Source organism: Trachurus trachurus (assembly GCF_905171665.1).
Source record: "Trachurus trachurus genome assembly, chromosome: 23".
Taxonomy (NCBI): domain Eukaryota; kingdom Metazoa; phylum Chordata; class Actinopteri; order Carangiformes; family Carangidae; genus Trachurus; species Trachurus trachurus.
Window position 1 is genome coordinate 15,101,386 of NC_139912.1, and position 285,071 is coordinate 15,386,456.

The 285,071-nt window shown below is 41.8% G+C and overlaps 10 protein-coding genes across 23 annotated transcripts; 4 read left to right on the forward strand and 6 right to left on the reverse strand.

Annotated features, from left to right (window-relative positions):
• Positions 1-87,148: 87,148 nt before the first annotated feature.
• Positions 87,149-144,735, forward strand: cald1a (caldesmon 1a). Of its 6 annotated transcripts, none has more exons than XR_014596396.1 (16): positions 113,651-113,797; positions 114,801-114,886; positions 122,945-123,082; positions 125,441-125,879; positions 125,974-126,006; positions 127,699-127,820; positions 129,042-129,309; positions 131,739-131,876; positions 135,359-135,402; positions 135,645-135,720; positions 136,687-136,827; positions 137,001-137,096; positions 138,588-138,656; positions 138,984-139,035; positions 140,359-140,395; positions 143,038-144,735. XR_014596396.1 is itself a non-coding variant. In XM_083999761.1 (15 exons), exons 2-15 carry the CDS (start codon positions 114,810-114,812, stop codon positions 143,049-143,051), a joined length of 1,692 nt encoding a protein of 563 aa, XP_083855887.1. In that variant the 5' UTR covers positions 87,149-87,386; positions 114,801-114,809; the 3' UTR covers positions 143,052-144,735. The 6 variants fall into 6 exon arrangements, 4 of the variants coding, with proteins under 4 accessions (XP_083855887.1, XP_083855886.1, XP_083855888.1 ...); XR_014596397.1 differs by having other exon boundaries at positions 138,588-138,639; XM_083999761.1 differs by lacking the exons at positions 113,651-113,797; positions 138,984-139,035 and adding an exon at positions 87,149-87,386.
• An 8,198-nt stretch (positions 144,736-152,933) lies between these two features.
• On the forward strand, positions 152,934-162,659 carry tnnt2e (troponin T2e, cardiac). Of its 2 annotated transcripts, none has more exons than XM_083999750.1 (10): positions 152,934-152,945; positions 154,151-154,172; positions 154,272-154,335; positions 154,781-154,897; positions 154,991-155,068; positions 157,418-157,531; positions 157,648-157,760; positions 157,961-158,051; positions 160,137-160,174; positions 162,170-162,659. In XM_083999750.1, the coding sequence occupies exons 3-10, from the start codon at positions 154,291-154,293 to the stop codon at positions 162,207-162,209; spliced, it is 636 nt and encodes a 211-aa protein (XP_083855876.1). In that variant the 5' UTR covers positions 152,934-152,945; positions 154,151-154,172; positions 154,272-154,290; the 3' UTR covers positions 162,210-162,659. The 2 variants fall into 2 exon arrangements, with proteins under 2 accessions (XP_083855876.1, XP_083855875.1); XM_083999749.1 differs by lacking the exon at positions 152,934-152,945 and adding an exon at positions 153,481-153,497.
• A 262-nt stretch (positions 162,660-162,921) lies between these two features.
• On the reverse strand, positions 162,922-173,260 carry LOC311006790 (dynamin-1-like protein). Of its 2 annotated transcripts, XM_083999748.1 has the most exons (19): positions 173,079-173,260; positions 172,417-172,562; positions 171,728-171,770; positions 171,571-171,642; positions 170,452-170,538; positions 169,902-170,064; positions 169,674-169,794; positions 169,255-169,386; positions 168,377-168,583; positions 168,043-168,163; positions 167,678-167,833; positions 167,486-167,575; positions 167,297-167,389; positions 166,600-166,653; positions 166,199-166,279; positions 165,370-165,501; positions 165,151-165,260; positions 163,540-163,699; positions 162,922-163,437 (listed from the first exon to the last, which is right to left on the reverse strand). In XM_083999748.1, the coding sequence occupies exons 1-19, from the start codon at positions 173,178-173,180 to the stop codon at positions 163,381-163,383; spliced, it is 2,127 nt and encodes a 708-aa protein (XP_083855874.1). In that variant the 5' UTR covers positions 173,181-173,260; the 3' UTR covers positions 162,922-163,380. The 2 variants fall into 2 exon arrangements, with proteins under 2 accessions (XP_083855874.1, XP_083855873.1); XM_083999747.1 differs by lacking the exon at positions 166,199-166,279.
• Positions 173,261-173,432: 172 nt separating this feature from the next.
• On the forward strand, positions 173,433-174,875 carry stmp1 (short transmembrane mitochondrial protein 1). Its single transcript, XM_083999461.1, has 3 exons — positions 173,433-173,582; positions 173,870-173,923; positions 174,247-174,875. Exons 1-3 carry the CDS (start codon positions 173,568-173,570, stop codon positions 174,316-174,318), a joined length of 141 nt encoding a protein of 46 aa, XP_083855587.1. The 5' UTR covers positions 173,433-173,567; the 3' UTR covers positions 174,319-174,875.
• A 980-nt stretch (positions 174,876-175,855) lies between these two features.
• On the reverse strand, positions 175,856-184,417 carry dhx57 (DEAH (Asp-Glu-Ala-Asp/His) box polypeptide 57). Its single transcript, XM_083999197.1, has 22 exons — positions 184,194-184,417; positions 183,889-184,092; positions 182,811-183,709; positions 182,520-182,704; positions 182,281-182,402; positions 181,763-181,958; positions 181,459-181,583; positions 181,181-181,314; positions 181,022-181,076; positions 180,689-180,903; positions 180,457-180,573; positions 180,261-180,357; positions 179,845-180,018; positions 179,455-179,655; positions 178,958-179,234; positions 178,641-178,736; positions 178,449-178,532; positions 178,032-178,169; positions 177,727-177,801; positions 177,487-177,621; positions 177,199-177,399; positions 175,856-176,857 (listed from the first exon to the last, which is right to left on the reverse strand). The coding sequence occupies exons 1-22, from the start codon at positions 184,289-184,291 to the stop codon at positions 176,714-176,716; spliced, it is 3,972 nt and encodes a 1,323-aa protein (XP_083855323.1). The 5' UTR covers positions 184,292-184,417; the 3' UTR covers positions 175,856-176,713.
• A 1,648-nt stretch (positions 184,418-186,065) lies between these two features.
• morn2 (MORN repeat containing 2) lies at positions 186,066-187,663 on the forward strand. The gene is made up of 6 exons (XM_084000059.1): positions 186,066-186,249; positions 186,360-186,392; positions 186,496-186,546; positions 186,631-186,737; positions 186,843-186,979; positions 187,237-187,663. Exons 1-6 carry the CDS (start codon positions 186,243-186,245, stop codon positions 187,355-187,357), a joined length of 456 nt encoding a protein of 151 aa, XP_083856185.1. The 5' UTR covers positions 186,066-186,242; the 3' UTR covers positions 187,358-187,663.
• A 549-nt stretch (positions 187,664-188,212) lies between these two features.
• Positions 188,213-215,740, reverse strand: strip2 (striatin interacting protein 2). 6 transcript variants are annotated; one of them, XM_083999632.1, is made up of 22 exons: positions 215,522-215,740; positions 210,007-210,076; positions 208,880-208,954; positions 205,480-205,614; positions 204,978-205,098; positions 203,821-203,889; positions 202,904-203,010; positions 202,664-202,791; positions 202,069-202,257; positions 201,253-201,303; positions 198,082-198,314; positions 197,073-197,138; positions 196,920-196,983; positions 196,178-196,249; positions 195,969-196,043; positions 195,473-195,570; positions 195,145-195,271; positions 193,771-193,871; positions 193,195-193,261; positions 193,000-193,104; positions 191,888-192,092; positions 188,213-190,857 (listed from the first exon to the last, which is right to left on the reverse strand). In XM_083999632.1, the coding sequence occupies exons 1-22, from the start codon at positions 215,540-215,542 to the stop codon at positions 190,607-190,609; spliced, it is 2,430 nt and encodes an 809-aa protein (XP_083855758.1). In that variant the 5' UTR covers positions 215,543-215,740; the 3' UTR covers positions 188,213-190,606. The 6 variants fall into 6 exon arrangements, with proteins under 6 accessions (XP_083855758.1, XP_083855757.1, XP_083855754.1 ...); XM_083999631.1 differs by having other exon boundaries at positions 208,871-208,954; XM_083999628.1 differs by having other exon boundaries at positions 215,432-215,740.
• Positions 215,741-219,802: 4,062 nt separating this feature from the next.
• ahcyl2b (adenosylhomocysteinase like 2b) lies at positions 219,803-264,935 on the reverse strand. Its single transcript, XM_084000004.1, has 17 exons — positions 264,578-264,935; positions 239,321-239,429; positions 234,417-234,560; positions 233,732-233,832; positions 233,164-233,266; positions 232,903-232,997; positions 232,521-232,627; positions 231,614-231,730; positions 231,366-231,429; positions 230,577-230,665; positions 230,409-230,479; positions 227,605-227,699; positions 226,865-226,963; positions 225,612-225,680; positions 225,400-225,478; positions 223,938-224,058; positions 219,803-222,899 (listed from the first exon to the last, which is right to left on the reverse strand). The coding sequence occupies exons 1-17, from the start codon at positions 264,911-264,913 to the stop codon at positions 222,893-222,895; spliced, it is 1,806 nt and encodes a 601-aa protein (XP_083856130.1). The 5' UTR covers positions 264,914-264,935; the 3' UTR covers positions 219,803-222,892.
• Positions 264,936-265,775: 840 nt separating this feature from the next.
• On the reverse strand, positions 265,776-273,231 carry tmem209 (transmembrane protein 209). Of its 2 annotated transcripts, none has more exons than XM_083999142.1 (15): positions 273,195-273,231; positions 272,659-272,820; positions 271,832-271,890; positions 271,443-271,574; positions 271,103-271,332; positions 270,661-270,865; positions 270,272-270,447; positions 270,102-270,173; positions 269,892-269,988; positions 269,344-269,469; positions 268,688-268,785; positions 267,745-267,859; positions 267,539-267,636; positions 266,866-266,939; positions 265,776-266,703 (listed from the first exon to the last, which is right to left on the reverse strand). In XM_083999142.1, the coding sequence occupies exons 2-15, from the start codon at positions 272,796-272,798 to the stop codon at positions 266,649-266,651; spliced, it is 1,677 nt and encodes a 558-aa protein (XP_083855268.1). In that variant the 5' UTR covers positions 272,799-272,820; positions 273,195-273,231; the 3' UTR covers positions 265,776-266,648. The 2 variants fall into 2 exon arrangements, with proteins under 2 accessions (XP_083855268.1, XP_083855269.1); XM_083999143.1 differs by lacking the exon at positions 273,195-273,231 and adding an exon at positions 272,977-273,035.
• Positions 273,232-273,999: 768 nt separating this feature from the next.
• On the reverse strand, positions 274,000-282,092 carry prdm4 (PR domain containing 4). Its single transcript, XM_083999167.1, has 12 exons — positions 282,059-282,092; positions 281,692-281,755; positions 281,444-281,559; positions 280,434-280,622; positions 279,562-280,323; positions 278,116-278,265; positions 277,499-277,617; positions 277,321-277,406; positions 277,091-277,218; positions 276,464-277,000; positions 275,552-275,720; positions 274,000-275,384 (listed from the first exon to the last, which is right to left on the reverse strand). The coding sequence occupies exons 3-12, from the start codon at positions 281,556-281,558 to the stop codon at positions 275,018-275,020; spliced, it is 2,622 nt and encodes an 873-aa protein (XP_083855293.1). The 5' UTR covers position 281,559; positions 281,692-281,755; positions 282,059-282,092; the 3' UTR covers positions 274,000-275,017.
• Positions 282,093-285,071: the final 2,979 nt, after the last annotated feature.

Below are 285,071 nucleotides of genomic sequence, written 5' to 3' on the forward strand. Positions count from 1 at the left end.
GTCCAGATCTGTAACAGCAGCAGACTTGACCATTGTTGACACTGTCCTTTCTATAGATCCACATAGCTCTGGGGCAGTGCGTGGTGCAGTGGTTAAAGCGGCTGCGCCATGTCGAGGCTACAGTCCTCAACGCAGGCGTCCCCGGTTTGAATCTTCTGCTTCCCCCTTTCCTGTCTATCTCACTGTGCTATCAAATAAAGGCGAAAAAGCCAAAAAATATATTTTAGATCCACATAGCTCTTTATGGCAAGCTGTTGGATCTTAGGAGTGCCCCCACAGATAAGCTCAAAACAGCATTGGAGGAGGACTTGGGTTTTCCTTTATCAGAGGATACTCGGGTTTCCATACTCAAATTGTTTAATTCAGCCTCCCTCTGTGCACGTCACTGTTCAATTCAGTTCAAAGTGGTACACACTAGGGCTCATATTTCAAAAGCAAAATTCTCCTCCATATACCCAAATATTAGTCCATACTGTGTCAAATGCAAACAGGTGGAAGCTTCTCTCATTCATATGAACTTGAGCCTGAACAAATATTGGAGGGAAGTTTTTCATACACTTTCTTGGGTGTTAAACATCAAATTAGAATCAAACCCATTGACTGTTCTGTTGGGGGTCATGGGAGGGGAGAAAAAGTTAACTATAGCAAAGCAACTCACTTTATCCTTCGCCTCCCTTCTGGCTCGACGAGCAGTTCTGCTCAGGTGGAAGGATACTTTCCCTCCCACTCATGCGCAATGACTGGAAGACATAATGTCCTGCTTAAAACTGGAGAAAATTAGATACTCACTTCAGCAATCAAATAGGAAGCTCCAGAAGGTGTGGGGTCCCTTTCTAGAAGCATCCCAGACCCTGTAAAGGCCTGGCCCTTGAGTACAGCTCAGCTATGCTGCACACATCTTACTCACGCCTAGCTTTTGGTAACAGTGACCTTATACTATGACTAGTAATCTGGCAGTGACAGGGGAGGGATTATTTTGTACACTGTTTAATTTTTTTCTTCTCTTTTCTTTTTAAATTCCTGTACATCTCACTTGTGCATGCTGTGATTGATATATATCCATACACACATCATATCTCTGTAATGGCTAGCAGCACTGCACATTTGTTATATTGAGAAAACTTCAATAAAAAAGTTGAGTTTAGTTTTTTTTTTTTAAAGGCTTGTGTGTGCGCGCCTGTGCTCTCTTCTGAAGTTGAGTGGCACAGTAAAAAACATCTACAGCCTTCAAAGCCTGTGTGATCACAGGGTACAGTGTACAAGTGCACAATTGTGAGTCATTACAACTCTTTGGTGCATTTAATGTCAGCCAGGCTCTTTTGGTAAGACTCTCTTTGGTTCTGCTGTGGGCCCTTTTTTTAATTTACTTTCCCAAACGGCACAAGAAACTTAGATCTGTGAGTCAGTTCAGTCTCCATATCTTGTCATTTGACTGAGGCTAAAGAGAGATACACACAAGTAAAGGTGTGAGTGTGACGGGGAAATCTACTGTAATCAATAGGTGTGTAATTGGAAGCTATCAGTTAAATGTTTTAGTATCCTCGTTGGTAATAGCAGCTCTGTTTTCTGTACAAGATAAGGCCATTTGATTCAGACTACACAGAGCTGAAAGTGTGTTCAATTGGGGCCTGTGTAATGTGAGGGAGCTCCGGATGCATCTTTGATAGCGTTCAAATGACAGTGCACTGCTCAGTCATCGGAAAGTGTTAGGCTCACTTTTACTGATGGGGGATCTTTTAAACCCTACAATCTCACAGAGCATGGACAGAGATGAGGCAAGATTTGCACATCAGGTCATGTAATGGCCTTTTGTATTCCCTTCCACTCCATATACCTCCATATTCCTGCATTTCATTTTTTTCCTTTTAGTTGAATCTAAATGAGCAACTGTAACATTTCTGCATCATTGTCCTTGGTTATATCTGTGGGGTTAAGTGCTAAGCACTCTCAGGTTGCACCCAAGAGTGTCAAGAGAGAACAACACTATTTTTTTTTTGAATGGCGGGGACTCAAGTTTTAGTGGCAAAGACCCATCAGCTTTAACTATTCTGTGGCATTTTAAAATTTTGCTCTTTCGCAATTAGGCTAATGGGTAGTGTCCTCAGATCAGGCGGCTGGAGGAACATGTTCCATTAAGCTCTCAAATGCATTTGTATCAGCTTGTTGTGGCGTAACAGCTCTCACATTTAAATCTGTCCCTTGTGTTAATGGTAAATGATCGGCACTGTGTCTGTGGATGTTGATGGATTCAGTTCCAATTCATTCTGATAAGAAATACTCAACAAATTCCCTTTTGAGAAACAGGTAGATTGGATCTAAAAATGGATATGTTGATATTAGGAGGAAATTGACTGTTTGGCTTCTTGCTGAGAGTTTGATAAAAGGATCGATACCACTCTCATGTGTGCGTGGAGGTGGTGCTAGTAGACTCTTACTGTAGCTTAGGTTAGCATGTGCTGTAGATCCTTCTGTGTAAACAGCGGCAGGCACCGTGATTTCCTGCACTTCCTGCCACAGTTTGAAACCTCAGACTCCAGTAGAAAACCACTCCACCAGTGATTGTGAATAAACAGTAACAGCATGCGATTTCCTCTCAAACCAAAATATATCAAACTGTAGCGGCATTATTTTGTAGGTGTATTTCTAAATAATAAAAAGCAGTGCAGGCGGCATGGTGGTTCTTTTGGGTTTGACTCCTGAGCCTGAGGCCTTTCCGTGTGGAGTTTGTATGTTCTCCTTGTGCCTGCATGGGCTCTCTCCAGGTTCTCCGGCTTCTTCTGAGATGTTAGCTTGTTTGGTGACTCCAAATTGCCCATGGGTGTGAATGTCAGTGTGTGAGGTTGTTTGTATATGTCCTCACTGTTACCTGTCTGAACCCTCCCCTGCTCAATGACAGCTGGGATTGGCTCCTGCAACCCCGTGACCCTGCATGGCTAAGCAGTGTAGACATTGCATGGAAGGTTGAATAGAAAAGCAATGCAGCTAACTCCATGTGGACAAACACGATTGGTATTGGTATTCACATTTAACTCTTGGCCAAACTGTTCAACAGTTTCTAGAGGATGTAAAAAAAAAACAATTTCAACTAAAATCAGCCACTACTTTAAATTGTAGGGCGTTTATTTTTACAGTCTAGACTGAATGGTACAGCTTAGCGAATTCACAGGGTGACAGATGTCAGTGAGATCATCAGAAACCTGGTCATCCCCTGCCGGTGCCAGCCACACTGCAGGGCCGGCTGCCGGTCTCGGTCCCCACGGGTCGGCTGATGCTCCTGAGCAGGCTCTTAAGAGGGTTCTCTGATGCTGCCATCAACCTCTCTGCGCTGACAACACACTCTGTGGTTGTGACGGCTGCGAGCCCAGCCCGTCCCCGAGCATCTGTTCCGTCCTCTCACTTGCTGGCTGGTTTCTGCATGTCACACCAGAGCCATCTACATGCATCTGTGTTTCTGTCTTCGTACCTGTCTACATATGTAACTGTTCCTGTCCTTGGCGCTTTCCGTTGGTGTCTCTCTCACTCACTCTCTCACGGTCTGAATCATACCACACCACCCATCCACCCCATCTCTCTCCACAACTGTTATGTCATCAGCAGGTTTCCATGTCTGAAATGGTCACTCACACTTCGGTGTCGCCCAGGTTGTTGTTTCCAACACTGTCATCACATGCTTCTTTTTGTCATCAGCTACAGTACAGCATGTCACTGATGCCATGTTCCCTGTGAATCTGTGTCTGTCAATGCCTTACATGTTCTTTTTTGTCAATACTACAGTATGTGAATGTTGTAAGAGGCTCACCCTCTTCATCCCCAAATCCTTCAAATCCTGATGATGCAATCAGGGGATGAGCAGTGGCAAGAAACAGTCAGTTTCATCTCAAAGATCTGTAATTATCTTTTTTTCACCAGATACAACAGAGAGGCTGCAAAAAAAAAAATCAGAAAAACAGTTTGTCTCGCTCGGCCTGTACCTGCGCCAGATTGTGTTGCCTTGAACAGAGCGTACTTGTGTTATACAGAAAGTATTGATAGATGTAATGGGGTATACAAACAAGAATAATAAAAGAAGATTGAAAATCAGTAAATTAGTCATTCAAGAAAACAGCAAAAAATCTCTCCAATTGTACGTTTGTAGCAGACAGTGAACAAGCCTTTGCAAATTATAATAGTCTCTTGTGTGAAATGGAGGGGTCATGATCACCTTAAAAAGGCCAAGCCTCGCAATTACTGCCGTCTTGTTCATTATTCTTCTTGTGACATGCCTACTTAAAAGATATTAATTATTTGATAAGCAATTTGCTAATTCCCACTAAATTCTGTAACCACAGAAGCGTCTAAAGACCAATCACAGCTTTGTGTAATTACGTTATCACCCAAAGGGAAATTTAAATCGGCTAAGGTCAAACTGGTGCTGCAGCGCGATGTGCAACATTTAGTATAAATCAAGATGCACAGAAACCACTGACACTCGCACTGACACATCATGCCGACACTCATTATATCTGTGTTTTGTGAAACTGGCTCAGCTGACCTGCTGTATCTTCACAGACGCTAAAGTGTAAAACCAGAGTCAAGCGCTCTGACTCGGCGTGTCAACCCATCTCGTCAAAAAACCTGAATGTCAAGAAGGTGGGGGAGCGCGGCGGCCGAGGTTCACCCCGGATGTCACGCACCGCTTCCACAGAAAAGGCACAATATCTGAAATAATTTGCCGGGCACTGAGCATCCAACAAGAGGAGGTAGGGGAGGGTTGAGGGGCAGGGGGGGGAGAGGGGAGGAGAGGGGAGGGGGGCAGAGCTATACAGCCTCCAAATAATGAGGAAGGAATGAATTCAGTTGGGATTTCTAATTCTGCCAGACTGTGATTAATCCCATCAGTAAACAAAGCAGAGGTCATCGTGTTTTGGAGAACTCCAATTAGAGAGTAATCAGTGCTAATCAGACAAGCTGCTCACCGGCATCTTGGTGATTTCGGCAGTAAAGGGCTCTCTAGTGAATAGTCTGCCCTCCACAGTGAGAACGACCGACCCACACTCTGTGATCCTGTGTTAAGGGAGTGGGAGGCTGAAGAAAGAAAGGAGGCTAATTAGCGGTGCCATTCATTAGCGACTGTGTGTGATGTGTGCCTGGGTGGGCCGGCGAAAATGTGAGTGTCGCTCTGATGTGGCGAGTGCGCTTCAACTTCAAGTCGCTGTGTATGCATGAGGTGTCAGTGTGTGTGTGTGTGTGTGTGTAAGCACTAACCACAGGTACAGTTTTGTCCGGTCCCTGTGCGACTGGTCTGTGAGAGTCACGACTTAGGGGTAGTCACTTACTTACCGATCACTGGAGGGTTCGCTGCTCCAGTTGTAAATGAACAGTGACTCACTGTTTTCTTCTTCTTTTTCTTCTGCAGCCTTGAATTATAAAATCTGCCTTTTGCTTTTGACGCCAGCTTTCAAAGTTAAAGGCACGACAAAATCAGATCGATTGCCAATTGACAGGACACTCTGCATTTGTAGTGAGACGGAAAAAATATATCAACTTTTTATTCCCTTTAGGAAAATAAACACACAGTGGGCTATAATGCAAAAACTACTGTCCAATGCATGTCTTACACATCTGATGATAAACCACAAATTAATGTGAGACATTTCTTGTAGGAATAGTTTGACAAAGTCAGAGATACTCCCTGAGAATTGGAAGACAGTATCAATGCCGCACACAGTCCTTGTAAAGCCACACATTGTCATTTCAGCTCTTCAGTTTCTGTATGCAAATCAGATATACATTTGTTAACTTCTCTGTTTGCTAGTTGTCTCCTATATTGTTTCCAGTCTTTGTGCTATGCTAAGCTAAAACTGAACGTGTTATTGAATTTTTTTTTTTTTAAATCTCATCAAACTCTCGACAACCAATCCAATGAGCATGTTCTCCAAAATATGGAAGTATTTCGTTTTAATAAACAAAATTTGCTTTTGGCAGTTAATCCACATGAACAGCACACTCTCCTTCCTCCCTCCCTCCCTCCCCCTCTCTCTCCTTCTCCTCTGTAGCAGCCTGATTGGTCCGCGGGGAGTCCTAATCAAATAACTTGCAGGCCATTGCAGCTGCCATTTCAGCCATTTCGGTGGAATACACACAGATGCTCGGTGTGCTCCCTCCTGGCCTATCAGATCAAACAGTGATGTAAGGCTTTACTCATCACTATTACCTGTCTCAGCACTGGAGACGTTTATAGGCCAAGAAGTGCTCCGCAATAATGAGTTTGTGTTTATTGCTAACGTGTTGCCCGTAGAAATGGCAGATCCTAAGTGATTTGCGAGTTTAATTCCTCCACCTGGCCCCCTGATGGCCTATTGTCCCCTCCCCTACGCCCCTGTGTACATAAATGACATGTTAATGACTCATATGCTGATAATGGCTTTTGTGGGCGCTGATTTGTTGGGTCCATTCATACCTCAAGGTTATCTGTGAATCTTACCTGTGGCTCCGAGCTGCTCTGACAAAAATCAAGAAATACTTTGAAGTCGTTTTGGTTTTTTTCTCCTGTCAGACAAAAAGCAGGATTTAGTGATTTTGGGAGAGTTTCTGTTCAGTGTTCATTAAATCATATATTGCTCTTTGGAGCTCTTTGTCTGAATCCTGGGAGAAGTGTAGCTACTTTGGCAATTTCATGTACCTTACGTTTCATTAACAGTCCACCGCAAATTGAATTCATTTTCATAGTTGTTATTCAATTGGAAGTTCTGAGAGAGGAATCAAAGGGCAAAGCCACAAACAATTTGCTGACACTGTACTCTATACCTTTCTTGTTCTGTCATGTTTGCAAAATCTCTCAGCCTAAAATGAAGTGCGGTTTTTGGGGCAGTAGACTTGGCTCATTTAAAAGAAAAAAGCACCAGTGAAGCCCTTTAGCCTAAAAGATTTATTAAAAAAAGAATGGGGCCTCCTCTTGGCTAGCACAGCCTCCAATTAGCATCTAGTTAAGCTATTTGGAAGAATGTTACTGTGGAATTTGAAGGCAGTCCGCTGGGAAAGCTTTCTCGCTGAGGGAAGAAAGGAATCCTTATATCCTTCTTAATTAAAACATGATTTACGCTTAGTCCCAGCTATGAAGTTGCCTTTGATGGTTCTTTTGTCAATTAAAAGTAAGTCCTACAGAAGATTACATAGCACTCATTACAAGCAGGTTATTCTCAAGGACACGCAAGTTCTGGCTTTAAAGTAAGGGGCTGCTGGGTGGGTTACTGCAAGGACACAAAAGGGGGACTCACAAAAATGAATAAGAAGTATTTCATACTTCTGCGTTACATAACTCTTCTATCGAGGGCTGGTCTCTGAAGACTCGGACCACCTCGTTTTCTCTCCTAGCCTCCTTCGCCTCCCTGTCTCCTCCACACAAACAAAAGTAGACATCTCATTGCTGTCGTCAGATGCGTGCCTCGCTGTTCTCCCTTCATGTAACGGACACGGCCGTTATCAGCTGAATCCTGGGCTGCACATCTGCCAAAGCCCTCACGCTCCATTTACGCCCCGCCATCGAAACACCAATACAGCACTTATGCACTTCAAAAAAATCCTAGCCTGCCTGAAAGAGAAGGGCAGCATGAATATTTAACTAGGAAACAGCTTTTAGATACTCACAGAGAAAAAAAACAAGGGGGGCAGGGGGGCACGGCCAGTCTAAATGTCTTTACCTGATGAGTCTCAGGCAAAAAAACAAGCACCCAGCTACCCTCCAGTTGCCCCAAAGCTGTATTCAGGACATTCATTCGCTCTGACGGAACACATAGTATGTCAGGGCATTTAGAGGAGCACTGCAGGTGCTTTTCCCTTTGATATTCAGCAAGAGAAACACATTAAGTAGTGTCAAGATACCAAGCTTTACCTGGTTTAGAAAACTTCATCCACTTCCTGCAGTAAATCTTCCATACACTCCCCATACACCTAATGGAGCGACGGAAACCACTTCTGTTTTTCCCCTCTCCACACTTTTTTCTGGTCTGAATTAATTGCCGTTGCAAAGTTGCCGTGAGGTCAGACAAGAGAAACTCTATGAGCTGTTCAATATTCGACTGCGGATTCAATATGGCTAATTCCCCTTTTGGCCCAGAGAAAACAGTGCGCCATGATTTAGGCTGACAGGCCAACAGCGGAGTATATATTTGAATGAGACAGTAAGATATAAGACCCCCTGCTCTTGACATTTAGTCACCTTGCACCCTTACAGTCTATCTAATACAGCTTCATTGCTTCCTGAGATTTCCCGTCACAACTGCTCCTCCCCTCCTCCACCTGAGGGTTGGAGGTGTAGATTGAAATGGAAATTGACAGGATCAAATGGGATCAATTATTAAATCCGTTGTTTGACAGGGGGTGGAGTGGAGGTGGGTGGGCAGAGGGAGAAGGGGGGAAGGAGAGAGAGGCTTTTCCACTGAGGGGTAATATCTTTCATGGCTGGAGAAAATGGGAGATTTGTGCACTCGGGTGGGTAAAAAACACCAGCTCGGCTGTGGCACGATTGACAGTTTATTTAAGAGGCCATTACTTTTACATACGCTGCTTTGAGAAAGGCGTACATATGCGTTGCAGTTTCAGGCCCTGAGGCGCTGGCTTTCCTTGCACTCACAAAAAAAGACAGCAGGCAAACACTTCCCTAATAAAAATGTTTATTGGCAGATCATTTCAAGAATGGGAGCTTGACGTTGTCGGTTATATCTTATTGTTGCTCTGCTATTGGAACCAGAAGAAATACTGAGAATCTGACAGCTTGACCTTTTTGAATTTCATGTTGATCTAACGGAGGCAGTTCTTGTAAAATCGATATGAAACTGTACATTAATCATTCACTGTGTGTTGTTTTGTATTTCATGTAAATAACGTGGAAGGACAAAGCTAAAAGAACTGAAAATCTCACCAAGTACCCTTGTTGTTTACCTTGAGTCTGTGCGCTCTGACGAATAAGCAGAAGATGCTCTTTGGCATTTTGGCATTTATTTCTCTCTTGCACTTATAACCTCATATTTTAATCCCTAGTATTAGAAGGGAAAAAAGAGATATAGCATGTGTTATTAGGTTATACAAACACACATTTGTAGAGACTGGCAACCTTTACAAGCTTTTATTCTTTCTTTTTTTTTCTTTTTCACAGTGCAGATCATGTTTCAGTGGAACATTATTAACACAGAAACATTATCATATGAATATCACACATTTTTTCTTTCTCATTATTGCTGAACTCCTGGTCATTTTTTCACCAAGGGTTACAGTTATGCTTAGAGGTTCATACACATGCTAAGTACTTACAGCTATGCAAGGTCCAGTGGTTTATGAAAAATTGCGGCATAAAATGTTAAGACCCGTGTTGGTATATATGTTTCTGACTGAAAAATTTCATAAAAAACCCCCAAACCAAAATAGTGTGAATCCATTCCTCAGTACTTTTCAACCTCCCTCCCCTGTGGCACACAGCCTGGAGCATAATTTGTATGTACTGAGATCTTAAATCTTTAAAAATGGGTCACAAGTATGTATATTACAGATTTTTAAAAGTAATTTCCTAAAACAGCACGGCAATGTAGTTTTTAGCAAATGTTACTCAAACAGGAGCATGGAGTGCATTTGTTGGGGACTATTTCCAGCAGCAAATGAATACATGACTTGACGGCATATTTGAGATCAATTTAAGAAGAATTGGCTGTCAACAATAATGGAGGCTCTGCCTTGAGTGTAAAATGTAGAGTATTAGTGGGAACAATTCCACACGTGACACAGGAATTTAACTGGAATGAAAGAGCAACAATTTACAATGGGAGCTGAGATCTAGCCGAAAAAACTGCACACAAGCAAAAAAGAAAAGTTTGGACCAGGCATCGATCAGACGTCATATTTCACCTGGGACATGAAGTACTTGAGCCTCTCTGGGCAGCAGGGCGGGAGAGTGAGAGCTCAGACTGTCCATCAGCTAGAAGGCCCAAGTTGAAGCCTCAATGACAACAAGATTCTACACCGCTCAAGCATCGTTCACTTCCAGCAGCTCTATGAAGGGTTGTCCGGTAGCTGAACAGGCCTTTGACGTCCCTGGTAGTCAGAGACCTCTTTCAGGCGCTGAGTAATCTCACAGAGCACCCGATCCCTCGTTCATTCGTGAAACAGTTTGGGAGAATGTGAAGGGTTTCCCTCTCTTTTGATCTGTGGCGTACAGCTGGGCGAGAGGCGGACAGAGGACGAGGCACTGAGTCAGCAGAGCCAGACGGCCGCTGCGAGGAGCTGATTTAAACCGCCGCCGAACCAGGGCTCAACTTTCATTAGCCGTTGCCATTATTCCCCGGCCGCTGTCTGACAGATGGCATTGTGGGATATCGGATTTTATGGCAGGTCATCTTTCATATCCAATTTCTTTTCCCATTTGATGAGAAGTTCTCGCTCCAGTCAAATTCATTTTGCAGTTTGAATATTGATCGAACTCTGCACTCTGTCTTTCGCCTACACCCCCTCTCTCCCTATCACTCTCTCTCTCTCTCTCTCTCTCTCCTCCTCTGCCTCTTTTTCTTTACCGACATCTACTGCGAGTCTCTTAAGACTTAATGGTCTCTTGCTCCTGGCGCCCGGTCTCCATCGCTGGTGCTTGTCTCTCTGATGTACAGCGAACCACCATGAAAAAAACATGAATAAATATGAGGTGAATTTAGAAGTCAGTTAATAAACCAGCATCTATCAATTCTCAATTTTCAAGTTCCCATTAATACAATCATTCCCTATAATTACTGTAGGGCCTAATTAACAGAGCACATTTAAATAAGATTGAATCAGTAATGCAGTACAAACAAGTGTAATGGCATATAGAAGCACCGTGGGGCTATAATGCTGCTCTGCCTAATCTATTATATCAGCAAATCCTTTGAGGGCTGTTGAAATTAGCTTTGGCCTCACCCTGAAATAAATTGATGGCTTTTGAAAGGTACCGTCCGTCTCGCCACCACTCCGCAAGGACATTAGGGGTCAAGATCTGACTCTGATATAGCAGCAGCAAGCTTTTATTCCCTGTCGTTTCTTCTTCTCTTTCTCTTTTTTTTTTCATTGGGCAGACAGGATATAGATGGGGGATCAGTGGAGATATTTTGCCCGGGCAGACGTTGACCTGAGAGAACCCTATTCCACCTGTTTGCACTGACAGAACCGCTGCTGGAAAATGGCCGACTGTAATGACCCATTAAAAATTCAGTAGCTGGCGTAATAGGATGATCGTGCCCTGCCAGTAGTGTCTTGGATATGAGGAACATTGCATAGAGAGAGGGGGGCACAGCGGCACGACATTACATTCTAACTGATAAAAGGCTTGAAGGGGACTCCAGATATCAGTAGGTCTGGTAGATGAATAAGTCTTTATCATGTAAATATGACTTGCTTCAATGGGGCTGGGAAATATGGGGCCTTTGGTCAGAATGAGCTTTGTGTCATATTAGTGTAAGTAATGGCTCATTTCTGAATAACACGATTTACTAAAACAACCCATAAAATGACTTTTTCGCTTAGGCACAGAATGAAACAATCCAACCTAAAACTCACAAAGCATGAAGGAACAGATTTGTCTTGGCGAAATATTGCAATTTGAGAGGTGATCAAGCATGAGATAATGGAAATCTCAATCTGGATCGGTTCATTTCCAAAACCCTTCCCGCTCTCTGGGGCTACAAGGCAAGCTGTCAGCATGGTGACGCACAAGTGTTCAGAATGCAAAAAAACTTCAACGCTTGTTTGTTTTTCTGCTCCATCAACTCGGTTCTCACAGAGGTATGTCAAATACAAAGAGCACAGCAGAGGATTAGCATCACTGCCTCGTTTCTTTCCCCAAAACGCACTTGCATGCAATCGCTTTAAATCTACATCAAGGATGATAAGCCAGCTCCATTTGGTGATAGTGTATCAGTCGGTTTGGACATCGTTTTCCATCACGTTCCCATGGGAAGCTTTGGATCTCCATGAACCAGCAGGGTTATCCACTCATGGACTCTGGGCAGAACTGGCAGGAGTCGGCTATAAAGAGCGCCGAGCCAACCTAACAGTGCATGAAACACAGAAGCCTCCGTGGTCCACTGGTCGTCCCCAGGGTTAAAGCGAATGGTGAACATCACAAATAGAAGTGTGTGTGTGTGTGTGTGTGTGTGTGTGTGTGTGTGTCTGTGCCTGAGAGCAGAACAGTAACGTCTCCTGCACAGCATCTGTCCAGTTGCCAGGGAGACCTTCATCCCCTTCCTGAGCTGTGGAGCGAGACATCACAAAGTATGGAACAATGTAGAACCGAGCTACGATTGGCTGGCAAACGACCCCCGGCATTGTATCAGAGGCGTGACACCGGAGCTGGCTGCCAAATCCTGTCGTCACGGGAACAAGGCCTCAGAGTTTCTCAGGAGACTCTTTGGCGGAGGTGGATAGACAAAATGTGTTTTTCACTGTGTTCCTGTCTGCAAGCAACTTTGGATGCTTACCATTGGATTTGTGTAATAGTTTCAATCCATTGCAGTTTCATTGCTCCAGTCAACATTTCTAGTGAGGAGTCGGTGAAGATGGGTTGTTCTTACCTTTGTTCTCATCAGGTCACTTTGATTCAGCATCTTCAACAGAGCAATCATTATGAAAACATAACATCTGTAGTCGTAATCTTGGCTTTGCGACACTGTAAAAGGCACAACAGTACTTTCAGCTAAATGCCACTAGTTAAAATTTAGACCACGATGATGGACCATTTAGACCATGATCATGGTGCTACCAGAAAAGTTAAGGTCTCAGCAAAGATGTTACAATTTATTATGAAGGGGCTGTAAATGTCTGTACGTAATGTCCAATATATTATTTTTTTTATTATATTATTTATATATATTATATATATGTATATGTCTAAATCCATCAAGTAGATATTGAGATACAGTATCTCACAGATTCATAATAACAATAATAATAGATTAATGTTCAGCCTGCTAATAATCCTACTGAACTGAAAGAAGTCAGAGCATTACAGTAGAATGTAAGATTGCTCTTCTGGGTATCATGAAGTCAAAATTCTTACTAATGTATCCTGTTTTTATGTGGATACATACTCTGTCTTCCAAAAAGCAATGCAATTACAGCAGCAGTCATTTGAACATTTTTAATAGTTGGGTCATTCCATCACTGGATTATGGAAAAAAGTTAAGATCTAGTTTGGTGTTTGAATAAAGATTTAGTACACTATAGTGTCATTGTTACCAGTTGGCCAGGTCATCCTACAACTAAAAGTTATATCGCTGAAACCCATGTATTCTTTTAAAGATGTCTTTAACTCTTGTATCGAACCTTTTAGTCAACAACCTTTATCTTTCTGGTCATGAGTGTCACTTGAATGGAAGCTGGTGCATATTCAATGTAGTTAAAACCATAGCAACATGAGTCAAATGAGCAAAACCAGTTAGAAATAAATGAGCAGTCGAGTGAAATGGATGGGAAGTTCAAAAATATGGGTGAGGATCAGTATTGCTTTAGTTATGGCAGCTTGCCTGAGCTTGCCATCTGCTTCTTTGAAGCCTGTAGAAGCCTTCTCAATGCCAGTTTCTCCAGCCTTAGGCGAGATGCTGTCTCAAGGTAGACAGCTCGCTGAGGGCCTGAACCCACCCCTCTGATGGGATGGAAGAGCTTCCTGCATCAAAAAGAGATTCTGCATATCGCCACTTTAAAACGTATTCTGCTATTTGACTGTTGTGGTGTAATTACTGCATCCAAATTATTCTTTTGATTTTGACAGTCATACCCAAAGGTGCACTTGCTGGCTTCTTCTTTGAGGGGGATGCTGCAGAATCCAAGCAGCAATCAGGATTCTGCTGTGAGAACTAATCTTCCCCTAATAAACACATACATGAGCAATAACCAGGGTTATGTCACCCACAGTGAAAACATAACACACAAGGAGGCCCCGATGAGTAGCGTGAGGTTATAATGTCAGCGCGGCACACCTGCATGAATATGACTGTACATCACTCGTCAGCTGTTCATCATACAGCTGTGAATAAGCCGCTGATTGTGAAGCATTAATGAAACGGTGCCATTCAGCTAATTTAAGCATGTCTTCAGTGCACTGCCTTAACCCTGCTTTGGTGTGTTCAGTAGTCATGGAAGTGGAGATAATGGCCCTTTGATGGACGGATCAGCCAGGTGTTCCTCTCTGTCAAATCAAATGTTAAAAGTTTAGGGATGATCAAACGCTTCTAAAGAGGGAATCAGGAATTACGTTGATGGCTGCTCTTATTTTGATCTCAAGTGCTCTTTGATTACATTTGTATGATATTTGACGTCGGTGTCAATTCAAAACTAAGAATTTAGTCTCAGTAAAAGTATCAGAGTGTTGCCTGTGAAAGTGCTGCTTAATAGTTCTCGTGAGTCAAACTTTACAAACCACCTGACTCACACCATCTTTTCAACTTTCTGGTCACTGAGCTTGTCTTTGACATATCAGAGCTCCAACTTGACCATCTACCTGTCACACAAACATGCACAAACAACAAAAGCAAAAAAATAAATAAAAAGAAAGAAAGAACATGAGGTGCAGAGAAACAGGACTTTATTCCTCTGCAGTTTGGAACAAATATAACACTATCTAAGGAATATGTTGTTTCAAAAGGTTGGAGATGAGATTGAACTCTAGACTCTTAAATATTTTCTGAAGTGTATACAGTACAGCCTTCAGTTATAGTTAATGTGTTCCCACATTTTCCACAAGCCTCAGCTCTTAAATGTAAAGATACCCAAGTTGCTGAGTCCAGGTTCAGTCACTGATAAAGACTTCCTTTTGGGCTGTGAGTCATTAAGCGAGCTGCAGATAGCCCAGCCGTTAAATGCGTGGGAAGATCATCTGGCATTTGCATAGAGGAATATTAATAGGGGCCATGGCTAACTTTACACGATTTTCTTTTTTTTTTTTTTCATTTGGAAATTGGCTCGTCCGCTGAGGTGCTTTTGAAAATGGCTGCCAAAGCTCAAATAATTAGGCGGTGGTAAATATTTCATGATAGAGTGATTTTAACGGTCCTAAAATCTTTGTCAGCTTCATAACTAATGCCAAAATAATGAAGAGACTGCTTTGTGGGCAATAAATAATTACATCTAACGGTGGAAGAGGGGCAGTGGATACTTTAGTGTAATAGTCAAAAGGGTGTGTTTGAGCGTTAAGTCAAAGAGAGAAAGGAAGTATTTTGGTATCAAGGTCAATATTGTAGCATGCTGTAAAGGGAGTTTAGCAGGCATGCTAATTGATGTCTCGCTCCAGCCCTGGCTCTCATATGAAGCATAAACAACAGATGTGTGAAATGAATTGAACATTTGATGCATGTAAGCGTGGGCATAAAACCACTTGTGCTGCTGCTATTGACTCAGCCACATCTCTGATGGAAGTGCCACCCAAGTTCCTTTGGACCTGTGCACCACCTGACAGTTTGAGAGGAAGCCCCGGCCCAATAACCAAAGCTGATTTAGGGCATGGTTCACTTCTTGTGATTTTTTCCCCCTCATTTTATGTTTGGTGCTGAATTGAGCTTCACCCCCGTGCCTACTTCTGATTACGATCACCTTAGCTAACGAGCGGAGAAAGCTGTTAAGCAAGTTCACTCTTCTTTTTCCTCTCCCTTTGCTGTTCCTTCTCTTCCCTTCCCACAATTCATTTCTCTGCAGACAGGGCATCCTGTTAAGTTTGATCTAAATGAGCTTTTACTTCTAAAAAAAATCCAACTATAGTGGTGGCTATGTTAATGTAGACGTCTAAAGATATCACACAGCTTATCGCCTGTTTAGGTATTCACAGCATAATGTAAATGAAGGAGCCCGCCTGTGTGCTGCGCCCGTCCAATTACTGTCTGGGATGCTAACGGCTGCCACATGATGGACAGCTGAGCAGTCTGGCAGCAGGGGATCTGAAGCTTGGAATGGGATCTACAGTGGAGAGAGTGAGGGGAAAATTGATTTCAGTGCTGAGGCAGAACAAGTTATAGGTGTAGTGGAAGCATGTTAAATTATCTTCAAACAGGAATAGTCACTGGTGATGAACAAATCAGTGACACACACTAACACACACATGCCCCTGGGTGCACTCACCATGTGTGGGATGGCTAACAGAGGAAGTTTGATATTTTAGGCCCGGGAAGTAACATAAGACGAGTATTCCCTCCTTGCTCCTGTTCTTCTTTGGGGGGGGGGGGAAGACGCCACAATGGGGCTCTCATTTCCAGGACATTTTCAAAGAGGGCACAGTTGGTGGCTGTTGGCACTGCCACGCAGCGTCACCCCCTTCCAACCACGGTGGAAATATTCATTCCGAGCCTGTTGTGAATTTCCCACCAAAAACCCAATCTCAACATCAAGCAGTGTTCTTGGACGAAGATCAGAGGAATTCAAGCAGTGGCTGAGAATAATTTTGGTTGCTAAAAATACAAATTAGATGGAGGAAGGGCCCTAGAATGATCACAAAATAACAAGGACACACAGTGCCATTGATGCAAACCCCCCAAAAGCAGGCCCAGACAGGATCAGTGAATTTCAGAGCAGCAGTGGCAGCAGTATCTGACCTGCAGTTCCAATCCAATACGAGCCAGCTACTGGCAAGAGAAATTACAGCAGCAGGCATTTAGAGCTGCAGAGCAGGACATGCTGATGCAGGTGAGCAAATGTCCTATTTACACTTGTCTAGTACCTGGATTAAATCCAGATTAGATTTAAAACACTTTCCCACAGACCCACAGGCAGTGGGTATGTATGGATCGCCATCATTCACATCCCGACTCTTTTGTCAAACAGTTAGGAGGTGAGCGGCAGAGATCTCTGCACAGCTAGTTTCTGCAGGAATGAGGTGATTTAATCTTTTAAATTTATGTCATAGAGAAAAAATATATGAAAAAAGTTGGAAAATTGTCAAAAACTAAATGTAGCTACTACTTTAACAAGTTAGCAGCATGTACAGTATAGCTCTGTAATGAGTGAACAGCTGCTGCTTCTGGAGAATCTTTAGCCTGCTAAACATGGGTGAGTGTGTGTGAAATACAGCCATGTAAAGAAACTGTTCAGAAGAGAATATGTTTGAAAAAAGAATAGGAATTTCTCTTGTATTTTTTCCTCACTTGGCAACACTGGTATCTAGCCATGTGGATAGTCTCGGTTTTTTATCTGCTCAGCTTTTGAGATATCCACCTCTGCTGCCTCCAGTTTGTGGAGGCAGCATTGAAAAATGACATTTGAAAGCCTCAGTAGCGCATCTTTTCAGAATAAAAGGTCCCTGTTAATCCACAGACCTCCAGTTTTCCACTGGAGCTTCTTCCTCGCTGACGAAATAGCCCTTACATAAAAACTATTGATGTTGAGGTTTGTGGATTATCCTGAGTAACCAGGACATTGTTTCTGGTAATTGTTGTTTTCTTTCCCCTTTTTTTCAATTATATTGAGGGATTGCTCATTTGCTTTTTCTTGCCATTTTTCTTCACTTTCTTATACTGAAAACATTTTTAAGCCTTACTACTTGTAAAAGGACCTCATTTGCTGTAAACTGCAGCAAACAGCATCTTCATGTTGCAAATAATACAATGGGGACATCATATCCATGTGAAAATGAGTTTAGAATAATCCAGTCCTGTAAAAAAAATAATAATAATTGAGATTTGGTGCTAAATGTATAATGAAACCCAAATCTTGTACGTATATCACTAATCTGCTATAGAGATAATACGATTTATCAAAAAGGAGAGCATGTTTTTATGTAACTAACTTAATATGCCTGTAATGATTTTTGTTTTGTATGTGCGTGTATGAATGCATATATTTTCACAAAAGAGAGTGAAGACATTAAGATGCAGGAGATGTTGCCCCTTCGGGGATAAACTGCTTATTAATCTTGCACTTTCACTTGTGCATCATTTACCCAAGCAATTCTGCCAAATGCAGCCACAACTGGTGTTGTAAATACATAAACAGCTCGCAAAAAATAGTCTCCCTTTGTCCTGGTGTGTCAGTGTAATCACACACTCCCTCCTGCAACTGTTTTCAATAATTCAAGCTGTTTATATCACCCTCAGACAGAATGTAGAATATGTGTGTGGATAGTTGATTATAGGTAGTTGGGGGACAAACTAAAGGTAAAACCTGAATTAATCAATGGAGAGACATGATGCACTGCATGCTGTAATTAAAACAACATGCCATCATCAGATCTCAGTTTAATTGAACACCTTGTGGACTAACCTGTTAACAAGATCAGAGCACAAAATGAAAGAATATCTATTGGAAGAATGGTGGTCACCCCTCTGGCTTAGTTCAGAGGCTCGGGGAAACAATATAAAGAGCAATGTAGCTGCTCTGGTGGCTGGTGACACTTTATGTTAGTTTGTATGCATCACACATTTCTATTTGTTTGGGACAAATGTACCACTTTTGTCCCGCTTTAACGTCGTCTTTTATTGAAAATCTCTCCATATATATTTATTTCTAAATCAAATTTAAGTAGCTGTGAATCGTAGCTGCGGCTGCCGTGTGTGATATGAATATAAAATGATACTAAACTACATGCTCTGCAAACCTGGGAAGCCTCCAACTCTGTGTGTCCATCTTGCTCCGTTACTTACCCTTCCCCAGGAGACATGTTTATCACCATCATCTTTCCGCGAGCAGACAAAGCGTATGTGTGTGTGTGTTTGTGTGTGTGTTTGAAGGCGCTCTGTGTTCCCCTGCAGGGATTCCTAAGGCCGAGATGTGCACAGATTCATCCAAACCGCATGGCTGCACCTTTTCAGTGCCTTGTTTATTTCACTACGGTGAATTCCAGTTTTATTCTAAACAGTGGTGTGCTTTTCCAACAACCCACCTGCCACCCGCCCACCCCCAGTTTTCTAAAAATGTATAATTCATGCTAACCAGAAAATAGTGTGTTTCATCCCCCCCTGCCACCTTTGAACAAGCATTTAAGATTATGGGCAGTTTGGTTCAGCATTTGCTCAGGATTTATTCAGCACAGGTAAATTATAAATAAGCATTTTCAATGCTGTAATTAAAAAATATCTTTCTAAAAGCATTCTTTAATGGTCCCATAGCACATTTGCAAAGCCCATAGCGTGTCCATTCATGTGTGTCTGGTACAAAGTAGTCTGCTAAAGATAGCTGTTACAACAGAAACATATGGCAGGAAAAAAATTAGTTCACTAGTTCATTTTGTGTGAGGGTGTGTGTATATGTGTGTGTGTTTTACGTCTAGGTGTATTGGATGCAAACAATCTCCCGACATGGCTCCAGGCTACATGTGAAATTAAAAGCCACGTGTGACAGTCTGATGCCGCATCTCAACATGAGTTTGAAGGGTTGCGCAACGGAGTCATTCATTTGGGATGCCAGATCCATTATATGCAATGAATCATTATCATTGTGCATTTCCGTCACATTCACTCTTCAGGCTGAAATATGCATAATGTTTTCCATTATTTTTTTCACTTACTCCCTCCCTCGTGTGAAGGTGCTTGAAGCAAAGAGTGAAGTGAAGAAACCAGAGTGAAACATAGACACTTATGTGTGTAGGATTCATTTCCAAAAGGAGATCATATACAGAGAGTGCATAATTTGGAGATATAAATAAAGCCAAGGCTGCGAAAGTTTTGTTTACACCATAACGAAATATATTTTTTTAATCTTGAGGATTCTCTATTATACCGTGGTCTTGAATGTTATCTCAAAGCATGTGGCGCTCTGCAGAAAATATGAGGCAATTTCTCCAGAGTTCACCGGAGCTGGTATGCCACTTAAACATTTTATTGTGCATTACATGAAAGGTCAGGGTCATTGAATGGACGTTTGCTGTGCACTGGGCAGAAATGTGCAAGAGCCTTTACAGCAACAGAGAAAACAGCAAGATATACCATCTCATTCCAGCCTCTCACTGCACACACACACACGCAGCTTGCTCGGATGAACACACACTGGAGTTGTGTCCCTGTGGGTGGACACAACCACTTCCTTATCCACGCTACCTTGCATAATGCTGCGTAGGGTACAGGCAGTGGCAAAGTCACAGCAATAACTGGGCTGCTTCAGAGCAAACCACCAGCTCTCTCTCTCTCCCCCCAAAGTCTGTCTTCATTGTGCGTGTTGACTTGTTTAGCCCTAAGACCTGAGAGCCAGCACCAGCAGGCGAGGACCCCCGCAGCTACTGATATAGATCTGCATCCAGGGTCTGGAGGAAGTTTCCGCTCAGCTGAACAGACCAGAGTGAGCGACAGATTTCTCTCTAGGTCAGAGCTCAAGATGTTTGGCTCAAGCTGTCTTTCTGTAGCCGACAGGAAATTGACCTACAAGGCTCGAGACGGTGTCAATTCCTTCAGCCTCTGGCATGTGTGCAAACCTGTGCAACGCGTATAAATAGAAAAGAACGTGCATATTAACATAAGTGAAACTTTCGGAAACAAACAAGACAGCATTGTTTTTAGCACAAGTCATACAGTTGGTTTATTGTAAATAGCTTCTCCAAAACAAATATTTGGAAATATATTCTACATAATCTTAAAAAGAATTGAAGTTGTGAAGAAGGTGAATGGGTGCAGATGTTGACTGGGCATGAGGCAGAAGCTGTTTCTGTGCCTCATGCAAGAATATTTTATTCTTGAACCTCTTTTACAATTTTTGGGGGGTTTTCTTAGTTGAATTCACTACATTTTCTTTTCTGCATTAACTTTAACCATGAGCTGATATTGGTATTGATATATGCAGCAGACTCCAATTTCAGATTCATATACTACAATTCAGTTAGTCCAACAACTGGTTCTCCCTTGAGAACCAGCAGGAGTTTTGAGTATCGAGTATTTTGAAGATGATTAGATGTTGCAGTGGTCCAGGCTACATTAAAGTGTAATGATGAGATCAAGCACAAGTAAAGTAATACACATCCTCATTCTTCAGAAATATAAAGCTGTAGGCTAAATGAGGACTACTGTATGTATTATTAATTCAAGTTTTTACAATGATTGCACTAACAGGCCAAAAGTTGTGTAGCTTTCTGTCTTGCTAAAGTATGCAGGCAGAAATTCACATGCTAACAAGCTACAAGCTCAGAGTCTGCTGTGGTACATGAACAAATCCCGAGTCGAGGTTCGTATGCGTTTGTAGTAATAAACTGTCTCAGCAGTGAAAGCTCACACAGTGATGGTAAGCTATGGTAATCATTATCATAACGTATTCATGCATTTTCCGACACTGTTCATCTGTTGTAATGCACCCATTTATATGACTGGCAGTGAGTCTCACACCAGAAACGCAGAGTTGGCTGAAGGTTGCAGAAGCTTTTGTCATGTCAGACTTTTCATTTGTTTCCTGGAAGAAGGTGTGTATCAGCAGAAACTCAGTACGTATACTAGAGGTACCAGCAGAAAAAGATTTGTTTGTTCACTGTTGGCCAGAGGAAGCCTGACTTGTATGACTCGTACAACAGATCCGGAGCACCAGGTTATACATAAAGCAGAATTACACAAACCTCCGTAGAGAGGTGGAGAAAACTATTGAATATATACCATCTTTTGTATTTTCTCTCAAAAGTTTGGTAGGAAAAGGAAAACTTTTCCAGAAAAAGTGCAAAAGAAAGTTTTTAACACCAAGGTCAACGTGCATTTGGCCATTGTTGAGAGCGGGTGAAGCCTTTTCACAAGTGAACAGATGCGTCAAGAGGAAGAACGAGAAAATAAGTATTTTTTTGTTCTCTCATTTTGAAATATTCTTTCCATCTTCCCTTAGAGGCTCAATTAATTCTTCTCCCACTACATGTCTAGATTACATGAGCTTCTTTTGTCAGACATGGAGCTCCTCACAAACTTCAGAGATGATTTTTATAATCTTAAACATTTATAAACGAAAATCTACAGGCAATAAAGCGACGACAACCGAGGCACGATTTAGAGATGTATCCAAAGAGTTTAGCTCAAGCTGTAAAACCTGAGACGGGGATTGTACGGATCAACATTATGAAGGTGGTGCTAATATTTTCTATATTTCATGCGCTGTATTCTTTGAAAAGCAGAGTCTCTATATTTGAAGGAACTCTTTCAGGCGACAGGCATCGTAAGAAAGATTTACAATAATGGCCTTCCATCAAGATTGCAGTGAATTCTTGTTGTCATATCCACAACTCTCCATAAAACACCTGCTCATAACAGCATTCTTAACCCCTGCATGCGTATACAGGCAACAATGCACTCCTGTAAACATTTAGCACAACAATCCCGCTCTGTCACCGATGATAGATGCACAGGTAAAAACTGCAATATTGGCATCCAAACAATAGGCCATGCAGCCACTACTGTATGGTTAAGTATTTCTCCAGAGAAATCTAAAATTATGTTCTCTGAAGGACATTGCCGACCAAGCGTTTAAAAAAAAAAAGGGAAAAAAACCTGTTTTGCTCCCAAGCTGTTTACACAGTGCTGCAGAGGCTGTAAATTCTAAAGAGCTGAAGCATATTGGGCATCATCTCCGGCACCCATCATTTCAGAAATTGCCTCTCTTTACCCCTCTCTCTGGAGAAGCACACGGTTCATTGTCATGCCTGTGGATCCCTTTGCACTGACACTTTGGTGGCGGCACACAGGGGCCACATAAACAACCAGCCTGTGCGATATCTCAAGGGTAGGCGCCTGGATGGGATGTCTGTCTGCTCAAAGATATAAAGGGTAATATTATTTTCCTTACCCAGACCTTTTTTTTTTTCCCCGGCTCATCATGGCTGGGGATGTTGAGCTTTAGGTGACAACAGGAACGCTGGGTGCTTCTCAAACTGCCATTTTGGAAACATTGGATATATATATGTGAGAGACGGTTTTGGTCTCTGCTAGCGTATCTGCAGTCAGGCAGAAACACACTGACTTATTTTTATGTGGCATGCAGAACGCTGGAGTAGGAAATTACAAATTACAAAAAAAAGCCAAAGCAATCTGGCTCATCATGCGGCGCTTTTTTCATTTGAGCAGATCAACTAAAAAGTGGTTTGATTACAAAATCAAAATCTTAATTTAGTTTTCAGGGTAACACATTAAAAAAGATGTGAAAAAGTTAGTTCATCTGACGCAGTGGTTCCTCTTTGCCGCTTGTGACTTTAAAAACAAAAGATGTAAAGATGCTATGTCACAGTTGTCTGCAGGTTTTTCCCAGTTTAAGTTTATCTTATTAGCATGTTACACATCAACACACACAAACAGTTTACTGTAACACACGTGTGCACTCCTGCCTGTGGGTTCCATTCAACTTTCTCTCAGTACAGTGAGGTCATCTCCATTTCTAATGAAACTCTACATTAAGGATCGTGGGAAATTCAGGGCCTTTTAATGAACCAAACTGATTTACAATATAAACACTCAACATACAAAGAGTCACCTCAGATTGTGCTGCTCAAATTGTCCAGCCTGCATAGTTCATTTGAACTATTTCAACTAGAAACCATAGAGTAAAGTGTTGTACCAAGATTGATGCCTCCGGCTGTCTGTTCCTTTCACTTTGTCAGTATATCTTTTGAATGTTAATTTTTCACAAGGTCACGTAGGAGATGTGTGCCTTCTTCACGGTGGCTAATTACCCCAGCCCCATCTTTTATTGAATCTGACACTTTGAAGGGCTTTTCTCTTGGCCCATCCCTCATTTTTTAATAGTATTGATTTTTCACCGATCATATCAGGCCTTGCATTTTCAAAAAGATGCTGCCAGCCTTTTTATTCTCTCGCGCTCCCATCCACCTCGTGAGCCTTTGCGCTTTATTCCTGTCTGAAGTGTTTCGGAGCTGGCAGAATTGTAACTGTAAACACACATCTTCTGCTCAGCAATTATCAAACGGGGCAGAGCGGGAGAGGAATTGATCTGCTGGCTCGCGGTACAGTAAACAAAGCCTCGCTGTCCCATGAGTGCTGAGCAATTATGAAGTGCAAGAAGTAGCAGGTTTTGCATGAGCTATAAAAAGACTAAGAACTGAAAAAAAAAAGTGTTGGAACCAAAAAGGTGTTTGCAAAAAGAAACACTTACAATCAGCTTTAATAATGCAGTGCACTTGCATCTAATTAGCTCTTTCCACTTTGTTTTTGATCGTTTTCAATAGAAATGCTTGATAATTACATATGTCAACTGTCTTTATTTATCAGGAGTGACATCCTCCGCAGGTGCAGCGCAAAAAAGCTTTTCAGAGAAAAACATAAACATTTCCCATGTTGCTTTCTTTCTATTCAGCTGCTCACTTCATTCCATTGTTTTTCCACAAGCCTGTTTGTCAGCCTTCTCTCTCTCTCTCTCTCTCTCTCTCTCTCTCTCTCTCTCTCTCTCTCTCTCTCTCTCTCTCTCTCTCTCTCTCTCTCTCTCTCTCTCTCTCTCTCTCTCTGTGTCTCTCTGTCCACCTCCTATGTCACTCTATTGTCTTTTGCCCCCCCGAAGAATCCATTCATGCAACATTAGATTTAAACTCTGATATGCAATGTCCCTGGGCGGCAGGCAGAGATGGATATATGAATAGCATTTAGGAAAATAAATTGATCTTTGATGCTTGTCCTTCAGGGGGAGATTATGTGACATTGGTTACTGTCAACAGTCTGTTCTATTTCTATTTTAGCTCAGCGCCATGGGTGAAAATACACTCACAAGGTCCATTGGAATCGAAACGAAATGGGCTATTACCCTTCAATGTGATATTTCTGAGGCAATGGAAATGAAAAGAGGTCTCTCATTTGTGCTGCAGTGATCTGGTTATAGCTCTGATGCACATAGTCAGAGGGAACCCGTGAGGTTCGCATTTATCAATTGTTAACTATGTGTGGAATATTGCGTGCTTTACCAAATGGAGGGACGTGAAAAACAAGAATAAAACATACTGTATTCATAAAGATAATGGGATGTCATATCTGCTGGTACAATCTTTACAATTAGGTGCTGATGTATTTTCTCTGTCTTGTAAAACCTCGACACATTGCTGTGTAATAAAATCAGATTTTTACATAAGCTGTATATTATTTCCCCCCCCCCCTCCTCTCTGTTCTCCAATCGCACATGAGTAATAGAGACCATCTGCCTAAAAGATCACAGTCGGCAAAAAAGGCATCGCGAGGGCTACGAAGATTTCAATTATCAATATACCATTTAATACATCGCCGCCAGGCCAAACAGCCTGGCATCTCGACAGGGCAAGATGGAGAATGTTATTTCTCAAGCACATCAGCAGATAGCTGCAATTTGGCATTGTGGTGCAGCGGGGTTCAAACCAGCCTCCATCCATCAAACTGTGCTTGCAACACTGAGAAGCAGAGAAACCTTTACTTACACATGGGCAATCATGTTAGAGTGCACACAGAGTGACTACAAAAGCTCAGTGCTCCTCCAAGACTTGTGTTTTATTCTTGTGATCAAGAGATAGGGAACACTATAGTGGATGTGTCACCCGCTGCATGACTGCTTTGGATTCCTGTTTGTGGATGTGGCCATCACTGCTGAGTGATATGATTCATCTTCTGTTAGAGTCGGGATTGAAAAGAAAACACCAAACCACATGTAAATGCACACGCAGTGAAAACAAACAAGTGACCCAGAGGTTGCCCCTTTGCAAACAAACTGAATACAATGCCACGGTGCACATGGTGTTTGAAAGTTCTGTGGGGGTGTAAGAAAAGAGCAGCAACAGGAAAAACTACTGTAGTGTACTGTATGACTGTAGCCTATGCAGAGCGGCTCAAAGCTGAACTGAGTGGGCCCGGTTACAGTCTGTGACTTTGGGAAGTGCAAGAGGAAAGTTGAATAGAGTGGTGAAAATTTAGGGCCAGAATCTTTCAAAGGGACTGTTGCTCTGAACCACATTGAAACGACACAGAATACACTGGTGAAGTAGCGTAATGCAACTACAAAGCACATATATTTACCCCAAGCTCATCTTGCATGTCCAGATTTCTTCTTTTTTTTCCCTCTTGCTCTCTCTCCTCTTTTGAAGTTTCCCTATGAATACAAGAGCCAGTGTTATGGCCTTTGGGGATGGCAATGACGATGGTTGGCCCAGCCACTTAGACCCAGATTGAAACATCTCAACAATGACTGGAGAGGTTGGCATAGGTTTTTTTTTTTTTTTTTTTTTTAAATCACTCAGAGGATGAATCCCTCTCACTGTGGCAAACCTCTCACTGTTCATTTAGCACAAGCAGGAGGGTGAGGTTATTTATATACATCCCAGCCTGGCCTCATTTTATGAGCAGCAGGTCAGAGGCCTGTGACATCATAATGAGCAGGACCCATGTTGTCCTCTCTAAAGTTGCAGTTGCTTCCTCTTGGGCGGCGCCTGAGCTTTACAAAGTGCTCAACCAAACGGCACTGAGCAACATTAAGCCATCTGCCTTCTGAACAAGGACTCTGACCTCTGTCTTAAACTTGGCTTGTAGAAACATATCTAATTTAATAAATGTTACTTCTATAGTACCCTTAGCAATTGAAGAAATTACATTTTCCAGCTCAGCTCTAAGATTCTTTTATTGAGTTGTTGTTTTATTGTCAGTGTGAATGCTTGCCTGCAGATGTCTGTATCTTGTTTGCCCAAAACCAAGTGCCATCAGGATTAGTGAAGTTGTATTATTTTGTGTTTTGGGGGGGAATTGTCCCCTTAAAGGGCATTTCCAGTCGTAATCAATGTTTACCTCAGATATCAGGTCACCTATGAGCGAATTTTAAAATTTAAATGATGGTCAAAAGGGCATTACTTGCGACCACAGAACAATTTTAAAATTAGTCCAGAGCCCATTAATGAACATTGAAAAAAGGATAGATTCTTGAACAAAAACGAATATAAACGTCCACACGCTGCAGTTGGGAGTATGGATGGTATGAAATGAACTGATATCTGAGGTAAACATTGATTACGACTGGAAATGCCAAATATCTAATATCTAAATATATAATATATAATATAATACATTATATGGTATGTAGGCTATATATCCTTGCACCTGTTTTTTTTTTTTCTATTTACCTGTACATGCTGTCACAATGATTCATGGTACAGTCTGGCACCTGTCTGGTCCAGTGTGACATGCAGAGCCTATAGGGACCAGAAGCCTGTAAAGTGTGATGGATGTTTTCAGCTGACAGTTTTCAGCCGCTCAACTTTGGCTAACCTGGATGAACCTTTACTGACTTTTCATGCCCCGTTGCCCCATGCCCTCCGTGATGGTGTGTTTCAAATCTCTGCAATTAACTGCTTCAGTAGCAGCAGGAATTATGAGTGAGACTATAAAAAATGTAGACGGGAGTTATAATAAAACACACTTTATTGCCAGCTACAGCAACAAAATGCAAAGTGCAAAATATCAGATATACAGTACAGAGCACTTTAGCCCACAAACTGTTGAGACATAACATATAAACACAACATTCAGTTAGCATGTAGAGTCTGTTTGCAGCAGTGAAGCAGACATGGTGACAAGTGAAGCATAAAGCAGCTACACTCAATAATGTATAATTCCTGAGGCTGAAATGTGTCATACTGTGAAATATTTGTGCGAAGAAATGGCGGCTGTGTGTGGAACTGCTGCATCAGGAGGACTCTGAAAACCCTCCTCTCATAAGATCTTCATTAGCCAGAGCTTTACTCATAGGATAATAATATGAAGGCGCTATCTGTAGCCATTGTGGAAACGCTGTGCCAAAAGAGAGGTTTTTGTGTGCATGTCTGAGTGTGTCTGTGCGTTGACAGACAGATGGACAGGTACCTGTGTGTGTGTGCCTGCACCTGCCCATCAACTGCCTGTTATGAGTGTATGTGTCTGTCTTCTTTGTGTGCCTGTTTGCTGTGGCCTGTCACCGCGTTCTCATCACGGTTTCATATCTCGAGACTTAAAGCCTCTCACCATTTGGCTGGGAGAGAAAATCAAATAACGTGCTTTGCACTTGGATTTTTGAATTTGGCTCAGTTGTTTACCAAGACTACACAGTGTAAACCAGCCACATTTCCAATCCACTCCTGATAGTCTACAGCGCTTTTAAAAGAGAATATGATAATGACTGCTGCACTGCAAATTCCCCCTTTTTTCTTCTTTTAAGTATAACGGCACATCATTACATGTCCTTGAGAGAGAGAGAGATCTCATTGAGATTGTCAACAGAACCACCACGGCTAAGCAAACACTATGAATGAAGAGGAATTATCATATTAATTTCCACTATATTTCTCAACAGTTTATGCAGATATTTAAAACCAGACCGTGGTTCTATGCTAGCAGCGCTGTGAGCTTGTATTTTGGCACAGCTTGGCTTCAAGCTAGTTGCTGATGTCAGCATGCAAGCACATTCACAATGACAATGCATAACACTGTTCAAGGACTGTAATGAAGTACTGATCATTAGAAGACTGAAGAGCAGGAAGAAAGTGTTGCCCACTCTGGATATGTACACAGTACTGATATTAGTCTACTTGCCAGCCCATAGGGCCCCATTGTGAACCCGGAAATGTTGAGTACCCCAAAGTTTTATGTTAGTAATAGATAGTATGGGTCCCCAGTATTCAGAAACTGCCGGATGCTAATTTATATATATTGGGCAATTAGCACAATTGACATAATTAGCATAAATTAGCATATTTTGCCTATATGGGCAATATTTCATCAAAATTGACTTGGCTGATCTGGGCAATATTGGAGTGGTTTTAGGGGTTATTGATGATGCTGAATCCATTTCTGACATTTTCAAATTTCAAAATGGCTGTCTAAACCGGTAGTGACCAGATTTAAACCGCCAGTGGGCCGATTTTGATGGATTTCAATCTGGTCCCTTCCGGTTTAGACAGCCATTTTGAATTTTAAAATGTCAGAAATGGATTCAGCATCATCAATAACCCCTAAAACCACTCCAATATTGCCCAGATCAGCCAAGTCAATTTTGTTGAAATATTGCCCATATAGGCAAAATATGCTGATTTATGCTAATTATGCCAATTGTGCTAATTGCCCAATATATATAAATTAGCATCCGGCAGTTTCTGAATACTGGGGACCCATACTACATATTTCTAACATAAAACTTTGGGGTACTCAACATTTCCGGGTACTCATTGTTGGCAAGTAGACTATATGTGTTTTTCTTTTCTTCAGACAGAAGACGTTTCAGTCCTGAGGCCTTCAGCAAGATCAACAAAAGTAAGTACAGTGGTAACACAGATACAGTAGTGTTGTCAGCATCACATTTGCATTTCATAGTTAATGGTAATTAGTCAATCATGTCACGCCGTAGTATATGAGAGACAATCAAGGGGCCTTAAGTGAATGAAAACTCTTGAGGAACTGTGACAGAAATCACAGCCACAAGTGCAGGCATATCTAACAAGGCATAAAGACTTTAATTTAAATCCCCAACTATGTGATTGATTCTTCATGTAAAATCCCAGGAGTGAAGAATCAGTCAGTTGAAAACCTGCTGCACCATGTGCTTTTAAATGAACTTACTCATGAAAATGGAATGAGATGTGATTACCATTTTATAACCTCTTTTGGCATTGATCTCGCTCTGTGTACAGAGTACAGGGAAAGCTCACATGCATTTGTAATGAAGCGTTCTGATGTGACTACTGGAACAATGAGGGATGGCGGTGTGCTCACTAAACACTTTCAGATAAAAAAAAAAAAAAAGAAAATGGGCAAAAAGCTTCATCAAGGTTTTCATCACGAACTGAGGGAAACACTCCACTGGTAAAGTCACTAAAATATATATTATATAAAATATAAATGGTGTGTGTTCTGTACTGTTTAGTTCTTTCTCTTTTCGCACATGGTGCAAAAGAGAATGACATTTGTACAGCATAATAGTTTAGACTCAGATTTACTGCAGATGAGAACAGTGTGAGTCGTTGTTGGTACATTAGCATGCTGATGTTAGCATTTAGGCCAGAGCTGAATATTTTAGTACAGACTCACAGAGGAGCTAGCATAGCTGTAGGCTCTGTCTTGTTTGGAGGTCAGGTTTGATGGCTGCCTCTGATTTTGGAGAAAAAGTATGTAGGTGCTTTCTGATGTTGTAGAGACAGACAGCACAGACACAGTGTTTAATCACACACACTGTAGCTGTGGAAGCTGTTTTACCATTTAACATAAAAACAGGGGATTGTAATACCCCTTTCCCACTGGCCAAAAAACCCGTTTAAACCCGCTAATAATCGGCTTTTGGTGGCAGTGGGAAAGGCGCACCGAGCCGCGTTGACCCGCGTCGACGCGGGTCAAACGACTCGGCAAGCGACGCGGGTTAAAATCGCCTTTAATCGGCTCGGCTCCGAACGGCTTGCAGTGGGAACGCCAGACCCGCGTCAACCCGCTAATTTACGTGATGACACTGAACGTTACGTGACGCTACGTCATCGCGCCGGTCGCGTCTCATATCACGTACCAAAACAAAGCTCTCCTCCGCTCTGCTCTCATCCGAGACTGGGATCAAAACATCAGAGAACACTGACCAAAAACGATAGAAAAAAAGAAAAGAAAAGAAGCGACAGTCTGTTTAACTGACGTGTTGTGCCGCGTCATCCGGCCGCAGCAGACTCTCTGTCCTCCGCGGTCCTGGTCTTCCAGGTCAGCCAGCCAGAGAGTCTGCCTCGGCGGACTGACACTCCGCGGCGGGCGGCTGTGGCATGACTGTGTGTGTCTCTTGCACCGCGGATGAGAGCGGGGCGACTGGTTTCTGCTCTGTCTGATCCCTCAGCGGGGGGTCAGACTCGGCTCATTTTGGTCAATGGGAAAGGGGCCAAATGCCGATTGTTAGCGGGTCGACCCGCGTTTAAAAAACCCGCGTCGACCCGCTAATTTTAGTGGGAAAACGGCTTAAGAGGGATGGAGCAGCACAGCACAGTTTTCTGATAAAGCTTTCTACGGCCGTGTTGGGGTAACACTCAGCCACACTGGCCCATCCCCCACCCCCTTTTAAAATTACAAGTGTTAACAGCTCAATTGAGCATGCACATGCACTTTGAGCCTCTGATGAAGATGCATAACCGATCGGACTAGTCCACATTAAATACAAGTCAGTTAGACCATGCCCAGTTGAGTTTGAGATGAAACACCTAAAGAGTTCAGAAAAGCCTGGAAGTATGAAATACAGCAATCTGAGTCCAACTCCAAATTAATTGAAAAATAGGCAAAAAAAAAAAAAAGCATGTTGCTGCAAATATTAGAAATAACACCCGGGAGTTTTTTTTTTTAAATCACAGGGTTCGGTACTCTTCAACATCCCACAATTTGCTGCGGCAGAGAATCACAAATTATGAAAGTTACGAAGCAAGAGAGGCTGGTGGTTAAATGTTTTCTCTAATATTTCCTGTTAGGAAAGATGTTCTGCAGCGCGAGACAAGAATAAGTCTCGTGCTATAAATGTGAGATTCGCCACCTCTGCCCCAGCCTCCTCCAACAAGCCCCTGAGCATCCTCTGCTCAATCTCCACTCAGACAGCCCAACCTGCACATCTGCATCTTTGAAATCTAATGTGTGGGTGGACAATAGTAAAACAAGTGTAATATTGTTCTTCTCTTTTTTTTAGTTGCACAACAGCAGACACTGGTGACCAGTATAAGAGCTAATCAATGCCAATGAATCATGCACTGGAAGCTGTTACAATGTTTTTTTTGCCAACATCTGCTATGAAGACTCAAGGTTAAATTTGTCTCCAGGGTAACCATAATTGTTGTGAGCATATGTTGTTTATGAGCTGTGCTGGAGCTTTAAAAGAAGACCAGCTTCTCCTGGAAAATAAAGATCCACAGTGGTCCATATTAAAAATGCTTAACCCTTAAACTAATGACCTATTTGTATCCAATATGCACATTGCTGCTTGAAGTTCAGATAAACCACATGCTTTTGGTTAAATCCAGATTTCACTTGTGTTAACATTAGTTTGAATGTTTCAATCCCTTAATGGGTGACATGTGATTTATTTCCTCTGCATTGTGAGGTGGGCAGCAGCTGTTTTAAGTGCAGAGATTTCATTTAGTCGGCTCTGAGGCAGGAATCAAATCCTATCAGTGGGCTCTTAGGCAGCCTCTGACTTCTGACTAGTGACAGATAACTAAAAACAGGCTGTCCTCAGGGACACCTACCATCATTCTAATGTATGCCAATTTGACTTTTCGTTCCTCTGCCAAGGACAGAATACCACCTGCTGAGGGATCTGATTTTATGTGCATGTTTATGGACATCTCGGCTCCAGAACCCTGCTTGAGCGATGGCTCTCCGCCCTGCAAGGAGAAACCTGCCCTACCCACTGCCACACTTCTCTGCTCATTCATCAAAATGACACCAAGAGGGGAAGAATATCTCCATATCACCGCATCCTCTCTGCTTACATGGAGGGGACAACATGTCTGCGGCCCACTGACAGGTGAGAAGAATTAAAGACAGCATGGGTTCAGGGGAAAGATCAGTCGGTGAAAGAAATGAAAGATGACATTTGATAAGTACTTTGAAGGAAAACATAAAATGCTCAACATATCCTCTAAATTAAAAGGCAAAAAGTATCTGTAGAAGTTCCTCTGTAGAACATAAAAGCATTTTCTGCTCTGGCAGGACAACATCAATACTGAAATGTCAATCTTTTTTGCAATATGACAGCAATAAGGATTTTGTTGGGTAACACTCATAGAGGATTGGTGGCAGTGACAGGAGGACATCATAAGATTAAACAACAGAGCACACCCGTGACCTTTTTGACCTCATCTCATCTCTTCACTTAACGTTCCTGGTTTAGCCTGACACATCAACTCTCCAGTCAACCACATCCACAAGCTCTATGATAATATTACAGAGGTGTACCGACCGTAGAGCATTTACACAATTTCAATGGTTTCCTTTTCCCCCAATACTCGCCTGATCGTTTGAAATTCAATTATGCAAATCACAACTAAGGTCGAGGACATACCAGCACTCTGCTTCTCTTCTTTTTTTTTTCTCTGCTTCATTGGTGTGCCTCTGAGAATAATTATTAGTCTTAAAAGCATAATTTAGACCCTTTAAGGAAGAGGGAGCAATTTGTGCACTTTGGAGTATGTTGGATACTGATACTCTTGAAACTGTTGACTGGTCAGAGGTTGCAGACGCTCTGTGGCGTGGTGTGGTGTTTTTTAGATACGATCTACAGGCTTTATGTTTTTCTGTATAATTTGGCTGTGTGGTCTAAGTGAATGTATATACTTCAACACACTTCAAATGACACAAAATCAGTGCATTTTCCAGGTTATGCAGATATTTCTAGTGGATAATACCACACAATAAATCGATACATGAAAAAATGACAATCATTCTTCTACAATGATGAATCTAAAACAAAACAGTGGAAGATTAACTTACTCCAATTCTAAGTAAGCTCATATGAAATGTGCAATACAGAAAAAAGTGTGATCCAACTCTAATACCAACAAAACTGTGCTTAGTTGCTTTGCTGTATGATCTGTTCTTGGATTACTCTTTTTTTAGTTTATTTTTTTCCAACCCTTATTTAACCAGGGAGAGGCCCATTGAGATTGAAATCTCATTTACAAGGGAGACCTTGCCAAGAGGTCAGCGCTTGCGTTATATTATGTTAGTACAAATCAAAAGCTAGTTTACAAACAACAAAAACTAAACTAAATTAAACGATAGACTGGGAATTGCAAACAATCTGGTATTTCATAGTGCACTAGATGAGGTCACAGCCGCAATTAAGAACATCGGCACTGTTCAATGGACTCTCGTTGGCTGTTATTTAATAATCTGACTTTCTAACTAAACTCTACACTATATTTAACAGTTGAACTATAGTTAAAGTGCTGAGAAGAGCATTTAGTGTCTCAAAGTCAAAGTCCAAAAGTAAACTGCCAGTATGAAACATTGCCAGTTTTTGCCTCTTGACTATCCACCTTGTGTAGCCCTGCCAAGTTGACCTGTCTCCAGCTCAAACACGATTATGTTACGTGTTCTGCTAATCACTATTTAACAGGTCTGACCCTGAATCCGTGTGTTGGACCAGCTCATCTCATAAAGTGAAAGCTGAGTAATCAGGAGTGACATCCAGGTTTCCATGGAACATAATGTGAATACTATGATTTCTACACGTATGTATTCTGTATGTTCTGTGTTTTCATTATATTGTCCCTCCACTGAGGCTCGGCATCATAATTGTAAACTCCGTAACACCACTGCTGTCTCCACTGTGATAGCGCCAACTGGCACTTCTTGTTCTGAAATCCCAGTCATATACTTAACATATTGAACTCATTGCACCACAAAAACTCCAGTCTCAACATTATTCCTGATCTCATGTACAGTGCACTGCAGCAAAATCCTCCAGGCTTCTTACAAAGCAAGAGTTGTTTCTGTAATGCTGCAAGCCAGCCAACTAATAATGCCATCTGGCCATGTCAACACGTGTGGTTGAATCAGTCAAAATCCAGACACAAACAGTGAAGCGAATATGCTGCTTCAAGAGGTCAGCCACATTCTTAGCTCCACTACTTCTCAGTTTTATGTTGTGTTTTTTTTTTCTGGGACAGAAGCCCAATCCAGCTTTCACATTCAAATTCTCTCGAGTGTAAAAAGTCAGGGAAGGCTGCTGCAAACATCTGTTACTGGAAATTTATCGCTAGACTTTTTCTATTTACTATGCATCCACTTTTACAGTATGTCATTATAAAGAAGATCAGGAACATCAGGCTTTTTTATTGAAACAAAGCATGTACATATTATTTTATTTACACACATTCAGTTCAGAAAAAAAGTCAAAGAACTCACTGCAGGGACATTTGTACAAACTTTATTTTCCCTAAGGGGAATAGACATAGTACTATCAGACTATGGTCCATTGTTATGGCTGACTTTGTTTCCTAAACACAGTGGTCACTTAACTTAATTTACATTAATGTCAATTATTTACTCTACAGAAGCGTGCATTTGCTCTTGCTCCAGTTGGTCGCTGTGACTGATTTTGTTTTGGGATATTCACATAGCGGGTAGGAAAACTGAATTGCCTAATGTAGTGTAGAGAACAAAATGTTTCGTAAATGTATTATTTGGCTTGATGAGACCGCCTCGGGCAGTTATGTACCTTCACCATTTGGCCAGTCTGCAGCTATCTTTCAGCACACTAACTCCATTATCACTGCAGCAATTTTCAGCAAATAATAAGTCGTTATGCTACAGTGGAAAAAAAGATCACTGGTAATTTTGTCCATTAGTTGCCGTCAAATTTCTTTAAGTGAGTCTACTTCTGTAACAACATACATTTCATTGAGAATGCTGTGGAAATTGGACATGTTCATTGGAGGAAAAGTATCTGTAAACTCATATCTTCTTCAACAGGCTGTCGTTTAATAAAAACCAATTATACAGTAAGGCGTTGAGGCGTTCAAAAGTGTTGGAAAAAAGAAAAAGAGATATAGTAAAAGAGGCACAATTGAAGAGCATGAACAGTGGGGCTGAGATATGATAGCCATTACAGAGATGGCAGCTTTGGCCAGCCTGAGGACATGGAGGTCATTCACAGTGGGATTTGGCCACACACACTCTCTCACCTGCCAAGCAGCAAAGGCAACTTCAATAGCTGGACAACACATGGCTACAAAAGGCGTGAGGAGGGCTGTCCTTGGCTGCTTTTGCATTCAACAATGTCATCTTCACAACAGACAGATGCACGAAACTCTGTCTGAAGTTATCAAATGCTATTCACACTGGGCTGTCCTTAAAAAAACATGTTGCCCTTTCCAAATCAGGCTTACAAGGTAGGATCAGGCAGATTGATTTCTTAGAGTCACAGTTATTATACCAGCTGACCGCCAGTCTAACATATTTGACTAGATGTATCCTTGATGGTTTACTAATTGGTATCTAATGCTGTGCATTCATTATTTAGATTTTAATGAGAATGAATAGCAATGAATGGCAAAAGTAATTAGTTGTATCAGTTGTTACATTACAAATCGGGAACAAACCCACACGGTACATACAGTGTTTTATCCAAGCAGTTCCATCTGAACGAAAAACAGCTGATTGTTGAATGCAGCCTTCTCAGTGACAACATGTACATAACACAACTCCAGACCTAAAGGAGGATATTGCCAATTTAGTGACTTTGCCACTAGGTTTGATTACTCTGGTGACTTTGTTTTGTAAAAGTCACGTGTAACATTGGAATCTGTTCACTTGAACACTATAAAAAAAACATATTTTATCTATAGAATATTATGCTTTTTCCTGATATACATATTAGCTTGTCCTTTCGTGATATTTAGCAGCATCTTGAGCACATTTAACTGGAAACAGTTGACAGTGCTGATTTCTCCTGTTCTTGTAGAGGACACGTTTCCACCCTCAGCATCAAGCTAAACAACATTACATTGCTCTGTCAAATGTCTGATAAGACACTGAAGTCACAGAGAATTACTGGGAGCAGCGGCTGTTGCACTATTCATTACTGATTAGAAAGAAATCACATTATTGTCACATGTTAATGTGTCAGCATAAGTTGAACTTTAAATAGCATTGAGAAATAATTTGTACTAATTTTACAAAATGCATATTAAGTACCTGTGATACTCAGGGAAATGCAGTGATATTCATGAAGAAAGTTTTTGCTAACGGCATCATTCCCCCCACACTTCACTGTCATTTGAATTCTGCCAATGCTGCGTTGGATGAGACTGTGGCTTCCCTTATTGACTGGCAGTCATTTTAAATGAAGCAATTTTGAATCGTCCATGGCCCAGTGGAGTGCTAAACATGTAGTTTGCAATTAAGCAATGATAACAAATGCAGCATTAAAACTCTGGGGCATATTCTGTCGGTTCCTAATAAATAAAATGTTTAAATTGACTTTGGGGGATGCTTAGTAACTTTGCCTTCAATGAAAGCATAAGCAGGCAATTTCAACAAGAGAAATGCCACTGCCTGTGAGTGACAGAGCCATGTGTTAATACGATTCTAATACATCGCAGAGGTGGAAAAAAAATAACTAGATGGAATAATTTCATTTCAGGGAATGCTGAAAGACATAAATCTACATCCTAAATGTCAAACAAGATATTGAAGGAAGATGGGGTGTCAAAGGCAGCATGACTTCTTCAGCTACATCAAGGCACCTTGAGTGCAGTGGCCGTTAATGTATTCCAAACACCAAGACAGTTTCTTAGAGACCAGCTGTCCCTGGCTGCAACCCAACCGCCAATCATCGTGCAGAGACAGACTCATTCCAAAGTTGAGCCCAAGGCAGGGTTGAAGCAAAGTACAAACATGAAGGAGAACCCATATGGGAAAGGAATGAGGGGAAGGGAAAAAATGAAATAAAATGTGCAGTCTGGGAAGTGAAAGATAGCCCCTGGTGGAGTTAAAGCTGTGTGTAAAATACCCCTGGCTTTCAGACACGTCTTTGATTTGATTTATACAATGACCTTAAAAACACAGTTGGAACAAATGAAAATATGAAGGATGCCCCAAGAATGACAAAAAAAACCCACTTATGATGTCATGAAATCACCACTTTTTCTCACCACTGCAGCATAATAAGATTTCAGTATCCAACTGTTTTGTTACACACAGGACAGTATGTACATCAGATCTGTCTGCTCTGACGTGTCTTAATATATGACTGTCAAATATAAGCCCTGCCCCACTTAGTTACAGTTGCTAAGAAGACTGTTTAAGCCTTGCCATTCTTGCAAAGTACATTATAAAAGTTTATTACGGTTTTCTACCCAGATTTATTTTTAAAAAAGAAAAGAAAGAAAGAAATAGTGCCCCCCTAGAGGTATCAGATAAACATTAATAAAAGCAACCTTCTCATCTCTGTTCTGTAACTGTTGATAACTGTGGCTGCCAGGTTTTACCACCTCAAGCTAGATAGCTGCTTCACGTAACATTAATTCCACACAATGTTTAAAAACATATTTAATGTTTCCAGCTGACTCCTCAATAACAAAAATAATCTTGTAAAAGAGTCTTAAACATGTAAGTAATGGCTATCTACATGTTACCAGGCTCAGTGACTGCAGACAGTATCTTTAAAGTAAATAAAGTAAGGGTATGGGCTAATCAGTGTGTTTATCTGACATAACACTTGGGTAATATCTTGAGTCAAGGGTTTGGTTGTGGTTGCTGGAGTGTTAAGTCAGTTAAGTTACTGTAAAGTCCGAGCTGCCAACATCAGCCAAACTCTAAGGTATGGTGATGATAGTGGAACTCAGAATCAGGTCCCATACACACACGTGTTAGTCATAATTGTTGGCTATTAATGTTCGATCCCCTAAGAGCTGATAAAGACCCAATTCTTTACACTTTTTAAATTCTTTAAATAGTATCTCTTTTACTACAAGCCCACACACTTCAGTTTGTAGGGGAGTTAAAGCTTAAGTGATCTGCAGTGCCTGGTTACAGTTGCCCAGCTTTGACTGGTCAGCCACTGTTCAAATGAAAGTTTTTTATCAAAGGTGAATCTACTGTAACGCACATAAAGTCTCTTGTGGGAGGTAGTTAGCAGCAGGTGAAGGTCTTTCATGTTTTTCTTACACACTGGCTTTTTTTTTCTTCTTAGAGGCAATATTCACAGACAGTAGAGGTGTCACTATGTTTTGTACAAAGTGCTCCGTCTCCCATGGGCTCGGCTCCTGCGTTTGTCATCCAAGACTTTGCTTTGAATGATACCAAGTCCTCACAGTCCTTTTCTCAGTGCGGCAGCAGTGGAATACAGAAGGAGGGGCAGGCACGAGGTGGGTAAATTGTCCTTGAAACAAGTAACGATGGCCTCAAGTGGAATGTGACACATCCCTCCAGGGTCTGACAATATTAATCTATCTGCCAATCACCATAGGCACCCAGTCCACTCTGGCACCCTTAGAGTGTGTATTAATTAAGATGCTGTCACACTAAACAAAGTATTTGGTGCATAACAAGACACTATCTCTAAAGTCATTATCCTGGACACTACGTGGGCAGCAGAATGCTTTTATGTTATTACCCAAGCGACGTTCTTTACAACATTTTTCTGACATTTTTATGCAGTGTGGTTTTATTAAATAATGCTCTGTGGATTTATCTCTCAACACTAGTAATTCCATGGCTGTGTATGTAATGGGCAATGCACTGAAATGAAAGAAAGCATTTTTTTTGTACAGCTAATTCATTGCTTCCACATAATCTCAGTCTACAATATAACAAATTTGTTGTGCTTTAGCAAAGAGAGCGTGTTGGAAACTGGTCAAATCAAACAATCTGTCAAATCAGGCCTCTTATCTAAAGTGCGATAGAAGAGAGGGACATTGTGTGCAGCAGCTGACCGTGTTTCCACAGCTCAGCTATATAAAGAATGTGGTAATGTGAGTCAATGACAGGGACTTGGCAAAAAATGAGGCTACCTTCCTCAAGGGTCCCTGTCTGTTTCAGACGATAATTGAAAATAATGTAAAAATAGTCGTGTGCCGCGGACATGGGTTAACTCTCTGAGGACAAGGTCAAACCCTCTCTTTTTACTTTAATTTCCACATGATTAATTACACACCCAAAGTTGGTTGGGAAGCATGTTTTACAAGTTTTGTACGATGTACTACACTGATTTCCTAAGCTAATTTGATTAAACCACACTGGGAGAGTGGTTGTGAGGGTGAAGGAAATGAGATGTACATATGTAATACAAGATAAATGCAAACACAGATCCACTTTGTTCGTATACTGCAGTGCTGTTTCTTTTCTCTTCTCTCTTACCTCCCTCTCAACAAATTGACATGATAGCTCTAAATCTGATCATCTTGATGCTGATCATCCTCCAGAGAATGATAATAGACAGACATACTCAGACTGTGAAATCAAAATGTTCATACCAATCAGCTGTCAGATTTCAAGTTCATCACATGCAGGGTTTTGTTGCTATGGACACTGCTGGCATAAAAGGCACCAGTTACATAAATCTAATCTCGAGACAGGCACTCACTTTGAACTCATATAATTGCTCTGACTCTTGACTCTCTGATATTTTTTCCACCCAGCAAAATGATTTCATCTTTATCAACAATCAATCAGGAAATAAACGATATTCTTAGATTATAATGAGTGTTTCAGCCCTTAATCGTCTTAGAAATCCGCGATATGGCCGGAGTAATCCCACTTTGAATTTCTGACTGATCAGAGAAACATGATTCTAATCTAGAGGTCCAATAGGATTACTAAAATAATGAGCATGATTACACAACAACACAAGGCTACACTCACTCTGTTAATTTAATCACTGCATGTAAAACCTGATACATTTACCCTCAGTTAAGACTTTGATTCAAGAGCACAACACCTCCAACTGAACTATATATGTTTGTTGTCCAAGGCAACTTAATTAACATCAGGAGAGATAACAACACTCGGATAAGCAACATTAATGCACAGCACTTAAATGGTAACATAATGCACGTGTTAGATCCAATACACGTGGATTCTCTCATTAGAAATGGATGAATTTCCATGTTTGAATAGAAAAGAGCTTTAAGAGGCGTTGTGTAGCTCAGTGGGTAGAGCTGCTGCCCCATATACAGAGGCTATCGTCCTCGCCGCAGCGGCCCCGGTTTGATTTCACCAGTGGCCCTTTGCTGCATGTCAATCCCCCTCTCTCTGTCGCCCCCTTTCCAGTCTCTCTAAAGTCCTATCCATTAAAGGCCTGAAAACCCCTCAAACAAAACTTAAAAAAAAAAAAAAAAGAAGAAAAGAAGTTTGATCACAGCATCCACAAATATGAAAATAGCAAATGACTGAATCCTTAAACATTATGTTTCCAAAGTAATAGAATAAAAATCGTATTTATTCAAATGTAAAAAAAAAAAAAGGACAGAATCTGAGATTAAGTTGAGCTGTTATTCACCACTTTTCCAGGACTCTGAAGCATTTACCCGGCAACACTTCAAATGCCTTCACAACACACTGAGCGGGTGCATGATTAATGTCATTTACTGCTAACCACCTTACTTACTAATGTACACACTGTAATGCACTCTAGCACTCAACTCTCTCGGGCTTTAAAAGGCTTTCAAGTTGTTGTATTTGATTTCAGTAGGATTTTTAATGTGCCTACTTTCCAGTGGCAACTCACAAATGCCTTATCCCTCGCTCCCTCGCATTAACGCTCGCTCTAAAGCTGTTGTGAGCCTGATTGAGCTGTCCGTCTTGCTCTACGGTGTCTTCAACATCTTACAGGCTGAGTTCATGCTGGGAAGGGAAAATCAGTTTGAGTGTAGGTAACAGCGTGAGAGATGCAGATATATGTCAGGCTGCACTGCTGTCATGGAAAGAGACAGGAGCTAGGGAGGGATATATACATTGTGTGTGTTTGTGTGTGTGTGGACAGAGGTAAAGCGAAAACAGGGTGTAGGGGAAGTAATAATGAAAGTTTTAAGTGGTTCAGTCCCTTACTGCAAGCAAGATCAGTCAAACTTTGAAGTTGGAAAAAGAAAAGTTCCAAAATCAACAGCCCCTGTAATCTACAAACACAACAGAGACAGAGAGTTGCTAGCGGGAGCCAGCGCTGAAGGGAGATCCAAAGCAACTTCAGATTTGTCAGTTCACGCACAGAAACAGACACAGACACACACTCCCACTCCCACTCCCCCAGCTCTCATAAGAAACACACTCATACAGGCAGAGGCGAACACACGAACGCACACACCCCTAAAGACACGTTCACTTTCAGACACAAATGTGCGCCTTCACAATCATGCACACACGCAAACAACAGAGGACAGACTAGTGGGGTTTGTTGTCAAGATATGGTAAAGACAAAGAGCCAGCCTCCTCTCGGGATGACTGGATCTGATCAAAGCAAAGCTTTGTTCCAAGTCAGTATCACTTTTCAACTTCTTAAGCTAATGAACAGTTTATACTGCCTAATGAAGTCATCAGTGGCTAATGAAGTTGACAGTGTTTTTGTGTTGTTCACAGCACATTCTAAGAATAACATTGTTACAGCGTTGCCGTACAAAGTGAAACAGCAGCGAGGAGTGAAACAGAGGAAAATGATTTCACAGTCTATCTCCTGTCCCGCAACAAGAACAAGCACGTCAAGGATAATCAATGTCCCCGTATTTTTGGATCATTTAATTCCTCTCTTAGCCTATCACTTATGAGAAGTGTCAGAAGCAGAAGTGCATCTCTCTCCAGCGTGATCAGAACTGTAGCTTTGTCTCGGAGCTGCCAACCTGCCGCAGTCCAGTTGGCCATATTGTTGATGTGCAATAAAATACAACTGTAATTGTCCATTAATCTAAGCTTGATAAGCATTCATTACAGTGCATGCAGGGAGGCCATTGAAACGCTGCACACGTTGTGTTACATAATTTTACACAGTGGCTGCATGGCTTGGTTTTACAAGAAGGCAGCATTTATAATGTGGCTATAATGCTTGTTCACAGGGAGGGTAAATGATCGGCCCGTCTGTACATAAAATTAGCTCCAAGATGCGGCGAAAATGTTTGATTAAGTAGTTACATATATCAGAAGTGATTTGAAATCCAATTTAACATTTAACTGTTCCATTTTGTGGCACTGATTACTCATGCTGTACAAGCGTAGCCTGAAAATGAATATCCCATAATGCCTCAGTGTAACATCACGCAAAACGAAGTCAGGTCAGGGTATATATTGATAGATCCCCAAGGTTACTGTGAGGGTAGCATGAATCCCTGCACCAAATTTAGTAACATTTGGTGCTGGAGGAAAAGTTGGGGTGTCACCAAGGTCATCAGGTGTCATCACGATCCTTTAAAGAGTTGATATGTGTCAGCCTCGACCGCAGTGTGGCCCATGTGGCTCGTGTGGCCTCTGTAGATGATTCCACGTTAGATTCCATCTGGCGACAGCTGAGCTTAAAACTTATTCATGAAAACCAATAAAGCCCCGAGTTGGATCTTAGATAATGGGATAATGGTGTCTGAATCCAAATATGCGCATCTGTTGTTTTGTTCGCCACCTGGAAATGTTGTTGAGCGGCAATCAGATCAGATCTATGGTGAAACTGCACCTCCTCCGCCACATGAACCACATGCGCTCACTGGGCAAAGACGATGAGAATACAGTAGGTCGTGCAGTCCTACTTTAAATGCATCAAAGTTCCTGCACGGCCGTTTGTAAAAAAAAAAAAGCATGATTACACTGTAAGAGAGATCCTGCACCACCTGACAGCCTCCTCCTTGTAATAAAAGTCTGCTTGCTCAAACAAAAGGCGGTGCGTGCCTTCCACTACATTGGCATAGCAAAGGAAGGGAAGTCACAAATCACTTATGGCTGAGAGACAGTTTTACTGCGGCAGTAACTCTCCCTCTCCACAGAAACACACACACCAACACTGCGGCCCGACCACGGCGGCATGGTTGCTAGGAAACACCTTGGGGCCAGCTCCCTTAGTATCTGACCTGATTAGTTAATTGCAAAAAGTGAGCAAGTGGCAAAATTGCCCCGACTGTCACCGACTCACTGAGGTCTCAGCTCTCCAGTAGTTAGCAGGTGATGGCCGTAGAAGCTCCCGCCCCCTTAGTTAGCACGTTGTTAGACATTAAGTTTAAGACGCAGGATGGGAAAGAATGGTCTGCTGCTCACCGGACTCTAACGTAATGCACCAAGTTGACAGCAGCCATGTTGAAGTGGAAAAGCAGTCGTGCTTCCCACAGGGTGAGAATTTAGTTGTGGTGGTGGGTGGCTCAGTGTGTCACCAGACTGATGCAGTTTATAGGCTGAGAGCATAACCCAGGTTGTTTCCTGCTGCTACAATTTCCCGATGTCCCCGAAACGCCTCATATAAAGGTGATCAGTAGATGCCAGCTCGGCAGCTCTGCACAGAAAACTCAGCCTCAGCTCAGACGTGAGTGTGTGCGTGTGGCCTTCTAATAAAGGATGGGAGGAAGTTGAACGCTATATGTTTTGTGTTAGTGTGCAGTTTTATTTGGTGCTCACACTGTGTCAGAGCAGGCTTTATGCTAAGTGTTTGCTGACTCCAGCTTAATACCGTACACACATGCAGTGTGTATGGTAAACAAACTTCTCTCTTGAAAAGTGCATTTTCAAGAGAGACAATTGCTTGCGCCCACAATGGGATAATAGGCCCCCAAATGCCCCTCATGTGTTGTTCATTTTGCAATGACCCATTGAGACTTTATACATGCTGTTACCCCAAAACCTCAAGAGGGGCTGCTGATGAGATCATCTCTAGTTAATATCTGGTCTTTATCCATGGTCTCCATGTGAGGCACTCCTGGGAGTTTTTCCTCAGTCGATGTGAGGGTCTAAGGGCAGAGGATGTTGTTATGATGCCATGTAAAGCCCTCTGAGACAAACTGTTTGTAAAAATGGGCTATACAGATAAAATTGCCTTCCCTTGCCATTTAGGGACAAGGCATTTATTATGCCTTTGTTTTATAAGCAATTAATTTACTTTTACAAGACATTAAAGCTCAGAACCTTTTTTATTACTACCTGTTTGTTAGACATCTATTTCCAAGACAGATGCTGAAGGATGCACAATATAAACAGATTCAGAGATTGATTGTTTATTGGACATGTTTTGCCTTGACACTTACGTACATGGGAAGTTGTTTCCATGGCGATTGATATATCAGTTGATATATGACAAACCTCGTGGCCTTTGCATTTTCACTTACTGAAGAGCTTGTAAATTACATGTAAATATCACTTTCAGCACCAGTGTGATTTTTGTCACCAGACCCATCCTTCATCAGTCCTCCATTGAAATATAGGCGGGAGAAGACTTTGACTTGTGCCAGAAAATGACCTTTGCCTCAGAAAGGAGTCATTGGTAACCCAATTAAAAGGAAATGTCACGGCGGCAATTGTGTCTCATAGTTTGAATCGTCTGCACGGGGTGGCCCACACTGAATGACAGGGCAACGGGTGACTTCTTTCCTTTTGTCTCCACCCTATTGGATCTGTCTCTGTCTGTCTGTCTGTCGCAATGTACATAATGTAGGTACATAATAAATTCAAGGCAGAATCAAAGGCATAAAACAAGTTGTTTAAAGTTCATATTTAATTTAACGATCTATCTGTCTCGGTTCCTCCTTTGTCCTTGTAATCTGTGGAACCCAAGACAAAGTCTGAGTGATGTCTGGAAGATGTTCAAATACGAGACATTTGTCATAGACCCAAGGTCCAGCGGAGGAGGCAGAATAGATGTGATTTGATTTCTAAAGTAGAGTCCTGACATTTGATTCACGGGAAATGGTTATTTCAGATCTGAAACAGCGTTGGTGTCTTGCAATTGAAAGGTCTAGATTGGCTAATAATACCAATATTTGAAATAAATGGGCTGGGATCACGATCATGATCGAGATCATGAAATAGTGTTTCACCCATTGTGAAATAATGTCTCATGGAGTTATTAGAACAAGTTAAGCATTGAAAATGAAAAATGAAATTACCTCACCCTGCTGGCAGATCGTCTCTCACACACGTAAGACGTGGTGTACTGCGGCTTGTATATTAAGATATAGTATCCCTATGATAGCAGATTGTGTAATCTTGGGCCTGTTATCTAGATTGGCTGTTTTCCCTGCTAAATGTAAATGTTAAAACAGACTTAGGCGCAGATGGCTGCTCTGCCTCTGTCCTACAGCACAGCAGATGGGAGGTCTCAGCTTCACGGCCTCGCATTCATTTTGCTCTCCATTCCAGTTGTAAATCTAATTTAGAGAATGTCTTTCCATCCTCCTGTCTTCCTATCTTCCTCACTTCCTCTCGTTTGTTAAACATTGCTTCTCTTATCATGAGCTGAGGCAGCATATCTCGCAGACACATGAATTATGTGAAAAACACAGAGCGCTCGCATATTGCACATTTAGTTGATATTTTATTGTTTCGGTATTACACCGTGTTGATACCAGCCTTAAAATGAATTGTGATCCTGAAGGTTTGTGTTTGGGCTGATCTGCTGTCAGTGACCGGCCGGTCACAGGAATGAACCTGAAGTAACTTGCAAAACTCGACAGGCCATACAAAAAGCAACTGAACCGGCTCGGGTTTTTGCAAATTTATTTTGAAGTCCAGAAAACGCACAGCTGCTACTTGTCTCAACATGTCTGCTGCCTCTTGTGAATGCTGCACAGTAGAAAGGGCCTTTTGCTTGTTGCAAGTCTGAGGGCTTGACCTCAGAAATGTTAGTGCATTTCACTTTTGATAGGATTATCTCCTCCATTATGGAGAAAGAGGGGAGTCTCGCAATGTGGTGATGGCTCTCTTTCATGTATTGTTCTAATCTATAATTGCTTCTATTCATGAATTTTGTGGGGAAAGGTTAGGCTGGTAAATCTTACAGTTACTTGGCTCTATACTAAATTATCAGCTGAACCGTGAAGGGAGAAAAAAAATCACTGGATTTACTGTAGAACTGTAGACATTTGAACAAATCTGTTTGTGGGCATTGTATGTGGCTATTCAGCTCTTTTATTCTTCTTTTGTTTTCAGTCACAAAATATAATTGCACTTTTAGGACAACATAACATCTCATACCAACACTCTACACCAGGGTCTGCTTTATGGAAACACTCAGTGGCAGGAAACACACTTGGTTAGTCGATGAGTACTAAATGATTTGTCGCAGCGGACAAAGATTATTCAGTAGATTTTCTTTGAAGCACATGTTTATTATAATAAATTCAATAATTCACATGGATTCACTGTTTTGGTTGGGAGGAGATTATAAAGTACCTTGCTTTTTACAGCTAAATTTAATGACATGTTCTCATAAGCAGGGCTGGCAGATGTTCGTTAAAATGGATTCGAGTGCAGGATATCTGAAGCCCCTCTCTGATTTAATTAACCAATACCTCTGATAAATATTTAAAACCATGGCAATGACATTGCCACAGAAAGAGGCACCCAAGGGTAGGTTAAGCTGAGTTTTTTGGGGGGTAATATTTTTAAAATTTCAAACTATTCAGTAAAATATTTGATACTTGAAGAGTCTGAGACTTTGGTTTTGATGTGTGTGAAGACTGATTCAGCTTGAGTGTCTTGATGTTGAAGAGCTTGAAGTGACATCTAATTTGTAGGAATAGATTCAAGGAGGAACACACATTATCACATATACTGTAGCACACCATACTAATGCCCATACTGTATATATGGCTTGACAGCTTGATGTGCAGATGTTACATATCGGTAGGGAAAGTATTAGCTTAAAAATCCTGCTTATTATCAGTTTGCATCAGAGAGACTCCAGCACCGTTCATGCATGTCTGAGCCACAGAGCTGCTCTTCCTGGCGAGATCCGTCGAGCATGCCACAAAGCCGATCATCACGACATCCTGTGGATTTGCTAACATCTATATTGCAAGCTAATTTACTGATTAGTCTAGTTTGAAGTGAGGAATGAGTTTCGTTGTGTCATGCCTCACTGGCTGCCAACTGTCACCTCCTCACTGTGCAAGCCTTGGAGAGAAACTGGGACCATGCATTTCATTTAGATACTGTATCTGAATGGAGGCTGGATAACCACTTTTGTCCCTAGAGGCTTTTGGCACCAAATCATTTATTCTATCAATAGATCTGTCTCCTCCTCAACAAGCCAGATGGAAAGGTGAAAGGTTTTAGCTACAGTTCTTCCAAACTCGAAGACAAAATAGGCTGGTTGCCATCACCTTTAAAAAAGCACTTACATGAGCATTTTCTGTGTTTATCATTACCTTCCAAAACCATTACAGAATAACCATTTTCTGATTTGTCAGCTCTATGACAATAAGTCCTCCAACCAAAGAGGTTGTTTTTTTAACAACCACATAGGTTGCTTTTTTTTCTCTTCTCATATGGCCCATATCATGTATTCCCTGAACTACTGCACCTTCAGCATTTCATATTGCAGACCTTGGTTGTCATGTTTGAAATAATAAACCCAGCAACTCTACCAGCATATTGATCGTCACCATATTTACTAAAATAACTGTTGTGGCTTCATTTGGTTTAGGCACAAAACTATTTAATTAGGTTTAGGCACTAAAAGTTGGTTTAGGTTGGAAAAAGATCATTATTTTGTTTTTTTCATGCAAGAATCAAACATATTACTCTCCTCCATGAAAGTCGTGTGTTTGGTTGAGTCATCCAGCCGACCAAGCCATCTCCCAACTTGGACTTTCCTACTCCATCATCCTCTGCTCCTGTCATAATTACTACTGCCATTCAGTGTTGCCTGAAAAAAACGTAACTGTGGACTATAATAAGCTTATGAACAAAGGGTCTATGGTGTTTTTTTTTACAGGACAGTCTCTTACATGGTGGGAGCTGTGAGACTCAAAGTGTACGTGACCATTGCAACTTGTAAAACAAAACAAGGAGCTTAAAGAGACTAAAATAGTCTTGAAGCAGTAGACGCTCTTAATTCATCAGAGAAATTGAACACTATTTATTTTGCCTTTGACGCTAAATGAATAATTCTGCTCTGCTGCTCATTAGCTCTGGCAATTCCCTCTGTACAGATGAGACAAGAAAGCTGATCAAAATCCAAATTAAAAATTAAAACTCCATAAGCAGTAAACAAATAAAGGGCCCACTTTATCTCCATTTGAGTGCCCAGTGGATGGCGGCATGTTGTAAATGTAAAATAATACAAAATTAAAGCCGCAAGCGGCGATGGCGGCCCTCGCTGCCCATGCCACCGCGGGGCCTGAGGCACGCCGGGGCCGTGGCGCGGAGCAGAAATGGAGAAAAAACCTGGAAGGAGGCCAAAAACGCAATGTTTCGTTCGTCCACCAGGGGGCAGTCACCGCATGTGGTCTGGTGCGTTCAGGGGCCGCCCCTCATCACTCGTGTGAAGTTTGGAGTGAATCGGACAAAGCATGAGGGAGTTATGAGCAGTTAAAGGTTCGTCCACCAGGGGGCAGTAATGGGATGCGTGCAGGTGTGTTCAGGGTCAGTCCCTCATCACACATGTGAAGTTTGGAGTGAATCGGACAAAGCATGAGGGAGTTATGAGCAGTTAAAGGTTCGTCCACTAGGGGGCAGTAATGGGATGCGTGCAGGTGTGTTCAGGGTCAGTCCCTCATCACACATGTGAAGTTTCGTGGAAATCGGACAAAGCATGAGGGAGTTATGAGCAGTTAAAGGTTCGTCCACTAGGGGGCAGTAATGAGATGCGTGCAGGTGTGTTCAGGGTCAGCCCCTCATCACACATGTGAAGTTTCGTGGAAATCGGAGAATGTTGATGCAAAAAATGGCACTTCCGGTTTCCACTAGGGGGCCACATGAGCGACACCCCTATCAGATGGAAGAGGTCTCCACCCTGGACCTGTCTATCAATTTTCATGATGATACGAGTTCATTAAAGCCATCAAAAAGCCAAACGTATTTTCATGGCGAGGAATTGATGGTAGCCACGCCCCCACAGGGACGCCATTACTCGTAGCTTCACAGTGTTCATAATGTAGCTTCACCAACTGGTTCTGCATGTTTTACAAGTGGAATGGAGTTGATGGGGTGAACTATGTATTTTTAATGAATTTTAGTTCACTTCCTGTTACCACCGGGGGGCGCTATGAGCGACGTAGGCAAATAATATGTCGGATCGTTCAGGGTCTCGCCATAGATTTTTGCACCAAGTTTGAAGCGTCTACGATCAAGTATGTGGGCGTGAGAGCCAATCGTATTACATGGCGAGCACGCCAAAGTTAATTGAGCGCTGGAAGCCACGCCCTTTGACCTACGGACTCACGGAGCACAAGATAAGCTCAGCTAGGTCTGGAGATGTGGTGTACCTAATTTCAACTTGATCGGGCGAACGCTTTGGGAGGAGTTAATTTTAGGCGGGAAAAATCAAAACCAAAATGGCCGACTTCCTGTTGGGTTGAGGTCATGAGGTCAAGAGGCTTTTTTGCATATCTGGGTATAATACATATGTGTACCGAATTTTGTTGGTCTACGCCAAAGTAAGTGAAATTGTCTATGGGACTTTTAAAAATTTGTAGGGGGCGCTATTTCGCCATGTGGCGTCGGACATGTGCGACCACCACATATATCGAATTTCGGATCAGGCCGGACGTCCGGGCAAAAGTTCACGCATTTTCGAAGTCGGGAAAGGGGCCAAATTGGGGCATTTAGGTGACGGAATAATAAGAATAATAAACAGCGCGATTTCAATAGGCCTTCGCCGGGCGAGTGCTACTCGCCGCTCGGGCCTAAAAATAAAAAGAAGAAGCAAAGGTCAAACATAATTTCTCTACATTGCACGCTAAGAAACATCACGATCAACAGCAGAGAAAGGGCAGAAACTGAATTTTATTTTTCCTGCCACTGTTGAGATTTAGTGTTGGTTCACCTCCCTACATTAAAGCAATGATAAGCTTCCTGACAACTCCGGCATTAGTCAGAGCTTTTGGCAAGGAAACACTCTGCAAAATGTAGTGCTAGCTGTAAGAGGGAAGCTATCTTCAGAATGGTTATGAACAGTGTAAATCCATCAACCAGACCCATGCCATTCTCACATCTAATCCCTTATCATGCTGATAAATGAGCGGGGCCTGCATTAGTTTTGGGACACACAAGGCATTTATCAGTGTAAGTGCGGCCTATTCTGATTAGTTCCTTTGAAGGAGGCAGAATTTGACATTATCAGAGAGCGGTATGGCCATTTTTACCATTTAGTAATCTGCTGGATGTCATTCATGCTCATATCCCTCACTGTTTAAACTGCTACAGTATTCTGTCTTATGCCGCAATATGATTTCAAGTAGAACAGACAGAAAATATAACTCAAATCTAGGACTTCATTAGTTAAATGTGATTTCAGAGTTGCTTATGAAACCTAACTGATGGGTTTTACAGTATGATTGGGTCTGGCCCAAAGCTGTATTGCAAACTTTTTAACCTCCTATACGAACTAGTGCCAGCTTCAGATCCGCAGCCAGAGCTCCTCTGGATTTTCCAAAATCTGGGTTTAAGACCTCAGGCTTTCGCCATATGGGATCCAAAAGCTTTGAAGTGACCTGCATTACTGGAACTCAGGCCAGCGGGCTCATAATTATTTTATCACTTCTTTATGACAACTTTTGTACAGTATCTGCTTTAATGTTGAATTTTACGATGTCGTATATTTTTAATAATATTTGCTTTTAATGTGATTGTTAAAACTGCACAAGAGGACACTTTTTTTATGATGAAATAATTCACACGGGGTCTTATGACGAGTTTTTCTGCTGTAACAGAAAGGCAAACAAGAGTCTTTGCTCATTGTGAAAAGAAATTGATTATTAGGGCCCGAGCGGCGACTGCTGTCGCCCAGCGAAAGCCCTATTGTTTCTGCTTTGTTTATTATTATTATTATTATTATTATTATTATTATTATATTCTCCCTAAAATCGCATTTTTGGGGGCTTCAACATGCCCCAAAACGCGTATATTTTGGCATGCACATCAGGACTCGCGAAAAATTTGATATTTTAAAGTCGTTGGAAATGGGCGTGGCCAAATGCCTCTATAGCGCCCCCTACAAAATTTCAAAACATCAGCCCCTCCTTTGCGTTTCACCTACATGCATGAAATTTGGTGGGCTTATAGAACATGGCAAGACACACAAAAAAGCCTCTTAATGTCATGGTGAAATCACAACAGGAAGTCGGCCATTTTGATTTGAACTTTTGACCTGTTTGATCTAACTTCTCCTACAGATTTTGTCCGATTGACTTCAAATTGGCTAGAGACCATCGAATTGCCACTCTGATCAAAAGTTGTGCTCCGCAGGTCTCTAGGTCAAAGGGCGTGGCTTCTGGGGCCTTGAGGATTTTGGCGACTTTTCGTTTGCTCGCCATTTCACCTTCGAACAGCTCTCACACCCACATACTTTATCCGATCAACTTCAAACTTGCTGGACATGATGTTGGCTCCGCCCTGAACGCCCCGATATATTAATTTCCTACGTCACTCATAGCGCCCCCCGGTGGTAACAGGAAGTGGCCAGGTTTTACCTTAACGTGTACTGATGCCACATAGTTGACCCCATCAACTTCATTCCACTTCTAAAACATGCAGACTAAGGTGGTGAAGCTACATCATGAACGCTGTGAAGCTACGAGTAATGGCGACCGTGTGGCGACGCGGTGACCATTCCTCGCCATTAAAATACGTTTGGCTTTATGATGCCTTTAATGAACTCGTATCAACATGAAAATTGGTACACAGGTCCAGGGTCAGGACCTCAACGTCTCCATATGCTCATAGGCGATCTCACTCATGTTGCCCCCTAGTGGAAACAGGAAGTGGCATATTTTACATCAACATTGTCCGATTTCCACGAAACTTCACATGTGTGATGAGGGACTGACCCTGAACACACCTGCACGCATCCCATTACTGCCCCCTAGTGGATGAACCTTTAACTGCTCATAACTCCCTCATGCTTTGTCCGATTTCCACGAAACTTCACATGTGTGATGAGGGGCTGACCCTGAACACACCTGCACGCATCCCATTACTGCCCCCTAGTGGACAAACCTTTAACTGCTCATAACTCCCTCATGCTTTGTCCGATTTCCACGAAACTTCACATGTGTGATGAGGGGCTGACCCTGAACACACCTGCACGCATCCCATTACTGCCCCCTAGTGGACGAACCTTTAACTGCTCATAACTCCCTCATGCTTTGTCCGATTTCCACGAAACTTCACATGTGTGATGAGGGGCTGACCCTGAACACACCTGCACGCATCCCATTACTGCCCCCTAGTGGACAAACCTTTAACTGCTCATAACTCCCTCATGCTTTGTCCGATTTCCACGAAACTTCACATGTGTGATGAGGGGCTGACCCTGAACACACCTGCACGCATCCCATTACTGCCCCCTAGTGGACGAACCTTTAACTGCTCATAACTCCCTCGTGCTTTGTCCGATTTCCACGAAACTTCACATGTGTGATGAGGGGCTGACCCTGAACGCACCTGCACGCATCCCATTACTGCCCCCTAGTGGACGAACCTTTAACTGCTCATAACTCCCTCATGCTTTGTCCGATTCACTCCAAACTTCACACGAGTGATGAGGGGCGGCCCCTGAACGCACCACACCACATGCGGTGACCGCCCCCTGGTGGACGAACGAAACATTGCGTTTTTGGCCTCCTACCAGGTTTTTTCTCCATTTCTGCTCCGCGCCACGGCCCCGGCGTGCCTCAGGCCCCGCGGTGGCATGGGCGAGCGAGGGCCCGCCATCGCCGCTTGCGGCTTTAATTTAATTATGAATTTATTTTACGGTTGTAATGGGAACCTATGTATGAACTGCACTGAGATCTGAATATTAAATGAAAGAGCAAAAATGACACAGATGTGCAAGAAATTAGACAAAATCCTCCGTAGTTGAGCAGTGGCGAGAGGCAAGTACAGCTTCTGACTCTTTTTTTTCTTCGTTCTTCTCTTCTTGTGTAAAAGAACAAGCACATTCAGATCCTCCTCATCCATTTAGGCAGTATAGTTTTTCACTTTCCTGTTTCTCATGCAATTTCCTTTGAGTCTATGTTGGTGTGTTAGCTGAAAGGATGTGCACATTCTCCTTCCTCATCTGATCAACATGAGCTGTGTTGTTAGTGAGATGCTGGTTTGCTTGTGCGTGGTGTTTCTGCTAACATAGTTTTTTCTCTGTAGGTGGACCTGCCTGTCCATTTTAAAGGATATTTCATGCTGTGTGAGTCATACATAGTCGGTACATTACCTAGAGTAGTGCATGCTTTCAGCAGCTGAACTACTGTATTCCTACGTATAAGCACACCTACGGAGCACACTCTATTATGCTGCTTTCTGATTCACAAATACCTTGGTTTTCAGCTTACCGGTAATGTAGTTGAGAAAATTATGTGTCACAGGAAAGTGTTGTTTTCACAGATAAAGATTAAACCGCTGAAATATTCTGCATGAAGCACACATTTAAACAGATATTGCATGGTTTTGATGTGTTTTTTCTGGTGGGTGTATGCAAAGCAATACATACTCACAAGTCTACTTCCCCTTTAAAATGTCATTGGAGCTGGATTTTTTCTGTGATTCCTTAAGAGGGGAAAGTTCATCTTTTCATTTAAGTATAATTGAGGGCCATTCCCCTCCGGGTCAAAGTGACACTAATTCCAGAGGTGCTTCCTGATTGGCCACAGGCTGCATAGTCAGAAAACTGTTTGGTGTGTTTATTTCTCATTTGGAAAATGGTGGGTTTTTTGTTTTGGTTTTTATTTATTCATATTTATCTGAAAAATCAACATCCAGATGCTGGTCCACAACATTGTTATAATGAGAAAACGTTTTATAATGAAACATGTAGCTTGTTATTTATAGTTGATCTTGTTTTTTCATCACAGCTTTTCTCATTACTGAATGTGTGTACAACTCCTTATCGTTATTATCTTAATCAGTAATTCAATCTTTAATATTTTAATGTTTTGTTCAATCCATCTCTGTGCTGCTGTATAGTCACAGGACAGATTTAGACATGCCACACATATAATAGCACAGGTGTGAATAGTATTTGCTCTGTAGCTGCTTCAGCTTCAGGTTTGTATTTGTTGTACTTCCTCAGTGTCATCACTTAGTGGAACACTTTGCCCTCAGCTAATCCATTGTTAATGTTATAACACGTTTGCTTTTTCTACTGTGACTATTCAAAATGTCCTGTGAACTGTGAACACAACACTAGTATTACATTTAGATCTTGAATGTATGAGCAGGACATAGCTTATTCACATATTCAGCACTTACAGGGCAGCATTACCATTCTTGTCCTGGATCCTGTTCAATGCTCTACACCAAGTCCTGAGGTTTATCTCAGAAAACAGACATCTGCTGTGGTGCAAACAACTCTGATGAATATTGCCTGAGTGAAAGAACCCAGTAAACTTACAACACAAAAGAATGTGTTGTATTATAAACCTCACGTATAGCTAGTGAGAACTGCAGAGTCAAGTAATAACTGCGGGGACTTTGTCACCTTTACAGGTAGTTATTGGATCCGGTGTTAATATAAATGCCCATTTAAAATAGTTACTTTGTTTTCTAAGTTTTCCTACTATACTGCTACACAGCTAGTTTTAGCATTGAGAGCTTGTTACAGTTTGGCATCAACCTTCATTCCTTTATCCACCAACAGCTCCAGTGGTGGAAATCAAGACCAGTTAACTTTGACCTTTCTTTCTATCATATATGTGTTCTTCTGTTGAAACAAGCACGCTAACTGACTTGTTCTGGTCTCTTTCCGTAGCCTCCAATCTGCCCTGGAGACATAGCGCTGCTCTGAGAACATGTAAGAACCTCTTGTCTTGTAAATACAACAATGGTCAGAGCGCTTTACAAGCCACAATCACCACCACCCACTCTGAGCATAGACAGCCTATGAATAGCCACTTTATTACAATAAACACAAAATAGTCCGCAGGAATAGCCAGTCAAGTGGCTGCTGCTGTTGTATTGACATTCTAATGTAATATTTTTTAAAAACAAGCTGCTCGTATCTGATGCTTTGTTTAATTTAGCCTTGTTAAAAAAAAAAAAAAAAGATCATTAGCACTTGTGTATCATGAAATCACTTCCCAGCCCTTCAGGTGATGTCACCGTTTCACGGAGAGAATTAGTCTAATTAAGTATTTTAGAGACACAGATTCATTATCTCCAGGTAAAGTCGCATTTAGAAAAAGAAAATCTGTGCCTCAGTAAGACCCTGTCACACGCGTGACACTACTCCAGACTCTACAGTAATAATTACTTTTCAGAGAGAGATACACATGTCTGAGGGTACGAGTAAAAAGAGTGTGGGTGTGTGTGTTTTGGTGGTGGCAGTACAAATGATGAATGTGAGTCATACACTGTATGAGTTATGAGTTTGCACAATGCTAATTACATTGAGTACAGAAAAAGGTCAAACACTGTGTTCAAAGAGAAAAGGAGCCGCGTGTCAAGCACTAACTTTCATTTTTGCCTCTGCAGCACAGCTTGATGAAGATATATGGAAGATGTAGTTAATACATTTTTAGCATAGCCGGCGTTGCTGTGAATTCAATCAGGAGACATCCCAAAGATAACACAGAAATCTAGGCAGATGTAGGGGATCAAGTACAGGAGATGAGGCATTTAGAAGGGGATGTTTTATTTCTAAATTCAAAGTGGCAGCAGCCCGCACTCCACTGCCTAGCACACCTATCATAGGAAATTGTGTAATAGGTATCCATTTGTCAAATTAGATCAGAAGCTGATATTGAAGTAAAACTGTTCGTATCTCCTATGGGATTCCATCAGGCAGTGAGGATATTTTCAATAGCCATTAATGTGTTTTGCAGTCTCTAATACCACTCAGATTTGATAGCACACTGGAACATCCACTGTGCTGGAAATAGCAGAGTTTCTCTTCCCCTGCCTTCCTCTTTCTTTCTTCTTTCTGCCATCCATCACTCGCTCTTCCGTCTTTTTGATACAGCTCTTTACACACAGTCCACATACTAATCCCTGCCCATCAGGAATCAACTCGGTTTCTCTTCCCCTCAGACATTTACCATTGATAAAAGAAAGGTTACAGTTTTTGTCACTTGAAAGTTCCCTTCTATTCAGAGCTGTGAATAATTGAAGCAGTTGAAGTCAGATACAGTGTCATTGCGCCAAGCATCACAACATCATGAACTCTTCTTACCAGCTACAGAACATACTACATTAAGAAAACCAGCAGTCATATGGCGAATGCATGCTATCCAAAGCAACATAAACAGGACTGAGTGTATTTATTCTGACTTATAGCTGCTACAGTACATTATCACCCCACTTACTCATGTTGTATCAAGCCTCAAAATACTCAGTATTTATACTGCACTGCCACTGATCTGAAGGACAAAACTACAGGATGCCCGAACAAATGAAGAAAACCTTTTTCTAGGGCAGAGACACACCAAGTGCATGTGGAGCTGTTTATTCAAACACCAGTGCATTTACTCTCTCAGGTTGATTTGTTTGGACAAGTGTGAATAATGCTATTCGGATTTGGGTGACACCAAATAACTGCAGGAGGGTTGACTGGGTTGTGTTGGTCTTGAACCCACTGGAGGTAAACAAGTCCATCAAAGTTTACTAAACTTACTGAGTCTAGCACCAAGTATATTTTACCACCAACACCAAAGTCACTGCTCTTACAGTCTTGTAGAGTACCCAAAACCACACACTGTTGTTTGTAGGCCCTGGAGAACGTGTGTGGCTGAACCATCAATATGACATTTTCCCTTGCCATTTCGTATCGGCTGGACTTGTTGTCCTGCTGGAAAGCAGAAAAATAACAGAGGCAGAACACTTGTCCCCAGTGGATATGTACATCTTGACAGAGACTTTTAATAACCTGTGGCAAGCAACCTGTGTTGAATTGTTTCATTTAGCGCAAATGGCTTTAATTAGCTTTCGTTTAATTGGTAGTGGGAGCCGATGCCCTTGGCAAGGCTCTCCCATCTCAGAGTTGAACAACTTTCTGTAAGTTAGTGAAGCAGACCGAGACACAGCTCTGATGAAGATTGTTCAAATTACCTTCACATACACGTAAAACAGAGAGCTCTAACAATAAAAACTACTCAAAAAGGCAGTTACTGAATGTAAATAACTTTAATTTGGGGAAGATCTCAAGTATTATAACATCAAATATGTGGACACTATGCAGCACTAGCTGTTTAGATTTGGCTGATACTCGCTGACAGTCCAGGCCACACACATTTGGGTAGTTAATCATTTTTTGTTATTCAGGCCCTGTGCCTCAATTATGTAGGAATAAAATAATGGAAATTTTATTAAACTGCCAAGTCTCAGCTTTAAGTTGAGTAGGCTTAACTGAATATGGAAAGAACTGTGAGGGAGATAAAAACCCTTTAAACACACAGTGTCCATAGCTCAGTGGTGCAGGTATAGCAGATGGGACAGAAACATGAGTTCACTACAGCTGCCTTCACCTATTACTTGTTGTTGTTGGGTCTCAGTCTTCAGCCTGGTCCTCAACCAGTGGAGTGAAGCCCAGTCAGGTGACTGACTCCACCAGCCAAGAAGCTCTCTCCACCCTGAAAGGCTCTTTGGTTGTTTTGGCTGTCTGTTTACGATCGTTGTCCTATTGAATGATGAAACGTCGTCCGCGGAGGTTTGATGCATTTGGCTGAATCTGAGTAGAAAATGCTCCTGTTTACCTCCGCATTCATCCTCCTGCTTCCGTCAGCAGTGAAATCATCAATAAATGTCACTGTGCCAGTTTCATTGGCAGCCCTATGCCTACACCAAAACAGAACCTCCACTCTGACTGACAGATGAGGTGGTGGCTTTGTCTCAGGAGCTGTTCCCTTTTCACCCCCATACTTTTGTGTCTGTGTTTGGTTTCATCAGTCTAAAGAACTTTGTTCCAAGCATCCACCAGTTTCTCATGTGTGTTTATATGAACTGCAGCCTGGTCCTTCTGTCTGTTTCTGCATTTTGTAGTGAATCCTCTGAGGTTATGGTCATCAAGTCTTCTCTTGATCACTGACAAGGAAACATGTCCCTCTGCATCCCTGGAGTGCAATCTCAGCTCGCTGTGCCGGGGTGCAGGCTTTTTTACTTTGGAAGATAGTAATTCTCTGGCAGCAACAACACTTGTGTTTCTTTTGTGGTCTGGGCAGTTTTTATGCAAAACAGAAAATGTTTTTGATGTGTTTTTGTGTGTGTGTATTGCATATGCATGTCTTAACACAGACCTTTATAACCCGTGGCAAGCAACCTGTGTTGAATTGTTTCATTTTGCTTAAATGGCTTTAATTAGCTTTCATTTAATTGGTAGTGGGAGCCAATGCCCTGGGCAAGGCTCTCACATCCCAGAGTTGAGCAACTTTCCATCAGTTAACAAATTCGACTGAGGCATAGCTCTGATGAAGGCCGTTTTCAAGTCTGCGCATCAGGAACTGGAGACAAGCCTCCGTTGGTAAAAAAAAGAGACGAGTTCACATGCTGTTACATTTTCAAATGTGAGAGAAAAGCTAATGTGCATGTCCAACACCGGAGAGAAAGCAGCGGGACTAGAGCGGAAATTTTCACTCTCGACACTGTTATGAAGACCAGTCATTTGTGAGTCTTTTATCAGCGTCTGTCACATCTGACACATGGTACAGTTTATCTGCATGCAGTCACATATCACAGAGAGAGCGCAAGAGTATGACAGGGGAGGATTTCCAAAGTCAAATGATGCAGGACCTACATGTCTAGGAGGAGCACGAAGGCACACAGCCATGCATGTGGAACACTAAAGCTTGTACACACATGTTTATGTGAACATACAAGCACTAATCCTGTTTAATCTCAGCACACACCCTCTACCAGCATTATGGGAGATGAGATAAAATTGTTCTAATCAATTCTAATTGTCTGTTTCTAATGGATATTGTTATTCAGGCCTGCTGTTTGCTTGAGTGCAGCTTGGATTGCTTAAACACATATGTAATTTCTTGATTGCCATGGCCACATGAAAGCACTACAGTATTATTCCACTCTAAACACAACAAACCCAACTGGCATATATACAAAATACCAGGACCGATGTGTCATGATAGATGCAAAAGATAAATAGACAAGGACATGACATGGTGACAAGGTCAAGAACTCACAGAACAAAAGGACAGATCTGACAAGACACTAGACCAATCAATGATAGACAGATGGACAGATACATGCAGAGATATACACACATAGACATGGGTCAGTGATAGATGGATGGAAAGAACTTTACTAGTCCCCTATGGGAAATTCAGATATCCAGCAGCTCATTGATAAATAAACTAATAACATCACTAATGACAAATGATAAACAATAATTAATAAACTGGTCTACTTCATGAGTCTCCTCTTTTTGCTAAGGTGGTACAGTATAGGGGATAAAGGATCTCTGTTCTGCAGCCCAGTGAGATGACAGATGGAGAATATAGAGAAAATATACAATATATAATATATATAACACACATCAAATACAAAGTACGAGCAAAATGTGTAAACCTAGAATGCTGCAGTTGTCACGCGTCACCCACTGAGCCACCATGAATGTTTACCCACAAGCGTCATTCAAATGACAGAGGGGGCGAATCCCGCTCAGTTTGACCTCTCCCTGGTGCCACCGGTCCTCTGTGCACCCATTACCGAGCAGACTTAGTAAATTGAACTAATCATCTTTGATTAAGTACAGACTCCGGGCTTGTGATACAGCAAAGACAAAGGTCATTCTTCATAATGCGATATGACATCGCAGCTTGAATTGTCGAGGCAGTGTGCCGTGGCAGCGCTTGTGCATGCACATAGCGTGGGGGTTAGACGGGGCGCGGGGACAGTAATTGCACATCATTCATTTAGACGGATCTGAATACGGCCTGACTGTATAATGTAAATGCTTGGTGGAAAATTCACACTGTATTATCTGTGTAAATGTGCTCAGGTTTTTTTTCTGAAGGCCAGTTGACAACAGCAGTGTAGTTTGGGTTTAAGTGAGCCATCATCTGGATGAATGGGCTTACTCTACAAAGATCACATAACAACATCACGTAACAAGTGATAAGCACTCGAGGATGGAGAAAGATGTTAGAAACTGTGGGTAACTTATGTGGATTTAAATATCTTGGCAGACAGTAACGATGCATGCATACAGTAAAACTTCAACTTTACTTTAGCAGCGGTTCTGTTGTGACTTCTCCATGGTATCTATATTCTATGTATTTGTTTTAAACACAAAGAAAGAGGACAACTCCACCTCATTAAAACAATTCCTATTTCTTAAGTGCGCTGAGGCGTTTTCATCACCAGTCATCGCCGAAGCACAACGAAGCCCAGAATTCACCGTCCCCTAAATGCTTTTGACTCGCCATAGTGAGGCGCAGACACATAGCTGACAGTGAAACTATCTGCACTCCTATACTGAAGGCCAGCGTCTTAGTGCGATCGGCGATGTTTGCAATAAGGTGTCAGGGCTTTGCAGTTTCAACGTCACACATAGTTCCACATGAATATGCAAAGCGTCGGGACTGCCAAGCTGCCAAAAGCTGGTGTAGAGCAGAAAACGATCCAGCACAGCCCTTTGCTATTGTGGAGATCTAAGCTTCTACCACTGAAAGTATACGTGATTTATTTTTTATACTGTGGAGTGTCCTCAGCTGCGTACAAATGGAGTGATCAAAGAAATTCTTCTATTTACTGCATTCTTGTTGTGATTTTGCTCTGCCCATTTCTTTTCTTCAAATTCATGATAAACCCATTCGGTAATAGAGCTCCATAGGGGCTTGACTGTTCCTGAGAAATGTAATTTTGAAATATCATATTTTGTTTTCAGGGAAAATGGTTTAAGACATTGATTTTTTTAAAACTATGTTTATAAAGCTCAAGGCATTTTGTATACAAAATTCTTTTTTTTTTGTTGCGGTGCAGATACAGGAGGAGTTTTTTCTCGAAACAACGATGAAACAATTTACTTAAGTCAATATCAGATTACAAAAACAATTACCACATTTGTTTTCCACAATATTGTTAAATGACTTATAATCCATTTACGTCTTTGGGCATTCATTTCACAAACAAGAAGTAGCTCATTCAAGCTTCAATTTGTGCGCTTCTAGACCCAAATGTTTGCAAAGCTACTTACCAGCACTTCTCTGCAGGGAATGCAAAGCTTGCCTTGTTTATAAGAGAGGGAGAAATATAATTTGAATAAGCTTTTAATCTGTGGAGAGATGATCCAAAGGACTCAGCTGCTGCTGCTTCCCATTTCAGGACACAATCTTCTTACAATGATGGGCCCCTATTATCATTCTGTGGCACATACACCAGTGAACAAGAGGAAAATCATCTAACAAGGAGAATGAAGACGGCTGGAGAGATGGGGAACCTCTACCGCTCACTTTTCTAGAGGCTTAAAGGAGACAGGAAGTTATTCTCCATACAAAATGCATTGCTAACAAAGTAAATCATCTTAATCTCACTGAAGTCAACGTATCTCAGATAAACTCAAAACTTCACCAAATCTATTTACTCTCCTGAGAAAAAAAATTGTGTACTTGTAATTTTGAAAATATCCCTAAAATCAGTCATTCTGCTTAAGTTTTTTTAATCATGGTGTCACATTGAGCCTGTTATTCAGCTGAAAAAGCGATGGAGAATAGCTCATTATATCACAATATTATGCTGTGGGTGTAATTAGTTTAGCAGTGACTGCAGTGAGAGCTGCTAGACTGTGAAGAGGCTCGCGTGGCATAAACAAACACGTATGCAATAAATGACAGATGAATGACTGACAAAGCTGCGACACCCACTTTGTTCACCCCGTTTAATTCAGAGGGAACTATCAGACATGATTTGAAAATACAGGGTGTGTGAAAGGGTATGTTTATGTCTTATGATCAGTGATCAGTATCATCCTATGAAACTGTCATGAGTTTGTGGAAGGAAACAGCAGTGAATGTAAATGCTCAACTCTAAAAGTGACCACCATTTTAAAAAGAATTTGATTTATACAGGCCAATAAATAATTTATTATATCTGCATCCATTTCAAATTTAAAGGAGTGTTATCTGTTATATTCTTGCTTATAAGAAAACAAAAGCCCACAAGGGGCCTTCCTGTAAGCCTGGGTGAACTTAGACATAACCAGCGTTTAGAAAATTGCTGGTGGATCCCAGATCCTCAGCTCCTGCAACTGGTATTTGTTGCATGTTTCTCCCCATCTCTCCTCCTGCCGTGTCTCCAATCTTACTCACATAAAGTCATAAAACCTGCCCAAAAAAATATTTGCAAATAGTAATTTGCTGAATGTTGAACATTTTTTTACACACTAGGAAAAAAAACGATATTTACTTGTAAGTTTTGCTGTGGCTACAGTACATATCTCATGTTAGCAGTTACAGCTGTTTACTAGAAGAAAATGTTGAGAGTTCACCATCAACCCAGTCCTTTCCTCACCAAAAGCAGTCTCCGATGGTGGAAAACACATTTTTCATACTGAAATTGGCATGTTAACCAGCTAGCCCCAGCCTGGTTGCCTGGTTTCCAGAACCGTGTCTCTGAAGTCATGGCACTGCTCAGAGAGCCTATTACTGTATGACCTTTTGTATTGTAACTTATGATGGCTGACTGGTAGGTTAACAGCTGTCTAAACTAATGTTAGCTATGTAGCAATTATAAAACTTGCACATAGCTCTTATAACAACAACAACAACAAAAACATTATCGCATTGTGTTTGTGTCAAAATGCATGTTATTTTAAAGTGTTGATGATAATGATGTAGCTATCTACTTTGCTCATTTTGACACAAGCACTTTCAGCGATTGCTTGAGCTGAATGTTTTTAAGAAGAACATTACTTTTGCGCGAGTACGATTTTCAGCTACTGTCACTTCGAGTGGGTGTAATATGGATGTTAAGAGGACATAATATTTCCAATATGAACATGTGGAGTTTCTGGCACAGTTGAAACAAGCTGCTATAAAGTACAGTTTATTTGCTTTTCAAAATAGGATGTTTGAGTTGCCCATTTTTTTCATTAGTCCCCATTGTTGTGACAGTCTGGAGATAAACTGGCTGAAATAGCTGAGTCGTGTAGATATGGTTTTTGAGGACAGACTGCACTTGACTAATTACTGCTTTAAAAGACAACAAAACAACTCTTAGAGCTTGACAAATTTAGACAATAGACCATTAAGTGCACTTGAAATCACTGAGTTATCATCAAGGCTTTTTATTCATTCGGCTGTAATTATTTTTTATTGCAAATGTTTGTGGGGGGAAAAATGCTATTCATACGCAGCCAGTGTGCAGCTGAGATTTCAGAGGGCAGAATTAAACTTGCAAATTTCTATCATCTGTGATTAATGCCAATACATATTCACCACCAAAAACAAAATTAATGTTGAACCCACTCAGGGAGAGAAGATGGAAATCAGGGCAGTTCTAAAGATACTGATTGCAGAGAGAGAAAGGAGGTTGAAACTGAAGCGGAGCACCCATCGACTGGTGTAATTCCTCAATTGTGTTACGAGCTGGATGCTGACAACAATTACATGGACAGAGAAACACGGGGAGTTAGAGATAATACTTCACTGGTATTCCTGATCAGTGGTGTTCTGCTTCAATGTAACTTTCGCATTAAATTCCTGTTGTGATGATAAGAAATGCAGCAAATGAGAATGTGTCCCAAATTCATCTCTCCTTGGGGATTAGAAAGCAGTTGCTGCTACAATCTGGAGGGAAAAAAGGTTCCTGATGGCGGCAAAAGAAAAAAATCTACAGAGAAAAATCATTTTCTGCAAATATGATATTCACCACAAAGGAGCTTCTTTCTTTTTTTTAACCAAAAATTATCTTATTCTGAATCTGCAGAGGCTGAAATCAGAGAAAAAGCAGGGAATGTGAGCAGGTATGTCAGAGGAGTTAAGTCACTGCATTAGGTCAGGATTATTGACCACAGTGATTTACTGCTTCCCGTTTGGTTTCTGGCCAAAAAAGAAAAAGAAAAAAAAATCTGAAAGCCTCTTCATTTGCGGAATTTCACACAGAGATAACTAATGCTGAGAGGCATCCGGCTTCTCTCGCTGTGCTGCTGCTTCACAGCGGCCATTCAGCTAAGCAGCTGAGTGGAAGTGTAATTACTGTTCAGGCAATATTCCGAATCTCAGAAAAATACCAAAACAGATAAGACCAGCCATGAATAATATCCACTACTGCCAGTCCTATACATTAGATGTACAGTGTAAGTAGAGCACAAACTATCAACTCACTGGAACTGTAACGTGGCACCAGAAAAGGCAATGTGATATTCTGATGTTTACTCCAGCGATATAATATCCTCTAATAAATGCAGTGGCTTGTAGTAATGAAACCGCTCCTTGAATAGCTTCCCTTAACAAAAGACGTTTTTTTTTCTCCATTACTATCCAATTTCCTGTATGTGTGCAGACCATTTTCTACCGTTGCTTTGGCTGCAGTGACAAATGCTAATAAAGTCCCCTCAGCAAAGAACACCTCAGTTTGTGTATCAACATCGTCTGTTTTGTATGTTGATAATTGCTTTTACAGTATGTCCCACATCTCCGCGATGAATCACTGCTTTCACCGGCGCATCTCGGATTCATGTTTACCTCAGAGATTGCATCAAAACACAGGAGCCCCTCCTCAAAGTTATAACGCCGCTCCTCTCCGTGAAGAGGCTTGGAGGTATCAGATAGTGAGCTGCATCCAATCACATTTCATTCTGCGCCTTCCTCCTCCAACACACCTCACCTTGCATCCGTGGAGGTTTCGCGTATCTAAGTTTGACTTACAAACTCGGAAGATGGAGCGTTGAGAAAATCATGTGGGAAGAAAATGTTAAAGCAGATATCAGTGGAATGTTTTTGTTAATATAAGTCCTAAATAGTCCTATTTTCCGTCAGCAATCACTTACATGAAGTATTTCAGCCTAAACACGAGTCTCTCCGTCACTCTGCTCTGCTGTAACCCGAGGAGAAAATTTTCCTTGTGGGATACAAGTGTTATCCAATGAGGAGAGAGAACGGCATGAAGGGCTGTGTGTGCAGCCAAGGGATGCGCGTGAATGTGGTGACGTAGCACGAGGACCAATTGATGCCTGACAAGGGCGGGGGCTGCTAACTCATGGTGCGTTCAAAGAAACTCGTACTTTGTGTTTTTCCTTCCTGTGAAGTCATACCAGTTCGATCTGGTACGAGTTCACGGGTCGGAAGTTACGAGTGGCCGTTATAGGGAACTTTCACAGACAACAGGATGGTAAAAACACGAGCTACGGGTTACCTGGAACGCTACCAAGTCGTAGTTGTGACTTGAAGCTGTAACTTACGGTTTCAAAAGCCTGCCTTGAACGCAGCATTAGCCGAAACGGCCGTGAAGCTGATATCTGCTTTAAGTCATGATGCTTGTGCAAGTTGCATGTGCGCATATGTGAGCTTTTGCTTTGATGCGTGATGTTCGGATAACGATGTTCCAATGGTAACCGTTGATAAGATACAGCTCTCGACAGGTCAGACAGTGCAGGTTGTACATAATAAACATGGGGGGAAAAAAACATCTTCCATGATCAGCTTCCCAGGCTTTATTTTGGGGTGTATCAGGACCCTATATAATAAAGGCAAGTTTAATAGGCTGCCCTGTCGAGGCAGTGCTGAGGGATGAAAAGGGTTCCTGACACCAGCTAAGCCCCTGAGAACTCCTGACAGCAAAGGATTGTGGGCCGAGGAGCAGGAGTCTGTGCATAGTCTCGATGATTATCCATTTCCCAGCAAGCTTCGTAGCATGAGGAGCATGGAGCTGCTACCTCTCAATTAACATCATCACTACACACACACTCGGGAGGTTTACAAGTACACAACACTCTGTGCACTCTCTCTCTCGTTCTCTTTCTGCCTCTCTCACTCTTCTGTGTGCAAGGGATAACAATGGCCAGAGGTTGTCAAACTCCCCCGCTCCACCATAAAGCCATCACGCTGTGCCTGTGGCCGCCACGTCGCCTCAGCCAATTATAAATCAATTAATCAGCTCAAAGTCTGTGTTCCTGCTAATGGACTATGTGTGCTTGGATTGATAAGGCCAATCATTGTTGGTGTTGATGCTCTTATACCTCCATCACCATTATGTTTTAACAAAAGCTGTATTTTTAATCTGGAGGATCTGGAGCAGACAGAAAGCAATTTGCTCAGGGTTATAAGTTAATTAGCTTGCACCTCATGGTAATTTCAAATATGTATTTTGTTTCCATTTGCAGAGGATTATGAGGCACCAGCCCAACTTACACGGACATAGACTGGTTGCGTATTTGATTTCTTGCCGTGAGTCAGATGTGGAAGATCGATACACCTCTTAAGTATGTGTAGTACATACTGTATATGGTACATACAAATATTTAACGGCAGGGATTAAAAAGACTGATTCTCTCCCTGATTCAAATTAGACTTCATTTGAATTGTCAGACATTAATTCCAAAAATTCCTTTTTAATATACAGTATGCCTTTCACAGTCTGAGTCACAGTCACGGATTTGTGAAGCTGTAAAACCCTGTTACAGCACTGAGGTATGTTAGCAATCCACATTACTTACCTACTTACTATTATTATTAAGCTGCATGTCCTAACTGTTGGTAGCATTACATTAAGATTAGTGTTAATGTAACTGTGTGGGGCCCATTCGTGATTTAACCATCTTTTATAATGCTCCAGATTAGTGGTTCAATTTTCAGCGTTGACTTTCTGAGAAATTCATTCGTATCTGAGCAGAGTTTGTTTTGAAACTGAAATACCTCTGAGTCAATACTGAAACAGTATACTGAATCGGGAAGCTCTGAAATTGGAATTTAATCAGTGTCAGAAATCAGAGAGTGGTGAGATTAAACTAGCGTCTTATTGAAATATGGGTTTTATTAGTTTGGGCGACACAGTGACTTCTCTCAGTGCCAGCTGGTGAACTGCTGTAGCTGGCGAGGTGACAGTTAGCACCAACCAGTCATGACCGGTGGTGGACGCTTGCTATTGCCATGTCAATTTGTTAGTTTGTTTGTAAAGACAACGGTGAGGCGCAGCCGCGCAATATGCAAACAAATCCGCTAATGAAACAAACTACGCTTAGCACCAGTGGGAGCAGTTGCCAGGCAACCAACAGAGATTGGTTAAATTGATGTTTCTATAAGGGATTAAGTGCAAAATTACTGATATTTTGAGGTAGGCTATTGGAAGGCATGTTTGGTAAACTGAGCACAGCTAGCTGTTCCCCCATGTTTTAATTCCTTATGCTAAGCTAAGCTAACTGGGTGCAGACACTGTTGACATCTTTTGTGACAGGCAGTTGTTGTATCTAGAGAGTAATTTCCTAAAATGCTACCGCTAGTGCTATTCTTTCACAAATACTCCATGTTTGCTTTTAGCTTCCACAATGTGTATGATTCAGAGTCTTTGTCTATATTACCATTTCATCCCTATTCACAATCCTCTGTGCCCTCTGAAGCTAGACCATCATCCTCTGTCTATCAGAGCTTTCTTCCTCTAATCATGCAATATGAAATCATCGTCCTAGATCCGATACATCCCCCTCTCTCCGACAACAATCTTGGCTCCATCTCTATCCATCAACTCTTCCATTTCTTCCTGCAGCCTTATGTTCAGTTCCATATCTCCCTGTTTTACCCCTCCCTTTCCTCTTCCCCCATTTTCACTTGGTTCCCCCGTGGCCTTTCCACATCCTTTCCATCCGCTATCTCTGCTTCATTTGCCTCAGGGTAGTCTGGATGTATACTTTATATATTTGTGTGTAGTTTCCCTGCAAAGATTCAGCTACAGCAGAGGGATAGGGCTCTCCAGAGGTCAGACCTGTGATGGACACACTGGCCGATACTGACAGTGACCCACAGCGCTTGGAGGCAGCCTCCGGTGGCCTCTGGCCTGCATCTTCTCCCGTCAGTTCCCATGACAGTACACAGGATCTTATCACAAGAGAAGAGAAGAGAAGAGAAGAGAAGAGAAGAGAAGAGAAGAGAAGAGAAGAGAAGAGAAGAGGAGACACTGCCAGTCACTCACATACAGACACATAATGGACAAGACAGCATACGCACATCGTCCCAAACGAACACCTGGCCGGTCTTAGTGACAGCACCACACACTGAACCAACGCAGCCGACAAATCTGAGTGACAGCGATGTCGCTTTCCACAACAATGTAATTAAAAGCTACAATAACTGCCTACAAGAAGTGAGTGAGGCTATTATGCTGTCAGAGGTTTGACGGATTTAAGACGGCAGCATTGTAAAGGCTCCTACTTGACGATGTAAAATCAAAATTTTCACCTCGACATGAGTTACTACAACTTCCCCGGGCCTCCTTTTCTCCTCCTCTTAATGCAGACTGGAAAGTGGATTCATTGAGCTGGGCACTTAGGTAACCCCCCCTTTTCATTATCATCTTTAACAACTGTCTCTGGCATGTTTACAAGGCCGCTCATTTGGAATCATGGCATCAGTTTTCTTCTTCCCACTGCAGCGCCAGTGGAGCTACTGAGAGCAGAGGACCTCTACCCCCTAGTGGTCGGGATGAGTAACACAGCAGAGAGGTTACTGTAACAGTGTTGCCTCGATGGCAGGAAAAAGCTCTGTCGCGCACCACTGACTACTTTGATTCATATTCATATGAATGACATGGTTTCCGGAATTCCTTTCTCAGATTTATCAAACACATGCTGAGTAATGGTAATCCTGAAGAGCAAAACATCCCAAAAAGCACCTTAATTGCAGAGAGTATGTGAAATTGGGTTTGAGGGCTTAAGTCACTGGTGTGTAGTGAATCCATGCATGTGTTGGCAAGATTACTTATTGTGCAGCCTGATCATACATATGCAAATGCTTTCTCATGATCCCAGAGCATTGAAAGAATTACAGCGAGCATCCGTCACATTGAAAGATTCTATACTGGCCCATATAATCACTCAGCTGAATTGAGGGCAAGTGGGAAAGAAAGGAAGTGTTTTTCTTTCTCTCCACATCAGCATTCAAAGACCAGAGAGGGATAGAGGGAGAGAGAGAGAGCTCCAATGTACTGCTGCGCAGATGCTTTTGAATCATTTTCAAAGACCTTTTCTTACCAAACACGCCCCCCTATGCACAGTGATCGGGTACAGCTTTTTGGTAAATATTTGATAGTGTGGCCCTGTGTCTTTGAGACATGGAGAACGTCCATGAGGAGTTGTTTTTAGGTCAGCTCCAAGAACGCTTTTCTCCTTCGTCTCCTTCTCCTTCTTCTACTTCTTCTTCTCCCTCCTCCTTGCTCTCTCCTGGTGTAAACTGCAGAAGGACAGGATGTGATAGGTGGAAGAGATTTGTTTGAAATTTGCCCCAGTTCAGATAAAAAAAAAAGACATCAAGCGTGTGTGTGTAAGTGTGTCAAGAGATAACGCTGGATACCCCCTGCCTCTCGCTTTCCTCCCGCAGGTTACACAAGCAAGTCAGGGCTTTCATCCATGTTAAACAATGTGCCACCTTCTGTGAGGGAGCAGGGAACTGGAGATAACCCTGAGACGACGTGAGAAATAATAATTGTTGACTTGGATGTGGGAGCAAACATGTTTGAAAATGATAAAGTTACGGTGTAGAGCCACGGACAGAAGCTCTGTTAATCATGTATGACAGGTTTTCTAATTAACGCCAAGATGCAGGTAAACGTAGGCGTACAGCTCATTAATATGCGACTATACCGTAATGAGGTTTAATTGATTTCAGATTGATTGTACCTTGAGCTGCGTTTTACTTTGAAGGAACAGCCACATGGGGCACATTCTTAGTGATTCATGCGAGGTGACCATTAAAATTCATACATGCAGCGTTTTCTCAAAACAGTCGTCTCAACTTGATGACTTAACACTTCTTGACAAGATTTTTATACAGCGATTTCATCAGACTTGCTCTGCGTGTTAATGGTACACACCTGGCGTCGCTAAGTAGCTGCACCACCCACAGACTTCAAAGTAATGGTGAGAGAGACTGTGTGTGTGTGTGGGCGCGGATTGTGGGTATATAGAGGAACCTGTTGGCACCATCAGTGCGGGGTCACCGGGGACCCAGTTAATGGGAAATCGTTATGTAAATCCAATCTAATTAAAAATTAGAACCACGCTAGTCAAGTCCAAGGTACGGATAGGGAGAACGGACCTTAAATCATATTATTACTGTGCCTCATTTGCATAACCTAATTCACCATCATGCAGTATATTTCTCTTCACACTCATATCTGGTTTCATCTCTGAATAAATCTAAACAAATAACCGAGCCGTGTTATCAGGTCAGTTAATAGATTCCGACCTGTGTCACCTGGGAGTTAGTTAGTTAGTTAGTCAGAGTTTGTCTTTTCCCAGATAAACTCACACTTGTGCTCTTTTCAGGCAGGAGGAAAGATGTGAGCGACTTCAGCGGCTGCCATCACGTCTTGACAACATGTCAGATATCCTCTCGAATTTACCTCGCAGGATTATCCTAATAGCTGATGCGCGTGAGAGCCAAGCCGTAGGCCGTTAGTTTTAACACCACGATTGCAGAGTCTGTCACATTATTAGGAGGCTTAGCTCCTTACCACTGATACATGGCAACAGTGAACTTGTGTGGGTGTAATGTACAGTATCTGTACTGCATGTATGTGTGAAGATGAGAGAGAGAGAGCGGAGGGAGGGAGCTTTTTAATTTAATCCATTTCAATGTCATGCATTCATGCGTCTCCAGCCCACATGGGATTACCAGACACATGCACACATTATCTTACAGTTTGTACTGTAAGTATGAATGTATTTCTAATTATAATAGTTTCTCATTTCTAATTAAACATTTGCTTGGCATTTTTATTGGACTTGACTTTGACTTGGAGATGGTGGCTTACATATGACGAGGATTGAATTCAAATTAGAGGTGAGGGCAACAAATAAGAGTTTTATTTACGGACAATAAACAAACAAGGGTGCGGAGATTGTGTCAAGTTGGTCAGCGTGATAAATTCAAAGAGCAACATGACATGTAACGTAGAGAAGGAGAGAGAAGAGGAAGACATGAAAGAGCTGATTGTGCAAAACAAAATGCGAAGAAGTCGATGTTGCTCTCAGGCGGCTCAGCCTTTTTTGTTTTGTCTCTAAAGGCTTAGCCAATTTAGGCAAAGTTTCATTTGCATTTTTCATTTGCACAACAGAAACTAATGAGAAACTAATTCAAACGAGTGCCTGTTGTGACAATGTTGTTAAAAGTTGATAAAAATCCAGTCAATGTATTGGGAATAGTCTTAGCTTCCAAACTTGGGAATGACAGACAGGTAATGAAGGCTTGTACTGTAATGTATTACAGTATTACTCTTAAAATATCATCCTTTAGATTATGACACTATAATATCTATAGAGGAAGAAGGGTTCAGATTTTTTTCTGGTCTAAAAAGTAAATAGCATAAACTAAACTTAAAGTTTTCAGAATCATATACTGAATTGATCTGTTGGTGTGTACAGTAACTGAACCTTGCTCCTTCTATAATTAATGTTACTATATATATTGTATTGGCTGACTATGCCTCTGTCATGAAAACTGCAGTGTTTATTAGACACAGTCTGCTTGTGGCCCTTATAGGTGTATGTTCATATTTCTAGTGTTGAATTGAAGACAGTCATATTTGTATGTGGTCGCTCTCCTCTCACAGATCTGATGTCAGCAGGAAGTGGTTAAATGGCCCTCTGTAAAGTGTTACCATTTCAGTTTTCCTTTGAACTCCCAAACACCGGCGGAGTATAAGTGATCTGAAGTGATGGTTACAGGCTATTTGTGCAGCTGTGAGGTGTGTGTGCCTTTGGTGTCATGTGTCTACCGGCTTGCACTTACCGTACCACCCAGATGAGCTGGATTTGTTCAAAATCGAGGCAGCGTGTCCCATTAATGATGATAGAATGAGAATTCTATTGAAATAGTAGTGAATGTTATGTGCGTGTTTCAGTGCTTTCAGGCATGGGGATATACAGTGTGTGTGGGAGTGTGTGAGAGAGAGAGAGGTGAGATTTGGCATGTGTTTGGGAGCTGTCTACTGGGGCCTGTTCAGCTCGTGCAGAGCAGCACTCTGGGACAGTATCAGGTTACCTTGCATCACTGCACACAGACGGCTGCGGAACAGTTATTTTTGATGGTGGTACAAAGTACGTACAGTATGGACTCCTACCTCAGCAAATCTTTTGTGTGCATGTACACACACAGCATATATGTATGAATGTCTGTGTGTATATATGTGCAGTCAGGCATTTGCATCCTCTCCAGCTCTGCAGTTGTGGGTTGTGTTTGCAGGGGAACAGCATGTCCCCTTCACCACCGCTCAGGCAGCAAGGTCGACCACACTCAGACAGAAAGACAGACGGACAGAAAGCTCTGGATGCACCTCTTCCTCCCCTAAAGGCGGCACACACTTTCAGCGTCTGTCCGTAGCCCGCAGTGAACTAATATCCACCTGTGATTAACCTCGCATTACCGAGCCCAATGTGTTATTGTCTGGAATTCAGAGCCTTGAGGCTGCACTGACTCATAGTGTAGTCTCATAAAACGCACCATTAAACAATTATGAGGCTATACGACCGCACCACCTGACCGTAAGCACATCCGCAGCCAGTGTTGTCTTTGGAGGTGGGCAAAAGGGGGCTAGGTTTCATAGGGGATGTGGCGGGGGCTGATTATGGTGCCAAAATTATTGACCCTTAATCCTTTTGGTTCCCCAGGCCTGTTTTTATGTGGTGACAGCAAGACACTGAAGGAGCTGAATATAGGTATAAGAACAGTTTGCATAGTTAGGAGTGGTAGTACAGGTACATTATCCTTGTTATTGTGTAATGTGTTGTTGCTTTTTACTTTGGTAATGATCCAGAGCCAATGTACAGAACTTGCTGTGTGGATCCACAGTGCACAGAGAGTTAAAGAGTGTTGTACTCTGACTGGTTGACCTCTGTGATTCTTGCTTATGGCTAAAAAGCACTGATTGTGCTGTGATGAATATCTAATAATAACTATAGAGTAACAAATCAGCACCATTTAAAATGTAAATTTAAAGCAAAACTTTCCTGATACAATGTCAAGTTTCAGCTTCTGTTACCAACATGAGCAGTGTGTCCAGTATCTATTTGCAGAGAACCAGGTGATCTGTTTGCACCAACTTTTCACATCATCAGCATTTAAAAAAATATATATAATTACTGGAATTAAAACTTCAATAAGTGTCTATGCATAATGATATGTTATGACTTGCAAATAACTGAGTTACCAGCAATGTGCAATTTGTTGTTTAGTTTTTTTTTCCCCAGACACAGCTCATAATCTGCCCATGAATCAGTCAGTCAAATATGCAATCTTAATTTTGGGTTTCACTCAAAAACCAAACTGCCTCTAAAGATTTAGAGGCAGTGAAGTGTTATTGAATGTCTTACAATTATTCTTTGAGAGTTTTGTTTTAATGTTTCAAGGGGTTTTGTAATAATCAAAGCTAAATATAATTTACCGGTAGTTGTTCAGAGGTAATTGTCTGGCGATGTATGAGTGATGATGAATACAAATAGGTCAAGTCTTTGTACCTAACTGATTGCATTTGTTTGTGTGTGTGTGTGTATTTTATGTGTGCATGCGTCTGGTGACAGCAGCAGCATCTCATCCCACAGGTCACAGCTCATCTCCTCCTTCATATTTTAAGCATGAAATTCTGCCAATAAAGCTGCATTTTATTGGTGTCAGATCGTTTGCCTGTAAAATGGTGCATTGACTTCATCCCCCTCCTGTCCTTCTGATTCTTATTCATTTGCAACCTGAGATACCTGTGTGAGTGTGTGTGTGTGTGTGTGTAGCTGTGTGTGTGTGAGAAAGAGAAAAATGAGCTCCTGTCAAGAGGCTCTGTGTAATGTATTGTAACCTTCTAACAAGATGGCCACATCCTGGTCGGTGACATTGTGACATACAGTTACACAACTTATGTGTTGAGTGTGTGTGTGTGTGTGTGTGATTGTGTTTTAGCTCAGGGGAGCTAATAAGGCCACCAGAACCAACACAACAGTGTGTCACAATGAAGGTCACAAGTTCAATCCCCGTGTGTAATGCCACTCTGGTGACATTAAGGTAGACGGCCTCTTTACCTCTGCTAACTTGTGCCAGTCTTTGGTGCAGAAGACACCGTGACTGAAACACTATTATGCTCCTTAAGCCTCAATTACAGCATGAAATCTTATCTCCTACAAGTTAATGTTCTCCTTCAACATCTGAAGGGCAATTGGCCACACAAGTAGGAAAAATCATTGAGGAAATCAAACAGTGGAAAAAAAAAAAATCAAAGGATCTTTTTTTTAAAACTTCTTTCTGTTCCTCTCTTTCTTCCTTTTTGTGTGTGTCATGTACGTGATTTCATCCAAAGACCCCTTTAACCTGCAGGATGAACTCTGGGTCCCCTCTCAGATATCCTCATCTCTGCGTGTGATGAGGGAGACGGGGTCAGCTGTTTTTATCCCCCGTATAGCCGAGACCGTGAGGACCTTTTGTTGATCCGGTCCCAGGAGAGGTGGCTGTAATAGCATTTTCTGTAGAAATCATAGGACAAGATACAGCTGGGGGGGGGGCGGGGTCAACGTGTAGGAGAGGAGGCCGCTGTGGCCATGGGACTGTAACGCAATTACATCCTGATAATCAGTGCTGCCTCAGCCATCAGCCCCTTCGCTCAATGTGCTGTATGTTGAATTAGAGCAACTCGTAACGGTTTATGGGTGAACGTGTATTGATATTCCCTGCTTCTCTGAGCGTGTGTGAGGATCAATGTGATGTGACGTGGGTACTACAAAACAAGAAGGAAAGGTCACGGCGTTACATGTTAACATATTGGATTATATTATCAACACTAATATCTATTAAAGCCTTTTGTTACTTACATTACAGCCCGGAACTTTTATCATTTGTCACAAGGCAAATATCTTACAACTATAATGTAATAACACTTAATCAGACCCCATGATCTTATAATACGTGCCATATGGTGCCTGGTGTGACGTGCCACATCTGTGAATGTTGACCAGCCAATTGCTTATCGCGCCGCGTTGGCTCATGATCAGGGGATCTAAACAAGGACAACCAGCCCAAGGGTTCATTGCCTGCCTGTCACACTGTCGAGCATTTCAATCAGTCATCTCCTTAATAATGTCCTTGTTATTGATTGCAGTTGGGAAATTATTCGCTCGCTTCTGATGTGTTTGTTTGTTGTCCTCCGCCTTGACACAGACCATGTAAGAACAATTACTGGTCTTGATTCGTTCTACTATTCCATCTAATTATTGTTATTTTTTTGTGCTGCTGATGGTGCTTCTTTTGTCACCCTTGTCGTCCGGTTCATTTAATCCTAAAGCACCTTGAATTAAGTAGACTTGTTATAATGATTTTCTGTACTTATCTGTGATTTTTTCATTATTTGTTAATTGGTATTCTTATGGCCCGCTGCTAATAATAACCTTGACTTGTTTCTCGTTTTAAAAAAAAAAAAAAAAAGATGAAATGTTTTCTCTCCTCAGTCCAAACACAGTTTTCCTTAACCGAAGATAAATATTAACAATGTTTCTGTTCATTGTTAGACCACAATTCTTTTTAAAGTAAATTGAGCATAGTGATTGACAGCAGTTTCATATCAGTAATTTAATCTCAGCCAGCATTCTCCAGCTTGGATTGTGGTTGTGCTCTAGAAGAATTTAAAGCAGAAGTAAGCAGAATGTTTGTGTTAATATAAGTCTTAAATAGTTATATCTTCCGACAGCAATCACTTATATAGAGTGTTTGGTCTGAAACAAGGGTCTGTCAGTCACTCTGCTCTGCTGTAAGCCGAGGAGAAAACTTTCCTTGTATCCTACAACCTTTATCCAATGAGGAGAGAGAACGGCATAAAGGGGCGGTCCTCTCTGTGTGTGCAGGGATGCGCGTGAATGTGGTGACGTAGGGACGAGGGCGGGGGCTGCTAACTCCATCGGCTGACAATAAGTTAGCCAAAACGACCGGATCGCTTACTTCTGCTTTAACAACTAGTTGATGAATTAAAACATAAATATTTAGAATTAGAATTTTTGAACCACATTGATAAAAACAGTGTGAAACATGCACACACATTTATACAACAGGTAACGAAGAATGTGACCCTCAAGTTTTTAATAGTGTTTTATTTTATTGTTTTAGTCCCATCAAATCATTTGCATAAAGCTAATTTGAAATTATTTTCTCTTACTTGCTTTAATTTTATTTGTAAAGCGCTCTGTTAAGAAAAGTGTTAAGTGCTTTATCAGTAAATGTTATTATTCTATTGAATAAGATGGTGAATATACAGCCATAAATAAACTAGTGGAGAGTACTGATGAAACAATGTTTTGTTTGTGTTTGACCCGCTTGAACTGTTGTTTTCTAAGAGAGAAGTCAGCAACACTTGTGGAGTTGCTTTCTCTGAGTGTGTATGTGTGTGAAAGATAGAGTATGTGCGTGTGTTTGTGTGTATGCATGCTCATCCCCCTGCCAGCAGGTCTGGCAATAGGTGCTGACACATTGCAGACTGTTTAAAGGTTCAGGGGTATAAAAAGGTCCCTCCAGCAACTTAAGTCCAGGGGGATTCTTCGTCTGCAATTATCTACAATGTTGTGACATTTCCATGCTGTGTGAAAAATGGGAGAAAAAAAAATCACTGCTCCGATTCAGATGCCTGTTTTGGAGTACATTATCACTTCATATCCAAACAACGTATCTGCGCTGGGTTACATCCCTGCAGGCTATCACTGAAGGGTAATCCACTCTGCAGCCTCCGGTGTCATGAGTCTAATGGAGGCTTGTGCATGGGAATCAAAGTGCCAAGAAGTGTGTGCTGAATAAATAGTGTTCCCTGTCTCCACCATGCACCATGAACACATACATGGCTAATCAACGTGGCAAGCTGCTAAGAGGGGCTGAGACCTCGCCTGCTTGTGGAGCACAGAGTCAAGACTGCACAGTGGTAAACTACATGCTTTTGTATGTTCAGGGTCTGCAGGTACACAACAGTGGCATCTTTGATAGAAAGGCTACAAGTGTGTGTTGCATATGATAAATGTACAAATGACTCAAATGGTTCACATATGATTGCATGAAATTAGAGGCAACGTTAGTGAACTGAGGTATGAGGATTTATCAGTGATCTCTGCTGACTGGTCGAGCGTAAAATCGTATTATATCTACATTTAGCTTCTATGTGTTCAGTGGTTTTATGGTAACAATGGATTAAATTACTGCTGTTGCCTATAGCAACGATCCCAGGGAGAGTTACGACCCGACTGCACAGTTCTACTCAGTGCTACGTTGCATTTCCACACCTTTCAGCTCATTGTTTTAGTTTTATGACTTGTAACTTTCACTGAGCAGCTGCTATGCATGCTGGGTAAATGGTATAAACTCGGGGTATTGGACTCCGATTGTCATGGCAATGTATCTTATGTCTTTGTCGGCCTGTCGTGCTTTCCGTATTGTTCTCTGCGGAATGCTGCATTTGCTTTTGTGATTTGTAATCGCTGTCATTCAACTGTCAAATATTATTTCACGCTGCCGAGCGCCACCGGCAGACGCTGAATACCCGGCTGCTTTACCGCTCCACAGAGCTTCCTGGATGTGTGCACTGGACTTACATAGGGATAAACTTTGTCTATAATATCAAACAGACATTTCTTTTTGCTGGAGCAGTGGCGCCATGTTTTTCACATAAACAGCATCATTCAGTCAGCTGTATGCTTTACTTTCTAAAAATCCACTTTAAAAGATATTATGCCACACATCTAGTTGACGGCTGAATGAATTTTCAAAGCTGTGGCTTTTACATGCCATTTGATGATGAATCTTTCCATCCCTTCTTTTTATTTCAATTTCTTTTTCTTCATAGTGGTTTAAAGAAGACTGCATCTCTTCTCCTCACTGAAGCCCTGTAAGGGTTTGCAGTGAAAGATTGACACAGTGAATGATGAGCGCAACGATATTGAGGTGAAGGTGGCCAAGAATGAGAGAGAGGTACTTGTCTTTGTCATGGAAATGAACACAAGTTTAACTCCGTGTCAGAATTTTTATGGAAGCTAACCGCACTTCTACTTTACCTGAGATAACCTCCAGCCCTTTGAAGATCAAATGCTGCACTCTCATCTTAATCCTCCTTCCAAGATTATATCTATTTACGTCTGTAACCACACCAAAGTGAAATTATGATCTTGTATGCACTGTCTGAACTCACAGGAATCGCAGAAAAGTCGTGCGTCATGTCAGATTGGATTCTGCAGACTTTGTGATCTGTCCTAATCCACAAAGGATGCAGAATGAAAGATGTTCAGTATTCATGCTGTATTTGCCTGCAACATATCCACACCAGATTGAAAGTTGTAGAGCAAAACAGCCAAAATAGAAAAAAAAATGCCCTCCCTACCCTCGCCTTTTTCTTTCTTTTTACAGTCCAGTTCGTTATTTTAGATGTAGGAACAGTAGGTTCATGAGACGCTGAACCTGCAGCGAGAGTAGCGTTCTAGAGACTGAATTGAAACTCCACAAAGAAAAAGGACAGTATAAGGCTGGAGGCAGTGTCTTAGTCTACTCTTTTCTGATATTTCTTATATTTGAGTGGAGGGTTCATTGCTTGGCATTTTAAAGCTGCAGATAAGTGCATTATCGTAAAGTGTTGCTCTCTGAAACAGGAAATTCTAAGTAGCTGTTATCCTCCATCACAGTCGGTAATGAGTTTCATTTTGACGCCAGGTCACTGGATAATTTGAAGCATGCACACTCACCATCTGTCATTTTGTATAAATGTCATGTATCTTCACATCTCATATATGCATTTCAGTCCTGAGCCACTGCAAAGCCTGGTGATGAATCCAGTACAGTCTGTTCTTAACATAATATTATCTGTCTCTGATCTTTACATCCAAAGCAACAGAAAAAAATCTTTAAAGCAAACACTCTCACAGGTACTTCAGAGAGACTGCACTTAAAGCACAGCGTCATTTGAAGACAGGGGCAAGTAGCCTCTTATTGAGATGGTAAACATCACTTGTTAGAACAGGCCAAGACTGCAGCAGCACTTGTTGTGTAAAGTACAATTTTATTGTTAGATGTACAGCTAATGCTTAGTCATTGTAACTAAAAGCAGGGCTATTATGAACCCCAGCAATCCAGTGTTTACAGACATTTAATGATCCCTGTCCTTGGAAATTGCATTTCAAAATATGGTGCTTATGAGATCTCAAGACTTTTCATTGCAACTGAAAGATAATGTGGAATAAGATGAGTGAGTCATATTGTATGTGGGTCAAGGTTGGCCCACATTTATACAATCGGCACTTCTCCCTCTCCTATTATCACATTTTGCAGTTGTTAAAGGGTAATATTGAACTCTATGACTCTAAAATGTAATATGAGGCAAAGACATTGGAAGGTTTAAGAAGCTGGTAAGGACACGTGTTAAAGGACAAATGTGCTCATCATTTAAAATAAGCAGTTCATCCAACTTCTGCTCTGTGTTTGGTAACGGATCAAAAACTGCATGGAACAGTGTGTTGTTTTTTGTTGGCTATAGCTGTGATCTTTCTGGAAGCCAAATACATATTACTGCTAGATATGTGTAGTACATTCAGTTGAATGTGTTCTCCTGTAGATGTATTCATTCATGTGTCCTTGTAGTGTAGGTTATGTATGTCTTCTTATGTCCCTCTTCCTCCTCCCTATTGGTTGTTGCTGTTGCTCTCATAGATGGCAGATGGTGCATCCACATAAATTGAGCTCTTAGCAGAATGTAAACAGGAAGTATAGCATTACCATGGTGTCTGTTATTTGGAGTCTATAGATTATATGTATTTATTTATTTAGACTATGTTTGTTTATATTTCTACAACTTTAGCACTATTAAAATTCACTATTTGCAGTTCCCATGTGCAGTATAACTCTCGCTGGATCACTCTGACGCTGAAGAGAACTTAGAAATGTGGTGATTCTCAGGAAAGTTCTAAGTTATAAGGATCATATTTTCTCTATAATATTTCTAAGTGGATTTATGGCCGTTGATTCATGGTGGATATAGGAGATATAATATCCTTGGGAAGCATAAGTCATACTGAGTCTTTGAAACCCTCCTGCTGTAGCCAGTTTAATACAGCCATGGCTGAACTGACAATGATCAAAACATATACTTTTTGTCATATTTTGCACCCGGCATGAACTGGTTCTTTTTGCATCTTAGTCGTCTCTCTTACTTTCTTTGGCATTTTTCCCTATGAGATTAGACTTTGGAGAAACTGCCATGTGCTAATTTGTCTTTTATGGAAATGCCCTCAAAACCCAAGAGTGTTTTACTGCAGTTGGCTGTAAAAGAAAAAAAAAAAAAACTTGGCTTGGAAATTCTATCGGTGGCATGTCTGTGTGTTTTGGGTGACCCTTGGTCTTCTATCAAATATGTGGCCTTGCCCCATCAGGCTGTGAGACTGCATGGGGACTCACAACTAGCACAACTGAGAGGGAAATTCAGTTTAAAGGAAGAAGTCTGTAAAGCACGTTCTTAATAATTAAATACAGAAGATGAGTTGAAAGTGGTCGGATACTTATCTTCAGTGAGAATAACACACAACTGCACTGGGACGACTTCTACTTGCTACTGTTGTAGCCCTTTCCTCTTTGTTTTTGTTGTCATGCCTGCTTAAAGATAACAGCATTTATTGGAATTTATTGGATATGTGCCCTGAGTTTGTTTTATTACACCACTGAAACTATTCTGTCTGCTTTCCAAGAAAAAAGTGACCATAATTCGTGACCCAACGACCAGTGTTTTACATAGTGATTTATCTACTTTGCATTCTGAACTGCTGGTGGCAGTATAGGTCAGGATGCTGACACCATAACAAATAAGGGATCTGACTCATGCTCACAATGTTCACTTTATCATAATCTCCACCAGGGGCTGTCCAAGCATCACCCTCCATTCATCCATTCATCTTGTACTGATGCATGAAATGTGAAGTGGGTTAAAAGGAAGGACAATGCAATGGCAAGCAGATTAACCCACATTGTGTTTGGGTCACAGACACTATCCAGTGTACATGTATGGTAATATATTTACATGAATGAAAATGAAATTAAGCCAATTTTATATTATAGTTTTAGCAATATCAACTTACACTAACTGAGCAGGTAGAGTTTCAGTGGACTGTTGAAAAATAAAGTGCATGTTATGATTGCACATAGCAGAACTACATTTCCACATGTGTACTTTATGTACCGTATCTGCACAATATACATAAGAAAAACAATACAGTTTCCTGATGTTGCATACTCTTCCTCATGTCATTTAGCGGGAGTTTTTTTTATTTTTTTTTATGCTGAACAGATGGCCTTGTTGTGATTGGACGCAGATGGGGTTTCCGTGGTAATATCAAACATCCCACACAATGTTACAGTATATTTGCCCCAGCTTTGACTCCCAAGCAGAAATTATTTCAAAGCTTTATTGTCTGCTGCTGTCTCATGTGTGTCAATGCAGCTTAGACTGAAACGAGCAAGAAACAATCCAGGAAGAACTCTCGTTTTGCCATAAATTGCTAATACTGCTTTAGAGTCTAATGGATCAACATGAGAGTCTTTGAATTACCTCTTGTGTAACACCCAAAGTCTTTTCTGTGAGATCCAGATATTTATCTCTTTATGTTTGTTGATGCGGCGGTGCTGAGATTTCAGAGGAGCCTAGCAGAGGTGTCTTGGGAATGATTCAGTTAAACATCTGTGATGGGAGGTGCCCACTTAATAACCTCAGTGACATGCTCTCTCTCTTACTCACTTCTCTTTCTTTACTGCAAATCAAAGCCATGATTCTACATACACACCTTTTCACATGGGATACGTATATTACATCCAGTTGTTTTGTTTTTTTTAGCAAATGCGAAAATTTATATTTTTACAGGTTATAGCGGTTTTAATAAAAAGCAAACACATTCTAATATAATGAAATGCAACCACTCAAGTGAGGCTTTGCAAGAAAATCAGCAGGAGAATAGGCACTGACAACGTGGCAATGATCCATTAGCAGTGGGTTTTTTGGTCATGAATGAGCTTGGTAATGGTTACAGCCTGGTGGGAGCAGTTACCACATGGGCTGCAAGAGACAACCCTCCACTCTTTAGTCATTTGGTTAATGTGTTTTTATTTTATTTTTTTTATCAGAGCTTCCTTGGTAAACCTGTTCTATTTAGAAAAGCTCCTTCACCTGACTGTGGGTTTAGGTTATGGGTTCTTCTGAATGCAGGAAGCCAGGTGCTTTAAATGTCTTCGCAACTCATGTGTCTCTTTTTTTTAGAAGAAAGAAATAGATGCAAATCATTTCTAGAATAATGACAGAAATGGAAAAACATTCTCTTCATGCATGTAGTTGTATGCTCTACATCAGCTCTTGGGAATTCAGTTCAGAGCTACTTTGATGTCATGAAACGGGACATGAAAGAGTTCTTACCTTTAAACCACATTCTTCACATAACTGCACATTTTTTTCTTTTCTTTTTTTGACAAACTCTCATATTTTCCTGACTGAATTCAACATTTCGTAAAAAGTCAACAAACAAGGGATTCTGTGTTTGCTTTAGTTAGACTTATAGCCAGTGTGACGAAGTCCCCCAGGGACCCATCCCAGGGACCTTAAACATGTGAAAGAGTAAGAACTTGAGCCAGGTGGGTCAGAGCAGGGCTTTTAATCCCTCTCTGAGCCTCCTGCACGCTACATGTAATTGATCATTATAAATAATTTTATGTAATGGCATTAGCCGTGCATGAAGGTCAGAGGGCTTAGTGCAGGGAGAGGATTCATCTTCATCATACACATTAACAGAAGAGGCTCAGATTACTCAGTTACTTTTCTTATGATCTACATATATACTGTAAATCCACCTTGATCTAATGCTGTTATATATTAAACTAATGTACATTACATACTAATACGGGGTTGCTTTGGTTTTTAGGGCCGGTATGCCTGATGTTGGTCTCAAATATCTGAAAAATTACTGGATGAATTACAATGAAATTCAGTGCAGACATTCTTGGTAATCAGAAGATGAGGTTTAGTGACTTAAGAGATGCCCCCGACTTCTTTTCTAAAGCACCAATAGCGAGATCATATTTAGTTTCCATTAATGTTTTATGATCAAATCCATTCCCATCAGTTAGCATGGAAACATTAGCATTTAGCTGAAATCACCACTGTGCCTCACTGTGCACAGTGCTTGCATTTATCCGTGTATTTGAATATTTTCAAAATGCTTTTTGCATTCTCGTCATGATGTCATCTTTCTCAATTCACTCTCATCCATGTGGCGATTCATTGTTGATCAGAGTACTTAGAACAGGTTTTTGCTGTGGAGGGGTGGGATCAGAAAATGTGACATTATTATGATAATCTTTTTGTTTGCCTAAGGAATGTGGCAGGTCAGTTGTCAATATGAAGTCAAACAGGAACTATACACCAGGGAAGGCGTCCAGATGTTTTCTGCTGCAGGTGTCTATCCATCCGTTGTTGACATTTTTGTGTAAAACGGCACACAATAGAGAGACCCAGAGAGGAACAGGAGACAGATCAGTGTGATAAAAGTCCTGGATTATACCCAGGATGCTGCAGGTGTTTGGTATGCACGTCGACCAGCTGAGCTACCGAGACGTTCTAGATACCAATCATCCATCATACATACACAGTGTGAGTGAGGCTGCAGTATGTGTTGCTGCATTTCAAGCTGATGTCTGACATTGATCATTTTTAGGTTGTACTTAGACAAGGAGATACGATTCTGTTTAAAACAGTCCAAGATTTTGAATTGTTGTCATGTTGTATTGCACCAACTTTCATCATTAATGCTAACACTTTTATACAAGTGACTACAACACTGAAGGCAGGTCCTATCTTCACCTCAAATGTCAGTTTCGCACAACATGGCATCATAGACTTTCATCTCATTTAAAACAACATGATGAAACGGGAAAGTGTCAACGGTTTGTTAAAAGCAATGTGGTGTTAAAACCTTGATAACTGGCTCTGAGCTGTTTCATCTGATGTAATGTGTTGAAGGTATATATGTCAGGTAGTTTTGGCAATAAGAATCTCTCTGGCCTGGAGCTGATCTGTACATCTCTGACAGCAGCTGTGAACAGCTCTCAGAGAGCAAAACAGCCAAGAGGTGTAATGTCTCCTCCTTGGTTTGCTGCCAGATAAATGTGGACTCAAGTCCATATGCTCACTGCTTTGCTGGCACTAATATGGCCAAGACTTATGTCCATTCAGATGTAGTTGGGTTCTTGCTAAATCACACGTCCGCCCATGAATGTCCCTGAGGAGATTGAACATAAACTAAGGAGTTGCTGAGGTAAACACCTGAGTTCATGATGTGTGTATATATAGCAAGTGACTATCAAGGCATTATACTAACTCTAAACATGCCCCGGCTATGGCATCGCTTTTGGCAATCACATTTTGCTATGAAGTGATTTTTGGATCAGAGTAATGGAGGTTTGAGGGGCCAAGATGTTGTGTGCAAACTGGATCTGGAGGAAGGGTCTGAATTTAAACTGTAAAATGAAGGATGACAAGTTTATCTTGGAATACATATTTTTTAAGGGGAAAAAAATAAACAGTTTTCCTTTAATTTGTTGAGCTGGATGTCCCTCAAACGTCCTCTTCCATCTCTCTCCCGCCTTATGCACACTGACTCTCATTTTGTCACTCTCTCACACACACATACACACACACACAGCAACCACATGCACTCAGTCCCCACATTTACACACAATCAACAGACTGCATATATTTCACTTTATCTTAAAGAAAACACATGCAAAAAGAACACCAGCGCATATGGAGCTCATTTCTGCACCAGTGGCCTAATGCTCTTAAGTTCACTCTTTGTTCTGAGCATCATTGTTTTAAAGGGGGAAAAACAAAGCAGGGCAGTGTCCACATGCTGCTGTTTCATAGTAGAAAGTAGAACACTGTGGCTATTGTCTGTGTCACCTCCTTACTCACTGCATCTTTGGCAAAACTGCTGACAGAGAAAAGGTCAATAGCAGGGGAGCGTTGGGAGGGAACTAAGAAATGACACCACATTTTTATCAATACCTAATCAAAACCTTAAAGTACCTGACATACAATATAATGTAGAAAATGCTGCTTGATGCATGACCATCAAGTCAGGAATTGATGGTCAAAGTAATGTAATGTCAGTCATGCAGCTTTTTAATGAGGACACACTGAAGTCAGTTTCTGGAAATTTGGCAACCATGGTGCATTCAAAAACATACTACTGTGAATATTCCAGTACTTTAAGGTCTTTTAGGCGATGATATACCGGTAATATAGTTCATTAAATTATTTATTTATATCCTTAAATCAGCTAATAATAAGGCTTGTTATTACTACATACTTGGCCATGGTAGCATTATCAGGTGTTATCAGTCTTGAAGAAACTGAATTTTCAGGTCAGGATCAAACTCCTTTATTCACCAAGAGCTGAAGAGTCTTCAGTGGTGGAAAGCAACACCAGTTTTGAATCTTGCCTCTAACACTTTTTTTTTCTTCTACTAAACTTTGCGTGCTAACCAGCTTGTGGCGGCTCGTCTCACCACTTTCAGATAACGGTTCATTGTAGTTTCCAAACTGCCCTGAGGATATATCTGCTCAGAGGGCGTATTATAGTTTCTTGTCCTGTAAACTCTACATTGGCTGCAGCTCTTGGCAAGCAACAATCACCACCACCCACTCCCGGCAAAAAAAAAAACATGTTCAGAAAACTAATAATACATTAAAAAATATATCCCCTTTAATTCGGTACTGTATTTCTTGTCCACACTGTAAAGTGTATTTGGTTGTGTTCATTGTTAACTACAAAACTAAACTAAAACTAAATGATTTAGTTTGAGAATGCTAACCGCTGCCAGCATGACTTTGCACAAAATACAAGCGAAATTTAAACAAGCTACGTTATACTCAAATATGAAATATTGAAAGTAATACATGTTTAATATTGGTTTTCATTGGTCAAACTGAGCACTGAACTAAAATTTGCTGCTGGCTAGATACCACATCTGTTTGGATTAGAAAATGGTCAAGGAATTTAGCAAACAGATTTAAAGTCTGTCATTGTCTGACATTTTTCAGAATAGCTGTTGTTAAGAGACCTCCTGATATAGGCCTACAGAAATGAGTGAGCTCTGTGACTCAACACTGCGGCCACATGTTAGCCTGTGTAGAGTTAGCAGAGTACAGCCTACAATTGTTTTACATGGAAAAAGTGTAATATTACAGTATAATATTGATAATAGTGTCAGTGGTTACTTGAGGTCAATTGCACCACTTTTATGAAGTTGCCACCACATCAATGTAAATATGAGACCTTTCAGGGCCTAGTGCTCTGCCTGTGAGCAATCAGCCCTCCCTTTTGTCCAAGATTAACATTTCATATGATCACTCCTGACAGATGATTTTCTTTCAGAGGCCCCCCGAAGGATAACCAGAAAAGGGCACTTTTCAGCCTATGAAGTCACTGTGGCTGTTGGGGAGTGTTGCGCTGGTTCTTCGCGGAGTTGACACTTTTCATTTTTCATTTCGGACTCAGACAGGCTTAGTAAAATGCTTTGTGAGTGAAGTCTGAGCTGAGAGCTTAGCGTTCTCGAGAGCGGACAACTCAGCCAAGAGTAGATGTGCGATTATATCTTAAAAGGGAGGGGCTTGAGCGGGTATTCAGTTTGGTTTTATCATTGAGAGTAGTAGTGGACTGGACCGACTGCAGACTGGCTCTCTCTCCTCTCACTCAACTCAAGAGCTCTAGCTACTTTGTCCCGTTAAGATCCACAGGTAAGAGCAAAAAAACCCGCCCGCACACTTTGCATAACTTACTTACTCTAACGCGCGCGCACGGTCGGAAAAGTTCACGACCCGAGTGATGCTCTCGGCGAAAGTAAAATACGATGTGTTATTTGACGATGGGAGATTATCACATTCCGGGTCTCCACTGTGCGCATGGGCTGCTGCTGCTGCTGCCGCTGCTGCTGCTGCTGATACTTTTCACAACATCTTGCCGCTCCCTTTTCCGTGCGTTTTCCACGCTAGCAGTCAACTCGCAGGCGAAGTGAAAACTCGCCGTAAGAAACTTTTTTTTTTTTTTTTTTTTTTTTTTACGGCTCGAGCGTGGACGCTGTCACGTAAATGTTGTGTTAACCGCGGGACAACACAAAGAGAAAAGCCGAGCCTCGGTCCGCTCCTGTTATGCGCGCTCACTCCTTCAGATTCTTATCGAACAAAGTATTCAGGACGGAGGGGAGGGGAGGGGTGGGTGTCTCCAGACCCGGGCCTGCCAAGTTTCTCAGCGGCTCAGCAGCCGACATGGCACTGACTACTGCCTGAGACAACTTTTCAAAGCTGGAACACAACATTTCCAAAACACACACATATCGTTTTTGTGTATTTCTAGCACCCCTTTGTCAATAGCATCCCCCCAGAGTCTAAAGAGAAGCTGTGTTCTTGACCCATAGCAGCAGAAAACCTGTTGAAATCTTGACATGTGGAAAGTGTACAGACTTGGCCAAAGGCAAAGATGGGCCTCATATGGCTACCATCATGCCGCATGCACCTCAAAGATCAAATCTGACCGTAAGATTGTGCTGAGTTACAGATTGCAGTTGTCCTCTGGGGGATGAACTTTAAACACAAACAGCATCTCCTGCAGACAAAGTTTAGCCAAAGGTAGGCCTGCTCATTCACCAGATCAATCCGCCCCTCATCATTTCAAGGTATCACGTTCTTTATAATTCCACTACCCCTTAGGCGAAAGAGACTCTTCAAATCTCATTGTGGTTGAGTTGGACAGCAAGCCTTTTGATCTCGGCTTTATTACATTGTAGTATCTGTGAAAAGGAAGCATGGAGAATGGACGAGGGTGGAGGGAGGGGGCTGGAGACGCTAAATCTGTAGGTTCTCTTCTTTTTTTTCTCCTCTTTTTTTTTTGAATGCTTTCAGGCTAGAGACAGCATAGTAATTGTCCATGAAACTGTATCTGATAAGTTGTGCAGTGTTTGGAAAACACGTGGAGAATGCCCTCCACTCCTTATAAGGCGCAGGCCCAACCTGGTGACAGATGATTGGAATAGCCTCTGGAATGCAGTGCATGACAATCCCCCGGTACAGTGCTTAACCAGAGGTTTTTGTCTGATGTACCACCACAGCCCTGTGGGATGAGCCCAACATCATCATGTTCCAGATGTGGTCGGTCATTTGAACTGCTGCTTCCTGCAGATTACTATTTTAACCATCAGAACCTATATCACAGTAAAGTTGTGGCTTGTTTCAAAGGTTATGTAACCAATGGTTCTACTGTGGCAAGCTGACATACATTTTGTAGCTATAACTGATCACATGATGTTTTATAAATAGATGAGATGACGTCATTAATCGGTCAGTACACATTTGTTTTTATTGGCTCCATAATTTGCTTTAGAGGTGATTAAGTGATGTAAGTGCTGAAAAAATAGATATTTGAGAATAAGATAACTGAATATACCATTTCTTCTCTTGAAGAAAGAAAGTAGCACTCACCAATGTGGCAGCCTGGTGGTCGGTGCAGGGTTTGGTTGTCAATGGGTGTGTGCATGTTGCTTAATGCTAGCTAATTCTTCTCGTTTTTTCTCCTTATTCTCTCTTTCCCCCACTTGTCTCAGCAGGGTGGCAGCATAATCCATTGTTTCAAATTAAAAGCCCTCTGCAGAGTCATTTATTTGTGACTTCATGATCGGGCTTCCCCTTCTGAATGTAGGGATACACTGCTATGTTTTAATCAGCTGTCAATAGTGTCAGTTAACTATTTCAACTAGATATCCATTCATTTTAAGTTGTCAAGCATTGGTCTACTTCAACATTTAACCTCAATCTTGCTAACTGTTTACACTTCTCTGCTGGCTTCTTTACCAGTGTTCATTAACTATCAATCGACACATTTTATGTTCATGTGTTACTGCTGGCAATATAAGCCGCTTTCCCAAAGTGGTCTCTGGCTTTTTGGACCCCAATTCAAAAAATTTTCGGGAATCAAAGTTGTTGCTTTTTCACCCAGTGTTTGCATGCATGTTCACATCAATGCATACATTCATTCACACACAGCTATTTCTGGGCTGAAACACACAGATAACAACAGGCTTTACAGTCAAATGCATGTAGTGCTTTGTAGTGTACTTAGTAGGGGATTTTATAATTGGCATGATATGATATGGGTGCAGAGGAATCTGGAGGTAATTGCACAGAGTGATAACAGGGTTTTGGCAGTGTGGGGCGAGAGCCAGGGCCAAGGTTAGGGCTGGGCGGGCAGGATGTAGGGAACACTGCCATGCATTTCCGGAGTCTGGCTCTGGACTGCACAGTGCGGTGAAGGCTTCTAGTTACTGTACGCTGGCTCCCTCTCCTACCCCCTCCCTTCTCTCATACACTTGATTAATGTTAAATGTTGTATCAGGTGATTATTGTGCCTTGTTCTCATCATAATCAACATCTGCGAAAGCGTAGAGCATTCACAGATCTGCCCGTGTGCACATATGTGTTTACATGCATGCAGTATATGTGGGTGCTTTGTTATAGTTTGATCCTAGATACTCATAATTCAGCACAGTATCAAGTTCCAAAGCAGGAATCCAGAGTTTCCCTGCAAGGCAATAGTTTCTTACCACCACTGAGCTGAGGCAGCCAACCAAGTGGCAAACTGAATTTGAATAGAGTGGAAAACTGGCAAAGATAATTTTCTAACACAAATGATCAGACTGTTCAGTTCTTTTTTAAATAGATGTTTACCTATACTGTGTTTGGTGTCACGGTTTTTCAAATGTGGTTCGGTTTCCACTGGTCACATGCTGACACGTCGGTCCAAACATACATTGTTTCTGCACAGCAGGTGCCACAACTATTTTCTGGTTTCTTCTCATAACGGACCAGTGAAGCTATGTCAAGCATGTTTCCTGTGATCTGGACTTTTTGCCCCTTGGCTTAATTTTATGCAGACTTTTTTTTTTGTTCGAAGAGTCTGGTTTGAGATGGATATGAGTGCAGAACCACAGGCAAAAATGACTGCTCTCTGTTTCATCAATGGTGTCCTTGTCATCGATGTCCACCACTTGCTTGGAACAGAGTTAGTCTAGGCTTTAGGTTTGTGTCTTCTGGACAACAGCAGGAGTAGGACAGGGTTCAGCTCATTTGAAGTGATTGTGATTGACATGCAGCTAGCGCTCATGGGACTCTGGTCCTGGACTCCAGCCCTGCAGTGTACTGGTTCTGTTTCCCCCTCTCCTTTGAATCCGATAGCATGTAATTTGAATGCGCTGCATCCAGAACCGCACACTAAGTTGTATAATATGGTGAGCTTGGACGGGCGAGCAGATCTCGGGGTTGGAAAGGAATCCTTAACTCCTTCACGGAGTAACGACGGTCAGCAAGTGGGAGAGACAAAAAACTGGTAGTGCTGCTTAATTGCTTGTGAAGTCACACGAGGGCATGAAACCTTAGATGATGTTTATTTAGGTCCTGGAAAATATGCAGTACGAGTTTTGCAGATGTTTGTGATGTAAATTCAAAATTCCTGTTATTTGCCATTTTAAAAAGAGCAACCTCTCTCCAGCCATGAAATTTCCCTCTGTGTAATTTAGCTTTATATTCTGTTTGTTGTTCCCCATCATGCAGCCAAGATGACATGAAGCAGTTGTGTAGGGGAATATCCAGCGCTCTTGGACGATCTGCACCGTTAGACTAAGCTTGTCTCTGGGGTGATGGAGAATGCTACTCTTGTTTCTTTTATTTGTCTTTTAGCTGACCCATAAACTGGCCTATAATAGATTCACCACCGTATTAGTCTTATTTAATCAAACCACATTTACGTTGCTGTTTTCAAGCCGCAGATTAAATACATTTTGCATCCAAGGAGAATTTCACAGTGATACTATTTCCTATCTTTACGACTTTTCTTTCCAAACTATTTCCCAAACCTCCACTCTCCCGACTGAGGCGGTCATGTGGGCATGAAAGACCTGTGTTTGAATTCCTCTGGGCTTTAGTCACACTCTGATAAAGAGGGTTTGTTAGATCAGCCTCTCACTCGTGTCATTTTCTGACTTTAAAGTGCTATCACTCAAGGCCAGATTGCCTAATAGGCAGCATGGCATGTCAGTGTTAGTAATTGGCATATTGGTCTGCCATCTGCTAGTTGCCAGATGCCAAGCTCCATCAGAAGTTTCCTGGCTATAAAAAACAATTGTATTCCTTTCCCTCTAACTAAATCTTTAAAAAAAAAAAAAAAAAGTGGGTGATGATTTAATTCATGAAGCAGCCTTGGTTTATATCTTAAAAGGTAAAACCTCCTCTCTTACTCATGTGGTCTACATTTCTTGTGGTTTTTGTGGATGATTGATTGTGCGAGAGTGAGGTCAGTGCTCCTAAGCAGCGCTTCTGATGTCATCCTACAAAGACGCATGTTCTCCCCTTCATTCCCCAAAGCGGGTTATTCGGAGAGTGTACAACACTGTTGAGAGGGACATTTAGCCTTTGGGCTTCTTCTCATCTGATAAAACAAGCACAGGAAATGTCTCTGTTAGCTGATTGGCCTTGTGTTTTCCTTTCGGCGTCCTCCCACTGGGACCTCAGACGTGCACAGTGTGTCCCTGTGGCGGAGAAACCACCTCACTTGTCTCTCTGCACAGCTACATTAACTTTCCCTTGGACTCTCTCTTTCGTTTGACACCAATCTACTCTACTTCAGCCCATTTCTCCCCAAAAAAGATGTGAATACTATAATGTTCATTCTCACTTCTCCCTGCTTCCTCTCTTCGCCAGCTTTCCATTCTTCCCCTCCTGTCCTCTCTTCACCTTCCTCCTCCTCTTCCTCCTCCTCCTCTCTTCTCTCAGCCTATCGTCTTCCTCCCATTGCGTCCCGAAACTAAACAAACACTGCTAATCAAGAGCCTGTCAAATCACCTTTTAAAAGTCCCATATTTTAGGGTAATGGGTAATTAAGGGAACATGGAGGTAATAAGGTGATGTAAATCCCAGCGGCGTGTGTGAAAAATACCACTGAGTGTAAACACATGACCAGTGAGGTCATGTGTTTACACAGTTAGCAAGGTTAACCGCTCTATGAATCGCATGGGGGAAAACAGACAGGGCTGTGTGTGGGTCAGTTATAGGCCTGCTGGATTTATGCTCGTGGCTATGCCGGCTGGGTGTGTGCTGGAGTGTGCACGGCAAACGCGAAGGACAGCTTGGAGAGTCCACGTTGGACGTCGGCCATCATGGGAGTGAGAACTGGCGAGAGCAAGATCAGCCTTGTATGTGGTAATGATGAAAGTGAGGACTTACCTCATACACATAAAACAATCACTGTGTCCTTAGATGGGTATTCACATGAGTCAGACTTCTGTTTCATTCTTTGGAAGAGCATCAAAGAGACAATTTTTTTTTTTATTCCAACCAAGTTCTAATTCTTTGAGCGTTTATTTGGTGTAAAATCTAAGGAGAGCACGGCATTGTCTGACAGTCTCACAACTTAATGCAGGGCTGAGACAAGCAATTATTATTTTATCATAGAATCTGTGATTATTTTTTGATTAATTAGTTAATTGTTCAGTGAAACATTGTATATTATTGTGTTTTTTGCTTTGAAATAGCCTTAAACCAAAGAAATGAAATATTTCTTGACTCCCTAAGGGTTGTCATTAAAAAGTTGTAAACATTTCCCAGACACGCACATTGACACATGCTAACACGTTAATGCAAACGCAAACAGTTGCACAGCCATGCAACACAGCAGCATTAGCATTCAGTTGGATAGTGTTTCATGACTATTCATGAAGTTACAACATGTAACATTCAAATGTTTAAAACAACTAGGCTAACAGTACTAGACTTATATTATCCCAAATGTTTCTAGCTATTCTTAAACCTGGAGAAAGACAGGAAATGTAATGCAAGTCAGCTCCTAGCCACCGAAGACATCCTGTCTTGTGCCCTCTTTTTTTTTTTTTTTTTTTTAAGTAAAACTGCTTTCTTTGTTTACCACTTTTAATCCCCTGGCCCATTTGTTTTGGAGAGGAGAACGCCCCTGTGGATAATTGGTCTGCCGGTAGAAATCTGTTGAACGTCTTGTTCATAAGTTATTAAAGTAACAAAGTCAAGCAGTCTCAATTTACAGCGACTCCCTGTGCACCGCAGAGCGCCTGAGAATCAATGACTTTTAAAGTGAAACTGCTTTATTCGTTTACCGGTTTTAATCCCCTGGTCCGTTGTTATAGAGACGGAGGACACATCTACAGACAGTTCAGCTGCCAACCTCCTGAACTGAACGTCTGGTTCATGAGGTGTTAGAGAAAACATCAAATCAAAGTTAAGTAGAATCTCAGCGCCCAAACCTTTTCTGACGTCTCATGTCCACTGTACATTGTAGGTGTAACACAATGACTTCTTTTAACCGTTATAATCTTAAAGTCTGTTGACCTGTAACTCTGAAGGAACCCAAACCAGGAGAAGCCTGCTATTTCATGCAGTCTTTTGTCATTGATTTAGTTGAGATACCCCCCATTCCTCATGGTAGAAGTTACATACTGTGTGTTTAAGCCTAATGTTCATTGAGTGGTTTATTTTGTTTCCTAGCTAGTCTCTAACTTTATCTGCTTTATCTACCTTTTGGAGTTTGTCAGATAGTGTAAAATGGGCTTAGCAGAATGAGTAGCCTGATGTATCTGGAAACGACACTAATCAGTGAGTGTGTCTCAATACACAAGGTCATAAAACCAAGACAAGGAGTTGAAAGACACTAAAATAGCACCAGAACTCTCAGTGTGTCTGAGCACAACCGCAGAGTTGAGTTGTTATTCTCTTGGCGTGTTATTATAGTATGAGGACCATTTTCACATTACACATCTATTTGTTTCATTGTTAATATTGATTAATGTTGATTATATAGCAGCTTTAACAGATTAAAGTGCAGGTGGCTAATTTTTCTATTTGGTCGGCTGATCATTTAATGAAGTGACTGTCTAGTTTAAGGATGAAAAATTCAAATTTATTCATGATGTATCAAACTATTTCACAGACTCTGGAGACATGTGTGTTATAGTAAGGCACACAGTTGTAAATGATCTGAATCGGTTTTTGCCACCTGAATAAGCCAGCAAGGCAGCACCACAGTCTGAGGTCTGTGTCGGGGCTGCAGTCAGGAGCAGTGGTAATTGTTTAGGAGTGCATTTATAGAGTGTACTCTTTGTGCCTCCTAATCAGAAGCATACTCAGGCATTTACATATGAGCCTCCAAGGACTGCTCAGGAATGTATTACAAGCGAGGCGAGAGGACAGAAGAGTAAGAAAGCCGGAGTTAGCGCGCCACTCCTCTGTTGCCATTTCTTTCCACTTCACATGTCACAGGACTGTAGGGAGATAAGTGTGTGTTCGTGAGTGCGGTGGGTAACAAATGTGGAGTATGTTTAGGCACACTTTCAGCATTCTCCTCTTCCTGTGTCTTTGAGGCATGGACACCAACTATTTCTACAAAAAAAAAAAAAAAAAAGACAGAAATTCAACACTCTCATCTATCTACCTACAGGAGACCTTTACAGATTAGATCTGCTTTTTGTGGATTCATTCAGTATGCATTAGGTAATTTGTCAATTTTTCTCTCTGTACTCAAACTCGGGTCTGGCAAGGGGACAAGGAGAACAAAAATATGCTCTCAGAAAACCATTTTAATCAGACAGTGCTCCGCAGGGACAGAGGCTGGCATAGGAGAGCTCTTTACCTCATCAGAGATCTGCCAGTGGTGATTGGGAGAAACACTCAGTCAGGTTTTTATTGAATAACCCCAGCTCTGTACTGGAGGGGCTTTACTGTAATAGAGCAGCTCTACAGCCGCCGAGGTGACAGCCAAATGGTACTTATTAAACTAAGGGCTGATTCATACTGTATGCCCTACTGCAGTTTAACCTTGTTGGAGGCTTATGGTTTGGCTTTAATGCTCAAGTCCGGTCACATATTTTATGACTGAGATACATATGCATATCCTCTGATCAGACAGCAAAGTTCACAAATGTCCTGCGTACTGTAAGAAGACACATGAATACAATTATTTCATATAGACAGTAATTCATTTCTTTCCACTTTAGATTTAAGGTGTAATATCCACTTGAACTGTGTGTGTGCTCACTTATTTAGTGCAAAGCTTTCTTTGAGATGCACTTCAGCACCTCTGCAGTATCAGAGCTGCTGAGATGCCATGCTATCCAGGAATAATAGCTGTGGGTCCCGTTGTCTCAGCTTATTTACCCCGTACACAGCTCTCGGCACAAATTGAGCATGATGTCTAATGGAGTGCAAGCGTGGATTAATTACCCCCACATTTAGACTAATGGCTCCTTCTCTTCTGATTAATGATGACACATGTCACACGGAGGAGAGCACAGCTAAAACATGCATAGCTTTATGCTAAAATCATTTGCATCTTGAATGTCTTCGTAGCGGCCAAGTTTGCTCACATGAAGATTAGAGGCCTTTAATGGCAAGACAGAATTACAAAAAGTTCACGTCAGCACCCCTACATTTTCATATACAATGTATAAATACAATCTATGTATTTCTAAGTATTTTGCTCTGGAATCAGTCAGTGTGATGGTTTGTATTAGAGCAGTATCTATTAGAAAGAAAACAGACAATTGACTGTTACATTAATTCCTGATGGAAAAAATGTCAAATATTTTGTGGTTGCAGAATCGTATTCGTTAGGATGTTGGATTGTTGGTCAGATGTCACTTTGGTCAAATGATAAATAAAAGAAATCTGCAGATCAAACAACTATGACAACAATTCTTACTTGCCCCAAGTGCTAAAGGAAAAACCTACTACTATAACCAAACTAATTTACCAACATCCGTATTTGATGTTTAGATGTTTTCAAAGAGAAATCTGGTAATGATATTTTGGTCAGGTTTGTTTTCCTTTATGTTTTTGATTATGATCTCTTAAATACAAAGACCTGTCATTGCGTGGTAACCCTGTTCCTAAATAGCCTCAAACATACAGTATTTACTCCAATGTCTTCTTTACCAACAGCAGGCACATAACCTGATACCAATATATCTGTATGAAGTATATCCACATCAGCCAATGTGAATATTGCCCTGAGTGATGTACTGGTTCTACTGGCTGAAAATCAATATATCAGTAAATCACGTTTCTTGGCCTGACTTGGTTTTATTTATGGGGGAGCAAATGGTTTTGGGATGATTGTTGATGATTCATTGGATCAGATGTTGAATAAGGTACAAATACAGCAGAGTGCAGAGGAGGGATGGGATGGGGTGCCCATTCTGGCTGGCCTCATTAAACCTGCCTTAATGAGAGACAAAACACCCAGACGCTCCCCCATGAACAATAGCTTCTTGTTATCAAGGTCTGCGTCCAGTCTGGCTCGCAGATTTTTTTCATGAGCCTCAGAGTGGCTGAGTCAAACCCCGAGCCCCGCAGTGCCACTCACTCCTGTGACAGCCACCTGGGAGACCACCTTGGAAAATGGGCCCCTATTAGTTCAGGTTAGAGTTAATGACCAGTAATGGTACACTGGCCAAGCCAAACTGTGCAAAAGGGCTCCGGGCAGGCCGAAATGAAATACCAGTCACTCAAGCTCTGAACATAAACACGAGGTGGGTGGTGGGTGGGGGTGGAAAGGTATGTCTGTAGGTGCCTGTCTGTGTGCATGAGGGGGTTCAGACATGCATCTATGTGTTTGAGAGCAGGGTTGACCCAGGTGGAGGAGACAATTTCGAGGGAGAGGAGATGGGTGAACCCCCCATGGACAGATTAGTGTCAGGGGGGGGGGGAGGTCGGGGGGAGGTCAGCTGTGGTTTTGGATTTATTCCCATTTCGCTCTGCTGCTTTGTGAACCAAATCTCATTTCCAGTTTTGCCATCAGCTAAAAAAAGCTAGCAGCAACCTCGACGGAGCAACCAGAGAAGCCTCCTAAGAGCACCGCTCAATTATTTACAATTTCATGGCTGTCTGAGATATGTGTTATTCTAATAAATTTAGGAATTAGGAGGCTTAAATACCGCACATGTATTAACCTCTAAAGCTGAATTTTATCCTCAATTTAGCAGTAAATGCCACATCATGCTAATGGCATTCAATGATGATTGCGTCTTCCATGGTCTAAATAGTGTGTGGTCTGGAATTAGCACACGCATTAAAAGTAAGTAACTCCAGCATTTAAAATTGTATGATATGAGTCAATCAGCCACTGAATAAAAATTACTTTCAGCTCCCAGGGAGAATGAGCTTTGGAGCTTCCAGGCCTGCAGAAGGCAGACAGAGAAACATAGTGTAATCTACAGTGAAAGAGACAAAGACAGGGGAAGAGAGAGAGCTTTGTTATGTCTCATGAAGCTCTAGGGTTTCCTGGAATTTCTGGCAATGGATCCCAAAGTCACATAACCACAGAAAGAGAGAAGGAATAGAGACAGAAATGGGGTAACTATCCTGAAGGGCTGACAATGGCTGCTCTGCCCCTGTAAACTGCAGGTATGAAGATCTCGACTGTTTGCGCTGGTGGTCACTTTTCCCTCCAGACTGACAGACACAATGAGCAAAGGACAAACACACACGGAGGGGGGGACAGAGTATAAAGTGGCATACATTACCTACTCTACTACAGATTAAAGACCGAGGTTTGGGCCTTTCACCTCAAGGGGAACGAGGGGGGGGGGTCTCCAGTAGGTAGATAGGGCGTCTGAGCTGGCTGGCTGCCACACTAATAATAACAGCCAGCACAGCCATGCACGAAAATGAGATCTGGTAAAGCTAGTGAACTTTAGCCCCGTAGAGCCCTGAAAGGATTTGAGGTATGAGGAGAGTGGAATGTATTTTTTGGAAGGAGAGGTGAGCTCTCTGTCACTTAGAGAATGTGCATCCGTTAATTCAAAAGCATTTCTAATGCCTCAATATCTTAAAATGTGATACTACAAAACCACTAGAAGATTGAAAAACGTCACATTTTCCACAGGGGTCTAATATTTGTTGGGATTTCATCTTTGCCCGAATGAAAGAGCTCCATATTTCTAATTCCTGGCATCACATCTGTCAACCAGTGTAGGTGGACTGGGATTAGGACTTGTGCACGCTACTGAATTTTGTGCTGACTTCTGCAGTCCTTTGTCAAGAGCTATGCTCTGGCTTTTTCTATTACACTCCCTCTCCTTCTTGTAACTATTCCCCTCAATGTGCTCTTTGCACCCTCAATTTCTCAATCAGCTTAAACTTGAGAGAAGTATTACTTTAAAATTCATGGGGTTCAATATTGAATTCAATCGCTCAGAAAGAACTGAAAGAAATAGGAGAATTTTTTGCTTTTGAGACAATGCAGTACCAATTCCTGCTGATTGTGGAGGGCAATGGATTAATGCAGATGTGTAGAGGTGTAAAGCACGATTTGTAATGGTTAGTTTAGTTTATTTAGTTTATAACAGGACAGCGTGCAGTGACATTAATTATTCAAAGAAATAAAAAGATGGCAGCACCAGATTTAGCGAGATGGAAATTAGCATCTGTAGTCCTTGACATAAAGACAGACATCATACATGATTGAACTGATTTAGTTTTGGTTAACATATATATTAGCAGCTAGAGAATAGTTGGCATTTTTCAGCCAGAGAACAGTTAACATATAGTAGCTATAGAACAGTTGGCATATAGGACAGTTGGCATATCGCGGCTATGGAACAATTAGCATGTAAAAGTTAGCATATAGCGGTCAGAGGGAGAGCACCGCTAGAAAGTCTAATATTTTCCTCTAGGAAGGAACTGATTGAGACTCAAACAGAGCTCAAAGAAAAGTGGTTGCCAGAGTTGTCTGCCATGTGGCCAGAAACATCACTAGATGGATGTTAATGTAGATTGATATCAGCTGGGATACGTAACCGTCCCCTTAGGAAGTTAGCCATATCAGCTCTATAAGGTGATAATATGTCAGTGTACTGTTGCAGTGATACTGCTGTTTCACTGAGTTTCACTGAGTTCCTGTAAGGCACTCCGACCGTGACAGACACTGTGACTTAAATATTGCCTTTTACCATTTATTCCTTCTTGGTCACTATCACTGCCACTGGAGCCCATTTATCAAACGTCTTCCGAGTGTACTGCTGAGAGAAACCTTTTAGTTTGTACACCTGGCAGAGCAGTCCCAGTACATCCTCCATTAAACAGCTTGGCCCTGCATCAATTCACTGAGAGCATGTCAGGGCCGCATGAATACCCAGAGATAGGAGGAGAGTGAGAGAGAGAGTCATAGGATTAAAACAAAACATCCCTGACTGTGTCTGTGAAAGGCTCTCTATTATCATTCCTTTTTCTCAATTGCGCGTATGCAGCATGGATCTTGTCTTTGCGTTCCCAGAAGAAACTCCTCCACCCCCCTCACCCCCTCCTCACCCCTCCTCACCCCAAGTAAGGCTAACCTGAAAGCACTGTCAGGGGATCACTCAACTTCTCCACATCCACTGTGAGTAATACCCCCTCTCTCGGTCAGGTCATCTTGCTCGCTCGCCCACAACCTTACCCCACCCACAACACCACCCGCTCCTTAATCTCCTCCTATCTCTCTCCAGGAATGCAGCCCCTTATTTTGAGAAATACCTTGTCATGTAATACCCTTGAAAAGCCTTGCAGCACACTTCAAAAAATTGGCATTCTGCAGCATGATTTACTGACTTGTGTGTTAAAACAAGGCAGGAAAGATAAAGATTTATGGCATTTTGGGGAGATTTAAATAAATATGTCCTCTGTGAAAGTGATTTTCTTTGTTTTTTCCAGATATGGCCGTGGTGCCTGCGCAAAAAAAAAGAGTCAAACTTATGTCAGGGTTTGCACACAGCTGTCATGTTTTCATCTGGTGCTCAGTGTGTGTGGGGGCATTGCATCATGCTTCTTAGCCTCACTCTACCCTCATGTATGTCTCCATGTAAGGTATGATGGGAAGACGTCCTCTCTTAGTGTGGTTTGAGTCAGCCACATAAATCACTCCTCCGTTTATATTCCTTTTTTTTCTCCTCCTGATTTTCTCTCCTTCTTTTACCCTGGTGTAATTCTTCTCCAGCCACACAGAGCCGCACGTCCAGCATGACCGAAATGTGACTTTTATAGGCAGCGTGTCACAAATGTTCAGCAGGTCCATTTTCTTTGCAGTGTCTTGCCTTAGAGAAACACATCAGGAACCTCTCAAGCTTTATGGGACATACATTTTTATGTTCCACTTAATATTTCCAGCATGTCCATGTTATTGCCCATGTACCAGAGGCTGCTGTGGATCATGCTAATCATGTCTAGTTTTACATTTTAGTGATTGAGCTTGGGTGCATATCCTGAGTGACTTACACTTATTAAAATGGTTCAAGATCTTGCCCAAAGGCCTTTAAGCCAGACACGCTGGCTTTTTTTTCATTTCTTTTTTTGCAATGATTGAAACTGTGATCTTTTACTCTCTGGTTAAAGGAACTGAACTTTTCCTCACAGATTGAAAGAAAGTGAGGTTTTAAGGAGTGGAGAGGTCATTTCTGTCCCGTTATGTCCTGTTTTTGTCCTTTCCCGTTCGATCTCTGCTCCATTGCCATCAGCTGGATGAACTGTGGTGTCGGCAGTAGCAGTGCTTAGACTAAAACCCACCATACAGTATATCAGCACTCTGGTTCCACTAGTCCCCCTGGTCAGCTCACTAGTAGCAGATTAATGTCGTGTTGAGGAGACACAGGCTCCTGCCCAGGCCTCATTTAGCCTGACAGAAGGCAGGTGTCGAAACGCGCTGTCCTAAAGGAACAAGAGGGAGGCTGCTTTTCTCCTGGAAATGAACACGAGAGAAGGACAAGGAGGGGATTCGTCACATGTCCTCGTGTTCTGTCTAGAAATTGTATTTTTGTGTGTGTGAAAATGAGAGAAAAACTCCCAATGGTGCTTGAGGTTTCCAAGATGTTTCCATGACCTGCTGGAAGATGTTTTTTTATTAGTGGATTGAGATTGCTATCATCTCTTTTGTCTTTGGTTTCATTCAGCAGCTGTCTGTCATTACTTATTTACAGTCCTATTTAATAGATGTCACAGCGCACCCTGAGGTACTGAGAGACTAGGTGATGTTGTCCTTGTGTACTCATCATAGCTGTGCTGCTTTGTTTTGACAGCAAAATGATGTGGAAAATTCAAATTTATTTATTCATTTTGCCCTGTCTTGTTTGGTTATTACTACTACCAGTTTATTATCGTCTAGGTGTGACCCTTTTTAACATGTGTTCGTACATGGCATTTGCTCCTGAGACAAAATAAATGAAGCCTTGACTGTAGTGTTTGTGCAGGATTATACAGCACACCGTTAGTATCGCGTGTCAAGTGCAGGGGTGCATAATTATTGGGATATTTTTGACGTGCTGGATATTTGCAACAGAATATTTGATGTATTTTTTTCAAGGAGGTGCCTCACTAAGAGAAAAGTAAAACCACCTGGATCGTGAGGAAACAGGAGAAGAAAGAGTTGGAATGGGTTATTTATGACTTTGTTCTCAGCTTGTCATTGCTGGCCAGCAACAACAAAGATGTCTATTTTTAAGAAAGTAACACTTTACTAGAGATGCATATTTCAGCGTTTTATTATAATTTTTTATTTAATTAAATCACTTGTATCATGCAAGGGGAACTCTGAGGAAACAACCTTATAAGAGGTTATTTCGGCTATAACCCTGAGGGCTGAACACACAGCAACTCAAGCAAACACATACAAAGACACAAACACACTGTAAATTCAGGAAAAACATCAACTTGACAGCACATGCGCTGCAAAAAGATCCAACCACAGAGACATAACCTAACCTCAGCAGCCTGGGTTCGACTCCAGCCTCTAGCCCTTTGTGCCGTATCATCCTTTCTCTCTCGCCTTCACTCTTCTCTTTCTCTCCTCTGCTCCTGCTGTTGGAATCCAGACAGAAAGTGACTTGAAAAGGCGGTGACGCCCTTTTTGATTCGGAGCTATTAACTTCATAAGTCATCGATGGCATTGAAATCAGACTGGGTCATCACTTTTTAGTGTCCTGTGGAAACATTGCTGTTGGATGAGTTTGTAGCACATGTGTTGTCAAACTGATGAGGGTGTTGTCTGCTGAATTGCAGAGTGTATAGCCTACCCTACACTACTACCACCTGGTACGATAGTTAGCTTAGTTTAGCAAAATAAAAAAAGAGTGTAAGCAAGGAGACATAGCACTTAGCTGTGTGAAACTACAAGTTGTTATTTTCAATTTAATTTTGTATGAGTTAAAAAAACAAATGAAGTCAGTCATTTCTGTTTTATGTTAGGGTTGTTTCCCCCTGCTCCAAGTCATTAAGCTAAGCTAAGCTAAGCTAACACTGCCTTTGCAGTAGCTTCATATTTAGCATACAGATACTGTAGCTGAATGGTATCAATCCTCTTTTTTCAGGTTACAGAGAGATAATTAGTTCAGTTTATTACAGTTTCACATGAAGAACTGTTCATTATGTTGCCATGCTCTAACTAAACATGAAACACAGTGTTGTAGTCTCTTCTCCATCACCCAGCATGGCCTAAATGGTTACATCTGTTTTACTTTGTTTCGTCAGTGTATCAAGATTGTATCAGCTGAGAAGAAGTTCAGCAGCAACCACAGCTTTGTTTTCTGTTTTTTACATTTAAGCTTTTGTATGAGTTAAACAAAGCAGAAATTCAGTGTTAATTAGTGAGAATGAGATGTGCCGGTATGCAGTTGCTTTTACCCTCATCTAACTGTTGGTACAGAAGTGGATATGCATGTTTGAAATGACAAACTGTTCCTCAAAAGTGGAATACAAAAGTTCAGTGACTTGTTAAGCTGGACAGTTTTGTAAAAATAGGCACAAATCCTTTATTTATTTCTTTGTTCTGTGCTGACAGAAGAGGTCGTTCTTTTTTCCTCCCCATCATCTTGCATTTTTCGTCCATTGCTGGCAGCTCATACACACTCCAAAAAATAGCCCGGATAATTTGATAAGTTTCTTGTGAAATGACATGGCTGCACAGACATTTTTTTTGCAGCGCGGCGGTGGCAGGAGAATGTCAGAGCCCCTCCATATAGCGAGGGGGGCCAGATAAACAAACCGTTTCTAACTTAAGCAGAAGACTGTGGCGTTAGAGACGGCTGCTTTTTCACCAAGAGGAATGTTCCCTTCCAGGGGGCTGCGATACAATGTGCGCCGCCGAGACTCCGGTATAGAGCTCATATGTAAAAGTGAAGAAGGCTTTTGTGTTTGTTTAAAAATGAAATGTCAGTGCAGTGAAAAGATGTGTGCCTCTCTTTCATGACTCCTGAGTTATGCAAGTGTGTGCATTTGTGTGTGTGTGTGTGTGTGTCCAGCAGTGTTCACTGAGATGTCACGACAGGTCCACCATCACCATCAGTCATGCTGTTTTGAGAGGGAGCCAACTCTGTGGCCACTGTGTAGTGAGTGTGAGAGCTCTATCTCGCTGTGCACACAGCATGCAAGAAAACCTTCCCTTTTTTTTTTTTTTTTTTTTTTTTTTTTTTTTTTTTCCTTTTTCCCAGTTTGGTTACGGGAAAAGGCAGCATTTTTTCTTTCCATATTTGGTCATATGGAGCACCGCCAGCGAGCAGTAGCCTTTTGATGCCGTACAAACATCCCTATTTTGTGTGGGATTCGTGCTTTTTGGAATGCTTTTTCTCCAATTCTGCCTGATTGTGGGTGTAGCATCTGAAAGTGCACTTTTAAAAGGGACACAAGGCTTTTAAAAGTCAAAGACTGGAGAGGAATTACATTGGCTCTTGCTGCTGCTCCACAAAGAAGTTGCCTTTTTACAGTATTATTTATGATTTGGGCAGTAAGAATCCAACTCCTAATGCAAATGTCCCTCTTAAAACCAACATTTAAAAGTAAGACAGTGTTTTATAGCTTTCTTTTTCTTCAGCCAGCTGCTACATCAACTCCTCTTGGGTACTTATTTAATTCAGTAAATTGGATCAGCGGCTGACAAATAAGAATTTATCATCTCATTTCAGTAGTTAACTTAAAAATCCTTCAAGTAAGATTTTGAGAGCTCCTGAAGCCAGATTAACTCAGATCTCTCTCAAAAATGGGAGTAAGTATGATGTGTTTGCACTTTAAATAGAGCATCTGTGTGCTAAAAAACCTGCCTGTCAGAAACCAGTGAGTTTCAGATGATGGATATGGTATGTTAGGGTCGTGTTTTTATTGCAATTTAAGAGTGACTTAACTTCAGGTGTGAGGTTTAAGGACACATAAACACACCCTCAGCCTGAAGGGGAACGCCGGCTGGTGAGGCGCAGGTGTTTTCAGCTGTCTCCTTACAGAAGGGAAAGGTCATAATACTTTAAGATGTAATGCAGCCTCACATACAATGAACAGTGCACAATTCCCATCCGTGTGTGCGATCAGGGGAGGAAAATTATTAAAAGAACAGTGAGTCATAGTCTAAATATACAACAGATGACAGTGTGCCCAAAATTTAGCAAGGTTATCTGGCTGACAGTGGAAAATTAAAAAAAAAAGGCTCAAGAATGCTACATACTATACAGAGTAATTTGTTTTTATCAGAGCAACGCAAGAGTTTAGAAAGTATCAAGCTACAGTTTCTTTTCCAAAAAGGATCCGTCAGTTTGAAAGATAATTTAAACAAGTGCTATTTTTTTATTATGACATTCTTGTGAGGGTTAAAGCTGAGTTATGCAGTACTTAAAGGGATATTTTCATTTTTGGTGGTCTTAGGTTTTGTAGTTTTGGCCACCATTGCTATAGGTTATGGAAATATCTTACCCCCCAAGTGTAGAGATCTGGGAGCATGGCTGCAATGCCCAACAAAGTCCAATGATTGAGAAAATACAAACAGTCAGACAAAAACGTGTTATAAACAGGGTTGGGAGGGTTACTTTAAAAATGTAATCCAGTACAGTTACCTGTTGAAACATATAACTTACTCTAAGTATCACAAAATGTAAGTAATGTACTGGATTACTTAAGCTGTTACTTTTGGATCACTTCAATACCAAACATGCAAATCAAGAATGTCATGCAGCCAGCACATAGATTAGATTACACCAGACAGGAAGTCAAAGGCACTGAGCATCTGATAAATTTCAAAATATAACAAAAAGGATAAACTCCAGATTGTTAAATCATCACTTTGTCAACATTAGTCGGCACAAGCCACGAGTCACCGGTCAGTCAGTGGGTCCTGAAGCCAACAGGACCTCACGGAGGAAGAAAAATAATAACGGAGGTGGAAAAGCGCAACATTTTCTGAAGAAACATCCGTCCCACAAGAACACAAACAGAAAGTGAAAAAAATCAATGTTGATGAGCACATCAACCTCAGAAAGGCAAAGTGATCTGTTGTTTACATTTTATTCTCACTTTATACACAGCTGTTATCACGTTAGCTGGTTCTGCTCCGCGTTTTTGTGATCTGGGGTCTCCAGCTGCTCTGGGCTCCGGAGACAGAGCAGTGGGCGATGGTTTGATCCGACAGTCGGAGCTAAACCACAGCGGAGACGGGGCAGTGTGTGGAGACTGGGCTACACACTGATGGAGGCTGCACAGGAGGTCGTTTCACGTGTTGGTTTGTTGTGGTTTTGTGTTGTAAAGTGCGCACTGTGCATATTTCTGCACTACAACATGGTTGATTTTTTAAATGTAATCCTGCCAAGTAATCCCCGTTTTTATCAAATATACCGGTAATCTGATTACATTTTTTTTCTGTACTGTAACAGTTACCTTTTCTTTGTATCCTACTACGTAACGCCTTTACACGGAATCCATTACTCCCCAAGGTCATAAACAAGTCAAGAGATAAGACGGATCTCGACCTGTAAAATTGAGGATTAAGATTATATTACTGTATAATGGGAAAACTGTGTGCAGTCTTTTGGCTTTGAGAACCTATTTTCTCAATTTGCCTTATATCATGAGTGATGAGTCCCATCTGAACATGTGGTTGTTTTGATTACGTCCTGGCTTTTCTTACTAGTTTGACCTGGGTGGAGTTGAGTTGGAAAAAACTAATGTCACGTACATGCTTGCATCAATCAAAGCAACACTGACAGGTCATGGACTGTGAATAAAGATGGACAAAGCCTCCGTAACGCCACCCATTGGTCTCTGAGGAGCGGTTGCGAAGCTCAGCGCTGGCCGTTCGTACGGTACATCACCATCTTGCCAGTGCCTGATGCTGCTTAACTCCTGGCTAACACAAAAATAGGCAAAATGGGTGCATGTGGAGCTGAGACTTCAGCTTGTCTCTGGCAAGCATACACTCACCAAACGGTGAGCCCAACACTAAAGGACATGGGAGTCTGTGGGGATTGACTCACTTCTGGAGCCAGCTTGTGAGTTTGAGCACATGAGCTAACCCTCATGACAAAGCATGATCATACACTTCATTTTTCAAAGCATTCAGCGTAGTCCAGTTTTGAAATTGACTAGTATTTATCAGTAACAACTTAATGTTCGGTTGTGCATTTGATTTTTGGCTCAGTTACTGATAAATTCAATGGTTGGTCTTTCCCAGCTGCACCCTGTGTGAAATAATGCATGTGAGGTGTGTTTGTGTGTGTGTGAACAGATAACCCCAGTCAGTCTGTCTCCGTGTGTGTATGATTCACAGGGCAAAGAGAGGTATTATGGAATGTGAACCATTGTCTGGGAATGCAGGAGTCTCCTTTTTCTTCACCAAATGGAAACTCAACATCTCTAACCCTTCAGGTCTTTTCCCTTCACCAATGTGAAATTTTCCCTCACTTGTCGTTTTGTATCCGATAGCCAGAGAGTCAGCGCAGAGGGCGATTTGAGGGAGGATTGCGTATGAACGGCACATCTTAAGTCACTAATGACAATGCGTCTGAGGCATTCAAGGTCCCAGGCCCAGTTTTTTTTTTTCCCCCTAGCCCTCAAAAACGTCAGCACATTATCCCACCGCATTTCAATTGCCACAGCGGCATTAGCTTCTCAGGTTTGCCTGTGAATACTGTCTGCTCATGCTCGGTGAAATTTTTCCTCATCCGAGCTGAAGTCACACTTTCAAAAAATTTGTTTTGGGGGAGATAGAGTGTGAGTGGAAAGCAGATGTTATTGAGATTGAGTTGAGCTCCGATGCAGTTGGCCACCTCATATGTTGCCTAGAATATACAGTCGCAGCTGAAGACCTCTGCTTTGACAACAGAGGCCATTGTGGTTGATATTCACACTGTGGCATGCGGATGCAGACACAGACGAATGCAGGGAGAGGCTTGGCTGCTTGGATGCAGCTAAATCCTGTAAAAATTTAAACCCAGGACTGAGCTTTATTCGTGGCCAACCAATCCTGTATCTCTTCCTATTGTAGCTGAACACAGTGTGCAGCTGTTGGCCACGCTGCTGCATTGTGGTCCAAGAGGAAAGAAAATCTGTGAGAAAAAGGGCAGAAGAGAAAGAGAATATAACTTGGTTAAAAAAAAAGAAGAAGTCATGAACGCATGACCCCAATTCTTATATCTGTGAGTTTAAAAACATCATTAAGAACATATTGCCCAAAACATTGAACATGTTGTTATTAATAAGGAGTGTTTAAACTTGGTTCATGTAAAGATGGAGACAGAGTGGGACATTTTAAAGTTAACAATACATTTGCTCCCACACACAGTACATTTAAAACAGTGAACAGGAAGTCTAATCAACGATTTACAACTATAAGGTTGTAGAATTGACTGTGCTATTGTATTTGAAGGACAAGCCAACATGCCAAGCCACAGCATGACATTAGAAAAGGGCAGGAATTGCCTGGTTTACTGCAGTGGTCAGATTGACAGGCCCTTGTAGAAGGTGTAGCCTTTTGTGCCTATAGTACACTGTGGATTTTATATGTAGAGAGCTGTTTACAAATTGAATGTTTGAATTTGAAATAAAAACGTGGCAGCCCTATTGTACACCAGTATCACTGAACAGTATCGGCTCACCAAGTGTATCGCTCAGACTCTGAAAGGCGGACGGAGAAAAAGAATTTAGATGACATACTGAAGCTGAGAGAGGGACAAGCAGAGACGGAAAGAAAGAGAGAAACTCTTGGCTTTGCCGGTGCCAAAAAACCTCCAGTGAATTTATGAATGCTCATCCACAGCCGGCTCTGCATCCTGGGCCTGTAAACGTGTTAATGCTGCCGAGGCCTGGACGTGTGAGAGGAGACGCATAGCACAGAAAGCCACAACCACAAGGCCAGCTTTCCAAACACAGCACTGCAGGTGGTGATGGATATCACACATGCACACACATTTTAACGTACCATAAACACACACACACACATGCAGCACTAGCAGCAGTGGCGGCGTCATGTATTTGCAGTGCTCTAAAAACCTGCACTCTTCCTTCTAACACAGAAAAAGCTTGCGGACAGTCTTTTGGAAGTACCTCCTCTGTACACATCTGCAGACACTTACCACATACACATTTACATAAATACACATTTACAAATGTAGATCTTGTTTGTTAAATACTGTTTATAATGATGCACACACCCTCACACGCAGGCTGAACATATTTTAACCGCCCTGTCAGTCTGCTCTCAGGAGACTCCTTACCCCTGCAGAAAACGTTAGGTTTACCCAACTCAAACTGTCCCCAGAGCCTCAGCCAAAACAGCTGTTAGTGCGCGCTACCTACAGGCATGCGGTATCTCTCTCTCTTTATTTCTCTCCTCTTCTCCCCCATTTTACTGCACACGGTTTATCTGTGCGATAAAATAATCATATAATGATCATTCTTACTGTGCCAGAATACTTTACATCAGCCATATATCTTGGCTTAGTCTCAACCTACAGACCTCTGTCTCTCTGCTTCTTCCCACTAGTCTCCTCTACCTCTCGTTCGGTGTGTGTACTGCACTCCCATAAATGGACAACTTGCTGTAGGTTGTCTGACAGCAACATGCAAATGGAGGAGTATTTCAGGGTTAGCAGTTAAATTCCCACTGTGTCAGTAAACTCCCACGCAATTACTGTCTCTCCCAATATAGATGCTTCAGTGATGGGGTTGGGTGCAATTAATAGCTCTCCGTCTCTGGCCTCTAGTCCAATAGACTTAACATTGAAATGACATAGCATACATAAAATGTTATTTATAGAAATATTAAATTCTCCAGGGTTAAAAAAAAGAAACATTGCAACAAATAAAAGCGTAACCATGTTTGCAGTTTTACGAGCGTCTCCTTTTCTGGTGCTTTTTGGGCTGCAAGTGTTTTTCGGTTGAATTTCAATGGTTAGCTGCTGATGCAAATTGGCAGTAACGCTAACTGACCAGTTAAAATTCATTTCATGAAGTGCATGCATGAGCACAAGAGTGTAACAGAGCATGTTCCTGTCAACTGCTTTTTTTACTGTGTGTACCGACACAGACTCAGACCGCTAACTTTGAAACATGGATGTAGTAGCTTTCTAAATTCGTTCAGCAGTTTTTTTTAAAGGCCTCAAGGATACAGACATTTATTTTGTGAGAAATGCCAAACATAACAACAACTTTGTTTCTGAGAAAACTCTGCGGTGCCTTTAAGTTACGTTGACCATTAGCGGAGACAGACGAAGAGGCTTTGTGGCAGTCATTTCTGTCACTAAGGATGGGTGAGTCACATGCGGTAAGCTAGTCTTGACAGAATTCGAAGAGAGGCAATCCTGCTGTCACAATAAAAGCCTCAAATTTGTCAGATTGTGCAGACAATTGTATTTTCAGACTAGAGTTTAAGTCTGGCTGACTACATATTGATTGGCGAAGACAGCTGATGCCAAAACAATGAAATCCTGCAGCTTGTGAAAACTTTCTTTCACAATTTTCTCTTATATATAGCCAATTCTGTATCTTGTCTATTTGACATTGATTTGTATTATATAATTGGGTATCATTTTACAGCAGTCAGAACACATTTCACTATCACATCTTTTGTGTCATCTGGCCTCCGAAGATGACACTGTGAAAGTAGCTCAAGAGTTCTCCAACATACCATCCACTGGAGCAGAGATGGGCAAAATATTTTCTTACATTGAAGCAAAAGTTAGAAAGAAAGAGGCTTTGTGCCAGCGCTGCTTTCACATTCCAGATTATTGGGATACCTCCCTTCACCTGGACACCTGCACAGCTGTGTTTAGTGTGTTCCTATGGAAACCAAGAAGAGAGCAACAGGATCAGTAGCATGACAGTGCTTTTTTCCCCTCATTCTGATGGTCATACTCTTTCACTTTTGGATTTAAAAACAAACAAAAACAGGCCAGAAATCAAATTTCCAATACTTCTGTTAATAACAAAGGACCTGTAAAAATTAATGACATTAGCCCAAGCTGTAGGCTATTACCTTAGTGCCTATTAGCAAATGAAGAGTTCATTTGCAAAAGCAGATAACTCCGTTTTAAAAAAATTCTAGAATCTTCTTCTTTTTTTTTTTTTTTTTTTACATAAGGTGATATCAGTCAAACCAAAGTTGAATGACTTTGAGATGTAACAAAACAGACATATCTCAAAAAAATAAAGTTTTATTGGAAAAAACACTATGCAAAGAATAATTACAAAGCCTCAGCTCATTTTTTTTCAAAATGGCACTTATCTGCTTTTGCAAATTAACTCTTCAAATGTTGTTAACATTCTTAACTAATCTTGGGACCACAATGTAAAACTTCATACCTGTTAAATGTTAGCGTTGTGCATTGAACATAAAATAAAATGTTAACATTAACTTGAAGCAGTTCTTCCTCACAGGGCTGCACTAGCATGTCCCCTGTTATGTTGAAACATGTTTGATTTAGCTGTTTCAAGTTGTATTACCATGAAGAACATTTTGGTTTTCTTTTGTTTTTTAATGTCATTGACTTTCTTCAACTAAAAGCTGTGACTTGTGACTGTTTCAGCCTTGTAACCATCAGCTGTAAGTAACTAGTCGCCATTATTGCTTTGTTTGCCAACCTCACAGCTGGCGAACACAGAACTTGTGCCAAGCCAGTTTTTACATGTTTACCCTCACATTAATTCCCTTAACTCAACAACCAAAACAGTCACTGCACGCACAAGATCCAGAGAAGGAGTTGTGTTTAACTGGCATGTGAATGAGTAATTTGGAGGCTCTTTCAAGTCCTCTCTGCTAAAATCAGAGGTTAAATAGGAGCATTCCTCGCATAGCTCCATAGCCATAATGTGGAGATTAATGTGTTTGTCTAAAAGTTGAGAGTGGATAGTTGCTCAGAGTATCACAGAAACAAATCTAACCAAAAAGCTGCAGTCTTCTCTTCTCACAAAATGCTAAGCCAGCGTTAGGAACATTTCACCAAAGCCAAAAATAGATCCAGTGCTAGCTCGCACTTATACTTCAGCCCTACTCCCTAGACTTCTGCTTGATCTACTCCGTCCCTCATTTGGCTGATAAGGGCCCATTGTTTTGCTGCTTTTAACTGGAGCCTTCGTGGGAAGATAGAGGCATTATAAGGTGGTGTAATCCCAGTGGCTGTCAGGATAATATCAACTTGGCTTTAAGGCTTTTTAAGAGGCTGGCACTTAGACAGTGGGTTCTGTGCCAGGGTCTGGCAGTCTCGACAGGTAGTAATTTGACTGGTAAATGTGTCATTATAGCCATTGTAGACGGATGGGACAGACGGGAGAATGAGAAAGAGGGGGAGGAGACAAAAGAAGAGACAGTGTAAGAAGGGAGGCGGACGGGTAGAGATGAATGGTGAAATAAAATGGACAGATGCAGGGAGGGAAGGAAGAAGACGTTTTATAGTGGACAGGCTAAGACAGGCTCAACTTGTAAAAAGTCTGAAAATGTCACAAACTTGTGGCTCCAGGTTGCTCAGCTTTATGGAATGCTGTTCTGTCTGTGTTAGCTTTTGCAAAGTGTGGGTGGTCCCGTCAATGATATACACAACAATTACATTGCAATCGTACTGAGGGCCTTTTCTACCACCATTTGTGCATGGTGTAGACACAACTGTGCTGCATTCACTCCTCCACTTAATGAACAGCTCTTTTTATAGTAAATAAATCACTTTAAAAACATAATTATCTCAGGTTTATTACTCAAGTAAAATCTTGTATATATGATACACTTTGTGATCATTTTGTTGACAAACCTGCTTTTATTTTAATTTAGCGAGTGAACATTTTCCAAGAGAAAATGACACGTCTTTAAAATGATCTATAACTCATTTTTGTGCAGAATTGAACGCTAAATGAAAATGCAGTCCTCTCGGCTGCATGAATCACACATTATTTGCAACAATAACTCCAAATTTATTTGCTGCCGTGCTTGCATTACTAACAACTTTGTCTCCCTCGGCGTCCCCAGTTCTCGGAAGTATGTGATTAGATTGGTGGTGTTTGGGGGCCTTGTCGGTTTAGTTATTGCTCTCATTTTGTCTTAATTACAGTTGTATGAATGCCCCTCCAAATTTCAGAAATGACACTAAGCATACATCTAAAATATCTCTTCCTCTTTTACAGTGTAATAGCAGGGGGGAGGCAAGGCTATGTTTACTGTACAGACGGGGGGGGCTGGGTGGGAAGATGCAGTGGGGAGGGTGAGGGTTAAAAAGATCCCTTGGTTTCCTTTAGTACCTCTCCTGTGTGTGTTTGTGGACATCTGTATGTGCTCAGTAGTGTGTTTATTAGCGGGAATGCATGCGCACAAATGCTGTAATGTTGCACTTACATGCATGTGTGCAATGCATGCTTGCATACAGATGTGACTGCATATGGAGGCCCTGCTTGACCCCCCCTCCTGCAGACAGAGGGAAAGCAGGGGAGGGGGGAAGGCAGAAAGCACGCAGACGACGACACACAGGAAGCTGGGCCCAAAAAGTCGAGTCATGTCCTAGCACAGAGTTTAGCCAAGCACTGACATGTCAGTAAACAACACAGGAAAAAGTCAGTGGTAGAGATAGGGAGAGAAAGGAGAGAGGAGGGAGAGAGAGGGAGGGAAGGAGTTACGGGGTAAGAATGAGGGAGAGAAGGAAGGAGGTCACTGAGGGATGGAGGGAGGGACGACTAGCAGGGAGGGGAAGGAACAGGCATTTGCCTTTTCTGTCAGCTGAGGCTGGACTGTGGGAGACTATTACTAGAAGTTGCATTGTAACCCTGCTTGGAGAAGTCATTGTGAGAAGCTGGTATGGTGTGAAGGAAAAGCCATTGTTTGACTCAAGGTATGACAGTCACAGTTACTTCTTTGTCTCTCCAGATTCGTCCCACAGCACTTTTTCAAACATCTTGTTTTCTGCTTCACTAGTTTCACTTTCTGACTCGTATTCCATCTCAATAAACTATATAGTATTGATTCATGGCATTATTTTGTGCTGTACTTTTATTCTGCGAGCTGTCACACATCTTTTGTATTTCTCCCACTGCTGCTCAGCTTGTGTCTGTTTGCTCAGCGTCGCTGTACAGTGGATGTTGCCGGTGGTTTAGCGGGGATCGTAGATGTATGATGGGAGGCTCGGCAGCTCCTGGGTGGTCTCTTGTCCTCACAGCACAGCCAGTCACGTACCCTAGTGGGATATTTTTAGTGAAAAGTAGCTTGTAACTGATTGAGTTAACATCCTGTCTTGGCTTCTCCTCTCTCTCTCTCTCTCTCTCTCTCTTCCTACGTCTGCTCTTCTTTCTTTCATCTGGTTTCCAACATAGTTTGTGGGCAAACATCCCAGCCAGGCTGTTGTCACCAAACTGTACTTAGCTCTGTCCACTACCATGTGTGCTAGAATTGATTGTGCGTGAAGTTGTTAACATTTAAGCCAAAGAAAGAAAAAAAAAAGAGAAGGCCATCTTGTTTTTTGTTGACGAATTGTCACTATCTGGTCTGTTCATGCCTGACTTCACAATAAAAGTCAGCCTGTGTTTCATCAACCTTTAATGTGAAAGATAAGATAAGCTGTAGCTTAACAAGGATGTGGTGTGAAGACACCAAACTGTAAATATAGACAAGTAAAATTGATGAGATGGATGAGACTGATGACATTATGGATTGTGTACATGCCTTGTTTCCTGTGAGTCACCTGTGCAGTTTCAATCCAGTTAAGGAAATGTGGTGTATCGAAAACCAGACATCAGAAAACTAAGGATTTATTTGATTAGCCCTGCCCTCTTGTGACCTTCCGCCTTCCTGAAACTGAGTAAATTAACACATCTGTGTACGATGATGTCATCCCACAGGGCACAATCATGGAGGAAATGGACTTTGAGCGTCGCCGGGAGCTGCGGAGGCAGAAACGGGAGGAGATGCGCCTGGAGGCTGAACGGTAAAAACCCATTTGGTCGATTTTCATTCATTTGCAGATTAACACTCTATGATTTTTCCATTAATGCTCTAAAGATTCGGTCCTCCACAAAGGCTTAATTTGTATTTGGAGCGATAGAGGCCCTACTGTCCAGAGGGGGCGATGTTGTTGTCATTTAGTGATCTCACTGCTGAGGTTGTGTGAAGCTCAGGGAGCAGCCTGTGTTGTATAAGGCAGCTCTGGTTGTCAATGTACAGCGCACCTCCTCTGATGTTCATGCCAAGTTGGAACAAGAAGGAGCCAGATTTAATAGTTAAGACCCTCCCCTAGGTCTTTAAACTCATCGCTCAGCAAATATTGGCTTCCCCAACACACGCTGGAAGAAAGAAAAAAGCTTGATAAGAAATCTGATAAGCAATGAGATGACCTTTAAGTGGGAATGTTCAATCACGCCCTCCCTCCCTCTTTCCAATTTTCTCTCCCAGATACTGTGGCCTTGTGAACCCCCTTTGATTCAGTGGAAGAAATTGATTAAACTTAAGTTCATTTCAGTAAATTGATTGAGTGGTAACATGCCAAGTGTAGTAATCAAAAATAGTAAAAAGGCGGTTTTATTGTGAGAGCCTGATACATAGCTTGCCAAGGAGGCATTTTATAGGTCCCTTTTCACCAAAGTCTCCTCGTCTGTGCTGCAGCCAGTGCAATTAAAGATGAGGTTGATGTGGATGCAGATACTGGCCAAGGTCACTTACCTTTTTGATGTGTCTGTGAGAGGTGCTTTATTAGAGCCAGTTACTCTATCACTGATGAAAAACAAGCTGACATACTGTAAGTCTGATCACTACTGAATACATAGATATTTCTCTCTGATAATTCTTTTTTATGACACAAAGAATACGTGAGTAGCATTTACCTTGAGGAAATACCTTTTGCTCAAAGGTAAAATCGCATTTCTTGTATAAAGGAAAATGTCTACAATAATGCCCATGCACAAGGTAATAAAATTCAGATTTAAGCCGTTCATCCCCACATTGAAAATTAAAAAGTGGATCTCAGCATGGGTGTGCAGTGTTGATTATGTTTATTACAAGTTTACTTCAAGAATGTGAAATAATTTCATGCAGCAAAGAATGAAGAATGCAAACAGAGTCCGACCACTATGTCTCTATTTACTAATCACTGGTTTCATATATTGTCGCAACTCCTCAACAGTTGGTTATTTGCACATCCAGCAGTTACAGTTACACCCATTATCATTTATTTGGAGTCATGTTTCATGGGACCTGACAAATCTGAGTCAGTATTCTCCTTTTTGCTCTGCTTTGGTCCCCACCAACTCTAAAATTTAAGATAAAATGTTCTCCAGCTCCTGCCCCCAGAAAACCTTTAAAAAAATATCACAAATAAAATATAACATACAAATAGTGATGCTACTTAAATAGCTACTAAATCTACAGTCTGTGCAACCTGACACGGCTTCCCACAACTATTTGCTGGCAAGACACTTTACATTTTCGTTTTCTTTAACAGTTATAGCAATATTCTCCTTCTTGGCATCTTTTAGCTTTTACTTCTTTTAGACGTGTATGCCTCATTTCCCAGGATGCATTCTAAATAGCTGATTGAAGTGAAGGTTAATGCTGTTGTTACATTTCATGGCATACAAACCCCATAAACCCCCTGTGGCTAGAATTATTTATGCAGTCTTTGAGTGTTTATGTTACATGGAGAAGATGGAATTTCGCAAAAAAAAAAGAAAAAGAAAAGTAGACTAAGAAGAACCAACAGAGAAGAGATGAAGACTGACTGACTGACTGAGTTAGAAACCAAAGCGTGAAAAAGAGTAAGAGATGTAAGCCTCTTGCACATTTACATTTTCGGCTCAGTGGGAGTTTGTTCATGACTGTTTATTTGGTCCATGCAGCAATAATGTCGGCTGGCAGGCGACACGCCGCTCCTGTTATTGATAAAAGATTACATCTCTACATTGTTTCCATTTCTGCCAATATATCGAAACAATCAATATTTACATGCCCCTCTTGGTCAGACTAGTCAAAACCACATGTTGTCTCATTGGCCTGCTTCCATTCAACCATCACTGAGCACACTGTGAGAAGATGGAGAGCGCAGGGAGAGAAGGAGAGGGGCCATATAATAACGGCTGTAGGAATGCCAAATTCCTGGCTATTATAAGTGTTTACTGGCCAGGTCTCCATGAGCTGTTTCCTACATGCTGGGACACTGGGATTGTCTGTATGAGAGTGTGTGTGTGAGGTTTGTTTTTTTTTTAAATGTGGTGTGTTGTTTTTGTCTTGTAGCCCGTGCAGTTGCGCTAATGCCTGTCTGTGCTATGTGTGTGCATAGGGGTGAGGATGAGTGCATGCATGCAGTTAAGCATGCGGGCGTTCACTTTAGTGAGTGTGTGTCTGGATCAGCATCAGGTGATGAAGGCTTGACAAGCTCCATTCACTTTTCAACTGCATGTGTGTGTGTAAGTGTGTGTTTGGAGGGAGAACAGCCAAATCATCGCTGCTCTGTCTTACATCAGTCTCAGTTATAGTTGTGAGAAAATTATTATTGACACAGAGGTGCACAGTGGGCCTCAAGACCCTTCTAGTTCTATTCGCTAAAGAAAGCAACACACGCACAATTTTCTGCACTGCTAAGGTTTCTCACAGTCGTGTTCCTCAATTCCCTAATCCACGCCGTTCAACGCTATCAATGCTATAGACACACACGTCTCCACTGCTTCTTTTTTTTTATCTTTTCTTCTTCAGAAGAGAGCACATGGATGTGGAATTTTCCCAGTCAATTCAGTGACCAAAGGCTATTTGCTACAGCTAAAAATAGTCTTTTCTAACAGTGATAGTATGCTCTGCTGAATGCAGCCGCAGCACTTAGCTAGTTCATTGTCCCATGCTATACTGTATTCTGTAAGACAGGACACACAGTGAGCGAGTCATTACAGAATATTAAATGAGATCTGTGATACCACAGTACAACACATAACCCACAGAAAAACCACGTGTTGTTTCTATATATTTTGGTTTTTGCACAGACAAACAAAGCAGACAGGCTAGCTTTCCCGCTCTGTTTACAGTCTTTGTGCTGAGCTAAGCTAACTGACTGACTGAGAGTCGCTTCATGTTTATCACGCACAAATGTGAGTGGCATCAACCCTCTCATCTTCTCCTCTGCAGGCAAGCAAATAAGGATATTTTCCAAATTTTAAATTATTCTTTTAATGTTAAATGTAACTAAATAAGGCTTTGGTTAGCATTTCCTCTTTTGATGTTATTTTGTGTGTGTGTTTATTTTTGATTTCTGCCTGTTTTCTTCTGTCATATATCATCTCTCATTCTTTATGCATCCCATCTTTCTTCTTCTTCTCCTCCTCCTCCTCCCCTGGGGATCACTCTCTTTCTTCTCTATTCCTACTTTCCTCTTCCTCCTCCTGTCCTCTTCATCTTTTCCCACTTTCATTTTCAAACTTTCATTTTCGAACCCTGCTCCTCCTCTTTCTCCTTTTACTTTCCTCCTTTTCTTTTTTCGCCTTTGCTACCTCTAACCTTTTCCCTGCTTTGTCCTTTTTGATCTAATTCTTCTGCTTACACACCTCTACCACTCATCTCCCCATCCCTGTCCCTATTTGTCCTCACTGTCTTGTCTCCTTTCTCCCCCACATCTCTGCTCTCTTTCTCTCTCTCTCTCTCTCTCTCTCTCTCTCTCTCTCTCTCTCTCTCTCCAACACCATACTCTGCTTCCTCCTCTTTCTCTTCATCATTCCCTACATCTGTGCTGGCCCCTCCACCCGAGAGACCAGGAAGGGCCGAGGAAATAACACCCATCCTCCGTGAATGAGCCATGCTAAACAATCCCCACCCTGGATGAATGGACCCTTCCAAACATGACCCAGTCCTGCGTCGTAAACCTCTCGGTTCTGACAGGAAAAGAGACGTAGTTAGAGAGATAGAGAAAAAGGGAGGTTGATCCAGGTGTATGCCAACTTCGCATTTAGCACTTCCGCTTGGACGTGATTTCAGCTTTTGTTGGAAGCATGATTTTACCCTTTTCTCAAAACGTGTCAAATTTGATATTCATGTTTAATTTGCATGCTATACTGCCTCATTCATCTGTGAGTGAGAATGCATACGGTCTAGGGGAATTCTACCATGGCCAACATTGTGTATTCTTGGAGCCAGCCCAGCAGAGAGCAGGGAGGGGAGGAGAGGCAGACGGGCTACGATGTGGTTCTTTGGGCCGGCGATAGGAAGGGAAATAGTCCAGCGTGGGAATGGGTCAGCATTTCTGACAGCGCAGGCTCCCACCCTCTTTCCCTCTCCCTCCATCCCGTCCTTCCCTAGTCTCTCCTCTCCTTTTCTCTCTCTTTCCATCGTCCTCTTTTTTTTTACTTTTTCTCCCTCCGTTCCCTCTCTTCCCTCGCTTGCTGAGGAGGGGTGAAGAAGTCTTTTCTCATGGGCTTTTCCCAAATTGTTTTCACTGACATTTCTGAGATATTTTGCTGTAAAGAAAATATTTGGACATATTTCTCCCTAATAGGCTCACTGATGGCCATGTTTTGTGTGCCTGTGCTATCCACGCAGACAGTTGCTTTGTGAATGGAGAATCCTGCTTATATCAGCTTTTCTCTTTTACAGTACACACCATGTGAAACATTCGGGTTAAATGCAAAATGTATGCGCATATGTTACTTAACTTTTGATTTCCTTTTAGATACATCAGCCACTATATGTAAAACCAAGTGAGTAAGTTTATATTAGCTGTCAGTCAGCAGTGTGTACGTGGTTTACTGTATTTGACCACCCACGAAAAGAGCATCTGCTGACTATATACGGACAGATGCACATACCTGCAGTTTGTTACTGTGGCTACACATCATTCTGTACAGGAAAACATGTAGTCTGTGATAAAATCTGCAGATTACTCCTTTTTCCATTATCGTGCACGCCCTTTCCTTTCCCGTCTTTCATTTCCCACTTCTCCTCTTTATTCTCACTCTCCATTTCATTTGCTCTTTCTGTTCCTCTCCTTTTTTTTCCCTCCCCCCTTCCAGCTCTCCCCATATTTCTGTGTCAGTATGCTGATAGAGTTTGGGGCCTAGGTAAGGAGAGGGATATTAAATCAGGGCTTTGGTTGTGTATGCGTCTTTAGCCAAGGTTGTGATTGACAGGAATGCTAATTCAGCTTTTAGGAGTTTGTGCTTCTCTCCTACTGAGGAATCTTTAACCCTGAGATTGTCGTCGTCACCGTCACCAAGGACTCTTTTGTTCCATTTTTAGCTGTTGTCGTTTTCTCTTTCTCATGACATTTGGTGCTGTTTCTGGGACGGCGCAGTCCTTAGGGAGTTAAGGCAGTTGTTTCGCAACTTTATTTTTTTTTGACTTGAAGAAACAACATATCAATCTGACATTTTAATAAGGGTTAATGTTCTTTCTACTACGGGGGATCTCAATTGAAATTGATGGAATATGAATAAAACTGAAAACAAAGATTTATGGAGAAACAATTTATTTAAAGTGAAACTCTCTAACTTTCTGAAAGAAGAAATAACAGACTGTTCCTCTTACTAATAAAAGTTAAATAAGCAATAAACCACATTTGCCCAATTCAGTGCACACAGGGGGGTTTTGGCTACAGATTTAATTGACTTAACTGGTTTATGTTAGCTAATATTAGCAAACTGCCGATACTGTGATACTTGCATGCAAAGTTTTAGCATCATATGTCACTATGGTAACAGTGACTGATATGATGTAAAAGTCACCCCTAGCTTAAAAGTGGAAGAGTCTAACTTCCGTCTGGATTTGACCAAGGTTTCAGTGGTCAAAGATGCAGAGTTATCAGAATAAGCACATGCTCATGCACATGTGTAAAGCATTGCCTGACGTCACTGATGTCATCGTCCCGTAGGTCCGGCCTGGGCGTTAACAGATTCATCTGTTCTGTTATGACAACATTACTAATCTGAAAGAGAGAAACAGGAGATGGAGGGGCACAGTGTAGGGGAAGTAAAGGAAGAGGAAAACTGTTGTTCACGAGCTGTAAAACTTCACATAAACCTCCGAGCCTCTTTGGCTTGGTTAACCACACATGTTGCAATTAACATGCAATAGCACGCTTCGCTAGACGACCTCAAAGGCTGCGCTGTGACGTTAGGTAGCTAGGCATGTGGGTAGCAGTGCGAGTGTAAAGGTCAGTAGGGCCAACACAGATCAAGCATAGAGCTGAGTTCATAGACGTCAGGTGGCCAGACAAACAGCAGTTTGGAAACTGATTTAATGCTAAGGAAGGGTAAAACTGTCTCAGGTAGCCCTGCAATCCCCAGTTTATGATGCTTTTCTGTGTAATCTAGTATCAAATATACTCAACTTTTTGGGTGTTGCCTCTTTCCTTTAACCTGTCTACTTCCACTCCAGATAGATTTCCTGCTATTTTACAGCATGACTTTGCACTGGCCCCAGAGAAAGGCCCGAACAGGCTGTGTTTAATCGAATTTAAGCACATAAATATACAGTAGCTCGCTGGCCAACTAGATTGAGAACAATGGAGTTGTGTTTGACGATTGCATGCAGCCGCACCCTTTACATAATCCACTGCATTTATTACAGACATGCATAATCCACTGCATGTCTGCTTTGGATTTTGGCAAGAGGGTGAGTTGAGAAAGAAGAAGTAAAAAACAGATGTTTACCAATGTTCTTTTTTGGCATGACTTGGCATGACCTTGCTATCTACTGTGTGCTTGACCAGTCATGCATAGTCATAATAAAGTAAACTGAAAATTCAAGGGACATCACCAGCAGCTGTGTACAACACTACTGATATATTAATGGGTTGGGTTCATCTAATTATTTGCAAACATTCTTCGGTTGTGAGAAGCTGTATTCAAAAAGTATCTTGCACAGCTTATATAGCATAACATTCAAACACAGTTGGCTCTATGGAATCCTTTTTTGGAAAAGACCGGTATGTTTTTTTCTGTTTTCTATTAAAAAAAAAATGTATTCCACACCTATATTTGTCTATAAAGTGTATGGCTACAGCTAGAAGTCTGTAGTTTAGCTTAGCTTAAAAAGTAAACAACAGCAAACAACTACTGTGCTTGTTTTGAAATGTAAATACTTGAGTCATACTCGACATAATGTGTTACATAGTTTCAGAGGCATTGGTAGGAAGATACTCCCCTGCATCCAGCCTTTGTGATGAGCTAAACTAAGCTGCTCCTTTGTAGCATCATGTTTGGGCCACAGATATCAGAGTAGTGTTCATTTCCGCATGTAACTTTTACCGAAAAAGCAAAATAAGCATATTTTGCAAAATGTTGAACAGTTCCTTTAAACTTGGAAGCTTGTGTGGAGATGAATGTCTCACAAAACTGAGCTCATGTCTCCAGTTTTATGAAAACAAGAAGCAGTGTCTTTAAAACAGAGCTTGTTTCACATACATGAGCAGAAAATATAGCTAAGTAGTTTTGACACAAGGTATTTTTTAACTTGTGATTTCTAGATTTAATGTAATATTGAATTCCTCATAGAAACTTTTAAGGCTAGTGGTGGTTTTGCGGCACACAAACACACTTAAACACACACACACACACACACACACACACACACACACACACACACCCCTACCCAGTTTGATGTATTTCAACACAAAGCAGACCAGTATAAACTGTGGGCCAGAAACTCAGTTTCTCTCCTCCTCTCTAATCCTCAGCCAAGCCATGTCTGAGTTTTATCAGCTCATGAAAACTGCTGCCATGATAAGATGTATTAGTTGTTGCACAGCTTACAGGTCAGCTTGATAGGAGAGAGGGAGATAGAAAAAAACGAAACTTTGGACAAATCCAGCCGGTTTGGTCACTGCGATGATTACAGTCCAATTTAAAGGATTGTTCACTTTGAAGTTTTTAACTGTGGAGTTAAACGGAGGAAGGGAAGAAGCAGATGAAAGAGTGAAAGAACGAGTTTGAGGGGGAAAAAAAGAAAATGTCTCTCTTTGTCTCCTGACTCTCTCTCTCTCTCTCTCTCTATTTCTTTCTTCTTTTGTCTCCCTCAGGTTGGCGAGGAATGACGATGATGAAGAGGAGGCAGCCCGCGAGAGGAGGCGCAGGGCACGCCAGGAGAGGCTGAAGAGCAGGGAGGGCGAGGAGCCCAGCGGACAGCCAGACAGCCTGGTCATGACCAACAGCCACAGGTGACACAAATAGCAACACAAGCTCTGTGGGTGATATATATGTAGTCAGCAGCCGACTGCTTGGCTCCCAATTCTTTTTATTACTGTCATATCATCCTGCCTGGTTAAAGGACCTGTACCTCAGTGATAAATAATGCATGTGGGTCCCTCTCTGTGTGAGAAAATGAGGAAGAATCCCGAGGGAACAAATGTTAGATGTGGGGATTATTTGAAGACTTCTGGGATGTGGGAAGTGTCAGCTGGATGTCAAGCTTTTTGTTCTTACACAGTAAATACACAGTTCACAGAGGGAATGGTGGCAGAAACTTACTTCTTGAAATGATTGGGGTAATGTTTGAAACAAAAGTCAAGAAATAGAAGCTGCACTCTCGTTTTTGGCCTTTTTCTTTTGTCCTGTACCTAATGGTGTCCTGCCCATATTGGTTTGTAAGACACTATTCAACAGCGATAATCAGGATGGCCACAAAGCAACAAATACTGTATTACAAATTTCAGAAAAACACTCCAATTTTATATACAAACTGAATATAACATTCTCTGTCTTTAATTGTCATGCTTTTTCCAGAAGTCTTATGAAAAACAAAACTCTCCTTCTCAAAGAGACAACTCAACGTATCACCATCGAACAACCAAAAATACATCGGTGTTCTTACACTGAATTTCAAATTGTTGCACATCCTTAACAACACCAAGGTCACGTAGAATACAAAGACACTGCTCCTCAGGGCTACCTTTATATCTGCCTACTTCAATTGGCAGTGATAAGGTACCAGTTCTTAACTCGGGCACACAGGGAGCTCTCTTAAAATTTAGTCTCACACAAGGCTCTGTGTAATAATCTTCTTTAATTTTGCACATAATTCTTCAGTTTAACTTATTATAGCCTGCTCTTTCCCTGTGAGGATGTAGGTCTTATTTTTTGTTTTTATTTTACACCACAAATTGTTCATTAAAATAAAATGTAAATCAAAAACAGAGCATATAGCAGCAACATCTTGACAAACTCAACAACCACAAGAGCTGAATCCCACTCCCTGTCCTTCCGCAGCTGTCCATATCACAACCAACTTATGATCTCATGGCTATCCATCATCCAAACTGTCATAGGTACAAAGGAGCTAAATATCCATCTCTATGCATTTTGAGACTATGAGATCAATTGCCTTGGCTGCAGTGGAAGTGGTGGTGGGCTGCTCTGACATCTACCAACACAGACGATGCTTTGTGGCCATGAATATTTCCCCTCTATGAGCTCAGAGATACATCCTGGGTCCGGTCGAACAACAAGGGGATTGTGCGGGAGGATGCTGAGGCAGGATCTAGTGCTGACCAGCCATTGTTGATTGTGTAGATTCAAGGATAATGTTTGCCAGACTTTTAGGTCAGAATTTGAATCGTGAGTAGCACAGTCTGCTGACGGCTTTTTGTTTATGTGCATCATCATTTTTGGTTAGCTACTGTATTAGTGAGTGTATGGATACAGACTAAGGAGAATCAAGGAGAACTTTGCTGATTCATCATTTATTTTCAGTCTTGACCATGAGTTTATATTTCAAAATTTTAAAGGTGCAGCCCTGTCAATTAAGCCATATATCAGCAGCCACGTTTCTACAGTATGTTACAATGCATACACTATACTGTAAGATTGCTTGACCTTTTTAACCTTCTTTCCCATGCTTTCTGCGGGGGTCATAGCCACTGTGGGTCAGTTGTCAGTTAGTCAGTTAGTTTATCTGACTGACAACTTTACATACTTAAAGAGACCCCGAGAAGTTTGCTTTTGGTTATAAAAGAGTCTCATACTAATAATAAATATATCGTTGTTTTGATATTATTATTTAGTGGTCGGCTCGCCCAGCATTTCCTAGTTTCGGTTTCCCGGATGCTGCCCGGCAGGTCATGGGAATAACGCCGTTTATGGACGGAACTACGACGGCATTTGATTGTCTTCGAACCTCCGACTTTCATTCTTGATTAATGAAATCATTCTTGAAAAATGCGTTCGCTTTCGTCCGTCTTGAGCCGGTCCAAGAATTTCACCGTGTGCGCGGAGGCTCTTGGGAAATGTAGTGTGAAAAGTAGGCTACTTCGCTTTCCGAAACTCCTCGTAGTCCCTTTAAATTCAAACCGCTTATAATGAATCTGAAGTCTTCACTACGTGTCTGTAAACAAATATGAAGCAGTTAGAGGTTACAGCCTTTGCTCAAGGGCAGCTAAAGGGTAACAGGACATAATATTATGCACTCTCTCACCACTTACGTCTGCTGCTCTGACCTCAATGCTTCCTCCTCATTAACACAGTGAAATGTTTGTCTCCTTTCTCCCTCTCCCTCTCTCTCTCTCTCTCTCTCCCTCTAGTGTGACAGAGACAGTGTCTGTGAGCAGCTCTTATGGAGGCGGCGGGGACGACGACGACCAAGCCCTGCAGGAGCGCATGGCCAAGCGCGAGGAGAGACGGCAGAGACGCATGAAAGAGGCGCTGGAGAGACAGAGGCAGGACCCCACCGGGACAGAGGACAACGGCAGTGTCACCACGGAGAAAAACAACGAGGAAGAGGAGGAGAGGCCCTCCTCCTGCCGTAGGGGTCGTTACCGTGACAATGAGGAAGAGGAGGAGAAGACATACACATACGGCTCAAGGAGAGAGGAGAAGGAGCAAGAGGAGCCCAGAGAGGAAGAGGAGGCTGCTCCTCAGGGTGGAGAGGAAGCAGAGGAGGCTGTAGATGATGATGAGGAGGAGGAGGAGGAGAAGGTGGAGGTGGAGGAAAAGCCGAGAAGGTCTTACTTGAGAGAAGAGGTGAGTCATCTGCTTATTGCTGCCCATGTGTTGTAGCAATTTGTTCTGCTTTTATGGCTGACAGACCCTGCCAATGTGATGCTTGTTTTTGTAGGAATCAGCCGAAGAGCCTCAAAGTCAGAACGAGGTATGGTCATTGATCTGTTGACTTTGAGATGCACACTGTTGAGCTGATCCCTGCTCTCTGTTTCAAAGAACCGCTGTAATCCTTTCCTGTAGGAACTCGCTGAAGAAGAAACACAGTCAGTAGTCAGTGAGAGTTCAAATCAGGCCAAGTCAGCAAATACAGAGGAGGAGGAGGAGGTGGAGGAGGATGCAGTAGAATCAGGGGAGGCTGAAGAGCTACCTGATGATGAAAATGTAGATAAATCATCAGAGAACAAGCCTATGTCACTCATAAATGACAGTGAAGAGGACAAAGAAGTATGTGAGATACTACACTCAGAGGATAATGAGGTATCATACATGTGGTAAGAGTTTCAGTAGAGGTGTAATGCACTGCACAGGAAAACTCTCTGGGTAATTTCACTGTCCTGATGAGATATGTAAGGACTAATGGACAAAAAAATTGCTCTTAATAAGACTCATCATGTTGAGTTTGTGATGTATGCCGGAGCCAGACACTGAAATTACCCAGACACCTTGTGTCGTCACGGCGTGGTGGTTTGCACCATTTGCAAACTGGAGGTAACCGAGCCAACGCTTTATGAGGTGTGGTTGTAGCAGTGTGGTCGGATTGTTAATAAGGTTAATGCTATGCACAGAGTGGTCACACTGTGTGTTTTTTTGGTTTTTTTTCTGCACGTCTTCCACCTCAGCCATGAGAGCAGCAACACTTCACATCAAACCGACTCCACTCCAAAAACTGACTGTAGTTATATTTGATATAATCTGTATCTATACTGCAAAGAGCAGCACTAATGAGATCACTGAGCCATTATATTTTGTGGGTACTTGCAGTCAACTGTTTTAGGCCACACTAAAAAAATATATATAAATTATTTAAAAAGTAAGAAGCCAATTGTTCTATTACTTTGGAAATGTAAAATTAATAGTCATCAGTCTACTTTTTCCTTTCTGCTGTAGTTGATTGTTTTTCAAGTCTATACGAGCATCTGAACTGTTTTAACTACTCAAGTGAGCACTTTTCAGTTTGAATTCTTGAGTAGTGAGTCTTTAAAGTAAAGACCCTTATGGACTAAAGGTTTTATTTTGTATTTTGTAGTCAGTGTGGGTGTATCGGAGCTCCTCTGACCACAGCTCTTCAGTTTCAGGATGCTTTTTATAGTGTAAACAACAGCACTCAAAGGCAGCTCATGCTCCTCAGCACTTTCTCTGTCAGAATAAAGACATTTATTATTCCTCAGTTATAATAGTAGTTTTTTTTTCTCCGTTTCTGTGCTTTTATTAAAAACCTGTGTGTCGGAAACATCCACCAAAACAGATAGACAGCAGCATCAGCAAGACATTCTGTATGTTCTGTGCTGCAGGTTAAAAGAGGTACTGGTATGTTTTTTTAATCATGTGACTGGCAGTTATAGATACACATGATAGTCATAATTTATAAAACTTAATCTATGTCTTTAAAAGTAGAAAATATCCAGCTGGAGACACTCCCAGGTTGATCGCATGTTATAAAATCATGTGTCAGCAGTAATTCTGGAGTGGACACCGTTTGATGTGATGTTCTGTGTTATTTCCTTTCGGGTGTGCTCTCTTTCTCGTGTGACGTCCTGCTGTGCCGCTCGGTGGATCCCGTCCGTTCAAGCCGACCCACCGATCACGTGTGCTCACTGTCCCGGTGGTTGTTTGTGTGCAGGTGGATGAGAGAGGCGGGGCCAGGGAGGAGAGGGAGGAGAGGGAGGAGCAGAGGAAGCAGAACGGAGGGCTGCACGAAGAGGCGGCTCCCAAACAACACAGGAAACCCGAGAGGACCCTCAGGTGCACAGACACACACCGACACACACAAAGTCACGGCCTGGTTCTCACTCTGCGGCCAAAAATCTCATGAAATATTCAAGCAACTCTTGTTTTCCCCAAAACCAAATTCCTACGATTTGTGTGATAATTTGCTGCCAAGAAAGAAAATCTAAATAATTTCATTTGTTTCTTTCTCTCACACAGAGTCACCAGCACGAATATCAATGTTTTATGCCAGAACAAATATTCAATATTTAGTCTCCTGCGTTTTTCAATATTTTACCACTCGAATTTTCAGACTTCAAACATATGCACAAGGATTGCAACCAGTGGTATTTTCATTATTAATTCATCTGCCAGTTATTTTTTATTTTTGTTTCATTATTATTATTTGGCTTGAAAAATGTTGCAAACTATTACTCCATAACCAAATGTCTGCTGATTATTTTGTTGGCAATCCACTCGTATCATTTCAGCTCTAATACCTACCACATTTTTGTCGAAAAGGTCTTGTCCTTTTTATCTTAAAAGTAATTTAACAGTGAAAGGTAGCACACTGAATCCCAATTTTCCATTCTTCATAAGCTGATATATCAGTGCCTCTCTACACTCCACCAGCTGTGGAAAAACACTGCAGTAACTTTATATTCTTGACTTAAAGGTCAGCTGGAAAGATCAAGTTACCTAACAGAGATCACTGTTACTTTTCCAAAATAAGATGCAACAAAAAGACTTATAAGGAAAAAAAACCTTACACTATGATCACATAAAATCAAAACAAATGTTAGTATTTACTATGTAATACTATGGCAGAAGACTGGGTCTTATTTTTAACTGATATTACAGACTGACTTTTATTGTTTGTTGTTTCAGTATTGGCTAAGGCATCTGCAAAATATCTGAATAGTGTGAATAGGATATTCTAGCAAAAAAGCTGTTTTTATGAATCATTCAGGCATAGCAGAGTGGTGTGTGTTTTTAACCTGCACCACCTACAGTAATGTAAATCTCCAGCGTGAAGCACTGAATGAAACTTCAGCTGAGCTGTAACCTTATCTCTGCAGTGGTGATTGTTGGTATTTGTACGGGTGTACGCCGCAAATGCACTTGTCTGTCTGTGTTTGCTCATCCAAATCCTTCAAGCGTATCTTTAAATATTCAGTTTGTATCAAATTTCAGGTGTTAACCTGCATGTCAACCTGCATTTGTGCACTGACCTGTTGTGTTGTGCATCTGTCCCAGTCGCGGCAGTGTACGCTCCCCCGAGGTGTCCGCGGCCGACGACCAGGACGACGCTGCCCGCCTCGAGGCAGAGCGCAAGCTTGAGGAGCTGAAGCGCCGCCGTGACGACGCGGAGAGTGAGGAGTTTGAGAGGATGAGGCACAAGCAGCAGGAGGCCGAAGTCGAGCTGGAGGAGCTGAAGAGGAAGAGGGAGGAGAGGAGGAAGGTGCTGGAGGAGGAGGAGAGGCAGAAGAAGCAGGAGGAGGCGGAGAGGAAAGCCAAAGAGGAGGTAGGGAGAGGAGAGGAGAGGCATGTGTGGATGAGGTCATTTTATGGACTGAGTTTGATTAGTGCTGCTCTGAAATTAATATGTTTCTCACATTTTGTTTAGGATTATATAATTCTGCAACTATTGTGCATATTTTTTATTTTTGGTGGAAAAAGCATCCAGGCCTCTGGGTGTGTGTTTTCTATGGCAGCAGTTGACTGGCATTTCACTGGCACACTTCAGAAGTTGGCATATTACAGGAGTTGACATCATGTCAACTTCTGTAATACACAAGTGCAAGTGACTGAAACATGACATGCCACATGGCGCTGGTAATCTGCCGTCAGCGCTTTAAGACTACTGTCCCCTTACCACAGTTCAACACTCCTTCATCCTGTTAAGTTTGTCTTTCACTCACTAACAAGATAGGCTAACTAGCTTCCACCCAGACACTTGCTATTATTAGCACCGATTCCCAGCAGACAGCACTTTTTATTGATGTTATTTCAGCATCTGCTGAGTCATTGGCAGTTTGTGCACATTCACTGCTGTGTTCATGCTACATTAGAAAGAAGAAGGTCTTGCTAATGTTAGCCGGCTCTTTTTTTTTTTTTTTTTTAAGATGATAAGATCCACCTGCACTGATCGCCCACTGGGGAAATTCAATTAGACACAGCAGCACAAGGGAATGTAGAAACATCAAAGAAAGCATAATTCCCATGCATACCTATGCATCAGAGATGAGTTATTCAATTAAAATTAAGTAGTAGACAGATGTATTTAATATACATGTTCAGCAGTGGTGTGTGATTCTGGCAGTCAACACATCCCAGAGGTCACTGGGTGCTGTGACGAGTCTGATAGCATGAATCAGCCTCCTGAGTGCACTGAGGCATGTGGGTGAAGAGTCTGGCTGAATGTGCCACACAGCCGCCTCAGCTTGGCACAGAAAAGATAAGAAGGGTCGTCCATGATAGCCGTCAGCTTCCCTCTTATCCAGCTGTCCTGCACCGACACAGAGCTGGCCTTCTTCACCATTTCTGCCCTGTTCGTTGGCACCACAAGTCCTAATGCCACTTCCCCAGCTACATAATAACACTACAGGCTGTTAGAGCATCCCTGTCAGCCTAATGCACACACAGTGAGGCCCTGTGCATCTGTGACAAGTCCAGAAGTTATACCCTTATTATGATCTTTACCTCTATTATATATTAAAATTATCTCAAATTTCACAGGCCATATCCTCTCATTGTTTTTCACGCCACTGTCATGTTGATTTAGCCGTTATACCTGGGTGAGTCGAAGCCCATGCATCACACTCAAACTAGCACCGCAGTGACGTTATCTCTCCATACTTCACCGCTATCATGACTCAGCCTATTTGCGTCGCTACTCATAGCTCACATATGTCAGTCCCATTTCCTCCCCTTTGCAACAACCTCATCCTTATGTATCTCAAACATGATAACCCCCCTGCAGCTCTCCAGCAGCGCTCGACGTCATTCTTTTTTCCTTTTTCAGCTGCTCGCTCTGAGGCCCGGCGATTCTCACTATTACCCTGACTAGTCGTCTTTGTTGATCTTGGCTCTGAATGTGGCGGCCCGTCTCTCGCTATCTGCCCCTGTTCTTCTCCTCTTGTGTGATGTTAATGAGGCCTTTTGGTTTGTAATTAAAAGATGGCCCAGAGATACAGAGAGACTAATTAACCAAGACAAGGCTGCTGGAGAGCCATGATACACTGCCAAGCACCAGCCCTCCTCTTAATACTGTACAAATGGTTCATACATTATTTTTTATTTTTTTTAACTACTCTTGATAATCGCCATGTCTCAGGCTTTCCAAAATGGCTTTTTTCCTGAGGCAAGCGATGACTGTAAATAAGAATTTGTTCAGAGTAATTGAATTTGTTCCTGACCTGCTCCATTGGCCAGCGTAAGTAAATAAATTAGAAAGTGGCACATATCTATTGTCTGGGTTAGCCTGCATGTTGGTCCCTTGTTGGCAACCGATTCTGTTTCATATAACAACTTATGATAATATAAATACTGTAAGGGCCCTCCTTCTCTCTGTTCTTATTCTGTGTCATAAGAAAGTTATTTAACTCATGCACAGTTCCTGAAAAAAACACAACATTCTTTGCTCCAAACACCCGGTCTGTTAGTTCATTCCCATACAAAATCCTCTGGTGCACAGGAAGTGTGCTTTAGGTTTCCAGAGGCAACAGTGGTTTGTTTAGAGTAAATAGATGAGAAGTAGACCGTAAGCATGAGCAGCAATATCCGGCATGGGTGATCCCACAAAGAACAGAGCGCCACCTACATACTGTAATGCTCCTGGTAAATTGTTAGAAATGTCCCCATCATCACCAAATATCCTGTAAAATGTTGTTAGGAAATAACAAGGACGTTTAGCAGATGCAATCCCTAACTGAAAATGTCACTCTTCCTCAGGAGGAGAAGAGGAAGATGAAGGAGGAGATTGAAAGGAGGAGGGCAGAGGCAGCAGAGAAGAGACAGAAGGTGGAGGACACCATGGACGGAGATGAGAAACCCTTCAAGTGTGTCAGCCCCCGAGGCTCCTCCCTGAAGGTCGGTCTTTTTATTTCTGACCTTTCACCTCCGTCAACACTGGATCAATCCTGCTTTATTTTTTGTCGCTCAACTCTTTGCCAATAACTAACTAACCCTCCTTGGTCGGTGTGTCTACGTCTGTGTAGCGTCCCAAGCTGGCATGGCACATAATGTAGTCCATAATGATAATGGCGACAGATTTCCCACTGGAAATTGTGGATTTCACACAGTCGATTATGCCAACTGAAGAGACAACTGTCGCTGGCAGATTTTATTCACTGTAGCTATCCTTTCTAATTAAGCTAATGTCAGCTCCAGTGTTGGTGTAAACCTCTCAGATAAAAGCAGACTTTTGACTTTCCCCAGCTAACTGTTCATCAAACAAATAATGTCTAAAAACATGTACCCACAGTATACCTATTTTGAATTTTACATACGTGATACTTAAAGCTAAAAGCTAAACGATACGTGAAGCTAAAAACCTGAGGCTAAGATCTTTGCCAGCTAATCCATGTAAATGCAAACTGAGACTGTTCAAGTTTGGCTGCTTAGTTTACATACTTGTTTGTACTTTAAAACAGGTCTAACACACGAACGCTACAGACTGATAGAAGTAACCATTTGCAGCTAACATTAAAGCAGACAAACACCTTTTTGTCAGTTTTCTATACTTCTGCTCATGGGTTTTTGGTTTTGGAGGTCAAACACATGATCCAAACTCTTACGACACACAGTACCGTACACATTGCTTCAACATGTGGAGAAATCCAAAGCTTATTGTTACTAAGCTGTGATTAGACCGTCCCGGTTCAGGGAAGGGGTTTACCTTACTGTCAGTTTCACAGCCAGTTCTAAACACAGAAAATCCAGTTCAATACTTAAAACAACTCCAGATCTCCATGTTGTACTGGGCTGCCTGTGCTGTATTTGCATCCTGTCCAGCACAGTTGTCAATATAATAGTTCTCCTAATCTCACAAATCCCTCTCATCTGGCATCGCAGCAAAGCTCAAGCTAAACATTCAAAATATTTGGAGAGATTTAGTGCCAGATGACCCACGTCCGCCCCTCTCACCTCTTTTAGCTCCTTGCACAGAGTGTTATCTGATTGAGATGAAGGAGTTTTCATAATTGGAAAGAACCTCGATGAACTGAGAAACGTGGAAAAATCAGCTGCTGGCAAATTTGAGCGTTGACTTCGAAATTTCCCTGACTTGTTAACCTGTTTGTCATAAGAAATACATAAGAAAAGCAACAGGAATCAAACCAGTTCATGCCCCCTCATTCAAAGATAAGTGCCTGTCATGGCGAAGGAACATCTAATCAACTGCGATGTGGATAAATGTTTTCAGCATTGCCAACAACGCCAACTCCCACACGTTGAAAATGGAGGGGGATTTTCAGCCAGTGGAGAAAATCTAATTAGCGACAGTTAGCAGTAATATATCCATCTGGCCCAGCACGGTGAGCGTCCAGGCTTAGACCCGCTGCTCTAATGGCTTGTGAGCTCTGACCGCACGAAAAACACTTTGTTTGTTTGTGGTCAGTTTGTGGTCACTGCTTTTTTAAGTAACTGTATTTCTCCACCACGCTGCACTCGCCTCACAGACACAGCTTTACTTTGTCATCATGTTCACTGTAGGTATACCTGTCATTCTGTGTGTGTGTGTGTGTGTGTGTGTGTGTGTGTGTGTGTGTGTGTGTGTGTGTGTGTGTGTGTGTGTGTGTGTGTGTGTGTGTGTGTGTGTGTGTGATCACATCTGTCAGCCACACAACACACTATTCTGTATGACTTTTTGATTTGCAGTGTAAAACATTTTAGTTGTGTTTGTGTGACACTGTATTACCATATAATACAGTTGAACTGTGTTACATACATATTCTGTATGGAAAATATGTTGGTTAACGAACTTGACACAGCTAACATGTGAGCAACTTTAGCATCCATGCTTCTGGCCATTTTTTTTTTTTTTAGCTTTGTTTTGACGCCAACAGTTCCTCCAGACAAAGAATATCTGCCTCTTTAGTTCTCCACTTTGTGCACCAACGAGCCTACTTTGTCTCTGTACTGTTTGGTGCTGAGCTAATATTGGGTGAGAGCAATGAGACTGAACCAAAACATTTAAGTTGCGTCCTGTGAAACCAAAACAGGGAAGGAATCATTTGACCCACTCTCAATCTGAAAATTTTGGTTAGTGTCGGTTTTCGAAGTATTTTGATTATCAGAGCATATAATATGGAGTGTCCTAATATGCACATAAACATATCTTATATGTTGCGAGGGCCAAATAAAACTACACAGCAGCAGTTAGATCTGCTTTTTCATTTTGTCACATAAATTTCTCGCTCCATTTATGTGCTGAGTGCATTTCATGCTCCGTCAGTTCTTTTCTATTTCAAATTTCAAAACTGCATGATACTGAAGACATTTGTTGTTTTCTTCATTACCTTTCGCCCTCTATGTGTTTTTTCGCCATGACAACTGCCATACGTATTATTATGGCATTTATTACACTAAAACACAGAGGATTGTGCCCGGCTATCAGCAACCGCCTCCCAGTGGAACACACAGTCTTCATGTTATCAGCCGTAAAACAGCATAAACCCGCTCAATACTGTAGATAAAGTGCAATGTTCTCTAGGAGAAAAGGACAGAGGGACAGAATGAAGGACAGGCTGCGGGGATGCAGGAAGGCGATTATGGTTAACAGGATTACTGTAACTGCGTTCGGATGGATACAGCTCTTTAAAACGCGTCTGAGAATGGGGAATTTCCTGTCAGGGAGTATTTTAGGAACTCCCACATTCGGTAGCAGCCAAGCGCAAGGTCCTTTTTCACAGAGAGAGGGGGCAGAGAGCTTTTTCTGCAGTTTCTTCTTTTGTCCGTTTAAAGGTTTTTTTTTGTGAGCGTCTAAGGAACACATGTGTTGCCCCTTCTTGTAACCTCTTTGTCGTATATCATAAACAATCCACTGACATTCCCACAGTCCAGCGGCAGAGATAGGGAAAAAAAGCTTGCTGTGTTTTTTCTGTGTGTGCGCTTGTATGCATGTGTGTGTGTGTTTCATATCACACACAGGGAACAATCACACACTCTGTGTGATCCTGGTCAGGAGAATCCAACTCACTCAGCGTACGAAGAAATGAGCCAAAATGAAATATCCACCACTAATCGAATAAAGTCTGTTGCAGTTAAATGATAATTGACAAGAAAGTTAAGTTATTAAGTTATTATGACTTATGAATCATCACCTGTAATTATTATAATTTGGAACACAATCACGTGTTTACATATTGACTTCTGAACTGAAGTCACAAGTGAAACACAGTGAAACTTCTCACACAAACAATAAACGACAGAAGCATGGAGGGGTTGGGTTTAACATCTGTTTTGAGGCTACCAATGACTGAAGGAAAAATGTTGTGTTGCAGTGATATATTCATGAGTGGAACATCAGTGCGATATTTATAACCTAGAGGCTTTCTAACTTTTCTCCACAGATTGGAGAGAGGGCAGAGTTCCTGAACAAGTCGGCACAGAAAAGGTAAAACCACAGCTGAAGTATCATCAACCAGATTGTATCGTTCTCCCTAAGTAACAAAGGTTTTGTCGAGCATATAACTAAGCCTTCCAGCTGTAGGGGGAGGAAAATGTAACTCAGAGCTGAAGGTTGAATTCCCACTTGACTTTCTACTGTCAAGCAAATAAAGACCAAATGGTGTATAATATTTAAAGTCGTCACATTTGTTCTGTGCTCTATGCTAACTGTTTGCTTTCGCCCAGCAGCGCAGTGAAGATGTCTCATTCTCCTGTGGTGTCTAAGATAGACAACAGGCTGGAGCAGTACACCTCAGCTGCTCAGGTCAGCAATGATTCAACTGTAAAAATGTACAACTTGTTCCATGTGAAACATTTGGCCATGATTGTGTGTCAAGCATCTTCCAGGAACACATTGAAAAAAAAACTGAAAAATCCATCAGTTATAGCTTTATATGCTCTTCTGTTTAGTTTGGAAAACAGATTTATGCACAAATAGAAGATAGAAAATAGTTTTTCCTAATGATAAAGGACTATTTTTCCTCATAAAACAGAATTTCTCCCGCCCGACTGGCTAATTTAGATGTTAGTGAGTAAATATTATATATTCAACATAATTTCTGTTTTCATCTCAATAAACAACTTTGCAGCAATAGCCAGATAAGATGCAGTGAAGTCTTAAAAGGCCTTGATTTCAAAATTAAAAAGTCTGAAATTAAATATTTCTAGTCTGCTGCGGGTTCCAGTGTGAGTTATAAAATATTCTGCGAAATCCCCAGCTCTAATGCTCCAGACCTCTGACCTTATACACTTTAAAATATAGCATTTTTAATTGCTTAATTAATTCATCCTCCCATTCATCCATTCTTGCTAATCCGGGCTGTTCTTTTTTATCATTAATTAATGATAGTATTGGGAATTATTGTTATATGCAGCAGTGAAGCCCTAATGAATTTATGCACATGGTAATTAATCCTGGCATATGAATTCTATTGGTTTTCCATAACTTTCATATGAATGATCAATCCTGCAGAAACCCTATCAGGGCACCATGAATGTAATGTCATGCTGCAAGTAGCGAAAAGGACAATTTGAAATCAGATTTGTGTAAGACAGATACAAATGAACTACAAAAATGTCCACATCTGATACCACTATCACCAAGCTGAAACATCAGACTGTGGGATCCACTCTGCAGTCGGAGCGTATCCTGCCCGTGTCCTGTTTGAGTTGTTCATAACAGACGTCCCCTGCTATTCTCCAGTTTAAACCCACCACTTTGTCTCAGCAGAGGGAGAACAAGGAGTCTCGATCCCCTCGCTCCGGAGCTGTGGATCTGCCCATGGTCACCGACAGCATACGAAACATCAAGAGCATGTGGGAGAAAGGCAACGTGTTCGGCTCCCCTGGAGGCGGCGCGAGCAACTTCAAGGTAAAAGACGAGGTGATGGAGGATGTGAGGATGCTGATTGTGTGCGCCTGTGTGACTGGAGCAGAGAGAGAGAGAGAGAGAGAGAGGAAAGAGCCCAATTCACTGGCACTTCCTGCTTGGCCCCGTTGCCGATGACGACCAGGCTTAGCTGACCTTTGACCCTGTCCAAACAGGAAGCAGCTGTGATGAAGACGGGCGTGGCAGGCCGCATCAACGACTGGCTGAATAAAACCCCGGAGAGCGGCAAAACACCAGGAGGAAGGCCAGCGGTAGGTCGCTGTAGGTCGTTGTAGGTCGTCGTCGTAGAAACCCCTGTGGCAAGTACAGTACATAATACTGTACTGTACAGCTTAGGACCCTATAGAGTCAAAATGCAGCTGTGGTTGTTGACTTGCATTATGCCTTTTCATATATCTATATAATTCTTGATGTTCGAAAAGCCTTCCGGCCTGGTTTATTTTTTGTTTTTCATCCCACATAAAACACTCACATGACAACCCACAAGAAAGGAAAAAAGTACGCAGACAAAGAATATAAATGAAGGGAGGGAAAAAAAGCAAATGATAAAATTACCACAGTGTTACCTACTGTATACATCTTTCATTTACTTTGAGTCATTCATTCATTTGTAAGAACAGTTAACATGGTAGAAAGTAGTTGAAAAAAGGGAATGAGAGTTAGTAGACTAACCAGCAGCTAGCTCTATAAAGGATCGCCAAGTCTTGTGGAAACTCTCTTCAGAACCCCAAAGAGTAAATCTGAGCTTTTCCCATGCAAGGTGTTGCATAGCATCTCTCCTCCACATTGTGTAACACATTGTATAATTCTTGGATCTACAAATCTGCAATATTCTTATTAGTCTGAGTCACCATAAACAGTTTAGTGCTTGTGTTTGGTCGCTGTCAGTCAGATTTGGCCCACAGAGTCCTGAAAAAGCAGCTTATCATAGTTTTGGAGGGTGAATAAAGTAACCTGTCCCCTTGCAGCTGGAGTACAGACAGAGCTTGACACATGCATTTACTGTGTTTACAACTTTTCTAATGCTCTCGTCTGAGCATATTTGTATTAAGGCCTGAGTGGTCAGTCATGCATAAGGAGCAGTGATCCTGTAACATCTGAGCTGTATCCATTCAAGCAGAGACCGGTCGCTTTCATAATAAACTGCAGTACTCTCTGCAGTGTTATTACGGTAATGGCGCAATTACTGCTGGTCACGTTCATTACAGTTCATGTTTTATAATGATTTTCAAATGATGCAGTGGAAGCAAGTCAGGTTGTCCTTGTGCACGTTTGTGATATGATATCTGTCTGGTGCCCCCTGGTGGCCCCCGGTCACAATAACCTGTGGAGAGCTGAGCCTGCCACAGTCGATGGGATATTTTTAGATTTGGCATCAGTCTTTTTTATCTTAAGCTTATCATAAGCTTTTCTAGCATTTCCTCCTGTGTATGGCTCCATGTCAGTGATTCCTACCACCCTCACTCATACAGCACCTATATCTTACCCAAATATTTATGTTAGAGCTCCATGCTGCACATTCTGGCTGATCGCACATCAGAGGGTATAAGAGGAAACTAAATATTTACAAAGAAAGAGTGTCCAACAAGTCATAGCTGCCATCAACCATTCCTGTCGTTCTTTAGCTCTTTTTACACGTAGGCCCTTCCCTCTGTATCTCAGGTGCTATGACGACCAGCTTCAAACTGATCTACAAATGCTGAGCTTGTGTGTTCATCTCTTGTTGTCCGTCTCCTTCACAGGACCTGAAGCCTGTTGACGTCACCAACAAGAGGAGTCTATGGGAAAACAAAGGTGCCTCTCCAACTAAGGTAGCTTCTATATGAGTTCAGGCATTTCAGATTGCAGAAGAAAGGGATTTACACGGGGGATCAGAGGACCAGTCTCACCCACCGGGGAAAATCCAACAGAGCAATACACATCTGGAATTTCTCCAGATGAATTTTTAACTATGCCAAATTGGTTTGTGGTCTTGGAAGGATTTTCTGAGGTTTCTCATGGTGTTCCAGTTGTTGTCAATCACAATATTGTTGAAGAAATGGTAAAGTATTAAAATAATGATATTAGAGACTATTAGAATAATAATCTCATGGCAGCGATGGGTGTAACTATCACTTATGTTTGTTTTTGTTTTAAAGAACTCTCATAGCTAGTTGACCTCACCCTTAAATCTGGAATAAGCCTGGAGAGGTAAAAGGAGTTGTTCCATGTTTCTTCATAGCGCTTATCACACAATGAGCTCACACTCTGCTGTCACACTCCTGTGCTCCCTGCCGTTGGCAGGGCTCTCCTCCGTTCTGCTCTGGTTGGACACTGCTGCTTATTTTAATCACGCAGATACATACATATTTGAGGGTTTCACTACAAAATGAGATACTGAGAAATGTCTTATCTGTCATGTTAAAGCTGTTAACTAAAGTCACAGCATTTTATAGGATGTAATTATCTGAATCGTGTACAGTAAATGTTGAGCTCTGCAGGATGCACATGAAGCATTTTGGAATGAAATCCCTTCGTTGTAAAAACATGTTTGCCAAATGTTGTAAGTGTTGTAAAAATTAAAAGAACAAAACGGACATCAACAAAGCCGGAGAAAAGCCAATTTTAAAGAAGGATTACGCTGTTGACTCCATTAACACCCACAACTTGTTTAAGCTGACTCAACAAAACCCAGAAGATTACAGTTCAGTGTAAATTCTGTGTCGTAAAAAAAAAAAAGGCCTTTAGCGGCGTGACTGTTGTCCAACTACGGGCTGAACGCTTCTCACAAATGGCCGTATCACTTCACCGCTCCTTCTTCTGACAGCCACAAATCACTGCTCTCCGTCCAGCTTCACTTGACTTTTTATTGCCCTAATGGAGAAAATGTTTACAGCATTTTCTACAACTGAGACGCCTTGGTAGATTCGCCACGGCAAGTCGGACAGATTTGAATCACTGTTATCGCCTCACAATTTCAAACAAGTCCGACTGAACCTGACAGGACTACATTTCTGTCTTAATTTCTATACATAGATGAAAGTGTGTTTGCAGAACCGCTTAAGAGAAGTGACACTCCACATTTTAAAACAGAGCATGACAAGGATGTCCTCTCTACCCACTTACTTTCCTATAAACTTTCCTTCCTTCCTACTCTGCTAGTCGCGTCTTCCTGCAGCCGGCAGCTGCAGACAGAGCAGGCCTGGGGGGGCTGTGGTCCGCTGCAGTGAGTAGGGGGGGTTGGAGGGCAGCAGGCGGTGGTCTGCACTGACGTAAAAGCAGCCCTGGACAGGAAAGGTAGCGGTTAGCAACCTTGTCATTAGCTAACCGTGCTATGCTGTGATGTCAGGGCAGGCAGGCGAGCAGGGTGATGATCGGTGCGGTTCAACAATCTGCACAGATGGAAATGTTACATCAGAAGTGAGCACTTGCTGCTGCTGCTGCTGCTGCTGCTGCTAGAAGCTCTATTGATGCATTGTGCTAGTTTTCTTAATCTCTGCTGCTTTACTACCTTCCTGTCCTCGTGTCTTACAGGTGGCAGGCAGAGGGGAGACCAAATCAGTCGCCAACGGTGAGTTTTTTTTTTTTTTTTTTTTTTTTTTTTTTACAATAAAAGTGTCAGCTTGTGTACGAGCAGACAAAACACACAAAAGGGTGGGCATGCACAGCACACGCGGTCGTCAGGTGAACTTGTGACTTTTGTCGACTTTGCAGAAGCTCTGAAACGCTGTCTTGTTCTCCGCTCTGCCACAGTGCCTTTCTTCATTTTTTCTAATTGGTTTCAGAGACCAAATGACAGGGGATTTTCTCAACCCATAGAGAGGCAGTTAATCCTTTAGCTGAGGGAAGAACATGGAAATGACCGAAATGACTGAAAAGGTTTTAACCCAGCAGTGGCAATATGCTGTTGTAAGCACGCAGGCGTATATTTAGAATACACATGATGACACATACACATTATACTGACAGGACATACAGTCATTTTAATATAAATGGAGGAGAGAAAATCTTCAAAACGACTTATTGTCAATCAGCTGTTCCTCCTGCAGGCTAAGAGCTACATTGGGAGGGCAAAACATGCACAGGGGCTCATGTTCAAGACCCCACTTACCTCCACTCAGCAGGCTTGATCCACCACTACTGCTGTGTAAAGCACATGATCCCTCACTGGTTTCCCACTAGCAAACTGAATGGATGTGTTTGTGGGGACAAAAGTCTAAGCACAGAATTAGATTTACACCTGTAGCCTTCTCCACAGACTCACACAGGAGGTGTTAAAGGTTAGTGAACGAGGCGCCGTGTTGAGTGAGCTGAAAACAAAGCTAAAGGGTGGTTTCAACTGTGCACGTTTCTCCAGGTGCAGCCCAGAAGGTGCGACCTTTCATTAGTTGTGTCTGGTGTCACTTGCCTTTTGATTTATACAATGCCATGTGTCCCTAAACCAATAACCGACCCAGTCGTATCCTGCCCTGCGGTCTTTTTCAGGGCCGTTTGGCCTTCTGCTCCGCACCGTTTTAGGATGCCACTTAAACATTGCTTGCTATTTTAAAATCAGATCTGAGTGCAGCCTCCTCCTCCTTTTGTTCCCCCCACAAGAGGGGTTTCGGCCTTGAGGGATTCCGTACACGTCTGTCTAATGTGTTGCTTGTTCAGCACACAGGAACATACACACATAGGGGCACACCAGTCTCACCCCTGTAAACCCACTCAGCAGCCATCTCGACACCACTCAAACCTCTCAGCTTTTCCACTCATGTGCACGTCCACTTGTGCGGCTCAGACCGCAGCCCTGCCTCCTGGAGTGTTCCTGCCAGGCCGCTTTGTCACATTAATGGCTGGTATGTCGGAGATTAGCACACCATCATAGTCTGACTCAGAGGATGACAGAGGCTTTGTATAGATTTCGTGTTTCTCGCAAGCAGTTGGCTGCAGGACCTCACTGACATACAACACCACACCTGGACCATGTACAAGTGAGCAGCCCCACATGCTTGGCTCTGATAGAGGGCTTCCAAAATAATGTTCACCATTTTGGAAAAAAAATGCAGGTGGAGACTTAACTCTCACTAAATTGACTGGGTCTGGAAAAAGTTACAATACTAGTAAAAAAAAAAAAGTAAGTATCTTTATGTCTCTATTCTGCACTGTTAGGTATTGTGTTCTTTGTGCTCACAAATGTATAATTTAGAGAACACAAATTTTTAATTTTCTCAAAATTTGCTTCACTATATACATCAAAGATGCAAAAATGTCTATGACCAACTCTTTTCTGTATTTTATTAAACCAGATGCACCTGTCAAGAACCGTACTGTAACCGGCCTGTTTTGACATGTAGCTTATTGACCATGAAATGTGGAACAACACTTAAGAGTCTACAGCCATTGGGCACCGTATAGCTCAGTGGGTTGAACAGGCGCCCCATATGCAGAGGCTGCAGTCCCCAGTTCAAATCCCAAATCTGGTGGCCCTTTGCTGCATGTCATTCCCCCTAAATATATTTATGTACAGATATATACTGTATATACCCTACAGTATATATACACACACACGTGTACACACACACACACACACACACACATTTATATATACACAAAGAGTCTACAGCAATGCTAGCAACTCTGTGAGGCTGTGCTTCAACATGCTGTTACGTTTACCACATTAGTTTAGCATGTTAGCTTTTAGCATGACAATGGACTGACTGAGATCTCATTACCTTTGCAGGTTTTGGGTCATAATATATATAATATAGTCAAATGATAGTTCAGGCATATCTGCAAAAACTGTCAAGATTTTAAATCTAATCAAATAAGGATTTCTGAGCAGTTACGGAGATTTCTAGTTTTGGATACATATTTGGACATACTTTCAAATTAGAAATGTCAATCAAGCAAATGCCCCTCAAAAACAGTCTTGTGAAGGCAATTTCAACATAATGACTGTCAGCCTCAAAAGTTATTAAAGTAAAATGATTGACTTGCCTCTTTTCCAATCCGTTGCATACAGCCAGAGTTTCCTTGGAGCCAGCATCAAGTAGCCTTTAAAGTGTAAGTTGACTGCAGTTGACTGCAGTTAACTCCATGTCGCCAGCTCGTCACTGTGGCGTCTGGTGCTCGGTTCGACCCTAAGTGTCAGAGGGTCAGAGTCATTAATCCTCACCTGCCTGCAGACTGGTAGTAACACCACTGATGGACTTGTTTTGTGTCTTTCACCAGGGATGGGGCACTAATGTCTTGAAGGAGCCACTAAAGCTGGGGACCACGACAATCCAAGACTCTTCCTTTGACTTTGTCTTAAGAACCAAATAATGACCACACTCCCAAGAGGGACCCCAAGAAAACGGAGGGACAGGAGAGACACTGTCCGAGCACTGTACCGAAACAAGATCATATTTTTGTACGGTTGCCACGTATAGTGCCTTTGCACAATGATTTTTTTGCTTTCTAAAAGAAACAAAATGCTGTGAAATTTGGACATTTGTAATTACTGTTACTAATTACTTATTACAATCCTGCCAGGAAGAAAAAAACTAATTAAATTTAGATTTATCTGTTGTACTCCATGCCGACAGTTTTGATAGAGACAGAGTAGATGAGTTAAAAGTTTCCACATTCCAAAGAGATGGGTGAATTCAGTTCTCTCCCTCATTACAGATCATTTTCCATCTCTTTATTTTATTTATATTTAAAGCAAAAACTTCACACATTGCTATTTTATTCAACGTTCACCAGTTCAGGATAGAAATATAAGCACTTATAGAATTTAGCTGATTTCACTTTTATTATGTCTTACCAATAGTGCAGCATTGGTCTGAGTAATATATGTTAGCACATGTGATGTTTTGGATATGACCTATCATACTGTATCATATATAACATCTTTATACTCCTAACAAAAGGTATTTTTGCTTTTTTGTATCCAGAAACTATTCACCCACGAGCAGTTAAATTTGGAGGTGACAGGAGTGTTGAATATTCAGAAGGCCAATATGACTCTTATTATCCTTTATGTCATTTTATTTATGTTTTAATGTGTTTCGTCCTTTTCTATTCCTAGCTGTTTTTGTAGCTTTTGTATCTGTTTGATCACTTTAAAATCTTCAGACATTCCTCTTAAAAAGCAGGTGCACCAGATGCCTTCACTGCTCAAAAACTGTAGGTTTTATAATGTAGGAAATCGGCAAACCAGCCTTTTTTTAATCTGCCTTTAACTTCTTTTTTGCCTCTATGCACACTCTTATGCTCAGCGATCATTTTCTAATTGAGGGCATACAAAGTACAATGAGGGTGCCTAAGTATATAGCAAGATACTAGTACAGTACAAGGATATTTACCACTATGTAACTCTTTTGGCCTTATGATTGCAATGACAGCATTTATGACAGCTGAGGTACAGTACATAAAAGCCTCACAGCAACTCAGTATGATATTAAGACTTGTGATTTTCATCTTTATTTTCCACTAACATGGGCTTCAGTAGCGCGCTCCCTTTCAGTAGTTTTCGCGCAGCATGAGCTTTGACAAGCATACGAACGGTTTGCCAGGGCATTAAATTGATCCATGTTACTGCTCGAAAGTCTGACAATCACATTCCATGGCTCCTGAAAAGAGCAGGGGGGCTTGACCAAAATATTTTTAAGCGTGATTTAATGTGACATTTATGTTTTTTAATACAATGATTTCATAATGCCGTATTGTTTTTTTTCTACAACCTTGTTTTTTTAAATTCCTTTATTTCCATGTTTAACCAGACACTTGTTGTTTGTGTAGCGATTATGACTATGCAAAACACACTATCTGTAGTCTCTCTTAACACTCCCAATGTCATACAAGTGGGCAGTTTCCAACTGGATGGATGTTTTAAACATTGTACGCTTGACTCAACAACAGCAATAAAGACATTGAGGTATTCCACATTGTTAAGTTTCCTTACATAACTCCACTCTACCGTAGACCTCGCTGTGTATCCACTGTAGCAGGAAGTGTTGAAATAATTCATTCAATTCAATAAGTCATTTAATCAGTTGATACGGGGCCCTTTAACAGACAAAAACATATTGATATTTTTAGCAAAATAATAAAATATAATGTAAAAACATACATGAAATACACACAAAGTTTATTTTCTTCATTACATGTCCAATTCCTAGTGGTGGTCCTCACCAGCAAGTATAGATAATATTAATCAGTCAAAACAGTCTGCAGATAGGTGTAGCATCACTCTTGTAACTGTAGCTAAAGTATTTTTATCCAGTAAGGAAATGCTGAGGTAGAAGTAAGGCCACTATTTTTAATTTGTTTAATACATTTAAACAATTGACATGTCTACAAAATGCCAGAGATTACAGTAAAATCCAAGACTTATTTCCATTATTGTTCTTGATGAATTGAAGTTTAATGGTGTCTTTCAAGTAGCTAGCGTTACCCTTTAAACTTTAAACTTCTTTTTACAATATCTTTTGTTCAATTTATTTTCAGCTTTTATTAACAATGAACATTATCATTATTAGTGCCTTAGTTGGTTATTTGACGTTCCTGATCATTTTTATAGCTGAACAAATTAAAAAAAAGAAAACATCACTAACTATCCATTTAGTTTTCTTCATATTGTACTGATTGTTGGTCTGACAAAAGAATTTTGTATTTTTAATGCAATTTTAAATTGTGATGATGATTAATCAAACAGCAGTTGTGGTAGTAACTATGGCCTATTTGTAATTCAAGGGTAGGTGGTGTAGGGACAAAGGACCCGGTCATTGTCAAACCCTCTGCTGCCTTCAAGTGCTGTCAGAAAATATAGTCATGATGCACAGTGTCATCTTAAACATATAATTTTATCATGATCACACGGCTAAAATGTGATGTTTACAGTGTCAGTGCGTATTTGATAGTAGACGGCTGATGGGATTGGTCTTGCATGAGTTTAGGATGTCAAAACTCTACGACTCCAACTTTCCAATTTGCCTCAGCAGCACCAAGTAGCCCTGTGTTTATGTTTCTAGAAACAAAAAGAAACAACAACCACAAACCTAACAAGATCAATTTTATTTTCTGTCAAAAAGCCATTTGAAGTGGAACAAGTTGTATTTCCAATATCTGGCCCCGAATGAAGCAGATCACGAGGAGCACTTGAAGGCAGCATTCCTCCCCAGGTGTAACTCATCTTTCTGCCTCCAACAATAGAACTGACAACCCTAACCAGTCATACAAAAGATATGTGGTCACGTGACAGACAAGGTTTTATTAAGTATGCTATTTGGTGGGGTGGATGATTGAACTTGTCTCTGTCTGGATGTGAAAGAATAAGACCAACTTGCTGCTAATCCCATTTCTTCCTCAGGGACACACACAGGAGGTAAGAGCACAACCTTGACCTCTTGGTGCATGGTAGTAAAACATCATAGCATCTTTTTATTCATTGTTAAAATATGGGCTGATGTACGGTTTGTAGTTTTTACTGAAAATATGTGTCCGATTTTGAAAAACCATGGTCAATTTGACAAAACTTCAGGTGAGCTGTGCTGAATTGAATCCATAAAACCCCCTCAGCGTGATCTAACATCTAGCTGTTAACTTATACAAAACTATGAATGCTGAATTAAATTGGCTCAGACGTTGCCTAAGTAGACTCTTAAAGATTTTATGATGGCTTTTCTTTGATGTATTCTGATCTGAGCGGCGCATATGCCGGTGAAGAAGGTGCTAAGCTCGCCCCTGAGACTGCCGTGTTGGTAGCATGCTTTGGGCTTTGACTTAATGCTGCCTAATGCCGAAACCAGCGCCCGCAACATTCCTGCCACTGTCAGATTGTGTGTTATTCCACAATTTCAGCCAGACGGGGACTGACCGCATGCATTAAAGCAAATACACATTTAATACCCCAGCCATGACGGCCCTCATACACACACTGTGAATTCTTTTTGGGTTTCCAGTCAGTGCTTTTCCTCAGCCAGATGGTATTTGTCTATTTCTCCTTTTCTGCCTTTCCCTGTCTCACAGTCACTTTCTCTTCACTTTCTCGTCTGCACATTTCTCTTCCCTTGTCTTTTGACGTGAGCTGCTCAGTCTGATGACACCAGTAACAACCACACTGAGACTCCGAGCACCACAATGTTTGAATTTGAGAAGAGATGTAACAGAATTTAAACAGAAGCATGACTTTGGACAGTAACCATATACAGGGAAGGTGTAAATATGGCTTGCGGAGATTGAATGTGCAGCTGGCCCACTGAAATGGCCTGAAAAAAAAAGAACAGGACTGCAGCCAGGCAGGAGGAGGGAGGGAGAGAGGGGGAACTGGAGATGTGGAGCTAATTTTCTCTATCCCAACATCACCCGTCCAACACATATATGAAATATGTTCCTATTATTACCACACAGAAAACGAGAATGAACCGGTCTCTATGAGGAGGGATATGTTTAAAAAGCAAGACAAAGTCCTGAGAGGCATTGTTATAAAAATGTTCACCAACCAGCAGCTGACCAAACCGCAATGACAAAAATAGCCTGTCTGAATGTGGGTCCCAGCTCGCTGATTTACAGTGACTACGTCGAGGTGAGCCAAGCCCATTGTCTGGAGGAGTAGCTCCACACCTGTTCAAAAGCACACTCTATTATTCTTAAAAATAGACCCTTGCTCTCCCCCACTGTTCAGCTCTACTGACACCCGTTTTTATGATCTGGTGATTTATCAGCATGTGGAAAATACGTGGTTCAAGAGACTGTTGTGCATCGTCATATTCTGATGTATACCAAACCTAGTGATACCACAGCCTTATTGAATTTACCCCTGTGACCTTGACCCCAAAAACCCTGCTGTTGTCTTTGTAGTTATGGAGGCTTGAGTGACAATAGCTACACCTCTCTATATAAAGAATTGGACTCATTCCATGCACATGAGCTTTGGAAAGCTAAGATTGGTTTAGCTTATTTATCTTAGCATAAAAACTGACAACCAGTTGGAAACAGCAAGGCTGTACTCTGGGGGAAAAAATCAAAGTAATTATAAAGATGATAAATTAACATAAAAATCTTCTTTGTCCAAAAAGAAACAACAACAAATGTGATTTTTGCAAAGGTCAAATGCTGAGCTAGCCTATTTCCTATAGCCTGGACTCTAGAAACAAAATACTCACCAGTTATCATGTAAGTGTACTTTCCAAGATAACTTCAATTTTAATCCTACATATCGTGTCCTATATTTCCCAAAATGCAACAAAAAAAAAAAGTCCTGGTAAACACTCGCTAATGTCAAACCCCAAGCCAAGACCTTGTAGGCCTAACACTGTTTAGACTTAATGAAGCTGCAGAGGAACAGAGGACAACTGTTCACGGGTAGATTAGTACTATGTAAAACTACAGGAATGCCCCTTTAATGACTCAAATAACAGACTTTTTTAAGACTCTACAGAAACAAAATGTCAGTGTTATGATGGACATTTCTTGCAACGTGCCTCTTCAAAGTCTTTTGAGCACCTGGAAAATTGTTTACGTATCAAAGCTAATATGATATGCATGGCTTCAGAAACGTCAGGGCGTCCCTGAAGAACTCCTGTAGACCCGGTAGTTTCTGTGCTGTTCAGACTCCAGTCGACTGCCTGAAGCCTTGATCAGTGCCAAGAGGAAATGGCTGAGGATTAGGCCTGGAGCTGTTTAAAGCCCTGGGCCTCTGCCTGCAGTGCCCATGGTGGAATCATTTCAAATTCTACAATTGGTCCAATCTCCCAGCATGAAGCCAAGGTTTTTGTTTTTTTGTGTTCTTTTTTTTTTGTTATTATCTTTGTAGGTTTTAGTTTAGTTGTTTGCACAAATGATAAAAGCATTGAAAGGAGAAGAAAAGAAGAGTGATACAACCCATCCGTCCAAGGGAGAGAAATCTCAAGAGCTGGTAGAAAACATTACAGCTGATAAGATAAAGAGGAAAATATCAAGAAGACAAACAGCAACACAAATCACAGCAAGAAAAACATTATCATACAAAAATAAATGTGAGCAGTCCTAATTATATCGAGCCCAAGAGAACTGAGTATCTGTGTGCACGAGTGTTTTTGTTTAACAGCTGCAATAAATTCTATTACTAACTCCAAACCAAGGAATTCGTTAAAAAATGAATCTCGCTATCTGTGTGGTGAATTGAAGAGGAGATTTTTGATGTTTGCATTTAATGTCTGCTTTCTGCTTCAGGTACTTCTAATCTACAATGTCTGAAGAGGTAGAGGTAGTAGAAGTAGAGGAGATGCAGTGAGTCCTTTCTCTTCATCTTCCAAGCATATAGCATTTTTAAACACAGCTGATTTTGATTTATTCACCCAAATGTTCTAAACTCCTCTTCTTTTCTTTTCAGGGAGGAAGGTAAGTAAAGGCTTTGAGAGCAATCACTGTGTTTTTGAAAGCAAAATGTCACGTCCAAGCTTCCACTGCGAGACGTAGCTGACCTGATTATGTCCACTCAGAGGTAGAAATCGAGGAAGAGGAAGGTAAAGGCTTCTGCACGGCTTCACATGTGTGTGTACAGTCTTGTTTCCTGTGTGTCTGCTGTTGTTAGTGTCTGCTGTCAGTGATGAAAACCATAGCGAGCTAGCTGAATGTATTTTCTGTTTGAACGTTAACACTTCATTCGTCAACACTGATCTGTCAGCTCATGTTTAACAGTCACATTATATCTAAATGATCATCATCATCCCATTTTTTTTTTAGCACTCACACATCTGTGTGTTTCAATATCACGACAAAAGGTTGCATGGAGAACCCTCCATGATTCCTGTCTGATATGACTCATAAGTCAAATTTGACTTAAAAGTCTCTTCGTTGCTGTGTTTTTGCAGTGTTTGCCATTATTTGGTCAAACAGTATGTTCAGATTTTTCAAAAACTACAAAACACATTATATTGTATAAGCATCTGTGATGGAAAGCCACTAAGCACTTAGGACTTATATAGTTGTGTTGTGAAATAAACACCTTTTATCTTAAGAAATGTGTTTATTTGCTTCACTGCTTTGCTCTATTGAGCAGTTCAACACACTGCAACATGGAAAAACATGTGCCAAGACACAAATCTGCTGCAAATTCAGAAAACATCTTCGTGAATTTGACACATACACTGCAAAACATCACGCAAACAAATGTGCTACAAGTTTGACCTACAACACAGTCAAAGTGTTTCCAGGTGACTGTGACTTTTGAAGTTGAAAGTAATAAATAACGTGTGTCTCTTAACTTTTAATTTTTAAAATGTTTTATTGCCTTATTTCCAACAGTGAGGGAGAAAACGACACAGGAGAATATTGGTGCAAAGTCCCTTGAACTTAAACCTATCACACCAAAGTTATGGTAACCCTGTAGCCCCACACTTGTGTCCACTGGAAACACTTTGGTTATGTTGGTAGAACTGAATTTGTAATGTGTTTGTCTGCATCTATTTTCAAATGGATGAAGATGTTTTCTGAATTTGCAGCTCATTTGTGTCTTTAAATTTATCTTTTTAAAGCAGAAGTAAGCGATCCGGTCGTTTTGGCTAACTTCCTGTCAGCAGATGGAGTTAGCAGTCCCCGCCCTCGTCCCTACGTCACCACATTCACGCGCATCCCTTGGCTGCACACACAGAGAGGACCGCCCCTTTATGCCGTTCTCTCTCCTCATTGGATAAAGGTTGTAGGATACAAGGAAAGTTTTCTCCTCGGCTTACAGCAGAGCAGAGTGACTGACAGACCCGTGTTTCAGACCAAACACTCTATATAAGTGATTGCTGTCGGAAGATATAACTATTTAAGACTTATATTAACGCAAACATTCCACTTACTTCTGCTTTAACTTAAATTGCATTGTGTTGATCGTAGTTATCCTAGCAGCTTACCATGAAAAAAGAAATAAATATTAGGTGACCTCTGTCAGAAGGTTACAAAATCTACCCTAATTAATGAATGCAATTGTAAACTTTAATCAACACAAAACCCCAAGTTTAGACAACACTTTGTAGTCATGCTAGCTATTTCCTCTGTTTCCAGTCTGTATGCTAAAAAGCAGGTACACATCTTTCTTCCTACATAAGTTTTTGAGGTCACATTAGCTTATGACTGCTTTCAAAAGAAAACTACTGTAAGATGACTAGTGAATTGTTTATTACTTATACTATAAAACGAGTTTCCTCTTAAAACATTTAGTGGGTTAATTAAGTACTAAGTTGTAGAGGAGATGCACAGAGGTCAGCAGAGGTAAAATTGTCAAAGATTTCTGAAAGAGGGATTAGAGTTAGAGATAAAGTGCAAACACATTCTTATAGCAGGATGTTATTTTCCTCTTCTTCTCCTACCCCATTAATCAACAAACACCCCCAGATGTAGCCTACCTACTGAGCTGTACAAGTTACTACAAACTCAAAAGTTGGGAACTAGCAGATACTGGTAGTTTTGATACATTTATTTGAGTTTATTTGAGTTTTGAATGCAGAACTGTGTCAGTTTCATTGATTCATTGATATTGGTAGTTCTGGGTTCTTCTGCCACCACTGATTATAACTGGATACAATCATAATTTCACACAAAACAAAGGCATTTCTTCCTGTTGTTCTGTTTACGTACTGAGATGTGCTTTGATGCGTATTGTGTTACAAGCAGCTCACAGGCTCAGTTTGTGATCAGCTTGTTCCCTGTTTTAGCTTTGTTCAGAATGAATGCAGACACCAGAGCTGGTTTTTCAGCGCGTCCCAAGAGACAATATCACAGTGCTGAGAGTTTGACCAAATCCCAGCCACAAGCTGTTTGCCAGCATCTCACTGATCCACTAATCCATATTTTGTTCACTCAGTCATAGAGATACTGAAAAAGGAAGGTTTGTATGAATTGTTTTTGTCTGTAATAATCCCCTTTTATATTTTTCTTTCACACTTGTGAGATATTATGATAGCGTAGTGTGTGTTGGCACATGTCTTCTTTTGTCATGCTTTTTGTTCATGTTTGTCATGTTCTTAGAAGAAGTAGAAGAAGCTGCGCCTGAAGTAGAAGGTAATTCTCTTCTCATTTCATTTTTTTTAAATACTGTATATTTTGGGGGGCTTTTTTGCCTTTAATGGACAGGATAGTAGAGAGAGAGACAGGAAATGGGAGGCAGAGAGGGGGGGGGGACATGGGATTCGAACCGCCTGCAGTGAGGACTGTAGCCTCAACACATGGGGCGGGTGCTCTACCAACTAAGCTGAACATCGCCCCCTCATTTAATTTTTCTGTGTGACAGTGAAACTGCAGCTGCTATGTTATACAATAATACATGGCATTGCTTGGGCATTACATACAAATTATATAAAAACTCTTTTCAAATAGAGTCTCTATCTGCACATCACAGCAAATATTAAATTGTCTTCAGCACTTCACTATTCATTTACCTGTATCAATATTAGCCTTTTCATGTTTCGTATTCACTAATCACTGCAATGTTTGGCTGCCGCTGAGGAGCCGCCTGCTGAGTTAGTATTTGATGAAATCATTCCAAAATGAGATATCAACTTTGTTTAAAGTGTGACATCTACTCAGACAAAATTACTGTTTGCCTGCGAGAAAAAGTCACTGCTGATTATTGTTGAAACTTTGCCTGTTTTATCTATTTACAGACACAAAATTGACATTTCAGAGGGTTTAAACATCAGTAATCTTTTATTAATTTGAATATTTTCTAAACCCTTTCATCATCACTGCATATAAAGTGTATATTTTCTTCAAAATGACTGTTGAGAGAGGTTTTTGGTGCACAATGGAATTGCTTATAATCAAATTTTTATTTTCCTGACCACCTCAGAGCCTCCCACAACTGAAGGTAATGGCTTTTTCTACAGTTATATTCTATTGTTAAACAATGATCAATAGCCTTCGTGTAAATGTGTGAACAGTGTTAACTAATATGTTGTTCTTATATGTGGAAAAACAGAAACGTCTTTCTCTGAGGTTTTTTTTTTTTTTTTTTTTTTTACTTCAGCATGTTTTGGCAGAACTGATACCCTTGGTAACATGAACATATTGTAGATGAAACAGACCGTGAATATTTACTGATGAGCTGTTGTCTGTTTCTTCCACTGATCGTGATCGCTGATCAACTGTCTGCTCACATCGCCTTCACAAAGAGCCTGCAGAGGAAGGTAACATATGGTGTCTCTGCTCAAACTTTTATGCATGGTGTGACTAAATAACACTTTATCACTCTGGTTTGTGCATAGCACCTTGTTTTACAGTTAATTAGTTGGGGCAAGACGACCTTAGCGCTGAGATATTTGTGGGAAATAATAATAGTAAGTTTCAGTCTTTTCAGTTCCCTGTTACAAATGGATTCATATCTGATGCTAAGGCTAATACCTTGCTGCTTTATTTTTTTCCTGCTGCATTAATATTTATTCTGATGATACACTTATGAAAGAACTGCTCCTACTGTCAGAAGCTTCCATTGCTTGAAACCCCTTGGAATACTTACACCATAACCCAGTGTGACAAGGCATACAGAAACAGTTTAGACTTTCCATTTCTCTCTCTGACAGCCAAGGAAGTTTGTCATATGGAAATACAGAAAGCAGATATCTGCTCTGAGTGAAATAGTTTTTACGAATAATAAAGTAAACCATTTGCATTTTGCCTGCTGATGCACGAATGGTCTTTTTTAATGTCTTCTGTCGTAGAGACTCCAGCTGCAGATGGAGGTACTGTGACCTGCTGAGGAGGCCTTATGGTTAAAGCCTGTGATCATTACTGTAGTTTAACAGGAATGTCTGGTGCCTTCGACTGTCTGTTTGACGACTCCTGCAAAACCGCAAAGTGCTGTACAACACATGCTCACAAACACTGCCAGAATAAAGGCTACGTGGTATTTTCAAAGCTTTTAGGGACACAATGAAGAAATCTCTTTCTCAGACTGCAGTCCACTGAATGTCAACATGCTTTTGCACATTCTCTTACACATGCTGTTCATTATGTGACCACTATACTGGACCTTGTGATTAAAATGGCTGCAGACAGTGCATAATAGTCATTTTGTAACATAAAAGACTAAAATGATTGTACACAATCCAGCAAGTAATAATTCACAGACACAGTACATTTGTACATTGGAGTGTGTTTGCTTTCTATTGTTCCTTCAGTGTTTCTGTTATTAATACTCTTTGGCACTGTCGTTTTAGTTATTAAGAGCCAAACTGTTTGACATATTAAGTGGAAAGTTTATACCACAAATATAGTCTTTTGTTAATATAAATATGTTAGTCTTCAAGAGTAAATTGATAAATAGATGAATTTGTTGGGAAGATTTATATGGTTGCATCTTAACTGTGACTATCCCTTCTTCTTACTGTAATAGATGACTCCAAACCCAAACCAAAGTAAGTCTTTTGTCATTCAAATTTGAATCAATTCTCATCATCATTTTGCTGACTAGTTCAGGTTTCCCTCCTTCTAACTCTGTAAATGTTAAATTTCAGGTTGTTTGCTCCTCCACCTATGGCTGTGCCAAAGATACCAGAGGGAGAAAAAGTCGACTTTGACGTGAGTGATTGATGCCATTTTAAAAGAACAGCTCGACATTCTGGGATTTTCTTTCAGGGAGTTAGATGAGAAAATCTATATTTTTTTCTCACATGTAAATACGATGCCAGTGTCAGCAGATCATTAAGCTTACTGAAGTGGAAACAGGACATTTTTACACTTCAGTCATTGTGCAGATTTAATGAGATTTAAAAGTGCTTCATTTAATTTTTCATAGGGTAAGCCTTGCTGTTTCCCCATGTGTCCAGGATTAAACATGAGCCAACTATGCTACTCTAACTGCTTGAGCTTAATTTTTAGTGCAGAGGAATTGATTTGCTCCTTGGACACGTAGTAAGGTGTTAATTCTGTCTTCAGGCTTTAGATAGCCTAAACTCAAGTTTTGATAAGAATTGATATTATGAATATAATATAGCATTACGTGTGTGTGTGTATTTGACTGCAGGACATCCAAAAAAAGCGTCAGGAGAAGGATCTGACTGAGCTGCACTCTCTGATAGAGGCCCACTTCGTCCAGAGGAAGAAAGACGAGGAGGAGCTCATCGCTCTCGTTACCAGGATCGTAGGTCTTCCAGGAAAGCCTGTTAGATCCCCTGAGTGATGCAGCACCCAGCAATTACATTGTGTGTGTTTGTGTGTGGACATGGATGTGCAGGAGAAGCGTCGTGCTGAGAGGGCTGACCAGCAGAGGGTCCGTGCCGAGCAGGAGAAGGAGAGGCAGGCTCGCCTCGCTGTGAGTAATCACAGTCATCTCATCCTTTTCAGGACATGACCCTGTATACAACAAATAAATGGCTGGCACCATGTTGTTTCACCTAGTTTCCCAAATGCAATTAGGGAGTTGGACACGTGTGCCTCCCAGTGGGCAATCTTCCCTGGCTGCAGAAGTGACACATACAAGCTACTAATCAACAGGGAGGAATACTCTATCCATTATGTCTTGCCAGGCCTTCCACTTTAACGTGATGTGCAGTCTTTAAAATATTAATGTGCCAAGTTTACTAATGTCACAATACAGAATTGAAAAAATAGACATATTGCAGCTTTAACCCTTATGTGGTGTTCGGGTCAAATTGACCCGTTTCAAATTTTTACTAAAAGAAAAAATATACAAGGATACGACTTTTCGGCCTGAAAATCCATGGCCTTGGCTTATTTTATGTGAAGAACGTGTGAAAGAAAAAAAAAATATTGACATGATATGCTACAATACCCCTACGCATTTATGTCCTTCATAGGATGTTCGGGTCAATTTGACCCGGATGAAATACATTGACTGACAGACAGGCAGACACACACACACACACACACACACACACACACACACACACACACACACACACACACACACACACACACACACACACACACACACACACACACACACACACACACACACACACGGATGCACACATACACAAACACACACACATATACAAACACACACACACACACTTACATGGACACAGACACACAAACACATGCAAGCACACACAGAGACACACACACACTTACATGGACACACACAAACGCACACACAGAGACACACACACACACACTTACATGGACACAGACACACACACGCACGCACACACAGAGACACACACACACACACTTACATGGACACAGACACACACACGCAAGCACACACAGAGACACACACACACACACTTACATGGACACAGACACACACAGAAACAGACAAACTTACATGGACATAGACACACACAGACACACAAACACGCACACACAGAGACACACACATGGACACAGACACACACACACGCGCACACACAAACACACACACACATATACAAACGCACACATAAACACACACTCACACACACTTACATGGACACAGACACACAAACACATGCAAGCACACACAGAGACACACACACACTTACATGGACACATGCACAGAGACACACACACACACAAACGCACACATAAACACACACTCACACACACTTACATGGACACATGCACAGAGACACACACACACACAAACGCACACACAGAGACACACACACACACATTTACATGGACACAAACACGCAAACATGCACACACAGAGACACACACATGGACACAGACACACACAAACTTACATGGACATAGACACACACAGAATCACAAACACACGCACACACTTATATGGACACAGACACACACACACTTACAGACACAGACACACAAACACGCACACACAGAGACACACATGGACACACGCACAGACACAGAGACACACACAAACTTACATGGACATAGACACACACAGACACACAAACACACACACACACACACACTTATATGGACACAGACACACACACACTTACAGACACAGACACACAAACACGCACACACAGAGACACACACATGGACACACACACACGCACAGAGACACACACAAACCTACATGGACACAGACACACACAAACACCCCAAGGCTTTACTATAGTGGTTTTTTTTCATACATTATAACTTTATCACAAAAAACGAATGACACTTACATTGTTAAATGTGATCTAGCAGAGATTAATTGCAAACATGATTCATGTATGTTATCTATATTGTTTGGAACTGAGATAAAGAAAATATATGTTGGAGTTTTTTTATGTAAATATTTAGTTCTATATTTCTTTTAAAACCAACAATAATGTTCCGGGTCAATTTGACCCGAACAGTTCCAAAGGGTCCAAAATGTGAACATAACACAAGGGTTAATAACAACCTAGATTTAGATCTTCTTATTTAGGTCTTATTTATGTTTTTTTCTGTTACAACTAGCTAGCAATCACAATGCAGCATTTAGCTAAAGAAGCCAGAAACAGAACTTCAAATGAATCTTAAGTAAAGTTGTTCCTCGTGAACTAAACCAATATTACCTTTGCCAATCACCTTAAAAAGGAATAGGCTAACATGCCAGTGTTTTGTTTCTGCTGCCCTCACATGGTTAAAAAAGTAGCCTAGAAGAAGTTGGACTTTTTCCTGCAGCTATGGTAAAGGTTGTTTAAGTCTTTTGGAGGTGGACAGGTGTTTCTTTTCCCCCATGACTACATTTATACAATCTGTACTGCAGGAAGAGAAGGAGAGGAAGGAGCTGGAGGAAGCACGTAAGAAAATGGATGACGATGCCAAGAAGAAGAAAGCTCTGACAAACATGACTCAGCAATATGCCGGCGTGCAACAGAGGGTCAGTCATCCCACATAAGCATATATGCATTTTCCAAAATGTGATGCCTAGTTTGTAATGTAAATGCGGTGCCTTGCCTTCTTGTCTGCTTTCATCCTTTTAATTCTCCCATCCAGCACGATGGCAAGAAGGGGGCGAAGAAACAGACAGAGAGAGAGAAGAAGAGGAAGATCCTGGCAGAGAGGAGGAAGGTTCTCACCATCGACCATCTCAGTGAGGACAAACTGAAGTGAGGCCACAGTTTTTACTTTGCAGTTATTTTTCACATTAGTGCAGGCAGGCCGATGGCCACATTTCCAGTCTGGTGCAGGTGATTTGTTTGTAAATCAGCTGTCCTCAACTTCCCATTCCCAGTGTCGACGTGTTTTTACAGTTTTGATTTGAGTCTCGTCTCTCTTTCTGAAACTTCTCCTGGTTTTTGCTCCAAAGGGAGAAGGCTGGTGAGCTGTGGCAGTGGCTGATGTCGCTGGAGGCCGAGAAGTTTGACCTCAGCGAGAAACTGAAGAAACAGAAATATGATGTAAGTGGTTTGCCGCAGGGCATTCATGTGGCGATTGCAGCGTAAAAGAGAAATTAATTTCTCTCCAAACTTACCGTGCTTTTAAAACCAATGGTGTCAGTGTAAAAGTTAACTCAGTCTGGTTTGGAGAGTTAGGAAATATTTATAAGGGAATTAATAGTTTGACATTTACGGAAATAAACTTGTGTCTGTATGTTAAATGTGAAGTTACAGCTCTTAGCATTAGTTTAACTTATCTTATCTTAGTTAATCTTACCTAAGGCTGGAAATGAAAAAAAACTGGCTTTGTCCAGTTAAGTATATCATGCTAACTACTTAGTCTTGGAAGTACTGGGCTAATTGTACTACCTTTGAACAGAGCCACACTGTTTCCCATCCTTATGCTGCTAAGCTAACTTGCTGCATATTTACTGTACAAATATGAGAGTAAGGAATAGATTGTCTCACTTTTTACTTGCAAAATAGGCCATTTTAGAATGTTTGTAAGAAAGAAAAAAAAAACTTTGGTATTTGGTTAGTTTCAGTTTAACCTGATTTATGTTCTTGCATCAATTTAGTTAATTGGATAAAATGATGAGGGCAAACTGATGGTGCACAGCCTGAAGCCCCAGAATAGGAAAGCTGAAACTACTACGCTTCTGATGCAGCTGTCCTCAGGGCACCTATCTAAAATAAATGTGACCTGACTTCCAGATCAATGTGCTCCAGACCCGAATCGTTGAGCAGCAGAAGTTGTGAGTAACTCTTAATGAGGAGAGTGAGCCTCTTGGTTGTTGTGTAGTTTGGCTGCCCGTGTGCTGAAGGGTCACAAACCGAGACCGGGGCTGCAGGAAGCAGCTTAGCAACACAAACAGAAGGTGAAGCTGGTGGTTTGTCTTGATGAGGAAGCTTGCACACGCTGGCATGTGGTCGTACTTAATCCAAGAGGAGAAGTCCCAGAAGTCAGATATCCTATTGCTATGGCAAGTCATTGTTTACCATTAAAGTATGCACCATTTAAATACTGTTGAGTGCAAGGCTCTGGCACAGTTTGCACAGATGGAAAACAGGAGCTACTGGGCAGCCTGACTGTCCAGTGATAAATTAATTCAGTCAGTACAAACATTAAACCACTCAAGTGGGTATTTCCAGGCTTCATTCAGCTTTCATGCAATGATGGCAATTCATAAGAGCATTAGTCTAAGTCTGCTGTTCGCCTTGTAGTCATAGTGAATTAACTCGAATTCAGCCTGAATTAGCAACTTTTTTGGTCACATGTCATTCATATCTGAATCCAGATTCAAACTAACCATAAAGCTGCATTTAAGGGAGCTACTTTAAATGTGTAAGTCTTAATATTGGATTTTATTTAGATGCAACTGCAAGCAGTGTTAACCTTGCAGGCATTTTCTCAAATATATTTGATGACATTTAATCATTACTTCCACCAAAAAGGAGATTTTGTTCTGATCTCTTCAATTTCATACAGGTAAATAAATGTTTTCAGTTTATTCGCTGGTATTTGTGAAGGCTGCTTTTAAGGTGGTGGTAGGTAGGTTTAATTACCCGTGCCTGTTTCACATCTTTATGGTTGGATAAGCTAAATAGCTGCTGATATTTAAGACTAATAATCATCTTCTCTAAAATGTCACACAAATCTTTATGTCTAGAGGTGGAGATGTTTTTGTTTTTTAGATCGGTGTCTCTAGCCCATTATTCCAGCTGTCATACTTTCTTTCCAACTTTTGACAGCTATAATTTAATCTCAGTCACATTTCGCTGTCAGTGTCTCATCCCTCAGTTGTGGCTGTAAGGGACATTTTGTCTGCTCATGATACAAGCACAACCAGAACGACCTAACGCATTGCAATTCTGAGCTTCTCTGGCCAAGCCTTTGGGATTTAGTTGACTGATAGCTCGGTCAGGAAGACTAGAGGTGAGTCGCCATCTGCAGATGAAATTCTCTGCATGTCAGGTCTTATGTCTTCCCTTGCTGAGCCCCTCTTTAGTACCACAAGATCCGCTCTTTGGCTCAGCCGGTGTCCGCCTGTCTCTGCTGTTGTCTGTGTCTTACAGTAGTTCGTCCTCCATGTTTGTCCCCCACAGATCAATCAGCTCCAGGCTCGTATTCAGGATCACCAGAGGTAAGTAGCAGCCACCTTTGACCTACACCTGAGATTTGCAGGAAATCTCAGGTGTAATTCAAATGCTCAGTTCTCAGTCTTTCCTCTTAAAAACCACTGATGTAATATTCAGCTGGTTCTCATTTAAAGAGCCTCGGGAAATCTTTAATTGGGTCATTTTTCTGACAAAATCTATTCTTTAAAGCATAATTAGCTCCTTTTATATAGCTTTTTGCTATTCAAGTGCTTTACAGGTAAATAAAATTGTATTAATTGCTCTCTACACCCAAGGCCTTTTAAAGTCACATCAACCTACTTAATATGAAGTGGGAACATGTGATACACTTTCTTCTGAGTGAGGTGTGAGCGTATTGTAGATTAACATATAGTGTAGTAAATTATGTCTAACTTTGCCATGGGAGAAATATCACCCCAGTAGTAGAAATTCTGTTATTGTTTTTTAAGGTTCTTGTGTAATGCAGCCTTTTGGGCATGCATGCAAAATTTGATTACTTTTTTTCCCAACTGGATTATTATATCCTTAATATTTCTTATTCTCTTTTAACTGATGTAGCAACTCTTTTCAGTTCATCTATTACCCAGCATCCCCACTTATGTCTTTATCTAAGCAGGCTGAAAACACTGTGGGCCTTATCCGCTGTTACATTTCAGCTTTGAAGTCAGTAAAATAGGGAAACTCTGTAGTAGTTTGGAAGAACATCTCCAAAACCAGACAGTCTGGATTCCCACATCAGCCATTTGTCCTGCGAGATGACAAAGCCCCAGACGCTCAATACTTTATGTATCAGTATCGGTTACAAATTTTGAAATGTAAATCGATCTGCACGGCCTTTCTTGGAAGACACAGTCTCTGAAAAGTTTAGTCCATAAAAGTTTAAGGCAGAAAGAAAGCAAGACATCTGTGTTGAATTTGCTGGTAAGTGTTTACACTCTGCTTTTCAAGTCAATTATCTGGTACATTAAACTGTGGCTGTATCAGATCTTATTGGAAAAGGTCTAAAAACAGACCACAAAGACAGCGTTTCAAAGGTAAGGCTGCTGTCGAGGACAAAAGCTTCATTTGTCGGCTGTGTTCTGTGTGAGGTCGCGTGCTTTGCCTTCTTCTAATTGCCTGATGCTTTGGTGTTTGCCCTCTCATTCATCCCTGTGCTCCAGTTCACTCTCTTCTATTCCAATGTAATCTTCTTAATGAACACTAGAGAGCTTATGGGCCACTACATGTACTCATGAACTGTTACACTTGGAAAATATGTAAAGTATGTATCAGGTGAAGCAACAAATAAAAAAAATCAGATAAGTGGCAAATATACAATTTATTTATTCTTTGATCCATTAGTTCCCAATTTGAATCAAAGCTTCTCCATTTTGGACCAGTTAATTTCAGCAAGGTTCTCATTTAGCAGGTACTTGACATTTAACATTTTAAGGATTTTGCTTTTGTTCCATGAACAAAAAAAAAAAGATTTTGCAGGAAAACATCCCTGTTCTGCAAAATGGAACAGACTAACATTTGTGAAGAAATTTGAAAAAATAATTAAGTTAGGAAATATTAAATTTCATTATTAAATTAAAAGAAAAACATTTTTTCTTTCAAAACTTGGCTCATAGTGAAATACTACTTCATCCCGCATCAAGTATTTTCTTTTCATGTCTCAATCACTCAGTTTCTCAAGTGTTTTCATAACAAGAAAAGTTGAACACAAATTTGGCACTTTCTATGCTGTTCATGAGTTTTCAAATATAGTTAGCTTATTTCTAAGTTTTATGGTCATTAATATAATTGATACGTGTATTATGCTTTTACAGATGATTCATTAAAATTAATTTTGAACACCTAGCCTTCGCATTGTATCTCTAGTGGTATCCAAAAATGTAATACCTAGCTTTTGCGACACTGATTGTTTCAGGCAGACCTGAGCAAACACTCTTAATTAATGTGCGTTTTTGTATTCACACTAAACTGTTACATGTTTTTTTTCCTCTATGCTTCCACAGTGCCAAAGGAAGAGGCAAGGGCAAGGGCAGGCTGAGATAGAGGAGGCCCTCGGCAGGAGTCCTCAGAGGAGGCGCCTGGAAACAAGCAGCGCTGTCGAATCTGATGACATTAACGTTCACTCTAACAAAGTCGCAGCGGAGCGAGAGCTGGGCGTACACATAAACAATAAAGAAACTTGTGCTTTTGAGTCACGTCGTGCCTGTTTGTGTGCTTTACGTTCAAATTATCTCACCTCAGAACCATCTCCTCCTTTACTTTCCCACCAGTCCCCACGTATGAATCTAAATCAAGTCAGGTGGCAATAAAATACCTCTATTTATTCTTTCTTTCGGGAACCATACACAGAGAACCACAGTGCACTATAAATTTTCACATGTAGGCAGCGATATGTAAACATAATTAAATTACCTACCACAGCAGGTTGCAATAGTGCTCAGAACATTATCCACACACTTAAATAACAGATTAATAAATAAAGATTTTGGCAATACAGTGTCAAGACGATGGCCTCTCTATACATTACAGTGTGGTGACAACAGTGCAAAAAAAATAAAGTGATGGAGTATGTACACAGGTAAGAGATCGAACATTTGCTGCAAGTCAACGTATGTATAGTAGTGGAGTGAACCGATCCCTGCTGTATTATTACACTATGACTTCCGAGGTTCCACGGGTTCTGACACATGACGGCTACAGCTAAATGAAAACGTTGCAAATGAGGGGCCATATGATAGTTTTGATTTTTTTCCCCCCTATAACCCTTTCTGAATATATTGTGGAGCTGCCAGAGTGCCATCAAAACTTTCATTTCTACGTTAACACAAAAGTCCATCTCCATACTGGTTAACCACAGTCTGTCAAAAAATGAAAAGCGCTTTGCCTTCGGCTGCACTCTCAGCTCCTCCAGGAGAAGTGGGTGGCAATTATAGCTTCTAAAATCTTACCTTGTATCTTAGCTAACAGAGGCAGTGCATTTCCATATAATAATCAAGACAACACCAAGCATTTTAAATAAACAACTTCAGTTAAGTGACATTTCTTCCAGGTAGCTTGTGAGCCAAATTGATACCTACTGTACGTCTGCGCAGGGATCAGAACAGTGCATTTTCATGGTTTGCAAATCCAAACTTCAAGTTCAGACATGAGTGCGTGGAGCATCGGTCCTTGGCGATGAGATAACAGATCGGATTCAGCTCCCTTTGTTTATTGTTCACCACAGGTGTGTTTCCCGGATCTCGGCGATCACCTGGCTGGCTTTCTGCAAGGCCTGTGTGCAAGTAAAACAACAAAAAAAACATGTTAAAATGGTGGATAAAGGAGCTTCAATCCATCAGGGAAAAACTAAGCGCTACGAGGTGGAGTGTGTTACTTGTAGCATGTCCGCGGCTTCCTTGCGCCGCTGGGCCATATCCTCCGACTCAGTCAGCAGATCATTGAGGAGGCCAGATTTATACAGCTGGCCAACAAGCTCGCTCTGGAGGCTGTCCTTCACATGGTTGACCAGGAAGTGCATCACTGCTTTCGGCACGCTGCGGCAGAGAGGGAGAGGGAGAGAGGAATCAAACTGAACAGATGGTTCAGAACAAGGCGGCAAGATGGCCCGGTGATTGTGTTGTCCCCCCAGATGGAGGGGCTCAAGTTTGACCCAGCAGATGGCCGTGCCTGCCGACGTATCGAGTTCAGTTAAATACAAGCTAAATACGAGCTACGCAACCCTATTCAGCTCTAAGGGACCCTACACCTCAACAATATGGCAAACGTTACTTTTTTTCCATGTTTGGAGGCAAAAGGCGATCCACACTGGTGGTATTTTATAGTTATGATGACTTCATAGATGGTGGGTCAGTCGCAGGTCTGTGCTGTAGCTCACACAGCAACTTAAGAAACCACATGCAAAGACACAAACATTCAGAAATAAACTTCATCAATTTGACATTGCATGCACTCACTACAACATTCTTAACACAACAGGAGAGTTTCCAGGGAAACAAAAAAAAGTGACGGACTGTGGAATATAGTATTTAATACTCAATACGTCTTGACTTGAGTTGAAGTCGTGTTTGAAAACGTGCGGTTGTCGGTTTATTGTAGCGTCAGTATCACAAGATTCAGATATTATTCCAAATATGTATTGTTAAAGCAGAAGTAAGCGATATATTTGTGTTAATATAAGTCTTAAATAGTTATATCTTCCGACAGCAATCACTTACATAGAGTGTTTGGACCGAAACACGGGTCTCTCAGTCACTCTGCTCTGCTCTGAGCCGAGGAGAAAACTTTTTTCGTATCCTACAGTTTTTATCCAATGAGGAGAGAGAACGGCATGCAGGGCTGTGTGTGCAGCCAAGGGACGCCGTGAATGTGGTGACGTTGGGACGAGGACTGTTATGGTGCGTTCAAGGAAACTCGTAACTCGTGTTTTTCCGACCTGTGAAGTTGTACCAGTTCGATCTGGTACGACTTCACGGGTCGGAAGTTACGAGTGGCCGTTATAGTGATTTTCACAGGTAAAACAGGTCGGAAAAACACGAGTGGGTTGCCTGGAACGCTACAAAGTCGTAAGTTGTGACTTGAAGCTGTAATTTACGGTTTCAAAAGCCTGCCTCGAACGCAGCATTAGCCAAAACGACCGGATCGCTTACTTCTGCTTTAATTTAGCATTAGTCTTAAGCTGGGTCCTTCATATGCTATTTTAAGTTGGAGTGGGTTGAGCCCTCATGGCCACCGTAGGTCTACAAGTGTGAAAATATAGGGGGGTGGGTCAGTTGAAAGTAAAATTAGATATGTACTAACTTATAACGTATTATGAAAAGACCAAACCCAACAGTTTAGTTGATCTCAGTACTACTTCTTAATTTCCTTTAGTGATAAGCTTATGAATAATATCAGGCTTCTAGTTGGTTCATCATTATTAACAAAAATAGAGAAGGTCACCAGACCTGTCCTTTATGAAGGGGTCGGTGGTAGTAAGTTGACCTACCTGTCCTGGATATTCTTGCGGACAATGAGGAAGTAAGACTTGATGAGGCGTTCAATGACCTCACAGTCACGCTGCTCACGTGATGACAGCTTCCTGGCGACTGGCACAGGCTGGAGGGAGAGAGAGACAGAGAGAGAGAGAGAGTCTAAATCAGTTGGTCACTGATAAACACTGTAATCTTCACACTGGGGTTGTGCCCACGGGCCGATGTTTAGATACCACGTCGAGTAGGTTGACAGCTCCTTTGAGGGGGCTTCCAGGTCCAGAGCCTGGAGCGTCCTCTCCTTTCTTCAGCATCCCCCTCCAGTTGCCTGTGCCGTCCTGCTCGCCCTGAGGTCCTGCTGCCGGGGCCTGAGCAGGAAAAGGAAAAGAAAAAAGACGAGAGAGATGAAGCTATCATCACGCCAGCGCAGCCTCGAACGTTTTAAAACAGCACCCTTTGCTTGTCATCGGGGGTTCACGGGGAGAGGGTGGTTCAGGTATGTAGCGTCATAACCTTGCCCGGGTCATATGCAATACTGCAAACACAAGTCCAACAGGCGAGTACACAGAGGGAGATCCAAGAAAGTTGAAGCTGAACATTTAAAACTGGGCACAACGAAGCCTGTTGTCATTCTCCTGCAGTATGCACGTCCAGCACAAAAAAGGCTGAGATAAATGATGTACAAAGGAAGAATTCCAACTGTCACACAACTCCTCTTTAGTAAGAACAAAAGACAGAGCAACCAAAGTATCAAAACACTGGAAAAGGAAAGAGAGAGGGGGGGGGGGGGGGGAGGGGAGAAGGCATATTCTGTGAGACAGGTGGACCAGCTTGGGAGGAAGACACTGCAGAAGACGTAACTGTTAGTGCAAGCCCACACAGGCTGGAGGGGGAAGGGGCAAACCAAGAGCACAGCCTCAGCAGACAAAGATCAGGGTACATGCCAGCAGCTCATGCCCATCCATCCATACATCAATCCATCCATCCATCCATCCATCCATCCATCCATCCACCCATCCACACAGCCAGTCAGGCACAGAGCCAGCGAGCTGCGTACGTGCCCACCTTGGCACCGTCCATGTCTGCTCCAGACGCAGGGGGCTCGCCAGAAACCACAGTTGGGCCAGGCGGGCCTTTGCCAACAGACTAGCAGGAATATGAGAGCAGGAATGGAGAGAAGAGAAAAAAAAAAAACACTGAGAGGAAATGTGGAAAGACAGAGGAAAGGAGGCTGGCTGTCAAAAGTCATTGGAGGGGAGGAGAGGAGACGCTCTGAGAAACAGAGAGGAGATGTGGGATAAAATTCCTGGATGGAAACTATCCGAAGCATTCGGTTCACAGATCCTCATCCTGTAGTGCTATGAGTGATTAACACTGCACAAATCCCCTTTATACTCGGGACACTGCAAATATTAGAACACGTAGGCTTCTGTTATTGTATTTTCAAATAAGGCTGTTTTTTTTACCTTATCCCTGGGCACTGCAGCGGGCAGCTCTCTCATCCTGTTTCTCCTTTGCTCCTGCAACACACAAAAACAGATGTTGGTACAGTTGCTGGTTTTGGCAAAAAATTACTCCAACTTCAACACATCCTCGGAAAGTAAGGGAGATAATTTACTGGAAAATGCATAATGAAAGAAGTTATTCTACTTCTTAAACATATGTGAGAAGTTTAACCAATGTGACCAAGGTTTCTGTACCTCTGAAATCTAATCTCTACTGAATAGTTAATATTTAAATTCAAATGTTAAATATGTAATGTAAACGTCCAGTCTTCAATCTGCTCTAAAACTTAGTCAGTCAGGTCGGGCTAGTGTAATTCAGACAGTTAAATACAACCAAAAAATTCAGAAAATTACTGAATTTAGCACCTTCAATAAAATGTTTGACACATTTGAAGTACAAAAATGACTTAAAATCAAGTGTTTGAAAATGTAAAACCTCACATTATCTGTAAAGATGGAAAATTAACTGGAATTAATTCAAATATATGGTTTTCTGACTAAAAATTTTTTTTTTGCTTTATTCAGTTCCATTAATTCTAGTTGAATGGCCTTTCATGCTTTTTTATACATGCAAAGATGTTCACAAGCAAGATGAGGCTTTTACCTCTATTCTGCTGATAAATATCTGTATTTTAGGGGCTGTATTGCAAGTACTGACCTCTATATTGTTATTCATGACCCCGCAGGCATCTGCAAAGTCTGGATGTTTGGTGTTGATGTAGGCCAGCTCTATTGCAACCAAGTTATGGACCTGTGACAAGAAAAGAGGTCAAGTCAACTTCAGTTAATTAGCTCAGCCTCTGAAACACAGTAAACCCTCAGAGATTAAGAGTACATGCAGAGGTACCATCTCATTAGTGATGGGCAGTCTCTTCCTCAGGAGCGAGGTCACCACCTCCACAATGGCTTCGTGTAGCTTAGGGAACCTCTGCAGCTCCTGCGGCGCAAAACAATATGAGTGTGAATGTCAGCCTGTGACTGAAAGGTGAAAACATGAGCTCCCTCCTCTGATGGAGAGGATGTGAGCAGAGCTCGTTACCTGCGTGCTGTAGTTGCTGCAGTGCTGGATGATCCTCTGCATCTCCTCGTGGACCAGCTCCACGCAGCGCAAACTGGGCTCCTCCAGGCGTTTCACCTGCTTCTTCACCAACAGCTCGAAGGAGACCTCGGGCACAAACAGGGACGGACGTGGGCCCTGATGTGGGGAGAGGAGGGGGGTGGCTGCAGGTTAGCATTTACCCACAGGAACTTGTGTTAGGAAAACAAACAGAAAAACTGAAATAGGCTGTATGTTACAGGAAAAGGTCAGGTTTTCTTGTTTCACAAATAGCTCACAAAGATGAGAGGAGAAACTGCAGTGACACTAATGATGTCATGTTTATGAGATAATGCAGCGGCACTCACTGTTGCGTTCCTTATGGCTGTTAAGATGTCTATGGTGCTGAGTCCTCCCAGAGGATCCACAGACTCCAATGTTCTGCCAAAAGTCTCGTGGAATATGTAACAAATCCTGGCTCCACCGCACCTGAAAAATAGCAGCGGGGGGATATTAGCTGTGATGTGAACCCCGTGGCCTCGTCTCCTGTCAGCTCTTCCTTCACAGAGGCTGTGCGTGCTTCAACTTACAAGTTGTGTCATATTAAATGATGAAACCAATGCAGTTGTTTTGCTCATTGTCCCTCCTCTGGATCAACAGCATCACCATGTGGCCGAGCGGAGGAGAGGCACCGGTACTCACAGTTCTGCCGTCTCGATGTATTTGGCCGTGCCCTCGATGGTGTTGCAGTACTCGGTGGCGAACTTGGTGATGAGCTGGAGCAAGGTGGCACTTTGGTCCTCCACGGGTTCTCCGTAGCTGCTGAGCAGGGACTGGTACTGGGCTGCCAGGACGTTGATCCGTGTCTTGAGCTCAGGGAGACAGTCTCGGATGTGATGCATCAGTAACCTGACATTCCGACAGTAAAGGCCAGAAGGTTGAGTCTTTATGCAGATATGTAAATTACGGTCAAATTAAATGCCTATTGTCTAAATGACAGACATTAGCAATTCCTCTGGTGGCTGATTAATGCCAGTCATGCTCCTCACGTTCACCTGACATACCTTCATGTCTCCTAGTGTTAAATCCATGCAGAGTTATTACAGAGTATTCAGGCTCTTCACTTTTTTATTCTTATTTTGTTATGTTGAAGTCTAATGCTCATCTAAAGTACCATGTCCTTATTCATCTACACAGATTTTTTTGTTGTTGCAGATTTATTAAAAAGGAAAAACTGAACTATTACACTGATAAAAGTTTTTAGGCTGTTTACTGGTACATTTGAAATTTCAGTATCTCTTTCATACCTTCTTTTTTTGTGATGTTTTAGTAATATTTTTTTCAAATTCTGACCTGAAAAAATCATCAAAGTAAAACTTTTCTTGAAACTTTGTGATCACAGTCTGTTCTTTTCTAAAATCTCTTAAACTGAGAAAATCTACTCTCGCAAAATCTGAAATAACTTTACAGCATCACAAAAATGCCTGTTTTTATGTAACTGTTCATTCTCAAAATGATTTTCAGTCATACAGTAAAATCGTCATAACATCTTGTGACAAAACATTTGTGACCACATTCACCTGTTCAGGGTCCTGGCCAGGTATTTGGTTCCGTTTCTGTTGGCGAGGGATGGATATTTCTTCTGCAGGAAAGCGTGTTCGTCTCGAATGGCATCAGTCACAGATTTCTTATTGTTGATGTCCAGCTGGCTCCTGAAGGGTCAAATTCCACAATTCAACAATGTAAAAGTGGACCATCTCATCTTACATTATTATTTAATGTAAACTATTCTGATATATGGACATACTAAAGGAAGATGAAACATTACTGACAGCATTAAAAACAACCTGTAATGTGTTTGTACTGATAAATCAATATAACCAACAAACGATCTGCATTAAAAATGTATTATAGCACACTCTGACCCTCTTATCTCACTCATCTCTGGTAATAGATAGCCTGCTGTCATAGTACATTCAGTGCAGTAAGCTGTTCAGACCTGTTGACTACTCCAATCAGGCCCAGTTTGACGGGTATGACTCTGCCCATTAGCACGTCCATAGCATCAGTACCAGCGTCCATCAGGTCCAGCTTGGTCACCACAGCCAGAGTCCTCCTGCCTGGGGGGCCACAGAGACGGCTGCTAACACTCATCTCTGAAAGTCTAATTAAACAGTGGGGAAGTGAGACAGTAAATGTTATAAAACTTCCTTTCAGTTTCTCTTACCGTCAGGATCGACCTCCCGGGACACCTTGAGGGCCTCCGAGGTGGCCATGTCTGTGTTAGCGGCGGTGACAGCCAGGATGATACAGTTGGGATTGGAGATGTGCTTCAGGATTAGGTCTCTTATCTGAACCTCGATATCCTTGGGCTGATCCCCTACGGGCACCTGAAGGGAACAATACCAATTAAAGGAAAAGACACAGTATGTCTCAATTTGATTCATTAGGAACTACAGCAGGGGGATTTCTCAAATTAACAACATGTTCAACCGGAGGGAAGGAACTAATGAGGCTGAAATCAAAGCCTGCACACACACTTGGACTTTGACAGCACACGGTGAGGAAGCATCAAGACTGAGCTGATAATTCCCCGCCGTCTGCAAATATCAAATACACTAAAGCATCAACTGAGACAGGGACAGTTACACCACCGGTGACCAGGCAGGCATATCTGTTGAACCCTGAGTTTTTAGGGGGAAACATTTTTAATGAGTAGTTGCTGCAGTGGTGATCAAAGCCTTGTCTGAGGGAGGAGAAAGCGCAGCGTGTGTTACCTTAGTAATTCCTGGCAGATCCACCAGTGTGAGGTTGACAACGTGAGGAGAAAATATCTTCAGATGAATGGGTTCGTCGCTGATCCCCTGCAGAGGCACAAGGAGAGAACACAAGTGCACTGTGCAGCTTAATACTGTTTTACAGAACATGTTCAAAGAGTTGACAAACTGAGTTTCGCCTCGTGGCTCTAAATGTGGGTGAGAACGAAATTATAGCTAACATTTCAATTCTCTTGGCGTCAGTTGTGACACTGCAGAATGTCTGCTCGCTCTTGTTTGTACTTTTATCCTCATATGTGGAGAGAATGTGCCAGTTTAAAAAAAATATGCATATCTCCCCCAAACTCTGCATCTAGTCTGCAATAGAATCAATGCACCTGTTCAATCTGCATAAACGTCAACATATAGAGCTAGATACACTGCCCGTCCAAAAAAAAGTCCACCACCTAGATTTAACTAGGCTTATAGGTACTGTAAGAGTGTCCCATTGGATAATTACTGCATGGATGATTATGTTTGAGATGGCAACAAGTTATTTAACCCTAACTGACGCCTCATTTCTTAAACAACCATGTCAGAAGACACAGCTTATGGTTTTTGAAAAGATATTAATCTGTCAAAGGGTCAAATTATTGGCATTCATCAAACAAATAAAACATCTAAGGAGGTTGGCGGTCATGTCGTTTCCATGACAATCACTCACTCTCCGTTGGAGGTTAGAGGTTTTGTAGTTTGGTCCATGTTAGAGTGTGTTTTTGGACGGGCAGTGTATTTTGGTCTGCTCTCTGTCCACAGGCACAAGCAAAGCAACTAGGTCAGCAGCTAACAGCTAATTGTTACAAACAAGCTGAAAAATAAAGCTGTCTTTATATCAACTAACTGTTATCTCATTTTTTTTTCTTTTAACATCACATCTCAATGCTCTGTACGGGTTTTACTTTTTTGGATCATATCAGGCAGTGAGTAAACTGAATTTGCTACAGGTTTTAATGTACATCAGAGATTTGTTTCCCCGTCAGTGGCACTGCCATGAAAACCCAATCATGTGAAATGTAAACCAGGTCCATCTCAAAGGTCTAAATTACAGAATGGCCTTTTCATCCTGCATCCACATCTCACCTTATTATTCCCTGATATTCTCTCCGTTTCATTTTCGATTTCTTGTCTGATTTCATCAAAATCTGTGTAGATCTGTGGAAGAAAAATGAAAACATTAGAAAAGACAAGTAAGGACATAGCCTGTTCATTCCATGCTTCACACCACACAAACCCATACCGTATTTTTTGTGTGAAGAAACTTCCCCCACTCTTCACCTTCTCTACCTGTGAAACACAGGAAAACAAAGAGCCGTTTAAACTCTCTCACAGTGGAAGAACGCAGGTGTGAAACTACTACATGGAGGAAGCTACGCAAGCACCACTATGATTGGACCTGCACTGTACCGACAGACACCTGGAACGGCGGGTGTGGCTTTGTGAAGGAGGGAGCAGAACTAGGAGGCTAATTCAGGTTATTGAAATGTGAAGATAACTGCATAATGCACCTTTGTGAAGCACAGTACTTTTTCACACCCGGGCGTCTGCAAATGATTAAAAAAAACAAAAAAAAAACAATTTAAAAAATGGTGCTTGCAAACTCAGGACAAGGAAATCACATGTAAAGTGTGTCCAAGCAAATTTCCGTCGGTAGAATTTCATGATATATTTAACATAGATATCACTAAACTTATGTGTTGTGTCATGGGTAAGAATAATGGTTATGCAAACTGTCACAACATTAATATTTATTGTACTGACGGAAATTTGCTTGGACAGACTTTACTGGGGCACCAACAAGGACAGACCTGTTCCCTCCATATATGTGTGTGTACTAACCTCAATACTGTGCATGTGAATATGAAGACTGCTGCATTATATGCAAGCAGCATCCACTCATACTGCTTGGTGAAGACCTCGCTCTGGTACCTACCGCTGTCGTCATTCTTCCTGGCATCTCCTGGATCCACATGGACCAGCTGGAGGATGAGAGGTCGCCTGGTTACTACGCCAGTCCCACGAGGCAGCAGGTCCCTACCGACCAGGCTCTCCAGCACGGAGCTCTTACCGCTGCTCTGGAGACACAAAAATACAGACAGAGACATTAAAGGCCTGCATCCACCTCCAGCGTAGTCATAATATGACACCATGCAGGGCCAGGGATAGAAACAACACAGCTAATTGCACCTGTCTTTTCCACAAGCACTGACCTGGTTAAACCAACAGAGGTTGGTGTGTGCGTGCGTGTGGATGGGGCCTCTTAAAATAGCAGTGATTGAAGCTGATCAAAATAGACCACACTCCCACTGCCAGTGCAGACTTTGCAGATGAGGGTTTGCAGCACTCCTGTTAAACATCCAGTGGGGTTTTACAGTAAGCAGTGCTCCCTGCATCTACAGTCATGTCTGTGCAGCCTTAGTTGATTCATTACAGTATCTGGATGTGTAGTACAATATCAATTCTCCGTGGCTACTACACCTCAGAATAATGTTATCTTTATTTATGCATGCATGTCGTTAAAAGCAAGGTTATCTCTAGCTAGCATGACAGCCGCTATATATATCAAAATGCTCTCAAACCCAGCGTCTTACCTGAGTCCCGACCACTGCTATCTGCGGCAGCTGTATAATATCGGCGCCCACCGTGTTGAACACATCTTGGAGCTTGTTAATGACGGGGATAAGAGCCTCCATGCTCGTGTCTAATGAATAAAACGATTAAACTGGCTGTTTTCGTGATGGAGCCAAAGTCATTCAATGTCCCACAAAAGCCACCATTGCAACAACACCCACAGGACGGGAGAAGATATTTTGTGCCGTGCTGGGATTTGTAGTTCTACAGTCGAACACACCGGGCTCAGGCCACAGGCTCAGGCTTTGAAAAGACTACAGCTCATCTGCGCTGGTAAATATCGCGACAGTCGTTTTCTTGCGCATGCGCACACTTATTGTTGATGACAAGCTAGCTTCATTAGCCGAACAACTTTGGTTGATCTACCTGCTCTGGACTTACTGGCCGCTTTTTATAGTCAGTAGGTTAGTTTGTTGTGGACACTCCTGTAGTGACTTCCTGACACCATCATGCTACAGTTCCTGGTGAGTGAAATGGACATTATCGTGAATGTCATCGAAGTTTTGTCAGGATGCTGACAGATGTCAGCGAAGCTGGCATAGCTAATGTATTAGCATAATGGTAGCTGTCAGTAGACTCAGCGAATTGAAGTTTCCTGTTTTAGTGAAATGACGTTAAATGTCAGCAACCTCAAAGCTAAGTCAACTATGCTACGTTAGATAACATGAAAATACATTTGCAAATGTCGCCTCAAGTAATCAGTAGGTCAGATATGTCGGCCCCTAATGACAGTTTTTGTTTCATCTTTCAGGCTGGCTTCACTCTGGGAAATGTTGTGGGGATGTACCTCGCTCAAAACTACGAGGTAAGTTTGATGTCTATATTTACAAACCTTTTATTTAATCAAGAATTCAAAGAGCAATGAACTTATCTGCTTGTCTCACTGTCACATCTCTGCCACACCCATCCCCCGCTATAACAAGGATGTCTGGAGAACTGTCATTGAACTGTTTTAATAAGGTTATAAAATTCAGTTTCGGGGCATATTTATTGAGACATAATGGACATAACGTAAGCGACGAGTTGTTACAGTAGATTTTATTTTATTTTAGCAAGATGTATCAAATGGGTTGGTAAATGAATGCATTTTCCAGATTGTACTGACTAATGCCGTTTCTTCCCTGCTAGGTCCCCAACATAGCCAAGAAAATCGAGGCTTTTAAGAAAGATGTGGAGGCCAAGAAGAAGCCCCCAGAGTGATCAGAGCCTGACTATGATGCAAGCAAGAAAAGACTGAGAACTGCAGAGAAACTATTTATTTTATGGGGTTATGGAATAATGAGTGTACATTTGGGAGGGGACAGATAGTGTAGGATATGAGAATATTTACAGTGCCTGAATTAGTATTTGTTTCTTTCCTTAATTTTATAGGCATGTTCTCATGGTATACTATTTTTGTAAAATAAATTGTGCAAAGGCTGGATTTAAAGAACATTATAACTGACTAGTGGGAACACTTTATGTCCAGTATCATGGCACTGTTGGCTGGCCTTTTCTATAGTGCACTACGGTGTTTTAACTTACATGACATTCATTATCTCCACATATAATGTTCTTTAAAATGAATATTACTTAAGCACACATTTGCTCTTCTCTGTTGTATTCCGCTAAGCTGAAAGAGAAACTCTTCCACTGTGCTGAAAGAAAGCTTTGTCAAAACCAGCTGCCAAGTCTTCTGATGATGAGTGAACAGTTCAGCTTACTAATAAAGTTTCTGATAAAAAAAATAAAGCCTTTACCTCATCCATGATGTGGCATTTCACTTGTAAAATTTGACAGCTGAACAGTCTTGCATTAATTTGTTTCCATATTGCTGAATTATACTAATTCTAGCTAGTAAGTACAGATTTATCCACTAGATGGTGCCATTACCAAGGTTTTGCAATCACAATCCCTTGAATGAAAAAAAAAATCTCTTTCAAGATTTTTTTTTTTCAAGGTTTACTTTTTCTTCTTTCGTTTTGTTCCCTTCTTTTTCTTCTTCTTTCCCTTCTTTGAATGTGGCCATCCAAAGCCTCTGAACTCCAGACAGTCCACCGCATTGTGAGCAATGTAGTAGATATTCTCCATGGCTGCTGGACTGAGGATGTCCACCTCCTTCTTGGTGGATTTGACACTAGTGGACCTCTTTTTGGGTGTTTTTGGACTCCCAGTCCTCTTGGCAGGCATAGAACTCTGGGACCTTGATTTCCTGGATTTGGTGGGCTTTGGAGAAAATACAAAAGGTTGACTCAGTTTTGGTTTGGTTCTTCCACAGTGACTATGTTATTTACACTGAACTGATAATTCACGCAAAACTACTTTACCATACTGAAAAATGTCACTTCACTTCAAGTGTGATGAATTTATCTGCCCACCTGAAAAACAAGACAAATACTACAAAATGGTAAAAGCAGCAGCAAAAAGGATTTACTGATAAACAAGACGCTTTAATCGATACATAAATGATGTGTTTTTTCCAAACAGCTTAACCACAAATTCAAAAAATAACCATATATCTTACCAGCTCTGGACTTGGCACTGTTGTAAGTGGCAACTGAATGGCTTAAACTGGGACAGTGATACCCCATGTGTTTATGTCCTGTTGTCATAGAGACTGAATGGAGTCATGAATGAAGGGGCTGGCCTCTTCCACAAAGCCTGTACATCTCCAAAACACAGCTAAGCTTTAACTAAGAAAACAAAACTTTACAAGAAACGAGTCTAAGACAAAGACAAAGACAAATCAACAATCAAGTATCCGTTCTTTTTTTTTTATTTTCAGTGCAGTGGAATTCGTCACTTGTTAAGACATTAAGCTTTCAGATTTCTTTGGTGACTCCCACCACATTCACCTTATTTCAAAAGCCCTTGCATTCACATTGTGAAAGAGTGGTTTTGACATCACTGTAACATTTAAATACATTCAGTAAATGTAAAACAACTAAATTCCATGCACAAGCTCTTGTATCTGTCAACCATGCACTAGAAATAAATAATCCACAACCATAACAAGTAAGCAGTTACTGTGACTATAAGAAATCCAATATGGACTTGAGGAAATTCTCGGTTGTGTGTACAACGCGCACAACCCAAAATAAAAATGAAATGTATACAAATTGTATCTGACATCAATTTCAACAATCAATGTGCCAATTTACCGCACATAGTCTTAGTATGGCATCAAAAGCTTTTCTACTGTTGCATTTTATAGTTATCAAAATAAGACTTGATTCCAGCAATAACACAATTGGAGGTTTATGGATAAACCTGCATAGAGCTTTTTTTTTTTTTTTTTTCTCCAAGGCATAATTTGCATTGAAAAGCCTCTGGTGCAGCAACACAATTATATCTTTGTGTAAACTGATACTTGTGGCAAAGTGCCGGGTGGCAGCGTGGTGGTGTGGTGACTGTCCCTTTACCAGAGGACCTTACTTCATAGTACATCATCTGCCCAGGTGGTCTGTCTCTAAAACTGCAATAGAAATTTTAACTAGTCTCAGGACTGTTCCGTCTGTTTCTGCTGAGTAATGGTTGAAGATATTTAAAATGACTGATGTGGCAGTGCTGCAGGAGCACAAAGATGTTTTTTTTCTCTTCTTGCTGAGGAGCAGAGTTACTGTGTGGAGATGAGGTGGACGATCATGTGGATGATGCGGGAGCCGCGTGGGCAGCTGCACAGGTCCATGCTCGGGTTCCTGATTTTGTCCTCTAGCAGCTGGTCCAGCTCCCAGCGCAGCTCCTTCACCAGCTCAGCCACCTGGGTCCCACACACACACACAAACAAAAACACACAGTGACACACACACAAACATTAGCCAAGTTAATTTGTGTACTTTGTCTGGCTACACACAGTACAGTAATTTTCTGCAATTTTGGTTATTATGTTTACATTTTATTTTTATTTTTTACATCTTAAAAGTACATTAAACAGGTGTACAAACATCTTATAAGCCCTTTTCAACACCGTCCGACTCTTAAGATGTCAAATCTTATTTATCGTAAACCTATCTCTGTGAAAAAATATTTGCAAAGGAAATGTGGAAAGACGACCAACAACTTTGTCCACCTGACTAAATTATTCAAATCTTTGTCACTGACCTGGTGAGAGGCGGCGGCAAATCGGATCCATCCATCATCCAGGGAGATGACAAACTCTCCCTTGTGCAGCTCCACATTGACCTGGCCACCTCCAAACAACACCAGCGGGTAAACAGACACCATGCTGCAGTCCCTGATGAAGACACGGCTTGTTTTCACCTTCTCGTGGTAAACCAGGTAGGGGCTGTTGTAGTGACGAACCTGGAAGACCGAGAAGAGTTACAAGGTTTGTTTTTTTTCTGTGTATCTGTTGAATAAAATGCCCATTCTTCTGTTTCATTGTCTCACAATGTAGTTGACGGACGAGGGATGCACGTGAACGCAGCCGTCGTCCTTGGTCATGAAGCGGAGCTCATTAGCTTTTGGTTGCATCTTCATTGCGCCTTTGCTGGTCATCTTGAAATTCCCTTGAGGAGATCGTACCTAAATCACAGCGTCACAGACAGAGGAGGAGTTTGAAGCCAAGCAGCTTAGGGATATCAGACATTTCAGTTTTTGATTCAAACAACAACAAGAATCAATATCAACCTGCACAACGTTGGGATAGAGAGCAGCACATAACATGGCGGACATCAGCCGAATGTTGTCTGAGTTCAGGTTGGCCTGGGGGGAAAATAAAGGACATTTACTACCATTATTTTGAGTTTTTATTCAACTCTAAAACAAGATTGTTGAGAAAAAACATATCTACTCTAAAAAACAGACAGTCACCTAATACAAACATAAAAAATAAATTCACTATAAAATAAGCCAGATAAAAATGCATATGCAAAACCATATCATACAACTGGTATCTCAACATGTATTGTAATGTGCCTGAAGGTGTCTCTCACCTCAGGGCCAGTAGCCTGTAGAACTCCATCAGTGCCATTAGAGGCCGCGCGCTCTATAATCCTGGCCCTCAGTCCCTCCTTGATGAAGCCAATGTCAGACAGCAGCTCAGTGAACTGCCTCTTCAGACTGGCAATCTCCTGCACGCATCACAGCACAGGTTTAAAAAAAATGTAAGACTCACATTTCTTAAGGACATAATTACATTAATGTCACTTCCTCTAAAATTTTCAAGCCATTCTGCTATATGGAGGTTTTGACTATTTCAAATGTCTGTAGAGCTGGTAAATTCATAAGATATAACATGTAAAGCATATTAAACACTGCTCTACTACACAGCTTGCTGCTCCAGGACTCTACAGTAACAGGATTACACAATAGTAGAAGAAAATAGATCTGTTCAGACAGCGCTGCCTGACCTGTAAGCCTCTCCAAGACAGAAAGTTCTCCCTGCAGTAACTGAAGCCAGCTCGGTTACCGGTCTTTGTGGCAGAGCACCATCCCTGCAACAGAAGGAAAATCCATACTAGATTCAAAAAGCTGTGTAAATGTTGGTGCAGATCAATAGTGTCTTTGAATTATTTGTCAAGATAAATAAGCCCAATCAGTACCTTATATGCCTGTAACAAAGCAAGATGGTCGCTGTTGCCTAAGGCAAAGGCCAGTTTCTTCTCGTTGGCTTCCTCTCGCTTATCCCATGGAGACACCTGGAAAACAACAGAGAGTCAATTAGAGACTATTTCTGTAAAAATAAGACACTTGTAGGTCAATATTAACATCTGTGTGGGTGAGATGAAGTATTTGGTTAAGCAAACGCCTGGTGTACACAGTGTACACATGGCTGTGACATTAATGATCCAAAACCCAGTGTTGTGGTGCTAAAAAGTGAGACATACGGCTTCTCAACAGTAGCCAACAGTTTCCTTACAAATGGTGATTTGAAGGCCAGACTGGCGGCGATGGTGAGTGCTGGGTCGAGGCAGCGAAAGATGGCACCGAACAGCATGAGTTTCCCGATGCGCACGTCGACGGGCAGGCAGGCCAGGTGGTAGCCCAGCGGGGTCAACTTCTCATCTGCAGTCAGAGCTCCCAGGTCCTGCAGGCGCTGCTTGGCTGCGTCCAGGCTTCCCATAGCCGGAGGTTCGATGAGCCGGGAGAAGACAGACTCCAAAGTCTGCTGGGTAAACACATCCAGGACCTTGATTCTGCAGAGACGGGGAGGGGGGGTGGTAAATACTGGAATAGGATTAGGCAGTGCCACAGGTAAGGCCTGGGACGAAATCCAGTCTAGCTGGGTCATTAGAGTCTTTTTAATCCATCCAGCCCCTCACATGACATTTTGAGACCCTTGCTGTGTATGAATTCACATTTACAGAGACGACAAAGCAGGTTGGCATTGTGCAAAGAGCAAACAGATGGACATACCGGAGGCAGAGCTGCTCCAGAGGCACTCTCTGGATCTCCGGCAGCTGTTGCTCAGCCAGCTGGTGTTGGAAGCAGTGGCTGGTGAAGAGGTGGAAGCAGACCCCTGAGGCCACACGACCTGCTCGACCCCTCCTCTGCAGTGCGTTAGCCCGAGAAACCCACGAGTCCTCCAGGCTCTCCATGCTTTTAGATGCATCATATCTGATAAATGTAACAAAGAACAGTTGAATAAATGTGGATTTTAAAAGTGGAAGTACTGAATTCATGTCAAGTCTGTTTAGAAGCAGACTGGAAAAACTGAATGGCAACAAGGAAGTGATGTAATTCACAGCCATTGCTATCAATTTGTTACATATGGTTATCTGTTCATTTTAGCTGAACATTATTTACCTTTTCTCCTTCATCTTGCCAGAATCAATGACGTATACCACGTCGTCAATGGTAACAGAAGTCTCTGCGATGTTGGTGGAGATGATTATCTTCGTGACACCCTCGGCGGGCCGACTGAAAACTGCCTGTTGCTCTTCATTGGACAAGGTTGAGTGAAGTGGGTACACCACACACCTGATGTGGAGATGAACATTAACAGACGTTAGCGTTAGAAATAAATAATTACACCAAAAAAACAAAACAATTGTGCTTTGCTTGAGCTTTGTGTAGTTACCTAAGGAACCTATAGTCATGTTTTTACACTTGCTCGAGGAATGAGTAAATAAGAAACAGCTAAAGAATATGAAACTTGTTGTAAATACAAAACAATAAAAATAACTGAAAAAACACAGACACACACGGCATTAGACACTGACCTGCTTGCACCTCTGTTGTTAAACATTCTGTTGGACTGGAGCTGTTCATAGAGCATCTTGATTTCAGCCAGCCCTGGTAAGAACACTAGCACTGCGCCTGAGCAAAGAAACAACAAGGTCACACCAACATAATAATGCTTTACAAAAAACCCCAAGAGTCCGGGACCAGCTTGGACATGTATGGGGCGATTCTTACCTGTGGGGTAGTCGTGTTTTCCATCTACAATCCACTCCAAAACGCTCTCCACCAGGTCCATGTTGATCTTGTCCAGGTCCATTGCAGCAAGGGTCTTCAACACAGACTTCTTAGTGTCTGCATTAACAGGAAAAACAAAATGTGGTATTAATGCATAGATAATCAGCAGCAATTTATTCAAGTAGAATATGAAACCCGCCACCTCAGTTGATGATATTTCTGCTCAATTCACCTTTATATCTGACTGTGAGATCCTGCAGGCTGAGCTGCTGGTCTGGGACTGAGTCTTTGACAAAGTCCTTCTTACTGAAAGACATGAAGTTCCACATATCATCTCCCAAGTCGTCCACCATGTCCCTTTTTTCTCTATTATTTGTTCGTCCACCAGTGGAAGATGAATTCTGTTTCCCTGAGCGCATGTATGGGCTGCCATCCTCAATGACATAGCTGGGAAAAGAAGCAAAAGAAGGGTGAAACTATTAATTCTGTCCTTACATATTTGTACAGACAGATTTTAGAAACAGTTATTAATTGAAGTCACTCAGATGTAGATGAATGTAATTACCGTGTTTTGGCAATGGCATCTTCAAGAAAAAACTGGTCAACAGGAAAAGTACGCCCTGGAACAAAAGATGTTCATTGAGAGGGGAAAAAAACAAACAAAAATAATCTACTGAATAATGTGTGTGAGAAACGTGTGTACAATAGATACTACATTTATTACCTGGTATGTGGATGGAGGGACAGTTGTAGAAATATTCAGAAAAGAGGTTGGCATTCAGTGTGGCACTCATGAGAATAATCTTTAGATCTGGTCTCTGCACAATCAGGTCTTTGAGCACCAACAGCAGGAAGTCACTGATAGGTTAGAAAGAAAAGACAGTATTTTAAGAAGAGGTCTAGAGGTAAACTTGACGGTTTGACCATGATTGAGAAGCGAGCTGAAAATGCATTGTGAACATGAATGCACACATTCAGCACTGTACTGTATGTAGGTCTCACCTCTCCTCTGTGCGCTCGTGCACCTCATCCACAATCACGTGCGTGACGCCTGTAAGGTCTGCCTCACCCTCAAGTCTCCTCAGCAACACGCCTGTAGTGCAGTACAGCAGTCTGGTGGCAGACGTCTGACAGAAGAGGTAGACATTAAAATTTCATATTTTCTGAAGATACAATTTCACAGTTTCATATGCAGAGACATTTTTTAGAGATTCAAAGTTTCTATTGATTCAAAGTAATTAAACGCTGACAGCTTAAAGTACTACGTATATACTGGATGTGTAATGTATGTTTAGTGTGTTCATACCCTGACGGTCTCTAGGCGGATCTGGTATCCCACCGAATTACCCAGACACTCTGCACGCTCCTGTGCCACTCTCTGAGCCACAGAAATGGCAGAAATACGACGTGGTTGCGTACAGATAATGTTGGCCACCTGATCTGCTGGACCAGTTAATGTGGCATCAAGAATAAACTGAGGGATCTGAGTGGTCTTACCACACCTGCAGAGAGGTAAAGAGAAAATAAACATTGAATTGATTTATAGAAGATCTTTTTTTTTTTTTTAAGTAGGCATGGTTATTCAGTTACTTACAATAAATTCTAATGTGTTTATTTTCTAATGGATATTTACTTTTTTACAATCTTATGAAATCTTTTCTGACACCACTGAGTTTTTAATGATAACATGTTTAAAAAGGCAACAATAGAATATCTATGTTGTTTTTGAATAGAGTTAAGAAAGCCACGTAATCATTTCTAGACATCATTGTACATAAGAAAAAAAACACTACGTTGCTGTGAATGCCAATGCCAATAACTCACCCTGTCATCCCACTGACCACGAGCACCTGACACTGGTCTAACAGGTCTAGGATGTTTCTCTTTTCTTGCCAAGCAGGCAGATTCTTCCTCTGCTCCAGCATGGACCTAAAGCGCTTGGATGACTGGGTGAGAAGAAGAATGCAATTCATCACAATGTGGAATACAGCTAGAAAGGATGTAGATGTGAGGAAATGTAAAGATAAGATGTTTTTTTTTAGTCACAGTGAATCTCTTTTTACCTTTTTCCTCTGGAACTCCCGACACAGTTTGCCGTTTTCTTGCAGAAGGTTGTCTATCCTGACATTGTGCCTATTTACCATCTTCTTCCTCAAGTTAACGTAACTCTCGCTCTCAACTGGAACAACCTCATCTTCTTCATCTTCCTCCCTCTCATCCAGCTCCTCTGCCTCTGCTGTCTCTTTCACTTTAAAGACAGAGGTGAATTTTAGTGCTGATGCCCACAAATACAATTCTAAACCACATTTTGCGATACACATGAAACAATATAGAGTAAGTTATTTTCTACTCACAATCCATTGGTCTCTGGTTGTTGGGTGGAGCAGTTCTTCTGTTGTTGGTGTGATTACTACTACTAGTACTACTGCTCCTGCTTTCCTCTGAGGCGTTGCTCCTCACACTCTTGCTCTTTGCTATGGCGAGTGAGGGTGGAGTTGCCACCAGGACAGAAGGTGGTGTGCTGTATTTGTGATGACTGACAGAGACCAGTTCCCTCATGGTAGTTTCTTCCTCACACAAGGTGATCAGAGTGTAAACAACAGGTTCGCTGCTCTTTGCTGCAGCAAGCGCCTCTCCAAATAATCTTTCAGTCACACTGAGCCTCCCAGCAGCTCCCACTGACTCATCGTTGGTGCTGAAAGCAACTATCGGTGCCTGAAAGGGGTAGCGATTTCCTTTTGGGAATCGGATCTCTAGTTCATACTCAGGAGGGGAATAGCTGCTGAATCCAGGCTGGCTCGGGCCCTTTGGGTCTGGGGAATCAGACCTGCTCTTGGTGGGAAGTTGGTGTTTAAACTTGCACCGGTCCCCAAAGCGGCAGCCTTGTCCTTTCAGGAAGAATTTGCAGACATCACGGATATTAACAGATCCTCTACCACCTCGATTCCCACCTTCCCCAAAATTCTTGCCATTCCTGTCTGAGAGGAATGGGACATCCAGGGTTATGGTCCAGACCGAATTAGCAATGCGTTCACTGAAGCGGTCACCATAAATGGCTGTAAGAGCAAGACTTTCCTCCTGCCTTTGGCTCAAACACTCATCCATAGGGATCCCCCCGAGGCCGTCTGGGGAAACTGCTTTCTGGCCGTAGCGCTCGCTAAAAATCTGGTGGAGGAGTTGTTCCAAAGTGGCCCCAAATTCCCCGCCACCAGATTCCAGTGCCAGTTTACTGCGCTCCCTGTCAAACCCATACCTACAAATAATTTTGAGAAAACAGAGAAGTAGAACATGAGGTAAATGAACACAAAATTAAATTGTTAATGATCTTGACCAAAAAGAAAAAACCCACTCAATTCATAAAGGTAGGGAGATTGTCAATACCTTCAAATCTAAAAAACCGGCAATGAAAGAAAAGATGAATCTGGACCTCACCTGCTGAGTTTTCCTATGGCAAATAAGGAGATGACAGGCTCAGGGGTTGGCCGTTCGTCGTCAGACTCCGGCTCATACAGTGGGCTCTCTGCTCTCTCCACAGGCTCGTCATTAGTGGCCCAAAACTGGCCTTCGTCACGGTGATCCAGCTCATCAAATTCCTCCTCATCCTCTTCTTCCCCTGAATAATCCGAACCTGATTCACTGAGCGAGAGTGGATAGTTCAAGGTGAAAAAAGATTGAAAATATGAATTCGAATAACTCTTTCTAAAAAGATAAATGCACATTTACTGCAATGTACTTACTCATAAGGCTCATCACAGTCTCCAGTCTGCAGCTCCCGCAGCAGCTCCTTCAGCTGTTCTTGGTTTTCATTGGTCATGAAGATCCTCTGCATGGGCATGGTGCTCACCTCTGACCTGATGCCCTCGCCTGGCTTTGTGGATGGTCTGACTCTCGCCAGGGAACTCGGGAGAGGCCTGCTGCTGCTTTTCCAATCGCTTCTACCAGGCCCATCTCTATCCCTACCCTCCCTCGCTCCCCTTCCTCCCCTACCTCCACTCCCTCCCCTACCTCCACTCCCTCCCCTTCCTCCACTCCCTCTACCGCCAGTTCTGCCACCACGGCTGCCACCACCACGGCTGCCACCGCCGCGTCCACTGCCAGATCTGAAGACACAGCCAGGTCACAACAGAGAGGATAACAAGGACATGAGGGTGAGGGGATAAAAATAAGGACAGTGTGATCATTCAAATTCATTCTACCGCTACAAATGTATACCTGCTGGAGTGAGGGGGTCCAAAATCAAGGCTGAAATCATCTCCATCATCCCACAGACCAGCTCCTCCTTTCCTACTTCCACCTCCTCCACCACCTCCTCCACCACCACCTCCACCTCCTCCTCCTCCTCTTCCTCTCCCTCTTCCTCCTCCTCCTCCTCCTCCTCCACCACGACCACCTCCAGCACCTGCTCCTCCTCTTGGCTTGTTAAATCTGCCCCCTCCTCTGTTGGGCTTTCCACCTCTTTTCCTTGCATTCATATCTCTGAGAAAACATTGAATACTTTGATCATACATATGATAGCTCAAGATATGATCATCAACACGCTGTGTTTTACTTAAAATACACTCCTATAAAAGCAAAGTATACTCACCCACAATCAGTGTCCTCTCATAGCAGCCAACAATCTGTAAAATGAGAAGTGAAATGTATTGTTTGAATAAATCCACCGAGCTTTGGGAGCTATCCTGTAATCCTGTATACGCCAGAGAGAGAGAGATGTGTTAGCTGCGGACCCGGGCGAAGCATGGAGCTACTGTACATCCACTGCAGTGCACAAGAGTCGCACATAGCTGTAGGGTGACACTTCAGTTCAAGTGGGAGCAATGAGGTGGTGGCTGACACACAGCGCTGGTGGCTAGACTTATGCAATCAAACTGAGCACGCAGACGAACAAGCAAATGAAGGCGATGAGCATTTTACACACCCGGCTGGCTGACTCTGCGTTTCATTAGCAAGTTACAAAAAAACACAATTTTGCTAATAACAGAGATAACATCTTATTATGCCGGGAAGCCGGTCAGTTTTTAACTTACCGGTACCAAGCATGAGCTAGCTAGCAAGCTAGCAGGCTCACTCCTCACTTTTCATATAAGAAGCTAGCATTAGCTCAGTTATGAGAGTCCTCCTCACAAGTCATGTCGAGGGGTTAAATGGCGAAGAACAGCATGGAAGCTATACTATACAGCTTTACAGAATAAAAGTTGTTGAAAAACTTAACTTTCATAACAAGTCAGAACAAACCTGAGCCAGCAGTGCCAACCACCGGTATCGCTGCGTCTTCTTCATTGGTCGAAACTCGGGGTTCAAAGTTTCTTTTCCGGTGTCCGGAAGCGTTCGAGGAAAAAAAAAAAAAAAAACGTAATATTTTTGCGAAGTTGTTGTAAAAAAAAAAAAGCAATATCTTTAAGTCATTTACATGAATTGAACGTGACATATGTCGAGCTAAAATTAGTTTTTTCTTATGAAAAAGAAAAAAGAAAAAGAAAAACTATTTTTTTAGGACAAGGCTGCACTAAATTTGTAACCATGGCAACGATAGCTTGCGTGGGGCTTGTGCACAGTAGCCTACAACACAAGAGAGACAACCCTAGACAGCTCAATCCTTTCTTCGCAGTAGACAGGACTGGTTATTTTTTAAGAGCAAACGAGGGACCAAAAATAGCACACAGCTTATATTCTTCCTACAACTTTTTAATTAGTTGTCTGACTTTTCCCATCACAGAAATTGGCCGGTACGCAGCATTTCCTGTCGGCTCTGGTAGCCATCTGCCAGCTGGGGAAAGCTGTCACGGATGTCTGGTAGGGTGCGATTATGAAGATTTGATTTCTAACACTCCAGCACACACGCATCTCCGTATGCCTGTCGTATCTGCCGTATAAATTAGTTTCATTTTCATTTCCATTTTCAGACACCAAGGAAAGTACTTTCTTAAACAGTCATGGTAAATATCCAAATTGAATAGGCTGTTTGCAGAAAAAAGAAATGCGTATTCATCTGACAGGTAAGGCTTGAGCTGAATAGGCTGTGTTTTTATTTATTTGCAGGGGAACATCATATAAAGGCATCCTACATTTTTCCAAATGGGGAAAGATATGGTGAGTGGTAAATGATACAGTTGAACATTTACATTACACATCATCCCGTTAGGTCTGAGTGTGTCATCTCTCTCCCACCCACAGAGGGAGAGTGCAGCAGGTCTGCATCAGGAGCACTGATGAGGAACGGTGTTGGTAAACACACATCTGCAAATGGGATCATATACACTGGAGAGTGGCATGAGGACAAGGTATACATTAATTATATGTTTAAATACTTTGGTTAATGCCTGGATGGCTTGGACTTCTGTGCAGTCATTCATGCTTGCTCTCTGTCTCCCTGTCCCTTGTCCCAGATGCACGGCAAAGGGACCTTGCAGCATCCCTCTGGAGCATGCTATGAAGGAGAATTCAAAGACAACATGTACCATGGCACAGGAACATATACTTTCCCAGATGGCTCTACTTACAAAGGTCATTTTCAAAACAACAGGTACAGAGTCTATCCATTTTGTCAATCCTTTCATGTTTTCTGAAAACAGCTAAACTACACGCTGACACTGTAGGTGGGGGGGTGTTATTTTCAGTATTTCAGTTTAGCTTTCTTTTAGGACCAGAACGCAGCAGCAACCACTCACCACTGTTGCGCAGACAGGAGACATTTTGTTATTTGTTTTATTAAATGTTTTGGCTGTACAGTTCAATCAAATTCAAAACATTTTTTATGTCTTACCTGGTGTGTATTTCTAGGTTGGAGGGAGAAGGGTCTTTCACTAACAAACAACGACTGATTTGGACTGGAGAGTTTCATGGCAAAGCAGCACTGGGCCTGAAAATGCAGCACAACATTTCAGCAGAACCAACAGTATAGTACTGTACTGTGTAAAACATTGCAATGCATCATATTACATTTTCTACATCTGTATGAGGATTTTTTTTTTTTTAATCCCTTTTGCTGTTGTATTTTACACTATTCCTTATTTACACATGATACATTTACCACACTAAATGCAGACAGACCGATCTGTGTTTATGCTCAACACTTATCAGTAACACCTCATCACACATCCTTATATTTTGGTGGTTAAATATCAGTGAGTCATGTTTCTTGCTCTGAGTCACTCCCTCTCTCAGGAAATATCACACATGCTTTATTTTCTCAGGCCTTTTGTCTTTATGTCTTTAAGTAGCCATTAGAAGAGAGATGCATCACAAACTGCATGACTCTCAGTCATGTATCAGTTACTTCATTGCACATTTTTATCAACTTGCGAAAAGCCTTTCATATTAACAAAATTTAAAAAAAAGCAATACTAAGCTCTAATAAGGCAAACAACCTGCAAAAACTCCCTGACATTTTTTCATTTCACCCCGTTTAAACTGTATCATGACTCTTTGAGGGTGAAGGACGGGTGCATCGACAGTTCTACATCATTACACCACCAGCCAAACACTATGGGGCATAATAGTCACATGCCCATCCACAACAGCTGTACCCTAGCTGTTGGAACATTGGCCAGAGGAAGTGTGTGATGTGAGTGGTCACTTTGACCTTCACTATTTGAGTCTGTGTGTGAGTAAACAACTTTGTGTACACACCAGATCTCCACCCACTTCAACCCTGTACGACTCCTTCAGTTAAAGAATAATTATTTCACAAACGATCACAATTGTTCAGCATTGTTTAATAAGCAACTCTGATATTGTAATTTGTCATTCTGTTTAATAATGCCTCTATGGATCTGTAATTGCACATACCCCTGAACAAATTCAGTATTGAGTATTCATCTACAGTATACGATACAGATATGGAAATGTGTGTAACAAAAACACATATATACTGTAGTAACATCCATACAATGCTAAACACGTCTGGTAAAATACTGTACCAGATACAAGAGAACAGCAACTTTCATTGATTGTACAATTTTCAGGTAGAAAATAATGTTTCTGTATTGCAAACCTTTAGTGGTGATTTGAATGGAAAACCTTAAATGTGACCATTGAGGCAACAACAATGAAAATGAAAATAGAAAATGGCACTCAAATTTGGCACAAGATACCAAAAATACATCTGAACTATAAATGCAGCTGACAAAAACCAACTCACAATGATTTAACTGTGTTTAGTGACAATGTGCGGTCTACGCATGTGCTTCAGGTGATATTCTAGTATGAGGATGTGAGGATAACTGTCTTTTCACCACTACAGGTAGTGAGCTAGATGACAGGCAGGAAGCTTTTAAAACTGTTGCAATATATTATCTCCATAAACCTGAGAATCTATAAAGTGTACAATTATATTTTCTAAACATTTCGTCCTCCAGAAGAAGAAAAAATAAATAAAATCCCTTGTAATGCAGAACACTGTGACTTTAAGATACAAAAGTACATCCTCTAATTGTGCTGGAAACATCATTAGACAAAAAAAGCCATTCCAAATACCATATTAAAGTGTGAACAGGTAGTACTCAAAACAAAACAGTGGCCATGCACATTCCCACAGAGAAGCACGAGACTGAGTGTGAAAATTATTGTTCTGTACAAAGATAATACATGAAGGCTCTTGGCCCCACGAGGCGAGTCGATGACAATCTGAATCAGTGATATGAAAAAAAAAAAAGGCGACCATGCTTTTTTTTTTTTGTCCTCCGTGCTTCTTTGTGTGCTTTTCAGGAAACACCTCACAGCTCTCAACTCAGGTAGTAGGTAGTCGAAAGGTAAAGGAACCAGAGCGAGTTCAGCTCAAGTACGAACTACAAAAACAGCACCGTTTTTCCGTAACAACTGTGTTGCTGTGTTCTTCCAAGCGAGCGTGGCAAAGTGCTCGCCATGGCCACCACCGGGGAGCTCAGTGCTTTACTTATTGCGCTGTTGTCTGGCAGATGGAGAGGGTGACAGCGCATTGAAGCAGGGAGTCAAAATAAACCTGCTAACAGAAGTCTTTCTATTCTTATCGTTACTGAGGTTCAAAACGTGGACATGGATAAATCCTGGGCGACATTAGTGATTACTGAAACTTTGAAGTCAAATATACTGGTATCCTCTGATATGACAAGGTAAATTTTCTATTTTAAAAGAGACAAAATAGATGATGTCTAACTTTTCTCAGAATGTAGTTTCTTCAAGCAGATGCTGTTTGTTTTGTGCACTGAAAACCATCCTCTCTACATTTACCCATTTTTAGATAACTAGGTTTTCTTCCCAAGCATACATATTTATAACACCCACAAACAAACCATATACACTTAGAGCTGGTATATTTCTTTTGGTGCCTTTTTTTTTTGATTATATATCTCCAACCTATACATTTATCTATCAGAATGACCCTGTGGTTTGCTTCCAAAAGGCCTTTTTTCTATAAAAAAGACATAAGAAAAACTTTCAAATCCATCACCGACAAACTGCAAAAATTTTAAAAAAGGCATTAACTGATTAGAAATCATTGAAATTCACATCTTTCAAAAAAAAAAAAAAAATCATGTATCATAAAATGTCTGACTACATACGTGGATAGAAATAAACAGGAAATCATCACCAAGGAGTCAAAAAGCACCAACATTTTGTAAAGGGGGGACACACAGTATAAACTGACCTTTTGTGTTGTTGTGTAACATTGGGGAGGGGGTGGGGAGGGGGTGGGGGGGCAGTAAAATTGGCCAAAACAGTTTCCTGCTACAGAGACACAAGATGTTTCTTATAAACTGCTACCTCTGGTCTTGGCTGTCACGTCCATGTGTGTTCACAGTAGTCATAGGCACATGTTAGCATCTAGTGTGTGTGCGCGTGTGTGTACAGTATGTGTGTGCGTGTGTGCCATCAATTTGAGCCGAGCTCACAGCAGGAAGCTCCATTTGCTCTTCAACTGTGCGTCATTTTCTTTTCCATCTCCTCCCATCACTGTGTGACCTGGAGGGGATTTCTCCATCTCCACTCTCTTCTTCCTTCCCCCCTCTGTTCCCTCCACATCACAGACAGCACAGTGCACAGTGACCCCCACTCCTCCCTCCTGTCCTCCTTGGGTTTTTGCGGCAACACCACACTCCAGCAAACTCGCATGTAACCTCTCCTCTGCCACGCCCTTCCCTCCTCTCCCTCCTCTCCCCCCGCGCCCCCCTCATCAGGGGTTCTGCAGCAGCCCCTCCCACTGGATGGGCTGGGAGAACACCTCTCTCTCCAGCCACATCTCGTAGCTGTAGTGGAAGTCCTCGGGCAGGTCCACGCGCTGACCCAGCACGCTCTGCAGGCAGTTGTCCACCGGCGTGAAGTCTCCGTTCTTGTTCTTGTCGTAGCGGCGGCTGTTGAACTTCTCGATGCTCTCGCGTAGGGCGCATTCCTCCGCCTGGAAGTCCCACGGCCGAGCATCAATATCTGGGATGAGAGAGAAGCATTTAGTCAACCTAAAGCACATTTTCAATGTTAAATGAAAAACATCAAATTTTTCTCAGGAACACCTTCCATCCTATCATTTCCTTCTCATCCCCTCCCTCTCTTTTGCCTCTACACATCGATTCTAACACTCATGGTGACAGATCGCTTGCTCTCCCGCAAGGGACCGTGACCCTGAAAAGTCCGCCGTTCTCTGTTGCTATGGCAACGCAATCCTGCTTGCCAGCGGCTGCTGGAGGATCGTATTTCATGGCATGCACAGACCAGACACAAACATACAATATCCACTAAAACGGACACATGAGCACCAATGTAAACATCAACCATTAATTATCCAATCAGCAGGTATTAACCTGAAATGTTCACACGGCTCTGAGTGGACGTCTGTGTTGTATTAATCAGCTGTGTGTGAAGGTGGAGGGCGACTGCTGGGACTAATTATCACCATGACCATTTCATCTCTGAACACCCAAGAGGATAAATGGAGTCACGGCTCCAGAATATGTTCTGCATATTATTCCTACATGTACTGAGAGACGGAACATTACAATATTTATATACCACATAAGTCACACGTTTACTCACCACACTAGTGATGGCAGAGAATAATAATAAATGTAGCCTATATTAAGAAACCAATTTTCAATTTCTTTTTTTAAATTGTTAGAATAATAAAATAAAAAAAATATTTTGCTTTTGTTTGATTATCCTACTCTAATTGTTTGTATAATTTTTTTCTTGCTTATCCTATCAATTTTTACCCTGTTCTCTTCATCTTTCTGTGATTTTATTCGTCCTCATTCGAGCTGTGAACTCTATATTACTGAATATATCTCTGAAAAGTCTGTTGAATCAAAATTTTGGAGAAAAAAAAGACTGAACATAATTTATAATAAGCCGTGGACATCCTAACCGTATCTGACTCATTACTGGATGTGAATCATCATCTCTAAAGTGTCAGAACAGTTCTTTATCATCTCAGTTTCATCCGTTTCAACAATCAGCTCTTTACCATTTCCATAGGCCCAGTCGTCGTTGAGCCTGTGGCGTACTTTCTGGTAGATGGCCGACATGGTCTTCATGTTGCTCTTCCTCCACTGGCGGCCGAGGTACTTAGTCTGGATCTTAAGCAGCTTGAGAACGTAGAGCTGCATCATGGCCTGTTTCACCTTCAGAGCTCTCTTCAGGATGGGGGCAGACTTGAACACCACCAGCATCTGGGGAGGAATTGGGAATGAAAGAGGGGATGTCTGAGCAAGTTAGAGACAAAATGTACATCCATAGCTGGAACATTTATTCTGCAATATTCCTTAGTGTCCTCTTCACTCTGACCTTGGTTTATCTTGGTAAAAAAAGAAAAGAAAAACCTATTAGTCATTAGCTTTTGTGCCACCTCAGAATAGTGGCCAGAATCGTGGCCTGCTGGGTTTTTCCAGTTTGTAATTAGATGCTGATGTGAAACACAGAAGGAAGATTTTTTTTTTTTAATTCATTTATTTATTTATTTAAAAGGGACAATACACATTAATGAACATTCGTACGTGTGCACAAATGTTAGCAGTTTAGCAATTAGCAATTTGCTAATTTGCATCCGTAGTCCCTTGGCAGGTAACACACAAACAAACAGAAATGCACAAGAATTATACAGTGGTTCACAATCTGGTCATGTGTCCTGTTTACCAAGGGATTCAAAAATATTTTAAAGCGATAGTTCAACATTTTGGCAAATTGGCCCATTGCCATAATCCCGTCTGGTAACGTTCCGTTATTATCTCATAGCGTGGTGAATGTGCAGGTTACAACTTGTCCACCAGAGCATTTTGGAGTTGTTGGATTGTGTATTTGATGAGTTTGATGAGGGGAAACCAAGAAATCCCATTAGCACAGACAATTAAAGGTAACAAACCTGCTCCTAAAACTATAGGGATTATGCCAATGGGCCAATTTGCAAAAATGTTGAACTATCCCTTTAAGGCTGATTGGTTGATTCAACCGCACAGAACACTGCATATTGGATTCTACCGATGTGCGATTGACATATAAAAGTGTATCAGTGATCAACAAGCAGGTGAAAAAACCTCACCCCAGTGCTACGAGGCTTTGCAGTGATTCAGGATTACTCACCATGGTCCTAGAGTGTTTCCACTTGGTCAGCTTGTTCAGGATTCTCAGCAGGTTGATGCAAGAGAACAGGTTCCTCCAGCAGAATTGGTTGCTGTCTCCTGCTTCCTGAAAACACGCACACATGAAGTGAGATTTTAACGATATTTGGACGACTGCAGCACCGGCAGTACGGATCAGACAGGTGTTTTGACTCACCAGGCTCTCAGCTGTGAGCTCAGGCATCTCATGGACGACACAGTGTGGAAAGTCCAGCACACAGATACTGCAATGGAAACACACAGTATCCGTAACACTTCTTGAATTTACCCATTTCCTTTATTTCTTTGGCAAATAATCTTGCAGTGCAAAAGCTGTGATGTGGAGAAAACAGTTTGTAATAGTTTACTGTCGAATTTCTACAGTCCAGTCTCTGGGTCTGTCCAGTTTTACAACCTGTGAATGAGCCAAATACACCTATCACCTGCAGAGAAGGTCTCCTGTCAGCTTTATTCTTTCACACCTGAGTTTCCTGTGACTACACTGCTGCTGTGAGGCCATCTGTGCCTCCTCTCGAAAGTCACACCCACAATACAAGGTTGCCTGTTTTTTAATGTTGGAAACAAGTTTTTTCTTTGAGAGTTCTTAAATTGCTTCCGTTTGATATATGCTACTGATCTATACACAGTTTTGCTCTAGTCTCAGTTGTGTCAAACTAAGTCTGTCTTTTTTTTTTTTTTTTTTTGTAATCACCTAAAGAAGTGTTGCTTTGAGTCCAAGAGAAAAGGATCCTACCTGTTTTTGGCACTGATGTAGGACATGATGTTCTGGTTGAAGAACTTGAGGATGAGTGGGATACAGTTGGCAAACACCAGGTGCTGGGAGACAATCTCAAACTGCAGGAATAGAGGAGGCGGCGGTGTGAAAGAGTTAGAGTTTGACAGCCTGGAAAAGAACTACTAATAATGTAACTTTTCATTTCAATGATCACGAGTCTGAATTTATAATTTGGGTGTTATAAAAAGATGGCTATTTATTCCCGAGTCACTGTGGTATATTGATGTGTTGAAGCTCTTTTTAGATCTTGTAGGAGACACAATAAAGGACTGACAGATGATGATGTCAAAGGGACAAACACGAGGATGGAAAATCCATACCTCTAAAAATAAGAGAAAAAAATAATCCTGCAGCCAATAATCCTGTATCATTGATGAGTTTCCTTTGTGGGGAAAAAGGTCAAGAACCAGAGGATTTTCATTCTCATGTGACGGGGATATAAATCCTTCACCTCATCCAAGGAGATTAAAAACCAGGAGCAATTCTGCTGCTGAAACTCTCATGAGCTCATATTTCAGTATATTATTGACTGTGGTTGTTTAAAATGCGCTATATTAAGATGTATTCTCTGCACACAACAATTCCCAACAAACTCATCTGTGCCTAAAATCAGCTATCACAATACAATGTGTTGTGTATGAAATGCTAAAAGACTGACTTCCCACTACAGCTGCATTCTGCTACTGCGTCTAACTGTTATTTCTTATTATGACAGCAGAGGGCGCCACCACTGCAACTGTGAAGAGCAGCCACTTACACCAGTGTGGAGGAATGTGTCTTATACTGTATCCTCAGCCCAGTGAAGCACACACAAGTACAACTGATAGTAGAAATAAAACAAGATATTGAGCATTTGAAATGAGGCCAAAAAAAAAAGAGCAGATTTGAGACCACATGCTCCCCACTTCCTGTGTTCACTGGGATGAACACGACTCCAACTGTGAGTCTGTAAGGCCGATGCAGGTTGTGAGGTGTGAGGAGGAGGAGGAGGGATGGGGGTCCAAAGGTGGGGGGAGGAGGAGGAGAGGAGGATGAAAGGAGGAAAGTAATGGCACGCTTGACCGGATAATCAGGTGGAGGATAGTGGGGGAGGTGCAGGGATATTGTGTGCTGGGGGGGAGGAAAGATGGATGCAGAGGAGAAAAATGAAACAGGAGAGAAAGGTGGTGATGTGAGGTGAGGTAGGAGGGGAGACTGAAGGTGTGTTTTGTCCGTGTATGTGTGTGTGTGTGTGTGTGTGTGTGTGTGTGTGTGTGTGTGTGTGTGTGTGTGTGTGTGTGTGTGTGTGTGTGTGTGTGTGTGTGTGTGTGTGTGTGTGTGTGTGTGTGTAACCTGATAGATATGGTTGAGTTTGAAGTGCTTGAGCAGCAGCAGCAGAAGAGCAGAGATGGCCTTGACGATGATCTCCTTGTGACGGTTCACGTCGATACCCAGCTTCATGCTCTGAAGGACTGTGATACTGAAGGACACACACACACACACACACACACACACAGTAATTGATCAGCCCAGGATAAAAAAAAACGCTTTGTGAACATTTGTAGTGTCAGAGTAAAGATGCACTTAGAAGATGGCAGTGACACCGGCAGCATACTAATATACAGTACAGTACGAGGCTCAGCAGCTTAAATAGATGCTGCAATCTTTCCACAGAACTCACGGCATCTCCTCAGGCAGCACGTCAGCCAGGATGTTGATAGAGTCCGTTTTGGCTTTGGAGGTGGGAGCTGCAGCCAGCAGCAGCTTCAGGAGGGCAATCTGACACAGGAAAAACAAAACAATGCAACAGTACTCCTAGACACAGTTTGAAATGTATGCATCAACACAAAATATAACCTCTCAACTGCTTCCCACACATTGGATATTTGCAGTACAGTAATGTTAGATAAATATGCAGTCCAACAATATGTATAAACGTTTTTCCAACACTTATTTCCAACTTAATTTCACTAAACTTTAATCAGAGTTAAGATTCTGCAGGTTTACACAGTTTTGCTGGATTAAAAAAACACATTTTCGAGCAGACAAGTCATATTGTAGTGTGTCTCCATGGTCAAATGTAAGGAAGCATGATGAAGAAATGCCATATGTTGTTCTGGTTGGTGACCATATCCAATAAAGAGCAGAAGTCCTATGTAGTATTATGAGCTACTCACCACATACTGGGAAAGGTTAGGTAGCATGCCCAGGTACAGCATCTCTGTTGGTGTCTCCTCCACATCCTCCTCACCCTACACAACATAACACAACAAAAGTCACATTTCAGAAACAAACAAAATACTACTTACTTTGTGTGGTTTTGAAAGGTTGTAATTAGCTCACTGGAGGAAAATCTACATTTTTTTTATTAGAGATAAAAACTGACCAGAGTCATTGGACATTGTTGCAGCTCCTCCTCCTTCTTGATCTGGACCTCAGCAATAGACACATATTTGTGCTGGGGAGGAAAAAACAACACAAAATATTGATAACAAATGTGTTAATTAGCATTGCTGACTGACAACTAGAGGGATATCCCACTGTGTAACTTCTCTGTCTGCTTAAACGGATCGTATGGATTTTTAAGTGGGATGCCAGTGTCAGAGCATTCAGCAGTGAAGGAGTATTGATCAGGAGACCATAACAAGCCAACGCACACAAGAACTAGAATTACAGCCCTGCGGTCATAGGCCTCCACCAACCAGGCAAGTTGCAGGAAAATTATGGTCACAATCTCAACTTCCTGAGTTACAGTAGTGAATAACAGCCAGAGGTATTTGGCTGAATATTATAATCTCACAGTGAATTTGACCTTTGACCATTTGAATATGAAATATCACCACATTTTAATATCTTATTAGACATTTATGTTAAGTTGTGTCATAAATAGCATATTAATTTGTATTTTATGCCTGAAAACATGTTTTTTCTTTGCCCTTTAACCACAAAAATCTTAGGAGTTCATCTTGAGTCTAAATCATTTTTAAACCATATTTTGAGAAACATTCATTAAAAAAACCAAAATATATAAAAACAAGAATGATAAGGACATTTGTAAATGTGGATCTGTGTCATTCTTAAAGTCAAAAATATAACGGAATAAGACGCAATATTAGAAGTGTCCTCACCTGTTTAAGAGTCTTGACACTCTCGTGAATAGGTCTGGGCAGACCCACCAGGGTCTCTGTGTCACTACAAAACAATGAACAGTTACATCAGACTGAGAAGACACATTTTAAAGAATATTTTCATGGACTTGTTTTCTCGGCTGAGATACCCACTTTCCCAGAGTGAAGCCGATGAACTTGTTTCTGCTGGTTTCTAGGAAGTGCTCGATGTCTTTCTCCCTGTGAATACAGAGACGGGTTGCAGTCAGATTTTAGATTTGTCTAAGACTGTGTGCATCCAAATAGGCAACTAATCATCCGTTTTTCCAGCAAGCACTAGTGTGCACACGCCCACGCCAACACACACATCAGCTTCTCAAATCTCATCAGTCACACAGTGTGCATGAAGGTTCAGAACCTCCCACTGCTCCTGTGCTGCAGCACTGTGAACCAAAGACACGGAAACAAACACACTTAACGATAAGGTTTGCTCAAGGAGAAACAGGGTATAGGTTTGCTGATACCGACTGCATTATAAATGCAGCGCTATAAAGTGTTTGTGTCCTCTCTCAGCTGCATTATTCATGTCCCCAAAGCAGCAGCAGCACCCTGGAGAGGCGCACAGGCTACTGTCTGGAAAACACAGATGGAGAGCATATTGCTGGGTGATTATAAAAAAGAAAACTGAGAGATTTTTTTTTTAATATCTAGTTTTCACTTTTAGCTCAAATGGTGGCAGAGAATCAGGGTGGGAAACTGACACCAGCTGTTAGCCAAATGGTGTTAATCCTGCCGGTGGGTGGGAAGTTTTCTCTACTTTTGTGGTCAATATGGCAGGTGGCCAAACATCATTAAAAGGTTTTATTCTGTGGAATAAAAGCTAAATGCGGTTAAAACATTAAAAAGTCAGCTGGGGATCATTTTTAGTTGTCACAGTAATAAATACCTGCATTACTTTTCATAGGAAAATCTCATATAAGCCGTTTCTAATGCCATTTTATGTGCTGCAACACTTCCTTTGTAACTTTCAGGCCTGTGTATAGATATAATCAGTGTGTTTATTCTGAAGTAAGAAATAAAAACTTTACAGCACCTTTACAATCATTGGGAACAAGTCTGATCTCATAAGCCAAAAGGCTTGCAGCTAAAAGCTAAATAAAGAAACAAAAACTGAGCCATTTACCTGACTTTAGGGGCCCAGGGGAGACCCTTCGGGAAGTTGACTCTCTCTGTTGGAGGTCTCAGGGGAGGTGGTGGTGGCGGGGGCTGGATGATGACATCACGGTCCAGTGGGTCCACCTCGCCCTCGATGCCGCTGTCCGTGTCCTCGGGATCCTCCTCTTCATCTCGGGCGTCGTCGTTCTTGAAGGGGTCCCGCTCATTGTACGTGTCCAGGCTGTCCTGTTTGACCAGGGGCTGGGAGAGAGAGAGAGGACAGGTAGCTGAGTAAATAAAACCATCCTAGTCTTTCATTTAAATGTTCCTGAATACCAGCAAAATTGTAAATCTGTCTAATGACTTGAAATCCACCACAAACAATTCTTCCAACAGCATACAGTATTTAACCTTTAATTCTTCACCAAGTTTATCCATGCTGTTCGCTTGTTTGCACATTGTTCAAACCTACATTCAGACTGCAGGTAGACTCTGAGTGTCTCAGACACCCTCCTTTAGGTCGGTAACGCTGGTGCTTTTTCAATAACAATGCAAAGAGAAAAGAAAAACTATTTCCTACAGCACCTTCAATTTAGACATGTACCATTCCTGTGGATATACAGTGTCAAACTTGTGTGTCATCAACAATAATGCGCAACCCAGGTGAATTTCCTGCAGACAAAGCATTACATGGAGTGGCTGACAGGGCTATTCCTGAAATATCACATATTGATCAGAATGGAAACATATCGTGTACAACCTAAGAAATAATGAAAGCAGTAATGTCGGCAGTGTTAAATGAATCCCAAAGTACTGACACTACATTAAAAAGGGAATATTGGTCTCATCTTCAAAGCAATGATTTGAGATTTGGGGAAATGTATTTTTTTCTCAAATTAAAAGAGAGCAAGACGAGAAGACAGGATTGATATTCATGTAATACCAGTTGGTTAAAGCTCTTGCATACCTACAGAGGTGTTTTAATTACCTTCCAGTCAAGAGCAAGTTTAGGCGTGTTGCTGAACTTTATGTTATGATAAAAGTCATGCAAGGTAAACTAACAGAGAAATGGTGGACATGCCAATCAAGTGTGGACTGTACACAACCTCACACTCATAAAACAAGGTTTAATTAAACAGCATGAGTGAAAAAACCTGTTTAGCTGTTTGCTTTGGGTGTGCAAGATGAAACAGCAGAGAAACCGGTTTGCTGCTTATTAGACTAGCATAAAAACGGGAAACGTGAGATTCAGATGGCTTGACTGTTCACAAAATACACACACCAGCAGGTTGTCTCAGGTAATATGTTATACTTTCACATTCTGTAAGGCACATTTCAACTTTTCAACTTTTGGACCCAGGCACCCAGCAACACTATTTTCCCTGCTTTGTTCTTAGGTTGCACTAAGCTAACTGTCTCTTTGCTATAGTTTTAGATTTAATGTAGCCTAATCATCTTGCGAATATAGATAGCCTCTTCACTCTGCTTTCAGTCTTTACACTAAACTAAGCAAAGTTAAAGCTAAATTAAATTAAAAATGAGCTATGATAAAGATAAGCTATGAACAGCTGAACTAAGCTTAGATAAGCTAAACTATAAACTTAGCTAAATTACACTACTAAGATAAGATGAGGTAGTAGAGACATGATAAATCTAATCTAACTCAGATATCTAAGTGGGAACATGTGTTTTCAGTTCAATGTCATGTTGAAAGCCACCGAATTACCAAACTCCAGAGAGGGCAGCTAAAGTCATTGGCCTACAGTGGGACAAAAAGTCAACTTTCCACAGCAACTGCAAGCAACATTTCCGATTCAACTTACCACGCATTTGCATTTCAAAAGATACAGGCAGAGAAAAATGCAAGCAAGGCCCAATAATACAAAGAGTTTATATTTAGCTCCTTTCTGCAAACAATCCCATTTCAGATCAAGTGCGAAACACACATACACACATACAGTATCTCAGTTCAAACAAATTCTCTAATGAATGACTGTGGCAACAGTGCAAGCATCAGGCATGAGTCAGCGTTCTGGACATTAGTTGAGCTAGTGCAGTTGATGTATGGTGCGTCAGTGGTAGTGCTAATGCTGGACTACGTGAAGAGTAGAGTGAGTGTATGGTGAAGTGGCGGGAGAGAGGGAGGGAGGGAGAGAGGGGGAGAAACTGTGTCGTGAGCCATTCTCTATGGAGAAGCCATTCTCTGCTATGTGGGACGTAAAGCTAGTGTTTTTCTACCAGGGTTAGGGGGCAACTTGCTTTCAATGACATCCATTTAAGAGAGAGGTCAAGTGAAACCCAAATACGCCAACGCAAACAAAACTATGTTCAGAGTGATCTCACTTCACCTCCTCAATGAATGCATTTCCATGACATTGACCCCTAGTCCAGAGTCTACAGTGCAAGGTGAATTTTTGAGGCCAAACCCCGTAGCAATGTGATGAAACTACCAGGGAGATGCTACTACTGTTGATGTCTGACGTGACTGTCTTTATGGGATAGTGGATAGTGACCGCTCCAGCAATGACAACAGCCAGCCAGTCAGCCCTGTCTCTCAAACCCCACACCCCCGAACTGAGCAGGCCACAGTGGAGGAGGAGGAGGAAGAGAGAGGAGGAGGAGGAAGAAGTAGGAGTATGAAGAAGAGGTGAGATGGAGTTTGTGGTGTTAGTTGATGGTGGAGGAGGAGAAAGAGGAGAAAATGGTGACGTAAGCACAGAAAAGATGGAAAGTGAAAGGAGAGGCGAGAGCAGGAGCAGCAAGGGAAGAGAAATGATGGATGTAAGGAGGGTAAAAGTAACAAAAAAAAGTGTAAAAGCAAGATAAGTCACAGTAAATGAAAGAAATAGGAGGAGTGGATTAAGTGGAACTGAAGGAAAGAGCAAGGCTGCACCAAAACCACTCAAGACCATTTAACTTGTTTCTCTTCCCTTTCTTTTAAGATCCAGAATTAAATCAACATTTGAAAAGGGTTGAATATAGTCCATGTTAAATAGTTCTGGTGCATCCCAAAATGTATGGATGAGGTTGAATGATGGGGGAAGGAAGATGATGAGAGGGAAAAGAAAAGAGAAAGAAAGAAAGGAAGAAAGAAGGGCAGGGGGCAGGAAAAAGAAGTGTGGGAGAGGAGTGCAAAAAAAGTCCAGCGCAATGCAGAGAGAAAATGCAGAAGGAAAAGAGGGAATTTGTGGGTAAAGACCTGCTTCTTGGTAAAGGGACTGTCTCCTTCCAAGCTATCAACAAAGGCACTCTGTGGGGACACAAGGAAGAGGGGCAATGAGAAACCACAGGGCAATTAGAGAGCGACAGAGAGAGAGCCTGTCTTATCAAAGCTCTACATTAAAAAACAAAAGAAAACAAAAAAAAAACAAGGGGGCTGCTGGGATTCCCAAGGCTGTCACAGCACCAAGATCATCTGTTGTCACTCACTGACCTACAACAGGGAACTGATGATGTTGGCACTAAAGTTAGAGCATGAGTCACAGAGGGAAATACATCGATCTACTTTACTAGAAACACATGAAGCTGTTCATTGATAAGAAGGCAGATCATGGAGGAATAAGTCTGAGTTAGCTTTTATAAGGCCGTTAGTTATACAGCTCAGTTACACAGTAGGGTTATAGATACCATACATACATTCACCTTCTGTGTTACGGAGATATTTAAACAGCTGGCACAACACTGGGACTATGTGAGAAACTGCATTGGTTGGTGTGTGTGTGTGTGTGTGTGTGTGTGTGTGTGTGTGTGTGTGTGTGTGTGTGTGTGTGTGTGTGTGTGTGTGTGTGTGTGTGTGTGTGTGTGTGTGTGTGTGTGCGTGTATGTGTGTGTGTGTGTGTGTGTGTGTTTTGGCTACAGGAACACAGTCAAAACATTAAGGCCTTCGAAGAGAACCTACTTTATGAAGGTGATCGAAGAGGAAATAAAAGATTGGTGATTTTATCAATGTCACACGACTGGTGCACTCTAAACGTGTTTGTGTGTGGGTAATGGGGAGGGGGGGGGGGGGCAGTACCCTGCGGCTGCGGCGGCCTCTCTTTTGCTGCTGCTGCTGTTCGATGAGCTCCATGGCGGAGGCTGGAGGCGAGGCTGCTCTCATGGCCCGGACCACCTTGATGCTGTCCTCCGGTAGTGGAGGAAGGTTGAAACGCTCTCTGCCCCGCACCTTCATCTCCTGGAGCTCCTCGAAACCCCCCAAAGTGAACTGGAAGGAGACACGACAATGGACAGATTAATGCAGAATGAAACGAAGAGGGTGGGGAATGTACAGTAATACAATGGAAGTAGCATGACACACCCCTGATTACAAATTTAAAATGCCTGTGGCTTATAACGATTTTAACCAATGTAATCTTCACATTGAAAAAAAATAGTTTCTAAATGTCTGGAAGGACAAAATATATCAGGATTTCACAAGAGAAAGTGGCTAATTATTTTTGTGCAGAGGAAATCTCATTTATCTAGCCCCCACCACCATCCCTGACAAAGTCTGATAAATCCTTACTAATAAGAATTTACAATATAAAAAAACATAATGACACAGCTAGAAAAGACACACAGCTGCAGATGCGCAAAAACTGACTGGGGCTGCAGGTCGTTGATCTACTTACCAGTATTGTCTTCCAGAGCAGCAGTAGTACTTTCTTCATGGGGAAGTGTGGGGCATTCATGCTGCAGAACTTGGTCACCATGGTGAAGAGGAGAAGGGCGAAGGGCTCTCCGTTGTACAGAGGTGCACCTGAGGGGTCAATGGTCAAAGCCAGTGTTTTTTTGGATTGGGTATGTAACTGTGAAGATATCACAATTAATATATACTATAATGTAATTTGAACACACTATACAACACACACCTAACTCAGTCTTGAAGGCCTCTCTTGCTGCGATCCACTCGGGTCGATCGTCCTCTGTTTGAACTCTAATGGTCTCCACCATTAAATACATGATGCTCAGTAACACTCTGTAAGAAACATGAACACAGCTCAGCTTGAATGTGTTTATGTTTGTATTTGTGTGTGTGTGGGTGTGAGGCATTTAACTGGTGTCCAAACAATGATAATGGGCCTAAAAGGTTTCCATGTACAGTACAAGAAACAGTAGTACAATGGAGGAGATGGTGAGTAACAATAAATGATAAGTGCTTGGTTTATGCAGTCCACTCATGTTTATTAAAATGGGAGGAGATGATTCATGGGCTCTGCCAGATAATGTCAGATAATGCACCATCCATTCATAATTACCTGATGTTAAGTCAGGTTGTGTTTTGTGCATTAAATGCTTTATTCACTCGACAAAGCTCAATTTTGTAGCTGCAATTAGGTGTAAATGTACTCCGCTAGCCTGTAATTATGTGCAAGTGTTCATCTGGGGAATGCACTGACGGTTTGTGTGTATGTGAAAGTATGAGCATGTGTATGTGTGTGTGCGTGTGTGTAGAAAGGAGCATTTGGCCTAGTTTGTTCAAAAATCAATTCTGTTAAATGAAAGTAGAGAATGAAAATGAATGTGGGGGGATGAGAGACTAAGACTATAATTAAATTTGATTCCCACTAAGGTGTGTGCGTGTGTGTGTGACCAGATGATAGAAAGGTAAGCATGACAAATATCTAAATGAATTGAAGAATTGTAAAGGAAGCCGGCAAGGAGGGAGACATAAAACTGAGGAGGGGGAAAATATAGTGCACAGACTAATATATTTTTTTTTATATATCACCTATTGGCTTCTTTCTGATTTGAATAGGTGGACTAGATTGTGAGTAATATTCCTCACCTGAGCTCTGTGCTGTCTGCAAGAGAGATGGCAGGTTTCCTCACTGCACTGCTGCACGCCTGGCTGTTACTGCACACACAAGTAAATAATTATATTATTTTAGCAGTTTATTATTTAAAATGACGAGCCAGTCTGCACAGTCACGCATTCAAATACAGAACAGGTGAGAATAAATAACCACATAATAATATAATAATAATGACAAAAAGATAGAGATGAGGTTTCACACAGATTTTCAATACGATGCCTTTTTCTATGTTTGTTGTATACCAAGTAATGACCTGCAAAGCACCATGTGTTTGTGTTTGCCTGATTGGCTTGCTTGCGCTGCTTGGCTGTGCTGCCTGGTGATAGGACAGACTGTGCCATGATGCCTCAGAGCAGCTTATGTAACAACAAAGACGCGCTGGATCCCAACTGGGACTGGAACCAGCAGCAACAAAGCCGACTTGAAGGAGGCGCTGCCGCCCCGCGTCCTGAACGCACGGTTTGAAGCGTGGATCACAGACAGTGTGTTTCCTGTATTCCTGTATTTCAGTCACTCTCTGTGTATTTTTAATCCCAGCACCTTCCTCTCCTCCTCTCGTTTGACTGAGCCCTGTTTGTAGTAGGAAGGAGATGGAGGATTTTGGGGAGGAAACTGTGGGGGGACGTGCTGAGGGAGTTGGGCTTCAGAAATTGGAGGATTCTGAGAGATGTTTGATCTCGTAACAAGGAAAACATCAACATCACTTCTTTTCCTTTAGGGCTTGAACCTGTGGCATGAAACCTGCCTAGAGCGCCAGATAGGAAGGAAGACATTTCTTTATCTGACATTTTTAATAGAACATCTACCCTTTATCACAGCCCTCACCCTTCCCTTTATTGCTGCAGACCTTCACCCAAGGAGGAAACAAACTGGAAACTGATACTGTATGAGGAGCTGTGTTGCACCTCTGAGGCCCTGTCTACCTCTCAAGCTTGCTTTTCCATGTGCCCCTTTCTTTTACCTGCTAATATAAACAGTACCACTCAAAACTAATGTTAAAGTAACACTGAAGCATTGATTATTTCATTAAAGCCACATTAGTCTTGATTTACTGCAAGTCATTATTATTACTACTGATGTCTGCTGAAGTAACGTTTGTAATGATGCCAGCGGGTAGCCTACTACTCACTCTATCTCCATGGTGAGCAGCTCCAGCAGCGCCGTGAAGATGCCCATGTCATAAAGCAGAAAGACGTTGTGCCTGGACCAGTGGAGCACATCCACCTCTGTGTCGCACTCATCAAACACTCCTGAGGAAGGGCGACAGCAAAATGGTACACAAAGGGAATGTTTTTAAAAGTGCGATATATTTCATATTTCCAGGTTATTGGGTAATACACATAATACACTATGTGTTGTTCTTTGCACTCATGCAATAGTTAATGTAGTTTTACATGAACGCCACTTGCTGTCTGTTATAATAATAATAATATTACAATATAATATAATTCGCGGCTCAATACAGTTCCTATATTATATTATAATATAGGAACTGTATTGAGCCGCGAATGTATGGTAAAGTAAAAAGTTGTTACCGACAGACAGCTGAGAATTAACTGCTACAGTTGCATGGTGCAGGACGTTTTTCATGAAAGACACTGGAGTAGCTGCAATGTGCCAGGTCTACATACCCTGAGCCAGGTAGAGGATGGCTCTGGCCACCTTCAGCCTCTTGTCCCTGTCCGTCACCTCCAGCGCGTCCAGCAGCCTCATCACATACGCCCTCTGCTCCTCCACCGTGAGCTCGATCCACCTCCTGCCTCGAGCTTCAGGGAGGACACAACAGCAGTGTTCAAGGTTAGCTGCAGAGGCACTTTCTCTGTATCTTTGCCTCGGATAATAACCCAGTTGAAGCTCAGTATCTATGCTGTGCTTTATTGCAATTTTTCTTCTTTTTTGGTAGGCCTATTTTGTGTTTATCAAAAATGGGAATTAAGAGGGGCGGTGCGTGGCGCAGTGGTTAAGGCGGCCGCCCCATGTAGAGGCTACAGTCCTCAACGCAGGCGTCCCCGGTTCGAATCCCGTGTCGGGCAGACATTTCCTGCCATGTCATTCCCCCTCTCTCTGCCTCCCCCTTTCCTGTCTATCTAACTGTGCTATCAAATAAAGGCAAAAAAAGCCAAAAAATATACTTAAAAAAAAAAAAAAGGAAATTAAGAGATGGAGGTTGACCTGTCCTTTAAAAAGACAACTTTTTGGGGTGCTCTGGTGAGTGAGTGGCAGCAGCACATCATTTCCCAATCCCCCCCACTTTTTCTCCCCATTTCCTATCTATCAATAAAGGTAAAATATTCAAAAAGACACCAGTTGGAAAACATATTGCTGTAATTTCTTGTGAACCAATAGCACAACATGACTACTAGCCATGGCTACTACTAAACTTCTTAGCTACTGCAGCAGAGGCACAAGTTTAGAAGAAGAATAAAGTTGAGTAGCTAATTGACGTAATATTATCCGCTCTACAAAAAAAGAACACACACAAGCTAACTTCACATTGTTATTCAACTTAGATTGATGTGCTTTCTCGGGCTGTATCATATTGTATTTGCACTCAATTATGTTCTCGCTCTAAAGCACCTTGTGATTCTTATCTGGGAGAGGTGTTATATGAATAAAATGTACCTTACTATTTACTTTATTTGTTAGCTTAATTTGGCTATCACTAGTCAAGCCCAAACTTGTCAACCTCATTATGTGTTAGCAACTGAATTACTCGTTAGCTTGAACCACCATACTGCTACACTTTCTGCATTATCACACTGAATCAACCGTACATGTTGATGATGCATCATGCTCATTTTAGCATACTGAATCATTAGCCACTAGGAGCTGTTCACACTCTTTAGCTTATGTCTCATCATTTACACTTGTTAGCTTAGTGTAGAATATTATGATACTCATTTTCTTTTATATCAGCCACTTTGGGCTCTATTACCATGTGGTATTAATAAAGCATTTAAGCCACAGTGTATTATGTAGTCTACAGTAGGCTAATGCAAAATGTAATTAGCACTGGTGACTGCAAATTGTTTTAGTCAAACTGTTATCTCGACCCAGACCCTCACAGTCATCATGTTGTAGTAGCCTATGTGTGTAAATATAGAGGCTGACGACTGCTTTGATCTGTGTGTCATTAGCTTTTAACATCATGTTCAGGCCCACTGCATCAGCTCTAGAAATAGCTGAAAGCTAAGGAGTGCACATAGAGCAGTAATTACCAGAGCCAGTGGCATCATAAGGAGAGAAGAGAGCTTATGCACACAAAAAAGGAAGATTATTACCACTATCAAAAATGTAGACTTCTGTGAAGTCAATGTCAAACCACTACAAAAAGCATTGAATTTGAAATGCAGGCTTCTCTGGCGAGGATTCAAGCCCCGTGTAAGTCCTCTATTCTTAGACTCTTCATTTGATTAAGTGGACAGTAATAGGCATTAGCAGTGCAACATCATCATCATGATCAGTGAGGAGCCCTGATCTTTTAATATACTCTGACTGCACCGTCTACTCAAGTCAGGAAGCAAAAGTACTTTCTAATTTCAGCACCGTCCCCAAAACTATATTTTTCTTCCCACAATCAGAATTAGACATGTTGTGGTAATCATTCATGTGAGTGACTCGATTTATGGGCACTAATGAGCAAACTGTCAGTGGCTGTAATATATACATACACACGCACACACACATAAAAAGTCAAAGAGTCAAACCCTTTGACAACTAACACACAGTGCTCACTGAACACACAAAGACACACTAATGAAAAGCCTCTGATTCACGGACGGCAGCTCTGTGCTCTATCTCTGTAAAACAGCAGCCAGAGAAGCTCTCATCTAATCCAGCTATTCATTACCACTCAGCTTGGAGAGGAGGTGTCAGATAAAGGAGGACGGCGCTCATCTCGCTCTTTTTCAACTCCAAATGGCAAGGTACTCTTTTGTCTATGATGTGCGCTGTTTTTGTGGCTCTTTGCCTATTCACAGTATGTGTTGCTCCACACAGTTTTTTTTTCAAAATGAGTGGCCCTTGATTCTCAGAAAACTGACTTTTTTTGGAACTATGTGCACCAAACAAGGGAGAATGGCAGTAAATGATAATGCTACTCTATTTCTGTATGGTGAGTATTGGTTATACTAACAAGAAAAAAACATTTATATTCATGAGAACATGCTGATTTCTGCACAAGATATATTACTTTAGCATATCAAGTAAAGAAACCCTGTATTCAGGCCTCATCTCATCAGACTGACAATAATGCCAAGGTCCACGTTGGGAAAAGCCGCTTTGTTCCTGGTAACCAATAATTAATCACATAGTCAGTCCCATCTGTATCTGCAGGGATATTCATTCTTTGAAGAGCTTAAAAGAGCAGAGCTTTGATGTACCCGGTCACACTGTCACCTCACACCAATCAGCTTTTAAAAAAAAAAACCACAACGACACACTGGAGAGCAATTTTGGCTTGTGTTGTACCTTTGACGTGAGAAAACTGATCTGAACACACGGCATTTACAGCTTTTTAGTGGGAAGTGGAGAAACGCACAGAGGACTGGAAGAGAGAAATGGTCTCATGACGAAGAAATTGTTGAAATCTAAGCTGAGGTTGACTCCAGTCAGCCTGTAATTTTGTTATTTCTCCTGTAATTCCCTTCAATACACATGCTATCTTGTGTGCAGCACGTTGGGAGAGCAGTTAACCTTCAACATTTCACTTAAAAGAACACTGTTATCAAGCAGTAAACTGGATCCATTAGAGGCGTTCAGAGCTACACAAAAGCACTCAGTCTTGTTGTGTCAGTCCACGTTGGCGGAGGAGTTGTCAAGGTCTCGGTGATAAACAACAGCAACAACACAGCAGCAGCAGTTTACTGGCTGTTGGCAGAGTGTGACCATTTGTAACCCCATACTGTGTTTACTTTCAATCCCTGAGAGGCAGTGGCAGAGAAGGGAGGGAAACACCTGCTATCATACAGGTAATCTAAACACAGGAAGAAGTGTCACACACAAACACACACTCACACTCACTCTCACTACCATGGCTCCTGAAGTCCTCCTCAAAGTAGTCTCTGTTCAGGGCAAACTCCGGCTCCTCTGTGTAGCTGTAGAGCTCTGGGGAGAACGAAACACAAGATTATAGCTGGTTGAGTAATCGACAAGATGATTGACAGGAAATTAATGAGCAACACTCTTGGTAATGGCTTGATTGTTTTAATTTTCTGGTTTGCAGCCTCTCCATTATGAGGACTTGCTGCTCTTTTTTTTATATTTTGACTCTTTATGGATGAAGCGATTGTCTAACAAGTATAACAGTCGGACAATTTGTCACGTTGTCAAACATCCCCTCCTGTTCTCAGAGCAGACATCATCCCTCTGCCCCCGAGGAGCTGTCGCTACAAGACTGCTGCCATTCTCTGCCCGCTCATGTGTGTATGTGTGTGTGTTTTTGCCAGTGTGACTAACACTCTTGGCAAATGAGCTGCCGCTTGCCATAAACCAAGAGGACAATCATTTTGACTTTAAATCACTGCTGTTATTCACTTTTTTTTTTCTTTCCATGCACAACTGCTGGATATGGAGTTGGTGCTGGACAGAACATGAATCTAAATTATACACTTCAAATAAACTAAAGCACAATCAGAAACTCTCTCTATTTATGCATCTTTTGGCTGCAAATCACACACGAGGCGTTACCAGATACACAGATGCTGGAGCAGCTCCTCAGGTCTGAATGTATAATCACAGTGTTTATGATTACTCATAATAACATTAGTCACGCAATATGTACTATGTCTGAAAAACATGACAAGGCGAGAACATTTCGTTCTGTGTGTCAGCTTATTGTCCTTTTTTTGTTTTGAATGAAAAACACTGTAACATAAAACGACAGGGCAAAAGCTGAGGAATGTGAGACTGCATTAATTTTCCCAATCGGCAGCAGCACATTAAAATCTGTAGCCCAGGTAAAAACCAGAGGTATTACACAAGTCTGTTGGTGAAATCTTATCTTATCTCACATTGCAACCATTCATAATTGTAGCTGAAAGTCAGGCTCAGTTTGAATAATGAAAAATAAATGGATCAAAGCTTCTAGTGAAGCAGCTGCATGAATGATGATTCATGGGAAAAAAATATTTCTAAATGTTTTCGGTGAGTATTGTTACCTGAGAGCTCAGCTGTGAGTGTGTCTGTGTCTCCATACTCAAACTCCAGGTTGGGAGACTCCATGGAGCTCTGCGAACAAGAACAACAACACACATCAACACACAGTGTAGTCTGACCCTGAACTCGATGAAACAGAAACACATACTCAAACATACAACGCACTACTCCCAGTTCCATCTACTACTCTGTTCTCCATTCGCGGTCTGCTCCACACGTCGCCCACGCACTCTCCAGCTTCGTTCACAGGTTTGCCTCATCATGTGTTTTTTCACGTTATGATTGGCTGCTGGACTTTTTTTTTCCCTCTCACATCCTCTTATCCAGAGCGGCTCACAGTTACAGGTGCTCTCTCTGGGCACACACGGCCACAGTGCTGCTTTAATCAGTGTGATTAAACGGCTACCAGAGGTTCTCCATAACAAAGTAGTCCATCAGGCTGCACATAAAGAAGCAATAAACTGTAATAATGCAGAGGTGAGGAAAGAGGGGGCAGCAGGGGCCAACATGACCCCTGGTCCACAGCAGCTTAGCGAGGGTCTCTCTGAGCTCTGACTGTAACCTCACCCTGTGATTAGCACGTGCCCATGAGACAGACAAACTGCACACATTCAGATCCCTGTGACCACGCTCACTGCTGCATGCTGTTGCACAAGTGTACATTTAGCTTTTTCAAGCCACTTCAGTCCAGACAAAGGAAAATAATCACAGATTTTTTTTATTTCAATGATATGAAACTAAGATGGTGAATATTGTTAAAGTCCCCCTAAGGAGGCATTTTAAAATTTGTAAAAATAATGCTCTGCTATGACTATTTTTTGATTAAAATTGCTTTCCCACAAAAAAGTTGTTTGAAAAAACTCTCAAAGAAGCTAAAAACACGTCTACTATTTCCCCCTCATTAAAAAAATCCAGGTTCTATGAATATTCATGAGTATGCAAATGCTTCATGACTTGCGCCCGCCTACCGCTACCGGGTTGCTCGGTAACGGCGGTGTGCGAGAGCAGGGGAGACGTCAAAACATGAAATTCGCACTGAGATTTGAACCCTGGTCTCCCGTATTCAAGGCAGCAACAATACCTCTGGGCCACATCAACCAATATTACTTTTGAACATCTAGCTGTATTAGTAGATGTGAAGTGTCACCATCACAGTGAACAACAAATGAGATGCAAAAAAAAATCAACGGGATTGGTTGCTATGGATTCTGACGTATTAAACCTGACTGGGTGCTGAAAACCTGAATCCAACTTTTTCAGACTCTGGCTTTGAAACTGCATTTTCAAATCTAAAATGCTCAGTTATGCATAGCAACTTCGCTGCTGAAATGTCTTGTAGCAGAACCCAAACACTACATTGACATGTTAATAATTTAAAAAAATACATTTTTGGTTTAGGGGGTCTTTAACATTATACCTGCAAAATGTCAGTATAGCCCTGTGATTGTGAGGTTGTAGGTTAGCATGTAGATAAGCGCAAAGTACAGCTGTGCCTGTAACTTGTTCCTCTATCTTGGTGAGGACATCATTAACATTTCTTCACCACACCCTTATACTAAACCATGACTGAAATCCCACTTACTATAACCCAGTCTAATCCTAAAACTAAACCCTCAAATTGTCAGAAAATGACGACCAATCAAAATCTCCTCACTCTGTTAAAAAAAAAAGCTCTTTTGGTCACATACACACAAGTGAAACAAACACTTCACTCACATATAGGGAATAGAAAGTGCACATACAGTAATGATCACAACTCACTTAAGGCACAACGAAAAAGCATGTAGACGTACAGGCAGCACAGGCCGTCACATCAAGGCCTTCTAGTGTATGTTTAAAAGTTTTAGAGTTGTAAATAAAGGGTTCATGGAGGGTGATGCCTCCGTATGATCACTGACTGGGACAAATAGTTGTCTAAAAGCCTGGTGACTAGAACATTTTTATCTCCTTATCTTTTGGGTGGGGGATGTGAAATGATTAAATTTCCCTACAGGGATGATTAAAGATTCATATTATGTTAATGAGAATTAAGGAACACCACCGGCAGCACTGACAGACTCTGAGCTCTGAGTGTTAGATGTGTTTAACCCTGTGAAGCCTGCCCCGAGGGCCGGACCACAGACTGTAAATAAGGATGTGCTCTGAGTCAGCTATATCCTGGTTAAATAACTGTCATGTAACTGTCTCCTATAAATACCTGCTGCAAACATCCAGTGAAATACACAGACCGGCAGCTGGCGGTTTGTTTATGACACCGAGCCCCGGTGATGTGATTTGATGTCATCGCTCGCTGCACTTTTAAACCAGGAAATGAAAAACACTTGGGAGCACAGATGAGTCAACAAAATTACCCACAAGTCTGAGGCTGAGCGCAGGTACAGGAAGCCTGTGGGTTTGTGAGCAGGTGCTGCATCACTTTCTTAGCAGGTGATCCCAGTTCTGACTGACTGGCTACAACTCTCTACATCTCCAGAGTCCTCTTCAGCCTGCTACATTACAGCCTAATGTCACTAATTCATTCAATAACACATAACGCTCAATATTGATCTAGATGTAAGTGACCAATTAGGATATATTAATTTCTTTGACAATAATCTTAAAGATGAATCACTGGAAATTAAAATTTTGTAGCTGCTTTTCAAACTATACAAGTATATTATTTATTTGTACATATTTTTCTGTGTCTCTTAAAACTAATTCACTTCACTATAAAATGCAAAATCTATTTTTTAAACTGTGAAATCAATGCCGACTAAAGCTGCTACTGTAATTTAACACAAACTTCTACAACAGGGAAGCGTTTATGGTGTTCACTGTGCTGTTTGCTTTCCCTCACATATACAGTAGCTATTACAGAGTCGTAGGGTGATATCATCACCGCTGCGGGCAGGCAACACCAACACTCATCCACCGCTGCCACAGCACAACCCCTCCATTCATCCTGCTGTCTGATGGTTCAAGCCGATTAACTCATATAATATTTATCATTGCTCACCAGTGTGTTGAATATTTCAATTATTAATTTAGTGCACAAAATGTTGGACGATTGTGAAAACTCCCAACAATTTCCCCTGACCCAAGGTAACCCTTGTCTGACACTGCTCTTCACTAATACTCCCTCCTTTTTCATTCTCATTCTCATTTATAGCAGCTACAGTATATGGACTCACTTTTTACAATCTCAGGGTGCCCTCAGTACACCTCTGCATTATGGGACGCGGAGGATTTAGTCTTGTTGGTGCTAGGTACTAGAGACTAAAATGTACAATATCTAAGTCTAATCCTACTATTAAAAGGGCCATCTCCTCTTTAACTTTTATTCTAAAGAGAAAAAGAAGAGAAATCCTAGTTTGAGAAAGAAACTAATGATTATTCTCATTAAATTAACCCTAGTTTTTCATCAACCATTCACAACCATTGGCAAACCATTCATCTGTAACTCAGGATCTCTCATTCTACAAACTGAAACCAACTGATTTTGGGGCTTTTTACTCAGAAAACAATTGATTAACTTTACTTTTCTTTACTTTACTTTATTTTAAGGCAGTTAATTCCCCATCATTTGACTCAGTGCATCAATCAATCAATTGTTTCAGCACTAATAACAAAGTCCTCACATCTGAGAAAGTGAAACCAGGCAACTTTTGACAGTTTTTCCTCATTGATGACTCTGCTTTGATTATCTAAATTGCCATCTATTAAAGTCGTCTCATCCTTCAGGGGTTTAATAAAGATCCCACTGTCACCTGGGGACACTGATGTGACCGCTCTTTCCACACCCAGCCGAGACCTATAATCCCCCGGAGCACCAACAGAGACAACGCTGCATCTCTCTCTCTCTCTAAATTGTCTTTTTTTTATCCATTCTTCCCCCTCCGCCTCCAGCTGATAACGAAAGCTGGGCCCTTTTGCTCCAAACTGGCACAGCGTCTGTGCTCGAACACTCTGCATGCACCACATCAGTGTGCAAACACTGGGCACAGCGTCAAGGCAGACCACCCCCCCACTCCTACCGACATATGCCACACAGACAGCAGATGACGGCTCTACCCAGCACCAAGCACGGACAGTTTACATCCATGAATGAATCAGATTTTGAGGTTAACTTCACCCAACAGACAGACCGACACTGGATCCCAGTCGTAGTAGTGCAGCGAGTCCAGGGAGCGTCAACATCAACACATGGCTTTGACGTTAAGTGCTTTTAACGTCTGTGTCATTCACCCAACACACCACCAACCAACCAACCAGCCAACCAACCCCCACCTCCCCCCACTTCCCAGAATGCAATGAGATGAATATGCTCTAGTTCCCTCAAAACCGTCCAATGTGCTCACACACAGAAGGTGGAGCAGTGTTTATGGGCTGGATTTTGGCCCTGTCTGACCTCACTGGGCTGAACAACCCAGGAGTGAACCCCCATCTTTGTGTTATTTTTTCATGAGGGTATAAATTATAGCTGCATGGTACTGAAACAGCCCCCATCAGACCGAATGTGAATCGTCCATATCTACAAAAGCAGAGTGGACTTATTTCAGAAGAACACTCTTAAAATCACATTAAATGTGTGAACTTGATCCATGGGAATATTTAAACCTTTGTGACTAGATTAAAAAGAATATTATCAGGTCAAATATACTATTGATTTATCTGTATGGATTGTTTTTGTTGGTGGATGAAAACAGTGAAAAGAAAAAAAGCCCAAAGTGACATTTTTGAATTGGTTTGTGTGACCATCTGCTTAAAGGCACATTATACTGTACATTGGTTTATTATGATATTAATTACCACAATTGCCAGTTATTTTTCTGTCAATGAACTGATCAATGAGCTGTAAGACAATTACTATCAAACACATTAGTCCAAAGCTAATAAGTCAACTAAATATTGATCTTGGTTCTTAAATGTGAGGATTTTCTGCTTTTCCTTGGATTCCAGTGATATGGATATTATAATAACCCAAGAGATACAACACGAGGGAATCAAAATCTATAATCAGTAGCTAGGCTGAATGAATGTGATATTGAGATACAGTAGGCTATTGGTGCTGGTGGTGCTGGTGCTAGTGGTGGTCTTGACAGCAGCAGTCACATTTCACCACCTGCATTCCCCACGTTGAGCACCAATGTAGGATTACAGCTGGGTTATTTATAGGAGCCGGTTGCCAAAATAACACCCGGGTGTCTGCCTGTCTGCATGCATGCACGCTGCCGAGCCAAGACAGCGACTCACCGCATGGAGAGAGGACATTCAGCTGGTCAGAAAGCTCCCCAGCAACAACAACACACACATTTACACTACACACACACACACTTAAAACACACACACATATGCAGGAGGGCGCACACGCACACCTTCCAGTGCGCTCCTACACACCATAAGCTGCCGTAGGCGACTGACTGTACACAAAACGCCTCTCACATTTACCTCCGACTCCTTCTGCTGATCCTTGAACACATCTTTCCCTTTCGGCCTCTGTCTGTCGCCGTTATCGTTAAGGTTATTAATGATAGGTACCTCCATGTCCTCCGCCTGCATCTTGCACGGTTCGGCGCGGGCTCACTTCTTCACCTCCTCCGCGGGTAGTGCATTACCGGGTCCGGTGGAGAGAGCTGAGAGACTGCACCGGCACCGCACCAGGAGGAGCAGCCACCGCACTCCGGAGCTTTTTATATATGTACACACACAGAAAGAGAGAGAGACACACACACGCACACACACAGGGAGAGAGAGAGACACACACACACTGACACACACACACACTGCCAGCCTCTGCTCCGGAGCTCAAGTTGAGGTTCTCCTCCTCCTCCGCCTCCTCCTGCTACTCCAACCACCACCTCCACCACTCCTCCTATCACAACTCAAGACTGTTTGATTAGCTGTCCCCGTGCGCCCCGAGAGGGCGGGGTTAGGGAAGGCAGCATGACAGCAGAGGGGAAGCATCAGCTGCCCACATCAAAGTAACGGGAGGTGGTGTTACACGGGGTCAGTGTGGAAGGAATAAAGGAATAATGCACAAAAGGACGAATGTTAGTTTAAGAGTGGAAGGAGAAGAAATCATCACGATGTTAGTGCTGCATCATCAGAGAAGTAAAAAGAAATCTAAATACATTTCATTGCTATAAGTGAAATTCATCTTTAACTTTTGTTAAAACTTAAACTTAACTTTTGGTGTGTAGCTAATCTGTAAAACATCTGCCACATGTAACAATTAACGAATGCAACAAGTAAATATTTCACCATTGAACTACACAGGGCAGTGGTGGGAGCTGCAGGCAGCTAATCACAATAATGCACTGAAAATGGGCTTTTAGTGCTTTGGGAAATTGTCATTTCATTCTGGACCCGAGTGCTGATTGAAAGTGAAAATGCTGAAAAAAACTGAAAAAAAAGTTTTAATGATCTTAGAGAGAGAGAGAGAAAGACTTTGAATTGTGTCACATATTCAGTATCTACAAATGGCCTCCACTGATTTGCAAGATAAGAAATGCCCCAGCCATCAGCCATGGACTGGATCCACACAATTTAAAAGCACCTGACCATCACATGACACTCATGGGAACTGTAGTCATTGTCACAGAGGCTCCGTAACACTGAGCAAAAAGTCTTATTATGCTGATTCTCTTTGCTCTAAAGTAAATTATTGATATGTGGAGGTTGGGTTGGTGTGTGTAAGCTGCTGCCACACACACACACACACACACACACAGACAACCTCTGACTGTGAAAACCACTTAAGATGACATGATTGGATTGAACAGTTGAATGTAAGAGAGCTATTGGTGGGCGTAACCACCTGGCAGAACAGCAGGGGGCGAGTTCATGATTAAATGAGTATTCATTGAATCAATTTAGAATTCAATCTGACAAAGCTAGATATCCAACAGAACAGATCATTAATAACGTTGAGCTGCGACAGTTAAGAGGTTAAAAATGATGAAGAAGCCTTCGACCTGTAGTCGATCAGGAGGCAAAATATGAATGAAAATAACGATGTGAGAGCATACTATTAACCATTGGCTGGAACACAATGACAAACTAAAAAGCTTGGAAATCAATAACTAAGGACGTCTTTCAAGAAGATGAAATTTAGCAAGAAGGACTATTGTGATGCAAATTAGGTAGCAAATAAAGTAGAGCATTTTCTGCTTTCTACTTCAAAGATCTATTTCAACCAAATACATAAATAGGTCAGCGTTTCTCAAAATTGATTTGGTAAAGTTTTCCAGACATTTAGCCCCAGTATGTGTCAGGCTTCTAAAATCACCATCATGTGGCCTTTTTTATGCCTTGAAACTTCTAATTTTAAACGTCATGCACCACTTTATGATGCAGACTTTGTTATAAAAAATCTACTCCATTAATTTACAACTAAACAAACATCTTTTTAACATCAAGTATTTATAAGCTGCTGTTGGGACTATTTGATTTGCAATGAGAAAATACTTCTGATTCTTATTTAACCCTGTAAGACCCAGTGTTGCAGAATTACAACAATTTTGGTTATCCCCATAAAACGTCTAATTCTTTTTTTTTTTTTTGGTTCAACCATATTAACATGATCATTGGGTCCTATAGTTTGTTCTCACATTGCGATTGGATCCAACATTTGTATATAAGGCCCGCCCTCAGGTCAAGAAGTCACACAACCTCCAATTTTTTGATCGAGCAACATCCCTTCGATTCACTGGACTGGATTCATCTAATTCAAGTAAGTAAAATGCTTTGAATATTTTTTTTTGTGTTTATTACAATGTCTAGAACATGAACATATATAGTTTTTGTGGAAAATATGCCCTACATTTTATTTAGAGCTTGTTTTATAATTGTTGCAATATTACAACACTGGGTCAGAGTGGTAGCCAAAACAGCCTGTTTTTGAGAGGAACTTCAATTGAAATTTTCACAATATAACTTTAAACTACACATGATTAACACATTCTAGCCTTCAGCCTTATATTGGATTACATGTTTACACATTTTTATTGTATTAGAAACTAAAGAGCAAAGATATATTGCCATATTTAAACATTTTAATTTACTTAATTTCTAACCACCTTCAACACTCAGTATTTTCTCCTTATCACAGAATGCAGGACTTCCTTACAAAGAAATTCAGTTTGTGCATGTCTGCCCTTTGTTTTAGTCTCTATTGATAAGAAAATGTTCCTAGCAATTCATAGTCAAAGCAGGGATGCTCCTGGTGCATCTGTGGCATTGTCCTGGAACAGGTGTTAATGGTCATGGATGTAAGGTGTGGTTGTAAGCTGGAGGCTACATGCATTTCCTATTACGATGATAATCACAGTCTCCAATAGGTCAATAGGTCAGTATTGTGTGACCAGTGAAATGTGTGAACAGGCTACTTCAGTGCAATTTGTAAACACTTCATAATGAAATCAGTCTCCCCACCACCCCATCTTTCCTGTTGGCCATCTAGAATCTAGTAAGCATGTGTGCTATTTGTATATACATTTGTTTCAATTTTATCTTTTCCATTTCAGAATGCCACCAGCAAGGCGAGATCATCGGTACAGCGTGCAGGATGTAATTGCCATCGTCCAAAACGGAGAGAGGACATGGGACATGTGGACATGGATTTCGACGACACTGATGCAAGTGACGAAGAATCCGATAGCAATGCCTGTGTGGACAAAGAAAACCAAGAACCAACTGATTGCCCAGCCAATGTGGACATTGAGCCCCAATCAAACAAACACATCATGCCCCGTGACAGATGTCGCAGGCAAAAAAAAAAGATTTTATCAGTCCCAATACTGATTTTTCTGGTCCAGCTCTCACTGATGATGTCAACTCCCTCCTCACACCACTGCAACTACTTCCAAAAGTTTGTGTCAGAAGACATGGTTGAAGCTGTGGCAAAAAATAGGAATGAGTACATCATTCAAAAAGGTATACTAATACCCAAAGCAAGTGTGATGCTGTGAGACTGGGTTAGATGTCTGCCTCTGTTTTTCAGAGGACAAGAACTGCTTCTGGGACTATCACTGTAAATAATATAAATAAATGTCAAAGTTCTTCTTGTTGGAATAAATGACTCTTCATAACAACATGACTGAGATTATTATTCATGTTATATACTGGCTTGGGAAAAGCTAAACCCTGCAAATGAATCCTTAGTTCTGTATTGCTGTTCAGACAATGAGTGGAAATACAGGAGATTCTGCTCCCCATTAAGCCCAACGTTGCAATATTACAACATTTCCGTAAAACCTTACTAAAACATAAAAATTTAGAAAACACTCCATTTTCAGCCCCAAAGGCCTCCTACAACAACATCTGAATGGTTGAAAAATTTTTTTTTTGCGTTTTTCTATATTTGGGTTTTACAGGGTTAAGCTTGAAGTCATTTTTGTTTCTCTCAAATCTTTTCTCTCTTTTACAGCAGAAACAGAAAAATGTTGACGACTGTGAGGTTACATATCATGGTATAGTTTTAAACTACATTAGAACAACATATTATTCTGTATTTATCAAACACGGTTGAAGCCTGTGATGCAGATTTGTGTGTCAGGGAAAATAAAGGCTCACACAGCCAGCTGAACTCTGTTGATGTCAGAGACGTCCCGGTCTGACGGCTCAGATGAGCTCACTGTGGCTCTGACAGACCTTAGCAGCTGCACGCACGCACACACACACTCCCCTTCCCCTCAACACACAAACACAACTACACAAATCAGCCCCGTCAGAACAGACTGGAACAACGCACACACCGTCATGAGGACCAAGCAGGTGATTCATGTGTTTGTAGAAATTAAGCTCACAGAGTGGTTACAATTTTTACATCTTTATTCATTAAGATTACAGAATTTTTTAATTATTGCTCATCATCTACTATTATCACTTGCAATATTTAAACATAGGGTTTTTTATCTTTATTAGACAACTTAAAACATGTTTGAGAATTTTGCCAGTTTGCACTGTATGAGGATTTACAACAATAAATACAGGAAGTCACTTCTTCTTTTACCATCCTATACTTTTAAAGGTTGTCATATCTGCATATAGTATGTATATACATATATGATGCTGGTGTCTTCCCCCGCCCACCCATGTGTTGGTCAGCTTCGGACCGACTAAACAAATAAAATGGTTTCTCCCCCTAACGCACAGGCTAGGATCCTGAGGCAGCTGTTAATGAAGCAACCATGGCCTACGAGAAAGGATGTGTACAAACATGGAAAGACATTCAAACACACACACAGGCACGCGCACACACACCAGCTATAGTCACTCAGTCACATATTCTTTCACACTTACAAAAAAAAAAGGGGGGGGGGGGGGGGGGGGGGGGGGGGAATAAGACTGAAGAACTACACTGACAACAGGTCACACTAGTTAAGGAGGGGACTGGCAACAGCACAAGGAGACGGAGAAACGCACAAACATCAGGAGGGAACAGCGTGACGTTGAGGTTAGAAGGGCTGTGACACAGTATGGGATCTTGTCTTTTCATGGTGGTGTGTGAGTGTACAGTAGATTCATCTCAAAGGTTCCTACACACCTTTACAGTTTCAGTTTCTTTAATTCACAGGGAATATTTTGATATTTTGGAGCTCAGCATTAAGACAGGGAAGGGGGAACTTCCAACCATTTCCTGTCTTTATGCTGAGCTAAGCTAACTGGCTCATGTTAAATATTCAGTGTACAGATATAAGAGTGGTATGAATCTTCTAAAGTCATAACAAGTTAGCATATTTTCTAAAATGTCAAAATATTCCTTAGTTATGATAAAGTCACAAAAACTGAATGGTATTTCATGTGTAGACATTTATTTTGCTATATGAATATTATAAACAAAAGATCTTTGTGCTATTTTCCACTTGTTGAAGTAAAGTGACCTTATTTATTTCCATACAGAAGAGACTTCCAGACCTGGATAATGAGCTTCTGTGTATGTGTGTTTAAGGATTTGATCCCACTGTGTGAGAGTCGAGCCGGCGGCGCCTCCCAGCAGGCCGACAGAGACTCTGACTGGTTCAGGTGCAGCTAAGAGCCGGCGGCGGCGGGGTGCGCTGACGCTGTCAGGAGAAATGACTGTCAGGTCTTTCTAATTTCCACCGGCAGGTCAGCTGGGGACGGCTGAGCAGCTCATTATAAGAGCACGGACCAAAGCCTTTCAGGTGTGGGAAGGAAGAAACTAAAATAAATCAGGTATGACGAGCCAAGTTTGGAGATTTTTTAGGAAATAAAAAGGGGAGAAAAAAATAATCCCTTTACAGGTAAATGCACATGAATTTGCGGAGAAGCCAAACGTGTATCTTGGATGGAGGAAAAATGAATCATGGTGGAATTCGGATCCCAGATTCTACTCTCAAGCTGAACCCCCTTCATTACATCTGCGAGTACCAAAGAGTTGTGTTGTGTTGTGTTGTGTATGGTCAGTACAGTAAATCTAGACAGCACCATACTTTTCATTGAGGACCTGATTGAAAAAATCTGCCTAAGTACCGGACTGGCAACAACTTGCTGCACATTTGGTATCTCTGTAATTATTATATGTCACAGTATTAAAAATGACGGTTTAAGTTAATTTATTACACTTATCATTAGAACATTTAATTGCTTATATTTATGACATATGTTGATTTTTTTTCTTCCAAAAGTTATGATATCAGATGGTGCAGGAGAGAAAAAGATAGAAAAATCTTAGTTTCTATATAAATATCTAAATATACAGTATACCCCTTGTAATGATCTGACAACCTGCCATGCTTCTAATACAGTAAAGTCATTCTTGGTAAAGGAAAAGACAAACTGTAAAGGTCAGCTCTCACTAGCTTGAAATACTTTTCATGACTTCAACACTGGCGCCGTGTGAGCAGACAGAAGCTGAGAAAGAAGCAGCCAATGAGATGGTTTCACTGTGGGTTTGAGTGACAGGTGAGAAGAACCGGCCACCATCCAGTCATACGTTTAAAAAAAAAAAAAAAAGGAGTAACGAAAAAAACTACAGGCTGATCCAAAGGGACAGAACGCGTGATAAAAAAATGTTTAAAAACAGACACAACAGTGAATCTCAATGAAACGATCAAATAAAAGACATGATATGATTGGACCCTGAGATCCCGCCTAACCCCCGCCCTCCTCTATTAGGTCTAACCCCACCCTCACAAAGTATTACACAAGAGAAAACAAAAAACATAATCACGAGTAGAAAAGAAAAGACGACAACAACAACGACAAAAAAAGAGGACAGGAAAAAGTGTCCGTCACTAAATCTTCAAAAAGGTCATCTTCATTCACACAGATTTTTTTTTTAATCAAGTTTTTTTTTTTTATATAGTATATATCTTTTTTAGCGTCAATAATTTCATCTTTAATAGTTAAACAATAAAAGATCTGACAATGGGAAGGGAGGATGGAGGGTTTACATACAACTCGACACACAAGTGAGCGTCTAAAGAGAACAAGATAATGGTGGCGTGTGTGATGACGAGCAGGAGGGAAGTAAAACGTCTCCCGTGAGAAGACGCGAGAAGAGGGGAGCTAGCTAGTGGCGGATGGCAGGAGCAGCTCCACACAGTTACAGTTAATGGTATTATTATTATTATTATTATTTTTATTATTATTATTATTATTATCGGTGTTGTCAAGCGCGAATAAATAAAACGACTGCCGTTTGCGCATGGAAATCCACCCCACACCCCGTCCCCCTCATCCACAACCCCTTCCTCCCCTTTCTCCTTCAGGGCTCGGTCAGAACTCCTCCCCCTCACTAACCCCCCCCTCCCAAAATATAAAGCAGGTGTGTTGACTTTTCTGTCCTCCATTCTGTCCTCCTCCTCCTCCTCCTCCTCCTCCTCTGTGAGTCTGTGCGATTCATGGAGTATTGGTATTTGGTCAAAGTCCAACCCCAACACTGGTTTAATACCTACAAGAGAAAGAGAGACACGTGTCAGTCAGCATGTGAACATTTATCTAATATACAAGTGGTTCATCTCAGGGAAGATTTAAACTCTCCTTTGACCTGTAATCTTAAATGCACATGCTGGGGTCTGACTGAATCCATAATATTTGTGATGGTCTTTAACTTGGTGGTTGACAGATCTGGCATCTTTCTCACTTGACTATAGACAAACAGTGATGGGAATAATGGCGTTACTAACAGCGCTACTTTTGTCAGTAACGAGTAATCAAAAAAGTTACTGTTTCCTCAGTTATAATTACTGACAGTAAAATGCAGCTTTACTTGACTCAAGAAGTCCCATCACAAAATAATACACCAGTTAAAGTGTACTGTACCTTATATACCCGTTTTTTCAGTCCAGGTAGTCGGAAAAAAGACGTTTACATGTATCGGGAACTAACCAACTCACTCATTATCCCTTGTTCCAGATAAACAGGAGGTTAGGGTTTTCCTGGTAATTTGTTACTTTTATAATGTAGTAATTCAGTTACTAACTCAATTACTTTATGGGCAAAGTAACTAGTAACTAGTAACATGCCCAACTCTGTGGACAACTGATGTTAAACATGAGTAACTGGACAAAAAAATAAAGTGGGACTTGTGAGCACATTGTTCATTCATATCAAACTATGAAAACAATGTACAGAGTGGTGACTCAGGAAAGGAGCTCATCAACAAAACACTAACCTGTAGTAATTCATCAAACTTATCTTTTCTTATCATGCTGAAAACTTAAGCTGTCGCCTTTTCAACCTACAACTTTTGATTGCAGATTTTAGATGAATTTCTCATATTATTTATGGGATGTAAACTGGACATCTTATATGGAATAATGTACTTCATGTGAAACTTGCAAGAGGTCAACATTTTCAACATCACACAGTTGCCTGATGAAAATCCCTTTTGGAGGGGTTTAAGGTATGAAATATCAGTATCAATATGTAAAATGTCACAGAGTTATCCTATTGCCCAAAAAATGAGAGTTGAGGAGAGTTTTCATACCTATAGTAGTTTGGCTTGAAGGGCCCGTTCTTGTTCAAGCCCAGATACTTGGCCTGCTCGTCGGTCAGCTCTGTCAGATGTGCATCGAACGTAGGCAGATGTAGGCTGGCCACGTACTCATCTGGAGGCCGAGACAGAGGAGGAAGAGCGCGTTAACATTCACCCGGCGTCGGTGGCTGATTAATCATTCAAATGAGAAGAGGAAGCAAAGTTCCAGAGGGGGGGGGCTCTGGGATTTACCATCTCTCCATCTCCTATCCTCATCTTTCTGCCATTCCTCTCCTCATCCCTGCCTCTTTCTCTTTTTGCATTCCTCTCTTCTTCTTCCCCATCATCTGTCTGTCTGTCAGTGTGTGTGTGTGTGTGTGTGTGTGTGTGTGTCATGGTAGCAGCAGTCGCTAACAGGGTGACCTACATTTTCTCTGTCTTTACATTGTATATGTGCTGCTCTTGCTCACTGAGGAAAAGCCAAGACATGTGACGGGCCAGCGCTGCAGACACACTGTGGGCTCTATGCACGCCCGCACACACTCGCACACACTCACATATGCACACAGACACACAGGACTCATTCTACTGTGAATGATTTGCGATCAGGGAGGCGACCCAGGATTGAACAGATGAGACTGACTGTGTTGTCTGTAGAGATAAATGCAATATGCCTGCAGGAGCTCTGCTGGGGCAAAAACAAAACCCTCTCTGTAATCGCTTCTTTGCTTGGTGGCTCCTTAAAGGTTGTGTTGGAGATCCTATTCTGGAGCAGTTTTTACTAAATTGTTTGAAATCCTCTTCATACTTTGATTACAACCAATTAATTGAATGCTTTTTCACAAAAATTAAAGAAGTCAGACACCTGTGGGACAGATACTGCTGTAAAAACATCATCCAATCATGTTTAACATAACATAAAAATCAATTGGATCGTGATGTGTCAATCAAGCAAACTGCCGTCTCTCTCCCTCCCTCCCTCCTCTGCTTGCACCGCTATCCCACAATCTACCACACAGTCTGGTGTGGCTTCAAAGAGAAGTCTGAGGAAAGGGGCTGGGACTTTTGACCTGTGTATTTTCAAAATGTGGCCTGCTAGAACCGTATTTTCCTTTTCCAGGATCTCCAACCCTACCTTTAAGACCCAAACAATATTATTATGATCTTTAAAATTGTGTTTTTTTGTATTCCAGTAGTATCAAGAAGTTTTAATCCTCAAGTTTTTGTTTTTTTTAGTATATTTTGGGGCTTTTTTCGTTTAATGGATAGTATTGTTGAGACAGACAGGAAATGGGAGGCAGAGAGAGGGGGAAAGACATGCAGCAAAGGGCCGCCCGAGTTGGGATTCGATACAGGTCTGGCTGCCACGAGGACTATAGCCTCTGTATATGGGGTGCCTGCTCTACCAACTGAGCTCAACGACGCCCCATCCCCAAGTTTTAATCTATTTACAGATAAGCAAAATAAATCTTACCCATTTTCTTGGGCAGCAGGTAGACGTCCTGCTTGTAACGTCCCTCTGGGGCGTTGTACAGCTCTATCAGAGCCAGAGCCTGGGCACAAACACACACACAAGTGTTACTCATACTAAAACACACAAACACACACAAACACGCATACCCGCAGATAAACAACAGTCATGTACCAGAATGTAAATTAGGCAGAGGCTGATCTGCTGTGTTTTACCTGGGTCGTGGCCGTGATGGAGAGCACAAAAGTGGGCACAGTGGAACAGCTGAGGTTCAGCAGACGACCCTGGAGGAGGAAACAGCAACATGAAGTTGGAGGCAAAAAAAAAAAAAACACCCACATGAGCTTAACCTTGTGTCAGGATGTGAAATCTCATGAAATATTAGAGGGTCTCCCATCTGACAGGCTGCTGTCTACAACTGACATCCAACCAGTGAATCAGAGGTTTGGCAGAGGGATTATATGACTTTGGGAAATTTAAAATCTTGTATCCGACAATGACATGTTTCTTTTCATTTTGAGTCGCTATGGTGAATCATATTGTACTGACAAACACTGTGATAAAAGCCTGTTTGTTTTTCCCCATAACACTAGACTTCTCCATGGACAGTGGATGTGTTGGATCCAGGTTTTTGCTGATCATGAGGTTATGCGTGTAAAACTGCAGAATTAAAACAGTTTGTCAAAGTTTTCATTTCTCCCATCACTCTTTCCTGTGTGGTTAATTATGGAAGAATCTTCTGTTTCCTCTGTATTTGTGGCTCCAGGAGAGGGCAGGGAGGTCAACACATACAGCTCATTAGTTTGTATGCATAAATAAATGCATGAGTGTATATAGTATTACAGTGTGAAGCAAAGCTATGAAATAAAAAGCAGTGAAAAAAAAGGCTCCTCCTTTGACAGATGCACTATTTTAAAAATTAAAGTCATTTTTCAACTTTAATGAAAACTGCCTCCTCTTCCTCTTAATTCTCTTCACCTCAGATTTATGGATGATGATGATGATGATGTATTTTACCTTTACATAAGAGACATTTTTGGAACAAGAAACCATATTTTGGAGCAGAGTGTGGAGTGTGGAGCAGAGTGTGATCTGGAGGGAGCGGAGGGTGGAGGAGCAGATTCACTGATGTGGTTGAAACCTGCTGCAGATCAAATGGCAGCAGAGGCGCAGGCAGAGACGGGCTGGCAGGTTGTCTGTCTGGTCCCGTCAGGCTGCTCTCATTCTGTCGCCGTTTGGAATACACACATCTGCCTCGGCCTCCTCTATTGTGTCTATGGGATGTTTATCTACTGTATACACTCACGTTTTCTAAAACCTGGTTTGTTGGCTACATTTATTAATGAAGTTTGGTGGAGACGCTCATTAAAAGTGACAGGATAAGAGTGGTCTCAACTTGGAATAATAAAGCTGTTCTATTGATTTGCTCTTTCACAGTGTGTATGTGTGTGTCTGTGTGTGTATGTACCTCAGCCAGCAGTACTATCCTCTTTCCGTCGGGCCAGATGACGTGGTCCACCTGGGAGCGCACCCTCTCCCAGGTCAGCTCAGGGGTCCGCAGGCTCGCCTACGGGGTGAGCACAACAGCATTGTCAATCATAAGCTTGTGTCAACCATCTTTTATTACTGGATTAAAGTTGACGAAGCATTTGGTCCATCTTGTCCAGGCCTGAAGTAACAGAGTGACAGCTTCCTATATCCACCACTCATGCTGATCACTGATCTGTTTTACAGGCAGGGAAATAAAATCAGAGCACCACAACCATGTTTATGTTTCTCATTTTATTGCCTGCACTTAATTTATGTGAATTTATTGTATTAGGACCCAAGCTAAAAGCGCTCTGTTTCTTCACAACTGCCACTGTGGGCTGATCTTTACGTTGTGTTGTCTATCTTTCAGTCTCTGTAGCTGGTTATGGATCAAGCCTTTCACTGCAACCCGTCTGAATCAAGCTAAGCTCCCGTTCCCATGGCGACGCCGAACAATCACTGCCCAAGGTCAGGCTTTAGAGACAGGAGGATGTTCAACGTGCTGTCAATCATGTTAATGGGAGCTGCACCATAGCGACAACTCTTCTCGCACTTTGATCTCGTTCTCTCTCGTATCTTTCTTCTGACACCAAAAGAGAGAACTTGCTTTATATTGTGTGTGTTATTGTGAATTCATGTTTGAATAAAAACACAAATGTGTGCGAGCTGGTGACTGACCACGTCGATCTCGGTGTTGGAGTGTCCCATGTTGCAGACGATGCAGCCGTTCTTCATGCGGTCGAGGTACTCTCTCACCACCACGTTCTTATTGCCTGATGAAGGGAGAGAACATTTTATCGTGTTAATACCAACAAACATTCAATTAAAACTAACTGTCAAATGACTCTGTATCTACTTCATTTGTTTTATTCTACGTCACTGTTTGTGTGATTTATGCGAGATGTCTGCTGTAACACTGCAGCTTCCCTTTGGCATTAACAACTCCATCTATCCCCGAGTCTTTATTGATTCAATTATTTCTCCTCTCAGTACTTAGGCTTAGTTAATTAAGTCTGAAAATGTAATCTAGTTGAAGTGTTCCACCTGTCTGCATAATGCCTTTTTCAAAGATCCTGTACACGTCTCTAAAAAACGACAGTTTCCATTGGATGTTTTGATTAAAATTCAAGGAATTTTAAGACAAACCATACTACGAAACAAACGTCAACCACTGCTGTTTTTGTTTTCGATCCATAACCATGATGGATTAAAAAAAACAGAAGTGGTGGATGCCTCCTCTCTTTTCGCTGTAGTAGGGAGATATACAGATAGGCCGTAAAGGTGAACCCAAAAAAAGTCTCACAGAAAATGATTTCCGCTCCGACATCCGGGGGCTACACGATCTTTGCTTCATAAAAAAGATTGATTCATGCTCAGCTAATCGGTGGGAGTTCGGAGCTCATAACCCCACAAGAGTCCCGTGATCGGGACCGTAATTCGGCACTAGTTCCTCCTTCTGAGCGTAATGAGATTTTGGTTCGTGGTGGAGGCACGGCCGTCACGTGATCGCGCTACACCAATAAAATACCCGCTTTTAGTAAACACAACGGCACTATGGCGACCGCCATGGTTTCATCCAGCAGTAGTTGTGATGAGGAAAAGAGACCGAAAAGTCATCAAAAGTGAGCAGAAATGATCTTAAACAGTGCTATATACGTCGCCGTGTCCGCGAAGATTGATGAGACAAATAGGCAATAAGGTGAAGTATAGCAAAAGTGTCTTAAACACACTTGATTCGATACCTGGGCATATTCTATGTATTTTTCCATAGACAACAAAGTTGTTGTGTCGTTGTTAGATGGTTATTGATTTGCTTACTACGGTATACCAGAGGCTACCTTAATATCAGAAGCCGTCTTCATCAGCGCTTGTCAACCATTTATTTGTTTTTCCATATTCTGTGTTGTAAACTGTTTTCCTGTCTGTATACTGCCACAGTAACAGTAGTGACAGTTAATGCGTTGTTGCCAGGGTTACCGAGACGCCTTTCTTATGCCAGTAATATGTTGCCGACTTAAGACGTATAGAATTGACGTGTTAACAGGTAATATGTTGCCGTCTTAAGACGTATAGAATTGACGTGTTAACAGGTAATATGTTGCCGTCTTAAGACGTATGGAATTGACGTGTTAACAGGTAATATGTTGCCGTCTTAAGACGTATAGAATTGACGTGTTAACAGGTAATATGTTGCCGTCTTAAGACGTATAGAATTGACGTGTTAACAGGTAATATGTTGCCGTCTTAAGACGTATGGAATTGACGTGTTAACAGGTAATATGTTGCCGTCTTAAGACGTATGGAATTGACGTGTTAACAGGTAATATGTTGCTGTCTTAAGACGTATGGAATTGACGTGTTAACAGGTAATATGTTGCCGTCGTAAGACGTATAGAATAGAGTTATGAGCTATGAACTCCCGCTGATTAGCTGAATCGATCTTTTTTATGAAGTAAAGTGTAGTCCCCGGATGTCTGAGCGGGATGAAATGATAACAGGGTTCACCTTACGGCCTAAGAAGATCCTTCATACCTACGGCCATCAGACTTTTAAAAAAAAATACTTTTAGTACTTCTAATAGATGAGCTGCCTGACAAATGGATTTCCATTTGGGATGAATAAAGTTATTCCTATTCAGCTCTTAAATATGTGTATCTGGAGTTACATGTTTGTACAATGGAAACATGCTAATGATGCAAATTTGTGATGTCATTAAGGGGAATACATTCAAATTTTATCCTCATCCTAATGTATCTATTTACAGAGTGATTGTGAGACTTCATTAGAGTTATGATTATTATCTTCATTTTCTAATATTGTTGAAATTTTAAATCAACTCATAACTGATTTCACTACAGTAGGATTATTCATTTAGGAATGATCCAACAAGCTCTCTAGGCTCTAATGAGATGACGTTGATGGAGTTTACAGTACCATGACCTTAATGCAGCGAGTGCTTGTCCTCTTTGATTCATTTCACCTCACTGTGGAACTTTCTTAGCGACACACAGCCCATTTGTCTCCTTCATTATTCTCTTATTATCTTTTCCTGATCCGCTACATTTTCAGCGTAAAGCCAGCCCACAGCTCCAGGCCTGTCAGCAGCGCCAGGTAATGAAGCAGAGACAAGTAATTCACTGCTCCAAATAAGTGTTGAGGACAAGTCCCTGGCTGCTGAACTGAGAACATGTTCTGCTGCTGAACTGATGACAGCGACTGAATATATCTGTCCAGTCCCTCCTGAACCAACAGTGACAGAGCGGTAGGACTAGTATTATGTCTCGCTCCTTCCCAAAACATATTATAGTTGATATTCTCTCCGTTCATTTGCTGCTTTTATTTAAGCGCTGTTATTTTTGGATTATATTCCAACAGGACGAATCCCTGTGGAGCCGCTATGAGGCAATTAGTCAGCATTTTAAAAAGGTCACACTGTGGAGTGACTGAGAAATCTGAACACGAGAGGCCGAACCAAACCGAACCTGTGCAGGTGATGACGATGTCCACTTGTCTGATGACTTCATTCAGCTTCACCAGCCTGAAGCCGTCCATGCTGCCGGCGGGGAAAAGACAATAAAGAGCGTTAGACTTCTGCGGTGCGTGGACACCAGCGGAGTGGGTGTAGGGAAACTGGACGAGTGGAGTCTCACCAGGCCTGCAAGGCACAGATGGGGTCGATCTCTGTGACGTAGACGATGGAGCCCATCGCTTTCAGGGCAGCACAGCAGCCCTTTCCAACCTGAACACGACAGTAAACAGACATTGGCGATCAAAAGGAGACGACATAATGACATGTCGACAAGCTTGTGTTGTGTAGGTCAGACTAATGAACACGTAGGGTTGTGTACATTATCCACTAGTCTGTGTCCGATCAGGTAAAAAGAATAAAACAAGTTACACTGCCACTGTTTGGACTTTGATTTGAAAGTACAATAACTCATCCTAATAATGTAGAGTTTTTATTTATTGTTGTGTGAGGTGTCCATAAAATGTTCCACATTTGCTCTCAGTCTTCCTGGTTCCTCTGTATAAATGTTAAATAAATGAGCATTTAAAACCTATGTTCCCTGGTGGTGCACGAATATAGCTGCAATGATTGGGTGATAAAGCCGGTGATCAACAGTGCAATAAGCTGATATTAATGATAATCAATTCATGACAATTACACTGTTTCCCTCGAAAAATGCAAAACATTCCCTGGTTACAGCTTCTCATTGTTTTGTCTGAATCTGAATCTCTTTTAGATTAGTCAGAGAATATAATACATAATATACCAACATAATTAAACTTCAGGAAATTGTAGTAGGGTCTATTTCCTGACAATTTACACACCAAACAACTGAACAATTAATGAGCTGCTTCAGGAGATGGGATTTTACATTTAAGTCTTTGAGTGAATACACATTGTGTATGTGGCTGTGTTCGTGTGTGGGCCTCACCTCTCCATATCCACACACCACCACCTGTTTGCCTCCAAACATGACATCAGTGGTTCTCTTCAGGCTGAGGACACAAACACAGTTTATTTCACGAGCAGCCTGATATGTATGCAGACTGTGCTGGAACAGAGAGAAGGAGGAGGAGGAGGAGGAGGTGGTAGTTGTGGGCGTAATTGCCCTGGAACAATAAATGTGAAAACAACAAACACGATCTGTTACTGAGGTTAAACAGGAGGTTGCTTTCGTACCCGTCCAAGATGGACTCTCTGCAGCAGTAGAGGTTGTCGAACTTCTGCTTGGTCACAGAGTCGTTGACGTTCATGGCGGGGACACACAACTTCCCTGCCTTGGACAGCTGGTACAACCTACACACACACACACACACACAAAACACACACAAACATAACAAATACATTATTATAAAATAATTTAAAATGTATTGTCTTCTAGTTAAGATAATACAGTGACACATTAAGTGAGAGAATATTTAGTCATTTCAGTTTTAAAATGGGATTGAATAGGATTGTTTTTTCTTTCATCAGTCATATATTTATATTTATTGCATTTATTACTACTATTTACCTGGAATTACAAATATTTGCTCATATTTTATTTGCATTTAAGAGGGTTTCATGAATAAACACAGTCTTGCTACAATTGTGTAATCACAGTACACTGTTAATGCAGAACATTTTCACCACTAGATGGCGATGTTACCACACCAGAAACTGAGTGCCTGAGTACGTCTGTGTGTGATAGTTGTGTGAGAATGTAGGTGCACAGTTTCATTGACAAGTGATTTATCTGCTTTTACACTTTTACAGGAAGCACCGATACAGAGAGCATGAGCTAAGTTCATTCATGAAGCACATTTAAACACAGAATAAGCTGCTGTGTAAAGGATGTTAATATATAAAGTAAAAGCAGTGACACAAAGAAAATCAATCAACAGCAATAGTCAACCAGGTACAAATACAGAATTACAGACAACATAATAGATAAAAGAGCAATGGGTCAAAAACATCTAATTTCTAATGGCAACTTGGTTTCACATCCATGCAACAGCATTTTGGATCATCTCACTGACGAGTTAATGAAAATATAGAAACACAGGAAAGTACAATAACCATGTTGTGATGTAATGTGCTTTCGTACCTGTGCACACCGGTGACGCTCTCCTCTACAATGCCCTTGATCTTCTTGAACATGTTAGGGTATTTTTTATAAATCCAGTGAGTCAGGTCTCCACCGTCATCCAGGATCTGACAGACAATGAGAGACAAGGACAAACAGAGTGGAAGAAAGAGAGGAGCATTGAGAGAGAGCTTATTATGAGGAATGAAAAAAAATAAAGACAGAATCTGCATGAACTTTGAAACAGAAAATCAAACTTGTGTTTTTTCTTCTGTGAAAACGTTCAACTTATTAATGTGCTTCAACACAAGCCCCAAAATATGTATATATGTTAAAAAAAATCTAGTTCAAACAGCAGCCAGTGAGAAATGCTTTCATTTATTTAAAAATGTAGGTGTGCTACCATGTTGGGTTGCCAGCCCTCCACGTTGACGCAGCGGTCGATGCACCACCAGAAGTCGTCCTCCGACTCGCCCTTCCATGCAAATACGCTGAAACCTAGAAAGAGGCGGGAAGCATTTAATATAGAGAAGCTTGGAAGTGTGACAGGGAGAGAATCGGGCAGAGGTGGAGAGTGAGTCAAAGAGAGTTTGAATATTTTAAAAGGCAGGAGAAGAGGGAGAAGGGCAGGTGTCACACACGGGAACCTCTCCAGGAGTCTCACCTCCCTCCGCCAGAGCAGCTGCCACTTCGTTCTGGGTGGAGTAGATGTTGCAGGCCGCCCATCTGCACTGAGCCCCCAGAGCTGACAGAGTCTCCATCAGCACCTGAGGAGAGGAGAGAGAGGACGGTCCAGGTTGGTTTTGTGTACTGGCTGCTGACATGACACTGTGTTAACAGTGGTGCTCAAACTTTTTTACATGAAGGACCCCTAAACTGACACAAATTAGACCACGGACCCCCATTGCACAAAATTTTGAAGCAAACACCAGAAATAGACTGAAGAACGTTACTTTTTTTAATCAATGTACGTACAAATTAGGGCCAATGGCGTGAATTTTGGGAAATATTGTAGAGAAATTTCTGGAAAAAAGTGGTCCCCAATAAAAAAGTTTAAAAAGAATTCTAAAAAATAGTGGTAAGATTTCTTTAAAAAAAAGAAGAAAAAAAAAAAAGAAGTTAAAAATGTTCTAGAAAAAAGTGGTAAAATTCCTCAAAATTTCTGAAAAAAAAGAAGGAAAAAAAAGTGTGTGTGTGTGTGTCTCTTGTGTGTTTTTTGCATTCCTACTCACAGCAGTCTGGGCAGTGATGTGGGTGCAGCCCACCACCTTGGCACCGGCGAGGGGTTTCTCCCCCTGGGCTCGCTTCCTCAGGGCCATCAGCGCTGGCATCTCTGAGGGAGGAGAAAGAAACACACACACACAAACACACACACACACTTGAGTGGTTAAAGGAATCAGCTGGGTGGGAAGAAATTCCCATCGTTTAATCCTTGACTCATCCGGCTGAAGGAGTTACTGATGCTAAGGTTATATATATATATATATATATATTAATATATTATGTGTGTGTGCGTGCATGTGTGTGTGTGTGTGTGTGTGTGTAGCCTGCAGGGTTCAGCTGAGGCCCTGTGTAAAGTTCTGTGAAGCAATTACGGGAAGATGTGAATCATGTGTTTGGGGTGGTGTTCACACTTGTGGCGGGGGACATATGGCCACCCAGCAGCACCACACATATACAATACAACCCCCCTCAGAGCATCAGATGCTTGTGTTACTGTGTCTGTAATGTGAAAACATCACCATTTCCTTCAATTAATGCTCTTTTTTAATTCTATTTTCAACTATTTTAAGCTTTGACTAATCTCATTGCACCTTCTCAGAGATTTGAATCAATTCTCTGAACCCGCTAACCCCTCACGTTTCTCCTTTTCAAAAGCGAGCGGCGGCTGTGACGGCAGCGGCTCGTCTGCTTTACCTTGCTCGGCAATCTCGATCTCTCTGCGCCCGAAGTCGGCCTGTTTGATGTTTTTGATGCAGAAGTCCCCGTTGCCCTTGGAGTTCTTCTGCTGTTTGTCCCGTGGAGATGTCTCATCGTCAGAGCTGTCTGTGTACGATGCCGCTACAAGGAACACAAACAGAGACAACGGTACTGTCAACATGTCACACACACACTCAGGAAAAAAATACAATAGTACCAAGTAAGTCCTTTTGCAAAATAAGTGTTTTTTTATTTGTTAAACTGGTGATTTTTTATTTACTGATGAATCACCATAAAAAAGTTTTTTAAAAATTCCCCACAGCCCAGGACACATCTTCAAATATCTGTTTCATCAGTTCATCACAATCCCAAAAATATTCTGTATTTTGTGGTAAAAAGAAGTTAGTAAAGAAATCATCAAATGGTCATATCTGAGAGGCAGGACCCAGCAAATATTTAGAGTTTGCATGAAAACAGACGACTGTCAATAATGCGTTTTTACTTTATTATCAATTTGTTCTGCTGGTCGTCTAATCTATTGATCATTACAGCTCTGATGTTTTTACAAGCACCATTCAGACTGGATTTTGTTTATTCACTTGACTCTTTCATCCGGAGCTTCTAGGTTTCAAAGTGTGGAACAAACACAGTGTCCCTTTGGTTTCTACACTGTGAATCAAGCCTGTACTTTTCCCCCAAACCCTGCAATTTGACTTTGGTAAGCCACAGATTCTGCACAGCGCAGAGTTCAATTGACTATAAAGCTACCGTTTCCTAAGAGAAACTGCAGCTTGTGTCCGATGTTAAGAACAACAGAGAGTAAACAGCCCGAATGCGCTGCGACAAAAAAAGAAGAAGAAAGAGACGTGTTGTTGCAGCATTGGTATCGGTGCACCTCTGAGATGTAAACAGCACACTCCTGTCTCAGTGTGTGGTTCTGCTGTGCAGGTATTAGTCCTTGTTGGACACGATGCCAGCATCTCTCCTTCCTTCTCTCCTCTCAAAATGAACATGGTCCAGATAAGACTGGGTGCCTTGCCAGCACCTTAACAATACTGTAGTTAAAGAACATGCTGTACTCTGCCAGGAGGGGAAAGGCTTTAAAAAAAAAAAAAAAGTAGGGTAATAATCCGTGAGTTTACTGTTAGAAAAAATCTTCTTTTGAAACCTCCCCATAATGACAGGAAGAGAGGCTGGGGGATCATGTGAGCTGAGGAGATATCAGGGGTCATGAGGACAGACGTACTGATACTTACAGAGGATATTGGGCCGGAGCCAAGGATAGCGAGGAGGTAAAGGAAAAGTCCTCAAGAGTATATCTCTCTTGAGAAACTTTAGGATTTGTTACGTATTTTGTCCTCAGATGGGTTTTAATGGATTATAATCAACCACCACATTGACTTAAATTTAATATTTTGTCTCAGTCTGACACTTAAAGGATTAAAACAGATTCCTACTTTTTATATTTGAAGTTTTTTCACAAACTTTTGGTCCCAACAATCCACATTAGGTAAAGATTAGTAGCAGAGCTTAAACAAAAAAAAAGTCTATATCACAGTGGCCTTGGGAAAAGAGGCGCTAATGCATTCTCTGTACTGTGGGAACCATCAGAGAAATGAGAAGCACTCCTGTGAGGGAATTATGGGAGAAGACAGTCAGCGAGTCAGCAGAGAGGGATGAGAGAAAGAAAAGAAAAAAATGAGAGAGAGAATCAGAGAGTTCAAAGGGGGAGACAGTGGGAGCTTCACAAGTGTCGGAAAATACTCCTCATATCGACAGCATTGACAACACTTTGCTCGGATTACAGCGACGGCTGTTGCTGTAATGGCCCGACACAAGAAGTCAACAGCACAGTCAAAAAAAAAAAAAAAAGAAGCTTGTCAAACCACTGAGTGAAATAAATGCAGACTAAGTGCTCTCACCACTATCACAATATCTTGGAAAAGAAAAAGTCCAGGTCATTATTTTAGCAATGGTGTGGCAGCCTGCGGCTACAGAGGGAGGTTCCTGGGAAGTGGAGTGATTTAGTAGTGAGCTGGCTGCAGGAGGGAGGTAAATAAGAGCCGAGGTGAAAGAGAGGGAGGGGGAAAAAAAGCAAGTGAAGAGAAGAAAAGGGAATTAGATTTAGTGGCGGGAACTGGAACATTTCCGACTCTCACCTTAGAGAGGGACCGGTTTTGATCTTAGAGCTGCAAAACAAGTAGGCTACAGAGCTGAACTCATTTTGAATTCCATAACATATAGATTTAAGCAGATTCCCATTTCTGTGGCGGTTATAAAGACAGTGACACAGCTGGGGTTGCAAAATTCTGGGAATTTTCAAAGTTGGAAAATTTCCACGGGACTATATGGGAATAAACGGGAATATATGGGAATTAACAGGAATATATGGGAATAATAGGAATATATGGGAATAAACGGGAATATATGGGAATTAACAGGAATATATGGGAATAAACGGGAATATATGGGAATAAACTGAATATATGGGAATAAACAGGAATAAATCCAAAATTTACAAAATTGAAGGTTGGGGGGGGGGGGGTCCATGTTTTTTATTTGTATTATTTTGCATGGATGTCTGCTTATTACAAAACAAAAATATTTACATTTATGTTTGGATATGATACAGTTTGTTTAAATTATCCCCAATTTCCAGTTATTTCCCATAAATTCCCATGGAAAGTTTCCAATTTGGAATATTTCCAGCTAAACTTCCCATGGAAAGTTTCTGGTAATTTACCGGAAATTTAATGGAAATTTTCCGCCCCTTTGCAACCCTAGACACAGCTAATGTTTCCTCCAAATGTCAAGATCTCCTCTGAAAACCACACAGACGAGACTTCTTTCTACACGTTTCATATAGTTAAGGCCCCTTTTTCTAACAGGCCTATTGAAGCAGCTAAAAAGGCCAAATGCCCTAATTTGTAAACAAAAGATTTCTGCCTGAGTTTTCCCTCCTGGAAGACAGAAACTCTTGGTCTTTTTCTCAGCTGACCCTGATTGGTGTCGCTTGCCTGCAAAAACTGTAAAAAAAAGAAAGTGCTGGTGGGGAAGTCACAGGACCAAAATGTTTCATCTCTTCTCGAGTTCAGAGCAGCCTTGACCTGAGGGACCCATTACAGCCGTCCACTAATACTGACTGAAAGTCCATTTGTCCATTTGTCCATCTGCCATCCATCTGTCTGTCCATCACTCTGTGCCACTAGCAGCGACGCCGTCCAAGTGGTATAATTTGCAGATTAATTCATCACATTAATGGTGTCGCTCGATGCTCTCTGCCCTGTCGGCTGTCGGTGACCCACAATGCACAGCGGGAAGTAAAAGTCCCCAAAAACGAAGCAGCTTAAGCAGTTTATAGACCTTTAGAAAACTTTGCTTTTAGAGAGTTGATGAAAAGATGAGGGCAACAGGTTAAGAGGAGAGCAAGAACAGGGTTATTCACATCAGACTGTGCTTTGCATCTTGATGCTGTCCAAGTGTTTATGCTCGATAACAGAGTGAGACCCTCTCTCTCTCTGTTCTATGTTAAAGGAGTAGTTTTACATTTTTTTGAAAACACAGTATGCTTATCCAACCTTCCTTTACCGAGCAGAGACGGCACTAGTTGCCTGGCTGCCTCATGATTTTAATATGGATTAAAGGATAAGGTCGCAGCTTTTAGTCTTCAAACTATGAGCAGAATCAGGTTGTAATTTGCTGTGGTGGTCCCCTCCTCTGTCTAGTTGCTGTTACAGGATGTGCTTTCACTGTCGATGGTGGGGGAGTTTTGAATTGCTGCAAACAAGATTTGTGGATTTCTTTTTTCCTCCCTCCCCAACACTAGAACTGAAAACATATTATTAAGAAGGTCTCTTTTGATAACCAGTCTAAACAGGAGGAATGTTTGCACCAAGCAAAACCTGTTCTGGAGTTCATATAGGTGCCTTACTGTTGTTTTGCAACAGACTTGAACATTTCCTTTAAGCAAACAAACTGTAGACAGAATTTTTTTTATTTTTTTTACCTTTTGACCAAACCAGGCTGGCCGTTTCCCCCATCATCAGTCTTTAAGCTAAGCTAAGCTAACCATCTCCTGGTTGGAGCTTTATATTCCCTTGAGCTATTTCGATGGCCAACTGTGGCAGGACAGAGGATATACTGGCAATCCCTCTGGTGATAAACACATTGGGGGAGGCTCTCTAGCAATAAGCACACTCTCTTAGAAGAACTTCCATGAACTGAAGGTGCACCTTTTTCCAATTTGAGCACTGGTGGCTCTTGAATATCACTTGGCTGGTAAGTTTGTTTTTCTTGCACTAGAAAAAGCAAAAACAACTTCTAGTTGTCAGTTTCCCTCCTCCACCATTATCCCTGCTTCTGCACCCACTTTCCTACACTTACAAAGACTTCCCACATGTTGCACACAAACTAGATACATAGAAAGGATGAGAGTTTTTTGGCAAAACTCTTTTTTTCATTCATCTTCTCTAACTTGTTGTTTCTCACCACCACAGTTGTGAATGGAGGTTTGAGTCTTCTGTGCCATTCGGTTTCAACCACACCCAATACTTCCCAGCAGTTCTCCCTCACCTCTCCCCCCACCCTCTCTCTCTCTCTCCCCGGCAGACCACCAGCAGCTAATCCTCTAACACAGAGCCCACAGTTTCACATGAACCGCAGTGTCAAGAGTGTGAGAACGAGAGCCAGAGAGATAGAAGTGGCTGGTGAGGAGGACGGACGGACGGGGACGGACGAGGTCAGCCAACAGCTCCTCTCACTGTGGAAAACTCTCTATATCTTTTGGTGTCGTAAAAAGAAGATTTCAATGGTGTCGTATCCACTGGTGGCATGACTGATAAGTGAGCTGTATGGATTGAGCAACAGGGAGGGAAAGTGTGCGAGTGTGTGTGTAAGTTCACCTGAGCTGTAGCTATCTGTGGAGGACTGGGAGATGGAGCGGGAGAGAGAGCGCCGGCCAATTTTAGAGGGACGCTTGTTGAATTCCTGTTTCTGGTCAGCAAACTGGATCTGCTTACACAAAGAGAGAGAGAGAGGGAGGGAGAGAGAGGTTAGAGATCAGTTCACATTTTAACAGCTTCTGCTTCGTCATGATACTCGCTGACCACCAGGCACCAAGCAGCACACATAGTAAAACATTAACTCTGGTTATGATGACACTTGAAATTCAATGGCAAACCTTCAAAAAAATCAAACTTTGACTTCGTCTTTAATCTTTTCCAGTTGGGTCAAGCCGTCTTGTTTATAAGGAGAAACTACACGACTTTTAAAAAGATTTAAAAAAGAGAGACAACGAAGCCATTATCAAGAAGCCACAAGGCCACAGGGGGTACGACAGTTCATCCTGCTCGTGTGAAGTGGGTGGGAAGTGTCGTCAACCCACTAAACTGACCATGACTCTCATTCTGGCACAGTTGGTCTTTTCCGCTGTTACATTAGCCCACAGCCCGGTGCATCATCATAATTCATGAACTGATTAGACTGCAGACTGTGCAGAGCATGAATGGCTGACTTATTCCTGCAATAAAAAAACCTTGCAACAAGCTCGTGGGGGTGTGTGCATTCAAGCATGAAAACAGAAAAGTTGGCGAACGACACCCACACGGTTGAAGCAAATTATTTTCTTGTCAAGCTACGGATTGAGAAGTGAGATTCTGCCAAAGCCACACACGGAGGTGGTGAAAACATGTCGATTAAAGAGCAGCCAGGCGAGTGCGTCGTTCAGAAAAAAAAAAAAAAAAAAGAAAAAAGAAAAAAAAGGGGGGCCGACCTTGGGCGCGAAAACAAGCGAATGTTTTCAGATTTTTTATCAAAGATGAGTGGCAAAACAATCCTGACATTCAGACACATCCTCTGCGTGTGCGTGTGTGACGGAGAGGGTCTGAATGTGTGTGTGTGGGTGTCTTCATTCACTCATTCATTCTCACACGGGGTGAATGACACGGGGCAGAGCTGCTGGTCCGGTCACAAAGAAGACCGAGTCATCAAAACCAGAGGTTGCACATCAAATAAACACCAGTAGTGGCTCAACGCAGCCAGCGACATCGACACGGCTCCTAACAGACCTCCAGACCTCCATAATGACATAACAGCTCTTAGAGAACAAGACAATCAACCACATTACACACAACGAAGCTAGGGCATGACTACTTCCTGACTTCCAGTCACGACACATTAGCTTTCTTTTGTTCCTGATGTCAGGTGACCGCTGGACGCCGAGGTCTGGACCTCCGGATGCTGAGGTCCGAGCCGTCAGCCACAAACCATCCGCCCTGTCCCTTTGTTCCTTACCTTCTTCACACAGGGCTCACTGCCTTCCCCATCCTTTTTCTTCTTCAGCATTGCAACATGTGTGTGTGAGCCTGTGTGCGTGTGTGTGAGATTCGAGGCCCAGTGCACCGGGGACACCTTGTCTCTCAAAGTCTGATCATTTCCTGGGCTACACCTCCTCTCCCTCTGCCTCTGCCTCTTCTAGGCCTCCGCTTTTCTTCCAATCCAGCCCAAACTGGTCTGACCATGCGCCAGCAAACAATGCAATGAATTGTTTCCCCTTCCTTTCTTTTCCTTTTTTTTTTTACCCTCCCTCTCTCCCACTTCTGTATTCTTGTTTAATTGTTGATTGTTCAAGAGATTGGGGTCCATGAATTGCTGGTATCAAAACTGAAGCTAAGCTTTACCCCAGCTGACCCAAGTAGAGCATTAGAGCTGGTTATTACATCAAGAGATGGAGAACTATTGAAAGGTGTTGACCATCTTCTTTAATCAGCTTCTTAAGAGTTCATTTATCACAACAAAAAGAAAACACGCCTCTTTATATTGTTATATAATATCAATACTGAAATCCAGAAGTGTGAGACGACCCTTCAGTGGATGCATGGATGTCCTCTAGAGATATCTAAATATGTTGCTCATACAGTAAACTAGGGTGGGACCTCCATGAAGTTACAAAAAACAAACCCAACACTGAGCACGAACAACTCGTTATCTAAAAATGACTTTCTATCCAACAGGTGCTCACCAAGGACGAAACACAAACAATCTGTTTAATTAAATAAGCCATAACATACAAAACCTAAAGGAAAAAAAAATCTCTTAAACAACATAATGATAAAGGCACTAGGTGCAGCTGATGGTGCTAATAATCATGACCTCTAAAAACAGCCCATAATAGGTCTCTTCGGGCTTACTGGATGGAGGTTAGATGACGGGCTTTAGGAGCTCAGAGTTGCACTGAAGGATTGAGGGTCATTTTGGTGGAGGCGGTAGCGGTGGTGGGGGGTGTGTGTGTGATCGAGGGGCTTACGAGATGTTTTTTGGGACAAGATTACCACAGGTTAGCTCAGGCCTCAGAACAGGAGGTCCTGCCAGACAGAATGACACAGTGGTTTGCTTATTTCGGTGAAAACGAGTTTAAACGTAGGACAGAAGTGTAACCCTTTCTGTTGTCACCCCCAAAGCTCGGCTCTGTACATGTTACACACTAATTTACACATGTAGGCTCATGAGAACAAGAGGTTTGATATTTTTTTAGCCTGCAGCCAGAATAGATTTCCAGGAATAATCTCAGAGCATACATGAGCAGGGAGGCAGATCAACATATTAACCATCTTTTTATTCATGCGGGACAATTTTTTTTATTTTTTTTGGTAAATCTGTGTTTTTGACTCACTGCAATCAGTCTTTACGATTAAATTTCAGACTGTGAATGAGCCGATGCTCTTATCCGCAGCTGCTTACAGAAAAACGTGCCAGCCAAATGCTGATCAGCTGTTCCTACAGCTTTACTCTACACCCTGCACCCTGAGATGTATTTATGAATGAATGAACCCTGTGGTACTGCAGCAGTCACATTCTGATGTGTTTAGAAAAAAAAAGGATAATTACCTGACAGACATGCATTAATCAAAACCCGGATGACCTGAGGTAACACGGTAAACACAACGTCATGGTAACCCGACATGACCCGGGCTCGGAGAGACTCATTACCGTAGATCTTATGTAATGTAAGAGAGGCTGATGGAGACAGCAACACTCTGCTCCTGCACGAGTAGATTAGACTGCTACTGAGGAGTAGGTTTGCATGACTCAGCATCACATAAAAAAAAAGGTAATTTTCCCCCAAACACAGACAGGCAGATTGTTGTGGAAAAATCATTACGTGCGGTTCTTTCAATCCGTTTTAAAATTATTAATATTATATATTATATTAATAATATTAATATTTTCTATTATTTCAAGTAGAAAACAAAAACAGAACTGAACATGTGAGTGTCAGCTGCTTGATTTTTCTGTCAAACCGTCACATTTACCTCCTCCGCCATGTCTCTGTGTCTGTAACCTCGCAGTGCACGCCTCTACATTATGGATGGTGACTGATTGGGAGGCTAATGACATGTGAATAATAAATGTTAACTCAATACTAGGGCACATGGGAGCTCGCCCAGGACCGACACCTTCCAGTCGGGCGTGTGAGTTAAATATGGGTGAAGGAAACCTGGAGAAGAAGATGATCAAAGTCAATTCTGAAGTATGAAGTATAGGCCAGAAAGCAGAGGATACGTGGGATACTGGGGGTGAGGTGCACTGAGTTTGACAGCATGTTCACACTTTGCAATGTCGCCAAGCAACCGTTACAAATCCGTTTCCAGTAACTCACGCACATGTGGTAAAAAAAAACGACAAGAAAACAAGTTGCAAACAATAAAAAAAAAAAAGGGAAACGTCCAACGTGTTCATCATCAGCACTTGGCCCAGAAAGGAACGGAGTGACTTGATTATATTAAAAAAAACAGAGTCATCATAAGTTCACGCCAGCAGAGTGTGACATGAAATGGCCTTTCAATAACAGTGGGAGTCTAGTCTTCGATAATACAAATGGGCTTTTCACTTAGCGAGGATCACGATACTATCAGGCTATTTTTATGCTAGCTTGAGGACATGCATGAAAAATGACTTTTCCATTTGTGTGTTGGGGGTGAGGAGGAGGAGGAGGAAGAGGCCTAAGCTCTGCCTGTAATAATTTATATCCTTTTAAGTCCAATAGAAAGCTTTAAAGCGGGACAAAAGTGAACTAAATGCATGTCTGACCTCACACACACTGGGCTTTGCGTCCCATCTGCCTATTTAAATCGATGATAGTGTGTAGTAATAATCTAAATACGACTATAAATGTCAGACAATGTAAATCCTGCCCCCTGCCATATTCAGCATGTGCTCTACAACCCCCCACACCCTCCTCCAGTGAAGGGTATGGTTTGTTTTAACTCCGCTAAAGACACCATGCTTCAGGACACGGTGGATCCCTGGTTGAAGACAATCAACAAGCGAGCCGAGCGCCATGGGATACGCAGCGCAGGGCAGCGAGAGCGTCTGAGCCGGCCTGGTGAGAAAACAGAAACCCCTCTGGGCGAGGGGAGAAGGAAAACAAGCACAGATGTACTGTGGCAGCAAACGATGATGGGATATTGTATGTTTTCCTCCCAGCCGTTTATTACAGCTGCTGATCCGGCATCTTCCTCTATTAACATCACCAGGAACTTATTACGTTTTTACCCCCCCACCAGAGGACCAACCTGATGCAAACCCACAATATCCACAACAAACTGCCTGTCTGCAGAGCTAATGGAGCCTGAGTTATGTCCACACCATTAAGGTTTTAGAACACGCTGCTTTCTTCCAATTTTAAAGCCCAGTGAATAATCCTGAGTGGTACAAAGGTGAGCGGTTAATGCAAACAGCTCCTACAGGTTGATGGCTCTACCAGACGCTGCCTGTTTAATAACGGCAGAGTCTGAACAAACTCCATGGCTGCCTGCAGCCTCTGGTGCATTTACAGGGACAATGCAGTGCTGCAGGAGGCGATGCTGTGTACATTGTTAGCAGGACTGTGAGGAAAAGGTCAGAGGGAGATGGAGTGGTTCGTCCGTCGTTAGAAGAAAAGACCCAAACTGTGGCCTTGACCGTGATGGAGGAGCAGCACAGTCTGGGATGAACTAGACCAAAGGTGAAGAACGCAACACAACTTGGGGGGAGTTTCTGAAACAAGGTTAGGGTGAACTTTCTGAGCAAAACTGGAGCTGCAGTAATCAACTAACAAAAAAAAATGTTCTTTTGACATTTTTCTCTACCAATAACATCAAATTCAAACTGTAAAATAAATCCAATCTTCACCAATAGGTGCATTTTTTTTTATTTAGAAGAGAAGTTAAACGGTTAGGCTATATATTGTATCAAACAAGCTTTATACTTTAAAAACTAAATGCAGCACAAACACTATAATACTCAGCATTACCTTGGAGTGCCTAGATTCTCTGCTGGTCCCCGTCATCTTCAGACCCACCAGGGAACACACTCTCTTCATGATGTTTCCCTTCAAGTCTAATTCAATCAGGACATCGATTTCAAAACTCTGAAGGTCAGAAATGCTTCAGTGTCGCCACCTAACACGCGTAGAAACTAAGACATGATGGGCTTCCGTCTGCTCGGACGGACTGTACTGTACTGTACCTTAGGTAAGACGCAGGAGGAACAAAATATTAACTACAGACGCTGTTGCAAAAAAAACAATTCAAGGAGGGTGGATTTGGTTACAGGTTAAGGCTTGGGTATGAAACTTGAATCTTGCATGGCAAAGAGGTGGCACGCAGCGGTTTGTAATAAGCTTACTGCAGATCTACCGGCAGAGCAACTGTTAAAGTACATTTTATACCAAAAACATGGCGAAAATTGATTTTTTATGACTGTAGACGGTATTTCCTGATGTATGGGCTGATAAGAGGACAGGTCTGTAAAAGTTTCTTGTGGAATGTATCAACAAAATGAAACCAAGCTTTTGAATCTGGCTTCATCCAATGTTGGTGATTCTGTTCTTGGCGATATATGCAAATTAGTGCATATTTAATAAATTAGCGCCTCATTTTCATATATAAACAAATTCAAATTCAGCCTGGTTAAAAAAAAAAAAAAAGAAAGAAAAATCTTCTCCAATCAAAACAATAACTCAGTAGATTTCTGCACAGAACAATGAACATATTAAGTGCATAATACCAAGCCTCCTCAGCATTTCAGCTGTTCTCAATAAGCCTCTGACCCGATTCCAAAAGAAAGAGATTTCTCTGCCTAAAAATTAATGTTTGGCTAAAAAGGTTTCCAACTGTGCAGGAAACTCCGACTGACATCCAGAAGCCGCCTAAATAACCTTGTAAGATTAGTTCGAGGTTTGGCTAAAAATCAACAATGACTGGCTCTCGGTGCGGGCCTTGAAATAATCAAACAGTTCTCCGATATCTTGACTTTTAAGATAATGAGACTGTGACTGCATCAGAGCTGGCGCTTGACGTCTGCGGCCGCGTCACTCGCTGCTGAAACCAAACAGATTTATAACTAAATGCATGTCGGACTGACATCACTGGCGTTTTCTTTGGCTGCTGTTTAACCAGGACCAGTTTGTCTGGACTTGTCTGCTCTTTTCCCGACACAATATAACACATGATTATACAAACACCTCACAGCTGATCAGTTATACCACAGTCGATAAATAAACCACTTTCTTTGGAGAACAGCCTGAGTAAAAACTTAATACTTTCAATTTCTGCACTGATAAAACTAGCTTGTGTCAGTGGGGGAGGTTGTTATTTGTTATTTTACAGCAAGAAAAAATAAAGGAGGCTTCATCGAGATGCTGTGATTCCATGTAATGCTGTTTGTAACGTGTGTGTACTCAGCTGCGAGTGTAAAGAAACAAGCTGGTATGTGATACATATAATGTCTCCACAGCTGTGTTGTCTGCAGGATTTCCACATGTGTCCCATTTCAACCCCACCCCACCCCCCTTACTAAGGAGACTTGAGCATTGTAGTGTTTCCAAAATGAATCATTTGGCTGCATGAAACTGCATCAAGTATGTACCGTACCGTATCCCCCCCCCCTCCCTTTGTACAAAAGCTTTTCTCGTGCTTACACAGCTTTGCTTTTTTGAAGTCCTTCCAGACCAGAAGAAGATTCGTCTTCTGTGCGTTTCCAGACCCGGCGTAGGAGGGAACTCGATCCTAATCAAACACAATGGGGTCATGGGATGGAGCAGAGACCCCTGCAGCAGCACAACACTGGGCCTCCTGAGCTGTCAGCTGGGTCTAAAGTCCCCCCCCCCTCTCCCCTCTTCCCCTCTTCCCCTCTTCCCCTCTTCCCCTCTTCCCCTGCACATGGAAACGTGTCATCCGAGCCTCACCGCTGACAACTGTCGACGCTCGCTCGGCGTTAGCGTGATTAATGTCGCGCTGCAACAAGATAACGAGACCTGAGTGACTGGCTGGACAAACCTAAATGCAAAGTATGGTGAAAGCGGAGGGTTCAAGCATTACAAATCCACAGGGGGGGGGTCTTTTAGCGAGCGATTATGACACTTCATCTCGTCGCCATCCCACTACCTGACCAGCGCTCAGGCCTGCTGCCCCGGGGCCGGACAGTCCCTCAGAGAGCAGAGTGGTTGTGGAATCGCTCAGAGGAGATAGCCGCTGACAAGCTGCAATGCACTGTAAAGAGAATTGAAACTCAACTGGATGATGTCCATAAAGGCAAAATAACCAGCTTGCTATCACTGCATTTGCTGCAGGCGGACACTGGTCTTTTTTTCTTCCCGTCGCTCCCCAAAGTCCGCCGTCACCTCCGGCTGGTCAACGAGGTCGTATGACCGTTCCGCTCGGCCTTCCGGTTTATGTGTCCACGATTCATGTCTTTGTTTACATCACACTTGATGATGAGCACACACGGCCTCCGGTCTCTGTGTAAAGCTCTTCCATCTGGTGCCAGACTGCATTATGTAAACACATTCACATCACACCGTACAGATATTTTAGAGCTGCGTCATCATGTGTACACTACAGCAGCAGCAGCAGCGCGTTGGATTTTTTTGAGCCTTTGCTCCCTGGGAATCAGAGAGGGGGGGCCGTCGCTGGTGAACTGAGGACAAGAGACGGGTGAGACAGGAACAGGAGAGTCAACAGAAACAAAGATAAATAAACCTTGAGCCTCGTCTCTCACCGCTAAATAAAGAACATCTATTACGGCCGAATAATCAACCTTAAGACAGCTGTGTGCTGTTTCTAGACCTCCACCTCGAGGAGCTGGAGTAAATGGTCATGGGCCTGGCCATTCAACCCCCCCCCTCACCCTCCAACCCCCCCCTCCTCCTCCTCTATCCCAAACCAAAGAGCCATTGTCCACAGGGAGAAAACTGAATGTGAATGTTTGTGTTTGTGTCAGAGATACTGAGCCCCTATGTGCGGTGAAATGGAGCCTCATCTGAGCGACGTCTGATTTCATGAATGAGTAAACTCTGCCAGCAGCTGTGATTTCTGATGCGTTTCATAATAACGTTGGTGAAGCCCCCCTCTCTCTGCTGAACTCGCCGTCCAAAAAGAAAAAGAGACGTATTGAAAAGCAAATCTAGTTTCTGCCAGGCGATGGTGAAGTCGAGTTACCGCTGCTGGCGTTCGTAGCAGAGCGCAAATACAGTTTGAGGAGTTAGTTACAGTAACCATGACCCATTTAGAAAGCTATTATCATTTAACACTGAGTAGGAATTACAGGAACTGGGGGTGTGGTGGGGTGGGGTGGGGGTGTGTATGGCCTCATTACTGTTCCAAAAATGAGTTTTGAACGTGTTGCAGAGCCGACCTTCATGTAGATATTTTAGATCCCATTTCAGTGACTCGACTTTTGGCTAAAGAAGTGAACAACCTGTCCACCTGCTGATGTCTTGGTTTCAAACATTTGCAAAAAGTTGGAGCTTCTACAGAGTCTAAAATCCCTGATCCATAAATAACTTTTGTGGTGGACCGCAGACTCAAACAAGAGCTTAGGGACCCATCAACATCTTCCTGACAGCCTTGGAAATGTACCTGGATCAGGGAATAGAGATCCAGTTGAGGCCGGGTCCACGGAGAGCTGATGCAAGGTTTCCTTTGTGAGGAAACCCGAAGGGAGAAGAGAGGAGGAAGTGTTCTCCACCAGGGGAACCAGTGGGAAGCTGTTTACCGCTGCTCTCCTCTGGGAGGGTGGTGGGGGGTAGGGGGGGTTGACCTTCATGGCTGGCAACACAACCTGAGCTCAAGCCAACAAACACACACTGAACTTTGTATGAACTTATAGGGCTGGGAATAAAAGCGCCGAAACTATATCATATCTGGTTTGTGTGTTTGGTGTATTTATAACTGTCTGGACTCGTATCTCATCCTGATGTTAGAGCCGTATGACCGACAGAGGCAAACTGAGAGGGTCATTTTTGGCTCTGGTCAAAACTTAAAGGCAAATAAACTTTATTTATAATAATAGAAAACAGCTGGTTAGCACTATAAAATTAAAGAGAAAAAAAAAATTTATATTTCAGGGATAAATGTAACTTAATAGGCAAACTAAATGTTGGTTCATTGAAGATTTAGATTTTGTTTCATAGGGAGTGGTCATTACTGGGAATTTATGGGAAATGACAGTCACAGCTTTGGCATTAGGACTATATAATATAAAAGATAATAATTTGCTTATGGCCAGATGTCATGATATGCAATTATGATTTCAGTTGGTCAATGGTCATTTTTGCTATTCATTTTCAATGAATAACAAAAGTTTGTATTTTACCTTTATGCCAAAAAATGTGCAGCTCCTGTGATTTGGATGTTGCACTTGGCGTGTGATTTATTGAGCAGCACTATTTGGCATCACATTAACATTCAAGCTCATGTTTAAGTCTTAAAATGAATAAATGCACAGGAAATTAGATATTAGAATAAGACAGATGGCACAAGTGGCCGACTAGAACCATAAAGAGTCCATAACACTAGAAACAAAATATAAACTAAACAGAAAGCACCGGTGACCCTTTTCAATGTTAACTGAAAACACGAGTTGCTACTACAGTATTTTGAGTGTTGTGTCAACACCTGCTCTGTTCTGGGAAGTTAGCCCTGGCCAGGAAATCTCATATTACCTCAGAGAGACACAATGTCTGTATCTGTGATGGATGAATGATTGTGTTGGCACAAAGCAGCTCATGTCAGTCCGACCTGTCACGGCCTTTCCACCCAGACATACAGTATGGACAAAACAGCAGCAAAGTTGCTGTTGGGAGAAACTTTACAGCCTCGGCCAACTTAAACCGCTGTACGTCCAGTGGTTGGCTTTAAAGCTCCATTATTCCCCACTGTGCCCGACTGTGGTATCGCGCCAAGTTTCCATGTGGCGATAGCGGTATAATGGCTGATAATGACTAAACAAGTATAAAAGGAGCACACAATGGCACAAGATCAGATGGGGCTAAGTGCAAGGATGACTACTCTCAAATCAAAGTGCCAATGGGGTTTTAATAGCTTTATGTTTGGATGTCGTCTGCCAGAAGGCCTGGAAAAGGCAAGTGATGCCGTAAACAAAAAAAAAAAAGAGGCAGGGAGAGGAAAAGAGGAACACGTCCTGTTAACGGCTTAACGCCACAAACAAATGTCTGGAAATATCCTCAAAGCTAAATCCTAAAAGTGCTTCTGCCAGACTGTCCCCGATCTGAGAGTGATGTAGGAAAATAAAATCATGCTATGACTAAAATCCTCTGACAGGGAGGTAAAAGGAATAAGATCAGATCTAAGAGCCCAAAAACTGAAAATGATAAAATAAATAAATAAAAACACCATACATGACATTTTATCATGAATGCCAGAAAAGGCGAGTGAAGATCTTCACTTCACCTTCTACATTCAAATCGATACTGGAGAGTTAACTTTGAAGTTCCTATACAGGGCAAGGTCAAAAAGCAAAAACAATCCTATATTTCCCATAATGCAAATCAATAAGACCCTTGATGACATCATCATGACAAACCTGTTATGACTGAAACTATACTGTCACCATGTCTATCCTATAATGCCACATTTGAGCTTTGTCATTACTGTCACTTGCATTAGGGCTTTAACCAATTTCATTCTCTTCTCTGTTGTGATTTTTTTATTTTATTTTATTTTGGAATGATTTATTATTCACACATCCATAGACACAGACACAAACACAGACACACACGGGGATGTTGGCAGTCACAACAAAGTGTCTCCGTCCAACTCAGTCCACCAGACCAGACCGTCCCTCGGGCATAACTAAAACTAAAACATCATTAAAGCGTCATCCATCATCACAAGGTCAATACAAAGAGTCCATCAGCAGCAAAGAGCATCAGGACGCCTTGTAGGAGAACTCTAATGCTGTGACATCTTGTTACCTGTACGTTTGGCCTCGGCTCATAAAGCTGCGGAAGTTCCCTTTGTGTGGCGGGTCTTACAGGCCTACATGATGAGAGGCTGCCGGACAAAGCAGCGGATGTCTTGTTTTTCAGGTCTCCCACACACACACACACAGCTCTGTGGAGGACGTGCACTTATTCATGCTTTCTTTTTCTCTGCGTTTTAGTCACTTCACTCCATTTCCCCTCCCTTTCTCCCTTCCTCATTTTCTGCAGCCACGGCCCTCTTCCTTATACGACCACGGTTTATTATGCGCGTGCTTTTTAAGACGCCCTTGGATTGCACATCAAAGAGCTGCGGACATGTTTCTCTGTCTTTTCGACTGCTATTCCTGGATTACTATTGTGCTTGTGTAGAAGAAAAACCAAAAATAGTCTATAGCAGACAGAGAGGTGCCCATGTTTTTCTCCCATCTCTCTCTCTCTCTCTCTCTCTCTCTGCCACTACTCTACACATAGTTTTCGCAACTTCCCGCATCCGTAATTGAAGCTGGATCAAACACAATCCCAGCGAGCCGGGGATACGATGCCCTCTGATTCAACTCGCACGGCATCTATGTCCGCAGAAGAAAAAAAACAAAAACAAAAAAAAAGTACAGCCTGTGCTGTGTACAGCCTCAGACACATAACAAGAAGAAAATACATTTACTATGACAGAGCTGACAGGTTGAGCGCACCGCTGTTGACTGACACGCTGGCTGACAATCGAGCCTGTTGCCATTAATGTAGGGTGTAGGACAGTCTGTCACACCCCGGGCCACGCTGCCCTGAACGCCTGCTGACTTCATTCAGACACGAGAGCAGCAGATTGTGGTTTTCTTGTTTGTTTGCCTGAGTGTTGTAGACCACTTTGCAAGTCACACGATCAGTGCTTCTATCTGAGCTAATGAGTAACCAAATGAATCAGCGCTTGACTCAGCAATAACAGTCATCATTATGAACAGTGTTTTGTTCTTCTCACTTAAGATACTGATTTCTTTCTTCTCTTTGGAGTTGCCATTAAAACCACAACCAGGATGATGTGAGCTACTTTAAAAGGGACAGTTCAACATTTTGGCAAATTGGCCCATTGCCATAATCCCTATAGTTATAGTAGGTTCGTTACCTTTAATTGTCGGTACAAGATATTTTTAGACCGGCGGAGCAGAGCCGCGAGCTGCTCAGAGCTATGCTATGGAGGCTAATGGGATTTCTTGGTTTCCGTCATTAAACTCATCAAATACACAATCCAACAACAGAACGTTACGAGATGGAGTTGTTTTTATGGCAAATACAGAGACTGCTTGCCGAAAATCTGCCCCTGATGGGAACGTCCAAAACAACTCTGCCTCGTAACGTTCTCATAGCGTGGTGAATGTGCAGGTCACAACTTGTCTACGAGAGCGTTTTGGAGTTGTTGGATTGTGTATTTGATGAGTTTGATGAGGGAAACCAAGAAATCCCATTAGCCTCTGTAGCGTAGCTCTGAGCAGCTCGCGGCTCTGCTCCGCCGATCTAAAAATAGCTTGCACCAACAATTAAAGGTAACAAACCTACTCCTAAAACTATAGGGATTATGGCAATGGGCCAATTTACCAAGATGTTGAACTATCCCTTTAAAATGTATCTATATTTTATAGTTTATATACAGTAGTTTCAATATATCATCTTACAAATGAAGTGGAGTCTGTTGAGTTTAAACTGACTGGCCAGCAGGGGGGCAATGTGCACATTTATGAGTGTTATCACCACCCCCATGTTCACTTCATGTCTGACTGACTAATGCCCAGTTTTGCATGTCACTGGCACTTTCTGAGTCATGCAAGAACTGGAGTCATGTCCATTTATACAATGAGAAACTGCTTGGTCAGAGAGAAATCAGAAGCAACGTGCACTGGATGTTTATAGGCTCATGAATATGCAGTTCGGATGAGGAGAAACACTGCGCAGCAGTGGCCATTTCAAAACAAATCCGGTTAGCTTTCAGCGTGGCAACAACAGCTTCTAAAGTCGGTGGCAGAAACCAAGACCTGAAGTCAAAACCACAGCAGAAACCAGGCATTCAAAAAAAACAGACGTAGGACTCTGGCAGACTGGCCCGGCTTTTAGTGAAACAGCTCTGCAGTTGTTCAGCTCTGGCACGGCAAACACACGCAGGCACAGAAACAGTGGAGCAAGTAGCAGAGAGGAGCTGGGAAGGAATAAACTGGCTCCAGATAATAACCTGCTTGTACATGCTCATGAGAACACATGCAGAGATTGCTAATGTATGTGTAATGCCCACGAGGAGCGATGGGAGATATGTGTGTGAACCAGCTGTTACGACCTTGACATTTCATTTCCATACCAGGGTCAATATGGGCCCGTGTGCCTCCAGTGGGCATGCATGCAACTATCCATATGACAAGGTGTGTTTTTATGCAAAATATGGGATACAACAGGCTGGTTGTCAGAGAAAATGAGACGGGTAGATGATTGTAGAGTGCGAGTATGAGAAATGCTGTATTAATAAATAATCCAGAAAGCAAAGGTGGCTTCTCTGATTGTGGATAAACGACCCACCTCTCATCCAATAGTGAGGGACTCCTGTTCCACTCCGACCAATGGTGGAATGAGAGAGAAGGGGGAAGTGGCTACTATGAAGTGGTAAGTGTGCATGTGTGTGTATCGGAGCACAGTGTGCTGCCCTGAGGGGGCTGTGATGTAAGAATGGGTCCTGCTGATTTATATACACAGACAAGTGCTCAGACTGTAAATAATGACACACATACATACACACACACACACAGTCACGAGTCAAACGCACTCACGCACCCAGCACCATGCATACACTTGGCAGCTACCGAGCCCACACGCAATTAACCAGTGCCCCGACACGTGCGCCACACGTTTGTGCTAAACACAAGGAATCACAGCTTCGTGGATGCACAAAAGGGAAAGTCCGGAGATGACTCAGTGATTGGGATTCATCGAGAACGTCTGCTCACAAAATTTCTGAAATTAGAAGCAGATAGAAAATGGGATTCATTAAATCGTGAAAATGAATGTTAGACTCGGTTGAGAGATTTCATCTAACGCAGTGGACCCATCAGCCATCCCTGAAGCTTGTGACGCCAATGTGGTTGAAAATTGTTAACTTGAAAAGAAAAACACCCTCAGTGCCTTACCAAAGATTTGTTTTCCCTGGTGTTTTTAAAAGCTGTGAAAATCACAATTAAAAAGGAGGGATTTCAATTAATATTGATATCCGACCGCAGCCCTGAATGATCACGGCGCCTCTATTAAACTATGGAAAGTATGCAGGGCTAATATGAGCACTGCCCTCCAGAACAATCTCTGTCCCTGTGATATGGTCCGATAGTCATTGTAAAAGCCAGGGACACCGATACTGGAGAACAGGCAATGAATGATGGGGCTTAGTGACAGATTAAACCCTACCTGCCTCTTTACAGAGAGGAAGGAGAGGGGAACAATCTCCACTCTCAGGCCTTTCTCTTCTTATGTGCTATGAATGGAGGCAGAGTGCCAAGTATGTAGGCTTCACATGTCCTTGAATGACAACTTCGAGCTTTCACTGGGCTTCTGATTGTCCATATGGAGCCAAATTGTGATATCTTGTTAAGAAAGTAGACAATTATTAATTTTGGGTTCATTTCAGGATTTTGTGAAGCTCGGTTCACTGGCGGTACATGAGCTTCCTTCTTCTAATTATCATATTATCCTGAGCTAGTCCAACTATAGTGTTTCTCTTCCTCATACACTTCAGTTGTGTAACACGGTCTCGTTGGCCATGTAGACCAAAATAGGGCACAGTGTAGAGCCCCAAGGCTTATCCCATCTAATGACAGTGGTCGAGTAACATCCATTCATGCTAACAGCAAAGTGATCAGCGAAGTTATTGATCAGATCGTTTAAAAATCTATTGTTTGCTACTCTATATGGCTCCGAGATCAAAGAAAAACACATTACGGCATCCGGTAGATTGTATTTGATCCTATGATGGACCAACAATCCCGTGGCTTTTACGCAAATTAAGCAGCAATCTGTATCTGCGGTAAATACCCACCTATACCCATCTACTGTCTATCTACTCATGTAATCACTCCTCTACGTCAGGACACGCTTTTACTCAATATTGGTCACTTTTTCTGCCAGCTGTGAGGAGACAATAAACCCTTTCACTAGATTGAGAATTAAATGGATGGTTGTTGTCTGTCATTTAGCTAAATGAAACCAAAACAATGGCATCAAAAGTCTCAAGAATGAACGGGTCCATCTCTAGAATTGCATGTTTGTTTTATTTTATTATTTATTTTTTTACTTCCTTGCTGTGGAATTGCCAAAAATAGCCATCTATCCCTGTAGGGAAGGTATAATTACATCAAAAGGCACACAGACGGGGTGGTGCGGGTCTATTTTTGAATAAGCCTGTTATGGGGTCAATGATCTATGTTTAATGAGGAGTGTGAAGCAATTCTTCATTAGTTATTAGGCTGGATTTGGATTCTTTTTTTAATCCTCTTGACAAAAGCTTTGGATGCTAGTGAAACAAAAAACAAATAAACACTGAGTATTGTGAGGAAATCCATCATTTAAATCTGCTGTAATCTTTTTTTTTTCACATTTACAACGGATCAAACTACTTTGTGAGATGGGAACAGGTGTCATTTATGGCGAGTACAGCTCTGGTTGATGAAGTGTGTAGCTTTTAGCCTCTTTCAGCTCATTGTTTTGGTTTATTCTAAATGCTCAATTTGGCATTGTTTTCTGCAACAGCAAAAAAAAAAAGGGAACATAGCAGCTAGTGAGCCAGAAATTTCACTCAGGTGGAGACCAATACTATACCAAAAATGGGATCAATCTGGGACGGTATAGATCATGGCAGCATTTCAGCTAAACCAAGTCTGCCATGTGTTGCTTCTTTGCCAACACAGATGCTTGTGTTTACAACATACTGTATCAGCAATCTGTTTCATGTGAGACTTTAAATAGCAAGTGCTGCTTTTCCATTTAGAGAGGTTGTTGATGCTGTTGAACTGATGTTTACTTCACAAACTCTAAAACAATAAATGACAATGTGACTTCTGTGGTGCATTTAATGAACTACCATGGCAGGGAGCAGCATGATCCAATAGCACTGGGGTATAATTAGTTAGCAATGGGATTTTTTCTCGTCTTTATACTCATGCTGTGTTAAGCATGCCCTTTAGGATCATAGATTCCTTTTTTAATCTTGGCAACACTATTCACACACAGTTGGGTGTACTGTATACTCATGTCCCGGCCCCCAAGACGTTCCAGCCTCAGCTGCTATCGTCTCCGTCTGCCAGGGGTTGGTGGTTTGGCCTGACTAATAGGAAGCAGGGCAGACGGATGGGTGTGTGTGTGTGTGTGGGGAAGGGGTGGAGGGGGGTGGGGTTCATTTCAGGCTTTGTGAGGGCCCTTTTGTGAGGCAGCACTTTCTGAACACAATGTTGGCCCTTTGTTTGCATGCAGTGCTCGAGTATGTAGCTGCATTCCTCGTCATGCTGCATAGCGGGTTCAGCGTTAATGTACACTACTACTGTCTGGTGATCCCCAGGCTAAGCGGGCACAAGCACCACATCAACGGGGCTGGTGCTCACTCACTTGTTCAATTGTAACTAAACCAAGAGGTTTTACGTTTCACGCTATGTTGGTTCCTTGTGAACGCCGGGCAGATTCCAGGAACAGCGAGTGCCCTCACGTTCCCTTCATGTTCCAAGAACCCGAGGCTTCTGATAGAAAAGATGTGCGACTTACTCGGCGGAGCTGTTCGTGCCCAGGAATGGCAAGCTGTGATGACGAGGGAGGAAATGAGTTTCAACTGGGGGGGGGGGAGCCACACTTGCAGATGTATGTGGGTGGTATTCTCAGGAGTGGTGAAGCACAGACAGACACCGATACATCCGATACCAGCCTTAAAACACAGCGACCACATCAGAGAAATCAAATACTACGACCCGAGAGCCTCGTGCCGGAAACCTGGGTGAAGCCTACTCACTGTGTCTGCCTTGGGATAAGTGTTATGGCTCCAGTATACTGGGTGAAAATTGAATGTGGCATGTTTAGCACAGTACTGAGTGCACTCTGGCCAAGGCACGTTCGATACACAGTATTCTTTGATATAGAGCTGCAACAATTAATCGAATAATTGAACAAAAATCGATTATTTAATGAATCGTCAACTATTCTGATAATCGAATAATCAGTTTAAGAAAAAAAGTCCAAATTCTCTGATTTCAGCTTTTTAAAAGGCTGAATATTTCTGGTTTCTTTGTTCCTTTATGACAATAAACTGAATATCTCTTTGGTTTGTGGACAAAACAAGACATTTGAGGACATCATTGTGGTTTGGGAAACACTGATTGACATTTTTCAAAATGTTTTAACATTTTATTGACCAAAAAGATCGACAGATTAATCGATAATGAAAATAATTGTTAGTTGCAGCCTTACTTATTGGATAAAGTTAGCTCAGACGGCTTCTATTGTATAGGTGTCGATTCATTTTTGGAAACAATACATGCGTTGAGTCATGAAGCTGGCAGGCCACACAGGTACATGTTTTCTTTTTGCATATTTCCAATAGCACAGAGGACAGCTAGCTACACATTCTTAATGTCAAGGAAACCCTATTGTTTGGAAATGTCACAAAAGGTCTACCATGATCATTATAAGAGCGACCGGCCAATTGAGTAATTTCACTGACATTTCGGAAATTGCATTAACATTTGAATGTGGGTTTATTTCAATAGAATTAATTCAATCTAATATCATACCTTTGTGTGTGAGATCTAAAATCGAGTTGATATCAAGCAAACACTAAACACACTCAGTGATACTCGAACACAAAATTAGCCATGTGTGTGCATGTGTCCATCAGAAAACAGGTCTAGCGCTTGGTGCTTGTGGCGTATGTTGCTTCCACAATAAAAGCAGCTTTCTTTACAACTGGGTTAGTTTTAAAATCTGTTCATCTTCAACAAGTTCAAGTGCAGTCTTATGTAATCCAACAGAACAACTTGATCCTTTTTGTTGATGCTGTTGGAAATACACTCGGGCAAAAGTGACTGCAATAAATATAAATTGTCAAATCTAGAGAAAACTGTGATCAAGTCTTGAGTGGAAAAACTGCAATTTTCACTTCATCAATTCAGCCACACAGCCTTTCAGCACTGAAGCAGCTTGAGTGTCCCGTCTGGACAGTGATGAAAAGATCAGTAACTCTCTGGCAACCCGTGGGTGAGAGAAACTCAAACTGGTGTAAAGTACCAACAGTCCGTTTCCAGATTCTGCCTCGGTGGCAGGGATGAAGATGGTTAGAGAGGTGTGAGCTCACACAGGCCTTCACTGTGTGGTGTTGAGATTTACGCTTTGAGAGAGCTAGACGGAGCGTGCGGCACGCAGGAACCCAACGGGACTGTGAGAAAACCGGACGGGAGCGCCGAAACGACCGAATGATAAAAAAGCAACAGAGGAAGTGGCCTCCTGCTGTGGCTGTCATTTCTCAGGGTTGCGTTTTATTTTAGCGGGCTGTTGATCCACTTTACAAAACTGGTATTGTCGAGTGGCATGAGGAAACAAAACCGCCGGCACATACATGGGTTGAGATGAAGCAAAAATAAAAAGTGTAGTGGTGTGGTAATATGAGGAAGAGGCAGAGTGAGAGCACCAAACACAGATCAGATTAATCAGAGTTTCACTCATAGGTCATTAAAAAGAGAGCGATAAACCCCGGCTAAGTGCACTGAGGGCAAAGCTGGCCAAATATACACCCTCTTCCATGTGAGGCAGGGGCAGCGAAGACATGGCCGAATTACACAACAGCACCACTGGGCTTCCTATACGCATTTATTTTGAGACGCATTTCTCTTTCTGCTGCCGTCTAGAGTTTCACAGTGATCCCGACACACCGCTCTCTGTTGCTTTACATTCATTTCACAGCAACTGTGACCACAGGGAACTATAATACACCACATACAGAAATACCCAAAGACTGAAAGAGAATGTAAATGATGCACAACCAGTCTCGTGGGTGAGAACATACCGTGTTATGCTTCCTGCCCGGCCTGTAATCCGGTATCTACAACACTTAATGTATTCAACTGGGGGTGAAAATCAGCATTTTCTTAAATCCAGGTTTTATGTTATGCATGTTTGTTCACAGGTCAGCACAATGCAGGTTATCTGCTGAAGAAACCTGCAGCTGATGTCCGGGGGGATGCAGGGATGCAGAGACATTGCGCATTGCTGTTTCACTGCGCTTGTTCCACTGATCAGGTTTTTACCAGTGACTGACTGGTAATCGATTAATCAGTAACATCCAAGGTATGCGCCTTCAAGCTAACATCCACCCCCACTTCTCATTACGGCCCTTACCAGGCGTGCAATGTTACTAAGCAGGCGCGTCGTACTCAAGGCAGGCCTGGCCCGAGATTCTCCTCAAAGCCTCGTGATTGAATTTTCTCTTTCTCGGCCGGTCTCTGTGATGACGAGGCCTGCCGCTCCTCCACCTGTTTCTCCAGACCGGCCTCTGTTGCTGTCTTCTTCTTCTCTGTCCATCATCCCCCCCACTTCCCCCGGTGCCCTCCGACTGGTGGTGGTCAAACTTACTTTCCATCCACAACGATGACTCAATGCAGCATTGAAAGCTCTTGTCAGCACGAGGATCAGCAGCAAAGCAGTGTTTAATCCAATACAGCGATGCGGAGAGAGCGAGCAGGGGAACTCCTGTCAGCGTGTTTCCAAAACAATACGAATGTTACTCTTCGGGCTCACAGTGTTATATAGATATCAATGTGACAAATTCTGCGGGTTGTGCTGGCGGCCTGCTGCGAATGACAAGCTGGGGCTATAATTAAAACTGTGTTATATAAACTCATAAAACAGATAATGATATAGTCAAATCATTATGATTATATTTGAAGAAGAGGAAATGTTTAAGTGGGTCAGGTCAATGCTGTGTTTACTTTTCTGGCTCATGTTTTTTTTCTAGAGCAGCTGAGAATACCACACACTCATTGTGTTTCTTCTCCCTGCAGTTAAGTCTTCAGATCCTATGCATCAGTTTCTTCCTGAAAAACACACATTGTTTGGAGAGGTGAGATAATAACCACTGCTTTTCTGACTCTGGTTGGATGACAACGTGGCAGCTGCAATGCTTTCGCAAAAAAAACCCAAAAAACCCTGTGATCAACATCCACATAAGAGGCAATGGGAAAACTTTGGTTAGCAACCAATGCTCCCTTTCTCTCTCCCTCCCTCTCGGGGGCATTTTTCAAAAATTCACACCATGGTGCCACATTCCCCCTCGGGAGCACGCGCAGCAAAAGAATGTGTGAATGTGCATTTGTATGCCTTAAAAGACAGCCTCCATTTGTCTAATTTGGTGAAGACAGGCAGTGAACTCAAAAGGAAAATCGCATTCGGTGTGTTTTCATGCTGCTGCCAAATGCGGTGCAGCTCGCAAATGCCAGTAAACTCAATGAGGGTCCAGATGTTTTTGTTTGGGCCACTTTAAGACGGCATTGTGCAACTTCAAAAACTTGTCTCTAAGATGCAAACACTTTACTTTTACCGTGACATATTGAAATGTTTAGGCCTACATCATCCCATCATCTTTTTTCTCATTAATCTCTGTTAAATAAAAGAGAAAATACAGATGTTCCACCTGTTGGAGCCAGTTTCAGCTCACACTGAGTGAGGGCAGGGTACACCCACACCTAGGAGACACTTAGAGTCATCAACCATTAACCTGTGCAGGTCTTTGGATTGTGGGAGGAATCTGAAGAGTGAACACATTCACTTAGAGGGAGAACATGCAGACTCCACACAGAAGGACCCCGGGCCTGGGGATCAAACCCAGAACCTCCTCACTGTGAGGTGACAAATGCTAACCGCCGTGCCACTGTGCTGCCTTCACAATCCATTAGCTAAAGACTAAAGTTAGATGAAGCAACGAGACAAGAGTGTGTGTGTGTGTGTCAGCGGCTGAGGTGACTCATGAATGAGAAGGCACAGGGGAAGGAAAGTGACACATTTGTAGCCAAGGACACACGCACAGGCAAATAAAGATGCTTGATGACCTTGCGTGAAGATGACAATGGTGACAGTGACTTATACTACTTGACACCCTTTGTTAATTCATAAGAATGTGAATGAAGCGACTGACCAATCTGGTTGATGAACTAATTTCATATTTTCAATCACCAACCATCTTTAATTCTAATGGGTTCAACAAGTCGTATTAGCCTACCTCCTTTTACTGACATCAGTATCCAGCTTTTTCCGAACATCAAAAACGTAAGCCGGTTTTGCTCTTCCGGTGGAATTAAATGTTTACATTTCCACGGTTTTCAGTAGTTGCGGTAAACACATGGATCATCATCATCATCTTCATTGAAAATCTGTAAAACGCATGGATCATCACGCCAGCTTTTAACAATGGACAGTGTGAAACCATGGAAATGCAAACATACAATTCCACGGGAAGAGCAAAACCGGCTTATGTTTTTGACGGTCGGAAACATGTGGAAACAACAAGTCAAGACAAGGGCTTTCAAAAGACTGAAGAAAGACCAACAGGTGTTGACTTTTACAGAGCAAAGGGCCACAAAATAGAGAAGTTGCAATCAGCACTAGAAAGCACAAACTAAAGTCTCACGGTACAGTCCACAAGGCAAGACAGATTTTATCGAGGCTCTTCTTCTCCCGTGGGGTTCTCCTACCAGGCAGGGCAGCAACGGGGCACTGTAAGCCTGTTAACCAGCGAGCACCTACCAGGAACACCAGCTTAGTGGGTGACATAACGTTACATTGGAGGGGGATGATCTTACTAATACACAGATCTCTGCAGTCATGCAGAAATATCACTGCGCATGCCTTACTCGCTGCCAAATGTCAAAGGTCAGTGGAGAATTGTGTCAGTTCGCACCACGGTGGCTTAGAAAGGTGCTTGGTCAGTTCAGCCAAGAGGTTAATCGTCTGCTTCAAATAAAAAAGGCATCAGGTGACCCCAGTGACCCAGTATGAATTCAAAATAAGAGTTTCACAACCTTGGCCGACAACCACAACTTGTGCTGTTTGGATAGCTGAGCTCCTTGTTGATGTCCTTTCTTTCCAACTGGAGGAACCAACCTGGACTTCTCAGAAGCTGGAGATGAATGCGTGCCAAAGCCACGCGGGAGACAACGAAACCCATCACCAACTCAAAAAGCTTACATCTGGGCCCCACCTACAACAGAGAGCTGGCCTTTTAATCCCCTCATGTGGTGACATGATAAAGGCATGGATTAAAAGCTAGCCGACCAACCATCCATCCATCCAGTCAGTCAGTCAGTCAACACTGCTGCCTGTGTGCTTGCATCATCAGCCCCGCTGCTTCAATACCCTTTACAGCACCAGGCAAGCAGGATTCAGCAGATGCTCAAGGCCAGGCTGTGGTCGTATATCTATAATGCAGAGCGCCATAATCTATAAATGGGCTGCAGGCCACATTCTGTCCCTGTGGTTGATCACACAGATGCAGTGACAACTGAGTATTTACATTATTTACATCAATGTGGAAGGACGGATCCCTGCTCCACGAGTCTATCAAGTATTAAACAGGCTTACTGCTTTCTGCATTATATACATAGAAAAACAAACAAACAAAAAAACACTGACCCTGGAAATGAAGTACTGCCCTCTCCTTGATTAAATTGATCTCTCTTTACATTATCATGATCTCTTTAAATTAAAATGGATTAAAAAAAAATTATGAGCACTAATCTGACGGGATAAACATTGACTACAGTGGCCTGCAGCCTCCAAACTAAAACTACAAGTTTAGTCTGTATAATTAAGCTTTAAAAAACATAAAATGCACTACGACTTAATTATACAAGTCTCAGACTACCAAGACACTACTTTCTTTATTTCACAAGATACTAAAATGACTGATTTTCCTCCCTGGAGCTCAGACTTTTAGGAATAAACCCTCTGTACCATGGTCCTGTACGTGAACCTGGTCTCCTCAATAATCCAGATGTGGCTGTCGGGCCTGGGGCTGCCCCCCACATGTGGTTCACCCTGTGGATGCAGCAGCGCTCCCAGCAGCTGTGTAACTTCCACGCGCCCGTGTGCTGTGACAGCCTGAGGTACGTAAAGCCATCTGCTCTGTGCTGCTCTCGTCGGTGCGCGGTCCATTCTCACACTGTACTACCCTGCTATTGTCCCATGGGTTTTTTTTAGTGGGGGTTTCCTTAGGGGGTTGGGGTGGGCCGGGTTTTGAGTCAGTCTCGTCCAACTTGATCTGAAGTTTCATCCTTTTCTAAGGCTGACAACTCCCTTTACATTTACATCTCAATTGTTTATAGTGAAAACACAAGTTGTATGTTGAAATGAAGTTAAAAGGCGGAGCGCGCACCGACCCACCCACCATTAATCCCAACTTTCAGTTAGCTTGTGTAGAGCATGTGCCTGGAGGAAATCAATAAATCGCCATACACATATTTAAGATCAATGTGACCACAACTGATAAAATGCTCTGCAGCGACCACAGACTTTAAATCACCATCAACTCTTCATATTAACTGGGATCAGAAGAAAAAAGCTGGCAGCCTCCTCAAAGGATTCCTTATCAAAACTGATCTTCCCTTGAACATTGCCCTTAATATCCATTTCTGTCCTACTCAAGACTGTGGAAGTTGCAGAAAGATAAGATGTGTTTAAGGCACAGCCAGAGCCAGGCAGTTTTGGGATCCTTGCCGGCCAAGGAAAAAGACCCGCGCTAAGTCAGTCTGACCTCTGAATTAAGCCACAAGGGCAGGAACTCCCCTCACTGAGGTAGCAATCCTTGGTGCTTTAAAGGCTAAATCAGGCTTGAGAGAACTAGGTGATGAAGAGCCCCGGGGTCAGGGATTATTGAGACTATAGTGTTATGTCTGACTTGGATCACACTTTTGGATGACACTGCATCAGTCAGACTAAATTTACCGTGAACTGAACCGTGAATAACCTGTGTATATACCAACCTGGGGAAAGTCGAGCAGGAGGACAAAGATCAACTGACCTACCTGGCAGATGCAGTAGCCTAAGGCAAAGCACGCTGTCAACTATCACAGCAATCACAACATCTACACACATGATGAACTTAGTTTGGCTACTAAAGGAAACTCTCTCTCTCTAAACCACATACATCATCTGCCAGCAATGGGCTGTAATAAAGCACCACGTGTCCCAAAACAGGCTGGAAGTCACTGAAGTGTTGAGCTGCTGATCAAGCACAAACATCCAACAAGTTAACAAACAGCCAACACAGTGACTTATGGTAGCTTTTAAACTGTGTGAGTTATTCTAGCAGAGCCGTGTTGTGTGTTTATTGGCCGGTGTTAACCTTGTTTTATCGCGCAAGATCACGGTAAAGTCAGACATCCTCAAAGAAAGTAGCAAACACGAGTCTTAGCTGAGGTCAGGTCTCTCTCCCTTCACGGAGCCACAATCTTGACAAAACTTGTGACAGCAGTTTGTGACTTGCATCTAGCTAATGTTGCTGAACTCGTGCCCAGAGAAAGGCTGTAGTTGTGTCAGCCTAAATGAAATGGATACGTTACACCTTTCTTTTTTCTTTTTTTTTTTAAAGGGGGGTGTTTGGCCTTAATTACAGTCTCCACGTTGTTATTAGCAGCACAGACCTTTATTTAAAGCGTTAACTGACACAGCTGAATCAGCCTTGGGACCAGCTAGCCTGTTAGCATCGTCACACACACAATGTGTCCACGGAGCTTTCATTGCGGCGAGGTGGTAGTGGTGGTGGTGGTGGTGGTGGTCCACTGACTCACAGCACAGGATATAGACGAGGAGTTATGGAGAGAAGAGAAGAAAAAAAAGCTGTCTCTCTCACCTTTTTCATCCGCGGAGCCTCGGCGACGGTCCCGTCCCGGTTGACAAAAGCCTCTCCGCCGTTCTGCTGCGGGTCCGAGCGCTTCAGAGCCGACGCCTGCGGCATCTTCGCGGGGTTCGGGGTGAGCAAGCCCAGGCTGCCTTCCCCGGCTTTCGCGGAGGGCTCCGCTGTCGGGGAAGCAGCGGCGGAGGAACCGGCCTCATGCGGGTCCTTCCTGCCGAGGCTCTTGCCCTCTGACGTGGGTGTCATCGGAGATTGAGCCGCCAAGTCTTTGCCGGTGGGGACGTCTTTGAGCTCGACCTCTGCCATTTTCGCTGCCACAACCTGGACTGACATCGCTGCAGTTTCACAAAGTCCTTTTTCCACCACAGATAGCGAGTCGAGCGGATGTGAGCGGAGTGAGCGACGATGGCCAAAATGCATTGTGGTCCCTGTAGTTCCTATAAGTATCTCAACCCCTCCCTCACTCATTGGCCACCCCCCCAATACATATGATTGACACACGACTGACATTTCAGCAGGGTCTATTAGTATGTGGGAAAACAATGAAAGACAGCAACAGATCAATTTCACCTACTTGAAATATTTCAAATTGACACATCGACTACATTACCCAGTTGCCCAATCGACACCGTGAAATGCATTGTGGGAAATGTAGTTAGTAATAAAAAGGACAACGTTAAACTACAAAACAAACGCGATTTCTGCCAGATCAAGGCTCTGTGATCACATAGCAAGCATGTTTCTGATTTACAAATCGTCAGGAAAAACAAACAGAGATTTTTGTTATGGTATCCTTAGGTGTTAGTATCATATTTAGAGCAGCCGGATTAAAACAGGAGTTAAAACATGACTACGTTGTGAAGTGCACGTTCACACATCATGAATTCCCCAGACAAAAACAGTTCATCCTCAAAAAATGTGTGGTTAACAGATAATTAGTTGAATGGCAGTTGAATTAGTCAGTCAGTATTGTTCTCCAACCTCAGCTCATTCACTGGATGTGGCTGCTCAAGACACTGCTTCACATTACAGTGCTCATGTGGTGGATATGCAGTATGTCATTTGAGAAAATGGGACCAGAAGTAAGGTCAAATTGTTAAAAACAAATGAATTACATTGCCACCAAGTGGATACCCATGGTAGTAAAACAAAAAAAAAGGATATGGACAAGCTTAAGCTGGTTTTTCGTATCTAAAGTTTATTTTAGAGTCTCATGTGACCTTTGTAAAACAGCATTATCGAAAACAAGCCAACATGTATTGTAGAAAGTCTGAAATTGAATGAATAGCTGTCAGGATAAATGGCATTCAGAGCTCTTTTGTAGAAGACATTACAACCAGAGAGAAGACTTTGGTGATTCAAAGGCTTTACATTTGTTCTCCATGACGTATACAAAAAATTGATGGTGTACGGTATTTTGGCTCTCCACCCTAGTAACATGGAAAAGTTAGTAACGACAGAATACTCCAATATTTCTATCATTTGAGTATTGCTGCATTTTTCACCGTCTTGTTTTTTGCAGATCAATTCAAGCACATGCCAGGAGCATCCCTATCACTGCAGACATTCATTCTACAACACAAAAGAAAAAAGAAAAACAAACTGTATACCAGCAGATTACTGATTCTAAAGGAACACAAGTCCACACACACTGTATTTACATTCAAGCTGAATGGCTCTGAGCCCTTTGCCATCCACCAGTTGTGAGGTATATTATTTACAAGGCGTCCATGCTGGTACATTCTCAAAATATAAAAAGCAATAAACCAATGTTTAAAAAAATACAGCTCTGCATTAGGTCGTACATAAGTACATTGTGGTTTTAACAGAATGTCAATCAAAATACAGCATGCTGCCAATTTGTAGACCAAGACTGTAAAAACGTCCAAAAATGTGCATTTTATTGTGAATTTCAAAGCGAAGTGCTGTTTTTCTCATTTCCTTTCTCACATGCTCCTTAAAGAACAGTCCTTAAGTTCAGGAGATATTCCAACCAGCAAAGATGGCAACATGGAGAAAAAAATTGTCATCCACTTTTAGCTTTTTGTTGTTAGAAAATCACAACATATTAGTCTTCAAATATCCACAGGATGTTCACACCAGAGAGGCCGAGATTTACTCTCCTAAAGAATAAAAGAAAGCACTTTTATTATCAAACAGTGGATAGCAAGGTCAAACCACTTGTTTTCAATCAAAAGGCAATTTGCAAATGACCTCCCTATTGTGTTAAAGATTATTTTGGCCTCGTTGGCCATTTATTTCATTGTTGTAGTGGTGGTACTCACCCCAGCATCCCTGACTCCTTGGTCTTTATTACATAGAGAAACATGAGGATTGTGTGGAACAGGTTGTTCCTGCCCTGTAATGAGAATCAGGATGGGTTCGTCATTGTGGTCAAAGTGGAGTTGCAGAGCAGGACATCCTGAACTGATGAATTAGAAATCAGCTCTGAAGCCCTGAGATGGCCTTTGGCTTTATATACTGTAAGCCACACACTGCATGTTGAGATAACCGAATCTGAACGTCTAGCGGAGACAGTGAAGCTAAATATTTCATTGACAACAAACACTTGTTGTCATTAAATTCCTCTCCTGTATTAAAACAATAACATATTGTCTGAATACAAATACTGACAAGTGTGCAGAGGGCTTTTGAACAGATGTGTGTGGCAAATATCTGTGATGTAAATTAATGTCTTTAATTTTTTAAGTCAGAGCTTGAACACCCCTTGTTATTTCGTGTACCCTGTATTTATTATTCAGTATCTCACTAACATTTGCCGAATCCATTTATTTCAATTTAGGCGATTTAATCTTGTGTTGAATTTAGTTTCACTTCAGGGACACGTATAAACAAAACTACTTAGACTAACAGTGAAAGAAAAGCATGTGCTGTTTTGTAAGAGACTGGATGAATAAAGAAATTAATTTTGTGATAACACAGTGTTTCGGCTGTCACCTTGGGGAGGCTGTAGATGTGCCCCTGGTAGATGAGCTGGTAGTGAGGGGGGGTGGTGCTGCTTTGGTGGATGCAGAAGAGGTTCTCCTTTGTTACATCTAAGACAAGGAAGTGATAAAGTAGTTTCATGAATCATAAGCATCAGTGGAAATGAGAAACCTTTCACTGTTCTTCCTTCCTGTGCATGTGTGTGTGTGTGTGTTTACCAGGTTTGTCTGGGGTGTGGCTGAAGTGCTGTGCTGTGAACGTCTTCCCGTCTGGGTACTTTGGGTGTGGGGGCAGTCTGGAGTCCAAATATGTGCAAAACATATGCATGAGGATCTGAGGGAATAGACAAGGCCTGGGATATTAGACAGCATTAGGTATTTTTGCTGCTGATCCCAAACTGAAGAGGAAAGCCAAGCAACATACTGAAAAATGCCTCAAGGCATATGGCCAGTTTCACTGCCTGAAAGTCTGTTAATAGAAACATTTGCATGTACTGTATTTGAGAGGTGAAACAAGCCATTATGTTGACTAATCCCAACTGATAGAGCCTGTTTTCTTACAGATACTTGTTTTAGCACCTGTTTTACTTCCTATCCTTGTTCCTTTATATTCCCGAATCTTATATACACAACAGAAATCATTATGTGCATTTAATCAAGATAATCAAGATCTCTACAAAAATGTATATCAAATGGAATAAGGTAATGGAAGGCAATTTCCATTAGAGCAATTAATCAATTAGTTGATCACCAGAAAATGTATCAGCAATACATTTGATTAAACAGAAAAGTATTCTTAAAAAAATAAAATAAAAATAAAAAACAGAAAATGAATACTCCATGGCTTTCCATTTCTGAAATGTGAATTTTTTTTGTTTTTCTTAGCATCTTCTGTAGGTCAAACCAGTATATCACATTGAACCCTTGAAGCTTGTGGTGTGAATGTTTCACAATATGCTTTTGTAGGCAAAACAATTAATTGCCTAATCAAGAAAATAATCTGTGTCTCAAAGGATAAAGAAAATAAATGTTAGCTGTTGTACTAACAAGATAACAGACCAAACCTGGATCTAAACCAGTGCAGTGACCCAACCCTAACTCATGTTTTAACATAGCAACTTGTTGCAAATCTAGCTCTATGCGTGTGTTTGTGTGGACTCACAGCACAATCAGCGGGGAGGTCCGTGTCCCATTTCCTGTTCTTCAAATCACCACCCCTGTTCCAGCGAAAGGAGCTCATGCAGCCGCTGTGAGCCAACTCTGACAGGACAGAACACAGAAAACACATGAAACACACATTAACAGTCCTGTAATAAAGGACCTTACTCTGTAAAATTCCTTGAGATTATGTATATTATGATTTTGCACTTTCTAGATAAAACTGAATTGAAACTGAAATTAAGTGAACAGATCTAATCTGTAGAACTAAAACAAAACAGAAATGACAGCGATACCAAAACGTTGAGGTTTGCTTACGAAGTGACAGTTTCATCTAAAGATCTGACAGCATGACAACGAGCCTTGACATTCATCCTAAACCTGCTCCTGTTTGTATACATCCTTCTGCTTCAGTCAGTTAATTTTCTACCAGCTGACGATGGCAACTCAGCTCTCAATCAACTCTGAGCTTAACATTTTAATGTACGATTATATTTCAAATTGAGTGCGCAGAAACTAAGATATGAAAGAACAAACGTGTAATGTCAAACTTATTACGGGCCGTTCTATAACAACATCATGACATTAGTAAACAACAAACATTAGAAGCAGGGACATCATGAACATTACACACATATGTGGTATTAAAGTTGAACCTACCCTTTATCCGGTCCACTAGATATTCCTGGTTGGGTGTGATGTCCAGGTACTGGACAATAGAGTTCATGGTGGGGATGGATGAGGCTTTCATCACTGCTGCCTGCTTTAGGCTACTAATGCTGGCCTCTGGTGGAGGAAAGGGGAAATTAGTTATACTCCAAAATGACAAAAATAAAGCGGTAATACTTTATAATAAGTAGCACACACTATTAAGCATTAGTCAAGCTTTAAATACTGAATTCATCATTTATAAACACATGAATACTCATTACTATGTAGTTTATAAACACAGTTAAAATGTTTTACTCATTATTGATAAGCACCAACTGTATTTATAAACTACTAAATTGGAAATGTGGGTCAGTTTCCTAAGAAAGCAAATAATAAGCAAAAGCCAAAATTGTGCAACTGAATGAATCAGTCATTAACATAACATTACCTACAAAAATAGACTATTTTTCCCCACACGTTGACAGTTCTTCATGGTTCTGCATGACTAGCACTCCATATTATGATACCAAGATCCAAATTCCCTGCAGGTGGTTTACCTCCTATCTGGAGCTCAGGGCAGCCCATCCTCCTGAGCTGACTGTTGACCGAGTCTATTTCCTTGACCAGAGGAACCAAGATGGTGTCACTTATCCACTGCAAAAGAAAGAAAAATTAGCTTTCTTATCTTGAAAAACTGTTTTGGAAGTTTTGTGGCATTTCATTTTCATAAAAACAAGGTTTCTTCAGTATGTAGTTTTGTAACTCACATTCCTAAGCTTGGCTGTCCAGCTATCGATGCGGTCCACTACGGGGCGGCTGGTTGTGATTCTGGCCCACACCTGCATGATAGGAAGGGGAAATGATTTAATGCCATTCTAATCACACATTCACCAGGAGTCTTGTACATCAAACAGTTTTTACAGCATGATTCACAGACCTCCTCTGCAGCCTGTTTGGATCCTAGGTCCGTCTCATCCTTGTGGGCAGACGGGGCCTGAGAGCGGCAGGCTGGCTGGTACAGGAATTTCCTCAGGCTCTGGGCATAATCCCCCACAGAGCGGTTGTAGTTCCAAAATGTGGGACTGTGGCTTGGAGACACAGACTCTGGACTCCCTACAAAGAGCATCAGTTAATCACTTTATTACATAGGTATAAATACCTACTGAAGAAATAAACTAACATTAAAACACTACCATAATCATTAGCAGCATCTAGAGAGAAAAAAATCCCTGGTCTACACCTGCCTGACTCACATATATCAGTGACAGTTAAACAAGTTGGTAAGTAGCAGTGCAGTGGCGGCAGCAGAGCACTGATGTATTGTACCTAGTTGGCTGCGGTGACTTTTCTCCTCCTCTGTGCGAAGGAACCTCTCAAGGCTTTTCAGATTGTCCATGTAGTCCTCCTTACTTCCTGGGGAGGTAAACACCGAGGGTGAGGTGCGGTATCGAGCCCTCAGACTAGATCCCTCTGCTGACCCAATGCTGCTGGGGTAGGGAGAAGAGCCAGGGGATGGACTGTAGTTCAGCACCTTAGACAGGAACCACAAAACATGAAGTCATTACATTTTACTTCAGCTTTTGTGTTTTATTGCTTATAATTATGTTTTTATTGTTCTTAAATGTGGCTATATCATTATATTGGTGCTGCTGCGGTTGAGGGAGCAGCACCCAAGAACTTTGCTCTTTTTTGTGTGGAAATATGATAAAGATGCAATAAAGTGATTTTGATCTGATCTGACATTATATCAGTGATGTGATTCACGTACCTTCCCAAAGGCCACTGAGGGGGAAAAGGGCCCCCCTGCACTGTTTGGGGTGGGTGGGTTGCTGAGAGGAGGGCTGTACCCAGGCACGCAGCTGGGGGAGAACTTGGGGCTGGTGGTGGCTGGTCGAGAGGGGCTGAAACTCAGCACACTCTGCCCCTGCAGGGGGGAAGACTGGGCTGGAGCTGGGGTCTCCTTTTTTTCAGGCTTCTGGGGCGGAGAGGCCTGAATACCTGCAAAGGAACAGACAATGGCCATGTTTTAGAGTGTTTACATACAAGTACTAATGATTCATGAAAAAAGGAGCGATAAATCTAACAGGGGGAAAAAGAGTAAGTCTCACCTGTGTTCCTCAGCCCCAGGAGGAGATGCTGCTCGGGGGATACAGCGATGGTGGATGGAGACATGGTGTATTTGAAATATTTCCAGAAGTCAAAAAGAGCATTGAGGCTAAAGAGAGCGGCTAGCACCAGTTCTGTGATGGAGAACAGAAAAGAGGACACGGGGTCTTCAATGACTTTCATTTTCAACATCATTGACATGTGATACTAGATTAAACTACAATGATGAAATGAGTTGAATCTAAAAATAACTTCAGCTCTGCCTACATATAAATGTACTCAGTTAATCATAGGTTGACCTGTTAAAACTGACTTTGACTTAAATACATTTTGTGGCTGCATAAACTCAGCAGACATCCTGAGAGTAAATCAAAGTTTAGTGGGTACTCACCAATGTACCAAATAGGCCAGTAGGTGATGTTGTAGTATCGGCTCAGCAGTTTCCCTGACCTGAAACAAATGTAAAAGGGACACACAGATACCATCACATTGCGCTCTAGAGTAGAGTAGAGTAAAACTTTACTCATCCCTGCAGGGAATTCAAATGTCAGGGAGCAAATCACAAAAAAACCAAACAAACAGATAACAACAGCCACACTTCCAATTCATCCAAATGAGCACAAACTAACATCTCACAAGAACATACCATAAAATAAGTTAATATAAATTAAAGTGCAAGTGTAGAGTTTAAAAAAAAAAAATCTTAAAATTTCAGACTGTAGCCATTGTAGTGGGTGTGCGTATGTGTGTGCGCATACATGTATACGTGCATGAGTGGATGAATGAGGATGAATGAGGCTGAGAGATGCACAATAAAAACACAAGTTCACAAAGTGCTTCACAAAACAACATAAATAAGAGACAAGTCACAAATGCCATAAAACCATAAGAGATGGCCGCCCAAGCAATACAGCACAGGTAATACGAGAACCCAACAACAAATTGGGAACAAGAGGACTCAAATTAAAATGCAGGAAGCTGTTAATTAGATAGAAGGGGGGTACACGATTAAAAAAATAGATAACATGAGATACAATAATCTAAAGATGGGATAAAAGAGTTAAAACAGAAAACTAAGAGCATCTGAGTAAAGATAATAGAAAGTCTGTATGAGTGGGTTTTAAGAAGTGATTTGATGGCTGGCAATAAGTCAGTGCTACAACACATTATTGTTTATGTTTGAATGAAAAGCACATTGCTGAACTGTGGACAACTTACATCTCAGTGTAAATCATGCCAGCGAGGGACACGTTGAGCACAGCCCAGGCGAGGACGACCTGTCGAGCCTGCTCCTCCCTCCTCATCCTCAGAGCACTGTCTATCATACTGGGCATCCCCTCCTTCGGTGGGGTCAACATGATTTTACTACACGGTTTCAGGCTGAGACAAGAAGCAGAGGACAACAATGAGATAAAAAATAGTTCATCTAACAACAGATTAGAAACATGAAATAACTTCCAATCACACACACAGCGCTAGTGCTCATCAGCTCGACAGGAAAGTCGACTTTGTAGCATGTTAACTAGTGTAACTTACTTGGCTGAAGGCTGGTGGTGTAGCACTGATAGCTCAGACTAGCTACACAGTTAGCTAAAATTAGCAAGCTAACAACTAAACAATATAGAGTTTGCAGACAAAGTATGGTTCAGTTATGTTTCCGTTCACGCTAAACAGAGATACTACAACACATTACCCTAAACAGGACACAAGTAAAAACACACAAAGAAGGTAAAAGACACATTGACAATTCCTACCACGCTAAAGTGAATGACAACTGCAGCGCTGCATAATTCGTATTTAACCGGAAGCTGAAGTATCTACTTCCGTTAGCGGCAAAAGCGCTCTTCGTTCACTTCTCTCAATGTTAATAAAAAATATAAACATAAAATTAAATTAAATTAAATAGAAAATAAAATAATAAAACGAATCTACTGGAAATATAATAAAATACTGCAGACATTATTATCTCGATATCAAACCAATAGCTTTAGTTATTCAGTAGAAACTAAGTACAATGTTGATACAGTTTTATTTATTTGACAGCTAGTTACTTTTCAGTTAACGATTTTAGAGAGAAAAATACTAATTTAAATACACAGATGCGATTTAAAATGCATTATTTCAAAAATATATACTGATTTTAAGAAGTTTGGCTTGTGACCTTTTACTGGTATTATATTCTTCAAATCTAGATTAATCTAACATTTGGACTTTTGTTCAAGTTATTAAATTAAATATGTCACACATGATTAGCATATCTTTCACATATGACAGGTAGTGAAGCCAGTCATTGAGACATTTATTGGCCATGTGAGGGAAGGGCACTGCCTCCATGTTTTATAATGTAGTCATAAGGTTTTACCCTTGGGTAGTCATGTGTTGAATGAAGACAGTTGGGTTACCTTTGATCACACAAGTGTACAAACATTATATACTGAAAAACATTGTGGGAACAAAATAATCAAAAAATTGAATTGCAAGTTCTATTTTAAAGTCTTTCCTGACAATCACACACATAGAAGAGCTGTAGATGTTCATTTATTAGATCATTATGCAAAAGGCAGGATGGAGCTATAACATTATGTTAACATTCACACAATGCAGATAATGACAATAATGCCCATATTCCATTCACACAGACTGGTAAAAAAGAAAAAAAATCCTGCTTTCAATAAATAAGTAAAAGCACAGGCCATTTAGCAGTTAAACATAATTATGATTACAATGCAAAAATATGACATGATCAATTTTAATTGAGATAATGTGCAACTCTACAAATGAATATCAAACCTTCACTCCTCATTATTGAGTGAGTTGAGGAAGATAAAGGAAATACAATGAATGAATGAATGAATGATAGCTTATATGAATGTCATCAACTAATAATATTGCACAGGCCTGAGTTGAATGAAAAAAGAGAGAACAGCTTTTGTAGAAAGACAGTCAGATCTTTAGGAGCTGGCTTTATCAGTAACAGTGCCTATAGAAAGTCATCATACCTTGTCAAAACCTTGACCTTTTGTCACATTGTACGCCTCGACATTAGAAAGCATTCAATCTAATGTTTTTGAGCTCTATGTATTACACCAAAAAGCCTCTTCTGAAATAAGTGCCACACTTAGTCTTGTTTGTGCTTTGCAAAAAAAATACTTGGATGATTCTGTTGCCATGTGGAAAAGATTTTATGGTCAGATGAGACGAAGATTGGACTTTTTGGATCGAACTCCAAGCACCATATTTGGCGAAACCCAAACACAGCACACCAATTTTTTTTTCCATTAGTTAAAAAATGAAAAAAACTGGTAAATTCATATAATAAAAAATGATTTCAGGCTGTATGACAAATAATCTTGCCATTTCAAATGGGTATGATTTATTTTCTATAGGCACTGTATGAAGATTATTTTAGCAGCACTGTTACACTAGTGAGGAACTACACAAAAAACATTTTTGTTTTTAATCATGATGTTATGATGAAATTTTGTTGCAAATGATATTTGGCAAAAACCAGAGGTAAACGTCAGTATTGTGATGAAAGTAAATAAATAAACAAGACATCTCAAGAGGCACAGTGTTGTCAATGGGGGGGTGACAGGGACTTTTCAGAGTTATATCCTCCAACATCTAAACCACAGTCTTCATTACTACCCGAGTCAACCAGTCTCTCTCCTCCTCTCCCTCCCCTGCTGCCATCCTCCTCCTCCTCCTCCTCGTCCTCCTCATCCTCATCATCATCGACACCCTGCTCCTTACGGGACGCTCTCTCCGTCTTCGGCCCCTTGCATATCTTGAGGTGGCGGGTGAGGTGGTATTTAGTGAGGAACGCTTTGTGGCATTTCTCGCAGACAAAGTCTCTGCGACCCTCGTGAGAGTTCATGTGCTTCTTCAGGTGGTTGGTCTTTAGGAAGTGTTTGTTGCACTTTGGGCACTGTATCCGCCGCTCGCTGTGGAGGGAAACGGAAAGAATATGAAGAGGAAACATCAGCTATCAGAGACAATACATCCACTGCTACAATCAGCAAAAAAAAACAGGCACTCAAGACATTAGTCTGCTGACATGAGTTGTTTACATTCACAGACTTGTCTAAAATACAATAAATAAGTTACATACTGTGTGTGAGAAAACATGTGCTGTTTCAGGTCATGTTTCCTGATGAACGCGCGGTCGCAGAGGTCACACTTGAGCTTCTCTGCACCGGTGTGGATGAGCATATGCGACGCCACATGGGACTTCTGTGTGAACGACTTTTCACAAACCGTGCATCTATAGTTCTTCTGACCTGTGCGTCGGAAAAGGAGTTTTAGAGGTTAAATGCAATAATTCAACTGTCAGATATGAGAGTGGTATATATTCTCATCTAATCTGTACTTTTAAAGGGTTACTTCACCCAAAATCGATAATTCACCAATTTTCTATTCACCGTCAAGGAAGGGGTTGGAGAACTTTTGGAGTTATCAAAACGCTTTTGGAGTTCCAGGGGGGGTCTGGCTGGCAACTGATTTTCATATAATGGCGGCGGATAGTGCTCACTTTTGAATCGTCCAAAACACACACTATGAAACATCCAAATACCTCCATACTGCTCGTCCGTACTGACCCAAGTGTCCTGAAGCCGCAACATGAAAAAGTTGTTAATTTGATCTCTGTTTTTAGCCTTGATGTAGCAGTAGCTCCCAGTGGCTCTGCTGATGTTTGTGCGCATGCGCGAGATTTGCTGTGAGATGTTCTTCTGTGTTTACATCATACATCCAATGGTTTACAATGACGAACGAACATCTCGCAGCAAAAAAGTGAGCACTATCTGTCGCCATTATATGAAAATCCGTTGCTCGCCGGACCCCCCCTGGAACTCCAAAAGCGTTTTGATAACTCTGAAAGTTCTCCAAACCCTTCCTTGGCATGGCAGTGAGTGAAGTATCCCTTTAAGAAGCTTGGGAAAAGTGGTGAAAGTGATAAAAAGGTGAAGACAGTTAACAGAACCAAGACTTCAGACCAGTGTTTATAGATTATCCCTTCACATACCTGTGTGAATCTTGAGGTGCATCCTGAGGTTGCTGGGATCGCTGAAAGCCTTACTGCAGTACTCGCACTTGTGAGGTTTCATCCCCACGTGCCCCATGAAGTGCACGTTGAGTTTAGTGGATGTGATGAAAGCGCGTGAACACATGCTGCATTTGAATTTCTTCTCCCGCACGTGGCCCTGACCTTTTGCTCTGGAGGTGGCGTTATTAGAGTTTCTATTGCCGCTGCCGTTGTCACTGTTCATTTGTCCCGCAGCGTGGGCGTGGCAGGGCCACGGCGAAGAGGAGGAGCTCGAGGTCCCGTTGGTCATCTTCTCCTCCTGGTGATTGTGTTGCTGTTGCTGCGGTTGTTGCTCTTGTTGCTGCTGCTGCTGCTGCTGCTGCTGCTGTGATTGTTGTTGCTGAGAGTGGTCCTGGTGTGACGGGCTGTGGCTGTGCGGAGGTTGGTTATGGCTGTTGAGATGAGACTTGAGCTCAGAGAAGGAAGAGTACTCTTTGCCACACTGGCAGATCTGCCCCTCAGGCACCTGAGGAACACCTGTCGAGATATAGAGTTTTACAGGTTACAGATTTACCATGTCTGAGGTGACGGTACTGCAAAATCACAGCTGCTCATATGTCGTCTCACCCATCGTCCTGCTGTAGTCTCTGCTATAATAAAAGAGCAGCTCCTGGTCTGGGTGGATCTCTGTGGTTGTACAGAAGAACAGTTTACCATTGGCAGGGTACGCCACCAGGTTCTGTTCCTCACGAGTCCTTGATATTCACACAAAATTACGAACTGTTAATTAACTTATTGACTCGAATAAAACAATGTGGAAATTTAATTTGGACCGCTGCTGCTGCTCTGAGTCTTACCTCGCCTTGCGGACAAACATCATCCAGTTGCATTCGTTCTCATCTGTTGTCACGATGTAGAACTCCAGCACGCTGTTGTGATACATCTGCGGCAGGAAAAAAATGGCTCATTGTCTTCATATGTACTTTGTATGGGTTTTTCTACCAAATAAAGTCACTCTAAAGCTACTGCACTGACCTTCCATAGCTGAGGTGTGTCCTTTTCTGGCCAATTAGACAGATCAACATTGCTACAGTGCTGGCCAACCATTGGTCCAAAACAAGTCCTTGGAGGAATGACATCCCGTGCAAAAACTCCTACAGTAAACACATTTTGCAAGAAACTTTAATTAAGGAAACTGTACTCGTGCATGCAATATTGTTTTTTAATATGTTAACCTTCTCTTTAAATACGGCACCAATAAATCTGAAATTACTTTGTCAAAGCCCTACACGAATTACAGGATTATTTGTGTTTTCATATTCAAGCCACGTGCCATCACCAATGAATGTATTTATACGTAGAGCAGAGCAGGGGGCGGGTTTATATAAGTACGGCCGCTTTACGTAAAGCGGCCCTAGACTTAGGCCCGCCCATTCAAAACCTGCACACAGAACAGTCTCTGAGGCCTAGCGCCTCAAGGAAATTATGAATAGCAAAAATACTTTTTACATGTTTTGAGGGACACATTTAAGGCCTAATTAATATGATAAGAAGAAAATTACTGAATTTGGTTTACCCGGTCTTTAACAATGACAGAGCAAAAGTCAGATAGTCTGTTGTTGTTTTTCCTTAAACTGACATGACTCTCTCACCAAGTGGTTCATCAGCCACTGAGATGCGCAGGCACAGTGGGCGTGGCAGAGAGAGGCGAGCACGGCTTTGGATGGGTGCGTCAGGGATGAAGGTGACTGGGCCATGCTCTGGGCAGTCTGAGGTATATGAGCGCTCACACAGTGTGCACCCTAGTAGACACACAACCAGAACAACATTTACTCAGAGCCTTGAATAATGTCACGGTCCTGCTTATTCATTTTTTATTTATTAATTTTCCTTTAGCAAATTAAGCTTTACAACTATTACATTTATATAATATGATTACTTCTCAATAGTCCAGGCAATCTAGCTCATTTTGGACCCCAAAATAGAACTAATTGTAACAGAATGTTTTTCACCAAAAATCATTTCTATGAGGTGTCCAGAACAACATACTAAAACACACAATGAAACTTTACACAATGAAAGTATTCATGAAATGTAATATTTTTTGTATTACAAGTTTCTTTGAAAACGAATTTGAATATGCAAATGAGCCATACACTAATCAAATATGCCCAAGATTCACCCGAATAGGCTTATTTTTTTCCTTTACTCCTACCACAAAGAAAAATGACACAATGAAAGTATACATGAAAATTAAAATTAGGATTTCATAGGACTTTGTATGTTGTTCTGGACACCTCATAGAAATGATTTATGGTGAAAAACATTCTGTTACAATTAGTCTGTCGGAAAATGCTATTTTGCCTGGACTACAAATATAAATAGGATTTTAAAGTGCACTAGTTGTGTCCACTGCAGTAAAGGGATAATTCAACATTTTGGCAAATTCGCCTATTGCCATAATCCCTATAGTCGTAGCAGTAGGTTCATTACCTTTAATTGTCATTGCATGTTGTTTTGAGATCGGCGGGGCAGAGAAGTGAGCTGCTCAGGTAACGCAACAGAGGTGTACGGTACTTTCACCTTTCCCTCATCAAACCCATCAAATACACAATCCAACAACTCCAAAACACTCTTGTGGACAAGTTGTGACCTGCACATTCACCACGCTATAAGATAAAAACTTAACATTATGAGATGGATTTGTTTTCGAGGCAAATGCAGCTGGAACTACATTCCCAACACAGCGTTTTTGAGAGTATTTGCTTCATGTGTCGTAATGTTACATAATTACACGTTATTATATCATAGCGTGGTGAATGTGCAGGTCACAACTTGTCCGCGAGAGTGTTTCGTAGTTGTTTATTTGTGTATATGATGAGTTTGATGAGGGAAAGGCAAAAGTACTGTACGCCTCCATTGCGTTAGCTGAGCAGCTTGCGTCTCTACCCCGCTGATCTAAAAACAACATGCACCAGCACCGCCAATTAAAGGTAATGAACCTCCCCCTACGACTATAGGGATTAGGGCAATAAGTAAATTTGCCAAAACGTTGAACTATCCCTTTAACATTTGAATGAATTCAAATACAGACTTACAGATGGTGAAGGCAGTGACCATGTTTTCCTTGTTGGATGTAGAATCCTCGAGTTGTAAGGTGGAGTTCACCAGTACCAGGTTGTTTTCTGGCCCAAGAGACACTTCTGCAGTGATGGGGGAAACATTCACTGCCTCCAGCCCCATCCCAGAGTGTCCATGGAGAGGTACCGGCTCCAGCTGGCCCTGACTGGCCATGGAGCCAGTGAGCACCACACTAACAACTCCTGAGTTCAGCTCCCCATTCGAGTGGAGCTGCTCCCCGAGTCCTCCTGCTCCTCCTCCAGCGTTTCCAACTCGACCCCCCATATGATCTGGCTCCATCACCACCGGTAGTTCAAGCACAGGGGGGCCGTGGAGGGGCAACACCCCACCAGATGAGTCCACACCGGTCAAGCCCTCATGCGACTGAGGCTGCCTTCCTCCACCGAGCTGCTGCTGGGTATCAGACACAACCCCGACACCGTCCATGCTGGCTAACTCCTCTCCCATCCTGTCCGGGGACATGGGGCTGCTGACACGCGACTCCATGGCCAATCCTGCCGAGTCCAGCTCATGAGCACCGGGCTGGTGAAGGTCTCCCTGCCCACTGACTTGTCTGGAGTCCAAAGCTACCAGGCCCTGTTCCAGTGGGCCTCCGGGGCCACTGTAGGGGTCCAGACCCGATGGATTGTTGCTGGCCACAGACAGGGTCCCATCCATGTTAAGGCTGCTGGGATGAATGTATTGAGGTGGTGGACGGTCTGCCAGGTAAGACAAGATACCTGCAGAGCGAAGAGAGGAAGAGGATGTGTGGTTTTTCCAGAGCTTAAAGCTAAATTAAACAAGCATCTAAACTACAAAAACAAAAAACTGCAGAAATGACATATCTCACCTGGCAGTATGTGTCGGAAGTAGCTGCTCTCCAGGTGGGGGTACGGAGGAGGTGGCAAGGAGTAGTTCCTCTCCGGCAGGCTGCACATCACTCCCCTGTCACTCAGGGGACCCATGGGGAGCATCAGTGAGAGAGCAGAGGGGAGGGAGCCCAGGGAGGGGCCCAGGCTGGGGATGGCCACCGGCATGCCTAAAACATAATTCCCATTAACAGATTAATGGAAACTAGTGTGCAGAATAACATTTAGTGACGAATGTGATACATGGGATAGCACTTCATTGTTGTTATTTATTAAAGGTCCAGTGTGTAATATTTGTCAAGGTTTGTTGGCAAATTCTGAATATACTACCAATTAATATATTTGTATGAGTGTATAATCGCTATAAAATAAAATCTGTTTGGTTTTCATAGCCTTATAATTCTTGTTAAGGGTCTTGCAGAGAGTGTCGCCATCTTGCACCGCCATGTTTGTACAGAATGGAAAATCCAGCCAACCAGAGAGCACGTTTCAAGAGTTTCGCGTTCATAAATAAACAATAGAATTATTTAATAGATAAATAATAGAATCTGAATGCTAGATGTCATTATTTTCCCCTCGTTTTACACACTGGAACTTTAAGCGGCACCACACATTATGTTAGAGCCGGGATGTCCTCTAAAAAAGCATTATTATTTCTTGCATTATGTATTTAACTCTGCTGATGTTTATTTTTTTTCTTCCTCTGTTGTTTTGTTCTTTCTTTTTTGGCTGTTGTGTTGCAGTGTAAGGTCATTCCTGGCTAGTGCTGTGTCATGTCTTTAAGTTTGTCACCTGAATTGCACAATAAAATAAATAAATAAGCAATATCTGAACAAATCAATACCTGATCTAGCTGTTGCATGGCATAAACAGATAATACTACCATCACTTAACAGCTCAAGCCGAGTCTTTTCATACATGATTAGGATAAAAAGTGTAGTTGCAGTTTAGCGTAGTGTCTTTCCCAGCTGGGGATGCCTTCCCTCCGTACCTGGGGTGGGGATGGGGTTGTGTGTGGGGGAGGTGGGCAGACCCAGGTGGCTGGCAGTCACCGAGGGCACAGTGAGCTGGTCCATGCCCACAGGACTCAGGTTCATGTCATTCATCCTGGAGAGACAACAACAGCACATAGCAAGGCTGTGAGGACGACAGCTGATGATTGTCGACGTTTAGAAAGGAAACGCTGAATATTCAACGTTGAACATAATGCACACAAAGAAATTAGCCACATTAGCTCACCTGAATTCAACAACTGCCCATCCGTCTCCGTGTCCTGTTGAAAGGTGCTTTTCTGTCTCTCTCCCTGTTGGCATGAAAAAAACTTAAACGTAGCATTTGAAGTGTGTTGAACACTCTTCCTCAAACATTCAAAAACAAGAGTTAACGAGGTTTTGGTTCATAGCAACAAAGCGAAACATTAACCAGTTTGACACACTGCTAACGTTAGCCTGGCTAACTTACGTCTCCACACAAGGTTTTAACAGACAATAGTCAGATGTTTGAGTTTGGAAAAGTGCGTATAATCCTCGAGAGAAGCGAAGATGTCGCTTCACAGCAGATATATGAATCATTAGAGAAGGAAGATGCCTTAAAAACAACCACATACCAGCACGATACCTCCATGAACGGGGCCATAGCAGCGAAACACTCCGCATGCGCAGTATGCACGTTAGCTCAGGCTGATCACAGGTCAGTTCCTCTGTTGAAGCTCCAACAGGGCACAGCTGCAGGTTATGGTCTTTTATCAATTTATCATATAAGCTATATATGAATAGAAATATAAAAAATACACATTAAGATTAATTTAATTTAAATGGCTATCACATAAATACATATTAATAAGGTCCTATATAAAAGTAGGCTAGCCTATATAAAAGTCAATGAGCTCAACACTGTAATAGGCTATCAAAGGAACACTGAAAAAAGTGACTTTTTGATGTAGTAAACTCTATTAGAGTAACTGTCATAATTTCTACCTTGTATTTTTAAGATTCAGTGAGAACTAGAGTTTTTTAAGTAAATTTAAACATTTCATTAACGTAAAACATGAATTATGGGGGAAGAGTAAGTTTTACTTGTGTTTTCCTCATACTATTTAAATGTTTAATAGTTGTATGACATAAACCTAAAAATATTACATAAACTTTACTCTGAAAGTCCAGTCTTTTGAAACGGATGCACGACGCATGCGCACAGTAACACAACAGGACTGGCTCTGCTCGGACGTTACAGGATCACAGAGCAAGGTGTAGCACGCACGGCAGTCATTTCGCAGGTAAGTTATACCGTTCTGTTATAAATTTGTGATAATAGGTCTGCATGTATTTTGATAGTTTGACGCAAGATATGTTACTGTTCATAATCATAAGTTAATTTAAAGTTAGCATCACGCTACATTGGTCCATGCTGGCCTGTAAGTGGTTGGGCTGCAGTTTTTCCCCGATAAAAAATACCTAACTAGGATATTAAAAAAGCACCAACATAACGGTAGGAGGACATTTATCAACTGACGTCAACATAGGACATTCTTTTCTTTTCTTTTTGTGACAAGAAGCTAGTTAGCACAGCTAGTAGCATGGCTGTGCGATGCAGTGTGAAGCCCACAGCAACTTCGTGATGTGCGGACCGATCTGTTGACTGTCCGCACATCACGAAGTTGCTGTGGGCTTCACGCCGCATCGCACAGCCATGCTACTAGTACAAGTTACTATAACAGCAAAGCAGATAATAGTAATAATTAAAATAAGTTATCTCCCAATATATGAGTGGAATGTACTGTTCTTGCAACAGTATTTACAGAACAGAATGTATAATCTTTTTTTATAACTGTCATGTGATCTGCTGTCAACTGTACCTTTTTATAAAGGTTCAATCACATGAACACAGCACAGCTTACTGCAGGGATTGTGTGTGTGTGTGTGTGTGTGTGTGGGGGGGGGGGGGGGTTATTATTTACATTTATATAAAAAATATTGATGTACTTGTGAATCTTTTGTCCATTCAGATCAAGGAGGAGTTCAGGAGAATACCATTCCCCTGGAGCAAACCTTCATGCACAAACTTGACGAAAATTAGGTGTCGTGGTATCGTGGGGATCAAGATGAGGCCGCTCCTGGACAGACTGAGTCAGGTGTGCTTGTTTTGCTTGTTCATATGTTTTGCAGGGTGATGGGCCTACTTTTTTTTTCTCACACACACATATGCAGCACAAGCCTCACACTTGGAACAGATTCCATGCCCTTGCACGCTCTGGGTCCATGCACTTAAAACACAAAAGCAAACATATGCACTTGTGTTTTCCCTTGACAGTTTATTGTGTGTACTAATGGTTTTGTTCATGTTCTCAATCTGTTCACAGAAACCGACCATTGAGATGAGACGTGAAACCGTTATCCGCAGCCTTATACTGTACCTTGGCGAGAAGGAAGAGGAACTTTTTGAAGACAGCTTGGTACAGCATGGTTTTTATCATTTAAAAATAATGTTTAATGACACGGGTTAATTTAATGTTTAAGTTAAAAACAGACAAAGGAACAGAGATATTCTTGTGTTCATTCTTCCCTGATAATGAAGTCACTTTGAATGATTCATGCAATTCTATTATTTGTTTCTCAATAAGATTCTTCTTTTTTGTTGTACACTGTATGCAGGAGGACAGCCGGAGTGATGTCAGTAACCACATCGTCAAAATACTCGTCGTCCGTGGTGCTGAGGAGGATCCAGTCGATACCAGGGTGCAACAGTACTGCGAAAGCTTGCTCACTGCTCATGGGACTAATTTATGCCCTGAACCTGGTATACCCTCCCATTTTGCGCTACACTTTTGAAGTCTTACAAAAACTCTTGCTGGAGCTGGATGGATTTAAACTGTCCCCAAAAGTAAACACCTTGAAGTTGAAGTTGCTTTCCTAAAATGCATGTCATGACTTTGTCATCCTAGAGGAGGAAAATGCGGCATCATACATGGACCCTTGTAAAGAAATGCCAAGAACTAGCACTGAGTTCCAGTTCATCCTGGTTTACTAGTGAGAAGTTGCCTGTCATAAATGTTTTTCATTTTTGGTCAAATAAGGCTGTGTTGATTTTATTTCATTAATGTTTTAATTGCATTCTTAAAAGTGCACTAGTCTAGAGTTAAATTTATGGCTGCCCCATAAAAGATTGGGCAATTCAGTCCACAGTAGTAGTGGATTTACTTTGACGGTACTGTACTTTGTTGTTTGTTGAACTGTTTAAAATGAAAATAAACAGTTTAATTGCATTGTAATTTAGTTGTGTGATATGTGATGAATATTAGAGTGTTGGTTAAATTCAAGCACAAGAAAATAATTAAAATTTACTAAATTACTTCATAACAGCAAATACTACAGATATATAAAATTTACTTGAAATTTTGAGTAAAATGATGTTCCTACATATGAAAAACAATTACACTTTACTTAATTTGTTTAAATAAATATAACTTAAAACTTGGATGTAATTAAGTAAATGTTACTTAATATCTTCACAACTGTTATGTTTTATGGTAAGTAGAATTTACTTGATATTGGCAAGTGAATGTTACTTGATATTGCAGCATTAAATTTTACTTAAATCATTTGCGTGCAAATACTTACAAT

Bases quoted from the DNA above. Each gene is read 5' to 3' on its own strand.
- cald1a (XM_083999761.1), top strand. From the start codon at position 114,810: ATGGAGGAAATGGACTTTGAGCGTCGCCGGGAGCTGCGGAGGCAGAAA. The intron at 127,821-129,041 runs GTGCACAGACAC...CATCTGTCCCAG, and splicing joins AAACCCGAGAGGACCCTCAG to TCGCGGCAGTGTACGCTCCC. The intron at 135,403-135,644 runs GTAAAACCACAG...TTCGCCCAGCAG, and splicing joins AACAAGTCGGCACAGAAAAG to CGCAGTGAAGATGTCTCATT.
- tnnt2e (XM_083999750.1), top strand. From the start codon at position 154,291: ATGGCTGTGCCAAAGATACCAGAGGGAGAAAAAGTCGACTTTGAC. The intron at 155,069-157,417 runs GTGAGTAATCAC...TCTGTACTGCAG, and splicing joins AGAGGCAGGCTCGCCTCGCT to GAAGAGAAGGAGAGGAAGGA. The intron at 158,052-160,136 runs GTAAGTGGTTTG...TGTCCCCCACAG, and splicing joins TGAAGAAACAGAAATATGAT to ATCAATCAGCTCCAGGCTCG.
- LOC311006790 (XM_083999748.1), bottom strand. From the start codon at position 173,180: ATGGAGGCTCTTATCCCCGTCATTAACAAGCTCCAAGATGTGTTCAAC. The intron at 171,643-171,727 runs GTATGGGTTTGT...TTTCTTCCACAG, and splicing joins TTCTTCACACAAAAAATACG to ATCTACACAGATTTTGATGA. The intron at 168,584-169,254 runs GTGAATGTGGTC...TCGGAATGTCAG, and splicing joins CTGGCCAGGACCCTGAACAG to GTTACTGATGCATCACATCC.
- stmp1 (XM_083999461.1), top strand. The intron at 173,924-174,246 runs GTAAGTTTGATG...CTTCCCTGCTAG, and splicing joins ACCTCGCTCAAAACTACGAG to GTCCCCAACATAGCCAAGAA.
- dhx57 (XM_083999197.1), bottom strand. From the start codon at position 184,291: ATGCCCATGCAGAGGATCTTCATGACCAATGAAAACCAAGAACAGCTG. The intron at 177,622-177,726 runs GTTGATATTGAT...GCTGTGATTTAG, and splicing joins TCTATCCCAACGTTGTGCAG to GTACGATCTCCTCAAGGGAA. The intron at 176,858-177,198 runs GTCAGTGACAAA...TGTGGGACCCAG, and splicing joins TTGCCGCCGCCTCTCACCAG to GTGGCTGAGCTGGTGAAGGA.
- morn2 (XM_084000059.1), top strand. The intron at 186,547-186,630 runs GTGAGTGGTAAA...TCCCACCCACAG, and splicing joins TCCAAATGGGGAAAGATATG to AGGGAGAGTGCAGCAGGTCT. The intron at 186,738-186,842 runs GTATACATTAAT...CCCTTGTCCCAG, and splicing joins GAGAGTGGCATGAGGACAAG to ATGCACGGCAAAGGGACCTT.
- strip2 (XM_083999627.1), bottom strand. From the start codon at position 215,542: ATGCAGGCGGAGGACATGGAGGTACCTATCATTAATAACCTTAACGAT. The intron at 208,955-210,006 runs GTAACAATACTC...CGTTCTCCCCAG, and splicing joins ACTCACAGCTGAGCTCTCAG to AGCTCTACAGCTACACAGAG. The intron at 192,093-192,999 runs GTGAGTAATCCT...ATTCCTCCCCAG, and splicing joins GGAAACACTCTAGGACCATG to ATGCTGGTGGTGTTCAAGTC.
- ahcyl2b (XM_084000004.1), bottom strand. From the start codon at position 264,913: ATGTCAGTCCAGGTTGTGGCAGCGAAAATGGCAGAGGTCGAGCTCAAA. The intron at 231,731-232,520 runs GTACGAAAGCAC...GTGTGTGTGTAG, and splicing joins AGCGTCACCGGTGTGCACAG to GTTGTACCAGCTGTCCAAGG. The intron at 224,059-225,399 runs GTAAGATTTATT...CTCGGCCTCCAG, and splicing joins CCTGCTGCCCAAGAAAATGG to ATGAGTACGTGGCCAGCCTA.
- tmem209 (XM_083999142.1), bottom strand. From the start codon at position 272,798: ATGTTGACCCCACCGAAGGAGGGGATGCCCAGTATGATAGACAGTGCT. The intron at 270,174-270,271 runs GTCTGTGAATCA...CCTATCATGCAG, and splicing joins CCAAACAGGCTGCAGAGGAG to GTGTGGGCCAGAATCACAAC. The intron at 267,860-268,687 runs GTGAGTCCACAC...CTATTCCCTCAG, and splicing joins ACCTCCCCGCTGATTGTGCT to ATCCTCATGCATATGTTTTG.
- prdm4 (XM_083999167.1), bottom strand. From the start codon at position 281,558: ATGAATGACATGAACCTGAGTCCTGTGGGCATGGACCAGCTCACTGTG. The intron at 280,623-281,443 runs GTACGGAGGGAA...ATTATGTTTTAG, and splicing joins CAACCCCATCCCCACCCCAG to GCATGCCGGTGGCCATCCCC. The intron at 275,721-276,463 runs GTATGTGAAGGG...TCCGACGCACAG, and splicing joins GCACCTCAAGATTCACACAG to GTCAGAAGAACTATAGATGC.